The sequence below is a fragment of the Labrus mixtus genome, chromosome 8 (genome assembly GCF_963584025.1).
Source record: "Labrus mixtus chromosome 8, fLabMix1.1, whole genome shotgun sequence".
In the NCBI taxonomy this organism is placed as follows: Eukaryota; Metazoa; Chordata; class Actinopteri; order Labriformes; family Labridae; genus Labrus; species Labrus mixtus.
The window spans coordinates 9626578-9846577 of NC_083619.1; the positions used below are offsets into that span (position 1 = coordinate 9626578).

General features: G+C 39.8%; 19 protein-coding genes across 23 annotated transcripts in view; 10 read left to right on the forward strand and 9 right to left on the reverse strand.

Annotated features, from left to right (window-relative positions):
* Window positions 1–1258, reverse strand: part of atp1b3a (ATPase Na+/K+ transporting subunit beta 3a) — a 4546-nt gene extending 3288 nt beyond the window's left edge. The window contains exon 1 of the mRNA XM_061044124.1: window positions 954–1258. Coding sequence (XP_060900107.1) covers window positions 954–1065 — 112 coding nt within the window. The 5' untranslated portion in view covers window positions 1066–1258. The remainder of the gene's footprint in view (window positions 1–953) is intronic.
* A 2808-nt stretch (window positions 1259–4066) lies between these two features.
* On the reverse strand, window positions 4067–13275 carry gk5 (glycerol kinase 5). The gene is made up of 16 exons (XM_061044123.1): window positions 13064–13275; window positions 12865–12958; window positions 12261–12336; window positions 12021–12114; window positions 11733–11864; window positions 10681–10756; window positions 10305–10366; window positions 10128–10201; window positions 9882–9942; window positions 9450–9576; window positions 9174–9278; window positions 8373–8467; window positions 6573–6676; window positions 6436–6495; window positions 5997–6130; window positions 4067–5359 (listed from the first exon to the last, which is right to left on the reverse strand). The coding sequence occupies exons 1-16, from the start codon at window positions 13187–13189 to the stop codon at window positions 5184–5186; spliced, it is 1596 nt and encodes a 531-aa protein (XP_060900106.1). The 5' UTR covers window positions 13190–13275; the 3' UTR covers window positions 4067–5183.
* A 950-nt stretch (window positions 13276–14225) lies between these two features.
* LOC132978812 (nucleolin-like) lies at window positions 14226–22263 on the forward strand. Its single transcript, XM_061044128.1, has 14 exons — window positions 14226–14376; window positions 14469–14561; window positions 15643–15777; window positions 16389–16541; window positions 16774–16836; window positions 16930–17053; window positions 17160–17323; window positions 19179–19308; window positions 19482–19639; window positions 19775–19904; window positions 19983–20107; window positions 20276–20402; window positions 21050–21270; window positions 21952–22263. The coding sequence occupies exons 2-14, from the start codon at window positions 14498–14500 to the stop codon at window positions 22005–22007; spliced, it is 1650 nt and encodes a 549-aa protein (XP_060900111.1). The 5' UTR covers window positions 14226–14376; window positions 14469–14497; the 3' UTR covers window positions 22008–22263.
* Window positions 22264–22589: 326 nt separating this feature from the next.
* On the forward strand, window positions 22590–44723 carry LOC132978807 (polyamine-transporting ATPase 13A3-like). The gene is made up of 32 exons (XM_061044125.1): window positions 22590–22817; window positions 24794–24863; window positions 25300–25473; window positions 25797–25970; window positions 26352–26422; window positions 26563–26646; window positions 26756–26825; window positions 26914–27048; window positions 27585–27657; window positions 27799–27930; window positions 29062–29229; window positions 29370–29527; window positions 30695–30883; window positions 31725–31786; window positions 32323–32473; window positions 32710–32832; window positions 33644–33794; window positions 33976–34096; window positions 35539–35663; window positions 35751–35911; window positions 37163–37300; window positions 37445–37524; window positions 37626–37668; window positions 38304–38413; window positions 38725–38821; window positions 39210–39282; window positions 39390–39567; window positions 40579–40760; window positions 41154–41242; window positions 42000–42080; window positions 42309–42404; window positions 42915–44723. Exons 2-32 carry the CDS (start codon window positions 24813–24815, stop codon window positions 43095–43097), a joined length of 3723 nt encoding a protein of 1240 aa, XP_060900108.1. The 5' UTR covers window positions 22590–22817; window positions 24794–24812; the 3' UTR covers window positions 43098–44723.
* An 8232-nt stretch (window positions 44724–52955) lies between these two features.
* Window positions 52956–55551, forward strand: LOC132978451 (transcription factor HES-1-B-like). Its single transcript, XM_061043669.1, has 4 exons — window positions 52956–54101; window positions 54204–54299; window positions 54401–54488; window positions 54797–55551. The coding sequence occupies exons 1-4, from the start codon at window positions 54000–54002 to the stop codon at window positions 55225–55227; spliced, it is 717 nt and encodes a 238-aa protein (XP_060899652.1). The 5' UTR covers window positions 52956–53999; the 3' UTR covers window positions 55228–55551.
* Window positions 55552–67805: 12254 nt separating this feature from the next.
* Window positions 67806–70088, reverse strand: zgc:153913 (carboxypeptidase N subunit 2). Its single transcript, XM_061044126.1, has 2 exons — window positions 69782–70088; window positions 67806–69616 (listed from the first exon to the last, which is right to left on the reverse strand). Exon 2 carries the CDS (start codon window positions 69606–69608, stop codon window positions 68037–68039), a length of 1572 nt encoding a protein of 523 aa, XP_060900109.1. The 5' UTR covers window positions 69609–69616; window positions 69782–70088; the 3' UTR covers window positions 67806–68036.
* Window positions 70089–70575: 487 nt separating this feature from the next.
* Window positions 70576–73544, forward strand: cldn1 (claudin 1). The gene is made up of 4 exons (XM_061044127.1): window positions 70576–70977; window positions 71666–71830; window positions 72076–72160; window positions 72853–73544. Exons 1-4 carry the CDS (start codon window positions 70755–70757, stop codon window positions 73013–73015), a joined length of 636 nt encoding a protein of 211 aa, XP_060900110.1. The 5' UTR covers window positions 70576–70754; the 3' UTR covers window positions 73016–73544.
* A 37960-nt stretch (window positions 73545–111504) lies between these two features.
* Window positions 111505–117084, forward strand: bcl6ab (BCL6A transcription repressor b). Its single transcript, XM_061044130.1, has 9 exons — window positions 111505–111636; window positions 113313–113484; window positions 113628–113849; window positions 113941–114774; window positions 114861–114988; window positions 115087–115254; window positions 115359–115489; window positions 115584–115721; window positions 115904–117084. Exons 1-9 carry the CDS (start codon window positions 111606–111608, stop codon window positions 116045–116047), a joined length of 1968 nt encoding a protein of 655 aa, XP_060900113.1. The 5' UTR covers window positions 111505–111605; the 3' UTR covers window positions 116048–117084.
* A 1016-nt stretch (window positions 117085–118100) lies between these two features.
* On the reverse strand, window positions 118101–123543 carry cmpk (cytidylate kinase). The gene is made up of 6 exons (XM_061044132.1): window positions 123339–123543; window positions 122171–122317; window positions 120534–120686; window positions 120339–120415; window positions 119971–120067; window positions 118101–118877 (listed from the first exon to the last, which is right to left on the reverse strand). Exons 1-6 carry the CDS (start codon window positions 123480–123482, stop codon window positions 118836–118838), a joined length of 660 nt encoding a protein of 219 aa, XP_060900115.1. The 5' UTR covers window positions 123483–123543; the 3' UTR covers window positions 118101–118835.
* A 141-nt stretch (window positions 123544–123684) lies between these two features.
* On the forward strand, window positions 123685–127816 carry fam78ba (family with sequence similarity 78 member Ba). The gene is made up of 3 exons (XM_061044131.1): window positions 123685–124928; window positions 125129–125408; window positions 126693–127816. Exons 1-3 carry the CDS (start codon window positions 124594–124596, stop codon window positions 126933–126935), a joined length of 858 nt encoding a protein of 285 aa, XP_060900114.1. The 5' UTR covers window positions 123685–124593; the 3' UTR covers window positions 126936–127816.
* Window positions 127817–128772: 956 nt separating this feature from the next.
* Window positions 128773–143517, reverse strand: slc35a3b (solute carrier family 35 member A3b). 3 transcript variants are annotated; one of them, XM_061044135.1, is made up of 8 exons: window positions 143333–143517; window positions 136438–136678; window positions 136119–136273; window positions 134491–134613; window positions 133719–133893; window positions 130983–131101; window positions 130674–130807; window positions 128773–130027 (listed from the first exon to the last, which is right to left on the reverse strand). In XM_061044135.1, exons 2-8 carry the CDS (start codon window positions 136640–136642, stop codon window positions 129934–129936), a joined length of 1005 nt encoding a protein of 334 aa, XP_060900118.1. In that variant the 5' UTR covers window positions 136643–136678; window positions 143333–143517; the 3' UTR covers window positions 128773–129933. The 3 variants fall into 3 exon arrangements, with proteins under 3 accessions (XP_060900118.1, XP_060900116.1, XP_060900117.1); XM_061044133.1 differs by lacking the exon at window positions 143333–143517 and adding an exon at window positions 138038–138168; XM_061044134.1 differs by lacking the exon at window positions 143333–143517 and adding an exon at window positions 137516–137681.
* A 1066-nt stretch (window positions 143518–144583) lies between these two features.
* imp3 (IMP U3 small nucleolar ribonucleoprotein 3) lies at window positions 144584–148495 on the forward strand. Of its 2 annotated transcripts, none has more exons than XM_061044138.1 (7): window positions 144584–144828; window positions 145152–145259; window positions 146979–147053; window positions 147134–147213; window positions 147351–147402; window positions 147505–147612; window positions 147839–148495. In XM_061044138.1, exons 1-6 carry the CDS (start codon window positions 144692–144694, stop codon window positions 147596–147598), a joined length of 546 nt encoding a protein of 181 aa, XP_060900121.1. In that variant the 5' UTR covers window positions 144584–144691; the 3' UTR covers window positions 147599–147612; window positions 147839–148495. The 2 variants fall into 2 exon arrangements, with proteins under 2 accessions (XP_060900121.1, XP_060900120.1); XM_061044137.1 differs by having other exon boundaries at window positions 144585–144828; window positions 147540–147612.
* On the reverse strand, window positions 148420–151559 carry sec22ba (SEC22 homolog B, vesicle trafficking protein a). Its single transcript, XM_061044136.1, has 5 exons — window positions 151361–151559; window positions 149854–149963; window positions 149516–149676; window positions 149287–149433; window positions 148420–149022 (listed from the first exon to the last, which is right to left on the reverse strand). The coding sequence occupies exons 1-5, from the start codon at window positions 151433–151435 to the stop codon at window positions 148868–148870; spliced, it is 648 nt and encodes a 215-aa protein (XP_060900119.1). The 5' UTR covers window positions 151436–151559; the 3' UTR covers window positions 148420–148867.
* Window positions 151560–151683: 124 nt separating this feature from the next.
* Window positions 151684–158892, forward strand: zgc:55943 (uncharacterized protein LOC406337 homolog). The gene is made up of 6 exons (XM_061044139.1): window positions 151684–151988; window positions 153114–153255; window positions 155078–155157; window positions 156117–156187; window positions 156279–156342; window positions 157902–158892. The coding sequence occupies exons 2-6, from the start codon at window positions 153165–153167 to the stop codon at window positions 157938–157940; spliced, it is 345 nt and encodes a 114-aa protein (XP_060900122.1). The 5' UTR covers window positions 151684–151988; window positions 153114–153164; the 3' UTR covers window positions 157941–158892.
* A 1603-nt stretch (window positions 158893–160495) lies between these two features.
* Window positions 160496–162879, reverse strand: tsen15 (TSEN15 tRNA splicing endonuclease subunit). Its single transcript, XM_061044140.1, has 4 exons — window positions 162653–162879; window positions 162488–162569; window positions 161402–161537; window positions 160496–161281 (listed from the first exon to the last, which is right to left on the reverse strand). Exons 1-4 carry the CDS (start codon window positions 162704–162706, stop codon window positions 161110–161112), a joined length of 444 nt encoding a protein of 147 aa, XP_060900123.1. The 5' UTR covers window positions 162707–162879; the 3' UTR covers window positions 160496–161109.
* Window positions 162880–166347: 3468 nt separating this feature from the next.
* Window positions 166348–173001, reverse strand: zgc:153115 (uncharacterized protein LOC768186 homolog). The gene is made up of 2 exons (XM_061044142.1): window positions 172203–173001; window positions 166348–170641 (listed from the first exon to the last, which is right to left on the reverse strand). Exons 1-2 carry the CDS (start codon window positions 172696–172698, stop codon window positions 170403–170405), a joined length of 735 nt encoding a protein of 244 aa, XP_060900125.1. The 5' UTR covers window positions 172699–173001; the 3' UTR covers window positions 166348–170402.
* An 11114-nt stretch (window positions 173002–184115) lies between these two features.
* LOC132978452 (uncharacterized) lies at window positions 184116–185940 on the forward strand. Its single transcript, XM_061043670.1, has 5 exons — window positions 184116–184265; window positions 184332–184408; window positions 184495–184675; window positions 184928–185083; window positions 185685–185940. Exons 1-5 carry the CDS (start codon window positions 184118–184120, stop codon window positions 185879–185881), a joined length of 759 nt encoding a protein of 252 aa, XP_060899653.1. The 5' UTR covers window positions 184116–184117; the 3' UTR covers window positions 185882–185940.
* A 55-nt stretch (window positions 185941–185995) lies between these two features.
* On the forward strand, window positions 185996–214485 carry LOC132978521 (uncharacterized). The gene is made up of 48 exons (XM_061043725.1): window positions 185996–186124; window positions 186276–186459; window positions 186557–186768; window positions 187336–187524; window positions 188716–188858; window positions 188962–189121; window positions 189229–189312; window positions 189743–189880; window positions 190110–190226; window positions 190307–190399; window positions 190536–190756; window positions 190985–191178; window positions 191299–191553; window positions 191660–191889; window positions 192035–192199; window positions 192622–192699; window positions 194798–195169; window positions 196250–196603; window positions 197849–198184; window positions 198271–198402; window positions 198507–198659; window positions 199001–199117; window positions 199211–199384; window positions 199481–199685; window positions 200823–200977; window positions 201053–201165; window positions 201322–201403; window positions 201876–202013; window positions 202110–202272; window positions 202405–202520; window positions 203777–203923; window positions 205384–205497; window positions 205589–205705; window positions 205791–205949; window positions 206739–206900; window positions 207634–207796; window positions 207880–208067; window positions 208144–208236; window positions 208329–208527; window positions 210298–210485; window positions 210649–210746; window positions 211109–211293; window positions 211381–211580; window positions 211714–211882; window positions 212000–212109; window positions 213230–213355; window positions 213847–213973; window positions 214077–214485. The coding sequence occupies exons 2-48, from the start codon at window positions 186393–186395 to the stop codon at window positions 214085–214087; spliced, it is 7512 nt and encodes a 2503-aa protein (XP_060899708.1). The 5' UTR covers window positions 185996–186124; window positions 186276–186392; the 3' UTR covers window positions 214088–214485.
* Window positions 214362–217656, reverse strand: LOC132978823 (V-type proton ATPase subunit d 1-like). Of its 2 annotated transcripts, XM_061044143.1 has the most exons (8): window positions 217504–217653; window positions 217003–217174; window positions 216581–216759; window positions 215615–215694; window positions 215375–215452; window positions 215104–215280; window positions 214938–215015; window positions 214362–214667 (listed from the first exon to the last, which is right to left on the reverse strand). In XM_061044143.1, exons 1-8 carry the CDS (start codon window positions 217622–217624, stop codon window positions 214494–214496), a joined length of 1059 nt encoding a protein of 352 aa, XP_060900126.1. In that variant the 5' UTR covers window positions 217625–217653; the 3' UTR covers window positions 214362–214493. The 2 variants fall into 2 exon arrangements, with proteins under 2 accessions (XP_060900126.1, XP_060900127.1); XM_061044144.1 differs by lacking the exon at window positions 214938–215015 and having other exon boundaries at window positions 217504–217656.
* Between the last annotated feature and the right edge of the window lie 2344 nt (window positions 217657–220000).

Consider the following 220000-nt stretch of genomic DNA (forward strand, 5'->3'; position numbering starts at 1 on the left):
TAGGGACAACCTAATCTATATCATTTAAAAGGGTGGGAGAGAAAATAGAGCTGTGTTGTGGAAACATCTGACTCAAAATGGTTCACGACCATCCAGCCTGCACAGCATGGATGCCCTCTAAGTTGATAGGAGGGGGGAAGAAAAAAAAGGGATGGACCCCTCAGCTTCCTGCTGTACATTTCCCCTTTCTCTCCTTCCTCTCCAACAGTATCCCACAATGCACCTGCCTAGTGGGTGAAAGAGAGAGAAAGAGGAGAGAGGGGAATCCCATTTGACCTTGACAGGCATGCTAATGTGGGCGGCCATGCAACTGCAATGGAGCATCCCACTGCACAGCAACACAGGGGCCCAAGCAGCCCGACAGCACCGCACGAGCCTATAGGAGCCGGCTGCAAGAGGGAGGGTGGAAGCTGTGTTTCTACCTCACCGTGGAAATGGCCAGGCAATCATTACATAAAACAATGTATGGTCTGATGAGACATCATCAGCTCAGGAATGCTGTAGCACAGTCCTTATGGATGATTAGGTAATGGGGGGTTTATCATCTGGAGTCTCCATTATAGAATCTTCATAATCATTTATATTCAGGAGATAAATACAGCTAAAAATAAATGTCTGCTGTTTAATTGATGATCACCTGGTTGGTTATTTCTGTCTATGCAGCAAAGATGGGCTGAAGCACACCTTTCCTAGCATCATTAATCTCCCTCTTGGTACAGGCTTCTCCTTTACACCTTCAAGTAGGCCAATGATGGCTCCTCCGCTGAAACAATATCTATATGACTGTCATTGTAGCCTCATCCATCCATGCACAGAAATATAAAGTAGGTTTTCACATTCAAGAGGGACGCATCTATGTAAGCTTTGTGAGGAAACGGAAGACGCCACATTAGGTGCGTGAATGTCAAAGCACGTCTTCTAATTGAATGCTGTATAAATTGGGGGATTCTTACCCCAGCTGCTGGCCGTGCGACCCAGCACCTCCCCGGTCCTCGGGTTGTAGATGGAGTCCTTCCAGCTGGACGTGTTCTCCTTGTTGGCCGGTTTATCCTCGGTGCTCGCCATGGTGATGTCTCTCTCTTTTTTTTTGTGCTGTTCTTGGTTTTATGGTCCAAAAAATGTGCGCTCTCTTATTATCCCTTTCAAAAACGCAGAAAAGGGGGCAGCGGGCGATGTGGACAGGGAGGCAAAGAAGAAGCCGGCGAGGCGGCGGTGAGTGGAGTGGGCGGTGTGGAGAGAAAAGAGAGAGAGGAGAGAGAGAGAGAGAGGAGAGAGAGAGAGTGAGAGAGTGAGAGAGAGAGAGAGAGAGAGAGAGAGAGACCAAGAGAGGGAGAGAGCGAGGGAGAGCAGAAGGAGAGATGTTCTGCTGGAACAAAAAAAAATCAAGAAGGGGAAGGTGAGGAATGAGAAAGAAGAGAAAAATCTGTGACGTGCACACAAGCCCCGCCGTGGCAGCTGATGCAGTGCGAGCAGATGGATGTACATTGGCTAATTACGAGAGACGCACGGAGACGCACAAATTATAAATAGAGCGCACCAAATCTCTCTTATCATCAGTTATAATATAATAGATACAAGTGTAGGGGAACAGACTAAGGTCTCCATTTTTCATCCAAGGTTTGCCGGCCTGGGGATCCTTCAGAAAACACAATCAAAACGACAAATTAGAGGTGCACACCAATAGTGGGCTTGTATTTCTAATTAAAGTAGCATATCTGTCTTCTTCTTCATTATCATGTGTCATTCAGAGTCCTTACAGGTTCACAACATAACAATAACCAATCCAGTAGGCAAGAGTAGGCCTATGTTTCGATATCTATAAATGCTCTCCTCAGAAAGGCAGGCACACACACACACACACACACACACACACACACACACACACACACACACACACACACACACACACACACACACACACACACACACACACACTTCTTTATATTTAAGTAAATGCCAGTGATCGGAATATCTGAGGCCCATGAGGATGCTATTTGTAACTGACTGGTTCAGCATAGATATTTGGAGCATTAGCCAATCCTTGTTGCTATGGCAATCCAGCACTGCTGAAAGAATGGTGTGTATGTGTGTCTGAGAGAGAGGGAGAGAGAGAGAGAGAGTGTGTGTGGTAGAGAGAGTTACTGTATTATAATTATTGTGTTTTGTATTGCTAAAATTAAAAAAAAAAAAAAATCCATTTCTGTTTTTGTGTGCATGTATGTCAAATTGTACTTTGATACTTTGGCAAATTTGTCTTGAAATGTTCCTGCCAAAGAAGCTCTCAGATTAAAGTTGAATTTAATTGTTAAACAGAGAGAGGGGGAGGGGGGATGGGGGGACAATATGGCTACTGTACCAATTCATCTATTCTTAAATAGCCTACAAACTATTCATTAGCACACAAACAAGTTCACATACTTGGATATTATATTGAGTTTCAAATATCAATATATTTTATATATCTCAATTCTAGTGTGATTTTTCTCATAGTCATGTTTCACAGTGTGTCTGTTCAGATATTTGTACTGTGACCCATTGGCAACATTGTTCTTGAAACTTTCATGCCAATAAAGTCCTTTGAGTTAAATTGGATTAAATTGAGGGGGAAGGGGAGGGGGGTGGAGAGAGAGAGAGAGAGAGAGAGAGAGAGAGAGAGAGAGAGAGAGAGAGAGAGAGCATAGTGTGCACTGTAAACAGATGTGTCAAAGTTAACAGAGAACAACACTTTTCTTGGGGGAATAGGGCAAAGCTGCCATAGTATGCCAGCTGTTCATACATTCATATCAATAAATGAGCTTCAGTTGGTGAATAAATCCCTCATTGAATTCATATTCAAGCCTCTGCCCTGTCGCTGTGTGCAGCACGTGTACAGCATGTCATGCCACTGACTAAAGTGAACTGAGCTGAGATAGATGGAGTAAGGTATTCAGGCAGCTGGGACACTTACCGGATGAAAAAAAAACAAGACAAAAGCTTAACTTCCAACCCCCTGACACTCCAGAGAACCCCAGTGTGTCACAAACAGAAGAGAGAGAGAGAGAGAGGGGAGTTATATAATGACCCCTGATGCAGGGTTCAGCTCGTATGGGGGAGGGGGACCAGAGCCGTGGTCGCATTGCATCCAGTTCCTGCTGTCAGTTTGAATTTATTGCAAGGCAGGGTCCACCACAACTCATACAATGCGGATACCAAGCACAATACCAGCACACACACGCACACGCACGCGCGCACGCACACACACACACACACACACACACACACACACACACACACACACAGACGAAAACACAGCCATTTTACTGATTAGTGCGAGAGCTGGCATCACTGGTTCATGGGCTACTCCTGTCTGTCTCAATCCAGCACATTTTTCTCTGTGAAGGCATCCCACTACAAACCAAGCCCACTGGATATAAAAACTGCCCTTGTTTGATTGACAGGCAGCAGAGGAGGGGTTTGTGCAAAAAGGCTTTACTGTATATCTCTTCGCGAATTTCTCCCTCTTCCTCTAAAGGGACAAGCACACAATCCTCCCATTGTTTGGGAAATCCCCCTTTCTGTGCACTCAATTAGCGCCCCTTTCACCATACCAGCACCATGAGAAGGAAAACACACCCCATTTGTTCTGAGTCACTCCATCCGAGAGCTGCCATAGCAACCATCACAGCCAGATTGGTCACATCAATGGGAAGCAATCCCTGCACTCATCTGAGCAGCCTGTGTTTCTGATAATTCCCCTGTCACAAGACAAATGGCATTTCCCTAGAGTGCGTGAGGAGGTAAAATCGTTTAGACAGCATCTGTTCACTGGCCATGTCGGTGACACCGACTGTGCACACGCCACACTCCAATCAACACATGCAACTTCTCATCAATCTTTTTAATACCACACTCAAGTCCATCACAGTTTCATGCAATTTGGTAGCAAATGTATAAATGACCTCCTATTTCTCTGCAGCTCAGGATAACATTTGCCATTCAACAATTGAATTAATTATGAAGTGTTAGAACATGACTGCTAAGGTGTTAACTGATGAATTATGCACAAATACGCTTTGCATTACAAATCTTTTGTATTTAGACATTTTATTACAGTATAAAGAAAGGTGGAACATGTTTTTTAACAGCAAGAATACCACATCTAGAATGACATAGTTTATTTATACAAGTATTTTTAGTTCATCAACAGAGTTCATTAGGTCAAGAAAAAATCCTTCAAAAAAAAGATATTTCGGACATCATCATGACTAAAAACGCAGACCAACAGGTCAGATAATGACTACAAGACACAGTCACATTCAATATATCTATTCCTATTCATCCTACTTGTACTGCTATTTGAGGCCAGTTCAGTTTTATTCCTGATCATCTTGTTCTTAAACAATACATTTATTATTGTAAACATGTATACCTTAAAATTGCTTCATAGCCAAATTTAAGTCAACATGAATTTATGAAAGCTGTTTTGGCAAAGCAAAAAGTCCATCACTTACTTATACTCACAGAGAGAGATGTGTGATGGATCACAGAAGCACTCAGATCCAGTTGGATTCCCGTACACATGCAGGTGTGTGTTCCAGTTACAGTCAAACAAATCATCACCACAATCAGTCATTGTGTTCAGTGTAAAGATGAGTTTAAGTGCTGTTTTAGAGACAAAATCTATCATTTGATGTTATCCTTTAAAAACTATTTATTTTTGTTAATACATTCGGAGCTCGAGCCGTCATGAACAGAAAGGTCAGGCTCTTTCCTCACAGAGGATCATGTATGAATGTAATATCAATGTTTGACTGGTTGCTGATTAGCATGTGGTTGCTATGGCAGAGTTTATACATCAAAGAGCTGCAAAAGCAATAGCGCCCCCATGTGGGTAGATGTATACATATAGATAGATGTATACATAACAGTTTAAATAATGTAAAAAAGGAGGTACTTTTGGCTGGAAAATATGTCATGAAATAAAGAATCTGATAAGACTGCTGCAAGTTAAAGGTCAAAGGTTAAAACAATAATGTACATGTAAAATACTTCAAGTGAAGCTAGCTGATTGCAGTTAAACCTCTATGGACCTTTGACATTTCACCTTCAAAAGAATTATCTACTTTCACATGACGTCAGAGCCCATGCCATACTTTCCCTCTTGTCCAAACCCTGGATTTTCCTGACTGTATGCCTGTCCAGTTTTAGGTCTTGTACCAGTTCATGGAGCGTTTGAGGGCTCTCTCCCAGCTCTGGGGGACAGGAGGGTACTCCCGATTTGGGTTGCCATTTAATTGGGCAACTTTGGGAGTTCTTCTAGGCAGAAAAAGCTCGTCGGTCCTCTGCAGCTTCTTCAGCTCTTCCCTGCTCTTCCAGAAGCCTGCAGGGATGAAAAAAGACAAACGATAATAAACACAAACCCTTTAACAATGTGTAACACCTGAGAGATTTGACCTCTACAAATCTGCACCAAAAAGGCTGCCAATGATGAAGGTAGAGATTTCTTTGCACATCGTGTAACAATACTGCTTACTGATCCACTAAAAACACATTTTCCTCAAACCCTTGATTCACATTAATATTCAGGAACCAGCACCTCCTGTTATGAAAACAACAACACACCTATCTTCAGTGTTTAATTCAATTACATCCTGACTAATAGATAAAAATCCAATGACATCATTTGAATAATTAATGGAAAACAGGTTACATAACAGAGAGAACATTTCACTTTGCTTCTTCTGCCGGTTCCAAAACTAAAAATAGGATTTTTGATCTTAACTTTCTTCAATGAAGCTCAATGTCACGACTAAGTATTTTGATATATATATATATATTTATAGAAATAAAGACAGTAAAAGTAGAACTGAGTGTTTGACAAAGCCACTTCTCACTTCATCCCCACATCACAAAGCTTCACACGACAACTCATGGATACAAACTCATGGATGACCTGCAACTCTGAGGACATCATCCCTCGTAATGTACATGCTGTGTTCCAGTGAGTGTTCGCATACCAACTTCGAGTCCAGCGACAAATGCGGCACCTAAACACGACATTTCATGGTGTTCAGGTCTGGCCACCTTTCTGCCGAAAAGGTCCGCAGTCAGCTGCATGACAAAGTCGTTGGAGGAAACTCCTCCATCCATCCTGAGACAGAAAAAACGGGCACTCAATTACACTGTTACTCACTTACTGTAAGAGAATCAGAGCAGAAACATATATCCATAATGTATTGCCAATAAAACTGCTGGACTGCATTAGTAGAGGCAACATACACAAGAGTGCACTCAGTTACACCCAGCATGCTGGCTAAAGTCCAAATCCTTCAATCAGATATTGCAATGTAAGCTGGGATATCACAGAGCTGTGAGATGAATATGTTGAGTCTCATGGACACACTGATATAACTACAGTCAGGTTTTCATTCACACATTGGTTTAATAAAACTGTACCTGATCTTTGTGATAGGAATGTGAGTTTCTCTCAGCATCAGCTCATACAGCTGCTTGTTTCTGCAAAGAACACGAGTAAGTTGGATAGGTATTAATGAGAGAGACCATTGAAGTCATTTAAAAGGAGGTGATCTCACCTGAAGGCAATAGACTCCAGGATGGCTCGGACCAGGTGGTTTTTGGTGGTTGAAGGTTTTAGGCCCATGAGGGAGGCACAGGCTTTGGGGTCGTTCAGAGGAGCCTTTGGATAAATGAAGTATATATAAGTATGCACAGTGCAGCTGTTACTATTACAACTATATACTACTCTTGATTTCACAACCACAAGAAAAACTGATAATCACATCTTATTTACTTTCTGTTCACTACAAACATTCAAGACACAAACTTACAACGGCTTGATCACAATGGAGGGCAGAGAAAAAAAAAAAGAGACACAGAACCATGTTACAGAGAGAGAAAAGATATTGAGCAAATCTTTGTACTTATCGGATATAAATCAAAATATATGAGAGTAAATAAACTTATTGTTTTGCTTTGGATGAATATTAGGAATGTCCCAACCTGATACTGAATATCGTTATTGTCCGTGATCAAGGACGTTTTTAAATAATGTCATGTGGTTCATGTAGGTTGTGAGGACTAGTTTTATTTAAGTTTCATTTAGGGGCTTCTTATTGTAGATAGTACAGTGGATATGGTCAGAAATCGGGGGAATTACATTACAAGAAGCCACAGGTCAGGTTTGAACCCGGGCCACTGGCTTGGAAGACTATTGCCTCTGTACATGTGGCACACGCACTAACCACTAGGCTACCCATAGAGCACACATTTTGATGTGAATTTTTCTGATACCAATATTCCCAAAATATACAAACATTATTATTTTTTACACCGTATAGAAGGCATTTAATTGTATCAACTCCAGTTCTGCTGTCATCTATACTGCCAACAGTAACGCTTACATATTAGTTGGTAGTGCATCAAAGCCTCTTTAGTAAGAGTAATACAATTATATTGTCTGTTTTATTATCTGTTGTTTATCATCAAAAGATGTAAACAACAACAATAAAAAAAACACTCAATGAAATGAGTCCATTGGCGTAGTTTAGGCAAAGGCAGCACCTGAAAATGACGGGGGGTGATTTCCTGAAATAAGCAAGAAGGCAAGAAAAAACGTCAGAGAGGGGTTGTTATGTGAGACATGGTTATTCTGTTTGACGTACAAAATAGATTCAGGAACAGCTCAAATGCAGAGCCAATCATTGTGCATCATTGTGAGCCAAGTGTTTACATGGGATATGTTTTTAATGTTTTTGAAGTTTGCACTTTGTTACTTAGAAAAACATCCTGTTTCGGATTGGGACATCCTCAGTGAATAAGGTTGTGTAAACACTAAACCAAATTCCTGCTGTACATTAAAGCGAATACATTTGTCACTGACACACTCTAAGTACGTATTTTCATGGATTTATTCATCTTGATAATTTTGTGGATATATCTTTAAATTGTGTCTACCATCTAAGAGTAACTCTTCTCTTAGGTTGAAGCTGTAACCATATCTATGTAAAACATCTCATAGCTGTAGAGTTATATTTGGTTTTGTTGTAAGCGAAGGTTTGCTGAGAATGAAATGTATATGTGTGACATTTACGAGTCAAGCTGATGTCTTCTTTCTTGCCTTATAGAGATGTACCAAAGTAGCCAAGAATTTGTAGGATGCACCTTCTAGCAGAATATAAGCAAGTCTGTTAACATAGAAACTTTGTCAGTTTGTGATTGTTAACAATTTGTGTTCTGTTGTAACTGTCTGACCTCGGGCCGATTAAACCGTAGAATAATCCACAGTCTGTTTTGCATTGAGTTTATACAGCAGCAACAACCCCCACCCAACACACACACACACAGACATGCACACTGCACTTATACACAACTACCTGCAAGCCGCTGAAGGAGGGGACGAAACACACACCGCCTGAATCACTGACGCTGTATGCCATGGCGCTGGTGCTCTTTACGTCAGAGAAGAGCTCTGTGGCAACACACAAACAAGCACGTACACAAATTAGCTCGTAATCTGCTGGCTGATAGTGTTTTGAGGGTAAGATGAACATCCTTCGATGATGCATCTGCGTACAGTATTTTAATGTATAACTTATTTCTTTCAGCGAGCAGCAGGTGGATCTGTGCTCAGCCACTTCAGAGCACCGGATTCTTTATGTACGCAGAGCTGAGTACTTATAGTTCACTTTTATTCACAGATCCAACACAATTCTCAAAAATAAATTGGTGTAATGTTAAACTGTAACGACAGAGTGGATTTCTCCACCACAGCACCCCTGGGTGCCCCTTGGGGCTGAGCCACGAACACAGACAGAGCAAACTGTGAGCCTGAGTCAATCTCAATTAGGTTAGACCAGCAGGTCCAGCAGGTTAGACTGTGCAGTCGGGGGACTTCAGAGCACTATTACATTAAAAGGTGCAGAGTAGAAAACGTCTCAGGTTGTTTATATATTTTGTGTTTAAATGTCTTTTTTCTGCTTATTATCATATTTCTGTATTTCTTTTGGATCTTTTAAATGTTTATTTCTATCTTTGTCTTGATGCTTTTTGATATCTTGTGTGAAGCCCTTTGTATTGTCTTGCTGCTGAAATGTGCTCTATAAATAAACCAGACTTTCAACAAGCAGCCACAATTCCTTGTGACAAAGATAAAAGCAGAAGTAATGATCACTCACCCAGCTCCTGAGCCCACTTAATAGCAGTGCCAGTGTCTGCTGAGTTTCCCTCAGCCAGGTACACTACCTCTGAGCCAATCTTCCAGCCCACCAGAGGATACAGACCTGCAGGATGGTAAAAAATAACTTTTTAAAACTACTGGGCCTTCTCTTAAAAAGAAACAGAAGAACAAAGAAACAAATGGAAACGTGTTGAGGCAAACACTGACATGTAGTGGATTTGTAGTGACAGATCTGAATATGATGACAATAATGTGTGTTTCTTTTTTGCTTTACCTGCTACAGACGTGTGCGGTTTGCTTCCAGTGTTGATGTCCATGAAGGTGCCTGTTCCCATGGTGATCTTGACATCCCCAACGTCAAAGCAGCACTCTCCAAACATGGCTGCCTGCTGGTCCGCCATCTATAGCAGAGGGACAGAGGATGTTATTTAACATGACGTAGCAGTGAGGAACATTCGATCAGTTAATCCTGAGCTAAAAGAAAAGAGTGTTTCATCCGTTTAGTTCTGTTAACAGTCTGCTACAGGCTCAACAGCACTGCTGATTAACTCGTCATGAATGTCCTTTATCTTTTTCTTTTTTTTTTACAACATAATTGCTCTGATACGAACTTGATAGACTTGAATCAAAGGGTTATAATTATTACTTTTATATCTCAATCGCAAAGATAAGAGTGTGTGTGAGGCCACAGACCTGGACAACTCACCACTGACATGATGGGGATGGACACTCCGAAGATGGACTGGTCTGTGGAGCCAAAGTTATGTCTGAGAGAGAAACCGGACAGAGCATCACATCACACTCTAAAATCATCATCAGTCCTCTCATAATCACAACTGGTGACAACTATTCTAACTAACTAAATCAGTCGAATGTTGACCAAAGTATTTTTGTGGTAATATGAATGTCTATACAGACTAGGTCTTGATAGAACTGGAAATGGTTAACTCACCCCGTGTTTTCTACTTTGGGAAATATTGAGAGAGGCAGAGACACAAGAGAGCTGAGAAACCCACTCCAACACATCTGTGAAATAATGAATTAATATGAATTATGAATTAACACACACACACACACACACACACAGAAAACTAAACAGAAATACAAATCAACACTACATAAGCCTCACCTGATAGGAGTCAAAAATTCCTGTTGCACTGGCGTTGGAGTAGTCGGTGGCATGGACGCGTCCTGAAACAGATTTGAAGACAAAAAAAGGTGTATCAAAAAACAAATTTCCAAAATGAGAAAAAAACCAAAAAACATTTCCCCGAATCCCCCCTCCCCCCTACAGGAGTAAGCTGAAACATTTCTGAGGGATTTCATCCAATCAGTGATGTAAGACTGGAAACACAAAGCACAAACAGCCCAGGACTTTAAACCCTGTTAGTCACTGTGTGAAATGCAAACTCATCGACTAATCATATGTTACTCCAAGCTGTTTTCTAAGCATATTGTGCTAATAGGGAGAGAGCATCCACATAAGCTTCACACGCCAACCTCACCTTTAGTGAGTTTGTACAGCAGCCAGGTGTCGATTGTTCCAAAGCAGCAGTTTCCTTCAGCTACCGCCTTACGAACCTGGAAAAAGAAAAAAAAACAAAAAACGAGATGAGGGTGAAAAGAGAAATGAGCACACAAGGGATCTGGTGATAATAATACAGCTACTACCTGACACCACCCCCCCCCCCCTCAACCCTTTAACACACATGGACTGGGAGGACTGTACACTCTGGTATGCTGTGAAAGAAGAAGAATTATTGAAAATGACCACAAATCACCACACATGTCAGTAACCATCTAGCTTTCAACGATGCTACCAGTCCAGGTGGGGAGCTGAAAAAATATAGTCCATCAATCTTTCTAATAAGATTATGACTAAATTATTTGATTGAGTCATTTTTCAAAGTAAAGCTCTAAAGACTTCCTGCTTTCTCTCTGTGTAACGTCATTTTTGAGATTTGGACTGTTGGTTTGGCAAAACAGTGAAGCACAAGTTAATGATGAGGAAAGTTTATCTACTGAAGTAAATGAAGTGGCGAAAGCTGTTGCCTCAGGGCACAAAGGTTCCTTTGTTGAAATACCTGGCTGTAGGGGCCTTTCTGTATGTTCTCCCCGTGCATGTGTCGGTGCCCTTCGAGTAAACTCAGATTATCTGGGGACTTTTCATTCCCCATGTGAGGTCTCTATATGTCAGTACTTTGCTTGACTGGCAACCTGTTCAGGGTGAACCCCAACTCTCAATGAATTAAATGAAGCATTAAACAAATGATCTGTCAGCGGATGAATGATTGTTTGATATAATCCACAAAGGAAATTGTTTGTTAGTGTGAAGTGTTCATTGTGTAGTCTTACAAATTAACTGCTGCACTTTAATGTCTTTTCTTTCTCATTTTAATCTGTGTTGTTTTTATATTATCAAAAAGTACTAGCAACAGTGATTCAGACTAGTAAATATGGGAGTTCCTCCTGTTTAAATGTCCCCACACACACACACACACACACACACACACACACACACACACACACACACACACACACACACACACACACACACCTGCTTGTAGTGTGTTAGGACCCAGATGAGGCGAAAAGTGACGTGTTGAGTGGAGAAGACTATCACACTCGCAGCGAGTGACCTCTTCTGTCTGGTCAGGAAGTACACCACCTTCATCAGGCCATGGATTGCCTGCGGTTGTCATGGAAACAATCAAAGTCATCCAGTGTAAATATGTTATCTTCATGTTAGCTGCGTTTGTATAATATAGAAGTACCACTTCTCCTTTGATGCCTTTTAACTTGCAAACGTACCCACTCAAAGTGAATGACAGGCATTCAGACTCACTTTCATGGTGCAGGATCTGTTCCAGGACCTCACCAGGTCTGCAGCCCTCTGGTCCTGCCAGCTGATAAAATTATGGAAAGGAACCCCAGTATTCCTGTCATAATAAAAGAGTGTATTTGAACTGGAAAAGGCAGGACAGAGACAAATGTTAACATGACTGTGCTGTCGGTTGTCTTTGTAAGTTTGCCTCAAGATCATGCAGATTTAGGACGCAGATCAGATAAAATGCATTTATTTTACCTGTCCCATGTTGTGAAAGTTCCTCGCTGGGTGGAGATGCCAAGGGTCTCCATCTGATACATCTGTACTCCTGCATCTAAACCGCGAGGACGGCGGCACAAAAACAAACACGCAATTTAAATTTGTTTTGGTGAGAAACAGGAAGCAAATGTGGCTTTTCAGCACAGACACAACTATGGCATGGGAAAAATGTCTAAATATCTTTTTTTTTTTGTATACGGCCATGGTAGACTTATGAATTTGAAAATGATCAAGTCAGTTTGGGAAGCTGCTCAAACATGCATGCAAGGTGTAGTTTTATACACAAAGACAACAAGGAACATGAAACAACAGGCTACAGCCTCAAACAGAGAGATAAATAAACACATGAACAACTTAACATGCTACAAGAAGGATGGTATTTATTTCAGTACTGCTGTGCCTAAAGTACAAATCCAATGTGTCAGAAGAATCTTAGCGTATGTCTAGCAGTACTTTTCTTGACATATCAAAACACACTGTGAATACAGGATTTGCCTTTTAACTGTGAAAATGAAACATACTCAGCCGAACTCCTTTGTTTCATTTTTGATTCATGAAAGAATAAGAATCCTTGATTGTGTACCTCGTACAGCTCCTGTGACCACAGTGATAAACCCTTTCCATAAGGCATCAGGGTCCATCTCCACTTGTCCCACTTCTGGGTACAAGGGCTGAACCTGGACACAGTATTACACAAGAAGAAATAGAAACATGATCAAGCAAGATTGTGTATATTTTGAGATGTGCAATTGGCAACAGGTACATCAGGAAGTGATTAATACCTCGGTTCTGCATGATCCTCGGATGTGTGCCTCCTTATCATAGACGTGACATCTGATAGATGTTGTTCCGACATCCACGGACAAAATGAAGCTTTCTGTCTTTAAACTGTTTCTCTGACTCCCCATTGTAGACTAACTGTCTTTGATGATCACAACCAGTCCCTTGTTGTCCGAAGTCAGCTCGTCATGTTCCAGTCTGGTTTTACAGTGTGACCTTACAGTCTAAGAGTTTGACCCGATAAAACCTTATCTGCCCCGGCCGGGTGAGCTGTAGCGTTGATGCTGAAACTCTGCCGACCTTCGGCCAGATTTACCGGTTCTAGTCAACACGCTGCTACTTCGAGGTCCACACCTTGTTATTGACAGTGTATGGTCCTCACCTTGATATTGACAGTGTATGGTCCTCACACAGAGACACAACATGTGTAGGAAACCACCAGGCTCAGTTATTCTGCAGATGATACAAAGAGTCAAACGCATGCCGCTGCTCTGTTTACTTCCTGCTGAGTACAGCGAAGGACACTGCAGCAAGTTCGGAGTTGCCTCTCTGAAGAGTCGAGCTAATTGCTAACATCACTTGGATGTCTGAAAATAATTTAAAAAAAACACGCATTTCCTCTTAATAGATTACTCACAGTTTCGTCTCCGTATCATGACAAAGAAGTCCCGCCCAAAAAACTGAAACGTCTTTTTTTAGGGGAATTTCCTTAGAAAGTATTTTGTTGAATTGTTTCACTTCTCAGTGTACATCCTGCCGGAATTCTATTTAGAAGAATGCAAAGTATTAAGCATGAAGTCCTGCGGGCACCCGTAGTCCAGAGAGCGCATGCGCAGTGCGTCGTGCAGAGTAGAGCATGTGGATGTTTTTAGCTCAGCACACGTGTTAACAGTACCCGCGTCGAACTGTGAGCTTTTTCAACACAGAAGATGGTAAAGATGGACAAGAGATGAACTTTACAATAACTCACAGTAATATTAAGCATGTTGTTTGAGCTAATCGTTGTTTGGTGACTTTCTCGTTAGCTGAAATATTTGCAGACAATTTGATAGTTTGTTGAAGTTCGAGCAGAGCCACATTTTAGCATTTAGCTTTAATGTAGGTTATGGGTAATCGACCAGTTTTCGGTGTTGAATTAGATGTTGAAAGAGGAGAGTAACACTGGTTCACATGTGATGACTTCATCAGACTTCACCAGTCACACACCATCATACTTTAAATATGTGTCTGTGTCTCTTTTAGGCTACCAGACGTAGCAAAAGACAAAGTAAAGGAAGCACCAGTGTTGTAGAAGCAGATGACACTGTTAAAGCTGGTAAGTCTTTTATTTTTAACAACAGGCTACTCTAATGAACACGTCTGTTTTGACACGATCATGTCAGTGAAATGTATCAATCACTTTTTCAGAAGGACAACCTGAGACTGTGAGTGAAGAAATGGTCACAACAGTGGAGGATGCTCCAACTGAGAGAAAAGGAGTGGAGGTCCAAGACGAACAAGGTGCAGCAAAGATACCCCACTTGATGTACAACTGTGATGCTGAGCTGTGTTTTAAACATGAAGACACCACACAACTGTTGCTCCCTGTACAGGAATATCTAAAAGACAAACAATTAAGAACAATTCAAACTTCACAAACAGCATATCACATAAAAAAACACACATTACAAACTACACTACATTCTCTTCAATACCAGTTATGCAAAGCTTTAAATCAGTGATCATATGATTAGACTTAGACTTTCTTTATTGTCATTCAAACTTGTACTTTACGGTGCAGATAAGAACGACATTTTGTTGCATTTGGCTCGTTGTAGTGCAGATAAAAACAGCAGCAAGTATTTACATAGAAAAATAAGGTGCAGATATAAATAGATATGTATAAAAATTACTATACAGATAAATATACTGCACGTTTGTGATGTGTGTTATATTGTCTTTTACAGTCCAGTGAGGTAGTCCTGTGTTGGGGTTAGTTCCTCTTGAGCCATGTTTTGTTATAAATAATATCTGATATGGGTGGGAAATAAGTTCCACTTTTCTGTGGCTCTTACTGAACATGCTGATTGTCTAAAACTAGTGTTTACAGTCACCTTATACCATGCCCTGCTTTCCCTAGTTAAAGTTCCTGCACAGGGACACACATTGTTCAAGTGGTTGTGGTGCCTGATCATGGATTAATTTATACATTAGACACTTGTCTGAAAAACAAAGAAAACTGTCAAAGGTCAATAAACTAGACTTGGTGTTGGTCTCAAAAGCTTAACACATCGTTTGTAGATAATTTATTAAGGTCCTGCCTGCTTGTGACACAGTAAGTTAAGTGCGTAAAGGGCTTAGCAGTGGCTACAGCTAATTGATTCCTGGAGATATGTTTTCTATGTTTCTGCAGCAGTGAGTAAATCTACTGTATCTCATACTTTACTCAATCCTGTAGAGAGTTTAGAAGCAGCTTGCTCTACTGTTTTAGCATGGCTGTAGATAACTGTGCCACCTGCATACATCTGGATATGGACTCTGGGCCAATCAGGGGGCAGGTCATTCATATTCAACTTTGTCACTAACAAAGCTGCATCTGTAGTTTCCCAGACGGACACGGTCATTGTGGTCAAAGGAAGTGAGTCCACCGTGACCTTGACCTGGGACAAGAAGAATGAGGAAGGAGAGCTGGATGAAACAGAAAAGGGAACCAGTGCAAGTGAGCCAGCTGATACTGGTAAGGGTGTTCATTACTCACAAGTCTTGTGAGTTACTATTGCATCACATTATTTTTTTGTTGGAAAGGGAATATCTGTTCTCTATTACAACTTGTTTATAACATACTTTGTAGTTGAGATGATGTTTTAGATCCTAAAATGCTTCTGAAGGTTTTTCTTAGTAACAGGGTTATTGTGTGAGTTACAGGCCTTCATACTGTATGTGAAATATGTCTACAGGAAGGGTTACATTACTACTTAATTCTTAAAATGAAGTTATTAATCCCTCACTCTGTTTTTATTTGTAATCAAATGATGTGTTTCTTGTTACTGAAGTTGTATGTTTTAGTTTTAGAGACATGCTTCAACCTAAAATGTGTCTTTAAGTGTGTTGCACTCATCCTCTTAAAGCTTCAGAATCAGAAATACTTTCAACCAGGGAGATTGATTGATTGATAGATTGAGTGGAGGCTGTAAAAGAAAATATTTAGCTGCAGCCTTTCACTGTCTTATAAGACAACTGGGACTATGTTTGGGTCGGGGAAACATCAACTCTCCAGCTGATGTTGTCTGTTGAACTGAAGATGCTTTGTTTTCTATGCGATGTTAATAATTGGACTTCATCTTTTAGATGTTCAGATGGACACAGTCACTGAAGAGAATGAAAGCACACCTACAGTAACTGTGACAGAGGAGAAGAAGGACGAGGAAGGAGAGAGAGAGGAGGATGTCAATAAAGGAACAGATGGCGAAGGTGGACAGGTTGTAGCTGAAGTGAAATCAGGTAAGGATGTTTTCAAGAGTGAATAATCTGAGGGTGATGATAAAACAACCGTCTTACACATTTCACTGTCCAGCTCATAGAAAGTTACTCGTGTTTCACAGCAATCTTAATACCAATGATATCAGATGAGAAAGAGTTCCTGCACGTGGGGCTCAAAGTGTTCTGTGATCGTGTCAAAACTGATGATGTTGTACCACTTCACTAACGTTTGTTTTGTCTGTTTCTGTGAAAGGGAAACGGAAGATAGACTCTACAGAGACTTCACCGTCAAAGAAAACTAAGCTTATGAATGAAGGTAAGAACTCAGAATAAGACACACTGCGGCATGTTTTTTTCTGTCGGTAAGAGAAACATCTTTACATATGTGTCTGCCTTTTTGTTTATGTAGGTTTTTGTCTTTATGTTGGCAACCTGAACAACTCTAAAACATTCGAGGAAGTCAAAGATGCATTAGCAAATTACTTCATGACACAAAGTCTCCTGGTTCAAGACATCAAACTAGACCGCTCCAGGTGAGTACAGTGTTTCAACTTTGAACATTTTTAGTGTGAAGATTCTACATCGACTGACTCCCCTGCTCAGAGTGAACTCAAAGGTGATAATGCTTTGCTGTTGCAGAAAACACGCACATGTAGATCTGGCCTCACAGATGGATTTGACCAAAGCCTTGACGTTAAACGGACAAATGATGCTTGGCAAGCAGATGAAGATCGCCAAAGCTAAAGTCAAAAGTGAGAACACACAGAAGGTGAAAAGCAAAGATTCAGTCGAGAACAAAAAAGGTACGTTTAGCTACACATGAATTTAAGTTCTGTAAACATTAAACCTTTTATTTAAAATAGTTTCAGTGGCCTTCACTTATCAAATGTACGTACAGCAGAAAAATGGGTGTACGGTCATTTCCACGCAAAGTTTGGCACTTATCAATTTGGACGTGAGCGGAGGGTACGCTCAAATCTCACGCCAGGTCTCAGTTCGTGTATGCACGTTTTCAACTCAGTGTGGACTTGTGCTGCAGCGAATCTGTCTGTGTCAGAGAATAATTAGATCATACTATAACAGTGCTTGTTAAGACGGATAGATAGAGGTTCACAGATTTACTGTTAGATAAGATATCTCAAATGTATTTTATATTACGCTCCACCTCAAACGATCTCTGTAGGCTAATTTGCTTTTTAAATAATGTTGAGCATCGCCAGCTGTCAGGTGATTTATTTAGTTGTGTGTTTTATTTGATGAATTTTTGTTTGTTTAATCAAATTACTTTAAAGATTAAAGATTAGAGAGGCTGCTTTCAGTAAATACATGTTAAACGTTCATGCGCACAGGAATATCACTGCAGAAAATACTGAGACAAATTAAAACAGAAAAACTAAAAACATTTACTTTAACAGGACAGAAAAACTTCCAGAGGACAGTAAATACAACTTTTAGCCTCTGAATATGAAATATTTAGGGATACAGAACATCATCATTAGATCATAACTAATCGGTATGTCCAGAGATTAAAATAATAAATACGCTGATGTGCCACATGCGTAATTGCGCACAGCAGACGCACATAGGCCAGAGACTACATGTGACAGAATAACGAATAAAGAAATCCAGGGGGCTGTAAGACGGAGTCAGGAACTTCTTTTATGTAAGTGTTAAATTCTTATGTTTGGAAAGAAGGCTAATCGGATGAGAAGTGCACATTGTACAGCGTTTGATCAAACACTTTATTCATGTGATGCAGGACGTTTCAGGTTTCTCTTCTCTTTTAAAGTCTCATTAATGGCGAGCTGCCAGTGCAGCCGACGTTATCCGACACAGATGCAGGTTCGCCTGTACCACTTGTGCCTAATATTGAGGCTGAACCGATGAAAGAAGCCACTCGCTCCACGATCTGGGATAATTTCAGGTGGGGTACGGCTGGCGTCCTCTGGTCCGCTCCGGGTGCTGCTTCTTTTAAGACCCCCAACACTAGGTTACATTGTAGGGATCGTATGGTCTGACAAGGTTTTTTAAACTAAAAGTATTTAAAAAAATTATATTATAGGCTAGATTATGTACGTTACATATCAAATTAAATTAAATATTAAAAACTCCGCTGGAGTTCGTTTATCCACACCAACACTGATGAGATTTCCATGCAGGCGTATTTCTTCTGAAGCTCTTTAATCCTACATTTCAGGCTGCCAAACAACACAATGTTATTCTTCTTTACTTCTCTCTGTTATGGTGTCACTCAGGTCATATCTCGTTTCTCTTCTTTGCCGTATTACGTATCTCCATGCCGTAAACTCTGAGGGCGAGGACAGCTGAGCCGTGAATATATAGGGGCGTGGTATTTAAATGACGATCGTTTCCAGCCACCACACTTATCAACACCCGGTCTCGCGTACGCTGTGATCAACCAGATACGCACGTTTCATAGGTCCCACATGGACTCTGTCGTACGATGATTTCTACACCCAAATCTACGGTGGTTTCTACACCAGATTGATAACTGAGGGCCATTGAGTTCACTTCACAAGTTTAGGTTTCCTTTTTAAACGGTGTAATTATGTGTGATGACAGTTGAATGTAAAACATTACAAAGTCTGAGAAGATATATTTACTGATTTTCTGACTTGTGGAATATCCCGTTTATAGCAGCCAGAGATGCCAAATGTCTGTTTCTGAAGAACATCCCATATAGCGCAACAAAAGAAGACATCTTAAAAATCTTTGGCAAGGCCGTCACAGTCCGGTTTCCTGAAGGAGCAGAAGGCCCAACTACAGGGTGAGGGCTTTGAACACCTGCATTCACTTTCACTTCCTATGTTTACGACTGTGGCAGATGTGTAAAACATGTATACAGTTTGTAAGTGCATTGTTGATATTTATTTCAAAATAAAACTATGCATTTATTGGACGTTTTTGAAAACAGCTGTTCTTGTTTTTTTCCCCCCGCAGTATTGCCTTTGTCGAGTTTGAAAATAAAGCCATTGCCGAGAAAGTTCGGCAGAAAAAAAAAGTTGTTCAGATCCAAGGTCGGATTCTGATCGTCGACTCTGTAGGAACAACAAATGTTCCTAAAGTCACAAAAGCAAATGACGACAACAACAGTAAAGGTAAATACCAGGCATTTAGATATGAACTGTTTATAGTTGACATGATACTGTAGATATATATTAGTGTTTTTTTTAAAATCTGAATGTAGGTTACATTTCAACTTTGGATAAATAAAGTTTTCTTGTGCCTCACAGCTGCAGTCCTTCCAAACAACAATCTGTTTGTGAGTGGTCTGTCTTTCAAAGTGAAAGAGAAGCAACTCAAGAAAGTCTTCCAGAAGGCTCTTAATATAAACATACCTCAGAGCAAAGGCAGACCAAAAGGGTGAGTATTAGTAAACTGTCCTACTCTTTCACAATAAAACATTCAACATTCTCAACAAAGATCTGTAATTCTTTGCAGATTTGCATTTGTTGAGTTTGCGACTGCGGAGGACGCTGAAAAAGCTTTGCAGTCATCCAAGAACATTGAGATCTGCAAAATGCCGATCAAAGTTCAATTCTCTGAGAGGCCAGCGAGGGGGAACGGTTTGTGGGATTGTTTATACCATACTTCTATTCATCTACCAGTGTCATCAAATCTGAAAAACACAGTTTGATCGTAATACATCAATTTCAACTGTCCCCAAATTCAGTTTGTGTCGTGATGCATTATGAACACTGTAAAAACTAAAGTGTTTTTTTTTCCTTTTTAAGTTCAATCAAAAACACTGATGGTGAGCGGCCTGGCTGAAAAGACGACTGCAGAGACTCTAAAAAGTGTTTTTGATGGCGCTCTCACTGCACGAGTCATTTTAGACAAAGAGACAGGAGCTTCAAGAAGGTTTGCAGCATACACACTCATTTCATAATTCACTAAAAAAAAGGTTAAAGGTAGAGTCAGTAGAAATGTTGGTTGCAGCTTGTAAACTCAACATTCACATTTGGCATCCTTCTCCTCCTGGGCTAATAAACCACCAGAAGCGCTCACCTACTGCAGGGTTAGCGTGTAACTACACTGCTTGTAACTACACTGCAAGCTACCTGAGAATTTGACATCTGTTGTGACGGAAATGTTGACAAATTTGCAAGCTAGCACAAGATAACTGCTGGTGTTTAGCACCTGCCTGTCCAACAGAGAGCAGAACATTAAGCATCCGCATGTGAAAACCAACTTATAGTTCACCCTCGGTTTGGAACAAGCCAGCCTTATCCTCTTTGAGTTTAGCCTCACTGTGATTATATGTTCTCTTCTTTGCTGATATGTCGGCATCCACAATATTCAACCAAAACATCGACATCCTGGCAGGCTCTCTGCAGACACAGTCACCACCACACATGTATGGAGGCCAATGAGTGATGATTGAGCAGCATTACCTTTGTATTCGGCTACATTTATTTTTCGTTTTTCTTACAGTTACTGACTCTGCCTTTAAGTGTTATTAGCAAAAGTCTTCCGTAGACAAAACTTTTTTCATTCCTTTTTCTCAGGTTTGGTTTTGTAGACTTTGAGAGTGAAGTAAACGCCAAAGCTGTCAAAGAGGCCATGGAGCACTGTGAGATAGACGGCAGCCAAGTGACTCTGGCTTATGCCATACCTAAGAGTGAAAAAGGCGACAAACGAGGCCTGTCAGGGGGGCGTGCTGGGGCACAGCCTGCAGGCCGGGGGGCTGCCAGAGGAGGGAAGGCCAGAGGAGGGAAGGCCAGAGGAGGTAACATTTAAGTTTAACTGCTTCATCAAAGTGTCATTAAAGTTGCTACTTCACGAGTCTCACAAAGAGATATACAGGTTCAGGGTATTTTTAAAGCTGCACGTATCACTGTTTTTTACTTAGCAATGATTTAAAAGACAACTTTTATTTTGAAAGGGTTTTGCCAATGACGAACACAGAATAGTTGCAGTAACCTGCTGTTCTCATTTATAAAAGCTTTTTAGCATCTCTCAGCTCATTTAGTTTTTTCTTTCAAACTTCACTTTTATCTTAAATTTGTGTTCAGCCGCAGCAGACAGCTGTTTTTGAAGTGACTGCTGACTCATCTTGACACCTGCCAAGAACCAACTAGCTCACAAAGCTAGCAACAAGCTAACAAAGAGTTTAATAGCAGCTACAGAGCAACAACAGAGATGATTAAAGTTTAGTTTAAAGTGAATGCTGATGTTGATTTATCTCCGCCAGATGTTTTAGTTTCCATTAGTTGACAGACATCTCTATAAGTTCATGTGCATAGGTGTGAGAGCTGGCTGCACGGTGACTGCACACAAATGATGGATGAAAATGAACTAATGTTGTTGAGTTGGATAGTGAACGCTCTTAATCTACACTACGGTTTTGTTTTTGAACAGATTTGGTTTGATATAATTGATTGAAAGTAATAATAATGCTTTCTTTCAGGTAAAGGACCAGGACCTCGCATGTTGAAGAATGCAGTTAAAAAACATAAAAAATGAATAAAGTTTGACTTTCCTTCTCATGTGTTTGAAATATACAGACTGTGTAATGACTTCTACCCTGTTATTAGTCCTGTTAGGACATGTGACACTTCATCATTTTAGCTGTTATAATTTGAACTCTGAACCTTCCTGTTCTTAGAGAAGAATAACCCTGACTTGTTTTACATTTTATGCTCATTATGTGACCTGTTTATTGATGTATAATCAAAGTGTTATATTTCTATTGTAACGATAAAATTATTTGAAAACTAAACCAGCTGTCTTTTTTACCCCCCCCCCCCCCCCCCCCCCCTTTCAACCACCACAACATCTGCAGTCAAACCCAAAAGGTTGCCGCAGGACCTGCAGCAATCTCAGCAGCAATCTCGGCCAAACCACAGTTTACTTATTCTGTCACTGACCTGAAATAACACCAGTGTCACTGCTAAACCGGCCACAGTCTGAAACCAGTATGCCGATAGTCTATAAAATCTCTCTGTTTTGGGGTTAGGGTTTTTTTTTTTTTTTTAATCTTGAACGTCGTCTCTTTGGCTGCAGGTTGATCGCTTTACGCACCACGTCGCTGCAGTTCTCTCGACTTTTTACAACTTTAAGCTCAAAGTGTGTCCTTTAATGACCTCACATCCTGTTTTCCCCACTTCCTTCTGAATGGACCGGTTTGGGACGGTCCATCGGCGGCGCAGCGTGGATCTCTGTTGTTAAGGCGCACATGTGTCACACCGCTGCACGTCTGAGGAAAGTTTGAACGCACGACGGTTTCTCAGTATGCGACGTGGGATGCTTTGAGGCAGAAGAGAAGACGCATCGGTAAGACGTTACTACGCAGGACTTTTGAGTTTGCACGGTTATGTTTACGCTTCATTACAGCTCAGCAGCAGCTTGAGAAACTTTCAGGAGATGATCATCATCTTGTTGCTCTGGATGATGTTAATGGATAATATTTGGTTCAGTAAGCTCCGATGTTGAAGGTTTGTTTTTCTTTCGGATAAAACATGTCTTACTTGAAGTATGTTGTAAAAACAACTCAACAACACCCTTTATAACAAGAGCAGGATGTCCAAAGTCTATACCAGCTATGCGACTTGTTGGACTTTGTTTTATTGTTTTACAGCTTTCACTTGCTTTGAGTCAACAGAGGTTTGCACTCACTATTCTCATAGATACTATTTCCAACTTTGAAGAGACTTTGAAGTAGACTAATCCCTAACTTTCGATGCCTCCTTAAATAAAGCTCCCTCTGCATCCTTACAGCTGTTGAGTTCCGTACATGTGGATTTGTTTGCACATCTGGAATCTGAAGTTTCACCCACGCTTAGTCTATGCAAAAACTTCTGTCAAGTTGCAGTGGTGACCCTGTTATAACAGAGAGTTTGAAAATCTGCCACAGATACATTTAGGATTGGGCTGAGAGCTGGACTTTTATTGGCTGCTCCAGGACTTAAACATAAATGTGTGGAGATCAGCTTTGTTTAGCTCTGTTTTGATGTTTGGAGGTCTTTGTAATATTGTTCCCAAGTCCCAGAGAACAACAAGGTTTCTTTTTATGTTTGCCCCAATTATGAGCAGTGAAGCATCCCAACAAGTGATGCTGCCACCATGGTGCTCCTTCATGCAGCGGCGGAGCCGGGGTGGTCGAACTGGGCCAATGACTCATGCAGGGGTGACTGGAAGTGTAAAGTGTGTGCTCAGCAGCATATACACAATATGAGAATACAGGGTTAAGCTTTTGTCTTCTTAGGTGATAGAAACCCCTTACTCGCTTACATTACTCATAATGATGCCTTGAATTATTTGTCTGAAATGTATTTCTAATCTGTTTTTCTGTTAACAGCTACAAAAGATTTGAAGGAATTAAGATTTCTTTTCTGTGGTTGAAGTGATAGAAAATGTGCAGTAACATTAAAAACGAATGAAACATGATTGGAATTGTTAGTACTGTCTTTCTATCTCCACATATCTAAAGCTTTGGTTTTGTATCAGTTTTTAAACGCTTCATTTTGAAGCCCCAATCTTATCGTTGCTTTCATAACAGCACTATATTGCACTTCACTCCACATTAGCTCAAGCACATCACTTCCTAATGTCCATCAGAGTGTTAATAGAGTTGTCAGCTAGTTAGTTTGTTGCAAAGATCTGATTTGTTCAGGATCTTTAAACACCTTCAGTAAAGTCATATTTGAAAAGAAATATAAATATTTGAAAAGACCTTTTATTAAAAGAATGATGATAAAAAAGGAAACCATCTGCAATCAGGACAAAATATTAATCTCAGCGAATGTTCCAGGAAAACTCAAATATCCAGACCGATGAGGGAGATTCTCATGGAGCAGTTTCCTTCTGTATGTCACCAGAGGCTTGAAACGCTGTGCCTTCTAATGTGGCTGCCATGAGGCAGGTTAGTTTTGTTGTTAGGCAGGTTGTTACTTGCACTAGAGATCTTTCTCTCCTTGAGACATTAAGTGTTTCCTTGTTTCTATGATTAACACTGAATAAACACATTCCACGTCTCCCGTTCAGCTCCAATGAGAAATGTGAACTAACTGACCTCCACTCCACCTCAGACTTTTTGTGTTTGCCTCAAGCGTCATTGAAATGATTCTCTTTATGTCCTTGACCGATGAAAGTTGTAACATCTTTGCTGACCAACAAGAGTCGAGGACTTTTAGAAAAGCTGTTGAGAAAGCGTCAGCAAGTAGTCGAGCAGTTGGAAAATATTAGTTAATAGATTGATATTTTATTCCTTTACTTAAGTAGATACATTAACAATGTGTTTGTCTTCGTAGTTGTTGCACCCCTGACAGAATGGAGACGAGAGAGACGAAGATTATAAACCAGGGCCTTGAGGATGAGATGGTAAATATGACCTCCTATCTGCATTACGTCTGTATCTGTCTTCTCAATTGAATAAAGCTCCATGGATTGAGAATGTGAATCCTAAAGGAGGATGTTGTGTCTGGATTTTAGAATCAGAAATGTTTCGCTTCACTTTTGGGGAGCAGTAAGTCGTTGATCTTTTTATACAGTCTGCTGTTCAAAATAAAAAAAATCCACAGAGAGAACTTCTCGTGCAGGGCTTAGCAATGGCTTCCTCTAAGTTTAACAGAACTGAAGCGTGTTTATGTGCACGGAAACATCTGTGCTTTTCTCAATGCCTCGGCAAAATATGTGTTTTTAAAAAAAGGCAAATTTGGGGACAAACGGACACAACATGACTGTTATTTAATCATGCTTCATTTCTGAGCATTGGTCCCACCTCGGCGTGTGTTAACCTGAGTGTGTCCCCCTGCAGGAGGTGTGGGGGTACCAGCCCTGTCTCTGGAAGATGGTCCTTGTGGGCGTGGGCGCCGTGTGCTCGGGGGGTCTCCTGCTGCTGCTGCTCTACTGGCTGCCTGAGTGGGGCGTCAAGGGAACGTGCACATACACGTCGCTGAGGGACGCACGAACACTGCTGCTCAGGACCACGGTATGAAAACAACAAACCTCTTCCTTTGTCACTTTATATTATCATTGTAATTATTTTATTTGTAGTAGGAAATGAGTGTGTGCTGTCATGCTAAAGAGGAGGGGACAATCAGGGGAACACATTAGATCACGGTATCTTACTTGATGTAAATCTGATTCTTCTTTCTCATTATTTTGAATTCACTTTATTGTTGTTGCCATTTGTGACTCATCCGTACAAGTGTTACCTTCTTTTGCAAATGTACTGTGTTGATCTTCAAATGATACAATTCAGGGTTGACTCATTGTTAAGGAAAAACATCATTCTTTATGTTGTTCTTCTAGGATGAGTTCAAACAGTGGTTTAGGGTCAGCGTTCACGTGATGGTGGCCCCCGGGAGGAAACCCTTCGACAGCCTGGATCTGCTGTCCACATCTCTGCTACCAAATAGAGACAACAGCATCAACTCTGTGCACGAGGAGCATCATGGGAAATGTTCTCAGACACAGACTGCTCAGGTAACTTAGTTGAAAAATGTTTGTAATCGTTCATTGACATGGAATTAAGTTTAGATTCTGGATCAGTGATTCTCTATGTTCACATGACATCCATTTACAAGAGATAAGGTCATACTGCAGATTTCATCCTTTCACTCAGCCACTTCCTAGCATTCGCTCTAACTTTAGCTTTACAAATCTATAAAATGGCCTGCTGTCCCAGATTTTCACTATTTGATATAAGCTGCTGATGAACAGACAAAAGGACAGTTTGTCATGTTCTCTGTTTGAATATTTTATATATTTGAATATGGCAACTGTGTGAATATGAAGAATTCCCTTGTTTTGATGTATGTTTGTAAAATCTAAAATCTGGCCCTGTCCTCCTCTCCCTTCTCTTAGACCCACTACTTCACTCACCACAGCACTAAATACTGCTGGAGCGATGTGATGCAGAACTTTGAAGTGTTTCAGTAAGAGTCCCGTTATAATCCAATCCTTTTTTTCTTCATTTTTTACTCTGAACTTCATTTATTAAAGAATGAGTCGTACATATGTGTACCTGCCGCTCTGCACGGCGACAGTAGAAATTGAAGTAGTGTGACTTTTCTAGAGGCTTGGAGGATTTGAAGGTGAGCTGTGCACACATCCACTCTGACCACAGCTCTGGACTTTCTAAAACACTGCAGGAGTACAGGTAGACACACACACACACACACACACACACACACATATCAGCTCTAATTACTCTGCCTCAGTGTGTGGAGAAAGTTTTGCTTCACATAACTTAAAATTCTTTCCATCAGGATGTTGTTTTTCGGCGAGAATGAGATTGCTGTGAGAGTGCCCTCTGTGTTTAAGCTGCTCATAAAAGAGGTGACTTTAGAGTTCTTGTCATGACTGCATGTCAGACATTTTGTTTTTAACATACCGATAATTAACTGTTCTTCCTCCCCTTCGTCAGGTCTTGAATCCTTTCTACATCTTCCAGCTCTTCAGTGTCGTTCTGTGGAGTTTTGAGGACTACTACTATTATGCTACCGCCATAGTTTTTATGTCTTCCATCTCAATAGCTACCTCACTGTATACTATTAAAAAGGTGAGTCATCAGATCCTCCGAGAAATACGACATGTGATGAAATACTTTTTGAAGATAGAGCCAGAGATAGACCTTTCATTTACCAGTAGTTTTTTTCATTTAGATACTAAATCTCTTTTTACAAGGAAGTCCTGGTTAAGACAGCAATAAAAGTTTCACACAAAGAGCAAACAACAGACAAGTAGGCAATATCAACAATTAATTAGTAACTTTCAGCAATAAAGCAAGTGCATTCACTGGTCAAATGATCCCTTTGAAGGGGGCGGGGAGATGAGTTATCTAGCCCTCGACCTCATCTGAACAACAGTAGATAATAATGAGCCACACTCTTTCCCTCTGCCGTGTCCTACCTGTGTGAAATAGGTTTTTCTGCAGTTACCTCAATCAACATAGAATATCGATCAAATCATTGAAAATGAACTTAGAGTGTCAGTCTATCAGATGTACCCCAGACTTTGACTTTGTACCCCAGTTATTGAGTGTGTGTTTCACTGTAGTGTTTCCTCCCTCTTTGACACAGTGTCTCTTTATTTCAGCAATATGTGATGCTGCGTGACATGGTGGCAGCACACAGTGTGGTCCGTGTGTCTGTGTGCAGAGGAAATCAAGGCATGTTTAACCTTCATCTTATCTTTTGGAGTATTCTGCAATAGATCATTAACATTATAAATCTCTAATACGCTGTACTTCCTGCAGAGTGTGTTTATATCATTCTCCCTGTTCTCCTCCTTCATGTTGTCCCTCATGTAGATATTGAACAGGCCTTGTCCACAGAGCTTGTGCCAGGTGATGTCATCATCATTCCAGCCAATGGGATGATCATGCCCTGCGATGCTGTGCTCATCCATGGAACCTGCATCGTAAACGAGAGCATGCTGACAGGTATAAAATCACATACTCCTGTCTTTTATACTTTATTTATTTATTTTTGTTTTCTATTAACATTTCATAAATGAGGACTAGGACATCACAGTTTTCTTACTGAAACATAATCAGGATACAATAAATTAAATACTGCTGTACTGCTTCTTGAATGTTTTGTTTCTTTTCCTCCAGCAACACTTGAAAATCAACTTTATTAACAAATTAGACCAAGTCACAAGACGAAACGTGTCAGGCTCATTAGCTAATAAAGTTGATCTTCATACTACAAGTGTTTTTTTTTTACAGCTTTTCTGACATCTGGTAGTTGGTGAAGTTGTGCCAAAAAATCCCACTCACACACTTCTTTGGTATCTTTTACACACATAAAGATAAATAATACTATTGCATCGTTTACTGACTAGCTTGTTTTTACCGATGCATTGTGTCCTGCAAGTCATGTCATGTTTTCTTCAGCTGAGAGTTTTTGGGTTGAACAATCTGGGAAAACATAGTTCATTGACCTTGAGTTCAGATTCCTTTCCCAGTTCATATACAAAAATAAACATATTTTCACGATTAGCAGATTTTTTTTACTCCTGACACACAAAGATCAACAAGACAAAAGTGATGAATCCTTACAATGGAGAGGATGGATGGAATTTGTAGTTCTAATGGTCATTTTAACTTTTGCTCATTATTAGTTTCACCAGCTTTAATCCAACACATTTAATCAGGTTGTTTAATGTCTGGGTCAATTTGAAGTGTGAAATCGTTTGTGTTTTCAGTGTCATTTTTATTATTTTCTTGCCAGAGCTTTTCGAATTCAAATATGAACAAAATCCAAGAACTAACCTGTCCTCATCTTTTTCGACATATAAGCCAATCATAATTAAAGTGACTTGAATACAGCCACAGGATTTACACACTGAATTAAACTGAAACTATGACAGTTCAAAAGTGAACAAAAAAGACAAAGAACAAACCGTTTCCAATGCTGTGTATTGGTCTACATTTAAGATAAGTAGTTAACTGAATTTCAGAGAAATGTGAAGCTGTATTTTTTAAATAACTTTGACATTTTTCTACTTTTCATAACATTGTAACTTTCTGCTCTGTTAAAAGTTTGCTGCTTGTTCCCTCTTTGTATAGGAGAGAGTGTGCCGGTTACTAAGACCAGTCTGCCCAGTGTAGGCGAGGAGGCATCTGATAGCTACAATATAGAGGAACACAAGAGACACACCCTGTTCTGTGGTACTCGAGTTATCCAGACCCGCTTCTACGCAGGTGAACTTGTGAAGGCTGTGGTGGTGAGAACAGGTGAGACTGAGACCGAGTGAGAACAACACAGCTAAGATCATTTAGTTCTACAGACTAATCATCCTGAGAGTTGTACACACTCACAAACATAATAATCCAAATGAGTAAAGGAAAATGAAAAGACTTCAATGTTTTTACAGGCTTCAGCACAGAGAAAGGTCAGCTGGTGCGCTCCATCCTCTACCCTAAACCCACAGACTTCAAACTCTACCGCGATGCATACCTGTTCCTGCTGTGTCTGGTGGGAGTGGCGGGGATCGGCTTCATCTACACCATCGTACTCAGTATCATGCACAAGGTATCACTGCTGGTGTAGAGGGAATATAAACGTTTTCTCACATTTGTATGTTAGATTGAACAATATGACTCAGGAAGGATCATGCTGTCGTTCAGAATATCAGCACGGCTGTGATTCGATTCTAGGAAGATAATCTCTACCGTGCTGATATTCGGTTCAAACACATGGCCATGAGTGTGATATTGCTTTTATACAACAATTCGCCAAATTTTAAGTTGGCGGTATAAAAGTACATTATTTCTTGTTATTAAATGATTCATTTGACTCGGCAACACAATCATTTTCTAAATTGGACTTGAACTGGACTTTGGCTAAGCAATTCATCTACATTACCCAGGACATCTTTAACTTTGTATATAAAATGAATAGTTTAATCAAAGTCAAATAATCCATTTAAAGTACAAATTCTGATTATATCATGTTAATGAATGTTGTGTGTAATTTGAATTGTCATTATTACATGGTGTTCAGATCACCTGAGGCGGAGTGATACATGCAGTTAAAAGTCTCCGTGCTGTTGTTCTGTATAGCCACACTCAGGTAAATTAAAGGTCACATATTATATTCCTTTTCCACAAGTTTAAATATGTTTCAGACCTCCCCAAAATATGTCTGTGACGTTTCTTGCCAAAAATCCACTCTGATCCTGTATTTGATCATGACTATAAACCCCTCTATTTCAGCCCTGCTCAGAACAGGCTGTTTCTGTGTCTGTAGCTTTAAATGTAAATGAGCTGTGTCTGACCACGCCCCTCTGTAAGGGCTTGGGTGGCTTGGGCTTTCTTGCACCATGCCAAACTGTTTACGGTGAGAAGGAAGACTCAGAAGGCAAGAACAAACACCTTTTGGAGTGTCACAAACCTGGGGGAGGGGTTACTACCCAAAATCTACAAATGGCCTGATTGAGCACACTTTTTCTGAAAAGTGGAGCAGGCAAAAGACAGAGAGGATGGACTTTTCTCATAATTGGGGGGTTTGAAGCCAGACTAGAGACACACGTTAGTGTGAGAAAGACATGGTGAAGTGTATTCTGCACAATATGTGACCTTTAATGTACTTTGTTGGAAATAGTTGTTCATAATGAGGATGCATTGGTTCTGTCATTCTATTGGAAACTGTCTCTCAATCACAATGACAACTCACTGATGTCACTTGTTGATGGTCCAGGTTCCAGCTAAAACCATCATCATTGAATCTCTGGACATTATCACCATCACCGTGCCCCCCGCCTTACCAGCAGCCATGACAGCTGGTATCGTGTACGCTCAGCGGCGCCTGAAGCACATCGGCATCTTTTGCATCAGTCCTCAGAGGATCAACATATGCGGTCAACTCAACCTGGTTTGTTTCGACAAGGTACTCGGATCCCCAGCTTTGATTTTCTTTCTGAAATCACATTTTGTTTTCTTTCTGATCGTGTTTCATCAGAATATATTCTTGGAAGTCCTTATTCCCAGCAACATTACATAAATTAGAATCAGACTCCAAAGTTCTCACTCAGAAAGCACAAAAATGTGTTATGATGCATCAAATCCCTCTTGTGCTTTTTAATTTGAGGAATGACATTCATGATTTTATGACCATGAAAACCTAACTAAATGATGTTCTGATGTGGTGCTGTTTTTGGATATTGATGACGTTGGTAAAAACATCAAGCTGCTTGAAAAAATGCAAATCATTAATGGATTTATTGATAGAAAAAAACCCATACTAACCAGAGCATTTGTACGACTTCATGTTCCAAAATGTTCCTTACATATTTTCCTTTTTCTGTCTTTAAGCTAATAATAACTCTCAGCATGAAATCAGAGGCTTGTTCGTGATTGTAGAGATGGTTAAAGTCACTTAAAAGATGTTGTTAATTTCCTCCTAAAAAGTATTTTATCTTCAATGAATATAAGACTGTGGATTCTTGTGGATGAAAACATTTGTACTGACCTAATGTTTCTGACTATCCTATCTTTTAAGACTGTCTTTGATACATTCTTAGTAACTTTTCTAAACGTTAAAGATGTGTGCATGTTGTTGCACGAACAAGCTGAAACTTGGTTTTAAAGGAGTTTCAGTAAATTAATTAAATGATTTAATAGATTAAAAAATAGGGTTATTTGCATCTATGTCTAAAACTTGTAGTATCATTTACAAAGCCTGGGTTGGTATGTTAAAGCACATTGTGACCTGTCTATGTTTCCTTCAGACTGGTACTCTGACTGAGGATGGTTTGGACCTGTGGGGCATTCAGAGAGCTGAAGGGGACAGGTAAGAGAGCCCAATTAATTTTAACAATCACATCTGTCTCCATTTCTTCAGATTGATAAACAAAAACTGAAAACACTAAAAAGAACAGAATGTGTTTGTCTTCAGTCGTGTTGAAAAGCACATTTTACAGTTTGTTTATGATGTTACATGATACAAGATGTTAAAATTCACTTAGCAGACGCTTTTATTTAAAGTGACGTACATCAGAGAGTAAGTACAACACTAATCTATTCATACACCGAAGCAGTGGGAGCAATGCAGGGTTAAGTGTCTTGCCCAAGGACATGTTGCTCAGCTGTGGATCGAACCCTCGACCTTCCGATTGAGAGGCGACAACTCTACCAACTGAGCCGTTATATTATAACAGTATAATAATGGTATGATGTTCATACCATTGTGACACAGCTAGGATCAGAATCAGGCTATAAAACTGCTTTGGTGTTACCATTGCTCATGGGAGGCTTCATACTTCATTCATACTGAGCCATAATGTTATACTTATCTAATGATTTAATGAGATCCTCCCTTTGTTCCAGCTTCTCTCCTCCAGAGTCTGACGCAGCCAAAGAAAGTCTGGTTAACTCTGCGTTTGTGGCTTGCATGGCCTCTTGTCACTCACTGACCAACATTGAGGGCGAGCTCTCTGGAGACCCTCTGGACCTCAAGATGTTCAGCGCTACAGGCTGGGTAAGCGAAGATTTCTACCGACATGCTCAGTCCCTGGCACCTCAGCAAACAGAGATAAAAGTCTGCTCATGAATAAGGGGTAGTCTCTTTGGCAGAAAAAAAATGTTCTTCTTGGCTGGGACAGTAAAAGTCTGGTACCATGGATACTCCAGCATGAACACGAGGAAGCTTGGACTTACCTTCTTGTCACAACAAGATTACTTTAGTGTCTGTTTACATGACTGTGTTTTGTTCAGATCCTAGAAGAGCCCACAGAGGAGGAGACAGCTCTTCACAATCCCATCATGCCCACAGTTGTGCGACCTCCGAAGCACATCGTCCCTGAAGCCAATCAGAACAACCCGCTGACCCAGAACATGGTACAGTGACTCTCATTTGATCAGTAAACATTGACTTATCTTTATCCATGGACATGTTGAAACAATCCTGCCTTGAATGCCACACAGAATTTCATAATGTCCTGAAATCCTTCTGTTTTTGTCCAGGAGCTGCCTGAAATATCGGTGAGTTTGACTATTTTAGTAAAAGTTGATAATTATTAAGAATGTACTTAGATATTTTGGTATATATCAAAACCAATTTAGATTGATGCCACTCTCAACTGTGAATGTAAAAAGTGAAGTAAATGTCGGTTACCTTAGCTAACCATAAATAGTAAACACTGGGGCAAACAGCTAGCCTAGCTCTGTCCCCATTTAGTTAACTAAACAACACAGTTTCTTTGAATCCTTTTTAAAGCTATTTAGGTGATTATACCCCCCGCCCCAAGATTTTTAATTTCATATTGTTTACAGTCTTAATGCTAAGCTAGACTTACGGAAAGCTAGCCATATCCTTATATTTTAAATCTTCCAACCAGCAACTCTTAAGCTAACTAATTAGCATTTTATATCTTGTTCGTTCATTTTGTACCAAGTGTAAATGACAAGTTGATGCTGGTTGGTAGGTTTTGTTTAGTTGACAGAGCCGTTATAGCTGTGTGTCCTTGTAGACAGTCTTTATGCTAAGCTAAGCTAACCATCTGATGGATACTGCTTCATTTTTATTAAACAGGAAAAGTTGATTTAATCAAATAACTCACAGTAAGAAAGTGTACATTAAGTTAATAAGTTAAGAAATAAGTTGTTTTTAAATATGACATGTATAAATCTTGCATGTTTTGTTCCTCAGCCCTGTGAGATCGGTATTGTGCGTCAGTTCCCCTTCTCCTCGGCCCTGCAGAGGATGAGTGTGGTGGTGCGGAGGTTGGGGGAGAAACACATGGATGCTTATTTGAAAGGAGCACCAGAGGTTGTGGCCGTCCTCTGTAAACAGCAAACAGGTCAGACATGTTCCTCCGCCCTACATGGTTATTTTTGGGTGAATATGTTTGTCTTTAATATGTCATGTCTGTGAGGATGCACAGAGTAACTGACCATTTTATCACCAAATCCCTCCTAAGCTTACTAAAGTATTGCACTCATCCAGAAAAGGCCACACTGACACGTCTCTGTCCTGTTCAGTCCCAGAGAGTTTCACAGAGACTCTAGAGACCTACACAAGGCAGGGCTTCAGGGTCATCGCTCTGGCACATCGACAGCTGGAGTCCAAACTCTCCTGGCACAAAGTCCAGAGCCTCAGCAGGTAGCGCTCCCTCCACAGATAACACTGTTCACAATACACACAGAGACATCCTGCAGCTATGGCACTCTGTTAAGACTGGTAATTTTCTGATGTGTCTATTATTACTCCTATTATGATGAATATGACTATGACCCAGTTCCACTGATTGCTGAACAAAAGCAGATCAGATGACATAATATCCAAATATTTGCAGCAGAGCAAAAATGATTCAGTGACATGCAGGAATCTGTTCACTAAGAAATGCAATGAACCAACAGAAGCCCCGACCTTTTATTAAGCAACACATCCATAAGATGTGGTGCAATGTGAGTTAAAGGGCAACAAATATATGTTATCAGAGACAGACCCTAACCTTTATTCCCCCAAAATCCGACATCCAACAAACTTCAAATATTATCTTAATCAATAAAAGACAATTTAAAGTCATTAAATCGTGTGTGAGGGTTGTTCAATAGCGAACAGGTTGTAATTTGGAAATAGAAACCTGACAGGGTGAGACAAAGTATTATGTTTTTTTTTATTACTCCTACAATAATTCATCAATCAGTAATTTGAAACAAAATATAGATTTGGATATCATTAATTTAAAAAAGAAAGAAAGAATCTACAGAGCTGTGTCCATGGCAACGGTTACCTCAGTAGCCTTCACAAAAAGAGCTAAACCAGCTGTTATTACTCACATTCAGCTGAACATTTCAACTGTTGGTGAAGAGAGAGGAGGAGGGGAACAGATCTTCATGAGTCAGAGCAGCACCTGTCTAGTCTTTAAAACACCACACATCCTGTTGTTACTTCATGTGCCATGTTCACTTCTGTAGATGTCTCTGTTGGAACGTACACATTTCCGTCCTTCAGCCTCTTTCCTCAGTTGTTATGCTCTCTTTTCTCTTTTTCAAATTAAGCTGACTTCTTACTGTGGATCGATATGATTACAGTTAGTTCTCCAGATTGGGTTAAAAAGAGCGGTCTGTTCTCCTAGGTGATCTATCGAGGGAAAGCAAAGCATTGCTACACGTGACTGGATGACAGAATCAAGTATTCAACACAGCCGTATAATAGTAAAGAAAAAATGCATGTTTTCTGCAAACATTAAGTGACGTGATGATGTCATAAACTTACAATATCAACGTTTAACACAATCAAGTGAGGACAGACGCTTAAGCGGTGTGGCAGTATCAAGAAAGGCTCTAGCTGTGATTTCAAAAGTCTTCAGTATCAAAGTGCACTTTAAAAGGAATGATTTTTTAAGTGTCTTGCCCACATGTCCTTTTTATTGTTACAAAATGGCAAATTCCATCGATTGTGGATGTTTTTCAAACATTCAGGGAATAAATTAAATCTTACACTACGATACAAATCGACAAATCAGTCGAACAGGATTCAAAATAAATAAATAAAAACATCTGCAAGTATGAATGTATTGTATGATTTGTTTGGTTCAGGGACCTGATAGAAACCAACATGGACTTCCTCGGTTTGATCATCATGCAGAACAAAATAAAAGTGGAGACTGCCGGAGTTTTACGGGAACTACGAAAAGCTAACATCCGTACTCTGATGGTCACAGGTAAAATATCACTTCAGCTTCTTTGTTTATATAAATTACATTTGTCTTCATGTCATGGTTTCCTGTTGTACCTTTACTTTCCGGTAGGTGACAACATGTTGACAGCGATATCTGTGGCTCGGGATTGTGGGATGGTTCGCACACATGAGAAAGTGATCATAGCTGACGCTGTTCCTCCAAAAGAGTCTCAACCCGCCAGCATCACCTGGCACTACACTGAAAACAATCAAACCATCAAAGACCACCAGGTGAGAGAGAAATAATTCTGTTTATTGATGGATAGCCCCTTGAGATGAACCATCTGGTTTTGGAGTCAGTCCGACGTAGAGCCAGTGACTAATGAAGAAATGAGTGAATAAAACACAAGACAAACATTTGTACATGCATATAAAGGTAGCATGCTTATTAAGGAGAATATGTGAACACATCATATGCTTAACAGTTTTACTGTTTGTACAAGTACGAGAGTTGAAGGCTCAGTGTTAGCATGTCTTTGCACTGATTTATGATGTTTTCAAATGTCTGAAGAATCTAAAGTAAAGAAATAATCTCTGCAGAGTTTGATAAAACAGGAGCGGTGTCAAAGTCTTCAAAGGGATATATTATTGCACACTTTTATATTTAAGCAATAGTTTATCTGTTTCAACAAAAATATATAATAAAGAAAACTTAAAAGCACGTGTGGTAGATAGAAACATGAAAATGGGTATTATAAGAACCTTATCAGAAAGGCATATTGAAGGCATTTCAAATATGCAAAATAAAACATATCAGTGCTTCAAAGATAAAGTTTAAGACCTATTAAACTCCATGAAATGAAAGAGTGTAGGAATTATGTAAAAAAAAATAAAAAATGGAGGAGACGGTGCGCAGGTAAAGTAGTCGTTAGTGGACCCACCCCATGTACAGAGGCTTCAGACCTCCAGGCGGGCGGCCCGGGTTCAAATCCAACCTCTGGCTCCTTTGCTGCCGGTCACTGCCCACTCTCTCTCTCCCTGATACCTGGCCTATCTCTAAATAAAGGCATAAAAGGCCCAAAGATATAAACCTTTAAGTACAATTAAATAAGGCAAGTGTAATTCCCACACACCCCTGGTTTCAACAACAATCTCAAATAGCCATCACCATTGTATCTAATAAAACATTTTTTAAAACAGGGAATTTCTAAATCTTTTTTTGTATATGAACAACGAGTCAGTGAAGTTTAAAAAAACAAAAAGAAATTCTTCCACAAGATAACTTTTGATATTAGATGGAATATTGAGCAATGGGTGAGGAAGGTGACTCCCCCTCTTGTTCATATCATTGTGAAAAAAAATAGTTCTCCTAAACTGAGGAATAATAAATGTTTCAGGTTAGAGCGGAGTAATGTGTTTACATAGAGGCTTAAAAGCTTCAGATAAAGTCTTCTTCACAGAATAGAAGGTTTCATTGTGTTTTGTAGTTTTTCTGATGCTCTGCCGCTCACTCACTGACTCATGTGGTGTCCTCATCCTCAGACTATAGAGATGAACCTGGAGGAGGAGGAGGAGGGATATGACAAACGGGTCACTCAGCTGGAACATAAATATCACTTTGCAGTGAGTGGAAGAGCCTTTGCTGTCATCATGGAGCATTTCCCTCAGCTCGTCCAGAAGGTACAACTCATAAACACACCCACTGTTTATCTAACGTTGTGTGTTCTGTTGTGTAAATATATAAATGTAGTTCAGGTTGTCATTTTGATGTTGCTGTATTTCTTTTTTTTTTTTTTTAACTCTCTCCACATGGGGGCACTGCAGCTTGTGCTGAGAGCCACAGTGTTTGCTCGCATGGCTCCAGACCAGAAGACTCAGCTGGTGGAAGTCCTGCAGAGCATCGAGTCAGTCTCATGTTTCTTTTTTCTGTTTTCAGATTTAATCCATTTACACATTTTTATAGATTCAAATCTTCAACTTTAACCCTCTTTGTTTTCCCTCCCAGCTACACCGTTGGCATGTGTGGTGACGGCGCTAATGACTGTGGAGTAAGTGTGGATTATAGTCACGACATGAGTGTCTGTTGTACTGTGAGGGTACATGTCATTCTTCCTAATGAGGTTATTTCAGGGTAATCCCAAAAAAATGAAAAATGTTGCTGACTATACGGAGAAGATTTGTTCATATGTGGCATCACTGTGAAACATATTCATCCCATTTTATACCAGACTGATGTCACCTTCTCAAACCAGCTCACATGTTGATGACCCCAGGATCTGTGCGTGTTATAATAAGCGTGTTTAAATCCTTTAATAAAAATGACAAAAATCACCACTTAACAAAATGTGTTGACATTTATGTAGGAAGACCTGCAATGTTCCAAGTTGTACATTAACCCTTCATACTGTTGATTAATAACAAATAATTAAAGTTATTCTAAGCATTATCTTCCATGTTAATACTTATTAAGTAACAAGTGTCGGAAATGTTCAATTTTTGAGCATGAAATTTGCAGCCCAGTAAAAGTAACATTCACATTGTAGTGTTCTTTTCGCTAATATTGAAATGTTATGTGCTTGAAATAAACAAAGCCTCTCTCTGTGTGTGTGTGTGTGTGTGTGTGTGTGTGTGTGTGTGTGTGTGTGTGTGTGTGTGTGTGTGTGTGTGTGTGTGTGTGTGTCAGGCTTTAAAGAGAGCTCACAGCGGGATCTCTCTGTCTGAGCTCGAAGCATCTGTAGCTTCACCCTTCACCTCCACCACCGCCAACATTTCCTGTGTCCCCAACCTCATCAGGTACTCTCTCTCTCCTCAGGGTGTCTTATACATGTTACATCGCAATCATGTCACTTAACTGTATGGTACAAATGGTTTCCAAAATGATTTCAAAGTCCTCTTTGTCAGTTGTATCTGTGACCATTGATTCAGTCGTGATCTGATCACTTAGCGAAGGCTTCACAGTTAGACTCTTCTACACAGTCTCAGTTTAGGATTGTGATGTTTACTGCGTGAACTGAATCTGTGACAGAAACTTTCTGAGCTAGTAAGCATGAAGTATGAACTGTTTTCCTGTCACTGATTCTCTCTAACTCTCCTGCTTTTCAAAGGGAGGGTCGAGCTGCTCTCATCACATCCTTCTGTGTGTTTAAGTTCATGGCGCTCTACAGCATCATTCAGTATGTCAGCGTGACTCTGCTGTACTCGGTAAACACAACACTGTTTCTCATCCTGACACTTTGAACACATAGTCCAAAAAAATATGATGAATTAATCCGTATTAATCTGGTTTTCTTCTTAGTGCACAATAAACTCCATTGATCTTATCCATTGTGCTTATTCCCATGCTCTGTCTAAAATATGAAAAGGCAAAACATCATTTAAGACAAAGTGTAATTCTAGATGCAGCATTTAGTTTGTTAGTTCGTTAGACTTACCGGTACTGTTTAGTGCCATCTGTTTGCAAGCACTGGTTTGGCTCCCACATGACATAAGGGGGGGGGGGGGGGGTTGGTTTATTCCTTCAAACTAAGTCCTATTAATTTGACACTTAGATCAATTTCTCTGCTGCTGTGTGATGTTTCTGATATTTTAGATCCTCAGCAACTTGGGAGACTTTCAGTTCCTGTTTATTGACGTCGCCATCATCCTCATCATTGCCTTCACCAGTGAGTAAAGCACAATGACACGAACAATCGATGCTCTAAATCTGTTGTTATATAAAGAGTAGAGAATATTTTGGAGAGCTACTTATTTAATGTTTCTGTTTTTTCAGTGAGTCTGAATCCAGCCTGGAAGGAGCTGGTGTGCCATCGCCCCCCGTCCAGTCTGATCTCTGGCCCGCTGCTCTTCTCTGTCCTGACTCAGATCCTCACCTCGCTAGTCTTCCAGGTCCTGGTTTTCCTCCTAGTAAGGCAGCAGAACTGGTACGAGACATGGACGCCTCAGTCAGAGTGAGTAATGTGGGAGAAAAATCAGAATGGTCACTAATAGTGCTTACAATACTTTGTGGTTGATATTCAAATCTACAATTATTAAAATAGTCAAATGATTCAAATGAAGTTGAACAAACTGACAGCTCAGGCTGATTTTCAGACTTTGTTATGTATTATTTGAGTCCCTTTAAAATAATTAATTAGCGGGCGCTGGTGGTGCAGTGGTTAGTGCGCGCACCCCATGTATGGAGGCTGTAGTCCTCAAAGTGGGCGACCCAGGATCAAATCCAGCCTGTGGCTCCTTTCCCGCATGTCATTCCCCACTCTCTCTCTCTCCTGGATTTCCAGCTCTATCCACGGTCCCGTCTCTCCATTAAAGGCCCAAAAAGCCCAAAAATAAATCTTTAAAAAAATAAAGAATTAGCTTTTGAAAGGGGAAACTAACCGAAAAGACAAAAAGGACTAATCAATCAATGTTTTTTCTCTAAATGTAGTTTAAAGTTTGCAGCCAGTTCAGTTAAATATACCACAAATCATTATCGTGTCAAAGTCCAGTGTATTACCTAGATTTACATTTTATAGAGGCATGTCAGAAGTGCAAAAAGAAACCATAAAATACTCATTGTAAAAGAATAAAACATTTGTATAGCTTTGGTTAGTATTCAGGGATCCTATGTTAGAAATGGTGCTATGGCTTTAAAGGTGTTTCTTATTTACTATATTTCTCAAAATCAAAGTCAAACTTGATTTATCGGCACCAATTTCTCAACACATTATGGCTAAAACATCAGGATTAATAAAACAACTTTGTATGATGAAGGAAAAGAGGTAGAAATGAGTGCTGCACTGGGTCAAAAAATGTAGAGGAATCAGGTGCTCTTCATGAAGAGGGGAGTTTGACTGTCCTGATAACAAAAAGTGTGGAGAGGCGGTCTAAACTGAAAGTCCGAGGCACTCTGATATCGTATAACAATCCTTTATTAAATTAAATTATGATGTGTGTTCTTCTCTGTCTCCTCTCTCCTGCAGTGCCTGTAACGTTTCCAGCTTCGGCGTCTCTCCCGGTGTGAATGTAACAAACCCCCATGATCACAAAAACATCAGGAACTACGAGAACACCTCCCTCTTCTACGTCTCCTCCTTCCAGTATATTTCTGTGGCCATCATCTTCTCCAAGGGGAAGCCCTTCAGACAGCCCAGCTACAAGAACTGTAAGAGTTACTGCGAGCTGTTGAAGAGCCATGTGTTTGGACAGAGGTCATTGTTTGCATGGAAATAGTTAGAACATGCAAAGGAATGTTATAATTATAAACTATAGTGAATATATCATTTTATAATATTATTAATATATTTTTTTATCAGTTATACTCCTTTTTATTGACTTTAAACTTGAAGTTGTTATTTTAAATAGAAATCCCGTTATATCAATTTGCCCATTATTTTTCTGAATACCTTTTTCATCACTTCAGGATGAGTATAACAGATACATTTGTACAATTCAAATCTCATTTCTCTTTCATCTTTCTCATAGGTGTGACGTGCTTGCAAATTAAGAATCAGCATTTCACGTGATCTCCTGTGTTTCTTTGTTTCCGTCTCGTTAGGGCCATTCATGCTGTCCTGTATTGGCCTGTATACTTTTCTCCTCCTCATCTTGCTGTATCCCATTCCTGCCATCGACAAATTCCTGGACGTAAGGTTTTTATTTTTCAGCTTTTGGTGTGAAAGACGAGTGAATGTCCTCTGTCAAGTTTTTTAAGAGTGATCTCGTAAGATTTCAGCTACTGAACTGGACCAAGTCCTGAAAATGTGTTGTTTACACATCAGGATTCTCACATCAGATTTGATTCCTAGTTCCAGTTTGTGTTTGGATCTGGATCACACCTTAGGTTTATGTTGATCCAAAAATCTGGGTTTCCCTGATCCCATGAGAACAGTGGATTTAAGACACCAAAAGGTCAAAATAAATGTCTTTTATATTCTGCACTTTATGTAACTATTAAAGGTTCATAGGATAACAGGTGACCTATGAAGACTTAAAAAAGATAAATAGAAATAATTTGCCTCCATTAAATATTCCTATAGTTACATTTTGTTTATTTGTATTCCTAACGTAGCTGGCGGCACCTGTTGTCATGCTGTGTATAGTTCACTCAAAATCCAGCGTTCTGTATAAGTTTCTGTCTTCGGAGAAACGTTGCCTGGAAAATCTTACACTAAAGTAAGATGGATTAGCTGTGCATTGATGTTCAAATCTCAGGAATTCATTGTGATCCAGATTCATCCTTTGAAGAACTGGACCTTTGAAAATAAGAAACAGAGAAATGTCTTAATTTGAAAGAAGAGTTTAGGAATAACTGCAGGTTTGACATTGAATGTAGTGAATGGAAATGTGTGATGGATTTTTTTGTGTTGCATTGAGTGTCTTTCCGCCTGCCCTGCCTCAACAGATCGTGTGTGTTCCTCATGACTGGCGGGTTACTCTGGCCATCATTGTGGTTGTGAATGCAGCCATGTCTTTCATGCTGGAGGTACGCTATAGAAGCATTGCGCCCTACAACCCCGCTGTGACTGATCTCCTTTTTTTTCAAATCAGACATCTGTGATTTGCACGTGTTGATTTTTGAACTTCCATCAAATGAATGCAATCAAAGAGTCCTTTATTGAGTTTCCATTTGACTTATTTATTTCTGCGTTTCTTTGCCTGTAACCCAATCATCACCATGGGCTGATTCTCAAATTACTGAAATCTCCCGTAGATTTTGATCCTTGACATCATCTTGTGGAGGCTTGTTTTCAGAGAGAATCAGGGGGTAAATCGCCCCTCACAGACCTCCTCTGCTGACACACCTCAGGTCTGGAAGATTGCCTTTTTTGGTTTATATCTGCTCTCACTCTATGCATCTTGTTGTTTACATTTGTTACGCTCTTTTTTTTTGACCATTTAAATCAACAGAGACTGAATCTTATATATGTGAATAATGAAAATGGGTATTATTGAATATGTCATCTAATATTTAAAAACAATACAAAAGGGTGAATTTATTTAACCAGTTGTGTCTCATGTAAGAAAGCCATCAGATGAATTCAATGAATTTCAGAGTGAAGGTTTATTTTGTAGGTAAAAAAAGTTCCTCCTAAGTGCAGAATTTATTTTTAATATAAATGCAATAAGTATTAAAAAAGCATTTGTACATAATCTCAGATTCAAACTTTGTTATCTTGACTTTAGACAGAAACTAATGCTATTAATTAACGCAACTTAAACTACAGAAATTAAATTACTACATTATTAAGCTTTCCTTGAATACACCTTTATTCCTGATTCAGTAGCTGTCTAATGTTCGAACTTCATATGTTTGTAGGAGGCCAATGACCACTGGGGCTCGTCCTTCCTCTCCTGGCTATTCTGCAGGAGAAATAAGCCCCCCAGGGTGCGCTACATGAATGTGGCCCTGGAGCTGCAGGATGACACCGACTGGCCCCCCAAACCCTCAACAGTCACCTACGCCAATGATACACAATCCCAGAACTCTGACCCCCTCTGACAACAACAAGTAAACTACTGCACAGGCTCAATCTAAACCTTCATCTAAAGTCTTAGCTGCAGTTGAGCTCGGACGTGTGATCTTCAGATCTTGGTTAAAACACAGCGAGTCTACTGGATAAGTCCGGGATTCCCATAAAGAGGAGGCCTTTCACTGCAAAAAGACACTGACACTGTGAGCCGCTTATTCAAGTAGTTTATTTGATTTCATCTCATCTGAATTGACAAATACTCTGGTTTTAAACCTTAATATCGGGGTCACATGGGTGAAGCTCGTATTTGTCGAGAGTTTGATGACATGATTGATACTCCTCTCACGTCTGTGCACAATATATGAAGATAGCAGCAGCTGCAGGCTAGCTTAGCTCAGCACAAAGCCTGAAATCAAAACAGAGGTAAACTTACTCTGTGCATCTCACTTAGTTTGATCCATACTTGAACAAAGTATAAAAACTGTTTAATTTTTGACATTATGTGTAGTGGAGTCTCTGCTAGCTTCTTCCCTTGTTGTCAGTCTCTGTGCTAAGCTAAGCTAACTAGCTGCCGACTGTGGCTACATCTTTATGATACAAATATGAGAGTGGTTTCAATCTTCTCATCAAATTGCAGCAATGAAATAAACAAGCATATTTGAATCAATTTATTCCTAACTACCTAAATTGTTAACACTCTACAACACAGACCAACACTCAACAGTTCTTAAACATCCACCACCAGGTTACCTTCAACAGCACTGGATGATTTTTTTTTACTCTTCACTGTGAATAAAAAAACATACAGTACTTCACTAACATTAGCTGCTTACATGTGGAAGTTTAAAAATTTGAGGTGTTATGGTACAGAGAAACATTAGAGACTTTTGTCTTTTTGCTGTGTGATTTCAACATAACTGGAACTGTGGTATGTGTGAGATGGAAAACATTCCACTGCTGCATTTCTGTCGTAGAGTTACTACAGTTTAATTTCTTCCCGTGGAAGAGAGAAAAATAAATTTATGTGTCCCTTATATGAGAAATTTTATAGCCAGTGCTACTGTGTACGTGTGTGTGAGTGTGAGAAAGTGAGAGTGTGTTAGTTAAAAAAAAAAGAGAATCAAAATCAGTCATTTTCTCGGCCCCTTGAATGCATCGTGAAACCTTTTGTTTCTCCAAACATGTTTTTTTGTGTGAAATGTTTGAAAGGAAACATAAACATGTCTTCTAACATCACTTAGGTAATGCACAAGGCTGAAAATGGTTCATTCTTATATGAAAGCAAATCAATTATTATGATCAATTATTCACATGAATCAATGAGACACATGCTACTGTGACAATTTTATAACATTAGATTTTTAATGTTTGATTTTTACAAAGTGTAACTTTTTTTCAGCTGTGGTATTCTTATGTTCTAGTTAATGTTAAACATGAAATAAATGTGAGAAAATTAGAGAAATTATGACTTATTTCCCCCCCTTTAAAAAATAAATAAAAATAGCATTTTTTTAAGAGAATGTGTTTTTTTGGAAATTGTACTTATTTTCTTAATTCTACAATGTGATAAAAGTTTTCAGTCTGTCTACAAATACTCCCGTGTTTGCTCTGCAGAACTCCCATCACATTTCCCAATAAATCTGTATATGAAGCCACTCTTGCGTGCTTCGTGGGGGGCTGACCTTGGTCACACTTTTTCAGCCAAGACTTACTGATCAATTATGGGCTTTCCCAGCCTCCTCGCTGCCTGGCATATGGGCGCTTAAAGGCTGCGAGAGTGGAGGAGAAAGAGGGGTATCATTTCATGTGGAGATCAGGGCCTATAGGCAGTGAATGGGTGGATTTAGGGGGGGACTATGAATAAGGGAAGGGGGTCCACGCTTGTACCAAAAAGAAAAGAATCTCCCACAGATCAGGGAAGAGCCGTTTTGGGAATATTCATGATGAGGATGAGGAGGCATCATGAATTCATGTGTGTCTCCCTGACTTGCACGGATCATCTTTTCAGTAAACACCGATGTGTGCTGAGCCGGGTTATCCTGCTTTTTGGTGTTTGTTTGCCATGTAGTTTGGTGGATAGTGTTGCCTCTCCACAAAGCAATATGGGTTTTTGTGTACTCTTGCTGTATTCCTTTTGTGTGGTTAGAGTAACAGATGGGGAGTGGTGGAAAAGACATAAAGAAGCTAAAACACACAGCCTTTCTTCCTCACAGCTAGCTACTCGCTCCAAAAGATTTTCTCAAGCTTGAGCTCAGACGTGTGCGATTTTGACCATTTTGGACTTCATCTCCTTCCTCAGTTACCCATATGTTTTGTTGTCTGAATGAAGATTTTGGTCTTTGCACATGGTCTTTGTTTACAGTGTCTTTACTCAGAAAACAGAGACTCCAGCCAGTGGAATAAATTGCAGACGAACAGCAACTGAAACACACTTTTCTGGACCAGAAGTTGACACTTTCTGGTGCTTTTTCGATGTCTCAATTAACACCCGTCACTCGTTGGTTTGTTGGATGCTCATTTTGCCTTCGCCTTGATTAATAGTCAGGACACAAGGCCAACCTGATGCTCTCTTTTGGTCGGCCTCGTTTATCAGATGACACAAAGGCACCCACGTCTGCTAAAAGGTCTGTGACCCACCAGACGGTCACAAAGATCCTTTCCTCCCTCCTGTCCCCTAAGCATGGGCTCCTTCCCCTGGCCTTCACAGCGTCCACGTCCCCCTTCCTTTATCAGTCCTCGCAGGCCTGAATGGGCTCTGTGGTTGGTCAATAAATTCAGTGATTCAGGGGGTGGACAGTTGCAGCCGTGTTAACGTTTGTTCGCAGCCTTGTCGGAGGGACGGGCCCCGCCCCGCCGCTCTTTGTCCTCAGTGGTCCCTCAACAGGTTAGAAGTCAATGGAGGGCCTTGTGTGGAGGTGGCGGGGGCACGGATGGAGCCGCCTCTCACATGGCGTTCACACAGGGGGAGGACCGGCCCAGGATCACTGTGACACTTGTTAGTGTGGGGGCCTCCACACAACATCCCCAGGTTTCCTCTCTATTCCTGTCCTCTCGAGGGCCCTGCACGATATTCAGTGCTTTAAACAAACCGATGGTTGAGGCTGTAGGGTTTGCGTTGCTGTAAGATGATCTGCACTCAGAGGCCTGCAGTGACCACAGAGAAAAGAAGTGCACAAGTGTATCTTACAAATCTCAGTTTACAGATCAGACTTACAATGAAACGAGGTCAGGCCTTTACTTAGAGCACAATCTGTAGTGCGGGTGAATTCAGTATTTTAATTTATACTAGAGAAGCATGAATGAGAAATTTCTTTTCTTTTACCTGGCCCCTGTTTCTATACATTTAGGTCAGTAAATGACTCAAAGGTTTAAATGTTCTTGAATTTCTCTTGTCAATTACTTCAGTCTGGGACTTGGTTCAAATGGCTGCACATTATCTTTTGGGGCAATTACAGGCAAGCAAGTTAGGTTGTGAAAAAGGTCTTTTTTTTCTCCTTACATGGTCAGATTGCTTTAGAAGTCTCTGCTAACATCACAGAAAGGAACCCCACAGTATTTGAGCAGGAAATAAAGTAGCTCAAGTGGAAATCTCAGTCAGAAATCTTGCGGTATTGAGGCTTGTTGCAGGAAGAGGAGGGTGGAGATCTCAGTCAAAGAGATTGGACAGCAGAGTTTGGAAATAAAGAGAATCTAAACAAGCAAGAATTGAGTGCAAAAGTCATTGTAGGAGCCAATTGTGCGTGTTATTGTTTCTAATTTCTGTATTATAGTGATAATAGTTCATGTGGGTTATTGGTCAGGTGGAATCGTTAGGTAGTTCATGGGTGAACAGAAAGTTAGTTGGTTTACGATTCTTACTGTAAATATACATGTGACATAATCTCAGCAACAGTAGTTAACAAACTGGATTTATATCTTCATTTAATATCATCATCACGGTAAATTCTGTCTGCTTCATCATAAATACACGAGAACGTCAGCCAAAGTAATACCATTTTGGACAATTGTTTTGTTTTGCATGGGCATCAGGACCATTCCTCACACCTTTTCAAGTGACTAAAAGTTGGTTTGGACATTCAGACATTAGATAGTCTCTACAGTCATGGCTGCATATTTAAAATGTAGACAAGGCATTGAGTTAGAAGGTCATTGTTTTTAACTGAGGTAAAGTTTACAGGTGAAGAACTTCCAGAAATTAAGGAAATAATAAGGACAGATAGAGAGGGCCAACAAGGAGAGGGGGGAGGTCAAGGTGCTGCAAAGCTGGAAGGCTCTGTAACCTGAGTGTGATGGGAGTCTATGACAACTGGAGAAAAATTATTCTGTCATAGAAAGGAATGTATGTTGATGAGTTGTTAGTGGTCTGAAACAAATATCACCCCTCACCTCACTCAATGAAGTTGTTACTGTCCTCTTTCTGCAACTAAAAATGGCGGGGGTCCTTTCTGTGATGTTCCAAAGCATTGAGACTAATGATCCAAGCCTATCAGTGGCAAACACAAAAAAAAAATCACTTTTTATGGACATATCTTGTTGTCTTTGATTGCCCCAAAGAATTGCATTGCAGCTATTACAGCATTGTCGTGGCTGCAATGCGCTTGAGCAATACCAAAATGTTTTTGAACCTATTGGCCATTTATACAACTAAACATAAAAATTATGGCCCGTTTTATAAAATATGAGAATTCATCTTCAATGCACTTTTGTGAAGTGGACACCTTCACTGTCCACTTCTTGTCGCAGGAAGTGGACAGTCAAGTTGTGAGAGAGTTGGATAGCAGAGTTTGGAAAAACTGCTAAACTAGAGAAACTGCAAGAAGAAAAAAAAAATTGTCATGGCTGCATATTCAGATAATTTATAAAACATATTAAAAAAAGGGTCCAGGTTGAAAACCCCCTTTAGAGGATATGTGGTTCATGCTATAACACTGTTTCTGAGTTATAGTTGGTCTTTAGGCCTCAGCCGAGGAAAAGTATGGGAACAAGCAAACCAGGAGAAAAGAGAAACAGAGAGCCATAGATGGAACAACACACAAACAGAGGAGGGCTTTAGGAAAGCACAGAAAAAGACGCACAGAGACTGAAGAGGGACTTAGGGCTATGACTGAAGCCTAACTGTCATGAGAAGATGAGAGTTGCCATGGCCACCCAGGAGCCACCCAGCAAGCATGCAAGCGAGGGGAGGCTCCAAAGAGGGGGGGGGGGGGGGGGGGTCCCGGGCCTGGGCCCGGGCTAGTGGATCACATGCACTAACCAGGGATTATGTGCATAAGAGATGAGCACTAAGCCGGCAGGTGAAGAAGGGAGGCCCTTGGACAAGGAGGGAGTCGAGCCATCCCTCTGGACAGCTCCCCCCTGTAAGAAGCGGGGACTTTTTTCCCAAGTGAGGCTGATCTCCAGCGTGTGAAGGAGACTCAGCCAGAGGTCCTCGAGTGCTGAAAGGGCATCCCCCGGGCTGCTTTCACTGCGTAAGTGGCCAAAACGCTGGTCTTGTGAGTCATCTTGAGCGGCAAGAATAGGCCATCTTCAGTTTCATAAATCCCAATGCAAACACACTCGTGGTTATGGACTAAGCATGGATGAGGATAAGCACCACATGGCGGGGCATCAGTGGGGAACTTGTTGAAGCTTCTTGGCTTGGTGCTGACTTAAAAGAACCAGTTCTATGATCTATCAGCCACTAAAAAGAGAAATACATAGAATATACGCACAAGCTTAACTTAACAGCTTATTTATGGAGCAGAGCCTCATTCTAAGGCCAGGATCAACAGGTTCACAGGTTGTTTGTCTGCAGGGAATCAATGCTCGTAATATCCATGGCCTTACAGGAATGTGTTTGAACCTTGATTGCACAAAGAAATCACATTCCCATGGTGCACAGGAAGAAAACACACAGTTAACCAAACCTCCCCCCCAACACCTTTTCAAGGCGATAGTATCCCTGAACATATTAACATGTAAATACACTTAGATACTTTCACAATGCACTGAAATGCATATAATCTACATGCTAACTAGTCCTTTAAAGAGTTTCCACTGCTGAATGTGCTTTGGAAACACTTTCATGTCTGGGTTTTAAAAATTAAACATGAGGCCTCTCTCAGAATCTCCAAAAGCGTTTTTCAATTTGATGAGGGATAAGGCGATGACTGGGCTCTGGCTTTTCAAAGGAGGAGACCCAGAGTTCAATATGACTTCAGTCTCATTGCCTTTGCCTCAAAGATGAAGATCTAAATGCTGTTTTTCTTTTTTTAACGAAGGCACCCACAATGTTAGGTGACAGATGGCAGGTTGTTTTGCAGGAATACCAGTTGCTATGGTGCCAGCTTCACTCGCCACAGCTCAGCATCCTTGCTGCTGGGGTACTGACTTGGAATAAGCGGGCTTGAAACTCCACAGGTTGTTGTTGACAAACATGAGCCCAGATGAGTCTGCTAATCTCCTGCTCCTTTATCCGCTCTTTATTGCCGTATAAACAGGCCTGAATGCGCTAAAAAAACTAAACCTCTGTTTTCAGCCTTCTCTTATCTCACGCGGGGTTTAATCTAATGCCCTCTACCCTTTTTACATCTCTGCCTTCGCTAAATTCGACCATATTTTTGATTCACTACATTACCATGACAACCAGTTATTTCCCATCCTTGAGCCTCCCCTCCGTCCGGCTCCTCTTCTCCATTGATACTTCTACCTCCCCCTACCCCTTCTTTTTTTGTCCAAATAAAACAAAGCAGGGAGTGAATGCGCACTGAGGTAGGTAAATGTATTCAGTGACATCAGCCAGGACGAGTCTATTCTGCTGGATTCCTGTACCACTTGTTTCCAGCCTTGTCTGGGGGCCGGACACTCTGTTGGGCCCATTGTCCCGTGTGTATTCCACACAGGCCCGCAATTAATGGAGGCCTTGTCTAAGGCTTCTGGAGCAGAAACTGCTGTTGGGGAGGGGGACAAAAGGCGGGCAGAGCTGGAGGGAGTTGCTATGGGAGGGCCCCCCTTCCCTCTTTAAGGGGAGATTCAAAGAGAGGAGGGACGGAGAGCGAGCAGAGCGCTGGAGGAGATGTTTAAGTGATCCCTCTGTCTGCCTGGCCCGAGATGTTTTCATACAAGCAGTTGAAAGGAAACCTTTGCAGTATTAGATGGTGAGGATGGTGAGGATGGTCATTTCTCTGCCCACACAAAGGCCGGAGGGAGAAAAGGGCGGGGGCTTTTAGTCCAGGTGAAGATGGAAAATGGAAACTGACAACTGGCCATATCAATCAGTGCACCAGTGATACACATCTAATTGTAGCAACTCTTGTTTTGACATCTTTCAGATCGCTAAGACTTCATAAACTAACATAAGCCATAGATTGAAATGCATAATCCTAGGTTAGGCCTTATCTCATGCAATAACCAATTTTACACAGATGACAAAAACCAAACCTGTAAAACGTCAAAGTCTATCAGCCCACCCAGGCTCGGCAGGTAGCTGTCCACCAATGTGTCTGGTTTCTGCACGAGGTCGCTGCAAATAATGAGAGTCATAGGATAGTTTTTGATGTAATTTGCTGCTAAATAAAAAAAATATTGATTCATTTCAGCTACCCTGCTAGCTTTTACTTATATAGAAACATACAATAATTCATATTACTTGATAGATTATAGAGATTACGGAGCTGGCCATCTGAGAAATGCCTTCTTCTACACTTTGTAAAGATGAGTCTGTCCTCAGTACGCTGACTAAGACATTAAGATCATGACTGAAATGTGGAAGGTAACCTCCTGGATGATCCCAGGCTGAAATGTGTTGGTTAGTGTCATTTTATCATCTGTTGGGTCATGGCTCACAGGTTTTTTGAAAACCTGTTGCAGATATCAATTATAATAGCTTACTGTGGGCTTGTTGAAGGCTAAATACTGAAGAGTTTGTACATCACAGATTATTTAACTAATATTCAAAAGAGGTTTGTAATTTAATTTACAAACCGCAGAGTCTGAGGTTAGGATTCCTTTCAGTTTTATTGTTAAAATAAAACTTTTTTAATTATATTGAATGCAATCCTCCACCTGCAAGGGCAATGCTTAACAAAGGCCATCAGGCAGCATCTCTTTATAATGTGGACATTTTGTTGTAGTTTTTTCTGTTTTTTTTTTTTAAATTCTACTTCAACTTATTTCATAACACTTTTCTTTTACATGATGTCTTCTTTGTTGTCTGCTTTCGAATAAGATTACACAGACAGTTCGTTTTAATGACTTACATGCTTTTGTGTCAAATATGTTTAAACACAAGGCACAGATATAGAAAAAAGTCCTGGTTTTTATCAGTCTTACCTTGCCTAGTTCCTACTGAATTTAAAAACATTTTCTCCAATAAACCAAAGCAAAGAGGAATAATAGAAATCCTCCGCCCCTGGTTCCCTCTCCCGGTTATCAGACTCTTGTTAGACCTTGATAGTTTTCTAGCCCGACCCTCCCATCTCTGGGTTCCCACACTGATACAGATCAGAGCCGTCAATAAACCTACATCATCGTCTGCACAATAAAGGGCTGTTTGTGTCGGGGCAGGCTCGCTGAAAACACAACTGATGGGATGTTATTTATTGTTGCACAGCTCTCGTCTGCACCGAGCAGATTCTGTCTATATTAATGGAGGTTCTTGTTAACCTATCCAGAGAGAAGATTAACTGTGCAGTTTGTGTGATCCCAGGGGAACGCTTCACAAATACCCATCTTTTTATTCAAGGAAATATCAACACTGTTTGTCACTTATCTTGGACTTTAAATAATCGTATAATGAGTAAACCCAGTTTGGCTAGAGGTTTGACTTGATTTACTTTGGCTTAATCTAATACAGACTCAGGTCAAAAAGCCAGTGGTGCCTGAAGTCGTCTCACTCACACAGAGAGAAGAAGCAGAGGATGCAGAAAGTGACCTGCTTCTGGGGTCATTTCACCTCTGAGGGTTTAGGAGCTTTAAGGAGAGTGTTTGAAGTCTATCAGGAGAGATATAAACCTGTGCCAGACAGAGACGTCTGTCAGATCATTTGTTGAAATGAAACCATGCAACCAGATGATGTTTTTACTTATCATTACAGCCAAAGTTAATAATAATCAATATTGATCAGAATAATTTAAAAATGTATTGTGTGCTTTAAAAAAGGAAATGTTAAAACTGTGCAACAAATCTTTAAAAATCAGGATAAAAAGTAAAAAACAAGAAAACAATATATACGAATAATACTTTCTTGTTACAAATTTTGTTCAAAATAAAAACTCATCAGTGTTTGTTTGATAAATCTTAAGGCTATTTTTATGCAGTTACTTCTGACCAAAAGCGTTATTTAAGAATAAACATCACAAAAGGTCAGGTGTGGACAAAAAAAGTTAAAATATAAATATGTGATACACTTACATTAAAAATCAAGCATATAATGTTGAAAGCTGTCCCTGAGAATATGCATTGCTTTGTCTTGTTAATATATACATTCAACAAAGCAGTGTCATTTATATGGTACGATAGAAACAGAGAGGAAACAGACATTTCCTCTTGTAAAAATCAATAAAACAATTCAGTCACTTTTGACAATAAAATGTACTTCAAAAGCAATTCAGTTTCTTAATTTTTACTAAATAGATGCACCAAAGATTTTTTGTGGAAATAATTGCTGATATAGCCTAAGTTAATGTAAGTCTTTCACTGTCTTTAATGAGTTTTTATGGTGCTAAATAACTCTTTAACTTCACCTCTGTGATAAGAGAAGAAGATGTCAGAGTTCTTGTTAGTAAGTGGACAGCTGAGTGTGTCATAGATTTTCTTCTTCACTGGACATCAGGCCTGGAGTGTGTCAGAGGACGAGGTGTCAGACTCTAAAGCACTCAATGCCCTGAGAAAGACTGGGTGTGTGTGTGCATGTGGAAAGGAGGGACTCTTTATAAGTGCACATGTAATTGGATGCATTGCAGTGAGTAAAATAATAAAATAATTGATCTCAACACCTTAAATAAATTCACATTCAACATAATAAGTAGAATCATAAATTCCTGTTTGTCTTAAGTAAAGAAAAAAAAATCCTAATCATGCTATTGGGAATCCATTTAGCATTGGAGGTAAATGAAAATAAAAATAAAATTAATTCATTTAAAAACATTCATATGTTTACATGATACAATTTTGAGAGAAGCTTTCCCACATGGTGGAGCAATAAACAAATCATTATTTAATAAAGGCAATTCTTTAATACAGGTTATAAAAGTGATTTCCAAGTCTGATCAAGGTCAAACATGGAAAATATTGCAGTAAGAAAGAAGACGCAAGAAACGTTTCAGAAATGAAGCTTTTTTAATTTTTCAAATGCAGGAAAATTAATAAAAATGTCAAATGGATTATAGCATAATAACCGATCTATCCAAACTTTAGTTTTGGATTAAACGTCGTAATAATTTATTTATATCGTTTTCATTTTGCGGACTTTTCTCCACGTGTTGACACAATATTTCAACACTCGTGAAGATCTTTATTTTATTTGAAAGGAAACACACCAGTTGTGCTGAAGAAAGTCCGCTTGTCTTCTAAACCTGAACTATGTCTTAACTTTTTAGCGTCAAAATCACTCAGCATCATGACAGCTAGCCAATGGCAGCGTCTGGTCGCACGAGCCCGCCGCCTCCCCGGCACCGTGTCCCGCGCGCTCATTGGACAGAGAGAAGAACCACACGAGCCACTCGCGTGCAGTCTCGCGCTCTATAAATAAAACGTGGGGCGCTGGAAACATGAGCCGAGTTGATGTCAGCTTGTTGGAGAGACAGAAGTCACCGCAAACATTTGTCTTCAGTGAACTGCACCGTGGTCTGCCAGGAGAAGGCGGGACCTACCGAGCTGGACTGACTTTTGATTGTTGTTCATCTTATTGTTTTTGATCAAGTTTTTGATTCAGACTTTTGATAAACCTGAAGATGCCTGCCGGGACTTTAACATCTCCATCTTCTGTGGCTGCAACACAGGCGAGAGGAGACTCTACACCTGAGAAACCCCGCACTCTAACAGAGAGCAGAAAGGTAGACTATGTGAACTTTTAGATTTTCTCTATCAGCCCATATAAATCTGTTTGTCAGCTCTTGAAGACAGTAGCCTAATGTAAACTTTGTTCTTATTTGAAGTCCTCTAAGCCCATCATGGAGAAGCGGAGACGTGCGCGCATCAATGAGAGCTTAGGCCAACTGAAGACTCTCATCATGGACGCACTTAAGAAAGATGTAAGGACATGAGCACTACATTTTTATTCAAAGATATAATGAATTTAGTGACCATTGAGGGACCGAATAAACTATTAAGTCACCACTTTTTGTTTCTTTAGAGCTCCAGACACTCAAAACTGGAGAAAGCAGACATCCTGGAAATGACTGTAAAGCACCTGAGGAACCTGCAGAGACTTCAGATGACCGGTGTGTATGTCAGCTATGCTCATGTGTGTGCAATTATAATAGGATGTAGATTTTTAGATGGTTAACATGTTCACACAGTCTCCAAGATTATTACACACTCACAGCTATTGTACTTCACTTTGAAAACTGATTTCACAACGCATGACCTGCATGAAAAAAAATCACGTGTCAATAAATATAAATACATAAAATGTAAAATGTTCCTCATATTTGTCATCTCTAAAACTTAATATTCTCTCTGTCATGTAGTTTTGCCAATTCACTATATCTACCTACATTTATTTGTATATTTGTATTTTCTTCTGCAGCTGCTGTTAACACAGATCCGTCAGTCCTGGGTAAATACCGAGCTGGCTTCAGTGAGTGTGTGGGTGAGGTCACCCATTTCCTGTCAACGTGCGAAGGGGTGAACACAGAGGTGAGGACACGCCTCCTTAGTCACTTGGCAGCCTGTGTTACCCAGATCAGCGCTGTGAACTTCTACTCACCTCACCCAGGTGCTCTGGGACTCGGACAGACAAATGTCCCTCAGGTGCCCTGCAAAAGCAGCTCGGCAATGCACGTCTCTTCAGAAGCGCTGAAGATGTACAGAGGATTCCAGGTGTTGCCAACGCCGGATGGACAGTTTGCTTTTCTTGTTCCCAGCACAGCCCTTGTGCCTCTGAGTGCACAGAACAGCCAGCTCATGTCGCCTGTTGCACCTGCAGTCACCTCAGACTCTGTGTGGAGGCCGTGGTAACTCATCTGTTGGAAATGGACTATCAGATAATAATGAAACAATTTTTTTGTACATTTTGTAAATGTTTTTAAAACCTACTTGAGTGGGATGTTTACACACATTGTTTTTTTGTATGTACATGTATATTTGAGGCCTCTTATCTAGCTGTGACAGGCCTCAGGAGGTCTAGAAAGTCCTTGAAAGGTCTTAAAAAAGCACTGAATTTTTGGAGATGAATAAAATGTTTTTATAAGGTTTACAATGTGCTATATTTTTCTTGCAATTGCTTCTCTATCCTTTATTTTTCTGAAGAATCCCATAAGATTGTCAAGTTGATCCTTAATTAATAAATGGTGCAGTTTTATAACACTGCAGTTCCTCAGACCTGTGCAAAGTCAGTTCAATTAATATCCCTGTCATTGAAGCTGCTGAAATCTAGTGCTAAATGTACTACCTTCTGTCTGGAGAGCAATATGTCTGATGATAAGGAACCTGTAGGACATGTTAAGCCAAAGAAGTGGGCTGTCGGGGCAGAAAGACGCACAGGCGTGTGACAGATAGGAAGTTAAGATGAAATTGATATGACATGATACTGAACCAGGGCTTGGCTAAATGATACCAGACTAAATAACTAATGTTTTTTGGTGCTATTTAAATGGCCTTCCCTGCATTATCCACCTTCATAAGAGATTTAATTGATAATCATATAAGGAACCGACCTTTTGACACAGGAGCCTGTAAAATTGATTTTAAAATATCTGATGGTTACAATTCTACAATTCACTTAGCAGACGCTTTTATCCAAAGTTAAAGATTAAAGTGTGAGTTTTCACAATAGCTCCTTAGCAGCAGCTCTGCAGAGTCGTCCAAATCTTTGTCCATTAAGCGGACAGTTGAAGCGCTGATGGTCTCAGCGTGTGTCCTGAGCGTGGTGCTTACACAGCGGGACACAAGCAGAGCGTGACCAGAGGTCACAGGTGCCCCTCATTCATGCCTTAAAGACAACTACGCTCCAGCAGCATGTTGCCCTGAAGCTGGCAACCCATCAACAGACCTGGCAGCTCATCACCAGAAGACAGGGCTTCCCTTTGACAGCGTCACACAGTGGCACCTCCACAGGCAAAGACACACACACACACATGCGCGTTGCACACACACACACACACTCACTCACTCAAAGGATGTCGTCTTGCTTTCCTTTTAATGGACAACACACGATGTGAACATTTCTGTAGAAATTGAGAACATTGGCACTTTTTTTTTTTTTTTAAAGATGTTTTTTGGGCTTTTTGTGCCTTTATGGAGAGAGATAGGACAGTGTTGGGAATCAGGGAGAGAGAGTGGGGAATGACATGCGGGAAGGAGGCCACAGGTGGGATGTGAACCCAGGCCACCTGCTTGAGACGACAGCCTCCATGCATGGGACGCGCGCCCTAACCATTGCGCCACCAGCACTTTTGAATCTTGAGCTGTATCTGGCTTTATCTGAAACTGATAAACTTTTACAAAAAGGTTAATGTTCTTGGAGATGGTAAGGTTGTTTTTAATTAGATCACACAGTGTCACCAGTATTAAATCAAATACATTTTCATCTAATCACACCTCACAAGTCCTGAAGTTTGCGATTCAAGAAATCGAGTTAAAGTTGAGTCAAGTCATCTCTTCGTCACTTTAAAACATATTACAACTCATCACTTTGTGCAAATGATACAGTCAATTAGGTTTACATCTCTGTTTTGGCACAGCGGAAAGAAGACTGGCGTTAAGGAGGACTTAAAGACAAAATACACACACACCCCTCCCCCCCTTAATCAGAGCATCCTTTGAGAAGACCCTCCGAAACACAAAAACAAAGACGGGCCCCTCAAAGGCTCAATGGCTCCTCTCTTTGTGACCCTCTCCATCTTCATAAAGGGCCTTCCCCTTGTTTATCCAGGAAGAGGTTTAATGGCTGGGAGAGAGAAGGGGGGGACCATGCTGTCACTTTCACCGTGCTGAAGAAGGCTTATTGTTGTTTCTTTGCAAAGGTCCTGCTCTTAAAGGCTTTTTGAGAACCGGGCTGCTCTCTTGAGATAAGTGCTGAAAGGTCATTTTTATCTGTACCTATATGTGCTGGAGAACCTGGAGTGGTTTGATGGGAAGCTGGAACACATTGCTATTTTCAGGAAAGCCCAATGCTTGTGGGTGTTTCCTCCCTGCTTCTGCCTCTTGTCTGAATGTTTCATAGCCCCCTCTCCCAGATCAATACCCTATGCACTATTTCCCAAACACCCAGTTATTTAAAAAGTCCAACAATATTCCCATAGCATCCATTTTCCTATAACACTCAGGATAGAAAGCTAAACTGCTGTCAATGTTTCTCTGTGGTGTTATGGGATGAATATAATGTAAAAGTAAGTTAATGAAAAGTGAATTATCTTTTTACAACTTACAGAATGATCATCAACTGAAAGAAATGGAGACTGAAAGAAGCAACAGATGTTTACATTCAACCACTTTTGCTATCGTTAGCTTGAGTGGTTGAATGCTGATTTGGTAACTATTTAAATTATCCATGTCTTTCAGTTGATGATACACACTGGTCTTATTGTATAATGCATTAGTATCAAAATGGCATGTAAGATAGGAAGTGGTTAAATTGTTTAATGTTAGCTATTTTTTTTCCATTCCTTGAAGCATGGCCTGGTTCTCCTGTAAAATTTCCCTGCTCATTTTTAGGATCAGAAAAAGGAGCGAAGAGGACAGTCTGTAATGTGTTGATCATTTTTAAAGGTAGTCATAACATTCGCCAAATTAAGAGACGCCATGTCTTGGGAGAAATACAGTTTTGTCTGTGACACAAGTTAAACCAAACCTCAAAGCACGAGACCTACTTATACTCTCTTAGAAGGGAACATATTAGCTACTATTAGAATCAGTCAACAACGGCATTATATCACTTTCCAGCTTAAATTACCTTTTGAAGTTGTTACACTATAAAACATGAAAGGTGAAATGTAATTCAAAAGTATCAAACCATATCTTAGAGCTTTAATTTTTAGGCTTTCTGTGCCTTATACTGTAGAAAAAGGACAGTGAATAGAGTCTGAAATGAGAGAGAGAGAGAGAGAGAGAGAGAGAGAGAGAGAGAGTGGGGAATGACATGCGGAAAAGGATTTGAACCCTGGGCGCCCGCTTGAAAGACGACAGCCTCCACACATCGACATCTGCACTAACCTCTATGCTATTGGTACCCCCATCAACGCTTTAACACATTCATTTACCCCTGGAGGCTTGAAAGCATTACACCTGAAATACCAACACAGATCATGACACATTTCAACTCTGAGTTAAAACATGATGGACATTTCCAAATGTATCGCAAATGCATATGTTAGCTGTTGTCAGATCATAGTGGGTTGCCTGGTACATTATTTCAATTCAAAATGGCCTGATGTCAGGGTGCTGGTGGTGCAGTGGTTACTGCGCACGCCCCATGGAAGCCATGGTCCTCCAAGCGGGCGGCCCCGCAGGCTCGAGTCCAGCCTGTGGCTCCCCTCCCACATGTCGTTCCCCACTCTCTCTCCCTGATTTCCAGCTCTATCCACTGTCCTGTCTCTCCATTAAAGGCACAAAAAGCCCAAAAATAAATATTAAAAAAGTAAATAAAAATTGCCTGATGTCATTGGAGATATTGTCATTTCATTGTGTTGGAGCCATTTTGGTGTTTTGTTTGTTGGGCTGACCACTGGGTTGCACTGTAAACCCAGGGAGCCAAACTTTAGTTAAATGATGCTGATTAGCAGCAGGTAACCCTAACCCTAACCCTAACCCTAACACCTAACCCACAAGGATTTGAGCTTCCTACCCTCAGCGTGACATCAGAGGAAAATGGTGGCTGTGTGTAACCGGTGAAAAGTAAACCATTTCAAGGTGGAGCTTTTGCCTTCACTGTGCTCTATGATTGATGTCCTACTTTCACAAACAGTGACAACACTGACAGGTTCCCTGCATGTTTCCCTCTGAAACCCACCGGAAACTTCCACTGCCTTCGCCTCTGTGGGTGAGTTTCTGTAGTATTGTTCAGAAGGTTGTTATGGTGCTCGATGGGGGTGGAAGTCAGCGGTGGTTCACATCAAGGCTAATGAATAGATTATACACTCGATATCAATGGTGAATGGACAATGCTCTTTGTGACTTCACTCTGATTCATCCTTTTTGATTTAGCTGCTTGTTTTTTAGAAAAACTCAACAACAACATGCTGGTGAAAGTGCAGCTTGCCAGACAAATTTAGCAGCAGCTTGACATGATCACATTGGAAGTAGATAATTTATAACTAAGGACTTACACAGAGGGGTGCTAGTGTGACCATTAAAGCAGAGCAACTCTGGTTGTGCATCACAAATTGTTGCATCTTTAAAGGAGGTGTTGTGTCGGAAGTTGGGGAGGGGGAGAGAAGGGCTTGTTTACTCTGTGGTTGTTGGCCATATGCTCCTAAAGGCTTACGAAGAGGGTCTTAAAGATACACTTTAAGTGCAGAGGCCCAAAGTGAAACGCTCCAGTGTTTCTGGCTTGTCAAGACTCTTAATCATCGTGCGAAGTAACAGCTGAGACAAACAGAAAGAGTTAAAGGTAAAGCCAAAACAATGTTTTTCTTATTTAAATCAGGGATCTAAGTTTTTAAATGTGTCCAGTGTACTGACAAAAAAATATAACATTAAACTTTCCAAGTTTATTGAAAACATTGCTTCAATAAAATCAAGTGTGGTTAGATAAAAGCTGCAGATAAACAAATCCTCAAGTAAGTTCAACTTATTAAGAGGGGAGAACAACTTTTACATAAAATATATAAACATTCATTCACAGTTTAAAGGCCCATGTCCTGGTGTTCAGTTTCAACTGTGCGATAAGTGCCCTTTCTGATTAACTTTTTTGTAATTAACTTCATAATACTTATCCTTGATTGATTTGTCCTTAAAACGATCTGCTACTGCTTTATTTGTTACCTTGGATTTTTTTTCTTTACAATAGATTCTTTAATTAAATAAACAATCTTCCTTTACACTAAACTGCTTGTTACAGTTATGTCATTCTTTCTGTTATAAATGTTTATGAAAATCCCCTGCACTTTATTTATTTGTATTTTTTGTGCTTCAGCTGGTTCTTTAATTCTTCTGGCGCCAACACTTTCCCTTTGAAAAGATCTGCAAATCTGTTAAAAACATACAAATATTTACTGCAGACTGGTATCTTTCCTTCAGCAGCACTGCTGTGAAATGATTCCCTCAGTTCTGACATTTTTGTTGAAATTAAAGCAAGTCAAGGTTGTTTTGTTCATCTGTGCACCAGTACATGTCCATCTCTGGAAATGATGCTTTTAGATTGAGTGAACGATGCTGGGTAGGAATACTTAAATCAACCTTAGTATGTGAAGTGCACTCATGCAACATCTTAGAGTGTATTTTTTTGTGTGAAACAATGAACTCTTCAGAAATTACTTCTGCTGCTGGAAGTTGGAGTGTTGGAGGTTTTTCATTTGTCTTGAAGCAATCAACAAACGTCTAAGACTCTTCAATCTACAATGAAGGGCTGCATATATGCATAATAAACCTCTCTATCCGTGAACCTGGAAACAAAACAAGTCTAGCCTTATGAGAGCCGGGTCCGCATGGCCATAACTCCTGATTCATCCTCGATAATTGTAATGCAATGATAAGCAGCTTATAGCCTCTTGTTTCCCTCCAATAGGGACCATACAAGACAAAAGGCAGAGTACCAGTATTCTGAAAGATTACCAATCTGCTGAGATCTCAGCATCCACTTAACATCACATCAGGTCAGCTGTTCTTAATTTGGTGAGCTGCATCAATTTAGCCTCCAGCCAGGGGTGTGGGTGCACTGAGGAGTAAAATATTGACCCTTGTTTGTAAGCAAGGCTCACATTTTGAGTGTGCAAAATAGCCCTTTTGTTTTGTTTTGTAGGTGTTTAGGTCATTGTGTCATGGAGGATGTGTATCGCCCTCTCATAGGTCGAGAGAGAGAGAGAGAGAGAGAGAGAGAGAGAGAGAGAGAGAGAGGGGATCTAATAGACACCTGCCCACATAATAGCAACTGGTGTTGGTTAGCATTTCACCATTGACTGAGCTTAAGTAAAAACAAAGTAAAGAAAACAAATCCCAATGGCACTTCATTTTTCAATTAATTTAAAAGAGTTTTAAGACTGAGAAATATGCCCCCTGTAATTATATCAGGACAACATCATTAACAGAGAGTGGGTAGAGTGGGTAAAACATGATAGAAACAATCTGATCTGAATTAATTTACATTTTCACATCAAAAACTCTCCTCTTGAATTCTTACCCCCAGCACACAGTCCCAAATGACCTCTACTCTTTGTCCCAAGGACTCTGCCCTGCCCTCGCCTCCTCCCTCCTCACCAGCCGCTCTAAACTCTGTGGGAAACCCCCCTAGTGCTTTGTGTTGTTTGGGACATTTGTGTCTCACCAGATCATGTCGGCACCCCTCTGCTTCTCTTCTCTGCTGTCTGAGGGTCTGCTGAGTGGAGCGTGGTGTCCGCCGATAAATGCCCACTAAGCAGGACAGAGAGATGGAGGATCTGACCGCGAGGGCGAAGAGCTGATTTCATCAAGCCTCTGGTTATCATTCAGACCCTGCTGCTGTTAGCTTGTCAGGCAATGGCAGTGATTGGCAGTGATGGATGCTAACAGGTGATTTGGTATCAAAGAAGACCAACCTCTATAGTGCTTCACAAACATTGGGCCATCCGACACAGAAAGCGCAGAACTTGGTTGGATTTCCAAAGAAACCAACACATGCTTTTCAGTAACCAAACTGTTGATTCTTGAATCTTTTAAACTTTAAGACACTTAGTATACGCACCACACAGGAACGTTTTTGTTTGTCTATTTTTGGGCTAAAACTGTGGAATAATCTGAGGGAAGAGCTCAAGCAATGTAGCAATGTCATAAAATTCAAAAATAAATTTAAAGAAATTGTTTTTATGAGGTACAGGGATGAGGAAGGATAATCATAATCACTTTTTTGTTCATTTGTATTCATATATTGGTGATGGTACACTGTATATAGTTCTATCATTGTGATGGGAATAGGCATTATTGGTGTAATTAGATTATTAGATAATGTCATAAAAGTAATTATTTCATAATATATTACATTATACACTATTAGATAATTAATACAAATGAATACCTATAATTCATATTATATATTTGAGTTAAAATGGGGTAGGATTAGATAAGTTTAAACTTCTTACTCATTTTCGGGCATGTAATGTTGTGTTTATATTTTATTTGTTTTCAACATATTTTTAATTACAGCATTTCTTTGTTTGTTTTTTATATATATATTATATATTTCCCTTAGTTTTGAATATAATGTTACTTCAAAGATGCAGAATATCCTGAAGGCAATATCCTTTTGTAAAACGATTAACTATAAGATACATCAACACAATCTTGCAGAATGATGACGCTTTTATAAGTCTTTAAGAATGTGACTGCAAATAAACCAGATTTGGCATTGGCAGACCAATTGGGAATGCTAATTGTTGTTGTTGATCCTTTTAATGAATTTGAACTTTACAACCAGCGTAAGAATAACCAACATGTGCAGACACAATGCCTCTGATGCTGCAGCCAATCAGAGCATAATTAAGTGGACTTCATTTTCAACAAAACCATAGTCCCAACACTTTATATTAAACATAACACAAACTGAAATCAATTCAATTCAATATACTGCTTTGTTTTCAGAAAGTTCCAGATTATCGGCAGCCATGTTTTGTTTGATTCTTTAACAGCTTAATCTTAACTTTAACACCGAAAAAGTACGGGTTAAGAGGTGTAGATTCCACTGTCTTGCATATTCTACTCTGATCTGAAAATAATAATCCCTCCAGGGCAACAATAAAACATGTAAAGGCAAAGCACAAGTATAAAGAAATCAGTATTTTACAAAAAAGAGACAAGGAAAAAAATCCTGACAATTTCCCAAGTCAAATTTCAAGGATTTGTTTCTATTAGGTTATTTACTCTTTCAATTGATTTATTTAAACCCTGGGAACAACACTGAATAAAGATTTACATCTTGGTGCTCATTAGCTCAAAACCTCTCAGATTAAAAATCCAGTTTTTCTCATAGTTCTGGTCGAGTGAGGATTACCTCCAATTGCAGCCCATCCCTCCAAACTCTGGAAGTGAGACAGCCATCACATTTTGTTTTGTGAATGGTGATGTCATTCAGCTCGGACAGAGGACCCAATCGACCCCCTGGCCTTTGACCCTTATTAACCCTGGGTGAGAGTGCTGTATTCAAGGTGTAGCCATCTGTGTGCCTTGTTGTGTTGAGGTTTCCCTCCTCCCTCTCTCTTTATCATACCTCCCAGTGTTCAGAGGCAGTGGAGTGGTCAGAGCAGAACTGGCTGGTCTCCATCAGCTTTTAAAGACCCCTGGATGATAGGATGATTCACAATAAATGCTGAATAGTTTAGAAATATGTGCCATCACAGTGGTCAAATATGACCACTTTTCAAAACTCTTTTACATTGTGTGCTACTAAAATTGTACTATATTATGCATTTATCCTCCATTAAACACAGATACAGTTACCATAAGATTATATAAACTTTATTGATCCCCAATTGGGGGAGATTTGGTCGTTACACAGGCTCAAAAAAGGGGAGTAGAATTCACAAAAAGTTTAAAACAACCATTTACAGTAATTAAATATGAGAATGAAGATACAATATTAATACAATAATATAGGAATATACATTATGTACACCTTCACATGTGGAAAGACAGAGAGCAGTTCTTATTAAAAACACATTCAGTGTGTAGCATATTGATTATGATGAACATATCTCATGTGAGTCATTTGGTGGTGAGGCTGTTAAACAGTCTGACTGCAGATTGGATGAACGACCTGCGGTAGCGCTTTGTCTTGCAGGGTGGATGTCTCAGTCTGAAGGAGCTGCTCAGAGCTCCCACAGTGTCATGCAGGGGATGAGAGGGATTGTCAATGATGGATGTCAGCTTAGCAAACATCCTTCTCTCACCCACCTCCTCCACGAGTGAAAGTCCAAGACAGAACTGGCCCTCCTGACCAGTTTGTTCAGTCTCTTCCTGTCCCTCTCTGTGCTCCCTCATCCCCAGCAGACCACTGCATAGAAAAACGGAGACGCATAGAAAAATGGAGACGCCACCACAGTGTAATAAAAAGTACGTAACAGAGTCCTGCAAACTCCAAAGGACCTCAGTCTCCTCAGCCGGTGCATTCGACTTTGTCCCTTCTAGTACAGGACGTCTGTGTGTTTGACCAGTCCAGTTTATTGTTGAGGAAATTGTTATTGTTGTTGAAGAAAATAGGAATAGAGAGATTAAGAGATAAGATATTGTACCTTTTACAACAGGTTACTTTGCATATCTGACATGCAGAAGTGGTGATGATTTATTGGTCAAATTCCTCAATTCCACTTTGAATAGTATTAAAATAATAATTTGATTCACCTTGACTGGCTATAAATTCACTGGCTTACCATCATAAATAATAATCGAATACAAGAGCTATTCAAATAGCCTTTAAGGAGCTAGGGTCTGATAAACTAGCTCTTGCTTTCAGGACATTTGTGGCCAAATAACATTTAAAAGCAGTAACTCAATGTATAATGTCTGACATGGTTCAAGATTGAAAAAAGCCAATGACATTTACCAGATTCTCGATTGATCAAATTAAAGAAAATGATCCAAAGGCACATCTGCCTATAAACCAAATGTTTGTGAACTCATTAGTGGCATTCAACTATTCTCAAGGGGTCTCCAACACTTCACTTGAGAATTACCAGAAGCTCGATGGCCTGCTTTTTAGTATAGCGCCAAGAAGTAGGCTTCACAGACTGCGGACAAAAAAATTCCGACAACAAATGCACTCGAAAGCCTCTCCCCACTTCAATTACACTATACAGATGTTTATTGTAATGTTTCCACCAGTGGCGGTTCTAGACCACTTTTACTGAGGGAGCCAAACTGGGGCCAGTTGTTTTGTCAGAGGGCAACATTAAACCCAGGTGAAAAATAGACAAAGATGATCGCTTTAAGAAATATATAAATATTATGCCAAATAATAGCGCACATCAAAAAATACCATGATTTATATTTGTTTTTGGGCTCTTCCTTTTGGAGGGGTGGCCACAGGGGGGACCAAGCTCAGTGTTACAGGGGCACTGGCCCCTGTTGGCCCCTGCCTAGAACCGCCCATGGTTCCCACTCCGCAGATGCAGAATAATTGGATAGGCCTGAAGGAATGTGAAAGACAAGTTTGTGTCTCATCTGCAACATCAGCAGTTCAGTCAGCTAAAGAAACCTCACGGAGCGAGTTAGTTAAGTCCACTGTAACTTTGCATGGGACTCCCCTGCAGGCGGCACGCTACAAAGTGAAAAGGCTACAAAGAGGCGAACAAGCTGAAAGAAACTCGTAAAAACAGCTATCTCTATCCACCCAACTGACGAAGAAGGCTATTCCTGTAACAAAGGCTTCACTGTAAGTGGCACACAACAAAGTACAAGAAGCTATTTACTGGTGGCAGAATGGTGAAAAAAGTGATGGCCGCAGTGGCTGAGACGTTGTTCAGGGACCTTAAAAGTAAAATTGAAATCATGTAAAGTTTGGTGCTAACACGGTGGCATGGAGAGTTACTGTGCTTTGTAAGATTTGGGTATAAACATTTGACATGTGTAACAATAATTGGCTTAACTTAACTTTCATTCATCATGTCCACAGGTCCACTCCATTCATCAGATGCTCTAAATGACCGTAAGTGATGCAAGCAGGTTTTGGCCACTTTCATCTTGTCAAAGTAGCTCAAGCCTCTATCACTGTTAAGTAGTATGGCAAAATATTAGTAAGATGAGATTTATTTTTGTTAAGTTTTATTCTTCAGTTTTGTTTTTCTCAGGTTGAGATTATTTGTAGATATGGACCGATTGCATTATCTTTGCCAGGTTTTTCAAAGTCTGACATGCAGATACATATTTTTGCTGATACTGATGTTCTTTCTTTATAGAACAATAATTATCAACAAAACTAAAACGCCTTTTGTAACTTACCTTTATTACAAATACAAGCTTGTGTTCTTAATTAAACACTGGTAGCAAATTAAGCTAAATGTTTATTAAAAGATCAAAATTGCAGCAGGTTATATGACATGGCGTGAAAGGTCTGGCTGGTGAGTGTTAATCTGGGCTCAGCACAGAACGGATATCAGCATCGGATATATTTGAGAGAACTGTCCAGTCACCAATCACAGCCCAACAGGCAGAAAATGATCTGACTCCTGTCACCAGCCGGTCAATCCATGCAACTCTTATTATTTGCTTTAATTCGAACTTAATTTATATTTATTAGGGCTATAAGCATTAACTCGTTATCATGATCGTACGAAGTCTGAAACAGCAAGTACTCTCATCTTAAGAAAGCCATTTTTATTTTTAAAAGCAGACGAATGGAAATTCAAACATGCAATTAAAAATGTGATAAATCGTAATTTAAAAACTGTAGAATTATGAAACAGTACGGCTTGATGTGGAGCACAGGGCCTTTCAGACTGGTACAGTGATACTGTGTCAAGAGTGAAGTAATGTATAACTGTTGTTCAGTTTCTGTTGTGCTATGCAGAAGTTGTTATTTATGCTTCCTTTATGTAGGAAAGTTGATATGTACCTTCTAAACTGAAGGCTACCAAACACTTCATCCCGTGACCCCAAACATAAGGCTCCCAGAGACTGGGGACCCCCAATGTCCCTGGAAGTGGTTAAGGCATATAACGCAGTGCATCTCATGAATACACACATACACTCTTCGGCCTATCAAAACCCTGATATCACAAAAGAACAACACAAAAAAACACAACAGTCTAAAAACCATACAATTATTTTATACAGTAATGTGAAAGGATAGAAGCAGAAAACAATTAATTTCCATGTATAGACTTTAGCACTGAGCAGACAAACTAAACTTCATCAAAAAGATAAAGGTGTGTTCATCTTTCAGCAGACATCTACAATGTTGATGTCATGTGCAAACTTTAGGCATTTTCATACATTCATTTCATTTACATTTCACTTAATGTTTTTTTATTTATTTAACTACTCTTTTGTATATATATTTTTACAATTATGGGCAAAATAAACATTTTTTAAGTTTATTTGGGCAAAGTTGAAATTGGGGAGAGAGAGAGAGAGAGAGAGTGGGAATGACATACGGGAAAGGAGCCACAGGTCGGATTTGAACCCAGGCTGCCCGTTTGGAAGAATATAGCCTCCTTACATGGGGTGTGTGCACTAACCAAAAAAATAAAAAATTACCAACATGAATGGATACATGAAAATACATACCAAGAGCTACCTAAATGTAATATTAACTGGCTTACAGTAAAGTTAGCTAGCCATCAGACATGTTAGGAATTGTTAAAGTTAGCTGTTAGCGGTGGGTAATATGTTGTAAGATATGCTAAAATATAGTCAAATGTCACTCTGGATTTTCACTATTCCATAAATTTGTGAATAGTAAAGAGGCTGTGATAATTTAAGTACGAGCCCATTCTAAGCAGAGAGGATCTTCAAAAGTATTGGGTTGAACTTTAAACTTTACAGGAAATGGGTTCATACACCCTTCTTATCATTCAGCATGTAAGCCAGTTATCAGCTGCTGAGTTACAGGTTTGTTTACTGTATCGACTTGGACAGAAGATATTATGTGACTTTTTGAATGACCAAATGCACAAATACTTATTTGCATGTGGTTAACACAAAAACTACTCATTGGGGCTCTCCATTATTGCTACGTTGCTACAATTAGAGGGTCCAGATTTATTTGTCAAAATATGCTCCTTAACAGTGCCACCCTCCTCCTCAAACAGTACCTTCACCGTTATCGGAGAGGATACATCCACTCTACACTTGATGGTCACACTGTTTCTGGAAGCCTGTAGGATACAGTTTCTCATGTCAGGCATCTCATCTTCAGATACCTGACAAACCAGCTGGTCCTTGTCCATGGAGGCGACTGTCTGGCCTCTGAAAAAACTGGGTCCATGGCAGAGGACCCTGTCCAGCATCTCGATGTCCTGGCTATTCTTCAGCACCCAGTCATGCAGATAGAACAAGTGGCAGTCACATTTCCAGGGGTTTCCGTGGAGTCTCACTGTGTACTGCATGATTAAAGGGTCTAAGAGGCCCAGTGGGACAGTTTCCAGCTGGTTGTCGGACAGGTAGACCTTCTGCATAAGCAGCTGGTCCTCAAACAGGTTGGCCTCCACTTTGCTCAAATTGTTCTTGTTCAGGTGAATAGTCTTGATTGAAAAAAGATCACGAAAGATTGTTCCGGGCAGCGAGTTGAGCTGGTTTTCAGACAAGTCGATATTCTCCAGGGTCGTGACATTCTTAAAAATGGTTTGGGGAAGGTACGAGAGTTGGTTTGAGGACAATGTAAGGTCAGTAAGAGTTGTGAAACGACTTAAAGAGTACAGCTGAGTCAGTCTGTTGCCTTTTAGGTTCAGCTCCATCAAATTTGATAACTGGAATCCAAAAACTTTGTCGCTGAAGCTTGTAAGAAGGTTTCCGCGGAGGTTCAGCACCTTCAGATTGGTCAACATGCAGAAGATGCTGTCAGCAAGCTCTGATATCTTATTCCCCTCCAAGTGAAGCTCTGCCAGCTGAGAAATATTGTTAAACGTGTTGGATGTCAGATTGCTGATGAGGTTGTTGTTCATTTTCAGGGTCTCCAGCTTTCCAAGACCAGCAAATGTTTGTCTTTTCACTTCTGTTAGCTTATTTTGTGACAGATCCAGGACAAGCAACTTGTTGAGCTTCAGGAAAATAAATTCAGGCAGATCTGATATGATGTTGCCCTTCATCTGCAGAGTTTCCAGGTTCTTAAGAGGGTCAAACATGCCAGGGAGCAACTCATTTACCTGGTTGTAGTTTAGCAGCAGTTTAGTCAAATTTCCCTGTTTTGAAAAAGTCCCCAGATACAAATGATTCAGCAGAGGGTTCCCGCTGATCTCCAGCTCCTGCAGGTTGGTCAGATGTGTGAAAGCCTGTGAGTGAATACTTGTCAGGACATTATTCAGGAAGATAAGTTTGGTGAGCTGGGGGCTATCCTCCAAAGTGTTGGGGAACAGGTGGGCCACACTGGATGTCATGAGAATGAACTCTGTGATCTGCCTGGACATGTTCTTCGGTAGATATGAAATCCATGTTTCAGCACACAGAACTTGGACCGGAGTGAAACACTGGCATCTGACTGGACAAAAGGTCTGTAGCTCTGCGTTTCCTTTTTGACAGAGAAGCATCAGAAGCAGAACCAGACGCAGCTCTTTACCCATAGTTTACTCTTCAAAGAGACAAATAAAGACTGGATGAGTTCAAAGAAAATCATAGAAACAAATGTATTACTCTTGTGCTTGAATTTCTATTTCCATTTATCCACAGGGAGAAGAATAAGTAGCATTCAAAGTGTATTTTTCTATGAAATGAAATGAAATGAAATCCCACATACCTCAGTGTTACAGAGATCCTACTGCATTGAAACAACTTTGCTTGTGGATCTACAATCCTGCTCACACAGAGTGCAAACGACAACAAGTCTGAATTAGGCAACACAAAAAAACCTTTGACCAACTTCCTGCCCTGTGTTTATTCACTCTTAAGTGACCAGTCCTGAAATACAGCGAATCAGCCGACTGAGCGGAGTGTGACTGACTTTAATATGAACAATATGTTAGAAAAACAACTTCTAATCTTTTTCCTTTATATTAATTTAAGCAGACGTCAGTCAGATTGTCTTTAGTTACCAAAGACAACAGAATAGAATCAAGAAAAAAATGATTATACAGCATATAGGCTATCAGAAATAAGAAATACAACATATGACACAACTGATCATTCTGTTTATATTATTTATTTGAACACAGAGGACTTTAGAAACCGATAAACATTGACAAGGAAGACTTAGCTGAAAAGCTATAGAGTTAAGAGAGTCACATAATAATGACACACATGAAGTGTTAAAGAATAGAAGTGGAGGCTTTATCAGTTAAAATGGTTCATAAATCAGAATACAGAGTTTGAATAAGGCAGTGTTTCTATTTAAAATGTCTCATTTATTATCTTATAGATAGAGATAAACTAACTTTCTATACATGAACAGATTTAAATATAAACTGTGCTCGCAGCTAAGGATTTTTTTCTGAATGATCTTTAATGCTGCAGGCTGCATGTTTTGTAGCTGCCACTAGTAGTCGTCCTGCTGCTCCTCACATTAGATTCCTGACTCCTGACATTCTTGGATCCTCCCTGCCCTCCAGGGTGTTCCCAGGGGATGCACAGGTAGACAGCAGCACTGTTTGAGATCCACAAAGCAAAACCAGCAGGGACTACATCAAGGAACATTTGGAAACTTCTAAATCTTGACTTTTTTTCTCATACATTTTTTTCTAGTTTCTCATACATTTGTCTTTTCCAGTCAACTGATGGCCAATGCAGGTATTCAGCTTGTTGGCTTTGCGCTAGCCTTCTTTGGCTTCATCGGCTCAATAGCATCCACAGTCATGGTGGAGTGGAAAGCTTCTTCGTATGCAGGAGACAACATCATCACAGCTCAGGCTCTGTATGAAGGCCTGTGGAAGAGCTGTGTATCACAGAGCACTGGGCAGGTTCAGTGTAAAGTTTATGATTCACTTCTGCAGTTGCCAGGTAATGTGTCTCATGTTTTAAAGAATGTTGTATTTTTCTTAATATAACTCACATTTTTAATAGTGATGTTTTGATGTAGTGAAATCCCTTTACATTGAAAAAAAAAAAAGTTATAATCATGGATGGGCCTGTTTGTTTTAAAGTAAGAAGGTTTAAATCTTTGTGGTCCTTCAAACATTTCTGTAGGTTGAGGTAAATGTAATTTGTTCTCCCTGAGAGCTCGTGCGTGCAGAGACATGTCAGTGAAATACCAGCAGCTGGCTGAACAAAAGATGTTCCTCTTCATTTTTAAATAAACTAAAGTTCTGGATGGAGTTCAGTATTTGAAATTATTTTTGTGTGTAACGGTTTTGTTTTCTGTTATTTTATAACATAAAGAGCTGATTTTTGTCATCAGATTAAAAAATACTGGAGGGAGTTTTTTGGAGTGCACCTCTCTGAAGATGACTCATACTTTCTGAACTCCCGCTCGTTTTGTTGTCAAAAAAGATTATACGCTGAGATTCAATAGAGACATTCTCAACAATGACTATCTTATATCCTGGTGGCATTTGAACACAAATCTACAGGAATTAAATAACTTTTTAAAAGATAAAAAGTCAAAGCAAAAGAAACAAAGAAAAAACAAAAAGAAAAGAACATTGAGTTGAACCATCTCATATTAAGTGTGTCATGTGTTTGTCTGCAGGGATCGTGCTGGGCACTCGAGGGCTGATGCTCTGCTCCATCGTGCTCTGCTTAATTTCCATCCTGGTGGCGGCGGTGGGCATGAGGTGCACCACCTGTATGGCAGAAGTACCCGAGCAGAAGGACAAAGTGGCCCTAACCGCAGGGATCATCTTCATTATTGCTGGTCAGATTTTAGACACAATATATAAACAGAATGAGGGTCTTATTTTCTTAATCTAATCTAATCTTAAAACACATCTCAACACGCTGCTGTTTGTTTTGCGCTGACCACAATAATGGAACAACATCCCAACATGATTGAACCGGCAGTGATTATTTCGTATACTTAGGCTAAATAAAAATGATACACTAAAATATACAATATAATGTAACAAAATCAATTCTATTTGTACTTGTGTTTTTCTTCAGGTCTTCTTACTCTGGTAGGAACGTGTTGGTACGGACACAGAATAGCCCAAGATTTCTACGACCCCTTCACTCCCACTAACTCCAGGTGAGCTCACCTTTCTCTGCCCTGTCAGTCTGTAATTCACGCTCATCATAACTGAAGGTGTGTGTAATGAGACAGGGGAAGGAACTTGGATAAGCTAACTGTATTTAATTGTACAGAGGATTAGGGCCACTCTAAAAAGTCAGAATTGTGAACATTTTCTCAGTCAGAACTTCAAACTACTTTTTTTGAGTGGCCCTAATCCTTTTCTGTATCATTGTGCTGTTGTTCTTTACAACACATTGAAAAGATACAAGCTTTAGCCTGCTGCAGTGTGGTGTATATTAACTTCGTTTGGTTTAGCATATAGGGAAAGATTGCAAACAGAATGAAACAAGTCTTGAGTTTGTGAGGACAGTGAGGATGCTAAGCTACCAGTGTAGACATAGGGAGTTACTACAGGTAGCTAAGGATAATGAACTGCTATAAAATCAAGTATCTTCATTGCCACCATAGATTTCAGTTTAAATGCTAACATTAAGGTTGGCTAAGCTAAAGTAAGCTAACATGGCCTCGGCCTTTTTTGTGCGTTTCTTTATTTGTTAACTTCATAGAAATGTCTTTGTGGTATCTGAACAGTGCGATTGAATCAAAGCTAATTGAATAGGCTATGAACAGTTTGTTTTCAGACTTGCATGTTGTAATTGATGGAAGGTTTTGTAGTTTGACCCATGTACTGTCTGAATGATTCCCAGGTATGAGTTTGGAAGTGCTCTGTATGTTGGATGGGGATCTGCCTTCCTCATCATTATAGGAGGGAGCTTCTTCTGCTGCAACTGCTCCAGTAAGAGCTCAGGGAAATCCCAGCGCTACCCTCCGTCCCGCTCTGCAGACCAGCCGGGCAGAGACTATGTCTAAAGATAATATCTCCGTCCTGCTCAAGGTCAAACACTGTCTTTTTCTTGGGAATATGTAAAACTGTCATTTACATTTGTTTTATTTTTTGCAAGATGTAAATCTGAAGGTGTTATATTTGGTAGACGTTTGTATTTGTCGGGATGTGCACTCCATTCATAGAGTCAGCAGACGACAATCCCTTAGATTTGTTGTTGCAGAGATGTACTGAGACCGGGAAACTCCATTTATAGAAACGCAACATAAACGCAACACTTGAAATCAAGCGTTTTAGAGTGAAAATATAGATGCTCAGAATATTTAATGGCATTTCCTGGGCTTTAGTTTGACCCAACAATCTTTATGTAACAACTTTGATCTCTTCAGTATGGATCTGAAGTGTGGGCCTCTTTGAGTTTTGTCTCAGCTTTATTGTACATTCAACATGTTCTTTCATTTGATGTAAAATGTAATCCTCATCACTTTCCTTCTTTTGAAAGTTTTTCTTGATGAGTACCTTGTGCTTGGTCATTAAAGGATAAGATGAGCATTAGCCTGTATTTGTCTTGTTGGTTATTCATCCCATGTGAACCTTAAAACAACAATGTGTTAGTGTCTCTTAAAACCTTTGGATTTCATCCTTATGTTTGAGAACAAATGGAGTAAACAACAGCCAAAATGTCTTCTGTTCAGTGTAAATAGGGACATGATTAAAAGAGCGCTCATGGCTCCTGTAGAGAGAGGATCAGATTCATAAATGTATCTGTTTCATTAGCACCAAACCTAAAAGGACACATAATCATTTTTCAAAAGATCACAGCAAAAGATGAGAGACCTTTCTGTTCTTTAAGCATTAAAAGATTGACTTGGAGCGGTGTCAAAGCCTTTAAAAAAAGAGAAGCAGAAATGTGTAGCCTGAGGAAAGACTAAACTCATGCACAAAGAGACATACCTCAGACCACAGGCTCATGTCCCAGCATGCCTCTGTGCTCTCAGTTCATGAAGGCGTGATTACAAAGAACAGATTTTTAAATCGCACTCTGAACTTTCTCAAATGGAACAAATGTTGAGAGTTTAAATCCCCCATACAACCAGCGCATGAACACATATAACATCTTTTAATCTTCTGTTTTAGCCACATCAGGAAAACCAAGTTGTCTCCCGTGTTGGCCCTTTCTCTCACAGTAAGCAGTGATGCTGTAGCGGAGAGCACCCCCATCTGGTGATCCTCGAGCAGGGTGTGGGACAATGAGGGTCTTTAAAAAGATAACGATGACATTTTTAAAAATTAAAACAAAAACCCAAAGAAAATACAGAATACACGAATATAATAGAAACTAAAAATCGAAAACAAAACATTACATTCATATAAATAACTCAGACTTTTATTTACATGTTCACTATCAAAAGCAAAAGAAGTGAGAAAGAAGAAAGGTATTTCCCGTATGACTTCATCACTGAATGGGCACAAAGCTGAATAAATAGACACACAGGGGTGTGCATGTTTGTGTGTAATGAGCAGCAGACACCTACATTGTTGCTATCGCATGAAAACTTGAATTTTGAGGATTTTGTAGACATTACTTCCATTTAACCATATATCTTACTTCATGACAATTGTTTTATTTTAAAATGAAGATCTTTTACATATATTTTTACATTAAGGGGTAACATTTTTAAATCATTTTGGAGAAGTCACAGATAATAAAGTTAACAAGAATCAATCATGAAGACCCTTCTTCCTCTTTAACCACAGACACTGTTGCAGCAGGCTGTTTTCAAAGGACGTGCACTCACATACCAAGTATTGTGGTTGTGATGTGATGATGGGAAGATATTCACTATTTTTTTCTGTAACTTCCTGGAATTAATCTTAAAATGTTTCACCACATGGGGTGGCATGACCTCACAGTATGGACTTGGGTTGGGAACAGGAAGGTTACCAGTTCAAGTAGTGCGTACCAAAGTATGGTAGCTGGAGGGTCACTTCCTGAGTACTGCCGAGGTGCCCTTGAATAATGTACCTTTAGTACACCTGATATAAGTCTGCCACAGAGGGTGTCTTCTTCTTTTTCGACATGTTTAAACCACAGGTTTTCACGCTCATATCCATTCTGAATAATGTTATAATCTGCTAATGTACGGTTGTACTTTATAAACAGTCTTTATATATATAACTATATACAGTTTTTTACAGACAGATTGGTCCGTTTTGGTATGAAATACAGTCAGTCAAAACTTCAGGCTGTGAGGGGGGCGTGTCCCATCCTGCCCATGTCAAGAGCTATATGAAATATTATTTAGCCAAATACAAGATAACAAAATGTAGTGCCTGGTGTGCACCACCAGAGGCCTCCTAAAGTTTATTCTACAAATCCTCTATATAGCACACGTGCAAAGGTAAAAGTGACTGAGTTTCTCCACTAGAGGTCACTAGTGGACCAAATGTGCATGAATTTCCAATCCAACACCTGACACAGACTCTGTAGCTGTCAATAGAAAATCTTAATACTTAAAAAATAATAATTTAACCTCTACCTTTAGAGGATAAAGTATCAAACAACTTTAACTAGCTGAATGATCACAACGGTTCTAATCTCCATCAAAGATGATGCAAGAGAAAAATCACATTACTGAAGAAGACTTTGATGGTAAATGCCATATTGAATGATGTTGTTTTGGAGGAGGTTCAACTCTTTTAACATCTTTATTATTAGGTACATTAAAGCAAATTAAAAAAAAAATGCATTTTTAACAAAATCACATGTTTTTAAGTCCAACTAAGTTGTATGATTAAATTTAAATAATAATTGGATATGTAATATGAACATGTATAATTAAATCACTACAGAAAATGACTCCCTAAAAACACACTAAATGATAGAAGAAGTAAATCTTTTGTAAGAGGAAGCTTTTATTTTATTTGTTTAATCCCACCTGTGAACATTTGTTCTTTGTGTTGTTAGCTATCAACACATATAGTCCTAAAACAACACACACACACACACACACACACACACACACACACACACACACACAAACACACACACACACACGATAGCTGTGCTGATCATTAACTGACGATCATCACCCCATTATGTCTTTGCTCTACTTAAAACATTTAAAAAAGATGAGGTCTAACACAATTTGTTTTCTGTGGTGTCAGTGTTGCAGACAGGAGAGGAGAGTCACAGCTTTTTAATTAAAGGTTTGAGGTCATTGAAGTAGCAGGGTCAAAGTTTTGGAAGGATATAAGCATTGGACCTTAGTGACCGACAACATGCTCTCAGATTAGACCTCTGATCTTCAGCACATCTAAGCGTCTTAATGAATGTACGCTAAGTGCTCAAATCCTATCTCCCAAAAGTTCCATGTGTGCTCGAGTCACCTTTGCATGGCACTTCTCATCTAATATGAATCAATTTGCATTTCAGCAAATAACCCTTAAAATATGAGGATTTGATGCAATAAAACAGAATGACATTTTTTATGATCTTCGTAAAACAGCTCAACGATTAGGCTGATGAAGTGCATCGACACAGCAGCACTTAACTCGAGGGTCTCCCCCCTCTTGTGGTTCAGTTATAGTATCTGGACCAGGACCAAAGAGAAACTCAGACTGCTGCAATCAGCAGAGTGCATCTGACAGACAAGGAAAAAAAAATCAATGAGTGGGTACGAAATCAAATGGAAAACTAAAAGGCTGCTAAAATCCTTTCTGCCATCCAGTATCACATGTGGCCTTCTGAATATCACAAAACCACTCAGAACAGAACAGAAGTGGATCTTTAGGCAGCCTGTCAGCTACAGCCAACGCAGATTGTCTGCAGGAAATTTCTGCATTATACCTGATTCTGGGTCTTTAAAATCACCACTTTTTAGCAGGATTTCTTTAACACTAAAAGAAAAGTATATAAATAAAGTAACAAGAACGTTCTCTTTAGATGAAGAATTTATTTTTATTCACCTTCCCTTTTACCTTTTTATTACACAGGACAGCTGAGGTCAGCTGAGTGGCAGATCAGGGAGGAGAGAGTTGAGATGATGTGCAGCAAAGGGCCGAGGGGTGGAATCAAACCCAAGCTGCTGGGAGGAACAGACCCCTGCACAGGGGGAATACTTCATGAACAGGCTCTCTAATGTCATCCCTTAAATCACAACCTATATTAAAGTGAATCTTTATGTACACAGTGACGACACATACTGTAAATCTTATTCATCTCTCCTCATACTTTAAGTGACTTTTAAAACTGAAGCACTTTTTAAAATACATGTTTCACTCAGTTTATAGTATAACTGTTAGCCTCTTAACACTAATGAGATATAACTCATCAAATCATTTAAGTAAGGAAAAACTTTTTTCTGTGTTTTGACTTCACTTCATTTCAGGAGGAAATGATTAAATGTACTCCTCAGCACTGATCAAACAGCTCGTCATTATAAAGATACAAATCATCTACAGACCAGATTTTAAAATAAGACACAGGATGCATTGTTAAAGCTTTTTATCTTTGCCAATAGCATAAAAAAGCTGTTTAGTTTGGAACCAGGATTGTTAGAAAGAATATAAAAGGTAACCCTGGAAGTATGGAGACTGTATCCACTATGACATCAGAGTGAAGAAATGGTGAACACTTCACATCTGGAGTGACTGAGATTTTGTAAAGACACACAAAGTGTGTTTGATAATATGTGAGAGTCTTAATGAAATATGTTTATGGTGTTATGGCTTCAAAATAAACTTCCAGATAAGCCGCTGCTGAGCGTGTTTAACACACGCAATCAGAAAAAGAAACGCAACCTTCGATCTAAAGTCAACCTCAGAATTTATTAACAAAAAGCTTTCATCAAAAAATTTGGCGACTAAATAAAATAAACAAATCAGGTCGCTCTCATTTCAGCTTCGCTGCCTTTTACAGTCAAAAACACTGTTGTACACCATGAATGTCTGGTGGATTAATTTACTGTGTACATTTTTCATTTTTCATTTTTTCATTTGTTTTCCTTTAATGAAAAACTGCTGCGTTGTCTAAACATGCATGTGACTGACATTATCAAGGGACCAGGATGTGCTTTTCCGTCTTTTTTTCTTAGCTTTTTGTCCTGGATGGGGGAGTCTTTGCTGTTTCCGATTATCTCTTTATCCATTCAAAAAAGCAACACACATAATTCAAGAAAAAAACAGTGTGTAATGAAATCGAATAACATATTCTTAAGCAACAGAAATGTTTCTTTCACATCATTGCAACAACAGTTAAATAACAATGTAACAATCACAGTGGACATGTAGCCTACTTGCTTTTTGTTTGAATGAGAATTACGTTTATTTTCACACTTTAAAGCTCCTATCAGGAGTTTTTATCTCGTTATGAAACAGACTTGAATTATTCATAATGTATTTGTATTACCTACAAAAACAAACTAGAAAGAAGATTTATCTGTTAGTGCTGTCACAGGGTCATTGTCAGACGAGGAGCACACTACAGGAACAGACTTTGTTTACAAGATTTACAGTGAGTAATACGTTTGGCTGTTAAAAGACAGAAGGAGGATAGTTTTTTTAATCATACACACACACACACACTGCTTTGTCAAGAGGAGGTCACACAAAAAGATCCTCATAGGAGCTTTAATGTAAACAAATAACAAACTGACAATATATCTCCTGGTCTATGACTTCAGACTACTACTTGAAGTGAAACATTGTTCACTGCAAGAGCTTGACTGCTGGATGGACAAATAACCGTCCGCTGGCACACTTGATTATTAATGCAGTCTGGAACATTTTCTCCTATATTTCCATCGTCTGTGGGGGTTTATTTAAAAAGGTAACAAGTAAATGACATCCTGTCGAAGGTGTTTCCTCCTTCATTTATTGTCCTGATCAGCCTCCTGCTCTCTGTTACACTCTGATTAATGTGGTTCATTTAAGAAATAAAGACATAGAGTGAGTGTGATTTAGGAGATAAGGGTGCACACAAACAAAGACCACACACACACACACACACACACACACACACACAGACCAGATGATCCTTGAGGCTCAACTAATGAGATCAGCTTGACGTCGAGATTTTTCATTCAACTTGGCAGGGAGTCTAAATCTTTAATGTGTGTGTCTGTGGCTACATGCATGCATGCACACTTCTGCGTGTAGCTGTCTGTGTGAGTGGGTGTGTGTGTGTGTGTGTGTGTGTGTGTGCGTATTTGTGTGTGTATGTATGTCTGTCGTTTTATCAACTTAATATACTTTAATTGCATCTTATAGAGCTGCAGCTCGACATTCATTATCACTCACTCAGACTGTGCTGACCTCCTCCTACACCTGGATCACAGTCTGAACAAAACAAATGAGTGTTTCCATGGTAACCAGGGTCTCGCCCTCCATATTTACCAAGAGCAAACAGGAGCGGAGTGCTTTTAATGTCTCTATGTGCGGCAGGAAGGAGACACATGTTCGTGTGAGACGTGCTTATGATGAATTTATTTGCAATTAAAATGCAGCTCACTTTTTGGACTTATGTTTTTGTTTTTTGTCAAATATGGAACAATTTTAGTCCATGTTATTTTCAGTAGGCTTTGATCAACTACACAACAACAGTTCAGAAAACCAAAAATTTGATGAAAACCTTTTTCTTAAGTATGGTTGAGTACTTAAAAAGCTACATCATTAATCAGAAAAAATCCCAACAACCTCTGCAGCAGTAGGCTATACAGTAGGCTACTGCATTGCAGTAAAACTGACACACAACTTCCTTCAATGTATTAACAACTTACTCAAGTGCATTCAAGTTATTATTCACCTTTCACAAATCTTCTTTCTGGTCAAATCAAATAAATAAGCTGACAAATCAACTAGCAGCTGCTGGACACAGTAAATTCAATTGAAATACATATAGTACTTTGTTAGTTTTCTCCTCATTCTTCTAAATCTATTGAGAATCTCTCTCTCTCTCTCCTTCAGGAGCAGATTAAGGCTATAAGGATGCCTGGCAGAAGCCTCCACACAGATACGGTGCAAGATGTTGAGGAAAGTGATTTAAAGAAGGAGACACTGCCAGGCATCACCACAGCTCCTCCTACCCTGAGGAAGCCAGTTTACGTGAATCAGACCCTTCATCTAAGACCATAGTCTGACCAGAGAAACATCATTAAGTGGATCATTATGGTTTTAGGAGTAAAAGTTTGTCAAGATGTACTCTTTTTTAAATTTAGATTTTTTTCACTGAACAAGAATATTTAGATTAGATTTTACTTCAGAGACACAAATCTGAACTAAACTCTACCTGAATGTTGTTGAACCAGAGCTGCACACACAAACGTATTTGTGCTCTCAATGCTCACTGCTTTAACTACTAAGGTGGCTAAAATGGTCCAAATGTATAACTCACATGAAATCATGATAAAATAGATACAAAGGTGAATTCTACTCACATTCTACTGTCAGTAGATTTTAATAGTGGGACAGGTTTGGAGTCAATAGAAAAAAGAAAAAGAAAAATGTCTATGGTGAAATGTACCCTTCCTTAATCTGTCCCATTACTTTATTACAGTCCTGATGGTCTATCTCATCATGTTCCAATGTAAACTCTAAAACTGATATGACTTTATGGGGTCCACAGACATTAAAATGTTTACATGCACATGCTGAACATGAAACAGTTAAATATAAAGCCTTAATGAATGGAGATGGATCCAATCTCGTCCTCTATCTGCTGGCCTCTGAAAAGTTTCTTCTTAAACAAATCCAGTTAAACCTCCACGTGGCAGACACATGGTTCTGATCTTGAGACATGGACAGCCAAAAATAATTCACCGTTTCTCAACGCGTCTTCACTGCTTGCACTAGCTGCCAGCTCGAGGGTTTAAAACTTTTCTTTGTAGTGTGTCACTTCAATTGCTGCTTTATTGCATATACATGATTTAAATCATGCAACATTAACTTGTTCTTTAATAATAATTATCTTGATTTCATTGTTGCTGATAGGATGCAGCAGGGACAAATAATTGGTATTGCATAAAGCAAGAGGGTGTGATTTCTCTGCACATTGAGCATGAAACTCCAAATATGAGGGGTCTGGGTAAAGCTTTGGGCCCAATATAGACCCTAAATATGACCTCAAACTGTCATTCAAAACTGAACACATTTGTTTTTTTTTACTTTGGCTGATTTAACTTGACATCAGATGATTTTTGGTGGTTCTTTGATGAGAGTTACTGAGAGTGAGTTGTCTGAATTTAACAGGTGTATGACTCAGAGTAATGGTTCATCAAAAAAAGCAATGCCAAGTTTACATTGTTAGAGACATGAACAACGTCTTAAAGCAATGAATCTGGACCTAGGAGGACGGCTTTTCATGTCCTTTTCAAAGATTAGTAATATCAATTCAAAACGTTCGGACTAAATTTAGACCCTATATCGATGTGACTTTAAATAAGAAACCTCAGAAAGTTGCTGCCTCTTTGTAGGATAATAATCTTCAACAGGTTGTAATGTGGTTTCAGAATGATGAAAACAATAGGAAAATAATACTATACCATATGTAGGCTCAAAAAGATGATTCTGTTCAGCTGACTGATATTTAGCATGTGTCATTTTAAATCTATATTTGTATTTACAGTTGCTTGAAAATGAGAGCATAGATCTTCCTAATAGGGATCCAAAGCTTGGGGTAAGCCTTTTATATTTATTTACTACCCCTGGCTATGCTCCCTATTCTAAAATTATTATTTCATATCCATCAGTCCAAATACATCTGTGTTGAGTTCAGTCTGTGAATATATTTCATTTAAGCAGCATGTAAGTACCCCAAGGTTGTAACTTGTGCCCTTTTCTAAAGGGTAATAATCATGAGTATTTAATTTATGCTGAATAAAAAACAATTCCCTATTAAATATGTGACAAACACAGAGAGCGTTTCAGTATAACTTCTGTTCTGTGACAGTTTACGGCCATATACTTCAAGTTTCATTCTTACTTCTTTCAATAACAACATCAGTTGTTAACGGCAACAGGAGAGAGGGTTCATTGAAGAATTAAAGAACTGACAATTGCATTTTTTCTCAGATTTAGGAGGGTTTAAGGGAAGAAGAAGTTGTTCTAAAGGGCCAACAGAAGGAGTCCTCAATAACAGGACCATAATTAAATGTTATTTTTTGTTCCTTTGCAATCATCTAACAATTCAATTCAACCAGTATGTCTATTCATTGCTGATGACTTACTTTTAGATTTAAAATTTTCTCTGTTATGAAAACACTTCTCTTCCTCCAGAGTAACGCACATCAAATATTCATGATATAGCTTTTAAAGGTGTTCGTTTCAAACTCTTTTTTTAAAAGTTCACTTTGAGACAGCTTTGACTTGACAAAGCACAGCCAGTGCTGCCTTAGCCTAAAGTGAGATAAGACATGTGAACTATGAGATGCATGCCAAATAAGTAACATTACTGTCTAAAACATGGTATGTTACATGTTGAGGTGTACTTTATATCAATTTATAAGCCCAAAAAACCTTCAGGTAAATATGGTCGTTCTCCTTGATTCTGCATTTAAAAGAGAAAAACTCCTTGTAAAAAAACACAATATTTATTTAAAAAACTTTTTTTTTAAGTATCCCTTAGAGGTTTTTCACTTTTCACAACAATGTTTCATCTTTTTAAAGAGCAGAATGTTAAAGATTTCAAGGATAAAAAACAAGAAACAAAAAGTATACAAATGAAGACAGATGAGGTTGTCTGAGGTAACAAGTGATACATATGCATTCCACATGCAGTGAACAAACTAGTTCGCAAACAATGGATTGAATGGTGCGTGTGATGACCTGAACTGCCCTATAGCATAACTCTCCGCTATCTGACTGGCAAGGACCCAGTGTACAAAAAGCATGTTACACAGCCCGACCCCCCACTCCTTTATGAGACGCTGCATGGGCAGAGCTGATGTTCCCCGAGGAACTCTTGTTATATAAGTCTGGAATAACTGTTATTTGTATTTCTATTTCAATCAGGAGAGACTTAATTGAGAATGAACAATTATTTATTTACAATAAATGTGCAGTAATTTTGAATGTGCAAAGTCTTTGGGGGATTAGACTCCATCGTGACGACTTCCCACTCGGGAGGTAATGAAGCCGACAGCAAGCTAGGAGACCCCCCTATGGAGTCTAGACACTGGTGGTGGTGAAGAGGAATGGAGGCTATGATGAGCCTGGATCTGGACTCTGCTGAGCTGGAATGGAGGTGACTGGGGCGGTGGTGGGTTGCAGCAGTTGCCCTGAAATGACAGAATGACTGTGGAAGAGAGAGAACTGTTTTAGGGTTAGAACTTACGCTGCGCTCCATTTCAAACAAGGGAATTCAAATAATTCAAGCAGCCAGAACGCCACCACTTGTTGAGTTTGAACTGATATTTGTAATCGCGTTGGAGTGCTTTTGCTTTGTTTTTACGAAGCCTCAATTGTTGTTATGTTTGTTTTGTTTTTTCGTTTTTGGGCTTTTAATGCCAACCCATTAGAGAGACAGGACAGTGGACAGAGTTGGAAATGAGGGAGAAAGAGTAGGGAATGACACAAGGCAAAGGAGTCAGAGGCTGGATTCGAGCCCGCCCGCCTCAAGGACTACAGCCTCTGCACACGGGACAGATGAACCATCCAGTAGGCCACCAGCGCCTCATTGCCATCATGTTTTGAACACTCTCAGAAAATCATGAAAGTAAATTGATAAGAGACTGATAAGAACTGTACCTTGACCCAGCTTCCTCATGAGAAGACAGCTGCAGCATGTTGTCTTACGATCTAATAGCTACTAATTCATCCACTCCAAGTTTAGCATGAGCAACAAGTTAAGTTAAGCCAGCTAGCTGTTACTGATCTGTACTGCGTACATCTTGGTTGGTTGCTTTAAAATATTTGCTTATGAAGTCAACTTCGAACTGCAAGTCAGTCAAAGTACAAAAAACGTCAAAGTATTTTCTGAGGTTACTAGCTAGCAATTACTGCCATTAAGCAAACAGGGAAATGTTAAGAAAGCTAACAAAAACAATAGAGGGCCCCTACATGAATCAAATACTCTGCTGATGTTGACCTGAGTTATCTCCTGATGTTTACCATTGTCCCTTTCACCTAGACAGGCTGTAGATAAAACTTTGAGTTTTTGTCCTTTGCTCTGTGACGTCCTGTGGGCTGCTTGCGTATTGGCATATGTCTTTCTTTCTATTCAAATGTTGGTTAGTGTCACACATTGTTGGTACTCTTAAGTCAAAACAGGACATTAGGAACGAAGATGAGTGCCTACACGTAACATCTTTTGGATTTTCTATGAAAAAATAGTACGGATTGATTTTCATTAAACAAGTTCTAATTTTTCAAAGTTTGATCACAAACCTTTATCATATTACCAACACAGAGCATGCTTTTAATCTTCTTCATTACAACATCTTTAAAAGTCACATTTCTGCATACTTTCCCATGGGTCAATAGTCATAATAAAATATCTAGGGGCTACCTTTACAGATTCCTTCATTCTGCTGAAATTCCATAGAAAACTAAGCAAATGACAAGGTCTTCATAGATGCTTTATTAAGTGTTTAAATCAATTCTTTTCATACAGTCACACAAGGAAAAAGCACTGATGTTGTTCTGTGATCACACAGACCCGAAGAAGGCTGCTGCTAATGAAAAGAACACTCCAGATAAAAACTTCAATTGCATTTAGTCCCACAGTAGTCATGGGAAGCTCACAGCGTCCAGATTCAAGCACAGCGAGTACGCAGTGTTCTCTTCTGATTCAATTTGCGAGGAACATGCGAGTGTCACTCAGAGGACAGGCAGAAAGTAGGAGGAGATGACAACAGGAAGCTGTGAGCGCCCTGCTGCTGTTATTACAGTCAACTGGCCAAAATGTACTATTCTGATGCTTTTATTGGACTCTCTCCAACCCCTAGAATACATCTGCAGAGATATTCAGTCAATACTACTAATCTCCAGCGCGCAAAGATTACAAAAGACAATCTTCAAAAGAGAATCCAGGATTAGTGCTTTGTTTATTCAATGAAACAATCAACATTTTGGGAAAGATTTTTACATTTTCTCCATGTCAAAATCTTTAATTACCATACTCTCATCCATAAAAAAAAAAAATCACATTTAATTTTGCTGGTATGGTATACAAAACAGCGGGACGCAATCGTTTCTATTTCCATTCTGTCGCTCGCAAACACCTGGGCGAGGAATGAAGGAGGAGAGGGCTCTACAAGGCAGCGAGAAAACTTCTGATTTCTTTAGCTTTTCTTACTCAACAGAGCTTTTTGAGCTTGTTTTACAAAGAAGAGATAGTGATTGAAATGCTGTGCTTTGAATTGTGTTAACACTGAAGAAATAGTTTTTTGTTTATTCGGCTCACCACGGGCCTTTGAATGTAGTGATTTAAGTCAACAGCTCTTCAATACAAAGCACTAGACTTCTGTTTGTCCATCTCCAATGCAAAATCACCATGTCCTACTGTTAAATTAACAAAGCAAAGAACTAAATATGATGCAGATCCAACGTGATCGCACACAAATCTTTAGAAGAGATGAGGTTAAGGGTCATGTAAGATGAAGTGATGAAGGATGAGGGAAAGGGTCAAAGGGAGGAAGATGAGGGTAGGGGACGGGGTTGAGGGATATGGGATGAAGGGCAGGGTCGATTGATGTGGAATGACGAGAGGGGGAAAAGACATGGGAAGGATGGATGAAGGTTAGAGCCGAGTAGTGAATGAATGAAGGGATTCAGGTAAGAGAGCAAATTATTTGGGCTTGAAGTTGGACAGATGTAGAAGGAGAGTGGACATGAGGAAACCAGAGGGGTCGAAAGTCTTCCACTCCTGTCACTCATGGAGACATGGATGAGGACGGAGGGGGCTCTACAAGGTAGGCAGTGTCTAACAGGAAATCAACATCCAAACAAATGACATGCTTTGACTTGTGTCAACCTGGATCACTGTGACAAACCTTCGAATGTGGTTAGAAGTAAATATATATATATTTTTTTTATCATCTTTTTATTTGGGATGGGTATACAACAATCAACAAACTGTACACAGAATGTCAGTATATCCCTTCCCTCCACCAACATGAACACATACATACATGCATGTCTGCATACATAGGCCTCCATGCATACACAGAAAAACAAAGCAAAAACAAGAAAAACAATCCTAACAATAATACTAATAATACTTTTCATAATAATAGTAAAAATAATAAGACGAGACAAAAACAAAACAAAAAAAATAAAATAATAATAATTAGATATCATAACATCATAGCATCATTGCATTTATCATTGTTGACAACCTTCAGAAAATTCCTCCAAGCAACAGATCAATGGAAGCCAAAAGTCCTGTAAAATATGGCCACGGTTACATTTTTCCAAAGTTAGTTTCTCTAACGGTAAGAATTACAATAGTAATATACATTTCTTGGCAAAATATGTTATAATTATTAATATTCTGCATTTTTTTCTATCTAACTGAAAATCTGGGGAGTCATTTAATAAATACAGACAAGGGTTTAAATCAAATTACATTTCCAAAACAGATTCAGTAAAGGAATGAATAGACTTCCAGAAGTCCTTCAGCACATCGCATTGCCAAAACATGTGCAAAAATGTTCCATTTTCATTTTTACATCGCGGACACTTTGGTGAGTTATCTTCTGAGATTTTATGCATCATTTTTGGGGTGAGATAGAATTTATGAATGAACTTTAAATTAGCTTCCTTGATTTTGTTACTTGTATATGGGAAATGTATTCTTTCACAAATGTTTGACCAAATATTTTCATTTAAAAGCAACCCTAGGTCCTTTTCCCAGATATTTAATAAAGTTACAAAACATGAATGACCCGTTGTAGGTAGGATACCATATACTTCGCTAATTTTACCTTTAATTGTTATTGAGGAAATTAATGTATCCTCCATTTCTGATAATCCAAAGTGTAACTTTTTTTCTTTGATTAGTGATCCAACAACATTCTGAATCTGTAGATATTTAAAAAAATCTGTGTTCAGGACGCCGTATTCAGTTTTTAAGTCAATTAATGATTTTGGTTGTAAGTTTTTATGAAACAAATCTCTAAACTGTTTTATGCCGAAACTTGTCCATTTACTTATATTAATTGATGTTAAATGTTTTTTCAAATCAGGATTTTGATGGATAGGAGAATACATAGAAGTATAGTTAGTGAAACCAAGTGTCCTAATACAGTCTTTCCATGCTAAAAGCGTATTGAAGACAGTGAAGCACTGATCCATGTTTTTTATCCTATTAAATTGTTTTATAAATAGAAGGGAGTCCAAAGGCAAGGGATCAAAAAAATTGGCCTCCATCTGGACCCACAATGAGTCCTGTCTCCCCAGTGACCATGATATTAAATTACGTAATTGAGCTGACCAGAAGTAATACTGGAGGTTGGGGAGACCAAGGCCCCCCATGTTTTCTGGTTTCATGAGGTTTGTGAAACTAATCCTTGGTTTCTTATTGGACCAGATACATTTAGAAATTTCTTTGTTTAAAGGTTTAAAAAATGCTTAAGATAAATAACATGGTAACATTTGGAAAAGAAAGTTAAATCTTGGTACAACATTCATTATTATAACATTTATTATTCCTAACAGATATAATGGTAGAGTTGACCACTTACATAAATCTGCTTTTATCTTATCTATCAGAGGGGTGTAGTTCTCTTTGAATAGATCGTCTAATTTTGGTGTGATATTTATTCCAAGGTATTTAAAGACACCAGGCGTCCATTGGAAAGGATAGGACCTATACATGTTTTCTGTTGGAGTCATATGCAAGAGGCAAGCATTAGATTTGTTAAAATTTATCTTGTATCCAGAGTATTTTCCAAATTGTTTTATTGTACTATATAAATGTGATGTTGAGTTTTCTGGATCTGTTATATATACAATTATATCATCTGCGTATAATGATATTTTATGTTCGTTATCCTCAATCTTTAATCCTTTAATGTTTATATTGTCTCGTACACATGATGCCAATGGTTCAACCACCATTGCAAAAAGCAAGGGTGACAATGGGCACCCCTGTCTTGTCCCTCTGGTCAAAGGAAAGTACTCAGAAGGGGCACCATTAGTGATGACGGACGCTTTGGGTTTTTTATAAATTGATTTGATCCATTCGATGAAATTAAGGCCCACATTAAAACTATGAAGAACAGAGAAAAGGAAATTCCATTCAACCCTATCGAAAGCCTTCTCCGCATCTAAGGATCTAAGGATAGAAGCAGAGAAGCAGAGAAGGCTTCCGGGAGTTGTCCAAATTATTTATTGTATTCAGAAGTCTCCTTATATTGTCCGCAGCATATCTCCCTTTTATGAAACCTGATTGATCCGGATTTATTAATTTAGGTAGATTAGAGTCGAGTCTGTTTGCTAATAGTTTTGTAATAATCTTATAATCATGGTCAAGAAGACTAATAGGTCTATATGAGGAACAATTTAAGGGATCCTTGCCACTTTTATGTAACACACTAATATTTGCATAATTCATGGAGTTGGGGAGTATTTTATTATGACAGAAGTGATTAATCATTGGCATAAAAATTGACCGAAGATCAGTCCAGAATTCTTTATAAAATTCGGCTGTAAAACCGTCTGGCCCTGGGCTTTTGTTTGTCGGCATTAATTTAACTGTAGCCCAAACTTCTGCTTCTGTGAATGGCGAATTAAGGTGTTGTTGATCTAATTCAGAAAGTTTAGGTAAATTCATGCTTTGGAGATAATTATCCAATTCTTCTTGAGAGTAACTACTATCTGATTCATAGAGTTTGTTATAAAAGTCATAAAAAACTTTGTTGATTTCTTTTGGGTTAAGATTTGTCTTATTGTCTTCCAAGCGAATTGCAGATATAACCTTTCTGATTGCTCTTTTTTTAGTTGATGGGCAAGTAATTTACTTGGTTTATTGCCAAATTCATAGTGCTTTTGTCTAATATAATTAATTTTTTTTGGTAATTTCCTCTGAAATGTTAAGATTTAATTTAACTCTAGCCATTATCAGTTGTCCCCAATTGTACTCTGTGGTGGCGGTCTTATGGAGTGCCTCACATCTACCTACTTCTCTTTCAAGTTCTTGTCTTTGCTTCCTTTCTTCCCGTTTTTTAAAAGAAACATATGAAATTATTAGTCCCCTCAAAGTGGCTTTTGCAGCTTCCCAGATGATATTGGACTCTATTAGGGGATCATTCTTTTCCCTTATGTAATTGGCAATCCACCCTTGCATTTTGGATTTAAATTCTTTATCCTTAAGTAAAGAAGTATCAAATGTCCATCGGTTAAAATACATTTTACATATTCCAAATGAATAGTTAATAAATTCTAGCGTGATCTGAAATTATGGATTTATTCCACATTCTTTTACCATATGCATGTATTTTGAGTGAACAAAATGAATTATGGACATTTGAGAAAAAAGTATAGTTTTTCACATTATGATTTTGTTCGCGCCATACATCAGTGAGGCCACATTCTGCGCATAAGCCATTATGGACCTTTGAGAATTTGGAGCTGTAGCCTTTAGTTTGATTAGATTTATCCAAGGAAGGATCCAATGTACAATTGAAATCTCCACCTATCACTCCAAATCCTTTACAGTTTTCATTAAAGAGCAGAACCATGTCAGACATGAATGTTGGTACATCGATATTAGGGGCATAGACATTTAAAAAAGTTACTGGTTTTCCATAGATAGAACCCGATATCAAAACAAATCTACCATTTGGGTCTGTAACTGACTTTTGCAGTTTGAATGGGATGTTTTTACTTATCAAAATAGCTGTTCCTCTACTATGAGTTTTGTATGAAGAAAAGTAAATATTTAACGGATGCTGTGTGGACAGCAAGCTGTGTACAGTTGTGTACAGTTGTCTCAGGTTGATCTAAATGTTGTGTTGGTTACTTTCTGGCTGTGACTCAAAAAGGATGACCCAGGGAGAGAGCTCAGGTGAACAGCAGGATGTTCAAGCTCCAGCATCAGTTATGGACCCGAGAGACCTAATCTTGGCCTTTAAGCCGCGGGTCACTAAGTGTTCATCCGACAGTGATTCATCCGTCCTCGAAAAAATCAAAGCAGCGACTGCTGTGCTGGCAGTCTGTCCTGCTGGTTTGTCAGAGCCAGTGGAGAAATCACATTAGAAGACCACACTCACACACACACACACACACACACACACACTGGTTGGAGTTTGAAATACTGGCAATCATTCTAGGTACAAAGCCAACGGCTCTCTTTGAGGGGTGATTACAGAAAATGTGCAGGCCTGTTGAGATGTGATGGTTTCAGTATTCAACTCCAGATAATGACGTCATTACTTGCAAAAGGTAATCATGCATGCAGCTTAGCCAATGATCAATAATAACGGTATATAACGGCATGGATTTGAGAGATAAGTCATTTCATACTAAACGTATTTTCAGGAAACACTTAAAGAGGTTTAGTTGCCCCTTAAATATAGTATATATATATAAATATACTTTTTTAGGGTACATCAGATAGACGTCAAGGTATTAACCTCTTAACACCTGCCCAGCACCAAAATCCCCCTCAGCTACAGTTTATGACCACCTGGTGAACAATGGAGAATTCATCTACTTACTTAGTAATCAGGAGTTCGAGGAGAACCAAAAAAGTGAATTCAGAGTGAATGCTAATGATGCTCCTGACATACGACGTGTTTACTGATAATTAATGTTAGAGTTTGTCAAAAGACAAATAACTGTACTTTTAGGATTATGAAGTAAAACTTGCAGAGTATTCGGTTTTACTTGTGTAAAAGAAATGAAAAACTGCAGTTTCCACAGTCAGGATCAAAACCTCAGTAAGTTAAAAAATGAACTTACCCCAAAGAATTAAAAGTTATTTTCATGTCATAACAGAATTTTTCTGTAATATTTTATCCAAATTAATTTGCTTTTTTCTGAAGATAGCATACTGTCACATCTTTTCAAAGATAATTAAGAAAAGTGACATTGAAAGGTTAAGATGGAGATTATAATGATATATAAAGATTATTCAAATTAAATTCAGTTACAAAATAACATATTAACATCATATAAGGCAAATATGGTGAGTATTCAAATTGTTACGTTTAAAGATGTAATTGTCAGTGGTGGGCGAAGTACCTGAAGGCCACACTTAAAGTTAAACTTCATATCAGAAAATGACTCTCAGGAGCGTCTGGCATTCAAAGTCTGACATGACTAAACGGAAAATAGTAGCTTTAAAATCCTTAATTCACATTTGCACTTGATTTACTTTGCTTCTTCTTCTCCTTCCCCCTTTTTTTCTTGGAGGTTTTTAATACGATAGCCTCCTTCAGTTTTTCACTTCTAAACCAAAATCCAAAATCTTTAGACTCAACCAAAATTTGAGTGATGTAGATTTTTAGGGAAATGTGTCACTGTAGAAGTACACATTTACACAAGTATTTGAGTAAAAGTGAAATGTTAGAGACATTTAAAAACTCAAGTAAAGTACTGGTACTCCAAAAAGAGTACTGTAACAAAGTCCTATAACTTGGTTAAAATACACCACTGGTATTAATCTTAATGTGTGCCTAGTGTATATCAGTTCATTTGAACATATTGATGATGAGGATTTAAGAACTAGACTTTGACACAAAACATGAAAACCTAAAAAAAAAAAAATCACCATAAAAGTAAAGTTTTGATACACATTGCTTTGCAGGCCCTTCAGTTGTTAAATAAAAATCATGTTTGTGGTTGTAGGCTTGTTTCATTTGCTGTCAAAAAACAGATTAAGAGCTTTAGCTTGCAGTCTGGTAAACTATTCACTGGCTTGAGGGCTTGAGCAGCACAAACAGAAAATAACATTTGCTCAGTCTCCACAGGGGATCTTGGACGTAATGCAGCTGTATCTAACTCAAGTTGTGCTATAGCAGCATAACTAATGTGATGTCACACTACTGTCATTTTTTTTTAATTTCACACACCGTTCTGATGTTCAAGTTGGTTTAAAGCTTCATGCGACTTTTGTTTGGAAGTAAAACATTGAAAAAAATGAATGTGTTTTGCAGAGTTTTTAGTTGTACATATTTGAACATTGTGCAACAACAGCTGGATGTTGTCTATGAGATCTTGCTCTTGATCTTGCTTTTTGTGCCTTCAATGGAGAGATAGGACAGTGGATAGAGTCGAAAATCATGGAGAGAGAGTGGGGAATGACATGCGGGAAAGGAGCCACAGGCTGGGTTCGAACCTGGGCCGCCCGCTTGGAGGACTGTAGCCTCCATACATGGGGGCGTGCAGATAACCCCAACTTATGTTAGCATTTAGGATAAACCGAGAAAAAAGAATCAAGCAGATTTTCCTCAGATAAAAATTGGATCTGCATGTTTAATACATTTAGACTGCCATCCCTCTGCAGGGCGGTCTTGTGGAGATCCTGACTCCCTAAACAACAATATTTTTCCCTCCTTCTCATCCCATTTTCTTTACTCTACTTCTCCACATCGCAAAATTGCCATTACTATTGAATGCATTCTCAAGTACATCCATGAGATTTGAACCTATCTATACAGCCAGCAGAAACTGAAGTTTGTTTTCAACCAAATGGTCAAACAAAGCAGAGCTGCATGTGATGGTTTCCATCCTTTCCAGTGTCCTGGCACAGGAATGTGATCTCGCAATCCACCCAGATCTCCTGTGGCGGACTGTGAACTGTGTGTGAACTGTCCGACCTGGATAAGGATCATCAGCTCGAGCAGGTCTCACAGGACGTGAATCAAGATCATATTCTAGAACAAAGACCGAAATAATCCCCAGAAAGGATCAACCATGGTGACACTAGAGAGAAGAAATACACCACCTTCTGTCAAAAAGGTAAGTATAGGTTGGTTGAGGTGGGGGTACGACACACACACACACACACACACACACACACACACACACACCCAACCACCCACACACACACACACACACACACACACACACACACACACACACACACACGTATATGACTAACCCCCCACACCCAAAGTGGTCAAATGTGTAAAATTTCCATTAAAAAAACAGCCTTTTTCAACACCAGACAACTCCTCCAACCTCATTTGCCTCCAGTAGTCAAAAATTAAGCCCGGTATATCTTCTTCCTAAACAATTATTTAAAAAACTTCTTCTAAAAAATCTATATAAAACTCAAACGCCTGTGTGTATTTTAGAAGTTAGAGTTTACGCCGAGATCCATCCAACACCTCAGAGTTTTGTATCATATCCCGGTAAGTGATTGGACATATTCTCCTGATTTAGTATATCCTGTTTTCTGTAATGGATAGTTGAATTGATTTTTGTTTGTCTTTATATTCCAAGTTAATCCTCACGAGTTTGATTATCTGCCACTCACGCAACCGGACATAGGTAGGCCTAACAGTCTGTTTCCTTCTAGTCAAAGTTTGTTTCCATCTATTGTTTTTTATTTTTTATTTTATTATTTAACCTTTTTTTTTTTCTCTGTAAACTACTTACAGATCTTGTGGATGCTGCAGAAAGGCATCAGTCTGAAAGCCGCATAAAGGGGAGCTGTGTGGAATCATTGGGGGAAGAGGAAGATGGTGAAAGTTTAGTGGTTGAAGCAGAAGACACCACAGACATCACTCCTCTGGATACTTCAACCCTAGTCCTCCTCTTAGATCTGGTCAAACTTCAAACCCTCAAACATCCCCGGCTAAGACATCCCTCAGCGTCCAAGTTGTATCAGGTAATTCGATTTTACTTGTTTTAAAACTTTTATTTTGGTTTTAAAACTTGACGGTTTTAAAACAGCCTGATGGTTAGTGCTTTGAATGATCTGAGCTCTGATTACAGATGATGCTTTTGTTGACATATTGTATTCTCATAGGTTAATATTTGTCCTAGGTTTCAGGTGTTTTTTTAACTTTTGTACTATGTATGGGGAGGTGGGTGGATATATCTCAATCTGTTGTCATCATCCCACAGCTGAGAATGAGTCCGCAGTTACAGCTCCTTTGAGGCCTCTAACACATGAAGCTCATCCTTTGAGACGACTGGTCTCAACTCGATCAGGGGTCAATCTTTGGGGTCTACTTAACGTAGGAAGCGTCGAAGACCCAGATCAACTGCAACTGCAAGGAGATTGGTCAGAAGTAAGTATGTTTTTCGGTCTTTAGGAATAACTTTTCACACACACACACCCACACCCACCCATCCAACCACCCACACACACACACACACACACACCCACACACACAAACCTCTTTACCCACCCTGCAAAAAAAGGTCAAACCAAACAGATCAAAAAGAGATTGAACCTCTGCTACAAAACGAGTCAAACCAAACAGATCAAGATGAGTTTGAGCCGCACTTCCTCCGCCTCACATAATACACCCTTAAACACGTCAGCCCCCTTACAGAGCCCCCCTGCTCCACAGCAGGGAGGGAATTTGAGTGAGACACCGAGGAGGAACACAGCTACCCAAAGATCGTCAAACCAGCTTTTTAATCAACTTGTAATCAGACGCCCCCTCGCCATCCCTCCATCCTGCAATGCCCCCGATTTTGTTAGGTTTTATCAAGATGTGATAGAAATACTCAAGAATTGGCTGACCAGGCAAACTCTGAGGCTAGCCGTAACGATGTGGTTCAACTTGAGCTCATCAGTGAAAATGTGCAACAGCATGTCTCTATCACCGTCGACAATGAAGGTGAAAATATTTTACCGGCTTTTGTAGATTTGCTAGATCAGTTAGTGCAATCAAACAATGGCATTGCAACCGACGAGGGGTTTGAAGCAGTCCTTCAGATTGTAAATAAGCTCCAGAAGACTTTAGACTGTGAATTAATCAATAAGAAAAGACGTCACTTGTTCGTTGTAGGAAATAGGAGTGATCAACTCTGCTTTGCCATCACCGATAGACAGTGCGAGATGCGGGGAAGAGAGTGGCAACATCTTGCCGGTCTGGATGATCAGACCCCCGTGACCTTTAGCGACATACAAACATTTGAAAACATTGTGAAACGCAAAATTGTGATGTTGCAACAAAGCTGTGATGTTGCAACAAAGCCCTTTTGCAATTTGAGACAGCGTTTTCTAACCATAAAAACCCAGCGTTTCTGTTTTTGCTCCAAAATCACTACTACGGAATAACAAATCTCAAAGGATTTACAGGAGACAAATATGTCTGTACTTATTGTTTCAAAGGTTTCAGTAACGCCCACTGTCACAGTTGTAAAGGATACTGTCAGGTGGTGATCCCATTTGTCATACACAAGAGCATTAACCTGCATTTCTGTTCAGTCTGTCACAGGATATGTAGGTCACAGTCTTGTTTTGACGGACACAAAGAGGCTGAAGATGTTGTCAGTAAGTGCGACCAGAAAAAAATATGCCCAACATGCAAACGGTTTTACCATGTTGCTCAAGGTACAGATAGCATAGTGCATCAGTGTCAGGGGTCGAAATGTAAAATCTGTGGGGAGAAATTCGAATTTTGTCGCCGATGATACTGATCACCAGTGTTACATCCAACCTGAACCTCCAGATGCAAAGCAGCCAAACTTGATTTTTTACAATTTTGAAACGTTCGTTAGTGAGAAGGGTGAGCACCAAAACACTGAAAGGTGAAGAATGGTACTCTTATGGTCTGAATTGCACCCGAGACTTTTTCCTACATTTCAGAAGTAATCGTTACAGGGGAGCAACACTGATAGCGCACAACGCTAAAGGTTTTGATAGCTACCTGGTGATCAAGGGCTTTGGATGACAAATCCAAATTCAATAAGCCCTTACTTCTGGGGGTCAAAGGTTACCATCAATCAAATTTTATGAGCTATACTTACCATTTAGACAGAAGGTGGTGTATTTCTTCTCTGACACTGTTCTTTACCTGCTTTCATGTTGAAAGATGCTGGAAAGTTACGTTATTTTATGATATTGCAATATCAACCCCAGCATTACCAAGGACTAACCCTTTTAGAAATCACCTCTTAATTCATGTAGTGTTAGGAATGAACACATTAACACTGGGAAGTTGCAGCTTCATTGGCACCTTCACTCATTCTGTAAGCAGCTTGTGGATGCAGTATTTAACAGTGTAGATTACAGCCAAATCCAGCAGACGTGTGAATTTATTATGTTTCCCTTCTCTTGTCTCTCTCTCTGACCGTGTCCCTGCACCTCCCAGCAAGCTGATCCAGGCAGCGGATACTGACTGTTCCTGGAAATCTGCCACCTGCAGGTGTCAAATGCAGGGCGGTGGCAGCGACCCCTCCTCTTACCACATAGCTGGTACCCAAATAACCTCTGATGATGTGTCCCATGTTCATCACTGCCCTCATTTCACACCTTCCCATCATCGCGGTTGTTTACCTCCAGCTCGGGTTACACTGGTGGTTGTGTCTTGGCAAGTCTTGTGAAACCAAAGAGATGACCTGGAATTCGATCCTTTGACCCCTATGTGAAAGGTATGCTTGTGACAAAGCTGCACTCACATGATTTCCCCTCCTTTCTTAAAATACGAGACATTTTTAGAGTTATTTTCATCAATTTATGGGCAAATATAGTGCAGTATCAACAGCCTTCAAAATAAATACAACATTCAACACATAAAAACATTTGTGATGAAGTTAGAAATCTTCTGTTCACCAGTCTAGCACAAAACACAGCTGCACTTTGGACATGTGATCATATTTCATGTCACTCTCCTCAAACTGGATTTACCATCTCAGTGTATAGTTTGACCCTGAATGGTGGGGGGAATGTGAGCCATGGGTGACACAAGGCAAACAGGGAACATATTATCAGAAACATGGCCGCCAATAGAGCAAAGAGATAAAAAAAGAAAGTGTGTATACACTACAATAAACTACAACAAGAAGACACAATTACAAAGCAACCAAAAAAGATATGAATCATGATAGCACCCTGGAATGACTTCACAGAGGAATAAAAATACTTTGTGTGTCATGTGTGCAGAAGCAGTGTGGTACAAACAAAAAGTTAAAAGGACACAAGGTCAAGCTACCTCAGGGCCAGACGACTCTGACGCAAGAACGAACATTTGTTTTGACACACGGTCAAGTTAATTATTGACTTCAATCTGCTGAAGATTTGAGTAAAAAGTAAAAAAGTTCATTTTTTGTCAGACTAAACAATAACTTAATGGATCAAGCCTCCTGACTTTAAAACCACTGCCTGCTCCCTGCTGCACAAAACGGAATATTTTGGCTTGAGCTTTGCTTCTGTGAGGTTTTTGGTTGCAAGGACCCAATTTCTCAAAGCAGCATGTTGTTCAACACGGTTTAAGTCTTTTCAACTTTCCAAAGATCACATGAACCTCGCTCTGATTCCTTCTGCTGGGTTTGTCATATTGACTTTTCGAATCAGTCGACTCACCACATCACTGCGAATCAATTTCAAGCCTGGAGATCTAATGAAAGTTTGTGGAAGTTGCTTGGTGTTAGATAAAGAACTTTAATACATATATTGCTAAGAATGTTGGGAATTGTAGTGCACCTAAAAACACAGAATGATTTAAGACAGGTATTTTTGAAATTCATGTTTTGGTGACACTTGAATTTAACAGCTTAAGGTACACAAAATGTTTCTTAGTTACTAAGTAAGGAACGAGGAGCTAACTAACAGTTAGTCAGGAGTTAATGGTTAGATCGTGAGTGACTCCTCGTCAAATCAGAGAGTAGCTAATGATTACTTAATGGAGAACGATAGTATGTTAATGAACTACTATTTCATGGGTATCTTTTAATCCTTGTAATGATCCTTTACTTCTCGCAAAGCTTTTGTATTATTTCTGATAATGAGCTACCAAGCTAGCCATTTTTTTATTCTAAAAACAAGAACGTTACAGAGAATATTCTAGAAATGATTTTAGCATGAAAAGTTCCCAAAATGTTTTAGGATAATGTTCTCTGAAAATGTTTGCTAACTTTCTGAAAAAGTTAAGCGACAATATTGTTAGAACATTACGGCCTCATGTTCTTGCAAACGTTTTTAGTGGGAAGTCTTTTTTAAGATCCAAGAATGTTACAGGAAATGATTTCCAACCATCTATCAATTATCTATACTGCTTGTCCCATGCAGAAGTCCCAAAAGTCCCATACACATCCATATAAATACCAGTTTTTACAGGAGATGTTAACATGTTTACAGGCTAGTACAAAAGAAGAAATTGGTCTGAATGGCTCATGTGTTTATCAGCACCAAGTGTACGGCCAACCTGACTGACAGGCTGGTGCTGTGCAGCTGTTTGTCAGAATTCTATTTGTCTGTCATTATGTTGACCAAAGTTCAATCGGGAGAGACAAGTAAATGATTCAAAGATAAATATGGTCCCTGATGTCATTTGAGGCTGAGGGGATGAAAAGCTGATCTAACTGAAGAATGGGGTTGACTGAAACTGCCGACTATGTCGTCCGAGGCTGAGGCGATGAAGAGGCTGATCAAACTGGGTTGACCGGATGATGGTGCTGTGATGCTGTGATCTGCATGATGCTGATGGGATGAAGAAGGTGATGAAACGTCAAAAGCTTGATGGTGAAGGGGATATGGAGGGTCGCATGTAACGATGGCATTTGGCTATTGGATGGATGTGACCAGATGGTATGAACAGCTGATGATTACAAGAAAATGAGTGAAGAGTGACATAGTATGAACAATAAAACCAATGAGCAGAATACAGTCGACAGCATTTCCAGCACAGCGACCGGCATCATCCAAAGCCCCCTTCAGGGACCAATGGGTTCCATTATTTAGGCTTTGTCCGCTATTATTTACAATCAGGGAGGACATGCAAACTATACACATAAAGGACCTGCCCAACGACCATCAATTCATCATTATTATCATATCATTAGCTACTCTTAAAATTTGAAGAAGAATCAGTCACAATCTACATTAACTCATGATTAACTAGTAGATCTTTCCTCTTTCGTTAGTAACTGTGCAAAATCTTGTGTACCTTATTGTAAAGTGTTCTTAGAGATTGGTACAGTTAATCAAACATTTTGTTGAAGTCTGTTAAGCACTAATCTGTTAACAAAGATGTTCTAAAAGAGTTAATTCCGTTATCTGAAGATAAAATTAATCCTTACGTTAATGGGTATTGTACAAAAAACAACAAAAACATCAGCTTTTTTCAATGTCAATAGATTGGTGTCCTTAAGAGGCCATGATGACTCAGATAACTCAAATGAGCCCGCCTGCCTGCAGTGTGCTTTCTCATTATCCCAGTTATTTACTGCTGTTCTTTGTCTTTCACTCATGATACATCATTAAAAAGCCAGGATTCATGTGATTCCAACCGTGTAAACCATTTCAAGCTCCAACCAAAACAGTAACCAAAATCTACACATCTGTCAGACCACTGATAAACAAACATGTCTTTCTGAAATATTTCTAACCCTCTTTCACTGTACTCTTCTGGTCACATTTTTATTTTTTGTCCTGCTGCATCGGCAAAGATCTTCACGATCCAAATCCAGTAAAAGATTTAATCAAAATGCATTACATCCACAAAGAGCCACGGATTGCTTCAAAATTTATGCCACTGTTGCCAATTTTCAACTGTATTCTCTGTGCTAATTCATAAACTCTGACCTTTCAATTAACACTTCATTTGACCAATCAGGACCTTCCAATCACAGTTCCTAGGCTACTATATATAAACGCTAGAAATGTTCTTACTCAAAATCACCATCGGATTCATGACATGTGCATACCAGCCAATTTTGTTCCCACCACCTTGCGTACGTTAGTGAATCAGAATCATTATAAATTAACCTGTAAAACCTGAACAAGACTTAACAAGCAAAAACACGCTGCTAAGGTTTGTCCCAGTTGTTGTTTTCCCAGTTCTACTTTACTCTATTCCCCCAGTTTTTTGTTGTTGTTTTGTTTTGTTTTGCTTTCATTTCTTTTTTCTCTCATTATTTTTTACTCATATTTGGCACATCTCTGCCCGATAGAAAAAAGCAAGTATGTACAACTATCTGTTGGTTTGTGCGTGTGTGTGTGTGTGTGTGTGTGTGTGTGTGTGTGTGTGTGTGTGTGTGTGTGTGTGTGTGTGTGTGTGTGTGTGTGCGTGCGTGTGTGTGTGTGTGTGTAAAAGTGCAACGGCTGCTTCTCGATCTGTTCTGTCTTTATTAATGTTATCAAAAGTCTACGTCTGTAACAGTGATCATGTAATGACTTGGGCTACTAATCCATGGTGATATCGTGCGGGGCTGTTGTGGGCAGGCTGGGGATGGCTGCGGCAGGTACCTTGGCAGGTGGTTTCTTGGTGGTATGGCGGACGGCTGGTGGGCAGTGGCTGGGGCAAGATATTTACCCTCTCTGACTCTCAAACAAGGAAAACAATGATACAAAAATATAGGAAGGATAGTTAAACAAAGAACTAACTAAAACCAGACAAAACAAATCAATTCAGGGAGAAATGAAGGTGTCACCCCTCAATGGTCAAACTGCCTCCATATGGTCTGGTAGTTGACCACTCTCTCCTCTGGGTCTGGGTGTGGCTCTATAGACAATAGATCTCTGCATGAATCCCAAAAATAAACAAATAAGAAATTACCAGAGTGGGCGCTCCTTGCCTTGTCTGCCATTCCTGCTCTGCCTATGGTTGTGCTGCTGGGGGTGGCTTGGTGGGGGCCTAGTTGCGTGCCTCTCTGATGGCCTTCTCTGGCCCCGCACTTCATTGCTGTGAAGGCTCATGGTGGATGGTGTGGCATTGTAACCTTTTGGTTGCAGTTGATTATTATAGCACATTTGTTGTATGATCGCTGTGTAGTATGGTATAAAAAATAATAATATTGTTTTCTTCGTGGTTGCATTCTGTGGCCTAAGTTGTGGGTGGCAACTTTACTTTTGCCTTATAATCGTGTGTACAGTACGTCTGAATGCACTGGTGATTATTGCATCTGTGTCTCATTATCTTTTAGAATGTGCCCTGGGGTATGATCCCTGTGCATTGAGAGTGTGTGTGCGTGTGTGCGCATGTGCGTGTGTGTATGTGTGTGTGTGTGTGTGTGTGTGTGTGTGTGTTTGTGGGTGTGTGGATGGGTAGGTACGCTTGTGTGTGGGGAGCTGAACTGTTTAACCTGTTATGTGTCATTTGTCATTGTCTTTGTATTCGTGTGTATAGTATACTCAAGTTCTTGGGTTGTCCATTGCTCTGGCAATTGACTCTCTATATGCCTGTAAAATTGTCCTCCCCGTTTTGTCCTTTGTGTCACTGTTTCACTTGTTTTGTTATTTCATGAATAAAAGGAAGAAAAAAAAAAACAGAATCATTCTAAATTGATGCGTTTCCACAACCTGCAATCAGCATACTACCACGCCCCCATCTCTCCATATAAGGACATCCGACTGATGTATCAGGGCGAGAGCGATGTGTCTTGGGGCTTAGATGGCGTTAAATGGAATTACGTAGTTGCAGCAATTGTGTACATGCATTGGCAGTCGGAATCAGCTGATAAGTCATTTGTCACACTCTTAACATGTTTTGACGTTACACTCTTCAAACGTGTTCTGAAGGTCTGACGTGCTCTCTTCTGAAGGCACAGGCTGCAATTTCTTTCAGCAAGGCTAGATCTTTACACTTTCTTGGACGTAAATCAAAATCATGTATGTTTCTGATGTATGTACTAATTAGAGCTCTCAAGAACTGCCGTCAATGTTGTGCTTTGCCTCTGGTCACTTCCTGTCAGCACCTGTGTGTCCAATCAGACTCAAAGCTGATCGTTTGCTCTTACTGACATTGTTCCCTCTTTTCTAGATCCTTGCTTGTGGTGTACTTACTCTCTGATGTACGTCGCTTTGGATAAAAGCATCTGCTAAGTGAATTGTAGAATCGTTCCCTGCATGCCTTTAAATAGGCTCCAATTAATCAGCTGGTTTTGGTGACTGATGCGATATTTCATGGCACTGTTAGTGAGAGTGGTCAAGGATTAAATGAAAGTCAAAACCGTTACATTTCAATATGTACAGTCCTATTCGTGATTGTAAACTCTTTAAGTTAAGATGAAAGATTTACGATTTTGCAGGAAGGAAATGCATAGGATTTTGTGTTTATTTTATACATTTAGTCAATGCATTAGTAAATTCACGTTTATAATTATTTTCTATTTAACATTTGTATATAATAAAAATATATATATATTACTAAATGTATTTTGAATATGTCGTTCATTTAGTTAAAAGAATGTTTGTTAACATGTTCTGAGAAAGCAGGTCCATCATCATTTGTGCGTACACATGGTCGGAGGAAGTTCTAACTTTGTTCGCAGAGAAAGAATAAATTCAAATAAGAATATATTGATGAATCTCAGATTCGTGCGGGACACTTTTGAACGAACAGTTTAAGAACAGATTTGTCATTAAAGCTGATAGAAATATCAATAAAATAAGAAGGCATATGTCATTTTATTTATAACAAATGTGGATATTATGACCATAGTAAAATTATTTATAAGAACAAGTAAATCTGTGTAAACTGCTTTCAGTCTTCTCTGCAGTTTCTCAAAAGAGGTTAAAAAAAAAAGAACAAAGGCATTTGGGGTCTGGGGTCTGGGGAAGAATCCAAGCAGTAAAACATCAAACGCCTCGGTGCAATATGGATGATAAAAGCACAACATCTGCTCTGAGTGATGCTCACCAGCATTCCTGAAACAAACTGCACATATATTTTAGCTGTCAGAGTAAAAAGGAGACATGTGAATCTCCCACACAGCCCTGCTGAGAGGGCCAGATATTTTCAGCAGGCATATTATCTTAGCAACAGTAAAACGTTTAAACTTACCCATTTGTCTGATTTAACACAGGTTAAACAGTAACCCACTTTCAAATACTCTGAATGCAGCCCTGTAACATGGTGCTTTATTTGTTCCCTCACCTGTTTCTTTATTTAGATGTATTTTGGGGGGTTATTTCTGCCTTTGTGTTGGAACACAGGACAGTGGACAGAGTCAGAGATCTGGAGGACACAACCAAAACCACTAGGCCATGAGGGCCCGCCTCACAGGTTTTTTTGGATGGCAGATGTTTCTCTTTTAGAACATGTAATAAATCACAAGTTGTTGGATTAACTGAAAAGGCTGAAAACTAAATAAAACACAGATTCCTTTAGTGGGCTTTAGTGAGAGGGTTTTCCTCTACGTCCAATGGCAGCCACTGCATAGCTTGCATATTTACAGCATGGTGTTGTGTGCTTTTAATGCAAACCCCTGCTTGAGGTCGAGGGCGGATCTGTGACAAGAACACGCTGTAAGGAATGTTCCACTCCTGGGGAGATGTTTCCACTAAGATAAAAGACTGAGAGTGTAAATGTCTAACAAGGAAGCATTGATTAAGTACTACATTTATGATGTGATTTGTTTCCTCCTCCCTTTCCTCTGAATTTCAAAAGAACAGATGATCATGACTCAGTAATCACTTGGTATTGTAATTTTCTATTCCTGTCAAACGTCTGCAATCAACAGGAGCTATCATGTGTGAAACACTTTTACATTTTACCTTGTGTTGTACATTTACTTTTTTGAATGCAGGGAGCAAGGTGGATTTCGTTTATGTTATGGATTGTACACAGGAGGGGAGGGGATAACAGAAAAGGTTTGTTGTTTTTGTTGTTGCTGAAAGGAGGGAGGGCTTTTGATTTGGGAAAGAAGAGCACAACATACTGTATGTCGCTATGCAAGCATCTCCGGCCTTCATTTAGTTATCAACAAGCATTCATCCATTATGTATTTATGTTTATGTTATAAAATAAGAAGAAACAGTGACAGCTGTAGGTCAAAAAATTAAATGGCTGGAATATTTTTATGAACAAGATCGATGACTTTGTTAAGTTTGTCACTATTTCTCCCCTCTTGTTTTATTATAATACATTAAGTGAAGTTAGAAATGCCTGATATGAGGCTCACTTCAGTGACTATATAATAACATAAAAGCAGAGAAACCAGGTATAAGATGATGTAAGCAATTAAGAGAATGATCCTTTCCCTACAAAGGTTTACATTAAAAGGCCCCTTCCTAAATGTTATACAGTTGTTATTTATTGTGACATGATGCTAAATAAGAGATATTTTGTGGAGGAAGTTGCCATGTTGCCATCATGAACCTCTGTCATTTTTATGCATTCCCTAAGTTGAAATGATTTGCTTCAACATTTGTCTTTGCTTGGCAATTAGAGCAAAAACAGCGGTTAAAATGTCAGTTGTATAACCTCAGCAAACTAGCAACATTGTTTTCTGTCCTCAGGGCTCCGTGTTCCCTGTTCCCCTCTCTGAGGTATGCAGACCTCTGGCATCTTCAGTCCTGCTGCCAGCTCCACTTAGACTGTCGCGGAACACTATGTAACACTGTACCTTTTTTTTTTTTAACAATATGGGACAAGATGGATCTATGTTTTTTTTTGTTTTTTTTTAACAATATGGGACAAGATGGACCTACGTTTTTTTTTTTTTTAAAGGTTCCTGGAGTTGCAATATTCACACGACACAGCTTAATTAGCAGCTGATAAGAATGTCAGTCTCATGACGAGCCCGTTAATGACTTAACCCGCAGCTTACTGAAGCTCTCTGTTTAATTTGAGCCTTATCTTCAGAGCTTAAAAGTCAGCAACTTATCTGCAGGTTCAGGTGCAGTTATATGACTTCAGCAAAGCATAGCAACATGTAGATGATAAGCGGAAGGTTAAAATACTGTTCTTATAACATGCTTTAATGCTCCTTGCGTGTATAGGCGATGTAAAAACATCTACTACAGTGTATCTCAAAGGAGAGCACCAGTTACGCACAAAAAGGGTGTTTTCATTATTCTCATTAAAAAGCACAATAGAAACTTACAAGAATGATCGTGCAGGGAATACAATGCTTTCTCTGCGAAGGCAAAAATATTAAAAGGGAAGCAGCCTGCGTACACCTGACATATCAAAACTATAAGCTCTTGTTTTTGCCAAGCCCACTGAAAATGTGTTAAAAAGCAAATGTCACTGCCTTTGTCAATTTGGCATTGAAGGGAAATTCCACCATGTTTATAGTCGATGTCTAATCAATGTTGATGGTTCATTAAGACATTTAAAGCAATAAATTCCTCAACGTGTGTTTCACTGACAGACATGCTGGGTTTACCAGAAGTGTCTACTGAATGATGTATTGCACATGAGCAGCCGCAGCCTCCCTACACATTCTACTCAGAAATGTGTCACGTTGGTAATATCCCGGGCACTCTGATGGTTTGTGCCAACTGTGGCACTGTGGCATTGAGCTCCATCTCTCCCCCTTCTTACTTTTTCCTTTTACAATTTCAGCATATAAAAAATAAATAAACAATACATATGTTGAATTACAGTTTAATACCTAAACTTTAACCTTAATAAAGTATCCCTGATGAAATGGGTATAGGGAGAGATGGAGAGGAACAGCACCAACGTTTTTCTGGGGTTGGCTGGAAAAGCCCAAGCAGTGTTTCCGTATGAAATGTATTGGGACTGCAGTCAATAAAAAGGGTACTTTTTGTTTTTTTAAAGGCATTGCAAGTTGAATATCAAACACAGTTATACAAAAAAGGGCACTGTTATAAGTGCAGGGTGTTCAGGGTGTTTGTTACCAACAGGGATACTTTGGAGAACTGCAAGGGCTTATAGAGATTTGATGTTAATAAAATAAAAAAATCAGTCATGCATGATTCCTAACATAATAATACTATAAAAACATACTTGGAAATGTTCATGTCAGTTTTTTTTAAACCAAATGTTATTTTTAATATTCATTTTTGATGCAGTCAAACAAGCTGTCCCAATAAACCCAATCATGTTCACAATTGTTGTGTTTCTTGTCAGGAGAAGGGGGAGTGGGACACAGGGCAGTATGACTCTAAATCTGTCTTATAGCGATGCATTCAGCAAAAAATGGCCTTTCCGTTTTGTATCTGTGATGCGTTCAGGACACCCTGCAGGTAGCTGTTGAGCAGAAAGACAGCATTCCGTCTTCTTTTTCCTCGACCAAATTTTCCAACCTGCTCATATCCTAAAGGGGCATTTCCAGGAGAGGCACACAGGATTACATTAATAACTTCCCTCATTCTCTCTCTCTCTCACATGCACACTCGCAAACACACACACACACACACACACACACACACACACACACACACACAAACACACCTGAGCATTGCATTATGTGTTTAAATGAACTCTGCACATATATTCCCTCCTATTTCATATAGATGACAAGATTTGGCTCGTTTCTTCCTTCACTGACTCCCCTAAGTTTTTGTACCATAATAAAAGTCTCAATTTATACATTCATACACAAAAGAAGTTACTTAAAAGAGTGCAATTGTTATATTATAAGCAATAAATGACAATTCTACAATACAAGGAAGTAAAAAAACACTTCAAAGAATGGAAAAGGTTTGCCAGAACTCATTGTTGCACTCAGTATTTATGGTAAATAATGTTTGTCTGTCCATTAATATCTTTTCAATTAAAGTATTTATCTAAGTATTTATTTGTTGTCTAGGCCACATACACAATGACCCGTCCCTTTCCACACGTCTGGATAGTGCTCCTCAAAGCTGACCTTTTCTTTCTGCATGTACAATCCATTTGGCCACTTATAACTGAGGATGCATTCTTTGCTTTGGTGTAACAAAGCTACCATTCATGTGTTTGCCTCTAAGCATTTATACAGGGCTGGAACACGAGGACCCGAGTCCTCAAGTGACCCAGGGCCAATTGATATGATCCAAATTTGGGGGATTTATGACTTCATAGACTTTGGGAAACTTTGTAAGTTTGGCCTACTTTTTGTTTCAACAATTGCCACCAGGAGCTCTTACTAGAAAATTTTCAGGACAGCCTGCCTGCCGAGAGCTTCACATATCTTTCCCAGTCTAACATGATGTTAAAAACAAGTAAATTTATTGTGCAAGTCCACCTAAAACTAGACTTTTAAACTACATGTTAACATAATAGTCTGACTAAAATCAGAAGAAGTTGAGTTTCTCGAAGTTGGACTAACACACCCAGATAATGTGGTCGGTTTATTTCCTCTTGTATGCATACACCTCAATTGGCCCCAAACTGGCCTAGGCGTTATGCATATGCTCCACAGTTTCCGCTATGGTGCTTTGACTCAGAACTCATAAATGCTTAGAAGAAAGCCGCGGAGAAAACAAGACAGCAGTATCAACATGGAGAGTGCTGGAGTAAAAAGAAAGAATGAAATGTTCAGAGCTGTAAAGTTGTCCATGTTTTCACTTCTGTCAATAAATCGATTTAACTGTTGCTCAGTGGGTATGCTCTCTTCCTTTCCACAACTACAAAAGCTCAAGCTAAGAAGAAAAAAATGAGATGGAAACTTCTGAGATAAGTCCATCCACTCCGTCTTTTGCCTGCTCCCCTTTTCAGAAAATGTGTGCTCGAACAGGCTGTTTGGGCATTTTCCCTTCATGACATCACAACGGGCACAGAAGACACAGAAACAGCCTGTCCTTTTTTTTTCTTTAACCAGAAACTTCACATACATGGTTTAGGGAGCGCCGAGACTTATTCAAACTGCTTGAAAATGAATATGATATGTGACCTTTAAAGTAAGACATAAAAAAAAAAGTTGGCTCTGTGAGATTACATCACAAGCTTTGAGAGGAAACTCGATGGTCTAACATGAAACTGCAGAGGCTCGTCCTCTGTCTCTGTCGCTGAGCCCGACTGTGAAACCACAGACATGAAAGTCATGAAGAGCAGAGTTCCTGTTTGATAGCGAGGCAGCAAACTGTTTCTCTGCGTATGAAACTTATCTTAGGGCCTTATTTCACCACATCAGAGGACACACAGATAAAATGATAAAATACTGAGACACAGAGTTGAGATGTATTAGCGTGCACTCTATTCTGATAACATGCCTTTATGTTTCCACGGGCGTTCAAAAATATATGCACGAGACAGTTTTCTCATAAACAAGAACGGTTATGAATAAGATGCATTTTTAACCAAAATGCCGTCAGTTGTTACTGATTCAGATTTACTTTATAGTGTGAGCTGTTTGGTGTGTTTAGTACTTCTCAGTAAGTCCCACACAGGAAAGCAGTTCAAAGATCCCCATGTTTAACACATCCATGCGCTGATACTCAATGTTTCGTGGTTTATGTGCATCAGCAGCTGCTCAAAAATGACACTAAAGTTAGAGCTTCCTGTTAACAAACAAGCTATAAAGTACACATATATTGTCCTTCTGTGGTTGTTTTTTGTGTGTTAACAAAGAAAAACATTTCTGTTTTCACGCTTCTCACTAAATTCAAGTGCACGCTCCTAGTTGAACAGAAACGGACACTTTCCTCTCTCGCCCCTCAGGCTATGTGAGTGCGAATGCTGAGCTAGTTTTGTCATATTTTACTGATGTGACCTTTGATCTTCTGTCAGACAACCATGTGCCTGGGTCATGTTTTGGGATAGGCTCGTTGATATCCGTCTGTGTCTAAGCCCCTAGGGGTCAGAGGAGTTCATGAAAGGGGGAGGGGAGCACTATAGAGGAACAGCAACAAATTTGTTCCAGCATTGGCTGGCAAAATCCCAAGCGGCGACATGCATTCTACAGATGGGTCCTGCAGAAAATATGAACGAGACACGTCTGTCTGATGTTTGGGTAACAGGCATACACAGGAAGAAGAAGAGAAACTTTTTTTGAATCTGCTGTTTTGGTGTTTTTCACATCTGTTTTGAGAAATGTATCCATTTCCATTTGTTTAACTATACTCATCATTTTTTTTATCATCACAATGACGATATTATGGCTGTCGCAGATTTCATATTTTCCAAGACGACTGATACTTTTTAAATAACATTTTGTTTGGGAAACTGCAGGTTTTGATGCTTGGGGCCACGTTTGTAGGCTTTTAGCTGATTTAACTTACCAGTGAAGAATTGTGGTGAGACATCAGTCCGGTTGCTTATAACAGGTACTTATTCACTTAGTGCAGTGTTCAAAAACACATGGGCTTTGTCCACAACCAATATACTTGAATCTGAGTTCATCTGGACACATTGTGTTTGACTTGTGAAAGTATGCACTTCACTTTGACAAAGCAATATCCTGGTACTTTCTGTTACTACATCATATCCCTGAAATAACAGCGACTTCTTCCTCAAAGGGGACGGCTCGACCGGTAACACTACAGACAGCACTCACAACAGACAAGGTGCTATGATGGAGTTTAAGTCGTTTATATTTCTGCCACTCACTGACCAATGTTCACCTGGTTGCTTTTAGATTTTTATTAAAAACATTCACACAACTAAAAACAAGATGAAGCTGTTTTTTTATGGCAAAACAAATTCAGACCTCAATGCAAGACATAAATACAAGCTGATAGGACATTACATCTTTGCAAAGCTAAGCAGAGGTACCATGTTTGTGTGATCATTTTGATTAGACTCCTAAATGAACAGATATCTGCACCACACATCTGCTTGAACTGATCTGTTTGTTACTGCAGTGAACCCCTTTGTGAAGGTGAAGGTTGCTGCCCTGATAAATGCAAGGGAAAGGCTATGTTATTGATTCTGTTCAACCTACAGCCTGAACAATCAACAAAAGAGGAAATGAGACGTTTATATTCTGCAGTGTTTCTGCTGAAGACCGACCAAGCTTTTTGTCTCGTCTCACTCAGAGCAGAAAATGTCACTCCTTTCAGAGGATGTGAAGGCGAACAACCCACAGAAAGTTAGGCCACTAAAGATAAGCGCAGGGGAAAAAATGAAGAGTAAAAACATTAACTACAAATAGACCTCTTTGTTGCCATAGCACCTGAGCGGCTGTAATTTAGACCTGTTGAGCTGCACATTTATTTCATGAGGTAGGATGAAGTCTGAGAGCCGACCTTCTCTGCAAAACATGTCGAGTAAAAGAAGACACATTTAGATTCTTTTGTTGTAGTGTTTTTACAAGGTAGAAAAGTAATTTAATATTTGCATCTTATAATCTTCAAACATACATTAGAACAAGTGTGATCCTAATAAGGTACTTTTACTAGATTCGGTTTTCATGGACATTTTAACATCTTTTATAAGCTGTTAAAAACAGAGGTATATATAGGTACTGTAGTGCCACTATGATTTGCTAGTCACAACTAATACTCACTTTAACTCACTTGTAATAATGACAGGCAAAGCCACCCTGCTTAAAGGGTATTTTCTATTAAATGAAAAACAGCCTGAAAAAAACACCCAACCTTTTGTAACCTTTCGTTTTGACGGAATTGACAGGAAGATGTGCTATATACGAGAGAAAACAAAGCTATGATCAGTAACGATGGCATTTAAAGAACATAATGTTTCCATTAAGATATCATTTAAATCATTCTAACAATAAATCGAATACTTTGTAATTGGTTAGATTGATTTTGATAAACATAGGCTGTAAAGAAAGAAAAGGCCTGCCGCATTCAAAAAGAAACACTCAACACACCTGGCAGGAGAGCTGACGCTTTGTACACATTGACGACATAAAGAAAGGAAACACTAACACCTGCAGTGGACATGGAACTAGTGAGGAGCATTACTGAAGGAGCACAAAGATAGATTCACAACGAGGTCATAATTAGTGCTGCTGTTGTGCAATTTATCAGCAGATCTAGAAGTTTGAAGTCAGTGTCATCGCACAAAATCATACTGACAGCACTCTGTGATTGATGCCTCATTTTTATTCATGTTATTTACTACAAACAGTAGCTACTTAACCTGTTATTATCAGGTCGTTAAGGTGCAGTCCGTTATTTTGTTGACTGATTTGGCAAGTCAGGAAGTCTAAAAAGCTAAAACAGTGATATTGGAGTCTGTTAGAGATAACTGAAGCATTTTGAAATACAAAAAAATGTACACACACTGAGCTGTGAGGCATCTTGTGGCACAATCATTTATCAGTATAATTTCCCAGACAGACAATCAATTCTCACTTCAAACGTAGGCCTATATTAAACACACTTTACATGTTTTACACAGTTTACACTGAAATCAACAAAGCAACTTTAACGCTTAAAAAGAGTTTTTTAAAGACAAAGCAGCATGTGAAACCAAACACACACGTGGCGGGGTAATGGTCGCTGAAAGAAATCTACTTAAACTGGATACTCGGAATTATTAGAAGATAGGATGACTGACTTTCTTCAACTCTTCTCTTCTAGGCACCTCAGGCAGGTTGGCGTACTGCGAGCACGGCCTCTCATATTCCCCACAGTATTTATAACTTGGTCAGCTGACCTTGCACTTGGACACATCCACTACACTGGGAGAATAATCCACTTCGAAATAAACACATTGACTGATAAAGTCTTGCACATAGCGCACATTAATCCAACAAAGTACGTTGCATTATGAGTAATAATGTAATAATGTGTGTTCAAGTGTTTAGTCTTGACGGTACAACATTGAAATAATGCTTACATTAGACTTATAATGTAATGCTTAGAGTGTGACGCTCCCCCGCCCCACAGATAATGGTACGGCCCTGTGTTGAAATTCCGAGAATTGAGCTGCTCTGTTTCTTAGAACTGGATTCTCAGAACTGGTGATGCACAGAGTTTCGAGGAAACTTTCACAAGGTGACTTTTTTTTCCTTCCTATTTTCTCAGCATTAGGTTCAGGAGTGTGGCGAGGCAGCAGGCACTGCTTCGGCTGCTCCCGGGCTGGATTTTTAATTTCTATATTTTCAGTATCTTTTAGCTAGAAGTGAAGTCCTAACAGACTTGAACTATGAAAGTTTATACTGAGAGGTGCTGTGTCTGCTTGTGTTTTAGAGGGAAGTGCGACTGCAGTGTGTGCGGATTTAATGTCAACACTTGTGCTACAAGTCGGTTTGGAAACAAGCAGCAATTTGGCGACGTTAACCTTTAGCTAAAGCAGCTGTACATAAATTCGAGTTATTAGTCATTGTATTTGTTTTACTGATTGCCTTTATGTTTGTATTTGAGTCACTATTTTGGAAGTTATGAAAACCTACGAGATAGTTGCGCAACTGGATCGGTCTGTCTGCTTCATCTTGTTTTCTTTCTGCGCAGTTCTCTTTTGACTTGACTTTGTGCCTCCAATGCAGAGCTGAACACGTATCATTATTATTACCATTAATCGACTAAATACTTTAAACGATACATTTAAACTACAAGAGTGTCCCAAAACGTGACAGTTTAACATTATTTCTAACTTTGAGAAAGACTTGCCTGCTGTGCCAGTTTACAACTAACCAACCACTCCTTAAAAATCACATCCTACTAAAGTGTATCGTCTCGATTTAGTTTAGGCCTAATTGGCTTAGAAGTAGCCTAAGTGGAGCGATTAGTTTAGCAGGAGGGGAGCAAATAGTAATGGGTTAAAAGAGTTGAGTTCTACTTATGTCGGGGAACAGGAAACCTCTCTGTGTACTGGCAACCTAATCTGAGCAGTCAGGACGGAATGTGCTCAACGTCAAACACGTTTCTGTCTGCAGGCTGCCAGCACTGAGCTGTTTGTTACATTATGTACATCTGCGATAAACACGACAATACGCACTGAATCTCACATTAAGGGAACTTTTTAACATTAGAAGTCATGTTTGCATTGGAAAATATTGTTGTTGTTTTTTCCCTCAAGTTTTATGTCTTTTCAAAATTATGGAAAACTTGATCCCAAGTTTATGCCACAGCAAATCAACTAAAAATATCAGTTTTCAATAATAACTTGTTAACTTATCTATTCACAGTATCTATTCTATTATATGGTATAACGCTGAATAAAGTGTCAGGCTTAGAAAACATACCTTTTTACTTTTCTCTTTGCAATGACGCCTCCTCCTGATAAAACTCAGTCATGACACTTGTTCTATTTTAAAGCTTGTTTTGTTTATGAAGCCTGAATGCAGGTGGCCTGTTTCCACTCATAGTGTCAGTGAGAGCCAGAGGCGGTGACCTACAATGAATTCACTTATCATGTCGATTTGATCAACTATGACCTGTTACAACTATAACTCGACTTTTTGCTCAGATTTGGTATTTTAAAATGATTTTCTAAGTTTACTAGACTGAAGAAAATCTCATCTAGACGGCAAATAAACTTAATCTAATGAACAAATGTAGTGACTAATTGACATTTTGCCAGAGAATATGGTCGTCTTTTCAATACAAGTGGTGATATCCACACCTTGTTATGTTCCTGCAGGGTGTGTAGCTGTGTTGTTTATTTTTGTTTGGTAGTGGAGTAGCAGATAACGAACAAACATGTTTCTATTATTTCTACCCTCGTACAGATTTTGAAAGCATGGCGACGACTACGGATGACTGCATCCAATTCACCCGGCATGCGTGCGATGTATTACTCAACTTCAACCGCCTTCGCAGCAGGAACATCCTGACCGATGTCACCATACAGGTGGACGGACAGCAGTTTCGTGCTCATAAGGCCATCTTGGTGGCCTGCAGGTATGCACAACTATAAGATCTGGCACACTTACTGCACCTGATATAAATTCAGATCTCATCCCTTTATAAATGAATTTCCAGGAGTTATTGAATCTCAGATGTGCTTATGTTCAGCACTCATCATGCCTTTTTTTCTTTTACAGCGGCTTCTTTTATTCTGTGTTCATGGACCCCAAGAACAGAAACCTCAGTGCCATAAGCTTAGACCCCAAAGTGGATCCCAAGGGTTTCTCAATCCTGCTGGACTTCATGTACACATCCTGTCTGAACCTGAAGGACAGTCTGGCCGTTGCCACTATGAACACAGCGGTCTACCTCCAGATGGAGCATGTGGCCGACACCTGCCACAGGTTCATCAAGTCCAGGTAGAGAAAAACATGAAACAACCATGTTTAAGTGAAAAGGTAAACGGTTTGAGTTTGAGTTAAATACTTAATGTTTCACCTGTTTCCACAGAAATCAGACTCTCAGCATGACACTTGAGGAGGTACAGATGAACTCATTATGTCTGCCCGAGGAGAGGCCTACTGCTGAAAAAGAGCAAGACTTTAGAAACATTCACACATCAAACTCCTCCTACATCCCCAATGTCTTCAGGGGGATCAACACTTCCGGCTCCTATCACGTCTACGGGGACCCCCAGGTCCCTTCTGTACAGCTTGAAGGTCCCCATAAGTCAAGCAACCTTACCAGAGGAGGGGCTCTGCCTCAGAAACAATGCTCCCAGGTGGCTCCCAGTGAGGCCAACACCAGCATCTCCGACCCTGTACCATCCCGCCCCAGTTTCCCCACCACCATCATGAGACCAGCAGGAGCTCAAGAGAGCCTTCAAAGGCCTGCTACACCCATGGAGAAAGACAGCATTCAGCACCCACAAAGCAGCTGCCTCAGATTGTCTCCAGGTTTTCTTAAAGGTGTGATCAGTAGCCCTCAAAGCCCCCTGAGATCTGACTGCCAGCCCAACTCACCAACTGAGTCCAACAGCAGCAGAAGCGCCACACTAAGCCTTAATCAGTCGTCTGACTGTTCAAGCAACACCAAGGCTCGCAACTGGAAGAAGTACAAGCTGATCGTTATGAACCAAACACCTGACGAGAACGAGAAGGAGGTCCAGGGAGGCGACCCTGAATCTGAAGCCATCGCCATGTCCCCCACGCTGAGCCCATATAGGAGAGAAGCTGAGGGAAACGGTGATGTTCAGACAGAAGAGGGAGCCGGTGAGCACAGAGAGGAAATCTTCATGTTTCAGAGTTCAGACAGCTTCAGCAGTAGCCCCTGCAGCAGCCTCGGGTAAGGACCGAAATTTAAGCTGAATATATTTGGAAAGAGGAAAAAATGTAGAAAAAGCAATGAATTAAAATCCCTTCTGTGTGCAGCCAGCGCAGATGTTCCTCCTGTGGCTGTGACAGCCCTCGATGCATGGATATGGGTCATCTCTCTCCCGACTCATACAGCAGAGAGGAGGCCGCCATAATACACTCGCAGTGTTCCTCCTCCCCTGGTGGTAAGTGGACTCAACATGCCAGGAATCTGTAGTTACATTTCTTTTCCATCAAAATCAGAGGTTTATTTATTTATTGTACTTTTTTTTTCTCTCTCCAGAAAACAACACATACTTCTGTAATGGCTGTGACTCTAAGTTCTTAGAAGAGGACTCCCTCAAAGACCACATGGTCCAGGTCCACAGCGATAAGCCGTACAAGTGCGACTGCTGCCAGGCCGCCTTCCGCTACAAGGGCAACCTGGCCAGCCATAAGACTGTTCACACTGGTAAGACTCGTAAATCCTCCTTTGGCATTTAAAAGTCCAATTACATAAACCTCTTAGATATGACTCTTTCATTAATTCCTAAACCTCTTGCCGTCAACATCCAGGTGCGAAGCCATACCACTGCAACATCTGTGGTGCTCAGTTTAACCGACCAGCAAACCTCAAGACACACTCGCGCATCCACTCTGGAGAGAAGCCTTACAAGTGTGAGACCTGCGGCTCCAGATTTGTCCAGGTGAGGAACAAAAATGGCAGGAAATCCTTACAAAACGTCAACCTGCTGCCTTCAAGTGTGCATGTTCTAATGTGAGCTGTAATTTCCCCTCCAGGTGGCCCATCTTCGCGCTCATGTGTTGATCCACACCGGAGAGAAGCCGTATCCGTGTGAGATCTGTGGCACACACTTTCGTCACCTTCAGACGCTCAAGAGCCACATGCGCATTCATACGGGAGAGAAGCCTTATCATGTAAGCTTCCTACTCCTTATCCTCTGTGTCTGCGACAGAGTAATCGCTCCCCTTCCCTGATGAATTGGTAGTTTTAAGTCCTGAGTGGTAATCCTAGAGAGCTATAGCTGTGCTTGAACAAAAACAAAACCTTCTAGTGGAGGTCATTATTTTAAATCATTTGATTTTTTTCTTTCCATCAGTGTGAAAAATGTGACCTCCACTTCAGACACAAGAGCCAGCTGAGGCTTCACCTCCGGCAGAAGCACGGCGCCGTCACCAACACCAAGGCCCAGTATCGAAGGACTCCCAGTAACGTCCTCACAGGCCTGATGAGCGCCTGCTGAATTCCTCCTGTGTGTCATTTGCCTTTTGCATCGGCCGCCATGTTGTCAAAAGATTTTTATGTTTTACATAGAAATACATAAATATTATATATATGTAGTATATGCCTTTTATGCATTTGTATATGATGCACATGACTTAATGTAAGCACTTTGGTAGTTCAAAGATTGTTGACGTGTATGCTATGTGCACTGTGAATGTCTAACAGAGTGCATATTGTGAATGTGAATATGAGCAGGTATCTCTGTTTGGCCAATCACATATCAGTATGTCAGCATTGAAGGACAGTCCTCTTTCTCGGTCAGATTGAGAATCACTGTTCCGCTTCTGCTTTATAGCTACTGGTGTGAATTAACTAAGTTATGTGCTCACTGTTCATGTTTCCTTAGTTTATTTTTGTAAATAAGATAATATATATTTTCAGATTGCCGTCTGCTGGCAGAGTACAAATATATTTACGCAGAGTTTTGTTTTTCTTACATGCAGTTAATAACACAAGGGCTTTTTATTTTGTCTTTAAAAGTTTGTGGTACATATTGGAATATGAACAGATTGTTCCCCTTTTAAAAATGCTATGTAAATATTTTATTTTTTCAAGCATTTCACTTGCTATATTCTTATTTATATTCGTTTCTTTGCTTTATTCTAACACATTGTGGTGCTGGAATGATACATCCACAGGGTCACTGAAGGTATTTTAACTAACCGTATGTATTATAGTGCACTTGTATGAACCAGTATATTCACAGTGCCTTACATTCACATACTTCTCCCTGACATGAAAAACGTTAGTGTTATCATGATTTATTTCACATTCGGTACATTGCCCTAATATCATGTGCAGGTTTGTCAGGTACTGCTAATCTTGTAGCTGATGATCTGTTTAATGTAGCTCTTGAAATGCAGATACACCAGGCCCCAAGCTGAAAAATGCTCAGGAAAATATGTCAGCAAATGTCTTTGTAACTGCAGAGAATATATATATATATATATATATATATATATATGACATGAAAATAAAATGTACACTATGTTATAATTGTTGCATCAATTGTGTTTTTGTTTATGTAAGATAGTTTTAAAAAAGAATACATTTTTATTTTAGAGAATTTTACTAGTGTGCAGCTGAGGAAAAACAAAATGCAGCTCTTCTCTTGCTCCCCCTGGTGTTCACTCCTATGAATACTCATTTATTCTCCGCCACAGAAACCTGAATAAAAGGTCAGACTTGGAGACAAGTTCAGTTTTATGAGCTTGAATAAATACATGCAACTGTTAGAAACTTAAACATATACTTAGAAACAAATTACTGAATGATATAAGTATATAAATTAATGTAAGAAGTTTAAAACAATTTTTTAGTAAACACTTAATTCATATCTTTATCATTATTTCATATTAATGGATGTTTATGAATTGTTTTTGTTTAGAAGAAATGTTTTCTGTTAAGAGACAAACGATGTAAATAAGCTGTCAGCATACTGTGGTACAATAACCTTTAATTTAGCTCGGTCCCTGCAATAAAACAAAAGTATGATGAATTCAAAAGTACTTTTAAGTACTGTAAGAAAAAGATAATTATGCATATATAATGAAAGGGAATAATTCACACATTTAGAGAGCTAAGCTAATGAACATTATTTATCTCTTCAATAATTATCTTAGTTGGTTAAATGTGTCCTTTACAAACAGAAAATGGAACCAGTTAGTCCGCATTCAACTTACTGATATACGTTTTTCAACCTGTGGAGCCAAACGACCAATGAAACACACCTCCTCAAATTATAGTGATGTCAAGCGCCCCCTGCTGGCTGATTTCATAAAAACCTAATAAAAACATTGGATTTTGTCAAATCCAGTGAAGTGGTAATTAATCTTGATAAAAAACATTTCAAGTGATTGACCATAGCACTACTTTTGAGCTAGTGTTTTTGAATAAAGCAGCTCGAGTCTTTCTAGGGTCTGCTATGCTTACAAAGTGAGTTTTCCAGATATAACCATGGAAAGTTATTTATAATAAAAAATATTCTACAACAAATAATGAGGCACAAAAAGGGAAAAAAAATCAATCTTTAATTTGCATTTTAATTCCTCCTCCTTCAAGATACAGTACAACAGATTTATCAAATATTTTATCTTCATGTGTTTTCTAGTCTAATCCAACATGTTGAAGCTATGAAGCACATCCAGGTATTCAGAGTCAAATACATGAACATGGATCTGATAACTCCACACGTCACAAAATGTCATGTTTCTGTAGTGCTGTCCATTAAAGATGAGACACCTTGTTTTATACATTTCATTTGAAAGGTTTTTTCTGATTTGTCAGTCTTAAATTGATCCAAGTCTGTCGTCATCATGTCAAGCAACTATTTGGTCGGAAGCTTTTGCTGCTTCTAAAACATGATCCTCTGAAGACATGAGTGATATATTCCTTGTCTGATGACATTTAAGAAGTGCCTTTGATTGACAAAAAAAAAGTTGCTCTAAGTTAATGATCCATTTGTTTCAATGTGAAGGCCTCAGACTATGATGAAATACAGCAACTATCTGTTCTCAAGTAGAAGCTTAGGCATCTCTACTTCTCATTCATACTGACACAGACCACACACACACAAACACACAGAAACAAAAAGTGCAGCATTTACAAAGTAGGTGGAAAAAAAGTAAAACAAAACAGTAATCAAAAGTAAAAAGTTATATGAATGGACATATAAACTTATCATAGAGGACTTGCAGTTGATAAAAAGAAAAACTAAAAATGTAAATGTTATTGGCAGCTGGAGACCTTCAACCCTCTTTGTCCAGGATGGCTTTCACATCACCGAACACCTGGAAGAGACAAAATAGTGTAATCAGGAAACAAACAGGCTGGAAATGTTTTTTTTTTCACATTTCTTTGAGAGGTCCAATATGTAAGATATCTACTAAATTAAGCTATATAATGACCTTACTATATCATCAGACATTAAGGAAACATGCTATGTTGTTAAGTGCTGGCTCCTCTGTCAACAGTGCAGCAGCCAGCATGTCCTCCTTTATGAGTTTCAATTTTGGTCTGGAATAGTCTTTTTTTGTTTTGACCAGAGAAGGTAGGAGGTTTTACACATGGCTGTTTTGGAGGCCCCTCGGTTTATCAGGAAAAACGGCAAACTAACAAGTGTTGCATCGAGTGAAGCGGGCAAACGAACTGGTTCAGAGGCTTTTTTGGTCGGTAAAATCAGTTTTCATCTGAACCAGGTAAAAACTGAATCTACCGACCAAAAAAGCCTCGTCATTTTTCTAATTCGATCCACGACCAGAAACGTGGTCAAACTAGGATAAATATTAGAGAGGTTAGAGCAGAGTGCAGAAAGGTTTCAAGGGTACAAACCGACTCTTGGGAGGAGGGGGCAGGAGGAGATATGTTTGCCTATGTTTGATACAAGAGCAGGATGAGATCTTTTGTGAGGAAAAACACTGCTCACGCATGTACAAGACAAAATCAGATAGATACAAGTTACTACTTTGTCCACAGGAGGCTCCAAAATCTACAAAAACCAAAGGTTCAATTTGTTTCCCACAAAAAATATTGAATAAAAAACAACAACTAATTTCAGAGTTGTAAGTAGTATTTGAACCAGTAGACTATTAACTGTGAAGATGTCTCCTACACCTTCGGGGGCCCATCTTAAGTGTATGTACACGGCAGATTGGCTTAAATACTGATATCTACTAACATCCCTATGCCAGTGTCATATCACTTTAAGCTGCAAACAAATAGACCAACCCACTTGAACGTGTCCATTAAAGGGTTGATAGGTTTCTCTTGAAAGGTTTGGTAAGTGACACAGGCTTTTCAGAGCTCCACACCCCAAAACATCATGTTAGTAAGCATTAGCTGATGTTAACAAAAGTTTTCCAACAGTCGCTGCCATTTTCTCACCTCATCCACAGAGCGAGAGGCGTCCACAGTGCGCACCTTGCCGAGTTTCTCATACAGTGCAATGATTGGTCGTGTAGACTGCAGGTAGGTTTGGATTCTGCATTAAAGAAAAACAGGCCTGGTTATCGGGGTCAGGTGACACAGAAGACTTGAAGGAGACATAAATGAGGACAAAAACACATGTAGGTATCCAACAGTCCGATAATTAGATCACAAATCTATACTGATCAGATATGCTGGTTGAAATGCAGAAGTTCACCAGAACATGGAATCAATAAATGATCAACTACAGTAGTTAACACAACTAGCACATGGTTCATTACAGTTAAAGTCTAAAGTGTCTCATTTTATTCGTGGTCCAGACTGACCTTTTCTCCAAACTTTCTCTGTTATCATCCGTGCGTCCGCTGACCTTCCCTCTTTCTAGACATCTGTCGATGCAAACCTGAGGACGATAAAAAAAACAAAATCTCAAGCTCAGTATAAAATCTGTGAAGATATCAGCTCAGTTCCTTGCGTTAGTGTTAATAAAGCAAGACGGCTCTCTAGTTTCCATGACGTACCTCATTACTGCAGTCAAAGAAAAGCACAAACTTGACATCTGCTTTGCCATCCATGACGGTGTTCCAGCCCTCCAGGTTGTCCTCGTTGCGGGGAAAACCGTCTATGAGGAAGCGGAACTTTTTCTCATCTTGCTGCATGGTTTCTTCCATCGCCTTTCAAGACAAGAAATGAATCATTAAATGTTTTTTCTTATGATATTTTTTTCTTGTGATTGAATGAAGATGCAGCAGCACGACTGGTCTTCAACCTTCCTAAAAGAGCACATGTCACTCCACTGTTCATCTCCCTCCACTGGCTCCCAGTTACTGCTCGCTTCAAATTTAAAACTCTGCTGCTCGCTTACAAAAACAGCTCCTCCTTATTTTAACTCTCTCATATAGGTCTACACTCCCTCCCCCCCCGAACTACCCTCTGCCAATGAAGGGCGTCTGATTCAACCTTCACAAAAGGTCTCTAACTAGACTCTTCTCCTCTGTCGCCCCCCAGTGGTTGAACAAACCTTTAAGAATAAGCTAAAGACCCAACTCTTTCATGAACACATACACAATGATATTCATGATGATGATGATGATGATGATGATAGTAATGACGATGGTTTTGTTTGATAATGATGATATTTAGGATGGTTCTGATGCTGATTAGAACTCTGAAGAACAGCTGTCGGTGTTGTGCTTTGCCTCTGGTCACTTCCTGTCAGCACCTGTGTCTCCCATTGAACTTAAAGCTGTTCGTTTGACTTTGATTCCTCCTCTCTAGATCTTTGCTCGTGATGTACTTTCTCTCTGATGTACATCACTTAGGATAAAAGCGTCTGCTAAGTGAATTGTAGAATATTTTGAAGGTTCTTTATTCAATAAACAAATCAGAACCTGAGTAAAACAGAATGATCATAAAATACATCCACAAACTCATTCTGTAATTCTGTGTGTTTAAAAACCACCTGTATCACCGCTGTGCTGCTGTACTTAACAAAACGTCTGTATCACAGAGCAGCTGTGATTTGTTAGCACTTTATAGAACAGTTTATAACAGATACATGTTCGATCATTGGCAATGATTCATTTTCCAGTAACTTCCACAAATCACTCTATTGCTTCCAACAAGTTCAGAATGCAGCACCTAGGCTTATTACTGGTTTTAACAGACTGCATCAAATCACCAGACTTACATTTTACTGACTTAAAAACAGCAGAGTGGACACAAGAGCCCATTTCACGCAATGCACCAAACACTAGGCAGGTAGACTGCATGTGTTGATCCAACACGAGTTGTTGACCCAAACTTTATCCAGACTTTGTCTCCGAGCTCACTTTTAAAATGTCAGCATTAAGTCAGGGTGAGCCAATGTTTGAACCCGTAAACTACCACGAGAAGGTACAACCACGAGCAGGGTGATGAAGTCAGTGAAAAGTAAAGTTTCCCTACTGCTAGTCTCAGTTGTCATAATATTGTTTTTAATTGTTGCCTTTGTCTTGTGGAAATGTTCTTAAACTTGTTGTAGAGATATTAACACAAAGACAGTCACCCTTATGGGGACCCCGCCCACTACCCAGCCACCTCCTCACCTAAAGCCAAATGAGTTTTGAAAAGGGCTTAGGTGTACAAACCTGATTTACAGCCTGTTTTAGGTGCTTACCTTCCTGAGTAAATTGATAGTGATCTCCACAGGGACAATTTTTCCCTCTTTGATGTAGTTGGCAATGAGCTGTCCAAACTCAGACTCCTCTCTGGCTCGCTCCGCCCTCAGCAAGTCTCCAGCTGACAGATGGGTGTAGTTGTAGTTCTGAGAGACACAGATATTTTGATTTAACGTGAAAAGTTGATCTTTCCTGGTAGAACCGTTCTCTTAAGGTATAACACACTTGAACTAGTCATAAAGATAAACAAGTTTGTCGAGAAGAAAGTGACGATTGGTTATGAATAAAGTCTGTAGACTTCTGCTCACACGGTCACTCTTCATTTACATAAAGCCCCTCACAGGTTGAAGAGGCTTTCACACACAGGCCTGGAAGAAGTCCTGAATGAAAGGAACCTCTATACACGGCTGTCATTCAAGCTGAACAGCAGCGCAGCCAACACCCAGTAACATCCGTGAACAGAGTAGTTAATCATAGACTTTTAGAAGTAGTAATATAGAAGATGTATTGCTGAAGGCACGTCACACTCCATTAAGACCATTCTGCAGAAACTTTTGACGGCCAAGAAACAACAAAAATCCCCATCTTACATCCAAGGAGTGACAAAGTGCTCTCCAGATTTACAATTACCAAGACATAGTTTAGTTTATGAAAGAAAATTTAAAAAATAAATAAATAAAACACATGTGCAGGTGAGGTGGAAACCCATGAGGGCTTATCTCAAAACCTCACTTTAAGAGATTAAACAAAGTTAAAATAAAATACAGTAAAAACTAACAAAGTAAGAATATTTACTATCAGGCGTTTGACTACATAACATTTAAGAAAGAGCCACAATACAGAGTTTTTGGTGATACAGTTGTCAGAAATGAATAGTGATACTTTTTTAACAGCTCTTGTATATAACATTTGTTCTCTGTAGTGCACATATAATGAATGTGAGGAGAGAAACTGTGTAGCCTGTGTGGCTAAGTGGCTAGCTAGCTGCCAGGCCAACACACACAGGTTGACTTTAGAGGACAATGAAAAGTCACTGAATTGACTTTCAGCGTGGATGATAATAAAAGATAAGTGTATTCTGAAATGACCTAAATACTATTTACACCTCTACATGACACACCCTAATACAGAGTCTGTCATTGTCCTTTCTCTCGTCATCTCTCGTACCTCCACGATTCTGGAGCACTGGGTCCCTTTACCGGCTCCAGGCCCGCCCAGCACGAACACAACCTGCGGCTTCATCGTCAGCGACACCCGGTACAACAAGCTCGGCACCCTCTGAGACACGTAACCGAACACACGGCCGATCATATACCAGCAGAGACACAGGCGTGGGACCGGCGGGGTGTGTGTGACAAATATAATAAGCCGAGTTGAATGCGTGTCAGTACCGGAGGATAGGAAGTACGCCGAGCCACACTACACCACTTCCGCTGTTTGACTCCCGCGACCAATGAGGTTCCGCGTAGGAGTGACGGAGCCCCTGAAGCCACGCCCTATGCACTTGTTATTTTTTTTTTCAATGCAGAGGTCGGGTGACGCCCCTCCCCTGCCTCTCCAGCATCAGCACCTCCAAACCGAGCGAGGCGAGCCCGCGGCAGGGAAAGGATGCTCTCCGGTCCGCGAGGTTCTCCAGCGACAGGAAACAGTACGACGAGCACCGAGACAGTCTGGCGCGACCGGGTATAGTGACTGTTTTCTGCACGTTTATGATGCCTCGCTGCCTCCATTCATGATGCACCATTCATGCATCCACAAGAATGGAAGCACACAGCAAGGAAAACATTAAAATAGCCCGCTTTAGCCCTGTCGGCTCGCCATTATTAGACGCATCGTCGCTCATTTGATGTAGCTTCTTTTCATGTAGGTCAAGGTGATGAACAGCCGGATTTTGTCTTTTGAGCGCGCCGCGCGAATACAGGAAAAGCCAAGCAAACAAAAGGCATCCAGCACCCCCTCCTCTGACGCACCTGGCTGCCCTGTCGCTGCTTGACATGACAGCGCAGAGCCAGGCGCAGAGCAGCAGGATCAAGGGGCACCGACGTGCAGCCGGACGTTTGGACTCGACGAGTAGCAGAGACTCCTCCGGAGGCACGGCGGAGGAGGAGCAGCACCCCAGGGGAGGCCGGATTGCAGTTTCTGGGGACGAGCGCCAAGGGCAGTGCGGCAGTCAGCAGGCAGACCGGGGGGAGGAGGCTGCGGAGATCTGTGATACTTCCCCCCCAGGCCCCACTTTCTCCCTCTCAACTCCATATCATCCTGAAAATATGCTTGTGGATGTTTATATGTTTCATCAATGGTGACTGTGTCCTCCCCCCCATATTTGTTTCTCTTCTGTTTTCCTTCCCAACCAATCACTGATCATGGGCAATTAAAGGATTAGATCTGCTCTTCAGGCAAGGGTGGAATCTGAAGGGGACTGATGTGCATACTGGTCAGGAAACATTTGCTCCCTTCTTCTCTGGTTTTGCTCATTTTGCTCGTTGCCTGCACTATGGGCTGTATTCAGAGCATTGCATGCAAGCCCCGCATCAAGCGGGAGAACATTGTGGTGTATGAGGTGTCAGCCTCCATTGACCAGTGTCCCACCATCATCGAGGAGAACTCACCGATTGTTCTCCGCTACAAGACGCCGTACTTCAGGGCCTCAGCAGGTGTGGTGATGCCACCGGTGCCCCGCAACGAGACCTGGGTGGTCGGCTGGATCCAGGCTTGTACTCAAATGGAGTTTTACAATACATATGGGGACATTGGCATGTAAGTGAACCGCAGAAACATCCTGTTAGAACTTTTGCCTCTAGATGAGCTTTGTTGGTGCAATGTTTTGATGTGCACACCTCTTTTTACTTCTTTCAAACTCTGTCAAACATCTAAACCACAACCTGAGCCAGCCAATGCAGAAAAAAAAAAACAGATCCTCACCCTGTTACTCTGTCCCCGTTGTCCTCCATCTGCAGGTCCAGCTGGGAGCTACCAGAGCTTCGAGAGGGTCGGGTCAAGGCCATCAGCGACTCAGACGGTGTCAGCTACCCGTGGTATGGCAACACCACAGAGACTGTCACCTTGACCGGGCCAACGTCCAAACCGTCCCGTCTGACGGTCAGCATGAACGACAACTTCTACCCCAGCGTGACCTGGGCAGTGCCCATCAGCAACAGTAACACGCCCATGTTGACCCACATCACCCGGGACCAGAGCTTCATCACCTGGCTGGTAGCCATGAACTCCGTCACCAAGGTAAGGCCAAAAACACATAACATGTTCCCAACTTGATAATAGTCTTGAGTGTGTTGTTTGTTCTGTGTCTGTCCAGTTTAAGTGCTGGCGATACATCTAAAACAGAGCTTGCATTGCACACACAGACTGTGATGTAATCATCTCCCCCTGCTCTTTTCCTTTCTGGTGTAAAGTTACAAAGTACCCCATCCTTGCTTTCTGCTGAAAATGATCATCAGGAGGCAGTCTAGCTCCAAGTGAGCATCAGCATTTCATTATTCTAGCCACTTTCTGAGCAGATGACTGTCTTTTTCTACTCGAGGTTTCCGCCTGTTAAAAGAATACTGCTGCTCACTGTTGCTTGCTCATTAATGGATAATGAGCCTGTCATTATCTACCAATGAGGTAGTAAAAATAAAATGACAGTTTTGCACACTTCCGCATTGGCTTCATTTTACAACACTGGAGGTTGCCACTTGGTGTAGACCACGCCTGCATGAAACAAACAAAAATATGCCGTGTGTGATAACATTCAGTACAGGCGATATGGAGTATTTTAGACAGAACCTGTGTGCACTATGTCCATCCTTAATCCTAAATAACTCGGAGAAAGCATTTTGTTTTTCACCACTAAATTTGCACCTAATAATCCAAATGTAGCTGATCGCTATAGAGCTTCATCTGACTGGATCAAAATGATCTGGAAGCATGGTCATTATACTCGGGCCTCAACATAAAAAAAATGTATGCATGCTTTGGAGAAAGCAGCTTGTGAACATAAAATCGGTTTTCTTGTATTTTTTTGCGATAAATAAAGACTTTTGTGAGGTTTTCTTTGAATGCTCATTAGTCAATAAAGGTGAAGCTGTGATTAATTGGGAAGCCGTTGTCTAGACCTGCTCTGAATGTCATGACGTGTCATGAGGTAAATTAGATCAAATTCATTGATTAGTATTGTCTAGTATAGTATAGGAATCATTAAAGTCTATAGTATTAATAGAGATGTATTCCTTAAGGCTTTCATAGAGAAGGTTGTCAGGCTTGTTTTCTTCATGACTTTTTTGTAAGAAGAGGATGGGATTAAATTTCTTTCATGTGTCTTAACTTTCATTTGTAGCTTATTTACATAGCCTTAGCAATACACTTTTAATTAGAATGTAAGTTACCTCATCTATCAGCAGCAGAGGACATACTGCTTCATGATGCACTGTCACCTGAAGACCTTACACAAGTAATCTTAGTGAACCTAGAATACACCACTCCATGCATACACACATCTTAATATTAACTGCTCTCCTCCTCCAGGAGCGTATCGTGTTGCAGACGGTGCGGTGGCGGATGCGCGTGGACATCGCCGTTGACCCTGACATGCCTCTGGGCTCTCGGGCCTCGTTGGTGGGCCGTCCTTACCAGGAGCAGCCACACATCCTCAACTACCAGGAGCCCATCCCTCCCAATGCGCTGGGGAGACCCAACGCCAACGACGCCCAAGTGCTGATGTGGAGGCCGAGGAGAGGGGCACCACTTGTGGTCATACCTCCAAAATAAGAGACTGAAATGCTTGCACAGACAAAAGTATAATCGTTCCCTCTTGCAGCAAAGGGAGTCATCAGGGTGATAAAGTCACAAAGCCTATCAGGGAAGAGAGAACTGATGGTTTCCCTGAGCTCAGGATGCCAGTGGCTCATTAATCCTGGAAGATTTAAGAGGAACATTATCGCAAGCCAGAGTGAATTTTACATCTTGGGTCTGGCACAATATAGAGTCAGGGCCCCAGTTTCATCAAGGCTTGTTTGGTCCTCGGACCAGTTTTGTACTGCTTCAAAGAGTTCTGCCTGCTTTTTAGCGAAGAAGGAACGCTGATCACGGAGGTATCAGACCCAAACAAGAACTGCATCCTGCATCCTTATGTAGATCGTATTGCATGAGCCAGTGAGAGAGAGACAACAAACTGTCCTTGAGAAGTTGAAGAATAACATTTGTTTTTATAACTTGATACCTGAAGACATTTTGATGGAAAAAACCAGCCCAAAAAAAAAAATGAAAAAAACCCTGCAGGCTGGTTAAACCTCATCAGTGCCAACAAAGGCCTTCCTCAGCACACTCAGTAATTATTCAAGGATGTATTCAGAACATTTAAAAGAGACAGCATATTATATGAATCTTTTTAGTTAAGATTAACTTGTGCATCTGTCAGATTGTATTAAGAGCACCCACCTTGCATAAAAATCAGGAAAAAAGAAAAACAAATCTGCTGTGGTTTTCTCTGGGTTTTTGCAAACACACCAAATGTGTGCACCAATATATTTTTCACTCACTTGCCTCTGTAGCGAAGCTGATATTGTATTCAGATGGGTTACAAACGATCTCAGAGATGAGCCGGACGTGTTACCACAAAGAATAAATAACGTCAGCTCTGCTCTAAATAAGTGTGGTGTAAATTACTTGGAATAGTGCCATACAACAGATTTAAAACAAGAGGGTGATAGCAGGCGATTGATCATCGCTGGAATGGGGCCGAATTGTACTCAGACCCAAGGTCGATTTGACTGTAATCAGGCCATGTTGTACTACCTAGTTACATAAATATTAACACAATTCTGAATGCCCTTTTAATACTTTCCACCATCTGGAATTAAATAAGACTGCATTTAAAATATATATTTGATATAAAATATATAGTTGAACTAGTGTCATTTTTTCAAAAGGTAGACTGAGGAAATTTCACAGTTTCATGTCCTATCCTTAGCTTGTTTCATTTGGCTTTGTAGAGAATAACAGCACATAAAGGCCGTCCTGTGTCGTGGCTGTGGTCTGTCCCATAGCTTGGTCCAAGTCCCTGCCTGCCACTCCACGCACGAGTCACATGACTCATTCCTCCATCTGTGCTTCTCTCCAGGTTTATGCCTCACCTTCCCATCTGCCTCCTTCTTCTCTCCCCTGTCTGTCCACCCCATCAACACACAATGTCTCAATCCAAACACACATTAGCTCTTGAAACCATCAGACAGAAAGAAAAAAACAGAGCAAAAGAAATTGGACAGATGTGCCTCAATTCCCTTGTCATTTGTCAGGGCCACTCTTGAATAAAAATGACCTTTCTTCTGTGAAAAGCACTCAAAAAGAGTAAATAGGTTATATTTATTCAGTGTCACTACACAGCAGCTAGCTCAGACATCTGTTGCTATAGAGACAAGTTTGGTTTCACTGAGTGCACTGCAACTGGAACTGAAAAAAAAGAACAGTTAAAAATATATTCATGGGTGTGCCTCACTCTGTGTGTCTGCACTAGTGTGTGTGTGAGAATGTGTACACATACAAACTTCATGCTCCAATTTGGCCGTTCATTTCCCTTTGAAGTAACAAAAAAAGATCAAGGCAGAGCTGGTTGTTTCAGCATAAAATATGCCATAATTTATTCATCTGTTCTTACATAAAAACATCATGTTTATGTTTAAATAACACAGGAATGAGCTCCTTCGTACAAATGCTCAGATTTTGAGAAGTAGTGTGAGAGCAGTCATATCCCGTTTTATAAAAAAAAAAAAAAAGACATTCAGCATCTTTGAAAAGAGGTAACCCCTCCTCTCTGCAGCAAGTCTGCTCCTGATTCCACCGATAGATGGACGCTTTGCAAAGGAATTTCCTCCCTTTGAGACAGGAGCACCCAGCATACCTTTTTTTGTACAGACATCTCTGTCCCATAAAACATAAATACATGATTGACATACTGAACTACACAATTTAGGTGGGCAAATATCTGAAGCCATATTGTCATGTCGTTCTCCTGATCGCTTTAATCGAAACCTTGCGTTACCATTAGAGCCTGTCAAATATAAGAATATGAGAGGTCGACCAATAAGAACATTTCCCTTTTAAATGTTCTTATTGGTGTCGACCAATATGGTAAATCTTTCAGCTGTTATAAAAGTGGACCTGTGTTTCTTTTTCACCAATATGACTGCACATACATGAACGCTCTTCTAGACAAACAATTTAAAGACATCATTAATTCTTCAAACATATTGTTGTTTTCTGCTACATATATCTGTCAAAAAGTTTAATATCAATTCAAAAACCTACAGATTATGCCAATGTATCTGTAGTAGGCACAACTGCACATAACATTGGCTAACCCATATGTCGGTCTGGCTGTGGTTTTCCAGGGATAAATCAGTTAAGGTTCATTTTACTGTAACACCGTCTGTTTACATGGTAAGGTAGCCTCAATGTTCTCCTGATAAGAAAATGATAAGAAACATTATATTGCAAACATTTTACATTATATTAAAAAAGATTTTTTTAAAAATTAAAAACTTTTAAAGACACACCACCAAAATATTGTCCTCCATCTTTGTAGCAAAGCAGCATGTTTCCAGAGGATTATTTGGAGCACTTTTAGGCTCAACGTTTTCAAGTTGAAATTCAGCAACTTTTCCAGCTCTGTTTAATTCTGTATACCAACCTACCTTTCACAGTTCATGGAGTGTTTTTTGAGTGCCTGTGATCACCTCATTCAGGTAGCACAGTTCACAGAGGCCTCTGTTTACACTTTGACGGTGGTGCTACTAGCAGGCTTGTGCTCGTAGCCGTACAGAAATGTGGCAGCAATGACCAGCACCGCCCCTGAAAAAAATACTCTGGGAGGAAGGGGGGGGGGGGGGGGGGGGGGGGGGGGGACAAATAGAAAAGAGCAAAAAGATAAATTAAAAACACCATGCCAGCAGCTTTGTGAGGATGTGCTTTGTCAACACTGACTTGCTCATAATGACAGTGTTTTATACTATATATTACAATAGGTTTATCAGGTATACTGACTGTGTTTAACACCTTAGCGGGCTAATATTAGCTAATGAGCAATAATAATAATCAATAATCACAAAAAGTCTGATGGGAAAAAAAACAAAACAACTTGTTTTGAAAGATTTTACTGGACAATTTACATTTTTTCCCAATTTGCTACAGGAGGAAAAGTCACAGGAACACCACAGTTTTTTCTTAAGTCATTCTATAAAGATAAAAAATGTGCTGATAAAACCTTCTGTCAAAAGAGGTATTTAATTCTAAAAGAGCCAACGTAAACCTTGTGGTCACCCTCATTAAATCATAATTTTTCCTGAGCTATATAATCAGGGAATTTTACAAAATTTGTTCAGAAATTTCAGTATCAATGCTTTTATGTTGTTAGTTGTCCTAGAGACTGAAATAGTATATATTTGTGGCTAGCATAGCATTTAAAAAAAAAAAAAAAGAGAAATGACTGGGTGTTCATGAACATTTGTTTACCTTGTAGGGTTGAAGTCCTCTAGCATGAAATACGAAATAATTGCAGACACAATGATGGACAGAGATGTGGCAAATCCTTTGAGGATATTGTCTGCATATTTAATGACCACTGCTACGACCAAGCCGCCCACAGCCTGCAAAAGAGAATAATGAGTTACAAAAAGCACACTGCACTCAGACAAACACACAACATGTGAAAAGAATATACAAAGTAAGCATCTCCAAACAAACCAATGCACTTTTATGTATGTTTGACCCAAATGGGGGACTTAAGATTATGTTGAAAGAACAGTGTCATAATTATCAAACCTGTAAGACAACAACTGTGCCGGTGATGACGCTGTAACCCTGAAACATTCCCCACTGTTTCACTCTCTGGCCGTCATATACTATCATTCCTCCTATGCCAAACATTAAGCCGAAAAAACCTGGAGGAGACAAAAAGAAATAGAGAGGTAAGGCTGTAGCAATCAAATTTGGTATAATTATTTCTTCCAACTGTTTGGTAATAGACAGAAAGGTAACTCTGATGTTGTTTAACCACACCATCCTGCCACTAGAGGTCACTTTAGTTAAACTTAGGGCTGGAGCTTAGGTTCAACAGACTTTCAAATTCACCTTAATATTTATGCATACAGGAGAGAAAGCTGTCAGGGATATCCTGCTCATTCCCATGGTGCAATCATTAACTCCTCCTCTCTCTACAAACATCAACCAGTCTGTCATCTTTTGTGTTTTTACACACATTAACCCCCAAAAAATAAAAGTCAACTCTGTGCCACACATATAGAAACCCAAACATACACTGCAAAACACACGGTATCATTTCCACAATATGTACACCAATAAAACCATTGCTTTGTTCAAAACTACTTGTATTCATTCTGGTTGTTAAAATCCAATAGAGATAGTTGTAAATTATTAAACCAGATGAACCAAACAACAGGTTATCTTAAGAGAAAGGTTTCAGTAGGAGGAAACAAAAGAGACAAAATGAACTTGTTTACACGTACGAGACTAGATTGCCGCTTTAGTCAAAAGCAACATATGTATCATACATTGGAAGACATTCTGAAATATGATTGTGAAATTTAGAATTGAGTCATACTTCCTGATTTGAGAGTTCTGCCATTGAGCTACTTCAACTTTTCTGTTTTGCAATCTGTTTTGCAATCCTCAACAAGAGTGTGCAATTATTCATGACTAAAATCTGATGTTTCTTCTCTGATCATACAAAGGGTCATGATAGTGCCATGAGATTACTTGTTGTGAATTGTCGTTATGTAATATTATGTGATTGATTTATTGTAATAACCCAGTAACCCAGAAAAAATATCATGCCTGTTAAATTCAGGGTACCAGGAAACCTAGTTTCAATGACACAACGTCTTTTTATCTGTCAAGTACTTGATATGTCAGCATGGAATCAAAGCAGCAAACCTTTGCCTCGGCCTTAAAAAGCACATCAGGGTCGACTTTGTAACATGGCTTTTTGATTTTTGTCTGTGGGAAGTCGGCCAGACTTTTCCTGGACAGAAAACATGGCTTATAAGGTTGCAAAAACATAGATGATAATAATGACACTGAAAATACAAGTTTAATGAATAATTTAACGAAAAATGTCAAATTGTTTTTTTTTGCCAGGTAAAATTGGATCCAATTTGTTATGTCTCACACAGAGAACAGTTTATTATTATTTAAGTATGTCTGTTTTTATGTGACAAAGTATGTTATTGTACCTGCTGTGTGGTTCCTATAGCAACAATTCTTGTTTCACATAACCCCTTCTGCACTGCTGATAATGTAAATAACATTTCAATCAATTATTCAAATGTATTAAAGGTCATTTATAATCCTTAGACCAAAATAAAAATAAGTGAGAGTAACTTAAAACCGAGAAGACAACCAAAGCAGATATGTAGCCTTGGTTTGAAGCCAGGTGAAACAGGATTTCTCATATGATCTCACTTGAATGTCAAATGTAAAGGCAGACTCAAAAACCATTCCAAGGTTTAAAGCAAGTGGAAAGCTGACCTAAACTGTTAGAGAACAGTTTCGCGGGCCAAAAAGGACAGATTTCTCAGATTTCTCATTCAGACTAAGAAACATTTGAGTCTCTATGTGAGTTGGGATCCAACTTTTTGTGGGATTTTATGGGGAGATAGAGCTAAATGTATATAACATTGGTAGATGTTTTGCTTCTGGATAATATTACCATGAGAGAGCATGTAAATGGGGAAAAGAGTGGGGCTTAGGATGGATCCTTGAGGGATCCCCCTGGAAGGATTTTCTAGAGGAGGTACAGTTATCTATGCTAACCATTAACTGGTGAAAATCTTAACATGAACAATACTGCAGCGGTCCTTCATACTGGTTGAAATGTCCTTGATATTTGTGCAAAAAGAGAGTAAATGCAAATATAGTACAAGGCTTTCCTGTTAAAATAATAGTTAGTTTATCTCTGTTTCTCAGCAGCAACACTTTAAATTATTTTAGAAAGACATCAATGATATCACTATAGCAGTGGCTTGTGTCAACATTAAGTGTGCAAATTGATTTGTTTATATACTGTACATGAATAGAATCATAGAATCAATAGATTTTTATCATGTCCTGCTCAACAAACATTGGATCCCAACCAAAGCAAACACTGTCCTGTTTTTCAGGCATGGAAGTGCTTCAAATGATAGGTTGAACCATATGTGTGGCACAGTTTACTGTTCTAAATGTTAAGGGGATAAAACTAAAAAAGCAAAACCTCATATTGTCCATGCACATGTTTTAATTAAGTATGGTTTGTAAGGTCTTGAGAATTGTACAGAACCCCTGAAGTCCCAAAAAGTAAAACAAAATTCTTGTGGGCACAGGTTTTTGGGACTTCGGGGTTCCGTTTAATTGTGACCAAGGGCTTCACTAATTTTACTGAATCATTCAGGTCATGGGAGGGACTTGTGTGAATTAGCAACTCAGGAAGATTTCAAGTGCAGGCTATCCACCAAAGTGGAGTGCATGTGTGAAAACAACGTAACACACAGAGTTACTCACCCAGCTGAATGTTTCGGACCCACACACTCTGTTCAGTCTCCTTGAGGATTTTCTCAAAGTAAACTCCAGCAAAGCCACTGGACACACACGCCATCAACACAGCAATCAGCCCCACAAACTGAGAACCTGCACACAGGACCTTCTGCTCAGTGTCTCCCTCAGAGTCAGCAGGCCACTGTGGAGATTAAAACATTGACAATCACATGCAAAGGGACAGACAGAGCAAATAAACCTTGTAATTTGTAACTAATTTATAAAAACTCCGACCCACAGACTGACTTGTGCAGGGATGGTCTGATCAATTAATTACCCTTTCTAACTCCACCAATCATATCTACTTTGAAAGAAAAGATAATGGGAACATATGTATACATTCTTAGCTTAATTCTTCATTGACTCAAAAAGAAGATGCATGTTTAAAGTCAGAATTTAAATAATTTTTAAAAATCACACGCAAACTCTTGACGACTGTTTAAATTGCAATGAAAAAATGCCAGTGAGTAAATTGCAAGTAAGACAGTGTGCAGACGTATCCATCTTGGACATAAATGTGCAATGTATTTATCTAAAATGTAAAGTACAAATAAAAGAAAATATGCCTCATTGATATAGCCAGTCATTAGTCCGGCCTCTGACATGGAAAAAAGCCAATCGCAGTTGAGGTTTCAGGGGGGGGATGCCACCCTTGGCCACACACTGGACACGCCCCTGCCCACAGAGAAAAGCCTTCATGCTGCAGTTGTGTTTCTGAAAATTGCTCAGGGTATGTTACCTGCACTAGAGTGACTCCAGCCATGAGGAAGAGAAGTGAGAGCCACTGGTACCGACCCATCTTCTTCCCCAGCATGGAGACAGAAAACAGTGCTGTGGTGAGGATCTTCAACTGGTATGTGACCTGTGTGGATCACAACACAATCAACATAACATTAACTTTAATTGTTTGGTATGCTCGGTTTTTTAATGATTGCTTTGTGCTTTACATAAAACAATAACACAACAACAACAAAAGAAACAACATACATGTAAGAAGAGAGTTGCAATAATTTGAACAGGATGAAAAAGATGTATTACCCAGTCCAAATGACCAGAGAGATATATATTTTTTAACTTTCTTGAAAAAATGTATACATTCCTGATTGAATAAATAATTACATTGAAATTAGTTGCTCAAGCTGTTTTAACATTTGCAGAATTTCTAGAAATTGTCATGACAGAATGCCCTTTAAATCCTCTGTGCTTATTCACCCCTCACATCATGAAGTATGTCGACCTGGGGATGGGTGTGGGCTCAGGAGGCAAGAAATGACTTTAAAAAAGACGTTGCAGTAGCCTATTCCAAGATGACAGAGGAAGCCAATTTTTGGCCACTTGTGCAACATTTGTTAAAACGTCACCTCGATTGTCCAAAAATCTGAATTCTCGCATTTGGCCATGCAAAAAGAACAATTAAGTTTTGCTTTTATTTACCTCAATGATGTTGTTTTGTGTGTGTCATCATTTGCTTGAGAAGGTTTCTTCAAGTAAATTTTGTCTCAACAGTAGATCAATCGGGGTAACCAGCTGAGTTTGTTATGAAACTCTAAGCTTACAGATCATACAACCAAGTGGAAGCATGTGGAGAGAAGAGTGGGGGCCAAGCATTGAACCTTTGGGTAACCTGCGAGTGATCTCTGCTATTCAGAGTGATGGTTTGACTGTATTGATTGAAAGAGTCATTTTAGATAAATAAGACTTAATCAACTCAGTGCTGTGCCAGAGATACCGACCCTCTTTCAGTGCGATTTATTAAAAAATATAATTATCTACGGTATCAAAGCCAGAATTAAGATCTGATGGGATTCAAACCTAGCATTCTCCTCCATCTGCTGTGAGATTCACAACAAATCACTCTTTAAAGACAGAGGGGAAAGCTGTCAGGAATGTAAATATCAGAGGAGAAGATCAGTAAGATCAAGCGTATACTAGATCATAGATCACTATGACCAAAACCCTGGTCCACCTAGAAATACACTTGCAGTTTTTCTCTGAGTGAATCATCAGGGGTACCAAAAGGGTTTATTGGACATTTTAATGGGGAAGTGATTCATATTATACATAGATTTTTTGGGGCTTTGTACGCCTTTATTGTAGAGATAGGACAGTGGATAGGGTCGGAAATAAGGGAGGGAGAGAGAGAGAGAGAGGGGGGAATGACATGCAGGAAAGGAGGTTGAACCTGAACCCAGGCTGCCTGTTTCAAGGACTACAGCCTCTGTACATGGGACGTGCACCCTAACCACTTGGCCCACTAGCACCCCATATTATACATGTAAGTCCAAGGCAAACCATATTTAAATCAGTTAAAATAAATACACATACACACACAAAAAGTGGATTTGAACCTGCACATTCATATGTCACCTGATATGTTGCTGCGTCCAGGTTGGATAAGGCAACATAGAGCAGATTGTTCTGCAGCGTGTAGATCCCTGCAGGAATGGCCAGCTTCAGGGTCTGTGACAGCTTGTACACAATCTCCTCCTTCAGCAGTTGGTTCATTGCCCGGCAACTGAAATCTATCAGAGACAAGGGGTCTGCTTTCAGGAATTTAGCCTATAGGGACCACCCATGGCGTGAAGAGATATATGATCTACCAATTAAGTGAGAGCTTGTTCTAAGTCTACACAGTGTCTAACTCCCCCAATCTTCCTCCTCACCTAATCTTTAAGTTTGTACTCACTGTTCTCCATGAAGACAAGGAGGGTGCAGGTGACGATCTTGAGCACCTCGGCCGACACCACGGCAGATGAGGCCAGGTAGCGGGGGCCGTCTTCCTTCAGGGTGCGGGAGTAGCGCATTGTGAGCACCAGCGAGGTGGTCTGCAACACCAGCACCCCCAGAGACACATACTTGAGCCTCGAGGAGTGTGACGAGGGCAAGACCATCTTGGAGACCTCTGAGTCAGAAGAGGGTGCAGGAGTCTTCAGGGTGGACAGGAAGGAAGAGAGATAAGACACAAAGCTGGTGTGAATTTTAGGGATTTCTTAATCAAATTAATACAAAAAAAACAAAAAACAGGCAACGTGAACAAAATAATACTGAAATAAGTGGAGAGTAAATTTCAAGGACAGTTTGGAGAAGAGGAATGCTGGTTAGTCATTAAAGGGCAATCAAAGAGACAACTGCAGCCTGAGGCAGTGTACTGAGGGAAGAGCATTCCTGCAGCACATAAAATAACAATATGACAAGCTATAAGAGTAATGGGGACACACTCCTGAAAACAGATGTCACCATTTTCTGTAGTTGGTTTATCATCCACCCTCCACCAACATGCACCAGCTGCTGATTCAGGCAGAAGGTGTTTGGTGAATCACTGGTAAATCTGAGGCTGCATGTAACCAGAAGTTTGTCAGAAAAACCCCAGCTTTAACTTTCTCTTCATACTTTCAAAACCCCTGGTGTCATCTTGTTCTGATTCTGATATTGTTCTTCTCCTGTGAGGAGTATTTCAAGCTGGTTAAGAAACAGACTTAAATTCATGCTGATGCATCTTTATGAGCTACAAAAGTAAAACACAGACCATCAGCTAGAAGATAGACTTATTGCTATATAATAATTTTAAATTCATGTAACTGCTGCAACATGGTAGGTTTCAGACAAGGTGAATAACCAACAGCCTTTTTTAAAACATTTTCTACTCGAGCGATTTACAATTTGAGTGTTACGGACGGTTGGAAAACAAGGAGAGGTGGACCCAAGTGCAGAATAAACTCAAAGTATTTAATAATCAAAAAGGCCAAAGGCAAACAAAAACTTACTTCCAAAAGTTCAACAAAAAAAACACAGAGATCAAAAACAGACAGCCACACAGGAGCACGAGCAAAAACTGACATATACCAACAAACGACATCCCACAATCAACACTGGCTACTTAACCATACACTGAACTGACCGCACAAGGGACGGAAACACAAACTAAATAGACATAGGGTAATAAAACACAGGTGAGACTAACAAGACACAGGTGAGGACAATAAGGATAATCAAGGCAGGGAGAAACACAAGACCAGAAACACTGAGGACAATACAAAATAAATCATGAAACACTAAAGACACACAGAACTCAAGAATGAAACAACACACACTAGAACACAGAGATACACAAGGATAATAAATGACAAAATAAAACACTGAAGACAAAACTAGGAAACCATCAACACTAGGAAACATTAACACACACGGGAAACAAGCAACACTGGGATAAAATGGGAAACTCAAATACAAAATACAAAACCAAAACATCACAACTCTGAGTTCCCTCAAATGTCTGAGCACCTCACCATATCTCTAATGCTTAGCCCAGCCACCCTCCAGAGGAAACGACCACTTGTGTCTGTGATCTCATTCTTTCGGTCACTACCCATAGCATGTGTCCATAGGTGAGGGTTTGGTGTCGAACAGACACACTCACACTCACACTCACACTCACACTCACACACACACACCATAGTTTTTAACCTGAGGCAAGTCAGTGTTATCTGATGCTACATCTGCTTAGAAGTTTTTGTCACAAACTGGAGAGACTGCATGGTCTAAAAAAAACCTGTTTTTCTTGCAAAGATGTTGCCATTAAAAGAAACTAGTTTTTCTAAGTCAGTGCTCATCCAAACTCCTGTATCATAAACTGTTGTTTAGACATTATTACTTGAAGAGCTGCTGGAGTTGCGGAGAATAAAGAGAACTTCAGCTGTGTGCTACACATCTGGAGGAAAGCGCTGTATAACATCTGTGTTCAAGTGGCACACTCTTCAAGTGTAGCAGGTTTAAAGGTGTTGAGCTGGACTGCATGGTTTCAGTTCTTTCATTGAACGATTGCTTCAGGCTTTTTTGTGTGGAGTTACAGCTACAAGTGTCTGGCACAGACCTTTAACATCTCTGTTGAACACAATGACAGATCGTTTTTCATGTTTTTGTACATGCTGCATCCATTTGCTCCCCAGATGGTCAAGTTTTTTGAGGTTTAAAGCTCTGTGAAGAGTTTTTAACTGGCTGTATAATAGTCTGATAATACTATTAATGGCTTTTATTTGAACTTCATAAGCAAAGGAGACCAAGCAACAACTGTAATTATTCCTATATTTCTCTTTCAAGCCTCTGTCAAAGGTTAGGTGTCAGAAGAGAAGATTAACAGCAAGCTACAGACTTAGTAAACATTTTTCCTGACAATTATCCAAAAGAGTGAATGAACATAGCAGAGAACAATACAAGTTACGGTTAGATACTGTAACAAACGTTTCTAACAGCAGCTATACTCGTTTTTCTTTTTTAATGCATTAAATACATTTATCCCATAACACTGATACACTTTTCCTCTACTATGGTGTTTAATCCAGGGATTCTACTTGTAAAGTACACAGAAACAAACTTTGAGCACATCTGGAAACAAATGTGATTCGCTTACAATGTATAGCCCCGCGTTAAACAGCACACTGTTGAGCCTATCATGCATTAATGGTTCAGTTGTCAGAGGTTATTATTTCCAGTCCCACACCTGCAGCATCCTGAAGGCTTTAACACAGACATTCTTTACACTTAAGTCTGACATTCCTGACTGAAGCATTGTTTTTTCTGCCACTTCAAATGTTCTTCATCAGCTGGAATGGGAGGGAGTGAGATAACTTCTCTGGTCTTCCATGTTTTATCTTCCACAGCTGCCCTGTCCTGGGGCTCAATCAGTGAGTTGGTAGATAACTTCAATTCTAAAATCACAAATGTTATTGATTCCATTGCTCCCACTAAGGTGAAGGTCGTCTCTGGTAAGAAAAAATCTCCATGGAGAAATTTGACACTGGTAAGAAATGGAAAAAGAGACTGTCGAAAAGCTGAACGCAGGTTAGCGTAAAACTAATCTCCAGATTCATTTTGACATCTACAAAGAGAGACTTCACACTTATAATTCACAACTGAGGAATGCAAGGCAATCTTTCTTCTCTGACATCATCACCAGAAACAATAATAATGCTCGTGCCCTGTTTGCTACTGCTGTGTCAACAGCATCTGAATTTCATTCTACCAGGGCCTGTAATACATTTTCCACCTTCTTTACTGAAAAAATCCAGAAAATTAGACAAACTGTCAGTAACTCATCATCAGGATCAGGATATGTGCTGTGTCCATTTAAAACCAACTTAAGCACCATGACACAATTTAATCAAATCAACCTTAAAAACCTGTTATACAACAATTAAATTCCTCCTCCTGCTGTCTTGATATTCTGCAAACAGGTTTTTCAAAAAAGTTTCCCAAGTCATGGCTCCAGATCTGTTACAAATTGTAAACCTGTCTCTTCTCTCAGGTGTCTTCCCACAGGCCCTGAAAACAGCAGTCATCAAGCCACTATTAAAAAAGAACAATCTAGACAAGTCAATAATGAAAAATTACAGGCCGATATCAAATCTTCCTTTTTTAAGTAAAATGATCGAAAAAGCTGTTTTTCAACAGTTAAATAACTTCATGACATTGAGCGACTGTTTCGATGTCTTCCAGTCAGGTTTTAGACAAAATCACAGCACTGAGACAGCTCTGGTGTGTTTAATGACATCTGTTTAAACACAGACAGTGGCAGAACCTCAGTCTTAGTTTTACTTGATCTCAGTGCTGCGTTCGACACAGTTGACCACAATATATTACTCGACTGACTGGAAAACTTGGTGGGACTTTCTGACACAGCACTAAACTGGTTTGAATCCTACTTAAAGGACAGGGACTTCTTCATGTCTATAGGTAACTTCAAATCTGAGCAAACAAAAATTACTTGTGGAGTTCCCCAAGGTTCCATCCTGGGGCCTCTTCTGTTTAACGTCTACATGCTCCCACTAGCTCAGATTATAAAAAACAATAAAATAAATTATCATAACTATGCAGACGACACACAAATATATATTACAATGTCGCCAGGCAACCATGATCCCCTAAAACCACTGGGTAAATGCATAGAGCAAATCAATGAGAGGATGTGCAAAAATGTTCTCCAGCTAAACAAAGACAAAACTGAGGTTGTTGTTTTTGGAGCAAAGGAGGAGAGACTAAGAGTCAGCAATCAGCTTCAGGCAGTTAAATTTAAAACCACAGACCAGGCAAGAAACCTGGGCATAGTGATGGACTCAGACCTACATTTTAAAAGCCACATTAAGACAATTACAAAATCAGCCTACTATCACCTGAAGAATATATCAAGAATTAGAGGACTTATGTCCCAGCAGGACCTGGAAAAACTTGTCTTTTATCTTCAGTCGTCTTGATTACTGTAACAGTGTCTTTACAGGTCTGCCTAAAAAATCAGTCAGCCAACTGCAGCTGATCCAGAACGCTGCTGCTAGAGTCCTCACCAAAACCAAGAAAATGGATCACATTCAGTCCAGTTCTGAGGTCTTTACACTGGCTCCCAGTCTGTCAGAGAATAGACTTAAAAATCCTGCTGCCGGTTTATAAAGCGCTTAAAGGTTTAGGGCCAAAATACATTAGTGACCTCCTGATTAATTACGAACCATCCAGACCACTCAGGTCATCTGGGACTGGTCTGCTCTCTGTCCCCAGAGTCAGAACCAAACATGGAGAAGCAGTGTTCAGTTTCTATGCTCCTTATATCTGGAACAAACTCCCAGAAAACTGAAGGTCTGCTGAAACTCTCAGCTCCTTTAAATCCAGGTTGAAGACACACCTGTTTACAGCTGCCTTTCATTAAACAATTTTAATAAGATTTTTAATTGTACTATGCACTGTAACTTTTAACTCTTTATTATCTTTTTTTATAGTATTTTATAGAACATATGTTCAGATTTAATAATTTCAGTGATTTTTAAATTTTCTATTTCAATGATTCTTTTCTTTCCTCTGTCATGATGCTTTTGATGTCTTGTGTGAAGCACTTTGAATTGCCTTGTTGTTGAAATGTGCTATATAAATAAACGTGCCTTGCCTTGCCTTAACAACGTATAAATGTGAAGAGTGCACTGTTGCATTGTGGAGTCATAAACTAATCTCTGCTAAAAACACAATTTTCAACTATCTCTTATGTGGATCCAACAGCCTGCCTGTCCCTTGTACTGATTATGCCCTTTTTTCAAAAACTGAGAGCACTCAAACTTGTCCTGGTGTACTCTTGTTTAGTTTGTTTTTTTCTTTCATGTTGTTGCTTAGTTGTGATTTCCTGTTTTATTTTGTAATTTGTATTCTTGTGTTTCTCTGTTTGCTGTGTATTTTCGTGTTGATAATCCTGAGTTTAGTTTCTGGTGTTTCCTGTTATAATTTGTAGTTGTCCATCCCCCCATGTATCATGTCTAGTGTTTCAAATAATACGTTTTATTTATTTTAGTATTAGTATTATTTCCTGAGACATCATTTATGTCACATCTGAGTTGGAGTGTCAATAACATGAGGCGGGCTAATGATGCACTTCCACACTGTATGAATCAGACGAAGTAGGAACAAATATCGGCCGTCTGTGTGCGTCTACTGAACAGTAGGTCCTCACAGTATACAGCACAGATAGAAGGGACTGTCTACTGTCAGATTGTGTAGGCACTTTGCAATTCAGAAGCACGTTCAGTCTTCCTTCTCTTCTGTGTCAGTTAATACATCTCTAATGCTCTAACCCTAACCATGTTCTTGTGTCATCTGGTATTTTTCCTTGTGACACCTGGAGATTTGTTTTTCCCTTTTTGTGGTCTTTAAAGAAGTAAGCCTTGTTTTTGCCTTTTTATTGAAATAGATCTTTTCAGATAGTTCTAAAAGTGGATCCTCTCTTCTTTTTTTTTTTACTAACCTTGACACAAACTCTCTTCTGTCCGGTGAAAGTAAGAAAATGTGTAAATATGTTTTCACCTAAAGAGACAAAGTTCTCTGTGCATAAATTTTTTTTTACTCTGGTGTATATGTTCCTCTGGTAAATACAGGATGTAAAACGAACCCACAAGATGCTGAAAGAACAAGAGGTGTGGTGAGCTCCACACACTGACCTCCTTATGCAGAGGTGCATGGCTGCACAATCCCGCTCTGTGCTCTCTGCTTGAGTGTGTGTGTGTGTGTGTGTGTGTGTGTGTGTGTGTGTGGCTGCAGAGAGGGTGGGGTGACAATTCAGTCTGCTACAACTTTGAAGACATTTAGGACTCTTACATACAGAATAATGTCATACAATAGAGGAATAAAAAGCTGCAACTGCAGGATGTTTCTGCAGACAATTGTTTTCTTGTGTGGACGTTTGTATAAGGATCAGGACTGTAATTAATGGGTGTTCACCTTAACAAATATTACACCTGCACACAGCCATCAGGATGTGGATCCGTCATAAGGTAAGCTAAAGTAAGACAAAAAAAAGAGTAATAAAACAAACAATTTTTTTATTTTTTTTATTTTAATATGTGTCATTAAGAGATCCTTTAATTTGCTGCTTTGAGCTAAGAGTAAACGAACAAACGGTCCCTGAAGGGGTCCTAAGGGACTGAAATCAAAGCAGCAGAAGGAAACAAACCAACAGAAGTGTCCTAACAAAATAATGCATGTGTTTAATCATCAGACCTGCCTTTTAACCCGACATGGCTGAAGCTGCCACATCTCTCCATCGCACAGAAACTTACCTGACAGGGGTCTCAGCTCGGGCCGCTGGGTGATCCACTCTCTGTGATCTTTTAGACGCTTATTATAAAAGCCATAAAGTATCCCGGCTATTATATTAACACAAACTATGAGGTTTGGAGATAGAATCTCCCTCACAGCTGTAAGAAGTACACTCTCACGGTCCACACTGAGCATACCTTTAGTTGGAGGTCGAAGTAAGTCCCCCTTTCTCCACGATGAATGAATACAGGTTCGGACCACATGCTCGAAAGGTTTAGTGACACCTGCTGGAGAAAAGACACATTAACATCTATGTTATTCTTGGGAAACTGTCAGAGAGTCGATTGCCTGTAAAGCCTTCAGAATTTGAGAAACTGTATGGTGTAAAAAAAAAACCGAAGCTAGTAAGTAGGCTATTTGTATGTGATATTACAGATTTTCATGTTATTTTAGGCCATAACAATCTTGGCATAATTTCACTCTTGTTTCAGAATTGAACTGGCTCCAATTCTTGCCTTGACCTTTACTCCATCAATATGGCATCTTAATTCAAATACAGTACTCAATCAATCAATACATCAATACTTATTCGTATTGATTTCATTTAAGTACACACAAAAACTTTTTTTTATTTTATTTTTAAATTTAAATGTTTTTAGGGTATTTAAACTGAATATATCTGGAAAATTGTAGTCTAAAATTGAGTCTACAAAAATGTATTTTGTATAAGTGTTAGGTCTGTAATTTGTATGAATGCTCTTGTAACCCTGGTGTGAATGAAGTAGTACAAATAAATGTAGGCTTTGGTTGTCAGTAAAATATCAAATCTATATATTTTCAACATATATTTTGGGACATTGGAAAGTCCAACAAATGTATTTCTGTTTGAGGAAGGAAACCCAAATTTGCAGTGAAGACAGGAAGAATACGTGGCTACCAATATTTACAGTCTTACTATGGTGGCTATACTAAACTATGTTAAAACATTCCCATATGAATGTATGAAGAAATGTGGACAGAAATTCGTGATTGTTGTTTTTTCTGTAAAAATGAAATAGAAAACTTGCTAACTCTTGATACCAACAACTACAAATAGTTGATGAAATCAAGAAAAACGAGCCTTGTAGCCCGATACTTTGACCTTAGACTGTTAATATTAGGCTACGACTCTGACTCCGTTTGTTCTGTAAAGTGTTGGTAAGGAAATGATGTTACGGAGAACTCTAGGTGGCGCTGTGGTTCATGTTTGACGGACGTTCCACCCTAAATGATCGCCGAAGAAGAAAGAAAACACACGTGTTTCCTGTTTCCACTTCATGCTACATGAGAAGGAGTTTATCTTGTCAATAAATTGGTTTTAGTCAGCCGAACTTGTGAAAATGGTTCGTAAATTAAAGTACCATGAACAGAAGCTGTTGAAGAAGGTTGACTTCATCAACTGGGAGGTAGACAACAACCTGCACGAGGTCAAAGTGTTGCGGAAGTATCGCATCGAAAAGAGGGAGGACTACACCAAGTAAGATACAGAGATAACAGTAAACTTTTTAATTATTCACTGCTCAGGATTAGGCATGAGCCTCGAAATGTAGCGAGGTTACGCTTCAAAAATGGTTTTGAAATGTAATAAAAAATGTATCTTCGGCTGAGGTTAACTTACTTAGTATTTACAATGTAGAAGTCTCTCTCTTAGTCTTTTGTTGACTGTTTTGTTAAAGCTTTGAAACCCGGATTTCATTGTTATAATATCAGTTAACCGTATATATTATGGAACATTAAACACAGAGGAGATATATCGTATATTTTATATAATGTCTGTGCTTTCTCTGTCTCTCCTCTCAGGTACAACAAGTTGAGTCGAAACATCAGAGATCTGACCCAGAAAATCAAAGACCTGGATGAAAAGGATGGCTTCAGAGCTCAGAGCTCTCATCGTATGCTTGAAAAACTGTGAGTTTCTGACATTGTTTGCCCCAACAAAATCGTATATCAAAACCACTGTGTTATGTGAGCTGGTTATAGCTAAATGTTACAAACAATACAGCTGCTGATGTTGAATTGTTGTAGACACATTTACAAAGTTACAATTCACTTAGCAGACGCTTTTATCCAAAGCGACGTACATCAGAGAGTAATCCATTGATACACCGCCACCGAAGCAGCGAGAGCAATGCAGGGTTAAGTGTCTTGCCTAAGGACACATCGGACATGTTGCTCAGCTGGGGATCGAACCCCCGGTTGAGAGGCGACGACTCTACCAACTGAGCCACAGTCGTCCCCTTAACTCTAAAGCCGTTCGTGACGGGTTTAGTCACGAAACATGTGATTACAGTGATGAACTGTTTGATTCCAGCCAAGTGTATGCTGTTTTTTTGTTGTTGTTTTTAACCTTTATTTAACCAGTTTAGTCCCGTTGAGATTAAGAACCGCTTTTCCAAGGGAGACCTGGCCAAGACAGGAAGCAGCAAAAAAACACAAAGCTGCCGGAAGAGACACAAAGTACAATTTACAAACACTACATTCTGCATTAAAAGAGAACCATCTATGAGTCACATCTTGGCGTCAGCAGTTTAGAGTGACACCGAGATCGAAAAGCAGCACTGACACATGCGACAAGTGTGGTATACCGCTGTTTCTGAAATGGCACTTCCATGTTTCCATCTCGGCGCGACTGGTGGTAGTTTGAGCGGTCGAGCTAAAAACATCCTTTAGGATCTGCTTCAGAGTCTTTCTTTTTCAGTTTAAAAACCTTTAAGGACTGCAGCTCCTTCATGCTGTTTTTATGAGTACACGCAGTGAATGTGGTTTTCCTACTAAAGATGGATAGTTGTTTAATGTAGCTCTATTGACATCAACATTAGGACTGTTTGTATCGCTATGGATCAACACTTAATGTGATTGACAAGTGAACATTTTCACAAATTAAAGCTCACGAATTATACTCCTTTTAAACACGTTTCAATCAGGTCCCCAAAACATGTCTGTGGAGTTTCTTGTTCTAAATCCACTCTGATCCTGTATTTGAGCATGTCTATAAACCCCTCTATTTCTGCCCTGCTCAGAACAGACTGTTTCTGTGTCTGTACCTTTTATATGCAAGTGAGCTGTTTTTCGACCAAGACCCTGTGGAAGGGCTCGGGTGGCTCTGGCTTTCTTGCATCGTTCCTTAGTGTTTATTGTGGAAAACAAACTCAGAGGACAGAGAAAACACTTCTCTGTGGGAGTGTCCCCCACCTGCCTCCGAACGGCCTGTTTGAGCACACATTTTGAACCTCACTTTAACTTTTGGGACTATTACTAACAATTCTTCAACATTATTTATTCGTCTAGTTTTGTGTGAATACAGGCATCTTTTTTTTTTTTCCATCAGTTTTGCTGGTGCTTTACTATAAAGAACTAAACTGTCTATTTCAATTGATGAGCTTGTAGCTGGATTAAGAAAAACCTGCTGAAGTGGTAGTTGGTGTCATGTTATCTTTTGATCAGTCTCATTAGGCTGAGTGAGCCCAGGTTCCCCAAAAGAGAGCAAGATTTCATTGAATTCCTGTCATGCAACATGCTCCTGTGCTTACAAAAAGTCTTGTTCCCTTTTTGGTTTTGGACAGTCTTCCTGTATCAGTTGTTAAAATTCACAACATCACTGATGATTTCTCCGTTTCATCACATCAGGTACAGCATCGGTCTCATCCCCACCAAACAGAATCTGTCCCTAACAGAGAAGGTCACAGCTTCTTCATTCTGCAGGTAAAAACCCACCAAAACATGTTTGTTGTGAATATATACCACTACTCCTTTATTTCCTTTTACCTGTGTGACTCCTGCAGGAGGAGGCTACCCAGCATCATGCTGAACCTACGCATGGCTCAGAACCTGAAAACAGCCATCACCTTCATTGAACAAGGACGTATCCTTCTCAGCATTTCCAGGGTTATTTCCTGCAAAATCTCCTGTTTGCCTTTAATTATCTTGACAGATTGGTTAGTTTTGTCTATGCTCATGGGTAGAAATTGTCCCGCAGTGTTGTCCTTGACTCAGTGTCAGATGTGCGTGTTGGCCCTGACGTCGTCACAGACCCAGCTTTTCTAGTCACAAGGTCAGTGTCCACATTGTTTTGTCTTCTTGTTTTGTACTGCACAGCGGTGTTTAAACACGTGCAGTCCATTGTGGGTATAAAAAAAACAAAACATTACCAAAGTGTCTCAGCTCATCCTATGTCGACTGACTTTCTAGAAACATGGAAGATTTCGTCACGTGGGTGGACTCCTCAAAGATCAAGCAGCATGTCATGAATTATAACGAAGAGGTGAGTATAGTTTCAGGATCTGCTTACGTAACGTTTAGCCTTATACAAATGTTGACATGAATTTCTGCAAACAGTTTGCATGTCATTTCTAATTATACAAAGCTGAAGAATAAAGGTTGTGTCCATAAGGATTCAGCATTCCAATCAGTCATCAAACCTTGAAATGCCTTTGTTCATGTTCTGCCAATATTACGTAAATAACCACTGGGTTGTTGTTTTATTGCAGCGGGACGACTTTGATCTGGTAGTGTAAGACTCTTGACATCCATTCATCACCCAGGATTGCAGCAGAGGGTCATGAACTTTAAAACACAGGAGAGAAGTGTTTGAATTTCTTCTGAACTTGGACTGAAGAAGAAAAACTCCCATCAGAAGTAACTTGAGGGGGGCCATGTAAAAAGCCACCATGGCTTACTTTTCCACTGAATATTTCACAATCAGTGTCTGTCAGTCCATCTCAAATATGTGTCACAAGAGGTCACATGACATTTTAAATTCTATATTCATCAAAATCGACAACGAAACCTGCGTAGCCACGAGCAAGACGAGAGTTGAGACTCTGATGTTTCCTCATCATATTTGCTGTGGCAGGCTTTCATGTATGTGCAGTAGAGACTGTTCCTCCTCCTGTAGGTCAACCTTGTTTGCTTTGCATGATGTGTTCTTTGTGTACTTGCTGTTTGTGTATACTGGACTTGCTAATACTGGTTTGTGAGTGTTTGTATAAAGCATAAAGAGAAGGACTTGGTCCGTCTGTTCATGAAAGAAGTACAAGTGCCATAGATCCAGATGTTAAATAGAAATGGATAACTTGATAAATATTTAATCTTTTTTTTTTTACAATGTAAACTTTAGAAACAATAAACATTCAATTATCACAATATTAAGACTTCACCACAGCCTCTCCTTTTGCATACATGGTTCTCCTGAATACTGATACTCTGAAAGAAACCCCTCTGACAGTGTAAACATTGATGAACGATCAACACTCTGCTCTTGTTATTCCAGTTCACAGGAACATAAATGCCTTGAATAATAAAGTCCAATCGCAGACCTATGGCTCAGTTTATCAATAAGCATAATGCAACTTGAAGCATAAACACAAGTTTCTACCTCAGACAGGAAATGAATATGAAATTAAATGAATATGATCCCTCTAAGGCCCCCTTGTGAATAACAGAACTGTAACAGTTTGAAGTAAAACGTTTGTTTTCAAGATCATACACCTCCCTCATGAGTGCCAGTTGAGAGTCCATCAGAGCCACCAGAAACGCACATAGATGATGAGCGTGAGAAAGAACACACACACAGCGGCAACTTTGGCATAGGCGGAGCGGGTGTTGAGGTACTTTGCATCACTGCCGTACTTCTTGGACAAGCTGGAGAGATTGCTGGCTTTGGTGTCTAGAGCTGAGGTAAAGACAAGTAAAGACAATTGTAAAGTATTAATTAGTGTTAAAGATTCTGTTGACAACATTGTTGTCTTGTTCAGTGTCCATTGCAACAGGCTTTTCATGTATATTCATATTAAATGACAATGAAAAGGCCTCTCACTGTAGCGCACTAATATGAACACCTTATAATAAAATCCAAATGCCAACACATTGATTGATTATCTGACACAGGGAGACATGACCTAGAACGCCTGTTCAGATGATGCAGCGCAGCACTCACCAGACAGAGATTCTCCTCTTTGCAGAACTTCCTCAATATTCGCCACCATAATTCTCTGCACATCCTGCAGCTCCGAGTTAATGCTGCCCAAGTTCCTCCTGGACCTGCCGTCAATGTAGGACTTCTTTGTTTTCTGGATGTATGTGTCTGGAACAACATATGCATCATACAGTTTAAGTCTTGGTGGATATAGTGTTTATTTAATGTAACACATCATTAATAGTCTTACCAAATTCAATGAAAGAGTAAGGCCTTGTCACTGTGGGAACTCTTTTTCCATACTGCTCATAAAACTCCGTGTGGAGGTCCTCTAAGTATGCAAAAGCCATCTTTTTGGGACAGGAAGCCTCACAGAGGAACAAGTAGCACACACCCTGTGCTATCACATAGCTGGAAACAAGAAACAAGTTCATTCAAATTCATTGGTTCACAGTGATAAATGTATTTTGCTGAAACAAACAAAATTATAATTGTGCATTGTTATAGAATTATCATGTAGATTTATAACTTGGACTTTACATTGGTAAATGCACTCCTAAGTTAACAACAACGCTTGCTGCAACTCACTGGAAGTTCATGCTCCCGGCCTCCAGGGTGCAGCGGTCCGGGCTCTGGGCGTTCAGTTTGCGGAACAGCTGCTTGGCTTGACTCTGGTACTGCTGGAGGTCTCTTCCAGACTGATAACGAGAAGCAGAAAAAAAGCTTAAAGGTGCGCTCTGGAGATTTAGTGGTGAAATTTGAAAGTTGGAGAAGTGAAACAATTCTATGCTATACTTTCTGAACTGAATACACAAACTTTATTCAAAGGTAAAAATGGGTCCCTGGAACACTGTTTAGAGCTAAAAAGCGACCAGGAGAGTTACTGTTTCACTTTTGCAGGCCCACCACCATAACTTCTCACGTTGCATTTTATCTTCAAACAGTTCCAGGGAACACATTTGAGGACAGTTTGTGTATAGAGTTATGAACATATACCACAGAATCTGCACATTTCTCCAACTTTCACATTTCTCTACCAAAACTCCACAGTGCACCTTTAAAGTCACAAATGCTGTAAAATTGTAAACATGGCATTAAATAAAGATTAATATTATGATCACACATTTAACAAAAAACGATGTATGACATTTTAGGAACATGTTGAATGTCTGATATATAAAAAAAGAAAGATCAATCTTGGCCAAAACAGGTAGAATGAGCATTAGGTTTTATTTTGGGTCTAAAAAAAAGTTATTTCATTATACAGCATTTTCAATAAAGATAAAAACCAAAAACAACACAAGATGACGTTAAGCAGGTAAACACACACTGTAAATATTGACCCAAACATGCTACTTGGCTTAAATTCACAGTTGAGAAAATAAAGCAATGGTTATGAAAAAACTAAACACATTCTAGTTATGTACTAAGTTTCCCCTCTAATAATACACACAGAGTAAAACAATTATCATTGATGCTGTCAGGAGCTCTGGTCGACCCAGCTGGGATGCAAACAGTCATTAGACATCAAACATGTTGAATGAAGATGTAAAGTGTAATCTATCTTCACCTGCTCATCCTCCCGTATGGACGATCAGAACATCAAACATGTTGAATGAAGATGTAAAGTGTAATCTATCTTCACCTGCTCATCCTCCCGTATGGACGATCAGAACATGAAACATGTTGAATGGAGATGTAAAGTGTAATCTATCTTCACCTGCTCATCCTCCCGTATGGACGATCAGAACATGAAACATGTTGAATGAAGATGTAAAGTGTAATCTATCTTCACCTGCTCATCCTCCCGTATGGACGATCAGAACATGAAACATGTTGAATGGAGATGTAAAGTGTAATCTATCTTCACCTGCTCATCCTCCCGTATGGACGATCAGAACATGAAACATGTTGAATGAAGATGTAAAGTGTAATCTATCTTCACCTGCTCATCCTCCTGTATGGACGATCAGAACATGAAACATGTTGAATGGAGATGTAAAGTGTAATCTATCTTCACCTGCTCATCCTCCTGTATGGACGATCAGAACATGAAACATGTTGAATGGAGATGTAAAGTGTAATCTATCTTCACCTGCTCATCCTCCTGTATGGACGCGGCCAGCGGCAGTCCGTCCGCCACACGCGCGATCATCGTCAGAGAAACCATATCGATGTCAGTCAATAATCGGCTCCTTCAACTCTCAGCTCTGTTGGAACTTTACTAACTTTGGATGTTTTTTGCTGCCAACTTTGATGATGCAGAAAAAGTGAGCTGGGCGGAAGTTCATTGTGCACCGTTGAAATAAGCCCGGGTGGAAACAGATGAAATGCAACTTGGTCGTCAAATTTCCGCCGCATAAAGAAGTCGGAACGGACCAAACATTTTATATCGAAAATGAAGTGAAATTTTTTAGTTTTATGATTAAAATATTACAAACTAACGGGGATGTGATTTTATATTTGAAATCCACACTTGCCACTGTTTGACTCGCCTCTTTTTTTTTTTTTTTTCTTATTTTCCTCCTCTTGGATTGAGGATCCTGCCATGAGCTCCGGCAGTCCGAGCAGACAGCTGGCAGACGGACTGACTGCATCCCCACTGCTGATGCCTGTATCGAGCCGAGAGCTGCAGATGCGGACTGTCTGGGTCCTCCGTCTTAACTGAATCCTGTCTGAACCATAAACCAGAGGGATCCAAAAACCATGGACAAACCAGAAAGGTAAGTGGGGCCCAATCGCCGTACATTTATTCAACAATCAATTGATTATTTATTTGGCTCCGCTAATGCGGTATCGTTTCTGCATTGCCACGGAATGGCTGCTCTTTTGCAACATCTTTTGTTATTACTCTTATAGGTATCTCTGATCGTCATGCTCTCTGCTCTGATGCTGTGAAATGAAACGATGGTTGAAACATTATATTGAACGAAATGCTTTTGCCTTCACCTCTCTCCTGTTCTCAAGTTGCATGCTTCATTGTATGCAATAGCCCAGACTAAAGTGTAATGGGCTGCGGATTGTGTCAATGTAGGTAATGATGATAATAATATAATAACATATGATATTATACAAAGGAGGATAGTGACTGATTCTTAGCTGGAGGGTCGGTGCGGCCAGGCTCAATCATAACATGAGTATTGATCAGTACTTATCTTTTAGGGCTTAATGCAAAACACAGTCATTGTATGTACGGCAACAATGCTGAGGGTGCAATGTGCTCTTATTACAGCTGAGATGGAAACATTATTGTAGGGCTACAGTTTAATCCTATGATCATTGCAGAACCCCCCCCCCCCCCCCACCCCCAACACACACACACACACACACACACACACACACACACACACACACACACACACACACAGTCCCGGAGAGGACCCAGCAGCTTGGCACGGTGGCATCCCAGCAGCTTGAAAGGCCTCATTGTTGCTGTGCAGCTGGCACCGCCGCGCGCACGTTCTGATTGGTGTTTTCCCAGACCTGCGTGAGCGTGACTCACAACAACCAGGCTAAACCTATTTAAGTCTATTTTATTGTGTTTTCAGAGGAGAGTGGGATGCCCGCGTGTTTATATTCCAGGGTGGGGCGCTTCATGACTAATTGATTATGGAAATTGGGGATTCCCAAGCAGGAGTCCAGAGGATTTTCAGTCCGCGAGTTAAGAAATATAGTTCATTTCCTTCAAGTGATGTACTCTTGTTCAGGAATAAAAAAGAGCAAAGGATGTTTCATCTCAGATGTATTCCCCAGAGAGCAAACCTGTCTGTGATCTGAGGCTCATATCATCAGTTTGTGATCTCTTGATATCTGTATTTCATGACTCCATCCTGCCTGCCTGCCTCCAGGTGTGTCTGTAATGCTCACGAGTGAGGAGGAGAGCAGCTGAGGAGGAGGAGATGGGCTGCACCTCTGCCAAGCAGGTGTCTGCTGTGCCTGGAGGCGAGGAGAGTCAAAATAAATCCTACAGCAACGGGGACCTCATCTCAGGTCTGTCTTTGCACACACTGACATACACATTTCCCATGATGCACCTCCATATTCAGGTGGTTTTCCCTTTAGTGTAAATTAGGGATACACCGGCATTATAATGACAAATCAATTAACTTGTTTAATTCACTTGTAATATAATTTGGGTCACAGTCTGCAATGCATGATTTTAAAAGATAAGGTCACATTAACATCAGTATTGGTGTTAAATAAAATAATCCACTGTGCAGATGTCCACTTTTTCAGGCAATTTTTTTTTGCAAAATGTGACACATTGAATATTGCTGAGACTGATTAATTAATTACAAAGAGCCGTACATGAAAGTTCAGACAATTAGAGCTTTATATTATGGTGCCTTTTGTTCTGCCTAGAACCGAAACTAACAACTTATAAACTAATGCATTAGGGACATGTTGGTGATGTTTGATCTTCAAGTTGTTCGAATAATGAGAACATTTCCTGTAACGATATCACCCAGGTTAACATCTTCACATGTTTAATCTCATTCTCTTTCTTTACTAAGTCTCAAACATGAACTATTCAATTCACAATTTTATACAAACATTTGGCTCAAATGGTCAAACTATCAAAACTGGTATAGTTCAATTTCTCATCTATTCCAGTTCACAAATCCAATGAAATAGTTGATGATCTGTTTATAGATATGTTTTTGTATGAATGCAGTATAGATTTTTTAGCTTTTTAACACAATGTTTTGTAGATAAAGAAGGTAGAATAAAGTCATTATGCAGTGGCAGTAGCTCAGTCTGTAGGGACTTGGGTTGGAAATCGGAGGGTCGCCAGTTCAAGTCCCGGCACGGACCACTTCCGGAAGTTGGTCTGGTAGCTGGAGAGGTGCCAGTCCACCTCCTGAGCACTGCCGAGGTGCCCTTGAGCAAGGCACCAAACCCCAAACCTGCTCTGGAGTGCTCGCTGTGGGCAGCCCCCTCACTCTGAGACCTCTCCATTAATGCATGTCCATAAGATCCTGTTTGTGCATGTGTGTGTATTTCGGCCTGTGTGTGTGTTCATGTTCATTAGGCAGAGTGTAAACATTGAATTTCCCCTCGCGGGATTAATAAAGGATAATTATTATTATTATTATTATTATTAAAGTACAAAAAACACTGTACCTTTAAAAAAAAGAAATACCATAAATACATTTGAAATACAATAACATAGTGCATATAAGCTCATATTGTGTAAGTATTTTGGAAAATGGTGAGCAGTGATTACAAAGATGAACTATGAAAGCACCTGTAGACTGGAAAGATGTCAGACCCTTAATTACGGACCTTTAATAGCTAACCTTATTCATTACAGGTGCACATGAATGCTCAAACAGTGCCTGTACTAATGCTAACGTTTCTGTACAGGGGCCACTACAAATGAAGGCTTATCCCTGTTCTACTATTTAAAGCTGCTACAATGGCGTAATAAGCTGAAACTCTGATTAAACTACAGAATCTGCTGTGTTAGAACTACATGTATCCATCATGCTTCCTCTCTATGCATGGGTACTGTTGTTTTTATATCATGCCCTTTAAACGCGTGGGAGTGAGATAGAGGAGGGGGCCGTGTGCATGTGCAGGAGAAAAGGATGGAGAGGCAGAGAGAAGAGATGGATCGAGCTGACAGCTCATGTGTTTGACGCTTGCCAGCCATTGTTAAGAGAGGATTTAGTCTGCAGCGTGACAACTGAGGCACATAATTACTTTGCCAAGTAGTGAACTGTGAGAACTATTAACCCAGATGATGGTGCTGATTGTCTGCTGTCGTGTATTAATAAGAGATGTGCTCCTCTCTCTCACTCTGTCACAGATGAGTACAAGATGAAAAGCGTGGAGAAAGTCAAGTACATCAGCGGAGAAGAGGGCGGAGTGGATGGCCAGGACAGCACAGTGCGTGCTTCTCTTTTTTCTCCTTTAAAGAGTATTTAGTGATGATTTCTTCACTTCGTTTGAATTGTTTTAAATAAGGGGTTATTAGTTATCAAAATGACTCATGAGATCAAGTTTGCATTCAGTTCTGTAATGGTAAATACTATGCATATATCTACACTCTAATGATGAAAAAAAAAAGGATCGTTTAATGATAGAAAAGGTAGTTTCAAGACACAAGACGTTTATTGTCACCCAGTTTATACCGTACATGTACATTTGGGATAGCTTCTTTAGCTGGGAAATATAATAGAATACAATAAAATTGTAGAATAAGGAATCCATAATAAAAAATATAATGAGATTCTTTTGAAAATATGTACATTGGAGCTGAATATATACATCTAAGGCAGAGCATAGATATAAACTCATGACATTAGTGAGTATGTATCTAAGCTCCCAGGACATTTAATTCAAACATGTCTCTTTGTGCTAAGCCTCTACGTTGTCCTGACAATGACAGATAAAAGTCTCTTGTAGGTATGGCTCATGTTTCTTATTTCCTGGAACTTAAAAAATGAAGACTCATTCTCCAATGGGGGGGGGGGGGGCTTCAATTCATTTTGTTTCCATCACTTTCTAAAGTTTTCTACCCATTGCCTGAGACACACAGGAGTTTAGATAGCTAGCAATTCAGTACTTTATCTGTGTTTTTAAATGGTTCCCACATCCAGCTCTACTGGCTACTGTGAATACCACTCTTTATACTTGACAAGTCCCTCCCTAGCTTCCTGTTTTAAATTTAACCCCTAACAACAACAACAACAACAACAAGCAGAATCCAAAAGAAGCATGTTTCATGGGATGTTTAATATCAAAAATGTGTAATTTGATTTCTTTTAAATGTATATATTGTCTTATAGCTTATATCTGGAAGTTGAATGAGGTCATTTAAAAGTGTCTGTATTGATTCCCTGCAGGAGAAGAGTGCTCTCCTTGGTAAAGGTCAACACACGGATGAAACAGGGTCAAACGGAAATGGAAAGATCCTGTGAGTATCACTGACTGATGATCGTGTTTCAGTTATTTGTTCATTTGTATTTTAGTGGTGTGTGACTCGCTATTTGTTTTGGTCCCTGCAGGAGCATCCACTCCTCAGAGAGCCAACAGGAATTCTTCAAGATGCTGGATGAGAAAATTGAAAAAGTAAGGACCCCTCCCTGGAGCATCACATTCTGTTATTGTGTGTGTTTGGGTTTTTTTTGTTGTTGCACTAAGCTGCTGCTAAATAACATAATGGAGGTTAATCCTTCCACTGCAGCAAATCTGTAGTTAGAACACAGCAGATGACATGGTGATACCACAAAACAGCCCCAATCTGTCCTGTCCACTGATTCCACCACTGAGGTTATTTAAGGTGGAATTGTTCAAAACATGTTGTACTGACAGAGCTGCAGTGTGGATAAATCCTGTCACAGGGGAGAGTGGATTAGTTAGACCTCAGAACGACTCTTTAATGGTATACATGGCAGTGAAATTATACCATGTGTATTACAATAGAAGGCCTTCAGTAGTCTCTATATTTCTTCTCTATTTTTTGTCGACAAATACCATGAAAGAACTAAATCAACAATTTGATGTACTACTAAATACAATATGTGGATCTTAAACCGGCGGTTCTACTTCAGAATCAGAAAGAAAGAATGTGTTTTACATGTTGACATCGTTCTTTTAGGGGATGTCTTGAAGCCAGGTTGTTGCACTGGATGATCGGTTCAAATGGAGAACAGGCTCAGAGGTTTATTTTGAGCCGGTCCCACACAAACACACCATCCTGCTGCTGGAAGCGCTCACTAGAGCACCGAATGTTTATTTATCCACAGAAAATAGTCCCCAACAGGACGCCATCTACTCTTAGTCCTACTCCATTTTTTCAGATTTCTCTTTGTTGCAAATGTTTCACTTTCATCTCAGAGAAAATCCTATTTTTTCAAGTTGACTTATGACTCATCTCTGTAATATTTCTATTAAACCTATAATTTCCATAATAGAAAGTTGGAGTTTTTACATTGTTATTTCTAAATGGACAAATACAGATTTATTTCTAGAGAGACACAAACTGCCACAGAGCCTGTAGAGAGGTCAGGGATGATGAGGAAGAGCCGAACTCACTATGGTATGGCCATTTCATTCATGGCTTTTGTACGACACAAAATAATTAGTCACCTCCTTTCTTCTTGAGTTTTCGCCTGTAGTGTCCTACATGTCCCATAATGCTTTTCACTAACTCCTAGAGAATAAATAGGTTATTGAAAATGCTACGTGTCTTCAGCTGCATGTTTTAAAGCTTTCCTGATTATTTCTAATTAGCCTGTTACACAATGAATGTGTCCTTCAATTATTGTTCTCCATGTGTGTAATATGGTGAGGCTTGAATTACTGTGGGATCATGTCAAATAGCTGAAATGCACCGCTTGCTTAATTAGTAAAATGTCTTTTTTTAAATCAAAGATGGATGTGTACTCCTTCACTGATAATGATCACATGTTGTGTTATGATAGCTAAAGGACTTGTTCATGGTGTTTTCCAGATGTTGAAATAATGTGTTGAGATAAAGAGAACTGAACAAAGTTTGTTTCATGCATTGAAACATTTAGCAAAGCAGGACTTTTTAAACTGTTACACCCGTTTCATTGCACCCAGCTTTAGACACAAGATACCAATACAAGTTCAAATGTAACACCGTTGTTGTTTTTCTTTTACAGGGCCGGGACTACTGCTCAGAAGAGGAGGACATGACATAGCATCGTGGTCCATCGCTCCCTGTGTGACAGAGCTGTCACTCCAGTGTTTAGGATGGACTGTACCATGTATCAACATATCCGGAGGGGCTTCTTTTGACCGTCCCTTGTATGTACACGCCTGAGAAACATGGATTATTGACTTGAATGAAGCACCTTTTTGCCCTCCTGCTCACAACTTAAGCTCCTGCTGGTATGTCAACCAGCAGAGAAATGACCTCCAACAAAAGACGGTTCAGTATTGAACGTTTTCCCCGAATGGAGAGAACTTTGAGGTCTACTTACTTTAAAGAAGCCATTACGACAGACAGACATCCTGAACTTTCAGTACTCTCGCTCCTCTTCTGCTTGGATAAATCCTGGAAGATAAAAAAAACAACATGGCTGTCACTGAGACTTTCTGTTGACATTTGAAATATTCAGACTGTCACTAACTTACATTTCAACAACAGAGGAAACCAGTGCTTTTGTGGACACTGATTCAAAGTGAAATAATGTCCATCTGCATCATTTTGAACATTTCATCCCTGAACGCCTCCCCCGAAAAGTCACGGGGTTTAAACTTCCTGCATTCCAAGACACAGTATGAACCTCTTTTCCACAGTCGGATGGCCAGTACAGTGTGTGTCTGTCCACGTCTGTTTCTGCTACCATGTAGAGTATTTATGTTGACTAAGGCTCAGGGTTTAAGTGTTGTTATCTCTGTCTCATGTAGTCAAAGTCCTTCCTCTCATTAAGACACTGTTGCACCATTAAAAAGACACTTATGCACTCACACGTCGGGGTTATTGTAGTGCCCTGCTTCAGTCTGTTTCCATGTTAACCCTAAAGGTTAATGCATCACATACAAGCGTCATTATGTGTCATTTTGCTCACCAGTGTTATGTTGTGTTCAGTTTCTATGTTGAATTTTTGTTTTTCTAGAAAAATAAAAAAGTGTTTGCAGTAACTTGAACACACAGTTTACATTGTTGTGTTTCTTCAACGTGAAGTGAAGCCGACAGAACCTGAATCCTTTTTAGAGACCATGCAGTGGTTTTATTCAAATGAATACGTCACTATTAAAACAATAATGAAAGCAAGTCAATATTATTTATACTATTGCTGGACAGCTAAAAACCATCCACATCCATATACGGGTTTGTTTGATATCAGGGAATTTGGGTATAAAATGTATCAACATATATGTTGCCTGTTAAAGTGAGAAGAAATTGCAGAAGAAAATTCTACACGTTTTAGCATTTGACATCTGTGTTACTGTAATGATTTAAAGAGGACATATTATCCCTCTTTTCCACCTTTGAAAACAGTCCCCTGTGGTCTAAATGAAACATCTGTGCTTTAGTCAAAATAGAACATGAATCAAGCACCAGAGGAGGTTTGTGACCCTGTATAAACCAGCTCTCTCAGAACGCTCCGTTTTGGTGTGTGTGTCTTTTTAAATGCAATGATCCCCTCCCCCCACCTGTAGTTTTCCCTGTAGACATCACTCCTCTGTAGCAAGAATAAAAATGGCAGACCTACACAAAAGTTTTGTTCTAGGCTGGGGGTGGAGTCCAGGGGGGAGATATCAGGGGAGGGGAGCAGATTTTTTTTCTTTTTACCAGAATCCCACTGTGACATCACAAGTTGAGCAAATTTGAAACAGAGCACTTTTCTCTGTGTTTTAAGACTTATGCAGACCACAAAAAAAGGAGTTTTTGTTGGTAGAGTCGTTGCCTCTCAACCGGAAGGTCAAGGGTTCAATCCCCAGCTGAGCAACATGTCCGATGTGTCCTTTGGCAAGACACTTAACCCTGAATTGCTCCCTCTGCTTCGGTGGCGGTGTATGAATGGGATTAGTTACTTCTGATGATACTACATAGCAACAACTACCATCAGTGTGTGAATGTGTGTGACATGAGTGTAAAAGTGCTTTGAGTAGTCGGAAGACTAGAAAAGCGTTATATAAACTCAAGTCCATATACCATTTACTTTAAGTAAATACTGTTAAGCTTCTCTCACCAAAGACCACTGATACATTTATTCTCCATTACAACAAACAGAAGCAGGCGAGATAAGCGTGATTTGACTTGGCTAGCTTATTGCAACACAAAGTAAGCTAACTCAATGCAGATCAAACATTCAACGAGTCCTAATGACTTCATGGTGTAACACATCTACACAAAGCTGAGCTTACCCTCTATAGCTGCACATGCATGCGATCAACCAGTACTGGAGAGAGTATTTACAGAAATCTCAAACTATTTAAAATGGTGACTTCAAAATAAAATAAAAACATGTCTCTTTTGACAGAATCAAAGTGACATTTCATCTTCACCTGAAGCTTCATTTATCAAACATGATGTTAGTATTCAAAGTCTTCACCTGGTTTCTGGTGCAGCTGCTAACTTTAGTCACATCGGTCAATGGCTCTTTCAAAATAAGGTTTTTCTGTTGTTTAGAAAATCATATTAAACAAAACAGTTGTTACGTCCCAAACTTGACCATTTTGGCACAATCTGAGAGATCCTTATGAGAGCTGTTTGGATAAAATATAACTTAATGATATAAATATGTATCTCATCATATTTTAATTTATTTTTACAGACTTACAACAATTCATTTCCTGCAGCTACCTCGGACATTAATACGAAGACTGTAAGTAGATGCACTGGGATTCTGTGAAAGGCTCGACTTGAAGGCACTGATCAACTGGAGTGTGTATATGAAGTGTATGAAAGAAACAACTCTCCTTGAAAAAACTTCTACAGGTAAGTGTGTGTTTTCATGTCAGAACCGTCACAATCAGAGGGGTCAGAAGACCAGAGGTGAGGGAAACAGATGAAAAGATGTACTTATACACAGAATCATAATTTACATCATAACTAACTCTTCATGTCATTTGAAAACTAAATCAAATCTCTCTTTGGTTAACCTCTCTACGTCCCAGTTAAGATGCAAAAGCTCTAGAGTTTGAGAATAACTCTTCTCTGGTTGGATGAAGCCAGTGTTGTTTTCCAGGGAGCTCTGTGGTTCTGTCCGTTTGCTCCTGCTGCCATGTAAAGTCAGCACAGCCAAACCTTTGTACAGTGTGGCTTACAGAGACAGACACAGGCAGTGGATCTGCCTGACCCGTTCTGTTCCTCTATGGTTCACAGACAACGCCAAGATGTCGCCTCAGTCCAGCTGCTCAGTGTTGCTGCCTTCTCTTGCGATGCTGCCGGCGTCCCACATCCTGAAAGGGTCCAACAGGAGGGTCAGGGGTCACCAGCCCGTCAGTCATCCTCTGGTAGACCAGAGTGGAGTCAGAAGCTACAGCACACAGCAGCATGGGGAAGCCTCTGTCCAGCACCTGTCGAATGCTGCAGAGCAAAATGGAAAAAATATTGAATCTGCCTAATTTGGGACCCTTTGGTAGTACAAGTCTTAAACTAAATGTAGGAGGGTTATATAGAGTTAAAAAAAAACCAAAAAAAAAAAACCTTTTGTGGGTCAGAGATCGGTGAACAGGCAGAGGTAGAACTGTCTGTATAGGTGCTCCTTCTTTTTCCCTCCCCTCCAGTAAAACCAGCTGTAGCTCAAGACTCTTGACACAAGACACTTCTTTCCACCCACGCACTGTAGAAAAGAAGTCAGAGGTGTTTATAGATTATTTCAAATGTAAAGGATTTAAGTATATCTATCGTTAAGGTATTATGTTAGAGAGATTCAAACAGTAGAAAAAGCTGCACACTCAAACAGTACAAACTCTTCCGATGCACGAGCGCAAAAAGATTTACAAGAAAGTAGGAAAGTCAGACGAGAAAGGCTTTTTAGCTTTTTGCTGAAACGCGTCCACTGCTGGTCATTTACGCTGCTGCTTTACCCAGATTAAAAGAGGTTAAAGGACATTTAGTGTGCTGACTTTTCTCTTTTTTATTATGTTAAAAAGGGTCTTGAGTTGATCCTTCATTTTATTCTTTCAAATGTTGTATTGTTGTTGATTTGTGATGCAACTTTTATGATTACTGCAAACGTTTAATCTCCTTTGCAATGGACATTGAACTGAAAAGAGAGAGAGAGAGTGAGAGGGAGAGAGTGAGAGAAGAAGGGTTGCGGATACCTTTAAGGTCACTAAGTTCATTATGGATGTTTAACAACTAGTGGAGAAATTTGCAGAGCTAAGATTAAACAAACACGACATTGTAACTTTGCTAAATGTTGCTAAGTGCTATGCTTGTGATGGATTAATGTTGGATCTTTTTAATATAATATAACTACGAGTAAGGTCTTTTACCTGCTCTTTAATAAAGTGTCTTGAGATAACATTTGTTATGAATTACAAATAAAGATTGATTGTGAATGATTGACATCTGATAAGATGTAAATTCTGATACTTTTTACTTTCAACACACATCAACAAAATATGTATTTCTTCAAGTTTTAAGACACACTAAATGAGTGTTATTTATAAGATCAATACACATATCCACGGCTTCATTATAATGATTGATTTAGTGCAGTGAAAGCTGAAGGAATTAGGAGTCTATCTCTGTATGTTGTTAGTGATGGCCTCACTGTTAACTCACCCTCAGTCAGATCCATGTACACCAGGAAAGCTGCATGAATCTGTTCTTTGTCCTCCACCTCGAGTTTTTGCATTTGCAGATACTAGGAAAAGAAAAACACGGATTATTTCCATAGACTGTAAATATTACGATTATTTCATGATGACCTGTGAACGCAGCACTCACGGTGGGATGCAGAAGGATCCAGTTCTGAAGAGGTTTCTCTGACACGTCCGACATTGTAAAAACTAAACGTGTCTGATGAAAGAAAGTTCTCTCATAATAACGATTAAACTGTCTAATTAATGGTGCAGTTAAGTCAGCAGCTGATGCGGCATGTGCATAGACTGTAAATATTGGGCATGTGTTATGTTTTCAGGTATGCCGGCGTGCCACAGTGTAAGTTGTCCGGGTTGAAAATGTGTCTCATTCGTGTTTTCCGCGGAGCCTGTCAATGTGGGGGGCAGCTGCTGCTGTTAGACTGGCTGAAAATGTATCAATTATCAATAATTATTTTTATTTACAAATGAAAGGGGGTTTAAATATACATATATACATATATACATATATATATATATATATATATATATATATATATATATATATATATACATATATATGTGTCAATTGAGGATTAAAATAACAACAACCATCAATTAATAAATACTAGAAGACCTCATTATAATTGTTGTGATTTATGTGTGTAGCCTATAATTAATATTCTTGAGATGCATTGACAGACTGGACTATTCAAAGGACTGCATTACCATTTCATGAGATTACACATATTTATGCCGGTGATTAATGAGTTAAAAAAAAAAGTTTATATATCAGGAAAAAGTAGGAAATCACACTTTAGTTCTGGTTTATGGACACTTGTGGGATTTGTTTTTTTACACAGGGTTACTTCTAAAAATGTGTTTGATTTCTGTTACGATATGGTCCACCAGTTAAGATGTGGTCAGACAAGTGAGGAAACAACCCAAAGAGACAAAAGAAAGAAAAACAAAATATTAATGTGAATGTGCCAAACACTGACTCTGTCCTTCGTTTATTTATGGTAACATTATTTCATCACTCCAGCATCGGTTCATCTTTATTACCACTCAGTTTGTGGACATCAAGAACTTGCTGACAAACAAAAATCTGATTAGACTTCAGAAAATTTGACTATGGACACAATGCTGGATCTACCAATAGATGAAGAAGTAGCATTTATTTCTAATCCAGTCGCCCCCTGCTGGCTATTAATAACAATGCAGCCTTAAGGCACTACTGCTTTGGCTTCACTCTTGAAACATGAAACTATAAATGTCCAGTCTAAATAATGTCCATGATAACTACATCCCTCAGTCTGGCTAAAGTTAACTTATAGAAGTTATCAACCTTGTTGCTTGTTGTCATGGTTACTTTTGTAGATTGACGCATCAATATTAGTTTTTGTCTGTTTCATAACCAACTAAAAATCTCCAGGAGCTTTGAGTATAGCTTTGCAATAGCATATATAAAATGAAGTGGTATTATCTGTTTGCATAACACCATAATAGAACATGGACATGACATAATTTAACTGCATCTTTATTTTTAACTTTTAATATGTATTAAATAACATTTTCACTCTGACAGTCATATGACTGAACAGTGGGCAGACTGGTCTGTGTGAAGACTTTGAATACTGAGAAGATGTTAGGAGTGAGAGCTGATTTTTCTGCTCTTCTGTTGGCTTCAGATGTTGTTTGCAACAAGGACCAGAATGTCTATGTACTGGAGCCATGGTACCAGTGACTGAACATGGAGAAAGAGGAGGAGAGTTTCACCCACACACTGACACAAACACTCAATAAGCTCTTCCTCTAATTATACACTTACTCTACTTGACTCTGTAATTGACATTTTCAAAGCTATCTTCAGCCTTTACTCGATATACATTTCCTCACTCATCACTTTTCACTCACTTTTAGTTTCCTCCAGCATGAAGCCTTCACAGTATGAGCACACCAAACAAGCAGGACAGAGGGGGTTTGATGTGGTACAAAACTACAAATACATCTTTTAGAAATAAAAAAATATATTTCACAGTTAATGAAGTGCTGTAAACTCCTGAAACGCCTCCACTTCTAGATCTTTCAGACCTGTGGGAAATGAAGTCGAGGACTTTTGACATTGATTTAAGCAGTAATATTCATCAATAGTTTTATATTCATATATATTATCAAATACATTAAATAAGAATATAATCAAACTTAGGAAAAGAGGTTAAAGGATGGGATTTAGTTTAAAGACATATTTTTTCACATTACATATTCAGTTTTTTAAATGTGACACAAAACAACGTTCACTTATTTAGTCTGGAGCCCTTTGACCATTTGTAATGGTTCTCAACGTGTGTGTGATGTAGGTCAACTTTGGTACCATGGAAGAAAAATCCAAAGTGTCTAAGACATTTCATTTAAATGACAACTAAGTAAAGTTATTCTGCTGATGATTAGAACGTATGTCAGAGGATATTTTGAGCTTGTTAGGCAACTTCTGGTTACAACATCAACGATGAACTGTCAAGCTTTTGGTTTTATTCTATGACAAGACAACAGCATTTAAAATGTAAGCTCTTCTTTTGTTGTCCCTGTGAAATGTGGATATCCTCAGTAATGATGCGTCACACACACATAGTTTGCACACAATGATTTCATGAAGAGGAGTCGGTGAATGTGTAAATATAGCTTTGAAGTGAAGAACATCAAGCAGAGAACATTTGTCTAAAGTGTTCTTAAGTACAAAACGGTATTTTACAAGTTAAGTCACCACTGATCCTTCTATATGAGAGAATACCTGCTATGTTACCAAGATGTCAGAAGTTATACATCATGATTTATTAAGACACCTCATCCACATGGTCTATAAAAATATGTTTGTTTTTTTTGCACGTGGCTGTATTTGGAAATCAGTCTCACCTGTCGGAACATTGAAATGTCTTATAGCTGACCGTGGTTATGTGTGCTTATATTTTCTGGTGAGAAAGCTTTGCCCTCCTCTCAGCTGCAGGCTCCGGGTGATGACATGCTGCTGGGGTACAAAGAAAGCCCACCAGGAGCTGGCCCATCTTGTCAAGCTAACTAGATGGGAGATCAGACACCTTTCTCAGTTGCCACAACAGCTGGAAACAGGTAGAGCTGTGCCTCCTGGACTAAATATAAACTAAAGTGCAGTGAGGCTGATGTGGCTACATGATGAGGTTTAGGGTTTTCACTGCAGCATCACTGCAGACTCCTCACACCCCAGACACAAAACTGTTCAAACTCCTCCCCTCCGTTAGGCGTTACAGATCACTGTACGCCAAAACAACTTGACATAAGAACAGTTTCTTCCCCCAGGCTGTCACTCTGATGAACGCTAAACGCACACAGTGTCAGACCTGTCACTGTGAAGTACCGGTAACCCTAGAACCATCACCCACTGTGAATAACTTCATCAATACTGTAATATTATCCTCCTCATGCACATGTATACCTTTAATGTAAATACTGAAAAACTCGACCTCATGTAAAATAACCCATCTGTTACATAACTACACATTTATTATCATGTTCATCTCAGTATTTTTGTACTACTCACCTCTGCACTGTTTCTTATTTAGCCTTGTACATGTGTTTATATTTAATGTTATACTTTTGTACATTGAGAGCACAGTTCACCGAAGTGCAATACTTTGTGTATGCAAGCATAAACGGCCAATAAAGCTGATTCTGTTCAAGGTTTAATGCTGTTGAGTGTTGCCCCCTAAGGTGGAGCAGCGGTAACTGCAGCAGGTAAAGTGCAGAAGGACATTATTTACAACCTCATTGAACAGAAGAAAACACACAAAAAGACACTAAGAACAGAAATCAACTTAAGGACTTTATTCTTTAAAAAAGCAATGGTATTCTCATGTCAAGCAAACAATGGAAACATTTCATATTAGTACTGTTCCATATCAAAAAAATGAGTTATGAAAGAATAATTAAACCACACAAATGATAATTCTTTTGGAATAAATTAATCAGCGTAACAAAATGAAATAAAAACATGCTTTACTTAGGTGTTGAACAGGAAATATTGAACTCCAATGCTCAAAAATTGAAGACACCTGAGAATATAAATATCAAAACAGCTTGTTGCAGCAAGTATTTAGTTCCACAGTTCCTCCTCTTTACCTCAACTAAAGCTAAGAGGGGTTTTTAAAAATTACATTAATGTAAAAATTAGGCATCAATTTAAAAAAAACATCCATTTCTGTACAATGTGCATATCTGAATTAGTGTGGTGACACGAGAAATCCTTGCAGTATTTTTTCTTTTTATTTCTCAGTGAGGCAGCGAAAGATTTCATCCAAAGTGGATAACGCTCGTCTGACATCAAGCCACATTCAGTGATATGAACAGATAGATTTGGACTGAGCTCTTAATTGAAATCTGCAGTGAAGTGACAGTCTACAGGTATTTCATTTTTTACACTCTAATACCCACTTTTACGCCTCTGCCTGAGCCTGCAGGGAGTCTTTCCCTTGGTGCCTAAAACTCCTGGTGGGCCTTAAAGACAGAGGCTGATACATTTTTTCGCTACTGTCTATTAACAACAGAAATCACCGAGGCAGGTAGAAGTAAGTTCTGCTGCTACACAGGTAGTAGTGATCTTGCATATACAGACATGAGGAAGATAAGGATACACAACAGACCATCTAGGTGATAAAAACACATTTCTGAAATCCAAGGCTCAGTGGCTTTGTAGGAGTTTCTGAAAGACAGGATGGATGGATTCTGTACAGACACCACAAACAAAATGAGTGAGGTATGTTCTTATTGTGATATTATAGCTTTGAGACCCAGCACGGAGTCTGTGTGAGAAGACGCCCCCGTCTGTGAGAGGAGACGGGAGGCGGTATATGTCCATTTGGAGACGTAGAAAACAAGCGTGTGTCCCTTTTGTGAAACAGTCCAAGAGTTCAAGGTTACTGCCAGCAGCAACCCAAAACCGTAAACAGATCAAACCTCTGGTGAAGGTATGGATACAAATCTGTAAAGATTGCAGCTCCCATTAGAATGAGATCAACAGTGAAGTAGTTATTGTGGATGGTGTGACAAATGAGTGATGAAGTCTTTCTCCTTGATTCTAGTGTGGAGGAAAAAAGTCACCTCATCGGCAAACACAAATGGAACATTTTTCCTTTAAGAAAACAAACAAAAAAAACACAAATCCCTCAATCAGAGACGGCCTGGATGACTAAGCAAACACTAACAAAAAACAAAAACAACTACCCAGTTCTTTTCATCACGCTCTCTAAAGCACTTGGACAAAAAAAGGCAGTTTTACAAACCATTGGTTATCAACACACTAAGTTCCACGGTGCTCGCTCATAGAAGCATAGTAACAGTGCAAGCCGTTACACTATTCAGCCAAACACAACTGTAAGAAAAAAGTGCCATATTGCATAATGAGTAGCTGTAATGGGCCCACAGGAGGGCATATATACCTATACAATGATCCAACTGTAAACATGGTGCGAAGTAGTTATGACATAGTTTTAAGGCTTTCAGATTTTCCTGAAGAAGTGTTGTTCTCTGAGATAAAGGAACACGTCCGTGAGCTGGACAACAACAGTGTGGAAACAGAGGAAGACAAACAAACAAACAAACAAATCAAGCTCTTTACGATAAGACGCAGACACTGTGTGTAGTCTAATGCAGTTTAAATATCTGAAGGAATTCTTTTTGGAGTCGTATTCGTGTAAAACATGAGCATTGTTGAACTTTTTTGGTTGATGTTAAACACGTTGGTGCTATCTTTTCTAAATTAATACGTTGAAAAAGTCACTTATTTCCCCAACATATTATCCTGTCGTCATCACAGTGCATTCATAGTTTAGCATTTATAATGACTGTAGCCTCTTTGAGTGTGAACTTCAATTGTTCATGCTGCTGGTTTCATTTAACACCTGAATACAATTGAGTCCAGTTTTTTTTTTATTTAGGTTTCACCTGTGCTTTTCCAAATGTCCACACCAAGAGGTCTACTGGTGTTAGTTTAACTTATTTCCTTGATGATTTTTATAGCAATGTTATTTCCTACACAAGACTTGAACCTGTTTTATCTGTGACTGAATCCCCTGATCATTGTATGCGTCCTGCTCTCCTGAAAAGTGGAATGAATTATTTTATTTTGAAGGCAGCCGGCTGAAAGTCAATATTAACTTATGTCTTCTTTTCCCAAAATATTTTGATACCATCAGACACACTTTCTCAAAATCTGTTGCTAAAAAATAAGTAAATAAAAGCACATACACACCAACACTCACAGGCAATGCCATCCTATCAAGCGTATACTTTTATCCCCTAATATAAGGACTACAATTCATCACATGTATTAATTCTCCTGCTAGTAGCATTGCCATTTTTCTATGTTAAAAGCTTAAAGCTTATATACATTTACATCAGTATTAGACATAATACTACTGTGTATTATGTTTCAGCATTTCATGGATTGATAACTGATCTAGACGTAAGGATGCTGTGCAAACAGCTCTTCTACAGTAAAGTTTGAGCCACTTTCTGGCAAAATGTATATTTGATCTACAGTTAAATGCAATACACAAGAAAAAATATGAACAAATTGCGTCACTGATGGTTACTAATGCAATAAAAATAAAGGAATGTGTCACCACTAAAACTTCTAAATGGAATCAGCAAAGCTCAATAATAAAGAAAAGCTAAAAGACTTCTAGTCACTGCCTCGCTACCAAACATCACAACATTGTGCTACTCATTTAAAGAAATGGTACTGAAGAGCACAACAACAATCTACAAATGAGCAACTAGAAAACAGAGGGGTTTTGGCTGATGATAAATGTGCAGACTATTACAGATAATGTGAAAAATCCCTGCATTTTGTGAATGTTTTTCCGTTGGAGAAAGTGAGGTTTTTTTTTAGGGTTGGGCTGCTTTTTATAGATCAAATATGCTTTATGATTCCAAATCAAATCGTATCCTGAGTGAGAAAAGAAAACAAAGTATGAAGAACACATTTATTCTCATGAGGTTTAGGCTGCCATATACATGTAATAAATTACAAACTTGTTGGGATGTTTTTGCTTCATAAAAGTAAACTTTATGTACATAAATATTCTCTGTGTCCTGTTTTGTTGGTAAACATGTTTTTTTCTTTACCGTCAGTGAAACAGAAGCCTTATCATTTTGTCTTATTAATGGACTGCTTTATGGCAGAAATGGCTTTACGGAGTTTTTGCATCAATGTGATGTAGTACCTTAACTTGTCCTGTATTTAATTAAATGGCTCAAAGTCATGCCCGTCAGTGTTTCTGATCTATAAAAAGGTTTTACCAGTTCATCGGCAGACAGGGCTTCAAAAACACTGCATACTTGAGCCATTTTGAAATGAATGTGTCGAAATATTATGACGGGATGTTTCTGTTGCTTTCATGTGTCGTGCAGCATTTCACTGCATCATTACCGTCTTCAGAATGTTTGAAAGCTAGCTCGTCCTCCATTGTAAACATTATACACGTGCTCTTATACACATGTATACAACATTGTAAATGGAGTGCAGTAGGTCCAAAACTTGCTTTCGGGAAATGATTTGTGAATCACAAAGCACATTTCTTAGAAAATCACCAGTTCTCTTAAGAACGTTCTCAATACCCAACCCTAGTTTTGATGAGCAGGTGAATAGTGGTCACGACTCATCCATGAGGATGGAGAGATGAGGCTACATTTCCTTCACGTCCAACTCCGTGTGTGTTTTAGGTGTGTATGTGTGTTATGTGCACAATTTTTTTGTTCAGCAAAACTATGCTAAACACTGATCAGTGGATCTGATTGTAGCTGGTTAACTTGAAGCCACTGTGACTTTCTGTGTCCCTGTCAGGAAACCCCCATCACAGACCATCCTAATGGTGCATGGCGAGGCTAGAAGAAGAGCCCTTGTTGCGCCCCAACATGGAGGGCTGGAAGTCGGGATGACGACGGGCGTGCTTGATCAGGTGGTCGCTGCGCATGAAGCGCTTATCGCATAGTGGGCACAGGAAGCGTTTCTCCCCTGTGTGGGTGCGAGTGTGGCGGGCAAGCTCATCTGAGCGGGCAAACTTCTTCTCACAGTCAGGCCAGGTGCACGGGAAGGGCCTCTCACCTGCAGCCATGAGGCAGAGAAAAGAGGGAACTGTTAAGAACCAAATTAGTTTAAACATATCGTCTAACAGAAAAACATCACAGTTATTGAATGTAAGGTGAGAATCTTCAATGCAAATACATTCTAGACGACTACAACTGTCGTGAATTGGCTTGAATGGCAGATTTACACATTATTTGAATGATTAGATTAATAGAAATGGAAATGATCTTTTCATTTAAAATAATTTTCATCATTACCTTTTACAAAAAGAAAAACTACAAACCCCTACTATATGACTAAATGGACTCTGTCAATCATTCATCCGGGCCAGTTATAATGTCGAGCCCTGTTTGTGTATACTACTCAACTCTTCCTACAACAATGCTATTAGATGTTGTATACTAGTTATATGATGTTTTGTTTGTCAGAGGTTAAATATATGTCTTTAAACTATTATAACCATCTGCTTTTAACTGATCAGTAGAGTGCAGGTTTTTGAGTTTTGTATTAACAAGTGCATGAATCTATCTACATTTAAACTGAGTACGTTAAATACCCAGATACTGACACTGATCTAAAGCCTGGATTACTTTCCTGAAACATGGCCAAGACAAAAATTATCATCTCTTCATTGTTAAATACGTGACAAAACCAATCCAGGATTTTAGATGGTCCAGATTAGTCTCTCTAAGCTACCACTAGCCTTAATCTCCCGCAGGCAACACGAGTAAAACCAGGATAAGCGAGTGGGATGCTCGGTGCCATTTTCAAGATCACAAAGCCAGGCCACGTTGTTGTTGCAGGACTCTTTGAGGGCGTTCCCACCACCACAGTTTCTTTCAGCCGTTTCCTGTCCTTAATCCGTTTGCGCCTGCTCAGTGACCCTGAACGCACCAATTCCCCTCATTTTGAGCAAAATCACACGCACGTTTTCAGTCAAGAGCTCCCCCAACAGGTGGGTGTATTTCCACCTACATGTAGATTTTGACATCGTGATACCACACGGCCACAAGTTTTGGTTTGTGAATCATACTTCTTTCAGCTAGCACAGAAAGTATATCAGAAAGTACATCATCAAAAAGGACGCATCCGCACTCTTTTTTTTTGCAACATCGCTTCAGACGGTTTGCAGAGTTACAGTAGATTTTACACATTATCAGAAGCCATAACCCCCCCCCCGAGAAAAACTTGACCAAAACATCCACCAGAAGCTGCTGCAGCCACCAACAGGAGAGACTGTGACCGACAATGACCTATTTGCTTCCGACGTTAAGGTTTCGTCTTACGTTCATTTCATATGCAAATCCAGTCAGAGGAAGACCTCCGTCACCGCTTTTAACGTCCAGCCCAGTTCTTTTGTTAGTTTACTTCTTTGTCAGGAGCTCCTGAAGGGCTGTTTTTCTATCTTTCCCTCTTTGTTTGACCACGTTATGGAGCAAGTCGGGGTTAATGTACATGAACAACCACGCTTGAGATCAGACAATCATATAGAGTACAAAGACAATACTTCCAGTAACATAGTGATATTACAACAAACAAAGCTGAAGTTGTGTTCATATTTGCAGCGAGCTCTTCGTACCTGTGTGTGTCCGGATGTGTGCCTTCAGGTGGGAGGATTTCCCGTAAACTCTGTCGCATCCGTCAAAAGTGCACTGATGTCGCTTCACCGGGGAGCGCGGGGCCCCCACGCCTCCTCCTCCCCCCCTCAGCTGCTGTCCGGGCACTGGGGTGGCAGAGGGGGTCATGGTTGGGGTAGTTGGGTCGGACAACGTGGTGTAGCCGCTCTCCCCTCCACACGAGGAGTTGCTGCTCTCCGAGTAAGCCGACATTGGGCGGAACTTACCATGAAGGTCGGTTAGGATACCGGCCACCGCCATCATGTTCGCCCCCTCCAGCCTCAGCGTCTCCCGCACTTCCATGTCCTCATTAGACCCGTCGGGCTCCCCGGGGAGCAGGCCCACCGTGGCCGACTGGCTGGCGGGGGCGACCGGGGTGGGTCTGTGTAGCACGGGACCGCTGGATATCGACACCAGACACTCAGCAGCGAAATAATCAGACGAGGCAGTCAACGACATTGTTATCTGTCCTGTTTGTGTGCGTAGAAAAAATATATATATAACGAGAGAAAAAAATCCACCAGGAGGGGCTAATGGTTGTTGTCTGATCCGGACCTCGTTTTCGTCAAACTCGACGAAGCAACCGTTTCCAGCTGAGCCTTGTAACCTCCATACAGTGTAGTTAGGAAATGACTTTGTAAGTCAAAGAAAAGGCACAATTTACAATAATAATGTGCTAAAAGTGTGCCAATGCCTTCAGCCCAACATGCGTGCCTCTCACCGTCTGACGGTTCATTGTGTCTGAGCTCTGAGAAGCCGGTCAAACCTACGCCCCCTGGTCCGGACTCAGGATGCGTTCAAGTCCTGTCGGTTAAAAACGGGTTGAGGTGTTAATGTTTCAATAACTATGAAAACCCCATAATTATGGTATACAATTCAACGCTTACCCAGAAACGATTCGATTGATGGGATATTTAGTATTTAATACAGTTTAACAAGTTGATCACACGTCACAATTAAACACAAACGACCATTTTGTTGTTGTTTCTTTCAAGTGTAGCCTATTTCATGCATCAACTCTACACCGCAAGTAAAACTGTTTATAATGGCATCATACTGAAGCACAACTATTGTAAAAACTATACTATGACAACATTTGTATCCAGTGACAGTTGGGGTGGAAGCGGGTTAATGGGTTATTTCTAAAGGTGGGTCTGAAATATAATTTTCTCTATGTAATTGAACGCAGCTCTAACCAGCAGCGCGCAGTGACTGACGTCGCAGCACGGGCGTGGACCGCGGCGGCGGGTGCATCGTGGAAAGTAGGTGGCAGGCAGCAAGGGGTAATGATGGGGGAAGGAGATGGGGATGGAAGGCGTGTTGGGAACATTAGTCTGGGCTCAGCCAGGCACAAAAAGAGGGAGGGCTTTAGTGGAAAAAAAGAAATAAAAAGATAGAGCCATAAATCCCACCGAAAGCGCTACTTAAAACAGTTTTTATGCATACAACACAGACACTAGATGTCTCTCTTCTCTTGTTCGTATTCCCCTCTCTATAGTTGTTATTCTTCAGGCGAGTTAATGAACCAGCTTTTGATAGATTGCTGTCCACATTGGTGGTTTGGCTTATTGATTATGGACATATTGACAGTGTGCTTAGCAGTTTGTATACGAAGATGTAGTTTAATGAACGATATAGAAATTAGTTAATATGCTCTGCTATTCTATTGCACTAGGGTCTAGGCTGTCTTGTGAAGTTGCCTATAGTCCTTCATAATCCTTGCATGACTATTTCCTAGATTTGATATGGCTGCCTGAAACCCAGCCTCCCAACTTTTTTAACTTTCCAGCCAAATGAAAGAAGACAGTCCTATCACATGTGGCTCCAGTATTATGTAGACCTATTTCCAAGTTGAAGGAGTTCAAGTAAACCTCTTTTTTTTTGTGAGGCCCAATGCTAAGTGACTGGCTCAGTAACTGTTTGTAGCTCCAGCTCTGAAGGTATTTCCTGATTGGTTGCTGTGAGCACTATGGGTCACTGTGGAAGCCCACGTACAAGCGTGGTCATTCAGTGGCTGTGAACACTGCTTGGTTTTCATCTCGCTTACATGTGGAGGCTCAGAGGCAGAAGGACCTGCGGTGACTTGGGGTTGCTATGGCTGTGAACTTGTTACTGCCCAGCTGTCTGCATGTTACCTTGATTTTTATACTACTACATGGTGAGTTTTTTTTTTTTTTGGGCTTTTGTTGTGATTTTTGGTGTGTCATTCAACTTTCCAGAGAAATCAGACTTAACCTGACTAAAAGTTAAATTGATGTATCCCTCCCCGCCCCTAAATTGTGTTAATCATTATTCTAATATGTTTTATCTGACTCTCTATGCAGTAGGGGATTTTTTCCAGATGGAACCAAATCTCTGTGATTCAAGTTGTGCTGGTGAGAATGCAGTTTGTTGTTTGTATCCAATATCTTACAAGAACAAAAACTGCAATACATGTTTTTCATGTCCCACACCTCTTTTCTTTGTCTCTTATTATTCTTATTTAATATTCCTAGGCTCTTCTAGCCCTGACTTGTCCTTTCAGAGAGGGGTGAGGTATACTTACAGATTTAGGACAACAATTACCACAAATCTGCATGGCTCCAGTGCTGGCAGGAATGGTCTGGCTTTGGACTGTGTGGTTGATATTGACGTGGTTTCCAAGTGTCACCTTATGATGAAGGTCAGCTGTAATAAATGTGTTTGTAAAAAGTATGTGTCAGATTTTGCACAAAAAAAAAGATCAGAAATTCATGCACACGCTTGTCCAACAGATTAGGAATCCACAGATAAAGCGACTTTCCCCTCAGAAGGAACATTCTGTGCAGCGTTTAAAGAGCTTGAGGTAAAAATTAATAGATTTCATACAATTTGGTGTGTTTTTGAATGAATTAATGCATAATTTGGCCTTCATGTTAAGTCTTTTTGGTTGCAAATACAGGTATGTGGTTTAATCTGTTCTCTGACCGTAGGACCGTTGAGTCCAGATCTTTTTGGAATGCTATAACTGTTTCTCCTATAATGTGATACTCTGTTCAGATGTCCCACTTGTCTGTGTTCCCGGGTCTCAGGGGGATTCATCTGGTGTTTTTCTTTCCCAGGGATTCACTGGAGAGAACGCGCCTCAAGTTCTCCCTCCATGGGGGAAAGGTCATGGCCCTCTGTCTCCAGGAGGGGGAGCAGGTGTGGGCCCTCAACATCAAGAGGGCTCTACTGAGCATGCTCCAGACCTCCCGCACAGCTTCCAAACAGGAATTACAAAAGGAGGTGAGGGTTGATGTGTTCTATGTTGTTCTGAGTAATATAGGCTCCCTGCTGCAGCCTGAAGTCTTAAAACAAGTGCAGCATCTACTTTCTTAAGTCTGCCAATTACCACCTTCAATTCTGCTACATAACAATATTAGTGATTAATGATATTGAGCAATAATTGCTTGCACAGGGTGATTATTTGACTGTTCTCTGATGACTCTTTCTTAGACGGATGTTTATGGGACATGCAACACCCAGTATGAAAGGCGAGGACCTTTACTGCTGAAAAACAGGGATCTTAAACAGTGTCACCAGTCCAGGCTTGCAAATTTCTGGCCTCATTCAGTATCTTTAACTGAAGATACAGTAAGTTAACTTTAACTTTCTTCTTTCTGTTATTAAATGTATGCACATGTTTGTGTATATACTGAAAATACCAAAGTCATGAACCTTTCAGGCAAATGTATGAGTTTTCTGTCTGTTTTACCAACCTGGGCAAAGTTATTATATGATGAATAAAAATGTCCAAATGATTATTATATTATTGTCTGATTAGAATATCTTTAGGCTAAGCATATTTAAATATTAAAAGTTAAATAGATGTATAAATGATTCAATATTTCTGTTGCTTTTTGTTACACTACACACCACAACATATAGGAGTTAGGATGAGCTTTATCAATCTTTTGTCTTACTGTGAGCAAGGTGATATAATGCAACAGCATATGCATTATTTCTGACAAAAAAAGTTGAATTATGTATTCAATAAAAAAACTTTGGAACTCTGTATTATCCTACATCATAGCACTACGTTTTGTTTATCCTTGGCAAAGGAATCAATATATGGAAACTATTTTATTATACTATTTTTTTTTCCAAGAACTCAGAGTTTTAAAAAAGTCTTATCATCATCATTATTATTATTCACTCAAGTGTGTCAGTATTTTCTTACAACCCCAGTTCTGTTGGTATTTTACACTCTCAGATTGTTTGTTATAATAATAATAATAATAATAATATTAATATAATAATAATAATGTGTATTTATAACGCACTTTAAATTTAAAGCAAATCTCGAATTTCTACAATTTAAGATAGGAGCATAAAGCAATACCCACTGATTAAAGACTGTCAAAGACGGTCCTTTATAGCCTGCTTTTGCTAATCAGTCTTTCATTTTAATTGTAGCGCTCTTATTGCACTTTTATGCTGGAAATACTTTTGTATTTTTTGCTAGTCATTGCAGTCGGAGCTGCGCTGCGTTCAGAGGCATGGCTCCACAGTGATGGAAGAGGTCAACTGTACTGAAACTGTTTCCATGACAACATGGTCCAGGACTTCAGGACTGGTGAAGACCCAAACAGTGTCCGTCCTGCTCCTACTCAGGGCCCAACCAGGGACTCCTTCAGACGCAGGTCTGGAACAATGTTAACACATTCATATACTTTTAGCAACTATACTTTTTTAACAAACATGGATTATGATGAAGTCTGCTTTCATTTCAGATTCTTTAGGACCTGGTGCGCTCACTGACCTTCAGTTTGAGGATGAGGGGACTACAGGGCCAGGGAGAACCAGATCAGCAACACTGCAGCAAGCCAGTCAAACTATCAGGATGTTGTGTAGCCTCAGCTCAGACCCACAACAGGTAGGCCTGAAGAAATTAAAAACATTCAATGCATGTGTTCTAGATGTACATATCATTCAGGTGTTGACATACTTTTCAGCTAAATGAATCCCTTTCAGGTAGCTGTTACCCTGCCAGACCATACTCTGTCTTTAGTGTTTCTGAATGATGTCTTCCCTTACTGTGGCTTTTCTGTATAAGCCAATCATGTCAATGTTTTCCACATAAGGCAGGTCAATAAACTTAATCTGGCAACCTTAAATCATATTCTGTTTACATGGTAAGTGTTTAAAAGCGGCTGTCAGAGCCAAAGCCTGACATACGCTGAGGGTAATTACTGCTTTGAGATCAGTTGATTGACGGTATAAAAATGTCTTCACAGTTCTGCAGGGAGCAATAATTCTTGATGAGCAGGATGAGTATTGAGAAAACCAAGAGGAAATGGTATTCATTTTTGGTAACTATGTGGTCCATATGTGTTGGACTTTATGCCTTCAGGTATCAGAAGAATTCCTCCAACTAGCCTTCCAGCTGAGAGATTTAACACTCCCTCAACTCAAGACGCTTTGGCAAGAAGCCTCTTTCAAATGCCGCAATGACTGGTCAGTGTTTCCCTTGTATTTTTTATCGGGTATTTTCTGGCTTGTCATCAGTTCTTTATCTCCACATGACTGTTCCTATTCACATTTCCACACTCAGCGTGTAGTTAATGGACTATATTGTGGTTAGCTACCGTAGAATGGATTAAAGCAGAAAGCAATTTTGTTTATGGGTCATAATGAGAAAGAGACACAGCTTCTGGTCAAGTCCACAAATAAACAAAAGACTGTCTATGTGGGACAGTGGAGCCAACTTAATCAGAAACTATGCTGAGACATATCCTTACAAGCAAGAGACTTAGTGCTTCGCATTTTTTCCCCATTACATAGAAAATCCATCTTTATCATAGTGGACATTTTGACTTGACAAACACAGGTGTTACTAAGGTAGCAACAATGGTCTCATTTGAATCAGTTGTAGCAGCCATTCTTATCAAGCATTTCTGATCATTGTATTGCTAGCTAGCTCCACTAGGCTGTGTGGTATACAGGTAACCTTAAATAAATAGTCATTTCATTTAAAGAAAATGAATACCACCTTAGTCTGTATGCTATATATTAAGCATGTCAAGCTACTGCTTGAAATTGGTTAGCCTAGCATAAAGACTAGCCCGTGATGTAAAATGCTAGCCCTGATATTTCTGTGTTGTAAAAAGGTTCTTGCTTAGCTTAGCCACAAGAATCAGCTGGTACACAACACAGTGTAAAACTGAAATGCTTTATTTAGGCTATTTAAAATGAGATACAACATATTGATTAGAAAACTTTAGCTTTAGCTCTAGCTAAAGGTGGAGGTGGGTGGATTTTGTCCCCTTTGGGCAGAGCCTGCTAGCAAATATCCTCTGACACTGGTTGCTAAGCTAAGTTAAGTGAATGCTGTCTTAACCTTCAAATGTAGGCTATTGTAGTAAACAACTTTTTCAAGGTTATCTTTGTTTTGTAAAGTTTATATATTTAGAACTGACTTCACTATGACGTGCTGTCATTTACAGTGAACATGTTCGTCTTTCCTAAATTTGAGTGCCTTGCATTTCATTTTTTAACCCCATTTTATATTTTTTGAAAAGTGTAGAAACTCACAGCACAGGTCAACAACACTGATGTTGATTAACTGTTTGGACAGGCAACCTTTGTTGGATGCATTACCAGCTTGTGGATCTGAAAACTGTATCATACTGCTAACTGACCTAATGAGGAACAAAGAGCTGGAGGAAGAGCATGCCCACGCTTTTCTCACCACCATAGCACTCATCCCTCATCCATCACCACAGATCATCAACTCCATTAATGTAAGAACATCTTAGTGACAAATCTCACATAAAAGCTTTTGACTCCTGAGATAAATTTATATTAGTAATTTCATACTTTAATACAATCTCATATCCTAAATATTGAGGTTAAGCACATACTGTGTCTATGCTCTCTGTGTTAGGTCTTACTGGAGGTCTCCGAGCTGCGGTCCAAGGCTCTGTTATCTGGATCAGCTCTGGTTTATCAGCTGTGCCAAAAGTCTCAAACCTCCTGCAGTGAACTTCCTGAAGTGCAGACCTTTATACAAACACTTGAGGAAACATTGAAGGAGGGATGTGAAGGAGAACAACACATTCAAGATAAGGTGCATTCCCCACTTTATGTACTCACACTAAAAGCACTTTACAGAGTCTGCCCATAACAGCACTGTAAGGAAGCCGTCATTTGGCCATTGTACTTACACATTGAATTTGTAATGGCGTAATATTGTCGTCCCAGTGTGTGGTTTTACATTGTATTACTATGTTGCAAAAGTTTGCTTCACATACACACACTCTCAGACATGCACACATACAGCTCTGATCTGCCCTGCCTTTTCCGATCAGGGGTGAAACGACTTTGCCCCACCACTCTCCCTCTGTGTGTCAGAGGCGTAAGTATCCTGCCTTAATCTGGCAGTGTGTAAGAGCCAATGACAGACCTGATGATTCTATATAAATGTCTAAAGCATGGATCTTTTCAAACAATCTTACATAACATGTATTGAATCATATTCTGTCTACCAACAGCTTTTTTATGCACTGAAATCAGTGGGAAACATCGGCCTGAATGATCCAGTCTTCATTCCTCTGATAAACTGCATCATGCTAAGCCACTCAGCTACACTGGAGCTAAGACTTACTGCCATCCAGGCCTTCAGACGTTTTCCTTGTTCAGCTGATGTAAGTTGATTCCTGAGTTAACATTAGTCAACAGTGAAATTAAATGCACCATTCTTTTTTACACGTTTTCTGTTGGTTCTGTAAAAGCAAAGCTAAGCATGTAGTAAACTCTCAATAGTTGACAGTGGGATAAAACAATTCAACAAGACACTGATCCAGTATCTGTTTATTGAATATAAACGAATGTTTATGCTTAGAGAACATCACTCAAATGTAAATATTAACCTCCAAAGAAGAAGCAAACATAGTAAATGAGTTGTTAATTAGTTCATGATGAGTTGAGGTGAAGAGGTGAGTGGCAGTGGAGTATCAGTGACTGACAGCAGTTCCCCTTTTCTTTAGAGATCTGTGCTGTTGCAGCTGTACCGCTCCTCCCAAGAGGGTCCCGAGGTCAGAATAGCTGCATACCAGCAGCTCCTGCGCTGCCCAGATCAGGATATGTTTGAAGTGGTGAAGATGATGCTGAGGAACGAGACTTCCAGCCAAGGTGCGATTGAAACCTCTACGGTTTTGTTGCCTCCCTTATCAATATCTTACAAAGAAAATGTTTGAAATGTGAGTCATATACTGGCCAAGAATGTATTTCTGCCATCATTGTTTGGTTAAAACTTTCAAATTGGAGCTTTTTAAAAATATGTTATTCTTTAATTCTGAGTAGTGGTCTTGAGTGAGCACCTTGTAGTGTTGTTCCTCTATACACACTGATGACACATGTTGTTTTCCTAAATGTACCCAATGTTACTATCCCATGTTCACCCACAATAAAGGGAACAAAGAGAAATATAAAAATAATATATAAATTTAACTCTGTTAATAAGATGGATACGGTAAATCAACACATTTAAGTAAACTGCAGACACAGGGTTGACCAGTTCAACATCAAAAATATATTTGCAATAAAAAAAGTTATTAGATGTGTTAAGATTATTTTCTCACAGAGTACAGGCAAAATGTGGTGTGCCCCAAGGCTATATTCTTGGGCCTCTTTAATTTCTCATAAAAAATGATAAAATGAATGAATGATAAATAAAAATGATTAACCAAGTGTGTCAGAGTAGATGCCCAAATAGATTATCTCATGATGTAAATGGTTTAAAGCAAACAAACACTTTTAATATTGCAAAATCAACTCATAGATAGAGTTCTATGTTTAATAGAGTTGAATTAATTGATAGTTTCTAAAGTTATTAAAAAAAAGGATAGAAACCAATTTATTTTCTGGACTCACCTATCATACTCATCTTCTTGTGGTGTTTGTAACTATAAGCATTTGATTTTTTGCTTCTCCAGTGGGCTCATATGTGTGGAGTCACCTGACTAATGTCCTGAGGAGCGAGGACCCTATGAAGCAGGCTCTGATCGAGTCACTGCCTGACGATATAATCAGCAGAGACTTTGAGGCTGAGTTTATGAAATACTCTTCCTATTCAGACCACACTGTTTCATCAGGTAATGATAACATTTCATTTAAATTTAAATGAAGAAAAACAGCTATGAGGGGGAATTTCAATTTCCCATTTTAAAGAAATCACAAAAAAAAGAGATGAACCAAATGATTTGGAATACTTATGATTACATGAATTGAATGGGATGATGATCTGTACTGTGATGATCACCTTTGTTTTCTGTTTTGTTGTATGTTTCAGGCATGGGGATTACAAATATAGAAACATCTTTGGTTTTCTCCCCCAAATCGTTTCTACCAAGATCTGCCACTGCAAACCTGACAGTTTATTTCCATGGTAGAGCCCACAACCTTCTGGAAGTGAGTTATTTTATTTGTATCTAATTTGATTCATTTCAAAATATAAGTCCTACAAACTCATGTTGAATGCATGCATTGTGTCTCCTGTCTAAGATGGACTTTCATGTTGAAAATGCTGAGCCACTTTTAAAGAACATGTTCGGTCACGACACCTCTGGTGGAGAGTCTGCAGCTCAAAGTCAATCACAGTCCAAAGAGACGAAGAGGACGAGAAGAAAAACAGACGATAGCCATGGAGGAGAAAAAGAAACATGTTCATCCAGCACCAGCAGTTATCTGGCCCAGGCCAAGGCCATGGTGAGGTCATTGTTTCAGGACAGTCTTATTGATTATAGGGTTGTGTCTTGGGGGGTTTAATTAAGGCAGCAGGTTTAAGCTTAGCCATGCGTACTGTGGTACAACAGATGGGGATTAGTTTACTTTAAATTTAAATTTTAGCCTTGTGGGCAGTACTGTTATGTAAGCATCTACTGTACATGTAAGTGAACATGTTAAATATAGTAGTATGTATGTCAAATGTCATTTCTTGCCTGATTACAATCTGGTTTAACTGTTGTAAGTGGTCATTTTTAAGACATATCATTATTTTGAATGTCTTTGTTGTTTACATGTTTAAAGGTCGGCTAAAAGCCTTGACGGGAAACATTTGGGAAAATAGTGAATTACAAGTAAAAAAGGTTACATTGCCATATGTACCGCATGCTTTTTTCTTTGTTCCAGCTGTTTGGCAGAAGAAGAACTGAGGAGAACAGACTGAAGTGTTGGCTTGGTGTGAAGGTGTTTGGTAATGAGCTCAGTGTTTTTACATGTGAAGATCTCTACAGTCAAATGAACCAGCTGTCTCTGAGCGCAGCAGGACTCGCTGTCAAACTCCTCAAGGTATGTTGAAGGTAAATTGTTCTTACAAATGATTATTCACTGACATTCACATGTTCATATGCACTTCTGTTTTCAACCAGTCATCTCTATGTCCTGCAGGGTCAGGAGGTTCAGGTGAACCACAGAGCCGTGCTGATGACGGAGGAGCTGATTTTACCGTCTCTGTCTGGTCTCCCCATCAAACTTGGCATCAACATGACCTCCCTGCTTTCTCTGCGTTTGAAGGGCAACATCAACTACAGAGATGTGTCTCACTTCTCCCTGGCTGGATTCATCAAACCCAAGTAAGTCCTTATTACCACATGTTACAGGGGCTTTAACTCGGGCTATGAGAGAGTGTAACTGGTGTCTCTGTCCTCAGTGCCCACGTGGGGCTGTCTGTCAGGATGGGGGTGGACGGGGCTCTGGGTCAGGCTGCGGTGAACTGGGTCTCTGATCTGAGGAGCTCCACCAGTTTGGATGGCAGTATTCAGCTGCAGGAGGGGCGAGATCTCAGAGTCACACTCAACACACCGGAGGACGTCATGGACATCATCTCTGTCAGGTAAATGTGAACATTTAAATACTATCTCAGAGGTGTTCTTTGTGAGTTTCAGCATCTTCACTAAAGATCATGTTGACTTATCAACCTCAATATCATGCATATCAGCCGTATTACTATTCTTATTGAACTTTTTTATATATATCAAACTGTTTTTTGCAGGTTTGGAAATGATGCAACATATTTGAGTCTCATCATGCTTGGTTCATAATGTTGTTGCAGCCAAAAATGTTTTGTGGATTTTATGGAAGATGTTTTAGGATCATCCGTTTATATTAGTTAAAGAAATAAATAAGAAAAGAAAAGAGGCTCTTATTTGAGTTTTATCATCGTTTCCTCTGTGTGTGTGTGTGTGTGTGTGTGTGTGTGTGTGTGTGTGTGTGTGTGTGTGTGTGTGTGTGTGTGTGTGTTGTGTTCACCAGCTCCAGAGTGTTTCAGCTCAGTGGAGACCACAGAGAGGAGATCAAGGGGCCAAAGAGTCGAGTCCAGAAGACCACCTGCACACCAAAGACATGTAAAGTGCTCACTCTTATACTAAAACGTAAAACAGTTCTTCTCTACGTGTTTTACTGTTTTACTGTGCTGTTGGTTTTTACAATTATTCTTTCTATAATGATTATTTCCTTATATAGCAGATAATCATGTAACTCTACTGAAAACATTCACCTCAAATCCTGTTAAATGGTTTGATTGATATGCTGACTCTATTGTTCACATTATAAATTCTTAATCAAACGCTGATCTCTCTCTGCTCACAGGGTCTAAGATGGTCGGCTGGCAGCTTTGCTCCAATACGTCTTACCCGTTACCTGCCACAGGTGTTTTTCTTCCTCCTCCAGGACCAGTCCACCTCTCCCTCAGGCTGCTGAAGCTGGACAGAGGACTCCATTACTACCTGCTGGAGGCTGCCTACTCAATGCTTCTTCAGGTCCAAAAAATAAGAATCATTTTTTTGTATGATCTTATTACCCATTGTGATATCTACATGGTGTGAAGGAAAATGTCTCATTGAACATAAAATTGATCAAACATATCTTTCAGAGGGGCATGGGGCTCCCCAGAGAGGCGTCCCTCCGCCTCCTCCTGGCCACACCTCAGTCCTCCATCCCCAGAGACATGTCCCTGGATCTGACCTTTAACCCTCGACGACTGCTGTTGCGGATCACCCATCCTCTGAAAACCATCCTCATACAAGGTTGGTGACACAATCTACAATCAACATTTGTCTGAGTTAGGTGCTGAAATGTGTTGTGTTTTTCAGGTCATCTTGAGCAAGAGAAGAAAATAAAGTCAGGAAAGCTGGAGCTGTTGATTGATGGTGTCCATTATTACATCACTGTAAGTATTGAGATCTTTTTGTGTGACAGTTTCTCTTAAAAATGATTTCTCATTCACATAAATGTTCATTAATTTGTCTTCTTTAGGGTTTGATCGACACTCAGACCCTCGTGTCAGAGCAGAGAACTCACTATCACCTTGAAGCAAAAATGGCCGCTGATGGACATCCCATGATCCTCTCTGCTAATGTCACTCGTGGACAGGGGAGAAAGACCAGTTTCTCAGCAAATGTGAAGAATGTGTTCAGAGAAACGGCTTCACTGTCAGGTATCCAAACAGACACACTTAAATAATAATCACTTTATTTATTTATTTGTAAATGTATTTAATTCATCGACCAAACAATACAATTAAATACATACATAAAATCTCAAATCTTGAATGAAAAGGAGCAGAAAGAAGAGTAATCTTATATAATCTTCCCCTCTTTCATAAGACATTAATTAACATTAATTTATTCTTATACTAACAAAGCATTCTTTAATATTAGTTATGAAATTGTTGCTGTGTCATCATCAGTGGCTGTGGAGCGCAGGCGAGACAGCAGCAGCATGCAGTACTCTGTGGAGGCGGAGCTCCTGTTACCCGGTGTGGTCGGGACCAGGATGCTGGGACTGATGGAGCAGAAGGGCTCATTGTGGAGCTCCGCGCTCAGGCTCAAATACGGTCTGGGAGGTAACTAATGGAAAGGCAAATATTCACAAAGGGAAATTCCCAAAATCCCCCTATGAGATAGATGTTGCTATAAAAACGATGCTAGTGTTAAGAAATGGTTGCGCTTCCTGACTGTAAAGTGGGCGTGGTCTAATAGTAATAGTTCGCTTCAAATTCATGGTTTCAAATGTTAGTCCTTCAAATGTTAGAGATGGTTTCAGAAGAGAAGTTGGTAGCACTGATTGAACACAAAGAGATGGAAGACAGGTCAGTCAGTCAACATGTCACCCAAGAAAGGAGATACCATTTATAAAAATAAATAATGCTATGATCAGCATGGACACTTTGCACCAATAGGAAGTGAAAACTCAAATGAGGAACACACTAACTTCTCTCTCAAAAAAATCATCTATGCACTTGTAAGCTGTTTTTTTTATTTGTGTTTTTTGTATGAAACCCCAGAAAGTGTTGTTTAATGAATAAATGAGTCCACATTGTTTATGTTGAGCGCACCTTTTGCTTTATAACATTGAGCCACCAATTAGCCAAATCTGTCCATCTTAAGAGAGGAACATGTAGCTTGTTTTTAATTCCTACCTAGTACCTTTGACCCTTTGTTCAGGTGATGCCCGACATCTGCGCCAGGACTGCTACACATCTCAGAGACTGAGGCGTGAGAGGGACGCTAATCTGACGTACATCATGAGAGCAGATCATGAATTCTACTGCTCCAACACAGCTCCCATCAACCACAAGGTGATAGGCGATAGCAAGATTCATCATCCTTGCATGCTTATGCAGTTAATTCCTAACTTTTGAGATTGATTTATTCCACGTTTGGTGAAACAGGCTACTGATCATTAGAGGGTTTCTCTGTGGTTTCTCTTTTTTGTGTGTCCACAGATCCACCTCAGGCACGAGGAGAGCGCCAGCCACATTAAATCAGCTCTGGACGTGAGCTATGGCAAACACTGGGACGAGATCAACAACAAACGCACCCTTCTTCTTAGCCAGTCCTTCAAAAATCAATCCACACCAAATCACACCAGCTACACATTGGAGGTAAACAGACCTGCAGGTGTCGTCATCTGTTTTCTAGTGTGAAGAAGATTTTTTTTTTATCTTAACCAACACATAGGATTTTATCTGTTGCCTTAAGTAGGATCATTTTTGTATTTACATTGAGCATTTTCTTTGTCTCATTTAATTTCAGTTTAGTCTCCAAGTGCCAGAGAAGAATTTAAACTACCGCACACAGCTTCTGCACTCTCACCTGAGACAGCTCGGGTCTGAGAGCAGCACTCACCTCAAAGTCAACTACAACAACCTGATGCCGCTGGTGGCTGGATTACACTGGAAAAGTCCTCCACAAGACACCGTGCAGAAAAAATGGGAAGGTAAAATTAGCGGTAACGCCTTTTTCCTCAATTTGCATCAATCATCTGAATTTAAAGTGAAGTCCACACCTGCAGTCTCTCTCTTAATATTGACCAGGCACATTAAACATGGACACACCGTGGCTTTACATCTACACCTCGCACAAACTGAGCCAGCTGCAGCGCCACTCGCTCCAGCTCTCGTCCGAACTGACAGCCAGCAAGTGGCTGACCGTCCGTAACCTCCTGCTGGAGGTTTTCTACCGGGACAGAGGCAGGGAGAAGGAGGCCCGTCTGCAGCTCTACACACCAGCTGTCACCTACATCAGAGTAAGGAGAGAAGAGACTGAGAGGCTTTTCTTAATATTCTCATAATAGCTTTCTTGTATTTTCATCAAAATTAAGGTTTTATTGCCTTATAAACAACTTCCATTTAAACAACGGATTGAAGACCTCATACTTCATTTGACACTTTGGAAAATTGTTCTTCCACATAAGAGTTGGCTGTGACACTCATGCTACATGCCAACCTTTTTTTTTATGAAGACATTTTTATTTCATAATGTATTTTGTAAAGTTTAAAGTTTTTTTATCTGTGTCCGAGCAACAAAAATATTTTTTATTTATTTTTGTCACAGGTTTGATTTATTTTTATATGGTTATTGCTTAAATAGATTAAATTTGATCAATAAATGGTGCATCAATATAATAAGAAAGGCCTCTGTTGAAGCAGACACATGGAAAGATTTATACGTTTTTTTAAAGGGGAAGAGGATAATCTGTCATTTCTGTAATGCCTGTAATGTTTTCCTTTTTGTATGACTCAAAATATCTTTACAAAGAACTTATTAACGTGTGCATTCCTTCTCCTCCTCTACCTCCTCTGTCTCTCTCCAGGCAGGAGGGTGGGGGTTGGTGGGGAAGCGGACTGTGAAGGCCTTCGGATCCTTCAGCTCTTTGTGGACTCCTCCCCTGAGAGGAGACATCTCTCTGGAGGCCTCTAAACTCAGCCACACCCTGCAGATTGCCTCCACCTACGGCAAGCACAACGTGAGCCTTGTAGCGGCCCTGAACACTGCAGATAAGGTGGGAGGCAACCCTGTGCCGTATCTGTGAAAATCACCTTTGTCACACAGCCGCCATTTTCCTCTGATGTCACACTCAGCGGAGGAGTTCAAATGCTGTCATAATGTTGGACTGTTGTCATCCAGATTTTAAGTCCGATAAACGTATGGTGCCTGAAAATGTTCATTATAAACAATATATTATTTGACCAATTCTCAATAAATGAACAAGTGAACTGACAATAAATAGTGAAAATCCAGGTGGAAATTTTTAAAGTAAATTAAACTATTTGATAAACCATAAGCTACCTGCCAGAGTCTGCACAGTGGAGCTCAGTTGTTGGAGCTGAAATATTGACGTCCGAGCTCTTGCACAAACCAAAACACACGTTTAAGTTTTTCCAATAAAAAAGGAAAAGATCCCCGTGGTCGGTACAGTCCACAACAGAACAGATTCTCTCTCCAGTCCCAAACAAGTGGGTTCATTAGTGTTCATTAGGATTTCCTTTCACCATTTCTCCTCTACTCTGCTAATCTGATAAAAACTCTGCAGAGGACACATTTCCCCACAGAGTTGTCAATCATGCCACTTTTTATAGCATCAAATAATTAATTAAAACTAAACTTCCCAGAAAAAAATAACACTTGAACATAAATCAGCATTATAAGAACTATCTTTGATAGAAACATGGTGGGCTTTATGACATACTGCAGCCAGTCAGAAGGGGGCACTTTAGATGTTTTGCCTTTACTTTAGGGCAGCTGTAATGTCATCTTTCTGTAAAAATTAACATTATGGGGGAGAGCTTTCTCATATTATACAAAACTGCATCACAGTGACATTAGCTATGAGCTAACAGTTTTAACTCAGAAAGTAGCTGGATGCTAACTTTAGCTCTTATCTGACCCCAGCTAATGGGTAACCTTTATGTTGTTTTATCTTAAAATATGACCACATTTCTTTCCAGGTTTTCACCGTTCATTGTCTCTTAAATTCAATCTGGAAGGGTTGAGTTGATAATGCGTGGCAAATTCTATATGACTTAAGACCTAGCTTAGACCTAGCTTAGACCTTAGCTTCTCACAGCATGACATCACAGCAAAATGGCCACCATGTGAAAGTGGTCAATGGATGGTTAGGTCTTTTTTTGTGTTGCTTGTCTTATTTTGTGATGTTAGAATAATATTTTTTTGCTCTACTTACACATTTTAGAATTTGAAAAAGAGACAAGCACTTCTGAAGATGACCTTCTCACAGCCTAAAAGTGCGTCCACAGAGCTGGAGTTTGAAGGAGTCGTAGAGGAGCTGAGGAAAGACAAGAAGATGTACCAGAAAACAGCAATGCTCCATCTCAGGTCTGTGCCTCCATCTTAAATCAATCTGTTATTGTATTATATCTTTCTGGTTTTCACGGCAGCAGAGGTTTGCTAACTTCAATAGCACCACCATATTGCACAGACAGCCCTTCCAGACGTTTCCTCAGACTCTGCTCCTGCGGGAGACTTTCACTGTCGACCTTCTCAAAGGCCTCTACATCCTGGAGTCAAAAGCTGTTTTTCTAAGCATCAGAGAGGTCATCCACACCCTCACCATCGGCTACCGAAAACCAAGCCCTTTTGTAAGTGTAGAGCAAAAACATTAACAACTCAGCGAATAAAACTTGAAAAGAGAGTGTGGGAGTATTTCATACCTAGGCTTTTTTTCCACGGCTCTCCTCTTGTTTAGGTTTGTTCTGCACTCGTTCATCCCTTCAGCTCGGACGTTATTCCCTCAGACTCAGAAATGTGTGTTACCGTATCCAACAATCAGGTAAACTGACTGCCTTTAGAACATGAAACCTATTAGCCTAACTATAAGTTCAGTTGACGTTAATGAAAAACTTGTGCACGGAACATTGAAATTATGTAAAATGTAGTTGTATTTACAGATTTAAGAAATAAAATTGCCTATACTTAGAATTTATGACATGATGCCCATCACTGCATGAACTCCTAACACTAGCTTCTGCTAAATGCAGACATATTTGGTTTCTTCAGCCTCTGATTAAAGCACAATTATTGTCATGCACCAAGAATAGTCCATTTATGTTTTTGTAATGGGTGATTTTGCTTTTTTAGTTTCCCAATGCTAGTATCTGCAGTGCGAATTGACACTACAGTATATACTTTAGTACGGTGCATGTATGTTCATGCTTATCTAAATCAAGGGACATTTTTGAAATTTGCATTGTCCTTTTCAGACCCATAAAGATGTACAAGGAAGGTTACGGGTAGGCAGCAAGGAGAGACTGACTTTCTTTGGACAAGTTCGGCTGAACTCTCTGCACTCTTGTCACCATATGATTCAAGTCAGAGGAAACTACACCCATCAGCTCCAGGTAAACAACCATCTCACTGAATAAAACATCACTTCATTGATCAAACCTTTTCCAAATGCATTCATCTTTTCATGTTTTTGTGCAAAGTGCTGATACCAGTAAATGTACGCATTGGTGATTTCATTCAGCATGTGTAATGAGGGATGAATGTTTACCTCCAACAGTGTAGAGAACAGTTTACAGTAGATAGGCTGAAGTTATGACCGGTTCCCTGTTATTGCTGTTACAGCTGCAGATCCCCTCCTCTGCTATAGTGGAGGGAAATGTATGCTGGGACCCCAAAAGCAACACTGACTTTAATTATCAGGCTGGAGGGAAACTGAGAATTGAGCGACAGCAGTGCAAAGTGAGTACAACCACCTCAGTATTTAGTTGTTGCTTGTTCAATCAGCAGTTTTACTAAAGAATTTGTGATTTTTTTTCCAGCTATCTGTACAGCTGAATGGGACGTCAGGGAGAGTTAATCTTTATTCTTCGTTGAGTCATCCCTTCAAATCAAAGATTCCTAAAACTTTAGAGGTGGGTTTTTGTCCTCAAGGTTCCTTAAATGTTCTCATTTAAACACACAAATTCAGGATATTGAAAATTTTGGCAATTACAAAGTTCCCTGTCATGTATTGTCTGAGCTATCTAATCACTTTGCTGTCACACTTAGGTAAAGGCAGCTGCAGATATTCCCACAGTGGCTGGCAGAGGAAGCAGCTCCGTTAACGTAAGAGCTGATGGGAAGGAGAGGGTGAAGCTGGATGCCAGGATGTCCCACTCCCTCCATCATGGAGACAGAGCTGTGGGACTAAGGCTCAACATATCCCAGAGTCTGCTGCCTACTACCACAGACCTGCAAGTAAACATGGCCGCCAACATGTCCTCAGACAGGTGTGTCCTCCCATCAGGTTTCTTTCAGTAAAAGCTTTTCAACTTGCTTACAGGTCTCTTTATTCATTTTCGACACGCTGCCATTAACATGCACTCTAGTCAACATTTCTCATAGACTGTGAACACTCAAAATAGTCCCCTGACAAAACAAGTAGGCACAACAATCCTATTGTTACACGTCAGTAGATGTTACATCTGACAATGGCAATAAACTCTTGTCCCCTCCAGTGTGTCTCTACATGGCTCCTTTACACAGGGGCATGACGCACTGTTGGCCCAGATCAAAGGGTCTCTAAAAAATACCCGGGGTCTTCAGCTGGCTGTGTCTGGGGACCTGAGGCACTCCATGGCCAACCTTGTTATTTTGCCCCCTGTCCTGGGGTTGGATGGGGCGCTGGGACAGTCTGACACCCTCATTGAAGGTAGGGGTTCAATCGAAAATAAACATTAAAATAATTTAACATTACACCATGTTTTGTGTCATTTAGTTGGAACAGAGGCAGGCCAGAGTTCTTTCATCATTTGACTTATTGTTGTTGTAGGACAGCTGAGAGTCCGAGTGATGGATGCTTTGTACAGCGTGGAGGTAAAACATCAGGAGGATACCGAAGATTCTTTGAACAGCGAAGAGAAAGAGGGAACGACAGGATATAAAGTTCACATGTCTAATGGTTCGCTGTGTGCTTGGTTTGGGGCGGAGCATTTGTGTTTGAATTTAAGCCGCCAACTGGGTGATCAAGGGAGAGGTGCGGTATACGCAAAGCTGTTTCACTCCTTCAACCTGCTCAATGCCACAGGTACAGTAATCTTTACTTTATTTTTTACAATATTTTTTAATGAATTTTACATTATATGCATTGTAATCACTCAAAGTCCCTCAATCTTGTTGTCTTCTGGATACAGGTGTACCTGCCATCAGTAGTGCCCAGGGAAGGTGGGTCAAAGCTAGTGGTCAACTGTCACTACTGGCAGAGCTGCAGGCTGGACCTGAACATCTAAAAGCTGAGTTTAATGGAAGAAAGACAGAACAGGCTGTCCCAAGATGGGAGTACTACTCCAAAGTGCAGCATCAATTTAAAGCTCTAATGAAAAGAGGCTTATCAAGCTCCATGGAAGCCAAGGCACATTATCAGGTCTAGATCTTTTTTCAATCTCAATCTCTAACCCTAACCCAAGTTAAAAAAAAAAGTTATATGCATGAATGTGATGTTATTTAGGATTGTGCACTGCGTTATTTGTATTTCATATATGTTTATGTTTTTTTTGTCTAACGGTAAGTTGGAAACAGACGGACTGGAAACAGGCTTGATCCTTCACATGGAAGATGAGAGAATTGCTGAGGTCCTTTTTAATGTTGGATCAAAAAACAGGACTGCTATATTGGCAATGTCTCTGTGGCAACAGATGAATCTGCTCCAAGGATTCATACCCAACTCTTTACAGGTACATTTTTTTTACACATTGTAGGCATATATAAAATGTGGACTTCAGCTGTTTAGAATTAAATTGGCCCAAGCATTGATCCCTGAGGGTCACCACACTTAACTATTCAAATTGCAAGAACATTACTTGTACCCTGTATGTTGGACCTAAAATTATGACATTTACCTATTAGTGTACCATCATGTTGAAGTCTTGTGAACACTTAGTGGTCAGTTTACAACTAGACTCCTACATCACTGTTAAGCAGATCTGTAAAACTGTGTGGAACCAACAAGGCTTTGATTAAAAAAAATATTTCTACTTGAAATAGAGTTAAAATGTTGCTGGTCTAAAGTTCAGTGATTCCTCAGGAATTCTTCCATCACCCCTTTAGTTTCTTATTTCAAAACAAACTTTGCTAACAGTGGGGATTGTTTTTACAGATGAACTGCACAGGGGACGCCACTGCAGACCGACTCTCAGCCCAGTGCTATGGAAATGTGGCAGGTCGCCCTGTGGGGGTAAGAGTCTTTCGCTCCTATAGACCACACAGCAGGCTTTGCTATGGTCTGTCACTCATTCACTTTGTCCTCAGTGCTCAAGCTAAAGGTTGTTACAGTCCCAATGGCCAAAAGGAGTTCAAAGCTAACCTCACGCATTCTTCCCAGCTGCTGCTGAAGAATCTGGCTGTTCCAACTAAATCTAGTCTCAGGCTACTTCTACGGCCTGGTCCACAGAGGTGGGCCCTTGGAGTTGAAACTGTTTTTGGTAGTTGGAGAATGGACTCGAATGTTGGACTGCGGCTTGAGAGGCCTGGCCTATATGGCTGGCATGGGCTGCTTGAGTTTGCGACCCAGAATTCTGTACACAAGGCAGAGGTGACGGGTCGGATGAGGCTGGAAAGTTGGTGTAATATCTGGGCAGATGTAAGTGTAGCATGGGACTCTATCACCTCAAGGCTGTTGGTTTCTGCTAGGTGTACAGGGCTGGGGAAGCTGATGTGGGTGCAGGTTGAGAGAGTTGAGCGGGGTATATTACAAAAGACGAATCTAACAATTCATGGACAAACTGGGAAAGATGGACTCAAATGTTCTTTGGGTTTACAAAAAGGGCATGACTCATTTCAGTACCTCTGTTCAGTAACTCTAAAAGACAGAGAAGCTGAAGTCGACTGGACTCTTCAGCATCACTGGAACTCTTTGTTCTCCATCATACCAAACAGAGTACACCTTGAAGGAAGAAGTCAGTTCAGTGATACATCACTCTCTGGTAGTGCACAATTCTTATTCAACACCAGCTCTGCCCAGATCAACATGACTGACGCCTGGGAGCCATCCAACTCTCTGAGAATCACTGTTGCTCTACCAGAGGAACTAGCTGTTAGCATGTCGACTGCGACTGGTCAAGCCGAATTGAAACTGGAAAGGGATATTCGTCTCCTTGGAAATCGACACAGGGGAGGAGAAACCAGGAGGACCTGCTGGAATTTGTTTGTCCATCAGCAAGGTGTCTTATTGAAGGTTAGAGAGGAAACAAGGTATCAAGAAAACTTGTTTCTCAACAGAGGGAAAGCAAAAGAAACATCTTCCTCTTGGAGATGACTCTTGTCTTTCCACCAAAGCATAAATTGCATTGATAACACCAATACTGTATGAAAAAGTATGAACAATACCATGGTTGAAAAAAATAATGCAATTCCCCTTAGATTCATAATGGGTTTAGCTTCAAAGATGGCATGGCTTTTAAGATTCAGAGTCATTCTGTAGGTATATGGAACTGCTTTGTATTAAGTCCTGGACAGGAGGGACTTTATTAACTTCGATCAATTTTGTTTATAACCAAGTACATACAATATGTGCACAAATTGACGTAGCTTAATGTTTGAAGTTCATGGTTTAATGACAACTGAGTTATGTTATCATGCTAGCATAGTATAGCTGTGGTGTGATGGCCGCAAGGGTTCAAATCTGACCTGTGATTCCTTTCTCGCATGTCGTTCCTCACGCTTTCTCTCCCCGGTTTTTCTCTAAAATAAAGGCATAAAAATGCCAAAAATAAATCTTTGATTCAGATAAAGTTTACTGTCACATTAACACTTACAATTACATAGTACCATTAAGAGGGATATTCTGGGACACCGAGATCACCTAGAATGACTTTACATTAATCTAACAGTACAATAAAGACTTGTATTTATTTTTAATTATAATTTAACTACAGCAAATATAAACTGTGCATGCATATTAGCATTTTCTCTGAGCGAATGTTAGCATGTTGAAGTTAGCATGTGACTCTGAGCGCTGCTGGGCAAAAGTATGGCCTCACAAAGCTTTAAGAACATCTGTATACTAGTGCTTCAATTCAAACACATCGTCTTTAACCCTTGTTTCCTTATTTTATTGTCTGCCGGACATATCTCTGAACTACGAGCTTAGAATTTAATCAAAACCTGTTAAATTTATGGCACTGTAATGCTGAGGAAATGGGCATTTACAAACGTAGAGCGGGGAAACGTTTTTTGTTCTTCAACATTAGTCACTAAGTTTATTACTTATTCATTGGTGGAAGGGAAATATTTTCACATATTTGAATCTTTCTTTTTCCATTTTTTCTCTGCAGAATCTTCTGCCATCACAGTCCTCAGTTAACATCTCCATCACCCGTTCTGGATGTTCAACAAATCTCAGCACTGTTCTCCATGCTGAGGGCGAACAGAAAGGCAACCTCAGCCTGCATTTAACTTGTCACCCAAACCTCAGTCTGAAAGCATCAGTACAGCACTCTATAGAGGCGATACACATGCTGGGATTACCCTCGCATGGAGGATTAATCCTGAATGTTTCGGCTGCACATCTGCCTGGTGTGGAGGTTGGTCTGGAGCTGGGACAATGTTATTTAAGGGGGAAATTGTGGAAAACCCAGAAATCCCTAAGAGAGGAGGAGGAGTCTTCCTACACTGCAAATGTGACCAACTACTGTCCTGCTCTACAGGTAACAAAAAATCAGTTGTCTTATACTGCTTGTGAAACCTGAAAAAAATGACATGTTTAAATTGAAAACATTACCCACCTCTTACTGTGACAGTGTGTCATTTCTTTCATCACAGTTGGAAGAGCTTTACTTTTGCACACACTTCATCCGTGTCCATGTTAACACAGCTTCCTTTGAAGCACAGTCGTCCAGCCTGTTAGAGAGTAAAGTTACAGATCATTTACCATGGAAGCAGAGCAGAAAAAACACAAAGGAAGTTACAGCTGCGAGACTAGAGTCCTATCAGCCCTGATTTACATGATTGCTCTATAGAGAGTCAAAGAGAGAAAACCTGCAGCATTTTATTAACTTTTCCTCCGCTTTTAATTGTATCCAACCACACATTTTGGCAGATCGACTTACCAGCATCTTCATCATTGACCCTGGTTTAATATGTTGGCTGATTTACCTTTTAACTGTTAGATCTCAGAAAGTAAGTAAATGGTGTTTTATCTGATGTTCTTTTATCTTCTACTGGCCCTCAATGTCATTACGATGGCAGACACATAATCAAGTTTGCAGATGACTTGGTAGTTGTGTCCTTACATGGTGACCACGATTCTGACCATGGTGCAGTAGCGGCTGATTTCACTGAGTGATGCAAACGCTGCTTTTTAGAAATCAATTTATCTAAAACCAAGGAGATGATCATTGATTCTAGGAGGAAGCCTTTACCTATTACCCCCGTCTCAGTTAATAGGCAGGCCGTTGAGGTGGTGAATCAGTTAAAATACTTGACAATGTGTAAAATTGCTGGCTCTAGTTTTGCCCTTTTACACAAAGTCAGAGCTACAAAAAAGCACAGGCTATACAGTACTTGAGGACTGCACTCACCCCCTTTATACAGAGTACAAGCTGCTGCCATCTGGTTGCAGATATACTTTGCCTAGATGCAGGACTAATAGATAAAACAATCATTTGTTTAATTTGTGTATTACATTGTTAATTGTGTATATTTTAGATTCACTGCTGGCTTTAGAACAAATCGGGATAATAAAGTTTAGCTTGAACTTGACCTACTCAACCAATGTCTTCACACAGGATTCAGTCCTCCCAGTGTCTTCGTCTCTTCAGGGCCACCTGTCAGTCGCCCCCTGCCAGCTCTCCTTGACCTCCTCCCTGAGGGCGGACAACCAGGACCTGTCCCTGCAGCTGAGTCAGTCCTGCAGGTCTCCACACCTCTCTGGGAACCTTACACACTCCTTCCTTGCACTGAAGAGCTACAGTGTTCCTCCAATAATCACTATAGAGGCCTCCGCTCCTGGGAGCCCTGAGCAGGCGGGGTCCCTGTTCATTAAAGCGGGGACATGTTTCATCAGAGCCGATAGAATCATAGAGGCTGAAGGAAGGACACAGTGGCTCTGGGCGCTCAAGTCAACATGCCCAATGTTGCAGGTACAGTGGGTCTCTGTCAGCTTTCACATAACTAATAATTACATTTTTATATTCTAAAGATGTTATTAAATGTGTAAGGAAGACACTACACTAGAAACATGCACATCAATAAAGACCAATAAAGGCTTGTTTAACAGAGCTGTTGTACATTATGAAAGTTAAATAAGTAATTTTCCAGCTAAGACAAATCTAATGAACTTTTATAAATGGTAAATGTTTCAGTAAATGACTAAATGTGGATAAATCAAATATTGTATGTTATATTATGTATGAATGTAATGACAGATGTTCAAACATGATACAGTTCCTTCATGAATCCTATAGCTCATAAGTTGTATTATATTGCTTTATATTTAATTTTTTACTATATACTGTATACTGTGCTATTCACCTTCTGTTTCACACTACTTCTATGTTTTTTGTCTTTTATACGAAAACTACCAAAACACCTCATTCTGATTAAAACAAACAAATCCCTTTCCTGAAAAAGCTCAACACCCACACTCATAAATGATCCACCCCTCTAAGACAGTTTATTTCATTTGCCTTCACAGCATTTATAGGAGACAAACATAAACCGTTATCCTTGTGCTCTTCTGCTAATCGTAACGTGCATAATTTCTCGTACTCTCATTTGAACTGAAGCTGCTTCTGTATAGTAAGTCTTTTTGGCTACATTGTTGTGTTTTCAGACTCTTATTTTCTAAAGACCAACATTTGTGGTATCACACAGGATTTCATTTGGAGTCTGTCATGTGTGGATTATATCTATGGCTTGTTTCTCCAACACACTCAATTGCATATTTTCCTCAGACCAACACTGGACATGTGTTTCCCTGTTTTAGAAACCAATCAATCAAAATGTGTTTTTAAATCGATCATTAATAATCATTCCCTGAACCACATAAACACCTAAACCTAAACCTCCCTCATCCCACAAGTGAAGCAACAACACAACATTCTACAAATAACAATTTTTCCAAAAGGGGTTAGAACTAAATCTTTTTTGATTTTTTTAGTGTTTTAAAAAATGACTCCTACAATGCCTTGGTGTTCAAAAGTTTTACTTTCAGGGGTGCCGGTAGCCTAGTGGTTGGTGGGCACGCCCAATATACGGAGGCTGTAGTCCTCCAAGCGAGTGGCAGGGTTTCAAATCTTACCTGTGGCTCCTTTACCACATGTCATTCCCCCCTCTCTCTCTCTCTCCTTGATTTCTGACTCTCTCCACGGTCCTATCTCTAATAGGCTAATCTGAATGGCTCAGTGTGGCAGGACCCTCAGGGGATCTGGACTGTCTTCGTGGACACCCATATGGAGGGCAAAAGGGGTTTCCTGAGGCTGAATGCAAACGCCTGGCCAGACCTGAGTGTGGAGGGCGAGCTCAGTCACAACCATCCATCTCTTAGGAATGTACCTCAGCTCAGCCGAGTGAGAGTCAGCTGCAGGAATAAAGAAAACCGTTACGACGGTGAAGCCTTCATTCAGATGGACGAGTGTTCTTTAGGAGTCAGAGGAGGTGTGATGTCACAAGCTGGCCTGCAGGGGTCGCTGGTGTATCACAACAACTGCTCAGTGATTAAGGTGGAGAAAACACACAGCTGATAGTTACTTCTCAGCTATCAAATGAATCATTGCTTTACTATGTTGCTTTGTGATGCTGTTTGTAGGCGTTGGGTAGTCCTGACAGGGTGCGATCCTCCGGGTTGTTGGTTGTCTCCCCAACTGGTGCTGAATCTCAGGTCTCCATGGTGATAGATGACAAAGAGTTACAGGCATCTGCTTCTCTCAAGAAAACTGAGGTGTGGGAATACAATACACATGTTAATACATTTTACACAGAGTGAGCCTCGATATAGATAGATGTGATTAATCATTATAAAAATATTATTTTTCTTTTTTTTAGGATAAAAATGAAGCTTTGCTGAATCTGAACCACTCTGTGCCCCTGCTGAAGAGGCTGGGACTCCCCGTTAGTGCGACAGTGACAATGAACTCTGGGAGTCATGACAATGGCTCCCATTATTATTTGTTACACAGCAGTGCAGGGAATCAAAAGGTAGGACGCAGCATTCGCCCTCCATGAAACCTTTTATCTTGTTTTAATGTGACTTGTTTTAATGTGACGGTCTTAAAGGAGGGTTGTTATACACATGACACACATCATGCAGGTGCAGGGCAATCAGAAAACAGCAGCAAGGAAAGAAGACAAGCCAGCAGTGTAAAGATATAAAACAAACTCTCTCTTAAGAGAAAGAGGGTGTTAAAGTCACCATGTCGTTCAAATAATCTGTGTGCTGCTCTGCTCTTACAGTAGGATCCAGATGTAGGAGGGCTCTCAGTAATTGTATGTAGTTTTAATGTTCTGCTAATACAGGCAACACTCTGAATGTTTTACAGGTAACCCAAGAGATGACAGTGCTTAAAACGTCTGAGACAATCAGTGTGAAGAGTCATTTTATGCACACAGTGAACTATCTGAAGAAAATGGGAGTCCCTGCAAACAACAGCATCCAGGTAAGAGAGTTGCATGGATTAAACCAATAAAGTATTGACATAATGTGTGTAAGTTCTCTCAGATCTTAAGTCTCACAGTGACCATGTGTGCAGGTAGAGTTCGGTTCTGCTGAAGGGAAGGCCTTCACCTTACACTCTCAGCTTGGAGGTCGGCAGGCAGGAATGAGACTGACGATGAAAAGTCTCCCATTGACCAAAGAGATAAGAGGCAACATGTGGCACAGCTGGTCGTGGCTACAGGACAGAGGACTTCCACTTAATATAGAGGTGACACTGTATTTTCATCATATGTTTGACATTATTTTGTATTTTGAAACGGTATGCAATAAAAAACCATCACCTTGTTTAATTTTCTTCTCTCAGGGCCTTTGTTTTATCCAGGGAGTCCCAGCTCAGCTTCGTTCCCGGGCTCAGCTCTCTGTGGACGGCCACAAGCTGCTCGTCTCTGGTTTGAATGTCAGTGTGTCTGATGGACGTCTGGTTGTGCTGCTCTCCTACTCTCCTCCATCCTCTAATCACACAGAAACACAACACAGGCTGGAAACTACTCTGACTGCACAGTTCAAAGGTCATTGTATTTAAAGCTGGGCGTTATATGGAAACCTCTTTTACTATATCCTGAGGTTGGGGATTTTAAAACATTGTTGCACCCTTTTTTTAAGAACATTTTGAAGGAACAGGATCCTTTTGTGACATCCAATTTTTCTGTTAATTTGCAGGCTTTAAGAGTGCATGCAACTCTTCATTTATATTTTATTTTACATGATCCTTCTTTTGTTCTTTAAAATTGGTGTTGCCAGTAATGCTTACATTCTGTGCAATTTCAAAGACTGACCAGCAGGTTTCACCGCAAACTCAACCATTTTAAATTCCAGAAAGCACTCTGCTTCTCGCTCCTTTGAACCATTCATAACACCTGATGGGTACATGGTGTTGTTTTAAGTATTCAGTTCGTCTCTCTTTGTCAAAACAAAAAGAAGGTCAAGAAAATCACAATGTAGAGAAACATTTTACAGGTGGGATGAAAACAAATTGGACCTGGAGGAGGAACCAACCGTACATTGAAAGTAAAACAGCTGCATACGCTGAATAAATGAAAGAGTTAAGACAAAAAAGGTTGACCAGCAAACGAGAGCCTTTATACACTTTCACAAAGCTCATGAACAAAAAGCTGGGCTCTTTTTATAGAACTTGTCTGAGATATTTTGAAGAAAAAAAAGAAGAATCTATAAATAGAATAGAAAGCCTTTATTGTATAATGACAAATATAAAGCTTCTAAATGAGGAATAAGTACATACTGAATATTAAAGGCTGATCTAGATGATTGTGTGTACATAACATAAACACTTTCTGAGGCTGCTTCTGAAGAAATGACAAACGTGATAGACACAATATATTTGGTACGATAACAGAGACTGAGAACTGGATACAAAAAGATGTTGAAATAAATCAACTTTTAAAGAAACAACAGTAAAGTACAATCGTGAGTTGATTTATACCGTTGATGTTTAAAAACTCCAAAGTTTAAAATAATGTAACACTATGAGCTCTTCAGCAATTTATTAAGTTAAAAAATAGAATCATTTTGTATCTGGGTGTTACATAGATCTATTAGGACAGTCTTTGTCTGACACTGTTGAAATAACGTAATTTTCTGCCAAGTATCATGACTTTAACCATAGTGTGCTATGGTCCTCTCTTCAGGTCCTCTGCGGAGCGCCTCACTTGACATTCACAGGAACAACTGGAGAGTCCTAGCTGTAGGGGATGTAGGAGGCTGGGGGGCTCATGTAGGGTCCAAGGAGGCCAGAGTCACACTGAGACACACCATGCAGGGAGAGACTAGACCCACCTTACAGGTGAGAATGGAACATGCCAAACATTTCTGCGTCTTTTGTCCCCTGTGCTAACTGTCTCTGTGTCTGTGGATGCAGGTGGAGGCCTGGGGCAGACTGACTGAGTCCCAGCTGAGGTGCTCCATCGCTGTCAACCCTGAACGCAGCTCCTCCCTTGCACTCATCATCCAGGGACACCATGTTCCTCATAGGTACTGTAAAAACATATACATACAGCATACAGGGTTAGGTCTGATCTCTGATCCAAGTCTGATCTCCTCAAATCACACACACACACACACACACACACACACACACACACCCACACACACACCCATCCTGTAAGTGACAGACGTTCTTTTGTCCAGCAAGGAGCTGATGATGAAGATGGTCCAGACTCTTCCCATGATGTTGGTTTACCTGCCGTCTCAGCTCAATGTCCGCTCTCAGGTGGGTTCTTCAACATTTTTCAAAGGCATTTGACCCCGGACCTGACAAAAAATGTCATGAGAAAATGTTTTCTGCAGGCATGACGTCAATTTCGATGAATAAATGCTGACAAAGTATGTTGATGAAAAGATCCATGGTTTCTTTTGCACTGCTTGTTGATCCCTCAGTTGTTGTATTTTGTAACTCAGTTATTATTACATCTGTAGAGTATATGCATCATTTTTACAGTGGCTTTCATTTATCGTTGATATTATAGAAGTAACTAAGGCTCCTCCCTCCATTCCCAGGGTTTTCATATAGATGTAAATATGTAACATCTATTTTTCAGATGTGTTCTAGAGTTACGTCATTCTGTTACAATTTGAACTAGCATTAAAAGAATACTTTTTAGTAAGATATGATTTCAGACCCATGCTGCCATCTGACCTCTCTCTCTCTCTCTCTCTCTCTCTCTCTCTCTCTCTCTCTGCAGCTGAACCAGTCAGAGTCCAATGTGGCCGCTTTGGTGGAGGTTTTATCAGGCAGGAGGAGGCTGTGGGCTCTAGGGGAACTGGCAGCCATAGAGAGCGGATACAGACAGAATATAGAGCTCAAACACACGTACCCACAGGTATTTCTTAGCTAAAAACTCACCCTTTCTTTATTGACATATACTCAGAGATGTATCTTCGTCTTGAATGGTTCAGTGATAGCCTCTGTTCTCCAGTTGAAGCCGCTCCCCAGGTCTGTCGCTGTCAGGACGGTGTATGAGGCCAGAGCATGGCGCTACCAGGTCCAACATGGAGCTGTGTGGGGAAACCAGGAGTTCAGCCTATCCGGTCTCTACTCTGCCCCTCCTGCTCTGGAGCTGGGGAATGAGACACTGAAGGGTAAACCACTGTAGACCAGCTCCTTACCAACCCCTGCAGGGAGCATAATTGCCTCTTTCCATCATATCCAACAGTTTTAACATTTGACTTTTGCAGAGGAAAGATTGCTGATGCTACTCTTTTGTCCTTTAGTTCAGATCAGCTGTGCTCCCCGTTTGACCAGTTTGGAGGTGACACTGGAGCGGTCCTTACAGGGCAGACTGGACAGTGTTTTACTGGGCTGGACCAGGCATGGAAAACTGGAGCAGGTCAGAGAGTAGGAATCAAAAACAGTTCAAAGCATAATAGTTCATTGTGTAACTATACTCCCAGGATATTGCTAACAACATAATGCAACGAGTGTGCAGATAAAAACAGTTACCTACATCTATATGACCCTGCAAATAGGGAAATGCACTTACACAGATACACAAATTATTCATTTTAGAAAAAAGGGTGTCCCAAGAAGTGAAAAAAGCTTTACTTTTTGGGATATGCCATTAGAAAATGTATCTGTGTATAAATATTTGGGATTTCCACTTGATGAATATATGAATTATGAAAATGGAATTGAACTCCTTGCTAGTTCAGCTAGCAGAGCTTTGGGGACTGTTGTTAACAAATAAAAAATATGTAAAGACCTTGGTTATTCTACTTACTCTCAACTGTATGATGCATGTGTTTCTCCCATTTTGAATTATGCTGCTGGGGTATGGGGATTTAAAGAAAGAAGAATTTCAGATGCAGTACAAAACAGAGCTATTCATTGTTTTCTGGACATTCATAGATTTGTTCCCTCTTTGGCTGCTCAGGGTGACATGGGTTAGATTCCTGGTATAATAAGGAGGAAATGCGACATGATTAAACTTACCAAGAAATCAAAGATCTTTGGTTGATCAATTAAGGACAGGAATCCTTCCCTTGGCACTTGAAGTTGGCAGATTTAAAAATATCCCAGAGGAACAGAGAATTTGTGAACTTTGTGATTTAGGAGAAGTGGAGAGTGAATCTCATTTTCTTTTGTATTGTCCCTTTTATGAGGAACTGAGAGTACCTCTTTTTGATGAAATGTTTGCTCGAGACCCTCAAGTGTTCTGGAGTAATGATGATGTCAGGATGGAATGTTTGTTTACTTTCAATGTTTATAAGTTGGCCTCTTTTGTCACTAAAGCCTGGAGGAAACACCAGGATGGTTTATATTGTTAGTATTGTTTGGCATCTATTTTTGGTTTTTGGTCTGTTTGTGTGTTTATTGTAAGCCCTTGTGGGCTGGGCATGCTAATGCATGCATGACACAACAATAAAATAAAATTCATTCATTCATATAGTAAAACACATAGCACTATGTCACATACACGTCAAACAATCAGAAAATAATAAATACAGCGTTGGTTTGAGCATGAATCTGGTGCTTTACTAAACATTCTGAGATAAGTCATTTTGTTCTATAGTTAGGAGTTATATAGTTATGTTTTGGATTTCTGCTTTCTTTAGAGTGCTCACACTGTTGTTTTGTCATCTGAAGGTCAGAGCTGTGAGCTTGTGGAGTCGCTCAGAGGAGATGAATGAGACCAAACTGGAGCTGAATCAGCCGTTCTCCTCCACACTGAGCCGGATGAGCCTTCACAGTCTGACACATCATTCACAGAGAGAACAACGCAGCAGCCACGCAGTAGGCTGACACTCAATATGCAGAGATTTTAACGTTCAAAAAACATTATTGCCTAACGCATAGTGACATCAAACTATTTATGTCATTAATTTGACACACTTTGTGAAGCTCATTCACTCAAACATTTATAACAGTATTATTTCCATTATTATATTATTCCAATATCTGCTGTAATGGACACTATACATCATTGTGTGTACTTCAAGCTTATGTGAGGCATTTATTAGCTGGATGTGTAAAAGACTGAACTTAATACTGATGCGTCTATGACCTACAAAAGCAAACAAAACTATCAGGAATGAGATTTCTGTATAGTTGTTGTTTAACAGTGTGCTGACCGCAGACCTCAAATGGAAACCAAGATGTGATCTTTTTTTGTCAAAAAAACAAAAACAATCACCTCTTCAACATAATTAGGAAAGAGATAACACATTTTGTCTACAGGGGGCGCCAAGAAAAAATCCAAAATTGCACAAAAAATCCAAGAAGTAGTGTAGAAGAGTAAATGCTCTCGAACAATCAGACAGAGACTATGGCTTGTGAATTGGGGATCTGTTTATTTCTCTCAGAGCAGTTCTTTTATAACATCCCAATCATCCTTTTATGGGAAATCAACATGTGTGCTATATATAGACCATTTCCTAGAAGTTTCTTGGACAGACAGCTGGTCTCTTAACAGGAAAGGGTGTGTCTTGTGTATCAAGATTCAAGATTCAAGATATTTATTTGTCACATGCTCATACAGATGTGCAGTGAAATGTAACGACTGTTCCGCAAGGCCATGCAATAAACACTCAAATTACTAATACATGATCTTATGACTTGGCTAAATTCAGAGTGCCTGTTGCTGTCCAGATTGTGTGTTTCTGTTATGCTTCAATCTTTCAAACTACAACAGTAGCTTTAAACTAAAATACAAATTATATAACGCCATAGATTAAGAAAATGTGTTTCACTTTATGAACTCTCCTGTTTTATTGAGGCCATAAATTCGCAAATTTGTGGAATCGCCATAAAGCGCCCACAGCTTTATTGTCTTCTTCACTTTAATAAGGACTTCAGTTTGAAAAAGTAACATCATGCCAAAAGGAAAACTTGAAACTTGCGATGGAGCAAATAGACTCATTAGGTAAAAGTTTACTGAGGTATAAATCACCTGAGAAGTACGATCATTTCCCCTCATATAATTGTTTTTGTCATTGCAACAATGAAGTTGCCCCCTGCTGGTTGTCAAAAAGAATGCACTATAATCCCTCTTACCATGGCTACTTACACTTCTTATTTAAAATCTATGATAATTCTACATACTTGAATATGCAAAGTAGTTTCCAAGGAAAGCGAGAAAAAAACGACTTCATTGATTGACATATCATATTTCTAACATTTTTGTATATTCAGCAAGAGAATTTTGTGCAGAATTGTATTGTATGTTTATAAAAAAACAATCATTGTGCATGCAGACCCACCTGTCCTGGGACAGCACGGCCCCCATCAACATCTCCCTCAACCTGAACAAACAGTGGCAGAACAACTCCAGCAGGGGGCAGGCATGTGCTCAGTTCTCAACACGACAGGTTGGTGGAATATGTTCAAACTGTTCACATGACTAACTGTGTAAAATAGAGAATCCAGTTACATCATATGTGTATCTGTTTGTGTGTGTAGATGGCGGTGTCCCTGGTTAAAGGCTGTGTGTCGGTGGCTCAGGAAGGGAAATCACATTTACAAAATGCAGAGTTAAGATGGGACAACAGGAGCATCAAGCAGGGAATGAAGTACCAGGTAATGACTCACTCTCTCCTCACGTGTTTGCAGATGGCTGGTGTTGTTTTTATTCATTATTGTAATATGTGTGTGTTGTTTCTAGAGGGGCCCACAGGGTACGCACAGCCTTCAGGTTAACCTGGGTCTAGAAAAAGTGTCTCCTGCACCCTGTCCTTCACACACACTCCTGGCCAGGATCCAGACCAACCTGAAAGATCGTTTGGAGCACACAGTGCTGCTGGGCCTCTGTCCCCCTCAGCCAGTGAGTCCACACATCTGTAATACTTTCTCTCTCAGGGAGATGTTTACACATATCCTGCCCCTGACTGTCTTATTCACACATATCCCTCACAGCGTCTAGTTTTCCCTATCAGACAGGAATGTGGGGGCGGTCTCGGGCATAAGACGTGACGAAAAAAAAAAGAGGCTGCAGAAATCCAAGATGACTGATGAAGCAACAGAGTGACACTAAAATGACTTTGCCTTATTATCAGTGTTATGTGTAATTTGCGGTATTAACAGTATCAACATACAGGTAGAAAAGAACAAACTGGTGAGAAGAAAAGAGTATGAATCATTTACATTACATGCACAGAGATCGCATCAGTGGCTCACCAGTCGCAGGATATAACCGTCATCTGCCCCTCACACTTGATTGCAGGGAATTTTCCTGAATATCACCTGCTGTGTTCCGACATTATCTCATTCCGACTTCACATAGAAATTTCACTTGGGGCCAGAAGTCCAGGAAATGTTGGGGTGAAACCTGATCTGTTGTGTTCAGGGACATGCATGTGTGAAAACACCCCAAAACGGATTCATTGACATAAATAAGTTATGATCTGTCCATTTTTGGTTGCTCTGCGTTACACTTCTTTCCTGTTGGCCCTGTGATAAATATCTGCAGTAGGAAAGTGTCTTATTACTTAGAATTGATTTGTAAGAATCAGTTTCACACCATACAGTTGTTTCTGTGTTACCTTCACAACAACTGCATGTCTCTGTGCTCATTCATTAGCTGTTTTTTTTTTCTTCTCTCTGTTCGTCTCAGACTCTGTCATGGTCAGGATCGCACAGAGTGAACTCAGGAGAGGAGCTGTTTTACACTCAGTCTCATCTGTCGGTAACAGGACGGCCCCGCCAGTGCAGCATCACCTTCGCCCTGACAAACTCGTCCACACCTCAGGGCTCCAACATGTCTCTTATCTCTGAGGTAGAGAAGTTTTAAAACCCCTCTACTGATTGACTTACAGTTGTGTGTTTCTGTTAAGAATTGTGACTTAAGTTTAAAGGGCACATCATGTCACATTTAAGTTATTGGCTGCATTAGCTTTATTGCATTGGAGGACTGTTTTTTTATACATCATTGTTAGAATCGGATTATAAAGCACTCTCAGGGCTCTGTGTGTGCTGTGTGACCTTTTCTTTCTGAGGACAATTTAAGTCTCAACATGAAGAGTGAGGACATTTTTTTAAGTCAGCGTCTTTAAAAGTTGAAGTTTGGATGAGGTAAAGACAATGATATGGGATTTCATGTAGTTGTGATAGTTTTAAAGAAAAGTTTCACATTTTGGGTAATATACTTATTAGCTGATTTTAGGGGGGGGGGGGAGATGAGAGGCTTGTTTGTCTGTAAAATATGAAGCCGCAGAGAGTTAGCATAGCATAAAGATTAGAAACAGAGGGAAGAAGATAGCCTGGCCATGTTCAAGATTGGCGGTAAGAAGGTCAACTGAGAATTGTTGTTTGAAATGGTTTCAGGTGTGTGTGTGTGGATTGCCGAGCATCCTCATGGTGATGAAAAGTCTCTGAGAAGTCACAGCGCCCAGCCAAGAGATAAACCAGCAAATAACCCCCTTAAAACCACGAACATGGTTTTTTTCCCCTGAATATACAAGTACAAACATGTGTGTGTGTGTGTGTGTGTGTGTGTGTGAATTTCACAGTCCAGAATTGGTAATTGGAGTGTGGAGGTTGGGAGCAGTGCCCTGACCTGGCCTGGGGGGTCTGGACTTCAGTTGCAGGCCAGACTTGACCGCAGGGAGAAGATCTGGCTGAGCGGGAGTGTAGAGGGGCGATGTCTGAGGACCACAGCAGGATATATGAATGGTAAAAAAAAAGAAAATCTCTGAAGCTCATGCAAACTTTTCAAAAAGATAATATTATTAAGAGTTTGATCCGTTCTTGTCCAGGTCCGGGACTGAGCGAAGATGTCACTGTCACAGCATGTGTTGGAAAGAATCACAGTTTGATGCTGGATGTGAAGGAAAAATATGGCAGCAGTAAACCTCAAACTCTTGGCCGTGTGTCTGTAGGATCAGCCAATCAGAAGCTGATGCTAAGAGCAGATGGCTGTTTGGAAAGTCTGACTGCTGTAGAGGTATCCCCAAACAAGAACTCACATTTATATAACATTGCAATGACACCTTAAGTAATATTTGTTGTTATCAAAACAGGCAAGGATTCAATATCTGAGCTCTCAGATACGGAAGAAGCTTTTGGAAAGAATCAAGATGATGCAACATCTCCTTCTTGAGTTCAGACAGCAGGTAACCACAACACACAAACTACCTCAGGACACTGTCTGCACCAACGATGAAAATGTTCCTTTTCTAACATGATGACTTCTCCTAATCTTCAGTCCAGAGACAGTGAGCTGCTCCAGGACCTGACCCTGGTCCCCCTTCTTCTATCCCAGCAAGCAAAGGCTCTGCTGGATCACAAACAAGACCTTTTTTTGTGGCAGAGAAGCCTCCTGTGGCGCATTGTCACCGACAGCCTGCCTCGATTTCTCAGCCTGCTGCAGCACGCATCTCTGCTGGGACAACAGGAACTGAGGAGTGAGTCCGGGCGTGTCAGCTCACAGCTGTGAATAGCAAAACAGACAAACATCTTTTCTTTTTTTTTTTTTAAAGATTTATTTTTGGGCTTTTTATGCCTTTAATGGAGAGATAGGACAGTGGATAGAGTCGGAAATCAGGGAGAGATAGAGTGGGGAATGACATGCAGGAAGGAAGCCACAGGTGGGATGTGAACCTGGGCCGCCCGCCTGAGACGACAGCCTCCATACACGGGGCGCGCACACTAACCACTGCACCACCAGCGCAGACAAACAGACAAACATCTTTAAGGGAGTTGTGCATTTTTTGTCACTGCGAGATAGCACTCTCAAAACATCTCAATTTAATTTCTTAAAAAATTCTGCCCAAAGCCTATAGATGACTATGTTAAGCTTAACCTTGAGCCTAAGGGCGCGGTCACACTGGCCATCCGTACCGTGCCCAAGCACACTTCAACGCTAAAGTCCAGTTCGTTTGACCAGTGTGACCGCTCCGTATCGTGCTCAGGCACGGTACACTTCATGCACGAGCACAAGCACGCCGCCGTGCCGGCCAGCGGGGAATTGTCACTGCGGGGGGGGCAATCGTGCTTGGGTACAGCACGGTACAGATGACCAGTGTGACCGCGTCCTGAAAGTTTAATTCCAGCATTACTTTTTAATTGTTGTTATGTTCAGTTGCCATTTTTACCCCCCAGTCTCTTTGGGGAGTTCTACGAGCATCTTAAACTGAAATGTGTGCTGTGAACAATATTCAGATGTGAATTCAAACCATGACTTCTTATGCAATAGACACATGCATTTCTGTTGGGTACATTTTTTTAAAGAGGACATATTATACCCCTTTTCAACCTTTTCAAACAGTCCCCTGTGGTCTAAATGAAACATCTGTGCTGTGCTTTGGTCAAAATATAACATGACTCAAGCACCAGAGGAGGTTTGTGACCCTGTATAAACCAGCTCTCTCAGAACGCTCCGTTTTGGTGTGTGTGTCTCTTTAAATGCAATGAGCCCCCCCTGAGTTTTCCTGGTAGACATCACTACATTGTAGTAAGACAAAAAATGGCGGTCCTGCGCAGAAGTTTTGTTCTAGGCTGGGGGTGGAGTCAATGGGTGGAGATATCGGGGAGACAAAAACTACATCAGAGTAACACATTGAAAACATCATGTTTGAGAGATTTCCAATTAGGTTTTTTACAAAGAAAGAATCAAAATGAAATTACAAATTCTATTATTGGCATATTTTTGGTTACGTTTCAGCCAATTAAGAAAATGGCACAGACATTTGGAAATATCATTATGCTAATGAAGACATATATTGTCATTATCAGATGTATTGGTTGATTTAAACATTTTGCAAAATTAAAATGGCAAAATGGTAGCTTCGTTGAGCTACAATTACATATTTGGAAATTTGTGACTGTAGTTACAAAAGTGCCTCCTTGTTCTTTGATAAGACATTAAAGTCAGCCTCTGCCTTTCCTCATAGGCACTAATTTAATTTCAAACTTCAACAAAACAAATTCTCCTTTTTACATCATTAACTGATCCAAGAAAAACATCTTCCCCTCACTAATCTTTGGTTATATCTCTGTTTTTACACAATCCGTTTCTATTATCACAATCCTATCAATCTGATATCTGTTGTGTGCTCACTCTGACATCCGCACTCCTTGCTGTTCTGTTTCTGGTATCTTAAAAGTGACATGTTGCCCTCATGGGAGACGTCTTAAAACATAAAGCCTGACGTCGTCTTCTGCTCCGTCCTCAGGGCCTTTAGCCACTCTGGCAGGTGTGTATCAAGATGTGAAGGGGCAGAGGCTGGAGGCGCTGTGGAGAGAGGCTGTTTCTTTGTGGACTGATGGGCTGGTGGAGCTCCTACCTGCTCTGATGGAAAACCCTCAGCTTAGGCCACTTGCTCAGGCCTGTGTCACCACGCTCAGCGCCGCCCTGGATGTGGTGATGTTTTCTCACATAAAGCTTTCTGTAGATATTTGCAGTCTGTGCATGATTGTGCATACACACATTAGAATGCAAGCATAAGACACAAATGATGACATGAATGTGCATATAAACACACTCATTAATGAATTACGAATGGTTCTTGCTCTGTTTGAGTTAGGGAGGACAGCAAACCTACCACTGGGTGGAGACCAGGTTGGCGATGGCTCTGTCTGGAGTCAGGAAACGTCTTGGATCTGTCTACAAATTCTCCCCGAGGTACCGGACATGTCTGAGGAGTACATGAAGAAAAGCTCACTAAGATTTTCCTTTCATAAAATGCTTAAAGAGATCAAAGAATGGGCATTTTGTCAATAAAATCTTCGTGTGCCCACCACACCCAAAAACAAGGTCAAATGTAGGCAAACTGTGAAAACTTTGACAAATTTAGTTAGGACTGTTTTTGGCGGTGGTGGTTATTATTTTCTTTCAACTGTCTTAAAATAACTTTATTTCGAATTGAATCAGATCCTAACTTACTTTGAAGTATTGTAATTGAAATGCTCTGCCAAACAGACCAAAACAGATGCTTGGAAATGATTCCATTAAGATATTTTGAACTGATCTATCTCTGTCTCCAGCGAGTGTTCAGTGATCATATCAGTGCCACTGCCATCGCTGCGCTGGCCCAGGGTGGCCCAGACTGGTCTGGTGGAGATCCTCCTGGAAGAGTGGCTCCTAAGGCCCCTGCAGACCCTCGCCTCCATCCGACCAGTAGCCGAACTCTATCGGCTGAAAAGGAAGATCATGGACAGCCCATTCATATGTAAGACTAGGCTGAAGTTTTTCAGCTTTAAGAAGGACGTAACAGTCATGAAGAAAGCCACATTGTCATTGTGTTTCTGTCTTTCAGATCAAGCTCTGTTGGTGGCTGATCAGTTTGTGGTGACATTCGATGGTCACCTGTACGAACTCCCGCGCTCCTGTCCTCTGCTCCTCGCTCAGGATGTCAGCGCTGAGTCCTCATTCACGCTAATGCTTGGTTCTCACTCAAACACCTTCCTACTAATTGGAATAGATAACAACACCATCAACATTCAGCGAAACGGACAGGTTTGTGTGGATTGGAGTAACATTAGCCAATCCAAAAACAAGAATTAAACTGGTGACTTCAAGCAGTCTGTTCAGAAACAACATTACTTTTTATAAGCATGTCAGTGAAAGATATCATTTTTTTGTGTCTTAGGTGAAGGCCAACTGCAACAGCGCTGTAACGCACACTTTTCGCAGTGACAATGGAGTGACTGTCAGGAGAGGGTCGACCGCTGTTCAGGTTTCCAATCAGCATGGAGTGTCAGTGTCATGTGACCTGCTGTTTCAGGTGTGCAGCTTCACTCTTGATGGATGGCTGCACGGTAAGGAAACAAATAATTCAGCAAAACATCATTCAAAGTTGGACAGATATTTTTAGAGCTCATTTGTAATTCTTAAGAAAATCAGTCCAGCACAAAACTCTGTTCTTGTTTGCACAGGCTCGTCCACTGGTCTGTTGGGAACTAATGACAATGAAGCAGGAAATGATTTCCCTTTGCCTGATGGATCTCAAGCTGAGAACATGGGCAGGTTTTTCCACAGTTGGCAGGTGGGACAAGTTATTCCTGTATTATTGTGTCTAAGGTCCTAAAATACTGATATATCAGTTCATCATCAATGATTCAATATCCCCAATACAAACAGAAAACATCAATCTGTATCCAGATATTAATTATGCCTATAAATATATTGATATTGTTTCTTTCATATTTAGATTAGGTCGTTTTTCATTCAAATGTCTGGAAGAGTTTAGTTTAAATAGTTTATGTGAATCAGGGAGAGTGTAAAAAATGACATTAGTCTCAGAAGAGAACCAGATTAAGCTAACTAGCTAATTACAAGCTGTAATCCCTTTTTTATAGAGTTCAATAATAAAATTGTTGAATAATAATTTAGTTGTTCATTTATATAAATCTGAGAGTATTAAATGGGCGCATGATATCAACTGTAATCAACCGTAGACCTCTGAGATATTGAATCGATTCGTACTGTGGCAGGTCTGTATCAGGATGTGAAAGGACTGTGTGATATCAGCAATGAAATCTGGTTTAGTTTTATACAACTGTATCATTTGTATTTGCCTATCATGTACATACAGGAAATCCAACAACTCGTTGTAATTTCACCAATTCCAGATTGATAAAAAACTAAAAAGACAATTAATAGTTCAAATCTGGTGAATCACTGCAATATGTCCATTTAATTAATATGACCTTTTTGATAACTCATTAGCCAATTTTAGACAAAGCATATTAAGCATATTTTTATTTGATAAATTACTAGCTTACCGTGATATCTGGAAGCTACCAGTGGTCTTAGCTAACAGTTATATTTGCCAACTAACAGTTTCATTCATTGAATGCTAAAGTTAGCCGGTGTGACCTAGAGTCAGTCCCAGTTGTGTTTCAGAAAAAACTCTTGAAATATGTCCTAGCTTTCATTTCTTATTGTTTGTTTTTTAGTTGCTGATGAATTGAAAATTATTGAATTAACACATTTTTTCCTACTTTTAAACAATTTACAAACCAGAAATTCAGCTAAATATCATGATTACAGCATCTGAGCCTCCCTTTGATGTCAAGTGTAAACTGCTGCCATTTGAATAAGTTTTATAAATATTAAAGCATCCAGCTCCCAGCTGCAGTTTGATCATCTTTTTGTGTCTGCAGATGAAACCAGACTGTATTAAACCATCAGGTGTAAATGAGCACTCTCCAGAAGCAGCCATCAGCCATGTGAGCTGTGATTTCCTGTTCTCTTCTCCTGACTCCCCTCTGAGCTCCTGTTTCAGGGTGGTGAGTACAGAAAAAACACTCTTGCCTTCTTACCCAGTATGAGCTTGGATGAAAGCACAATCATTAACTCCAGATGTCATCATTATCTTGTGAAGTTAATCATATTTGGACAAGAAAATCACATGTGGTAAAACAAACTTGGTCTTCGGAAGATGTACATTTGGACCAGATTGTTAAAACTGGTCTATGAAGAAATATGGTCATGTAACTTTTTAGTTCTGGCAAAAAAGAAATCCTTGAAAATAAAAGTGCATATTTTTCAGCTAACATAAAACGTCGAGAAATCCTAATAAGCTCGGTGGAAAGCGAAATGATGCTGTGTGACGTGGGCATGAAATCGAGGACATCACACAGAGGAAATTAAACTGAGAACTTGATACCCGCTTGACAAAATAGATGTGTTCTCGCTCTAGCATCCAAGGCTGTAAGTATGATAGTGTTTGTGTGAGCTTCATGTTAACAACAGTGTGTGTCTGTGTTTGTGTCATCAGGTGAGTCCCACTCAGTTCTTGTCTGTTTGTGAGATGAGCTCCTCCAGAGCCCCCTGCAGACTAGCATCTGCTTTTGTTCACCTCTGTCAGCAGAACTACATACCTCTGGAGGTGCCTGTGCAGTGCTGTAAGTTTCACTAAGTTTGTTCTCTGGTTCTATACTGGCAGATGTTTTGACTGTATCAGTGCAATAATCAGATTGTACCTTCTTCTCTTTCTTCCTTTTTCAGTGAAAGTATGAAGAAGGGACAAGCTGCTGTGAAGCAAAAACAGAAATCTATGACCTCTTTTAGCTGCTAGATCAAAATTTAAACTTTTATACCACTGTTTGTGCTATGCATTATTCTTTATTTTGTATTCAATTTTGTATTGTTACACATAATTACACCTATAATATTGATACTGTGCCAATAATGAGAATGTGAACAAATAACTACAGAGAGCAGTTCATAAGTAACCATGTGGCCTCGTTTTTGTTTTCTGTGGTCTGTAGTACAAACACTGAATATTTTTGTGATTGCCCTTCGTGAAAACACAGTGACTAATTCTCACAAGTTAACTTCGATCATGAAACGAACCATGTTTGTTTACATTCAGTGCTTGTATTGATTTATTATTAAACAATTTGTCAAATATTTATTGCTCAGTTACTTTGTTCCCTGGAAGATGGGGATGTAGTTGTGTATCTTGGACTTCTGCCTCTGTGTGACACACTCAGAGATCCAGACGATGTTGCGGCTCTCCTGCTCCTTCAGTTTGATGTAGGAGTAAAATACTCCAAAGTGGAACTGCTGCATGAAAGCAAGCGTGTTCAGCTTCACCTGAGAAAGGATAAATGATGATAGAGGAAGAGACTTAAATACACGGACATAAACTGTACATAAAATATATAATTTTTCTCTTTCATCCCTGCAGATATGTTAGAGCCAAAAAGATCACAGACTTCAAATATCACAGATTCTCGAACAGTGAAAGCAAGAGTGTAAAATGTGTTTTGTGGTTAAGCTATTTTTTACTATTTAAAAAAATTTGAAAGTCATCTTGAGATATTAAAAGTTCATTTTTACTGAAACATTTTAAAGTTATATTACCTCCTGCTCAAAGAAACGATCCTCCAGGGTCTTAAAATCTGATCCTGGCTCTCGGTCTTCAAAAATAATTTTATGATCCTGAAGAGATGTTAATGTTAAAGTTAACGTCTGATTGAGGGATGCAGCAGCACTCATTGAGGAGTCCTTCGGGATCAATATGACTCACTGGGTAGCAGTCAGCCACAGCCTTGACCTGCTCATGGTCCTCTGCCTTGGCCAGAAGGTGAAGCCCCTCAGGGTAAAGCTTGCCACAGGATGGATACAATGCACTTCTGTCCGCACTGCTCAGATCTGTTCCAAAGGAGTTTACTGTGATGATGAAGGCTCGCCTGTCCGCCTCAAACTGCGGTATAAACACACACAAATTATTTTCATCAAGTCTTAAAACCCAAACGACAAGCAAATCTAACCCAATGTATTTAAAATCATCACAGTACCTCCAAAATGGGACACATTGTGTCTTTAGTGGCTCCTCCGATGTTCTTGCAAAAAGTGTGAAAAGACTCCAAATATGCCTTGAAACAAAAGTTTAAAAAATAAACATGAAGTTTTTGTTCACCTGAAAGAGTAACTTAAACTTTCAGTACACTTTTGTTAAACATGAGTTAAGAATTGATTTTGACTTGTACAGTTTTATCTCTGACAGGCATCAGAACACATTATCACCCTGCAGTCACCTTGTACAGTTTGCTTCTGAGGATCTCAACTTCCATTTCATCCAGGTTGATCTCAGACACAGCATCCTGGAAAAACTGAGCTATGACACAAAAACACCAAGTTTGATCATTATTCTGTTTAATATTGACACAAACAAATTAAACAAGCTAGCATAGCTATCCTTAGCTGTATTACTAACAGGCCCTTTAGCAAATTTAATAGCTTGTTGAGCGCTTTAACATCTTCTGTTACCAATTACTGAAGTTGTTTTTTCCCCTAAGAACAAAATGCAATAATGTAGTAGAAATAATAAAGAATGCAGAGTAGGCCTGAGTGCTAACTTGGCTTGCTAGCATGTTTAGTGTTTAGCTAGTTAACTTAGATACAGTATCACTAGCTAACTGTCAAAGTAGTCACCAATGGTTCCTTAAAATGGAGTTGTGTTTACCATGTCCCTGAGAGAAGTGCATAAATGCCCCCCTCTTTTTGTACACAAAACCAGTGGAATACTTTCTGCAGTCAGAGATTTGACGTATTTATTTTCAGAAACGGCGGACTATGGAAACTACAGCCAATAACAAGTCAACATGCTGTGATTTGACTCTCATGAAGTTTTTTTTTTCATAAATGTATGCCAAATTGAAATAGTACCATTAACTACCTTCATTTGTTGTTATTTTAAGAAAATGTAAAATTTAAGAAAACTGCTTCGGACGATCAATATTTTCAGTGAGAGCCACAGAGAAGTGGAACCCAAATCCATTTTAGAGACTCCACAAGCTTCAATGTTTTAAAACTAAACTTAAATCATGGCTTAAAGTACACCAATCATGTGACCACTGATTTAAACCTTTAATGAGAATGTAATGGAGTTTTGTAACATGTTGTTTTTATGTGATATACTGTTTGTAAAGTTGTGTTGTTCTTAACTGTTATGTGTTGATTTTGAGTTAATCATCTCTGACCAGATTAATTGATTAATTTACCCAGTGGTGTGTCCACAAGGATGGCGGAGTAGAGCTCAGTCGGGGTTCGGGCAATGCCGACTGCTGCCATTTGGTCAAAAGCTCCCAGTGGGTGACACCTTGGAAGGAGTTCTTCCACGTCTCTCTGTTTGAGGGCCCCCGTGATCAGCAGGACTACATTGTCGATCATGTAGTTATATCTATGGCAACACATAGAACCAAGATAATGTATTTCCAATTATAGTCCTTTGTCTGCATAACATTTAATATTTAAATTAAATTATAAAGGACATATTTCTCAACAGATGTGTCTTTATCTTTAGAAACCTCGGAACAGGGAGCACATACAGTTGAATAGTCAAAATGAGTTGTTTTTTTGTGTAGCCTAATTTCCTACAAAAAAATAGACAACAGGAAGAGCAAAACTCTGAGTCATGTCGTACGTGATATAGTCGAGGAAGGTGGATAGAGGAGGGAGGGCGTTGGAGCGAAGGCAGCTGAATTCAGTCACGAGGTTCTCCCGGAGCTTGCTGTCCACAAAAGACACAGTCAAGTCCTCTTCGGATGAGGACAGCAGCTTACCATAGTCTGTACTCTGCAGATGCAGCTTCATGTCTGAGAAAGAAAAAAATCCTTGAGACATATTTACATAACTCGGGTTTAATGTGCATCACAAAGTTTTTTTCTCAGCCACATCCTTATACTTTAGATACTGTAGAAGACAGAAAGAAAGACTGTTGAAAAAGTTGAAATGTAAAAATTCTTTGAAATGTCTCGTGCTCCTCTCTAAATTGGATCCAGATGAAGGAGATAGTAGATAAGGTGACCCCTGTCAGCACCCGACTGCAGCTATTTTTCAGGCACCCACACACATTCTCACTTTTTTCAAGGCTGTAAACTGTAACCCAAAATGACAAAAAAAAATGCAAGATTGATTTTTTTACCCTCAAGAGTGTCACACTGAGCCAGATTGTGATAGTCCGTGGAAGTCAGAATCCCGGCCTTCATTCCTCGTACTAGACCCTCCAGATAACCATGATCCACATTGAAACTGAGCTCTGCCATGATGTGAAATGAGCTCTGAACAAGCCTGACTGCCGTTAATATGATGTGTAAATGTGTCTCTTTAAGTTTTTTTCTCCAGTAACTTCTGCATTATTCCCTCTCTGACTAACATTCATGCTGATATTTTTCCTTCCTCTTTGACACCAATAAATTCCATAGCTGCTCTAAAAGTGTTTCTCTATTAGTTTCTACTCCAGAGAACATTTATTTTGTCTGGCAATGATAAAATGTAATTTGATTTTATCTGTGAGGACACCTCGACAGCTGTAAATATGTAGGCTTGACGGCCATGGCTAGCAGACAATGCTAATGCTAGGTTCAATGAGCCCCGTGACTTTATTTTAAATTTTTTTATTGAGCCCTGTGACTTGATGGGCACGCTAAATTAATACAGTATGTCATAAATATCCATGACAATCTCAAACAATGTATTTCCTTAATCATAAAGTTTAAAGAAACTACATGTTCATTGCAAATATGAAAAACTACAAACACAATACAAGTAGTAGACTAGGCCTACATAATAGTTAGGAAATAAATAAACAATAACTTCAGAAAGAAATGTGCAGGAGAAGCCAAAGCAACCCACAGGGGCTTGTTGAGTGGCCCTCTGAATGTAAAACAACCATGAAACACACAAACAGACAAACAAATAAAGTCCAAGCAAATACAATACAGAAAATAATTTACTATAGGCTACTTGAATTTTGATTGAAACTAATTTAAGAATCGTAAATCATAAATTAACGTTTTCGAGACCAGCCTGCGCATAATGATGAAAGTAGAACTCTTAAAGTCTTTAAAGAATAAAAGAATAAAGTCGTTATTTTAGTCTATATCAGAAGAGCAGCAGCATCCTGTTCTCAAATGACAAACATGGAGCATCTTGTCCTAAAGGTTTCATTAATAAGGAAATAGACTACTTCCTTGTGTAGTCGGTAAAAACAGTTAGTTCAAGAGAAGTTTTCACTTCAACTTGTAAGACCTTGTTTACCTGTAAAATGATGAACAGGACACAAACTGGCTCTGCACATGATTCACTTTAACAAGGCAGACCGATAACAGACACAAATAGTTGTGTTGTTTACTTATGCAGATATGAAACTACACATGCTTTTGGCACATCATCATCTTCACATTGTCATAAAATATCAGCACCCTGAAAAGATACTGCAAGAAACTGAAGAAAGAAGCACACTGACTTGGAGGAAGTTGTCTGCAGAGGAAAAGACTTTAAGAGTTCTACTTTCATCATTTTGCGCAGGCTGGTCTCAAACTCGCTAATTTACAAGTTTATTCTCTTAAATTTATGACTTTAATCTCGAAATTAAAAAAAAAATTAAATAATTCAACGTGGCCATTATCCTCCGTCGTAGATAAGAACAGCATACAGTGTATCATTAATCAAGATGAGATTTGTTAAACACTATGGAGAGAATCCTCTGATCCACCACACCTGACTGCTATGCATGTGCATCAGCTGGTCTCTTATCTGATCCAGAGAAATAAATATATCAGTGTAGGTGTGTAAATCGAGGAATGTGACACACTTTGGCCGGAAATCATGCAAGGGAGAATTAAAACCTGCACACTTGTTTGAAAACAGAGATTAAAAAAAAGATTTACTATACCAAAATATTTTCACTCACCCCACTTCTATGATTCAGCACATTCCTAGTTTGTTCATTTTTAAGTATGAAATAATTTGTGCCAATTTATTTAGCAGAAGCTAGATGAGATGTTAAAGCAGTTTTGTAAAGATAAAGATAAAGATAAACTGTATTGATCCCCCATGGGGGAAATTTTTTCATTACAACAGCTCAAGAAAACAGGAAACAGGAATATAATTATAAAAAAAAAACACAAAGTTAAAAATCAAACATATGTACATCAGTTAAATAAAGGCAGAAAAAATACAATAATAGAATAATACCAGGTATGTACACTTCCACTTGTGGAAAGAGTTATTGTTATTAAAAACACACACAGTGTGTAGCATTGTTGATATGAGTCATGAGGTGGTGATGCTGTTAAAGAGTCTGATTAAAGAGTCTGACTGCAGATGGGATGAACGACCTGCGGTAGCACTCTGTCTTGCAGGGTGGGTGTCTGAGTCTGCTGCTGAAGGAGCTGCTCAGGGCCCCCACAGTGTCATGTAGGGGGTGAGAGGGGTTGTCCATGATGGATGTCAGCTTCACTAACACCCTCCTCTCCCTCACCTCCTCTACAGAGTCCAGAGGACAGTCCAAGACAGAACTGGCCCTCCTGACCAGTCTCTTCCTGTCTCTCTCTGTGCTCCCTCCTCCCCAGCAGACCACTGCATAGAAAAGTGCAGACGCCACCACAGTGTCATAAAAAGTCCATAACAGAGTCATG

Excerpts from the sequence above, each read along its gene's own strand:
- gk5 (XM_061044123.1), bottom strand. The coding sequence starts at position 13,189 with ATGGGGAGTCAGAGAAACAGTTTAAAGACAGAAAGCTTCATTTTGTCC. Across the intron at positions 12,959-13,063 it reads GAGGATCATGCAGAACCGAG|GTTCAGCCCTTGTACCCAGA; the intron begins GTATTAATCACT and ends TACTGTGTCCAG. Across the intron at positions 9,279-9,449 it reads ACCGCACACGTCTGTAGCAG|GTCTGTATCCTCTGGTGGGC; the intron begins GTAAAGCAAAAA and ends ACCATCCTGCAG.
- LOC132978812 (XM_061044128.1), top strand. The coding sequence starts at position 14,498 with ATGGTCACAACAGTGGAGGATGCTCCAACTGAGAGAAAAGGAGTGGAG. Across the intron at positions 16,542-16,773 it reads TGTAGCTGAAGTGAAATCAG|GGAAACGGAAGATAGACTCT; the intron begins GTAAGGATGTTT and ends TTTCTGTGAAAG. Across the intron at positions 16,837-16,929 it reads AACTAAGCTTATGAATGAAG|GTTTTTGTCTTTATGTTGGC; the intron begins GTAAGAACTCAG and ends TTGTTTATGTAG.
- LOC132978807 (XM_061044125.1), top strand. The coding sequence starts at position 24,813 with ATGGAGACGAGAGAGACGAAGATTATAAACCAGGGCCTTGAGGATGAG. Across the intron at positions 25,971-26,351 it reads CTCAGACACAGACTGCTCAG|ACCCACTACTTCACTCACCA; the intron begins GTAACTTAGTTG and ends CCCTTCTCTTAG. Across the intron at positions 32,474-32,709 it reads TGTTCAGCGCTACAGGCTGG|ATCCTAGAAGAGCCCACAGA; the intron begins GTAAGCGAAGAT and ends TGTTTTGTTCAG.
- LOC132978451 (XM_061043669.1), top strand. The coding sequence starts at position 54,000 with ATGCCTGCCGGGACTTTAACATCTCCATCTTCTGTGGCTGCAACACAG. Across the intron at positions 54,102-54,203 it reads CTCTAACAGAGAGCAGAAAG|TCCTCTAAGCCCATCATGGA; the intron begins GTAGACTATGTG and ends TCTTATTTGAAG. Across the intron at positions 54,300-54,400 it reads TGGACGCACTTAAGAAAGAT|AGCTCCAGACACTCAAAACT; the intron begins GTAAGGACATGA and ends TTGTTTCTTTAG.
- zgc:153913 (XM_061044126.1), bottom strand. The coding sequence starts at position 69,608 with ATGGGTAAAGAGCTGCGTCTGGTTCTGCTTCTGATGCTTCTCTGTCAA.
- cldn1 (XM_061044127.1), top strand. The coding sequence starts at position 70,755 with ATGGCCAATGCAGGTATTCAGCTTGTTGGCTTTGCGCTAGCCTTCTTT. Across the intron at positions 71,831-72,075 it reads GATCATCTTCATTATTGCTG|GTCTTCTTACTCTGGTAGGA; the intron begins GTCAGATTTTAG and ends GTTTTTCTTCAG. Across the intron at positions 72,161-72,852 it reads TTCACTCCCACTAACTCCAG|GTATGAGTTTGGAAGTGCTC; the intron begins GTGAGCTCACCT and ends AATGATTCCCAG.
- bcl6ab (XM_061044130.1), top strand. The coding sequence starts at position 111,606 with ATGCACAGAGTTTCGAGGAAACTTTCACAAG. Across the intron at positions 113,850-113,940 it reads CACAGGTTCATCAAGTCCAG|AAATCAGACTCTCAGCATGA; the intron begins GTAGAGAAAAAC and ends CTGTTTCCACAG. Across the intron at positions 114,989-115,086 it reads GTGTTCCTCCTCCCCTGGTG|AAAACAACACATACTTCTGT; the intron begins GTAAGTGGACTC and ends TTCTCTCTCCAG.
- cmpk (XM_061044132.1), bottom strand. The coding sequence starts at position 123,482 with ATGATCGGCCGTGTGTTCGGTTACGTGTCTCAGAGGGTGCCGAGCTTG. Across the intron at positions 120,416-120,533 it reads TCTTTGACTGCAGTAATGAG|GTTTGCATCGACAGATGTCT; the intron begins GTACGTCATGGA and ends TATCGTCCTCAG. Across the intron at positions 118,878-119,970 it reads CCTCTCGCTCTGTGGATGAG|GTGTTCGGTGATGTGAAAGC; the intron begins GTGAGAAAATGG and ends TGTCTCTTCCAG.
- fam78ba (XM_061044131.1), top strand. The coding sequence starts at position 124,594 with ATGTGCATACTGGTCAGGAAACATTTGCTCCCTTCTTCTCTGGTTTTG. Across the intron at positions 124,929-125,128 it reads ACATATGGGGACATTGGCAT|GTCCAGCTGGGAGCTACCAG; the intron begins GTAAGTGAACCG and ends CTCCATCTGCAG. Across the intron at positions 125,409-126,692 it reads CCATGAACTCCGTCACCAAG|GAGCGTATCGTGTTGCAGAC; the intron begins GTAAGGCCAAAA and ends CTCCTCCTCCAG.
- slc35a3b (XM_061044133.1), bottom strand. The coding sequence starts at position 138,121 with ATGGGTAGTGACCGAAAGAATGAGATCACAGACACAAGTGGTCGTTTC. Across the intron at positions 136,274-136,437 it reads CCTTGTCTTCATGGAGAACA|ATTTCAGTTGCCGGGCAATG; the intron begins GTGAGTACAAAC and ends TGTCTCTGATAG. Across the intron at positions 130,808-130,982 it reads GCACAGTTGTTGTCTTACAG|GCTGTGGGCGGCTTGGTCGT; the intron begins GTTTGATAATTA and ends TCTCTTTTGCAG.
- imp3 (XM_061044137.1), top strand. The coding sequence starts at position 144,692 with ATGGTTCGTAAATTAAAGTACCATGAACAGAAGCTGTTGAAGAAGGTT. Across the intron at positions 147,054-147,133 it reads ACAGCTTCTTCATTCTGCAG|GAGGAGGCTACCCAGCATCA; the intron begins GTAAAAACCCAC and ends TGACTCCTGCAG. Across the intron at positions 147,613-147,838 it reads TCATGAATTATAACGAAGAG|CGGGACGACTTTGATCTGGT; the intron begins GTGAGTATAGTT and ends GTTTTATTGCAG.
- sec22ba (XM_061044136.1), bottom strand. The coding sequence starts at position 151,435 with ATGGTTTCTCTGACGATGATCGCGCGTGTGGCGGACGGACTGCCGCTG. Across the intron at positions 149,964-151,360 it reads CCATACAGGAGGATGAGCAG|TCTGGAAGAGACCTCCAGCA; the intron begins GTGAAGATAGAT and ends TCTCGTTATCAG. Across the intron at positions 149,434-149,515 it reads TTACTCTTTCATTGAATTTG|ACACATACATCCAGAAAACA; the intron begins GTAAGACTATTA and ends ATGTTGTTCCAG.
- zgc:55943 (XM_061044139.1), top strand. The coding sequence starts at position 153,165 with ATGGGCTGCACCTCTGCCAAGCAGGTGTCTGCTGTGCCTGGAGGCGAG. Across the intron at positions 153,256-155,077 it reads CAACGGGGACCTCATCTCAG|ATGAGTACAAGATGAAAAGC; the intron begins GTCTGTCTTTGC and ends ACTCTGTCACAG. Across the intron at positions 155,158-156,116 it reads TGGATGGCCAGGACAGCACA|GAGAAGAGTGCTCTCCTTGG; the intron begins GTGCGTGCTTCT and ends GATTCCCTGCAG.
- tsen15 (XM_061044140.1), bottom strand. The coding sequence starts at position 162,706 with ATGTCGGACGTGTCAGAGAAACCTCTTCAGAACTGGATCCTTCTGCAT. Across the intron at positions 162,570-162,652 it reads GGATCCTTCTGCATCCCACC|TATCTGCAAATGCAAAAACT; the intron begins GTGAGTGCTGCG and ends TTCTTTTCCTAG. Across the intron at positions 161,538-162,487 it reads GTACATGGATCTGACTGAGG|TGCGTGGGTGGAAAGAAGTG; the intron begins GTGAGTTAACAG and ends TCTTTTCTACAG.
- zgc:153115 (XM_061044142.1), bottom strand. The coding sequence starts at position 172,698 with ATGTCGTTGACTGCCTCGTCTGATTATTTCGCTGCTGAGTGTCTGGTG. Across the intron at positions 170,642-172,202 it reads ACACATCCGGACACACACAG|GTGAGAGGCCCTTCCCGTGC; the intron begins GTACGAAGAGCT and ends TCATGGCTGCAG.
- LOC132978452 (XM_061043670.1), top strand. The coding sequence starts at position 184,118 with ATGGGGCTCCCCAGAGAGGCGTCCCTCCGCCTCCTCCTGGCCACACCT. Across the intron at positions 184,266-184,331 it reads GAAAACCATCCTCATACAAG|GTCATCTTGAGCAAGAGAAG; the intron begins GTTGGTGACACA and ends TGTGTTTTTCAG. Across the intron at positions 184,409-184,494 it reads GTGTCCATTATTACATCACT|GGTTTGATCGACACTCAGAC; the intron begins GTAAGTATTGAG and ends TGTCTTCTTTAG.
- LOC132978521 (XM_061043725.1), top strand. The coding sequence starts at position 186,393 with ATGCCGCTGGTGGCTGGATTACACTGGAAAAGTCCTCCACAAGACACC. Across the intron at positions 187,525-188,715 it reads CCCTGAACACTGCAGATAAG|AATTTGAAAAAGAGACAAGC; the intron begins GTGGGAGGCAAC and ends TACACATTTTAG. Across the intron at positions 202,521-203,776 it reads GGCATGGAAAACTGGAGCAG|GTCAGAGCTGTGAGCTTGTG; the intron begins GTCAGAGAGTAG and ends TGTCATCTGAAG.
- LOC132978823 (XM_061044143.1), bottom strand. The coding sequence starts at position 217,624 with ATGGCAGAGCTCAGTTTCAATGTGGATCATGGTTATCTGGAGGGTCTA. Across the intron at positions 217,175-217,503 it reads TCAGTGTGACACTCTTGAGG|ACATGAAGCTGCATCTGCAG; the intron begins GTAAAAAAATCA and ends TTTCTTTCTCAG. Across the intron at positions 214,668-214,937 it reads ATCGTTTCTTTGAGCAGGAG|GTGAAGCTGAACACGCTTGC; the intron begins GTAATATAACTT and ends ATCCTTTCTCAG.